At 44.6% G+C, this 288,358-nt stretch overlaps 2 protein-coding genes, 2 non-coding genes and 2 pseudogenes across 11 annotated transcripts; 4 read left to right on the forward strand and 2 right to left on the reverse strand.

Moving 5' to 3' along the window:
* The first annotated feature begins 20,425 nt into the window (after nt 1-20,425).
* PROM1 (prominin 1) lies at nt 20,426-155,417 on the forward strand. 8 transcript variants are annotated; one of them, XM_042936843.1, is made up of 27 exons: nt 20,428-20,443; nt 20,742-20,897; nt 21,831-21,941; nt 23,870-23,942; nt 50,749-51,192; nt 89,034-89,089; nt 100,055-100,260; nt 109,585-109,705; nt 111,711-111,774; nt 113,196-113,285; nt 118,402-118,619; nt 120,711-120,785; nt 123,817-123,880; nt 126,751-126,910; nt 129,421-129,573; nt 135,025-135,148; nt 136,938-137,041; nt 138,643-138,727; nt 141,277-141,423; nt 142,105-142,176; nt 143,256-143,348; nt 145,252-145,305; nt 147,609-147,689; nt 148,022-148,090; nt 151,394-151,486; nt 153,945-154,060; nt 154,983-155,417. In XM_042936843.1, the coding sequence occupies exons 5-27, from the start codon at nt 50,967-50,969 to the stop codon at nt 155,035-155,037; spliced, it is 2,526 nt and encodes an 841-aa protein (XP_042792777.1). In that variant the 5' UTR covers nt 20,428-20,443; nt 20,742-20,897; nt 21,831-21,941; nt 23,870-23,942; nt 50,749-50,966; the 3' UTR covers nt 155,038-155,417. The 8 variants fall into 8 exon arrangements, with proteins under 8 accessions (XP_042792781.1, XP_042792777.1, XP_042792779.1 ...); XM_042936848.1 differs by lacking the exon at nt 20,428-20,443 and adding an exon at nt 154,522-154,555 and having other exon boundaries at nt 20,450-20,897; XM_042936845.1 differs by lacking the exon at nt 20,742-20,897 and having other exon boundaries at nt 20,429-20,443.
* On the reverse strand, nt 116,904-117,093 carry LOC122218859. Its single transcript, XR_006202167.1, has one exon. It is a non-coding gene; the product is annotated as a U2 spliceosomal RNA (small nuclear RNA).
* On the forward strand, nt 127,074-127,177 carry LOC122218778. The gene has a single exon (XR_006202109.1). It is a non-coding gene; the product is annotated as a U6 spliceosomal RNA (small nuclear RNA).
* An 83,748-nt stretch (nt 155,418-239,165) lies between the features above and the next one.
* Nucleotides 239,166-240,668, reverse strand: LOC122218536 (annotated as a pseudogene).
* On the forward strand, nt 239,537-248,302 carry FGFBP1 (fibroblast growth factor binding protein 1). The gene is made up of 3 exons (XM_042934058.1): nt 239,537-239,619; nt 245,449-245,560; nt 247,256-248,302. Exon 3 carries the CDS (start codon nt 247,276-247,278, stop codon nt 248,038-248,040), a length of 765 nt encoding a protein of 254 aa, XP_042789992.1. The 5' UTR covers nt 239,537-239,619; nt 245,449-245,560; nt 247,256-247,275; the 3' UTR covers nt 248,041-248,302.
* A 17,087-nt stretch (nt 248,303-265,389) lies between these two features.
* LOC122217239 lies at nt 265,390-265,950 on the forward strand (annotated as a pseudogene).
* The last annotated feature ends 22,408 nt before the right edge of the window (nt 265,951-288,358 follow it).

Raw genomic sequence — 288,358 nt, forward strand, 5'->3', positions numbered from 1 at the left:
CACCCATGCCCCAGAGTCCGCTGAAATTATGCACCCTAGCCAATCCCAAGCCTGCTTGTCCTGTAGCACATGTCTTCCCTGCAAACTATGAGAAGGGTTCTTGTCCACACTTCCACTTGCTCACTCTACCTCCCTACGGACCCAGACACTTCCCTCTGTGGCCCCGCATAGCGTGCTGCAGGGCTCTGTGACGATAACACGCTTCTTCCTTCATGACAGTCCCTTCTATGCCCGTATGTCTCACCATACTTGATCGAAACAAATCCCAGCTACTCTTTAAACGCTCCTGGAGACCCAGTCTAGAACCCCTCACTCCTCAACAGCCTTCAGACGATTTTGTAAGCACTCAATTCCCTGTACAAGGTCTCTTTTTGCTTAGAAACCACTAGACGGTTTTTGTTTCCTACAGCTAATCCTGACAGTAAAGCCACTTACCCAGACTGCACAACTGGCCAGGAACAAAGCCCCACGCCATCCGCCTCGAACACCCAAGCCTTCATGCCAGAAGACTTGCTTGTTTACACTGGCATTTCTGTCACTATCTACCATCTCGCAGGTTTTCCCCCCTGAAAGCACTTCCCTGCCCCAGAGTGTCGCCCTGGCCAGTACATGACGTCCGTTGGCCAGCCTCCAGGTGAAGCTGTTGCCTGAGCAAGTGTTTGGCCATCCCTTGAGGTCTGGATCGTTTCCCTGCAGTGACCCGGGCTCTAGGTTAGGTTTCAGCTCTCGGAGTGGAGGAATCCGAGACTTCTGTGAAGCTGAACTGAGGAGGGTTCCTTCCATTTATGGAAAAGCCCAAGGAATGGCAGAGAATCCCAGAAAACTTTTGGCTGCCTCTCGCAGTCTGCTGGAGACAACTTCGGCACCCGTGGAGGCTTGGGGCCCATCAGCTATTTCTACCTGTGTGTTTCCTGTGGGTTCTTTCCTAGTCCTGGCTCCTTGAGGCAGCTTCCCACATTAAGGTGGATCCTATGGCTTGTTCTGGTCATGTTCAGGTAGCAAAAAAGATTCCAGTGCAACTTAAGCCAGAAATTTCTTTTCCTTTTTTTTTTCATCTCACATCTCATTCAAAGCAGTGCCTCTCCCCCCAGCTCAGGCAGAAGAGCAGCGGAAATGGAGCAGGGGGGTGTCCTTCAGCTCATCTGTTTCCTTTCTTCTCCCCACTATGCCTTGTTATTCGGCTTCTCTGGAATTAGGGGGAGAAGGGTAGTCAAGGGGACAGAAGATGTGAAGACAAGCCAGTCCTGCTGGACTCCTGTCGGATATTCCTCTGGCCACTGACACCTGCTGGGGTGGCTCCCCAAAGGTTGGTCCTTATGTTAATTTCCTAGGGCTGCCATAACTAATTACCACAATCTGGCTTAATCAACAGAACAATCTGGCTTAAATCAACAGAGCTTTATTCTTTCACAGTTCTGCAGGCTAGAGATCCAAAATCAAGGTTTGGGCAAAGCCACGCTCCCCCTAAAATCTCTAGGGGAGGATCCTTCCTTGCCTCTTCCAGCTTCTGGTGGCTCCAGCCTCCCTTGGCTTGTGGCCATATCACTCCAGTCCCTGCCTCTGTCTTCAAATGCCCTGTTCCTCTCTGAGTGTCCAAATTTCCCTCTTCCTATAAGGACACAGTGGATCAAGGGTCTGCCCTACTCCAGTATGACCACATCTTAACTAATTACATTAGCCATAACCTCATTCCCAAATTAGGTCATGTTCACAGGTACTGGAGGGTTGTGGACTTCATCATATCTATTGGAGGGACACAGGTCAACTCGTACATAACAGCCCTCTTTGTCCTCTGTCTTTTGGGGAGTGCTTTTGTGGGTTCAAAGATACCCACCTGCTCACTCCCATCCCTGCACCCCCAGGACCCCCTGGCATGGGAGATACATTCCCTGAAGTTCACCATGGAGGTCCCCTGCCTCAGCAAGCAGCCCCCAGGGCAGTGTCTTCTCCAGGGTGACTCTGGTCTGGGTCCTTCCTTGGCAATTGCTTGGCCACAAGAAGACTCCCATGATTCTGGCCCCACTAGCCTCTCGGAATGCAGGACGCTCTCTTTGCTGCCCTCACTGCTCCTTGTGCATCCAGGGAAGGGGTGCCACTTGTCACCACACTGCGCTCTGGTCTTGTGGTGGCCCCTGGCCTGCTCTCCAGCAGCTCAGGAGACATTCAGTGCTGAGTCCAGCGATGCCAGACTGGCCCACTTGCACCCTTCACCTCTCCCAGGGTTTCTCCTCCAGTCCCCTGCCCCTTTTTGGGATGAGGAGCTCGCCTGTTTCTTTTTCCTTTGGGAGAGAAGGAGAAACACACATTCTCCACATCTGTGAATTTGCTTTAAGGGACAGACTGTGAGGGGCGCCTGAGTGTCTCAGTCAATTAAGCATCTGACTCTTGGTTTCAGCTCACATCATGATCTCACACTTTGTGAGTTTAAGCCTCGTGTGGGGCTCTGTGCTGACAGTGCAGAGCCTGCTTGGTATTCTCTCCCTCTGTCCTTTCTCTCTCTCTCTGTCTCTCTCTCTCTGTCTCTCTCTCTCAATAAATAAATAAACATTTTAAACATTAGAAAAAAAAAGGATAACCTTTGATCAGTCTCTGAATTGCTCACCCAGGAGGAGCATGGTGAGCCGGGGTCACAGGTTTTTGCAGATATGGGCATTCCTAGGGGGAATGTGACTACCACCCCCTTACAGGACATGTGAGAACCCATTACCTTCAATTGGAGACGTTCAGGAAACCTCTCCAGACAGTAGAAGTCTTGTCTAGCGTGCTGGAAGATGGATATAGTGCCTCGTTCACACTACTCAATAACAGGCAGTCTTAAATGTCCAAATTCCAGCATCTTCCATGCCACTACTACCGTTTCATTTCTCATTGCTGCGCAGACACTTGCAGCCACAAAGGCTCCCCAAAAGCTGTATTCCTGTGCATGCTCTATAAAAGACAAGCTACCAAATTTTTACTTTCTCCGAGTTTCCATAATATTGCCTACCAGGCTGCTGGGCTTGGATAGGTGGGGGTCTGTGCGTGTGGGATTGACATGAGCCGACCACCATCCCTCTCATTGCATTGCATCCTCCAAGAAGACTCCTCCAACTACTTTATTTTGAAGAGATCACCCCCCCCGCCCCGGATCATCTCTGCCCCTTTACCCGTCCCAAGTACGCTTCAGAGTGGTTCTATCAGAAATTACATTAAATTGTAGTTTGTTTGTTTACCTCTCCCCCACCAGAATACAAACTTTGTGAAGCCGCACTTCCTGCTGTATCCAAGGTTTAGACAGGGTTAGAGTGTGTCACGTGGTAGGTATACTGGGTTGAATGGTACACCCCCTCCCCCCACCCTCCAAAAAGATATGCCCACCAGAAACTATGTGTGTGGCCTTATTTGGAGAAAAGGTTTTTGCAGATATAAGTAAGTTAAGGAACTTGGAATGAGATGATCCCAGATTAAGGTGGGCCCTAGGGGGCCCCTGGGTGGCTCCATTGGTTGAGCATTTGACTTCGGCTCAGGTCATGATCTCACAGTTGGTGAGTTCGAGCCTTGCATCAGGCTCCGCACTGACGGTGCAGAGGCTGCTTGGGATTTTCTCTCTCTTTCCCTCTGCCTCTCCCCTCTCTCACTCTCTCTCAAAATAAATAAACATTTAAAAAAGTAGTGGGCCCTAAAACCATGGCACATGTCTTACAAGAGAAAGGGAGGAGACACAGACGAGATGGCCACATCAAGACAGACGTGGTTCAGACACATGCAACTATAAGCCAAGAACATTGGGAAGCAGCAGAACCTGGAAGAGACAGGGAAGGAGTCTCCCAGGGATCCCCCTCAGAGGGAACACGGCTCTGTGAGCACCTTGATTTTGGACTTCCTGCCTCCAGAACTGCACAAGAATAAGTTTGCGATAATTTGTGATGGTAGCTCTGGGAAAAGAACACAGTAGACATTCAGCGTCTACTGAACGAATGCATGTATGCACCATCCACTGCAGGGGTACCCAGCCCCTTTCTATGAGATCCTGGAGAGCCCACTGCCTCCAACAGTCATGCCTAAAGGAGGACTAGGCGTCAGGAACATCAACTTTAAGTCCCAGCTCTGCTGCTAAATGTAAGTTCCCAGTTGTGGCCTCGGTCTCCCCAGTGGGAAGAGATGGGTCTCAGAGATGCCAGGGTTTTCTCGGATCCAACAGAGCGTTGCAGAGACCAGGAAGCCTCTATGCAAGCAGCTCTCTCCAGGCAACCCTGCATGCCCCGGGTCTGAGGCCTCAGCTGGCGGAAGGCCCGCGGGAGTCCCTCCAGAGCAGGGCACAGGCTGTGTGCCCAGCCGTGGCAGCTGCTGTGTGTCTGCATCTGCCCACCCTTGGGGCTTTGTGGTTACCTTAGTGATCGTCTCTCTCCCAGGGCTCCACGCTGCAGATGGGACCAGCTGGCGGTAGGGCCAATTGCCCTCCTGGCTAGGAGACAAATCTTGTGCTTCACAAAGGACTTTCACCTCTAGGTCAGGGTGGGGGACGAGTGGCCCGGGGAAGTCATCTAGTTGCTAAAGGCTTGTTTTCCATTCAGTGGATGTAGGATGCCCCCTGGTATTGCCATGTCTCCCAGGAAGACTGGCCAGCTTCCCCAACATAGAAAAGGGAGAGTATTTTTGGAAACTTGTAAATATCTACAGAAATTTATCCACAAACTGCCTCTATACTCTCCTGAGAACACCAGTGGATGGCCAAGCCTTGGTTAATTTCAGCAGGCTTAGATGGGTTTTGAAACATTCATATCCTCTGGGAATGCAAGCTGGTGCAACCACTCTGGAGAACGGTATGGAGGTTCCTCAAAAAGTTAAAAATAGAACTACCCTACGACCCAGCAATTGCACTACTAGGTATTTATCCAAGGGATATAGGTATGCTGTTTTGAAGGGACACATGCACCCCCATGTTTATAGCAGCACTTTCAACAATAGCCAAAGTATGGAAGGAGCCCAAATGTCCACTGATGGATGAATGGGTAAAGAAGATGTGGTATATATGTACAATGGAGTGTTACTCAGCAATCAAAAAGGATGAAATCTTGCCATTTGCAACTACATGGATGGAACTGGAGGGTATTATGCTAAGTGAAATTATTCAGTCAGAGAAAGACAAATATCATATGACTTCGCTCATATGAGGACTTTAAGATACAAACAGATGAACATAAGGGAAGGGAAACAAAAAGAATATAAAGACAGGGAGAGGGACAAAGCATAAGAGACTCATAAATATGGAAAACAAATAGAGGGTTATTGGAGGGGGTGTGGGCAGGATGGGCTAAAGGGGTAAGGGGCATTAAGGAATCTATTCCTGAAATCATTTTTGCACTATATGCTAACTAATTTGGATGTAAATTTAAAAAAAAATTAAATTAATAAAAAAATAAAAATAAGTTAAAAAAAAAGAAAAATTCACATCCTCAGATATTTGAGGTGAATTTCAGATGACCTCCATCTCCTGACCTTTCCAATGACTGATTCTTCTTGGGCAGCTGCTGCCCAGTGGAGTAATTCCTGCCCCTGGGCCTCTAGGTGCAGCCAAAAGGACACGGGGCTAGGTCACCGGACATGACGCCTCAGAACGATCTGTGCGACTTTGGGTCCATCTGGGCCTCAGCTGAGTCATCTGGGAAACAGAGATCACAGCACCGGCTGTGCTTACCTCAGGAGGCATCTAGAAGATCCAGGCAGCTAGATGCTTTGGAAGGGCTTCCCAGAAGGGCTTGGGGACCTGGAGAAATGGATGGGAAAGCTGGGGACCGCGTGGTGTGCAGTAACTAACCTTGCCCGGAGAAGGGTGTAGCCTTTGCCTCTAGCTCCTGGGAGGTAACCACTAAGCCCTTGGGATGTTCTGCTCGATAAGAAGGTCTTTATTTACTGGGGGTTCTCGAGCCGTGCCAGATAGTCCACATTAACACTGTGAACTCTGCCGGGGCCTCGGGCCACACAGTATCAGCTCAGCCTCTGGAGGGACTGGATACTAAAGTCAGTCTTGTGGGCAGGGCAGTCAGCTGTGTCGACATGGTGAGCACTCATAGAAACTCTGGCTACCAAGACTTGGGTGAGTGCCCTTGGCGTCAATACTCAGAGCATAGGATTGTCACACGCGGTTGGTGGGAGAAGTAAAGGCTGCCCATAACTCCCATGGGAGATGACAAGGGGACGCTTGCTCCTGGAGCCCTCCTGGCCCCTCCACTGGCCTCCTCTTCTTAGTGATGATTTTAATCTATGAGCTTTCACGGTAGAAAAGCGTCAACGTGAGTATGTCCGCGTTGCTGAACCTGAGGGTGGCCTTGGGGACTCTCCTGAACTTACATGTTGGAAAAGGGGCAACAGGAAGGAGTGGTCAGTAGCAGGGCATCCAAGAGCAGCTCCCAGGGAAACGTGGGCTGGGACACTACCCCTGGTTCCCGCTGGACACTCACCTCTGCTCTGTCTGGATCCTCGCCTCTGTCCCGGCCTCTTGATTCTGCCACTGCCACAGAGAAGCATCTCTGGGAGTCCTGCATCCTAAGAGTAATGCAAAAAAATTGAAATCCCGTGAGGAAGCATCTGATGAGCTTAGCTTGGATCACGTGTGTCCTTGGATCCCTGGTGTCCTGGGGGCTGGGAGAAGGTTTTCGTGGTGGAGGGGCCATGCCTCCCACCTGCACCAGTTCAGTGGGGGAGTCCCTCCATCCCCTAGACAAGAGGGGTGGTCTGAACAGCAAAAAAAGAGCTATCCACTCCAAATGACTTGGATGGGGTAGAGCATCTCGAAGATTCTCTCTGAAATTAGAGGAGGAAACTGCTCGGAAGCAGGCGGGCTTCACCGGGCGTGCAACCTGTGCAGTCACACAGCGCTTCACACCTGTTCCAATGCTCCGCTGTCACCATCTTGAAATTCTTAGTCATTTTTAAGCAGGGACCCACATTTTGATTTCACGTCAGGCCCTACAAATTATGTCGCCTGTCCTGCCCGGAAGGCACCAAGCATCATGCAAATGTAAGGGCTGGTTATAACCTTTGTTTTACTAGCAAATGGTCCAATCCATCAAAGTTATTTTCACAGCTGCCTTTTATTTATTTATTATTTATTTATTTATTTATTTATTTTTACTGTTTATTTTGACTTCGACTTAGTGAAACCACCATCTGTCCCACTTGTAATAGCCCCTGAGCAACACCCTCGCCGGAATACCAGACCTACCCCCCTGCTCTGCTGCTGCCAGCCCCACTTGACTGATTTCTTGGTGCTTCCACTCCATTTCTCCTTCCCCCCAGACCTGTTCCTGCCCTTGAACATCTTACAATGCCCAGTTTGCCCTTCCTCAGGCTGCTTTCCTCTTCGTCTCTTCCATTGACTGAATCTCTCTACTTCCTCTCTGCCCTTCAACCCCAGATGTGTTCCAGGGTGAGTTCCCTCTTGGGGCTGCCCTCCTTTGTAGATTCACCAGCTTCCTCTCATGCCTTCAAGCAAAACTCCCTGAGGAGGCTTCTGAGATGGCTGCTCTACCGGCTGCTGGGCATCACCACGTGGATGCCATCAGCTCGGACCATCCACCTCCCCTTCTTGTCCTCCTGACTCTGCCCATGTCACCATCAGCCTTCCAGCTTAATTCGTCTCAAGTTCTTTCCTGCCTCCACATTGTTATCACATCTAACACATGTCCATCAGTGACATCGTTCCTATATTATTTCAGATAGGATGGGGGCGGGGGTTGTATCGGAATCTCTGAATAGGAGGCTGGGCTGGAAAATTATGCAAAGTTACTGAACGCTCCCTGGAGATTGCGCTCAGTGCCCCCAACTAGGGCGTGGCTCTCCAGTTCCAACCCCCAATCTTCCAGTTTGGATGCATTATCCATCTGTGTACGTTGTGATATTTGTTCAGCTGCTACAAGGGTCAAAATAACAAAATCGGAGTTTATGTCTCTCTCAAAAGAAAACAGTCTGCTTGGATGCAAACCAAATCTTGTAGAGCTGTTCCAGGATTGTCAAGGACCTAGACTCCTTCTGTCTTGTTGCTTCACACCCTTAATATATAGCTTCCACCCCATGGTCCAACATGCCTTCTGAGCTCTAGCAAACATTTCTCCATTCTAGCCAGCAGGAGAAGGAGGGAGGAAGAAAGGCATGCTCCTGTCCTTAAGGATACTTTCTAAATGTTAGACATGACAGTCTGTCTCCTTTCCATTGGCTAGAGGTCTGAGATAGCTTTTATTTCACACAATTATGAACCCCGCTAAAAATGGGGATGTTCTGTTTCTAAGGAGGTTAGTGTTCGTGGACAAGAAGCATCTCTGCAGCCATAACACAAACAAAAGTCTTATGTGGAACTTCCAAGAAGGCTCAGTACAAGGAAGAGAGTGTACCCTTTTGCTTCTTCTATTGTGCCTTGTTCTGGCCTCTGGACAGTCCGTCTCTAGAGTCCATTTACATAAGGAAGAGGTAAACATCTGTCTTGTTTAGACCACTGTCAATTAATGGTTTGGTCACATGTAGGAAGGCTAATCCTAAGGCCTAAATGATACAGATGTGAGATGAGTCACAGACATTGCAGGCGAGCTCCCGTTGTGATTTCCCTGTCTTTCTATGAACCAAGGGAGGGGTGGGTTTACACAGCCACCGAAAGTGCCGGAGGATGCTTGCAAGAGAATTAAAAAGAGGGGTGGGATTTTGGCAAAACAAGTCAGATTCAAGACTTAAGCTACTGAGTAGAGTCCCGGGGACCTGAAAATAATTTGGAAGCTAAAATTTGAGGTTCATTATGACCCAGTTATTATGCACTTTAAGGTAAGAAAGGCCCAGAATGTAAATGTAAACAAAAGCACTCCTTGAAAACCATAGAGATTATCCTCAGTGGGATCGTAAGTACAGCCTGGTGAGAGTTAAAGACCTTGAGATCATGAGGGGTGTGTGTACGTTCAAGTGTGTGCATTTTTGAGGCACAGTGATTAGGTATTTGACCAAATGATTTTATTATTATTATTATTTATTTTCGGGAGAGCACAAGTCGGGGAGGGGCAGAGAGAAGGGGACAGAGGATCTGAGGCAGGCTCTGTGCTGACAGGCTGACAACAGCAAGCCAACACGGGGCTCGAATTCACAAGATCAGGACCTGAGCTGAAGTCAGACACTGAACTGACTGAGCCACTCAGGTACCCCTGTATTTGGCCAAATTCTTAATTGGCAAATGGTAAAAATCAGTCTTTGGTAAAGCAAAAGCTGAATATTACACTCATAGTAGAATAAAATCAGGCAATAAAAAATAAATCTGATATTGTATCCAAAATACATTAATTTTAGGAGCACCAGGGTGGCTCAGTCAGTTAAGCGTCCGACTTCAGCCCAGGTCACGATCTCCCAGTTCATGGGTTTGAGCCCCACATCGGGCTCTGTGCTGACAGCTCGGAGCCTGGAGCCTGCTTCGGATTCTGTGTCTCCCTCTCTCTCTGCCCCTCCCCCGCTCATGCTCTGTCTCTCTCTCAAAAATAAATAAACATTAAAAAATTTTTTTGAAAACTAAAAAAAAAGCAATGTTACATTTTTGTTAGTAAAACAACTTAGTAGTCAACAAAGACGTGGGGCTCGAACTCGGGGACAGTGAGATCATGCTTAGGCCTAAGACAGACACTTAACCAACTGAGCCACCAAGATGCCCCACAACTTAGTAGTCAATTTTAAAGCTTGAAATGGTAGTGTAGGAACTCTGTATCATCACCCCCAGCTGCTGTGCAGCTGCTAAGTCACTATCCCGCTCATTTGTTATACAAAATAAATGCTCACTTTCCACTCTTGAGAAAGGAAGATATGTTAGGCCAACTCCGTCGGGAGAAGTATGGCTGACGTTGCCAGCAAATTAATTACCAGGCTTTTCCCAAACTCTGAGAGTAGCGATTAAAATAAAGATTTATCATCTTTTCACCTACTTGAGTTGAGAGCTTGGTTTCTGATGCTCAGGCAACTTCACAGAAGCAATTTCACAAACCAAAGCTTTAGGCACTCAAAGAAGATACTTCCTCACAAATTTGATAACTTAGATGAAACAGACCAATTCCTTGAAAGAAACAGATATCAAAACTCACATAGGAAAATGGTAACCTTCATATCTTTATATTAAAGAAATCGAACTGATAATTAAAGCTCTTACAGAAAAAGAAAACACTGGAATTTCACTGGTGAGTTCTATCAAACATTTAAGAAAAAAACATTACCAATTCTCTACAAATTTTTGTTCAGAAAACTTCCATTCTCATTTTTAGAGAGCAGAATTACCCGAATACCAAAAGCAGATAAAAACATTACAGTAAATGAAAACTGTGGACCAATTATCTCTCATGAATATGAATGCAAAAGTTCTTAACAAAATATTGACAAATAAAACCCAGAAATATATAAAAAGGATAACACATTACAACCAAGTGTGATTCAGGAATCAGGAATACAAGCCTGATTCAACAGTCATAAATCAATGTAGTTTTTTAAAAATTTTTAAATGTTTTTTATTTATTCTTGACAGAGAGAGAGAGAGAGAGAGAGAGAGAGAGAGCATGAGTGGGGGAGGGGCAGAGTGAGAGAGGGACACAGAACTGGAAGCAGGCTCCAGACTCTGAGCTGTCAGCACAGAGCCCAACGCAGGGCTTGAACTCACAAGCCATGAGATCATGACCTGAGCTGAAGTCGGACGCTTTATGGACTGAGCCACCCAGGTGCCCCTCAATCAATGTAATTTTAACAGACTTAAGAAAAAAAACCATACAATCATGTAATAATGAAAACTCTTAAAAATCTAGGAATAGAAGGGAACCTCTTTAATACAATAAGGGAATATGAAAAGACCCTATAGCTAACATCATATTTGATGATGAGAAACTGAACTGTTTCCCCCTCAGACTGGAGACAAGACAAAGAAGTCCTCACTCACCTTTGCTGTTTAACATTGTACCAGAAGTTCCACCTAAGTGCAACATGACAAGAATAAGAAATCAAAGGCTTACGGATTAGGACCAAAGAAAGAAGATGCTTCATTAATATTTGCAGAGGTGCCCTTAAGGTTATTGCCCTTCTTGCAATTTCATTTGGGGGTGTACTTACTGCTTTGCATCATCCTTTGAAAAAAATGTGTTCTCAAAGTTTGGATCTAGGAATGTGGTAATGGAGCAATATTATTTGCTTTCGAGGGAATAAAATCACACCTGATTGTCCAGCACCCCTCCGTTTTCATTGCATGCACACAAATTTAGCCTTTTCTTGGTGTAGAAGGATAAAATGCATCTTTAAATAAGCTCAGAGACGCCAGATATGACGAAGAGGTAGATACTTGGCTCTTTAGCCTCCCAAAGGGCAAGGCCAAATGTAATCATATATGTGAACAAACACTGAGAACAAAGTCAAACTTCGTGACCCTTTAGTATTTCCCCAGGTATTCCCAAATTGCTCAATCTACGAGAAAATCTCCCCTTAAATAGCCAAGGTAAGGTGATGCCCCAAATAATCCATTTAGCAGGATACAGGGCTTCAATAGGTTCCCACCCAGAGGTCCCAGAGGGAGACAAGCGTGTTTCAAAACCTGCCCTACATGTCCCTTGTCACTTCCTCTTCCAACAACCTCTCCGAATCTAGCTCGTTCCCTAGAGATATCCCTACTATTTTATAATCGCTGCCTTCCCGAGCATGACTACTTCCTCCCTAATCCCCAGACCACCGCTGAGACCAGGCTCAGATAGTTAATAAATTATTCCTGTAGGCAATATTCTCAAAAAGCAATCAAAACAAAAAAGAAATCACTTAAACAAGATACAAAATATTATGGCTCCAGAGATCCAGAGGCCAAGTCCTACCTTGAGGGATCCCTCAAGGGATCTTACCTCTTACCAGCTTGGTCTCCGAAATGGGATGACAGCCTTTGCCGTTTCTCCCTGCTAGATCCAGGGATCTTTCATCTTCAACGCCAAAGGAAGGATCAAACGTGGATTTCCAAAAAAAGACAACACTGCCTTCCATGGACACATCTACCCATGTCACTTTGCAACCAGTGGGTTGCAACAACTTGCTCAGAATTCCTTCAGTTCAGAAGAGACTCTGACCTTTTCTGTTGGATGATGGGAGACTTATTACAGGGTCCTTGCAAAATCAATGTGCAGTCTTTGCCAAAAGATGACGTCTGCCCTAGGGCGATAGGAAGACTTCAGCTTTTAGGCGAAAATAGTGGTTTGTTCCCACTTCTGTGCATTGAAGTTTCAAAAGTACTAGGTCTAATCTCAGAGCATCTTATTACACATATAGATTATGATAGGTATGGCTGGTGGCCTTCTCAGCATCTTTTCTCCCCTCCTTCCTTCCTTCTAACTATCTATTTAAGCCCTATATTGGTATATGTAATCAAACCCATTCTTAACTGGTGTGTGTGTGTGTGTGTGTGTGTGTGTGTGTGTGTGTGTGTTTAACAAAATTAACTTGATTAAACAAGTTTCCCATTTCTGGAGAGTGTGATAAAGTGGATCTTTCTGCCTCTCCCAGAACACCCGACCCACCTGGAGTCAAACTGTCTAGATGCCACCTCCTAACTAGAACAGACTCAACATCATCAGTGACATTCCCTGAGCCACACAGCAGGGCCAATACATTTTTGCTGAGGAAAAAACGAATTAAATGTTTCTTGCTGTCAGGGTCCATATTACCTAGTGGGGGAGGTAATAATCAGTATTTACAAGCTACAGAGTCAAATAAGAGCTATAATCACAGGGACCACATTTTCAGGATCAAACCCTGCAGAAAGAATTCTGATAAATCAGCAGTCTCTTCTGATTTTTAAACATGTTTATATGGAAATCTTACAATGGTATCTGAATCTAAACACATCCAACTGCTTTCCACAACCCTCACGCCTCCCACCTGATGGGAGCCATATCGTCTTCGGCCTAGATGTGACTGTCTCTCCCCCGTGATTCTCCCTGTGTCCATTCTTAGGGGGTGCAGGAGGTTATGTGCAGGCATTGGGCAAAAGTAACCCTCTCCTCTGGAGTCCCAATCCAGTGTCATGGGATGGGAGCCTTGGGTAGCCGGTGGTCAGGTTCTCTGCTACCTGAAGGAAGCTGGCCAGCAGTTAAGAATAAAATGAAAGAGACCAACAACACAATATGAGCCACCAGATTCAGCTGTTCCTAGGTTCGCCCCTATTCTGTCTAGATACCGGAGTCAACAACTTTCCCTTTGTGCTTAAACTCCTTTGGAACCAGGTTTCCGTCACTCGCAAATAAAAGGGCTCCGGAAAACCTAAGTTTCTAAGCTTCGGTTTCCTGCTTCTGCAAAAGCAGCTGCCTCCTAGGCGTGTGGTGAGGATCAAATGAACTAGGATCGCATCAGAGCTTTGCAAGTAGGAAGCAAAAGTATCCATTGTCACGTACCCTCCAAAAGCACTTAGCAGCCAGGATGGTTTGGGTTGCAAGAAGTCAAGCGTGCAATTTAAATTAGTTTAAGCCGTGGCTACTTCAAGTGTGGTTCCTGGACCAGCATCAGTATCACTAGACGTTAGAAATGCAAATTCATGGGCCTCACTCCAGCCCCATTGAGTCAGAATTTCTGTGTTATAACAAACTCCTTGAGTGATCCTTACACACACTGAAGTTTGGAAATCAATGGCTTCGGCAACAAAGGATTTGTTATCTAATATAACAAGTAGTACAAAGGTGGCTGCGAGCAGGTTGTTTAGTTTTGAGAGGTCAAGGGTGTGGGTACTTCCTATACCACTGCTAGGTTCACCGGCAACTATCTCACTGCCACAAGATGTGGCCTCGGCCTCCAATAGCTTATCTTTATAGAATCACGTCCAAGAACAGGAAGGGCGATTTCTCCTCACCTCCTTTTCATCAGGGAGGAAACTCTTTCCCCCAAATCTCCAAAGGACCCCTCCTTTCACGCCAGAAGCTAGGATCCCCTCCCATGCCGCTGCCTAAATGATCATGGTCACGGGAAATGAAATGACCACAACTGGCTTAGACTTGGTCACCTTCATCACCTGTGGCCACAGAGGGGCCGGCTCCCCTGGGCACATGGAACAGTGAATACCAGACCCAGTCAGAGCTTTGTCACCAAGGGAAGTGTGTGGACAGCCGTGGAATACAACCAGGAAGGTGTGCCACACGTATAATAGGAGTAGAGTCTGGAGTCGGGAGCAACTGTGGTCACTCTGATGCCTCAGTCAAGGTAAAGTCAAAGTTCTGGAAGTTTCTCCATGTCTTGGGGGGCCTCACCCATGGGTCATGAATGATGGAGATTTGTCAAGGTGTATCAGGTGAGTTTTTCATTAGCTCAGAAAGGCCCAGGAAAGAGGTCAGGTGGACAGAGACCACCTGAGGCATCGCACACCCCTCATGTCTATCTGGTGTGGACATTCCAAGCCTTTCCCTGTGTCAAGACCACACCCGTTACACCAACAGTGTTCCATACACATTTAGCCACCTCATCATCTCGTGGGTGCTTGACATTCCCAACGGATACGTTCCGAGTCTTCTGTAATTTCTAAATTCAGGAACACGACGATAGCATGTAAATGCCCCCACAAAATGCACCAAGTACACTTCATATCGGGTATGACCACAGGTGTAGAGAGGGGTGAACTGAGATGCGGGTGCCGGGCAGGCAGGCTGGCTCACTCACTTGTGGGTGATTCTTTCTGCACACAGAGTGGAAAAAAGATCACGGACACAGAAGGTTTTAAAATAAAACTTTAGTTATCTCATAAAAAGTCTGTGTGCCGGAAGAAGTGAGGGCTTTATCCAGCAGTGAGAGCCAAGCGACTATCCCTCAGTTTTATAGGTTCTGTTTTTCCCATGAGCAAGGCTCAAATTCTGCGTACCCTATGCCCTCCCCACACATGCACCTTTTCAGAAAGCTTTTCGTTGTGTTGAATTCGGGGACACACAGGGAAGGGCCTGGTACTTCCAAGGGAATAAACGAATGGCTCATGTTTGACAAGCGCTGTGAGCCTCTATTTTGAAAACAGGAGGAATAATGGTACACAAGGTAAGATATACATCTGAAAAGAGATTTGAATACACACTTTGAAAACCAGGGGAAAATGCATAGTGAACAGAAGAAAGCAAGGAGGATCAGGTCCCTGTCTGAGAAGGACGGAGTCGTGGTATTTGTTCACTGTGACGTCAAACTATTTTGATGGGTCTCTCTCATCATCACAGTTCAGTTCTTAGTTCAGAAAAAACAGGGAACTGGGGTGCCTGGGGGGCTCAGTTGGTTGAACGTCCAATTCTTGATTTTGGCCCAGGCAGGTCGTGATCCTAGGGTCGTGGGATGGAGCTCTGCGTTGGGCTCTGTGCTGAATGTGGCACCGGCTTCAGATTCTCTCTCTCTCCGCCCCTCCCCTTCTCTCTCAAAAAAAAGAAAAAAATACAGCAAGCTAACACATGAACTGCTGAATGCTCTGACACAAGGATGGAGTCTGTCTAGTCCAGGGTGAGGAAGAGGCAGGAGAGGGCGTGTTGAGCTCGCGAATCAAGTCCCCCACGGCCATCCACAGTTAAGAGACTCATGCCAGAAACTCAGCCCTGGCGTCAGTTTATCCACAGATTCTGCTGTCAGCTGTGGTGTCTCCTGTGCTCCCTTCTCTTCATCTGACGTGGCTTTGGAACTAAACATCCTTGCCTCCTCCTCCTCACGAGCCTCTCGTTTCTTCTCCCAACTGCCGAGCGTGGCTCCATAAGCCATCCTGTGACCAGCAGATCTACGCAGACTTGGACCTTCATGAAGACTGTGGGCTCCGGCCTCACCACCACCCCTGTGTGCTCTTGGGCAGCCCGTACAACCTCCGTGAACCCCGGCTGGTCTCTCTGGAAGGTGAGGGTCACGAGAGTGTTCCCCTCACGAGTGCAGGGGACGGTGACATGCTGGTCACTTAGGGAATGCCTGGCCCCAAAAGGTGACAGTGGAAAATGCAGAAGAGGACCAAGGTGGTCCTCTGGCACTTCTTGCCCTGACCTCCTAGGATCCCAGGGTGATGTGACAGCTGCCAGCTGGGTTCCACTGAGGTGGAGAGTGGGGCCCGCGGCCCTCCGGCAGTGCCAGCCAGGTTCCTGGGACTCTACTCGGAAGAGGTAGTGATGTCAGGAGGCTGGTGTCAGAAGAGTTCACCTGTGGGCGCTCTGGGAATCAGAAACCAGAAGGCCTACATGAGTCCAGGCCAAGCCCCAAACTGGAGGGCGCTTGAAACGCCATCAGGGGGAGGAACATCGTTCCTCCAGATTCAGCTCCCTTTTGGCAGCTATAGGCGGACCGGGCAGCACCCCCAGATGGGGCTCAGTGGCCACGCCCAGGTTCCATGGGCTGCCAGGACCAAGGCGACCGTGCAGGCCTCTCATCCAGGCTTCCCCGCGAGGCAGGGCAGCTCCCACCGGTGCACGCTGTCCTCTCTGGGGCATGTGAACCAGGACTGCGAGCTCTGGAGGGATTTGAGCAGCCGTGTGAACCCTGGTCCCCATGCTCCTCCAAGTTGAATTATTTATGCTGCTGCATTGGTCGACTTGCAGTTTTAATTAGCATCCTGGGAAAAGGCTGCAGCCTCGCCATCCTCCTGTGGAATCTCAGGGAAAGCTCCACGGCCCATCGGCTTGCTTTGGCAACAGGATCCAATACCTACCACGGCGAGCCGGTGCTGTTGCTGGACAAGAAGCCAAGCCTGAGACATCTTCTTTGCTTTACCGGGCCTGAGGCTCCTTTCCCTCTTGCTTCCGAAGGCTTCCCCTTCTCCAGGGAGTCGGGAGACTTTGATGAGATGGCGCGAGTAAAGGCAGGCCAGGTGCCTGGCCCCAAGCAGGCAGCAGCCGGGGTTTCCGGGCAAGGCATCACCCGAGGGCCTTGTACGGTCTCCGAGCGGTACCCGGCCGGCTCCAGCGGCAGAAACCCAGTGACTGGAAAGCCTGCTTCCGTAGCTCTGCTTTTTGGAAGCACTGCATGAGTGTCTCCGGTCACAGCCAGATGACGAGGGCGACAAGCCAGGCGGGAAGCCCACAGCAGCCCTGTGAAGCCAGGAAGGCGGAATTAGATGCTTGGAACCGCACAGAGGTGAGGGGACCTGACTGTGTGATTCTAAACCCCAGATTAGGGGCCTCTGATCCACGGGAGGCGACCCTGGGGCCAGATAGAGGAACGCCCAAGGCCTTCAGCCTAACTAGCTGTGTGACCTCCGGCACACTTAACCGCTCAGGGCCTCAGTTTCCTCCTCCGTGAAATGGAGCAGTGATGATGACTTAGCAAACATAGGCACTCAAAAAAAAATACATATTTGCTTTCTTTTGGCAAGTTCTTTTGGCTCTCCCTTCCACAGATATGATACTCCCTATGTCCCTACATTGGGAAAAACATAACAGCTGAAGTGTAGGCATTGACTGAGCATTTATTCTGTGGCTCACCCCACTTTCACTCCACCTGTAGTGTTCACTCGTTCCTCCTCTCAATAAACCCGTGAAGGAGGTACTGTCTCATCTGCATTTTACAAGTGAGGACATGAGACCAAGAGGTTAAGCCCAAGGGTCACAACCGGGCAAGCGGCCCAGATGTTCGTCAACATTTGCAAGGGGGTAACATAGAAGGCTTTTCTCTGAGATACTAGCATCCCGATTGTGAAAGACGGGAGGAGGAGAGGCTCTTGACAACGTCCAGGGTTTGCACCATGAAAAGCATCACTTCTGCACACACACAAAAGTCTCAACAAAGCTTGGGATCTATCAAAAGGAAAACCACAGTTCAACCGCCCTCAGCCTGATGCCCTGTAGGTTGTGGTACAATTCCATGCATATGAAATATCAGAACAGGTAGATCCGCAGAGACAGGTGCGGACTGCTGGTCGCCAGGGGCTGGGAGGGGGTAATGGGGGAAATGAGCTTTGTTCTGAAGAGGTTCTGGAACCAAAGACAGGTGTACCTGCACAGCGCTGCGAATGTGCTAAGTGCCGTGAATTGTACACTTTAAAATGGTTAATATTATGTTATGTGAATTTAACCTCAAGTTAAAAAAAAAAAAGGGAGAGAGTGGGATCATACCTGTAGTCCGTTCCTGTCCAATAGCTGAATCTGCTGGAATGACCCTCCCTCTTCTCCTCGTCAAGGCAGGAGCTTCAGCTGAAAATTCCTCCTCCCGAAGCTTTTTGGGGCCTCTTGGGGAGAGGCCAGCGCCCCTGTTATGGGCCCTGCTGCCCCTGGAGGGGCAGGAGGCATTTGACAGGCCTCTTGGAGTCTGGAGAGTCTTTCCTAGATGACAATCTTGTCCTCCCCACTTTGTTAAAACTGCCCCACGATGCCCACGATGTAGCCCCCATTGGTCCTGGTGCAGCACCCCCCCACCCCAGGGCCTGGCGGTGACGGGGGTGGGGGGTGGGGTGGGACTAACTGAGTGCTGGGGCCTGCTCTGGACTTAATCATTGTTCTTTACCTCTGATGTAGTTATTCAAGGTAAATCCTTTTTGCCCATAAGCACCCTCTTCCTTTGAATCCGACTCCCTGGGTCCCCCTGAAGCACAAAACTGGAAAGTTGATTTCACAGGATTAACAAGACAGAAATGCAGTGGTAGAATTTAGTAGCCCCCAAGCAATCTTATAACCTGGAGTTTTCTCCCTGCTCAGCTGCCTCTCGGAAGACAGTTCTGCAAAAGGATGGCGGTCGCACTGGACTTGCTTGGTGGTCTTGGGGGCCTCAGTGGCCAGACCAATGTGATCCCTGCTTTTGGCAACGGCTGGGAAACCCAGTTAGTGAGGGGGCCCTTAAGGAGAAAGGGCTCAGAGGAGCCAATTCCAGACAGTCTAGAAGGGCTGGCTGTGTTTACATTCTTCCTTCTTCCCTCGTACAAATAACAAGCGCTCGGTAATGATCTCCTGATGAATTCTATAGAGAGACAACACAAGCTTGAATCTCTGCTCTGGACACTAACTAGCTGGGTGCCTTTGGGCTGTTTCTCTGCTTCCTGGAACCTTAGTTTCCTTCAAAGCGGCCTGTGCCTCCCTCCTCGGGGTGTTCCCCCATCCCAGCCTGTCCATACCTGGAGGAGTTCAGTTAAATCAGAGCCTCGAGATGAAGACAACAGCATGGGACAGGGGACAGCAGCCCACAGCCACACATTTCACTTTCAAAAGTTTCCTGCAGCCACCGTATTTACTTTCCCAAGATAAGGCTCCTGGGTTTAGAATAAGGAAATACGCTGCTGGGCCTTTCTTCCCCACTGGCTGCCAGGAATCAGATTGCCTCAGAGAAACAGGAAATGAACAGTCCTGCCCGGGGCACCCCAGGAGACCTCTGGTACCATTGTTACCCGACCACAGAAGGGCAGCGAGTAATCATAATTACAGACAGAACTATCTCTGCTTACAGCACGAGGGTGCAGCTTGTTCCGGGTGTGGGAAAACCCCAGCGCACCTGAATCCCCCCACTGCCCTGACCAAAGCAGCTCTTACTGGGTGGTTTCCTACCATATTCCAGACAATTCCAAGTACACTCTTTGATGGACACGGGTCATGAGTTCAGCATAAAATGTCACAGTGGCCCAGAAACCTGGTTCTGTGAATCCTTCCAGACCTTATTTTCTCTTCCTCGACCTTCAGGCCTCTTTGCTTGCCAAGCCATTGAGTGTGGTGGTCAAAACCCCAAGCCCGGAGGCAAGGGCGGTCTGCCTTCCAACAACCCCCCTCACCACCACCCCCCCCCCCATTCCCCAGCAATGGCATTTGCTCACGTCTCTTCACCCAGGGAATCAAGAAAATGAATCTCTACGTCTGGGGTATAATACGATCTTGAATCCAGTCTCTCAAGGTCACATATATGCAATATCATTATACGCACCTGTGTTACAAGGCTTGCCATTTTTTTAGTCTTTTTTTCCCTGGCGGCCTCTCCGGGCCCCATTCCTTTTGCGTCCCGTTTGAATTTGGACAACAGCTCTGGACCATTTGCTTTAGTACGTATCCTGTAAACGGGGTAAGACCTCCTCAGCCCGAGGCATGATGGGTGCAAGGAGCCATGTTCCCCACCCTCCCGAGACTCCTTCAGGACGTCCCCAGCGAGCCCACCACGACCATCACCAAAGACCCAGCTTCTGCTCAGGGAGGGCTGAGCCCCTGCCAGGCTCCCCGGCCTCCTCTGTGCTGGGCTGGTGGGTCGAGATGACCAGGCGGGGATTCCTGCCCCAAGCAGCTCAGGGGACCAAGTGCAGGTACAGTGGGTGGGGCTGTGAGGAGTCCCTCCCACAGGAATATCAGAGACCTTTGAATGACACTGAAGGGACAGTGCTCTGATGGGGATAAGCGGTACTTCAAGCCTCTGGGGGCGGGGGGCAGGTCTCCCAGATGAGAGTGGACAATTCTGATGTCAGTGGGGCGGGGGTTGGGGGGTGGGGGAGAGAAGGATGCTGGGACAGGAAGTGGCTTGGAAGGCGGGTCTTAAACTGGTGAGGAACTGCCACCTTCTTGTCTGTGGGCCCCTCTGTGGGGACGTGGGCTCCGGGGGTCGGAAGGAGGGGTGCCAAGGGCTGAAGCATGGCAGCGGCTGCCCGGGAAGAGGCTGGGCCAGGCAGGGGTCAATGTGGATGGCCTCGAGGGTTCTGAAAGCAGTCATGTTGGTGATAGTTGTCAGTTACTCTGTTTACGCCCCTTCGGTGCTCCAAAGACTCCCTATAAAGTCTTGCTAAACAACCCAGCCCCATCGCAGCTGGGCTGGGGCAAACTGAGGGAAAGTTCTGTGTTCAGGGTTGGGTCAGAGGGCGTAAAGAGGCAGGACCTTGGACATCAGGGGTGTGATGACACCAGCGGACCCCGGAGGGAAAGGGGAGTCTCAGAGGCAAGACTGACACGGCCCTCCCATGGTGAGAACCTCTCCCCTGCTACCTACCTTGCAGAATCAAGGTGAGAATTTGCTGAGGACACTGGTGGGGGAGGCGCCCTTCTCTGTGGGCTTCCTTTCCCGAGACTGGCATCCAGGCCTGTGTGCGGTGGCCACATGTGGGTCAGGGGTTCTTGTCAGGGCAGAGGGAGCCAGCAGGGGCCAGGAGAGCCTGTCCTGGAAAGCCCAAGCAGGGCCTTAAATTCAGGGAGAACCAAGCTCAGAGGGTCAGAACAGGATGAGGGTGAGTTAGAAAGCTTCATCTGTGCCTTCACACCTCTCTGGTCCCGTTTTCTAGCACTGCATTGAAATCACCCAGGCTCCTTACTGTTCCGTTGGCACATGAAGCAACTCCATATCCGGGCCTTTGCACATGTCCTACTTCTCCCAAAAACCTTTTTGCCTGCAAGGACTCACTCGGGTCTCAGCTCGCGTATCACCTCAGAGAGACGCCCCTGACCACCCCTTGGAAAACAGCAACTCTTGTCTCTCCCTACACCTTCTTACTTCACAGCACTCCTTCCCTGAAATTATGCTCTACAAGATGTGTATTTGTTCATCTGATTACCATCTGTTTGCCCTGGTAGAATGTACTCTTGCCATGGAGGCAAGAACTGTATTTTTGCTCACCGGTGACTCCCAAGGGCCTCAGGGCCTGGCACATAGTCAACACTCGATAAATACTTGCTGAGTGAATGATCAAAGGTGATAAATGTCTACTGAGGGGCGCCTGAGGGGGTACAGTCGGTTGGGCATCCGGCCCTTTGATTTTGGCTCAGATCATGATCTCACGGTTCGTGAGATAGAGTCTCCCCCAGTCACGGCGTGGAGACTGCTTGGGATTCTCTCTCTCTCTGCCCCGCCCCCACTTGCGTGTGTGTGTGCTCTCTCTCTCTCTCTCTCTCTCAAAATAAATAAATAAACATTTTTTTAAAGAAATGTTTTCTAAAAACCAGTTTTCACAGGTCTGGAGTAATTAGGACACAAACAGGTCTCTGTCCTCCTCATGAGACAGTGAGATCCTTAAAGCTGCGGAACAGGGTGTTGGCATCTCTCATACTTTCCCTGTAAGTGCTCAGTTCATGTTTGCCTAATGGAAAAAAGTTGGGATTGTCCTCTGACAATTGGCTGGAGAAAAGAAAGTAGATTTAAATATGTACTGTGTGCTATGCGCTGTGCTAATAAATGCCATCACGTAGTTGATTTTCCAAAGTCCTTATTTCCAAAGCACAACCGTTTTACTGAATCTATTTTGCTATCTCTGTTTTATAAGTGAGGGTCAGGGAAGTTGTGTGAGCTGCCCTGAGTCACACAGCTAGTAAGATATAGAACCAGGGTTTAAAGTCAGACTTATTTATTAAAAGACAAAATGGCTTTGGGGCACCTGGGTGGCTCAGTCAGTTAAACGTCCAACTTCAGCTCAGTTCATGACCTTGTGGTTGGTGGGTTTGAGCCCCATGTTGGGCTCTGTGCTGACAACTCAGAGCCAGGAGCCTGCTTCGGATTCTCTGGCTCTCCCCTGCTAATGCCCTCTCTCTCTCTCTCTCTCTCTCTCTCAAACACAAATAAAGATGTAAAATTTTTGGGAAAAAAAAAGACTAGATGGTTTATATTCAGTTAAATTATTTTAGTCCTTATAAATTCATAGAATTCTAGAAGATGATGTAACTAGACACAAAGAAGCATGGGTTTGTACACCTGATTCTAAAAAAAATTTTTTTTTAACGTTTATTTATTTTTGAGACAGAGAGAGATAGAGCATGAACGGGGGAGGGTCAGAGAGAGAGGGAGACACAGAATCTGAAACAGGCTCCAGGCTCTGAGCAGTCAGCACAGAGCCCGACGCGGGGCTCGAACTCACATACCGTGAGATCGTGACCTAAGCCGAAGTCAGACGCTTAACCGACTGAGCCACCCAGGCGCCCCTGTACACCTGATTCTAACATGCCAAAAAGTAAATAAAAACAGTGTGTCCTTTTTCCACAAGGATGAAAATAACTTGAAATTGTCTTCTTTTTGTGTGAGGAGACTCTGAACTACACAGACACTTGCCCTAGATGAATCAAAGCAGTTGGCTTACAGTGAGGTCCCATAAATTGGTGATGCCTAATTCACAGTTTTCCAGAGGCCAGAACAGCCACTGTAGCTCACTCAGGGCTTAAAAAGGCAAGAGGGGTATTTATAGCAACAGTAACAGCGGATTGTGAGAATTTGGCAATTAAATTTATTCTAGGAAATCTTATAATTACTGAGTTCAGTAGCTATCACATGGGTTCATCAGCTGAAGCCACTGTTTAAAACTGATATTTTTAAAATCCCCATTGAAGCTAAGAATAGAAAAATAAGAGAGTGGCCCTAAGTGGTATCATGGGGGCAAAGTTAGCTCACTGAATTTAGTTCAGTCCCTGAAGAAATAAATCTTTACAAGAGATTAAATGAAAAAAAAAAAGCTATCCATAAAAAAAGGTATGTTTCCAACTAACGCGCTCTGACGTTTATTGAAATTTATAAGAACATGACGATTGTCCTTTAAACCATTTCCATGAACTTCTTAAACTAAATACTTCCAGTGTGAAAGCTAATGCATTTTTTAACTTTCATGCTTTTTTCCAGAAGAGCGGATTTCCGAAATGTATCACCCACAAACTTGAACAGTAAAAAAATTTTAAGAACCCCAAAAAATCATAAAAGAAGGATGGAATGGAGATACTTTGATACATTGCAGTGATTTTTTTTCCTTCAGAGAACCCTTTCTTCTTTTAATGATTAAAAAAAAAAAAAGAAAAAAGATTTTCTTTAATAGAAAATCTGGAAAAATTTTAAGAAGACTAGAAAAGAAAAAAGACTTTTGTCACACTGTTCCCTGAGACAATCATGGCTCATATGTTGGTATATTTCCTTTTGCTCTGCTCTGTTGTTTTTTTTTTTTTAAGCTAGGTTTTCATTGTTTCTGCGTTTGCTGTTGCTTATCTGACTCTTGTTTCTTCCTCAACAGTACTGGTGACCTGGGAAATGGAGGTCCCGGGGGCGGCAGGAGACTGAGTTTGCCATTCACACTATGACTGTAGGTGAGTTCTTTCTCATCTCCAGGCCAGATGTTTATACAGGTGGGTTTTGAGAAGCTAAAATTGCAACAAAGCCTCTCTCGACAGAAACTAGACAGAAACTCGTATGAAAGTTCGGTACCCATGTCCAAACCCCTTAGCCAGCTGGGAGCCTCAGAGGCAACACTCCTGAAATAGGTGATTTTAAAGGCCGCCCCTGGCAGCTTACAGCTCATGCCCCCGTATATTTATTTACACCCCCCATGAGTTCTGAGTAGGAAGCAAAGGAGGGGAGAGCCTTCCCGGGACACTGCCTGGGCCTCCCCACCACAGATGGCCATCTCTGTGAACCTTGCCGTTGGGGTGGGGCAGGGGACTTTCCCCTCGTGATCCCATGTCCACACTGCTGGGGTCACAGCCTATTTGTGTCAGGGGCAGAAGAAAAGAAGCCATCAGTCAAGGCTTAAGGAAGTGCTTTGTGTTTTCTGCGCCTGCAAAACACGCCCTGGCATGCATCTGATGCCGCCCAGGTGTGATGGCCTCAGCCAGGCTCTGACCCCACAGGTCCAGGACAATGAGTAGTTCTGAGCGGCCAGCCTCCACCCCCCCCCCCCCCCCCGTCAGCCTCCATGTGTGGTAACTGTGGCACATCCCATTTCCTCTAGGGACACAGCCAAGCCGGCGTTGGGCAGCACAGAACGGACAGGGCAGTCGGGGATGGAGCCTAGTGCTGGCAGGCAGAAAGAGGATCCAGGGGCAACTGGGGGCCCAGGGGTAAATGGTGCCCTGGGAAGGACTTCTAACTGGGGGTCTGGAAGGAGAGGGAATGGGGTAGAAAGAAAGAAGGAAGCTGCCACTAGCTAAGTCCTTGTTGCTCCCAGTACTACATATACAGCAATTCTGTTATTCGAGCTTCTCAGTGACCCCGCGAGATCAGTCGTGCTCAGCCATTTACTCACAAATATCATGGGCTGGTAGCTCTGTGTCAGACCCTGGGGAGAAGGCAGCAAGAAGACACTAAGCCCCCCACCCTGTGGAGCTTGCCCTGTAACGGGGGGGGGGGGGCACAAGATAGAATTGCGCGCACAAGTACAGGAGATGACAGGTGAAAGTGTCCCAAAGAAAACCTGAGCTACCTCAAGGGACAGCAAGGGGTGTCGTCAGCGAAGGTCTCAGAACCATGTGGGTGTCTGGGGCTGAGACCCTAGGCAGAGAGCACAGTCCATGCACAGCCCAGAGGGGAAGTGCTCCCTGCATGCCTGGGGCAGGAGGGAAGACTGGGGGAGGTGGTCGAGGATTATAGACGATAGGTCTAGGTCCCACTGGGCACTTCGGATGTGGTTCTGAGCACAGGTTGGGATGGGGACCCCCGGGGATGCTTGACCAGAGGAGTGATGGGATCTGGCTTCCACTGTGAAAGCTTCACTCTGGCCCTACTGTGGGGAATTAGCCCATAAGAGGGCAAGAGAGAGAGCAGAAGGGGCAAGTTATGACCCGCATTTCCAGATGAAGATTCAGAGGCTCAGGAACATCTCAAAAATCTGATGGCACCATGACCGTCTAGAATCTTTGAGTGACTTCCCTTTGCCTTTATAATAGAGCTCATGTATGCAGATGAGATCCCACATGGTCTGCCTCAGCCTCCCTCCCCAGCTCCCTCACGGCCATCATCTTTGGACTTGTCTCTTTGATTCCTCAAGAGGCCCGAGTTCAGGTATTTCCCTGGACTTTTTTAAAATCTTTCCTGGTACCTGCAGTGCCCTCCTCCCACTTGCTCACCTGTCTAAGTCCTGCTCATCCTCTGAACCCTTAACCACAGCTGATCCTGTCTCCACAGACCAAGCCACGTGGGCTGGGTACCTCGGCAGGGTCCCCTCCACTTTGGCTGCAGTCCTCACCTTTGAGAGCCCCACTCTTTGTTGGTCTCCCCTCAGGGCTCCAGAACACCCAAGTGCAGGCTAGCTTCTCTCTTGTTCACCCATCAGCACTTAAGCCAGGCACACGACCTGGCACCTAGTGTGGACACTTGCTAATTAATACTCTGAGAGTTGAATAGAAAACTTTCCCAAGATCACACAGCTAAAAAGCAGGAAGATCAGGGTTCAAATTTCTCTCCAACTTCCTGTGGCTTCAGAACTTGAACTCAAGTCTTGACTTTTTTAGCACCAGCTCCTGATGGCTCATGAAAGAGCCATTTCATTTTTCTGGCCCTCGATTTTCCAACGTTACAAAGAGAGCATCAGACATTGAGTGTCTTTCCGACTTCATGCCCTTCTGGTGTTCCCCAGATTCATCTGACCACAAGAAGCTCCCGGGCTCTGGGCACTTCTTACGAACACGGATTCCTGGTCTCACACCAGCCGACAGAATCACGACTCCAAGATCGCCTTGGAATCCTGGTTCTGTGTGTTCGTCAGTTTAATCAAGAGCCCTAAGTGATTCTTATCACCACGTAAGTCTTGGAAACACATTTCACTGAGACTCTTTCTCAGAGAAGTCCCCAAAAAAGAAAGGTCAAAGAGGACATAAAAACACGATCACAGTGACTATTTCAACTCCAATAACAGTTCCTTCTCAAATATCTCCTCTCTTTTATAAAAAGAAGCTGCAACTGAAGCCTGATATTTATTTATGTGAATTATTTTGGGGGCCTAACAGAAGGTTCCTGAATTTCCACTGAGAGTGTAATTTCCTGGACAACCTTAAATAGCACTTCTTTGATGAGCTTTGGCCAAGTCTGAATGACTCAAAAGGAACACAAGCAAAGGGGAAGCTCTCAACGGCCCAGCTCATCTGAAAATACACAGTGGGTAGGTGGTAGAGATAGAACCAGACCCAGCGCTCTGCACCCCTGGCCAGTATTTTCCCTTCTGAACCACAAGACTGTGCTAGGGCAACGTGGGCTCTTCACAGAAAACTGTGATGTTCACACTTCAGGGCAACAGGTGCCCCATAGACATCAGTGATGACAAACCACAAGGACAGCGCACGGCACAGAGGATGCACAAGATAGATAGGGGCTCACTGATTGACCAACCCCACCCTCTTATCAATCCTGACCTGGAAACAGGGTACTTTCCAGACTATTTCATTCTCTGCCTCGTTGGAGTATATCTATGGAATACTTAAGACGGCTTCCCACTAGTCAAACAGATATAGGCCTGATGACGAAAAAAATAATCAGTGCATGATCAAGGGAGGCAGCCTGAATTTTACTTTGCCATTTCCTTACCTCTCAGAACCTCGGTCTCCTCATCTGGAAGATGGGCATGATGCCAAAATCATTGTGTTATTAGTGAAGACTAGGGGAGATGCTGCATAGGGCCTGCACAGCATCGGTCAGCGTTGGCTACATGAAAGGACAAATGAGTGGGGGTGGGGGAAGTGGCTTGTTCTGCTCTGGATTTGGAATTTGTTCCCCTTCCACCCAGACTCTTGCTCTCTGTAACAAGTGTGTGGCACCTGTAGCTGGGCCTTTCCTGAATGAAATCTGGGGCTGGGGGGAGAGTGTAAATCCAAACACACTAGACAGAAAATGAATGGCAATTAAAGAAGCCCCCACAGGACCCATCATCTTCCACTGAGTGTGGTATATTTGCATTTTCTTAGTTAAGAGGAAGTTTGGCTAGCATCACAGTAACCTAAGCCTTCTTAGGGTCTTTATTTATTTGTCAGTCATGATCACGGTGGCAGAGGGAAGCCAGTGCGGGGCTAGACTGATGCTCCGCTCTTGTTCCTGGGCCGTGCATGGCTTCTATTTTCAAGGTCAACTCATGGTCCAAGATGGCTGCTGGATTCCAGCCATCAGTGCAAATTCTGGCCAGCAGGTAGAAGGAAGAAATGAAAGAGGCATCTTCTCCCTCTGTGATGGTTAACCTTATGTGTCAACCTGACTGGCTGCAGGTGCCCAGATTAAACTGTTTCTGGGTGTGTCTGTGAGAATGTTTCCAGATGAGATTAGTCTTTGAATCAGTGGACTCAGTAAAGGAAGCTGCCTTCCCCATGTGGTGGGCCATTGGCCAATCTGTTGAGGGCTTGAATAGAACAAAAAGGTTTTTTTTTTTCCTGCTTGAGCTGGGACATTTCATTTCATCTTCTCCTGCCCTGGGAGAATCTCCTGGACTGGGATTTGTGTCATTGGTCCTCCTTGTTCTCAGGCCTTCGGACTCAGCCCGAGTTCACCACTGGTTTTCCTGGGGCTAGAGCTTGCACGTGGTGGACTGTGGGACTTCATGGCCTCCAAACCACATGAGCCAGCTCCTGCTAATACCTCTTAGACATCCTATTCATTCTGTTTCTCTGGAAAATCCTGAGTAACACAGCCTCTGAGGACCCTTTCCCAAGATTTCACACACCACTACTGCATAATTCCGTTCGATCAGAATTAGTCATATGGGCATGCCAGCTCCAAGGAGGGCTGCGAAACATATCTTTCCTCAAGGAGGCCATGTATGCTGCTTAGTTCGAGATCTCCGGGTGGAAGAAGGAGGGGAAGTGGAAATTGATGGAGGCAGAGCAGTCTGGGCTGCATCCTCATTATTTGCATACTGCTTGAATACTCATCAAGGCCAGGGCTTTTCTTAGGCCCACCTTTTTTAAATGTTGAATTGAGGCTGAGAGAATAGAATGCTTTTTCTTAAGTGGGAATTGTATTCAGTAACCTAATATGTGTAACTGACATCTGGGCATTTGCTGTCCTTGAAACAGGCCTTGGGAGTCTGGGGGACGTCCAGGCAAAGTCTAGGGCTCCATGTATCATAGGCAGAAAGCCACACTCTCAGACCGGAAGTCCTTAGAGACAAGGCTTTTGGTAACGAAGGCATAAATAGACTTTTATCGAGTGCTAACTTTGTAAGACGCACATCCCTGTCATGCTGTTTTGCGGAGCAGAACCGAGGCTCTGAGAGGGCAAATCCCTTGTGCCAGGTCACAGAGCCAGCGGGCCCCAGACGAATACACCTTTCCATCCCCAAGCTGTCCCCTCATTCCATGATGAAGGGGCCCAGTGTGGTCTTTCCCTATATTCTGCTGTCCCCTATAGGATTCCTCAGCCGAGGAACCCAGACTCTCTGTAGTCACCTTCTAGTAATTCTCTAGCTCTCGCCTCCTGACTCCTGCTGCTTCTGTGCCAGCACCAGGGCCACGTGAGCTGGGAGTCCATGGAAAGCAGAGCTGGGGGGGAGATCCGAGCGACGCTTTGCAGGACGAGGAGGGCAGGGCACTACAAGGAAGGTCTGCGGGCAGACCCTTGCTGGGCAATGTTCCAGCATCCCTCAGGAGACAATCACCACACAGGGCATTTTGGAGGCAGATGTATAAGTGGGTATTGTGCCTAGAACGCCAGGGCGTGTTCAGGCAGGCCTAAAGAGGCAGGAAGTTCCAAGTTTATTTGGGTTACAATGGGGAAACTCCAGGCCCAGCTCTCAGTGATGGATGGGCCAGAGTTTGAGGACCAGGGGCCAGGTGTTTTCTGGGAGTCCTGTGGCCTTATTTACTCTATCCTGAGCAACTAGGGTGCCCGGAGCCAGGAGGACCACAGGGGAGAACCATGTCCCGGGTTCTCCTTATTAACAGGAATGGTTCTGCAGCAATGGGGGCCTCCACAGCTTCCACTTGACTCTGAAGTCAGAGGCCCAGGGATTCCTTAAACTACATCTGGGAAACAAGAGTAGCTGAGCCCAAGCTCAGCACTGACCTTGAGAAGAGGGAGGGCGTGCTTGATGTGTTTCAAGTCTTCCTTTCTTTCTCTGGCCTGAAAAGATGGAGGCACATGTGTCCCAGGCAAAGCGGTGGTTCTGAGTCTGAGAGCCCCGAGATTTAATCACTCACCCCTCCGGTGATCAGCACTGTGACCTTGGAGAAGATACCAGCTAACACACGGCAGATTCGCAGTAAATATTTGCCGAGTAATACTATATGTCAGTCCTGTGCAAGTTCTTTGTCACCAAAACCTCACAATCTGACGCCATATAAGGTGCTAGTCTTAGCTACGACTTACAGACCAGGAAACTGTAGCACCGAGGGGGTTCCACAGGGTGTCCAGCAAGACGTGGGCGGTAAATACCCAGCAGTTGGCCTCCAGAATGTCAGCACTGGACCCTTCTGATGGAAAAAGCCGAATGAGCAGTCTCTGGGAGTCTCAGTGTGCTCTTGTGCGGGTGGCTGCTGCGGTTGGGGGCATTTGCAGTGCTGGGACAGGATGAGTGCGGGCTGGCCAGTGAGGTGGTGGGAATGTCCCTGGGAGGCAGTGGCTGGAGGGTCAAGGCCTCCCCAGGAGGTAACTCAGACTTGGGATGGGGAGCCACGGGAGACAAGGTGGGCGGAGCGGTAGTCCCAGACAAGGATTGGACTGCCAGCTCTGTGGTCTTCTTCTTTGTTCCGTCCTGCCCAGTATCCTGTGGCCTCAGGCTTGCATCTCCAGAGAGGGGATTGAGAGGTAGAAACAAAAGGAACATTTCCCCCAATTGTCTTCAGGAGAAAGATACGCAGTGCTAGCCTGGGGCCCCTTTCACAGAGGGTTCAGAGGGTTACATCAAGAAGAGAGGTGCCCCCAAGTCTCTGGATACCTTAAAGCTTGTAAGCAACCCTCACGGGCCCCAGGAAGTGACAGGGTGAGGCTGGCAATTCTTAGCCCACCTAGTCTCCCTGGAGGGCAGGAAGGGAGGGATGCCAACCACCACGTGCTGGGCCCCAACCATGGCCAGACCTTGCAGGGGAGCCGGGGACACACGATGGGGTGTCATGAGCACCTGATGAGATCACAGTGAGAAAGTCTGAACCTGAGCAATTTGGGGGAAATTAACTCAGGTTCATGGCTGTAGCCCTTTCGCCGAGGGTCTCCCCAGGGAGACAGAGGTGCTCCCCAGGTGTCTGAATGCCTTGGGTGCTCATGCTGAACAGAAGGAGAAAGAGGGACAGGCAGAGCTTGCAAAGCTGGGGTGGAGGGTGGAGAAAGCAGAGGAGTGGCAGAGCACCCCAAGAACACCACAGAGGTGCAGACACCCAGAGGAGGCCCACAGGAAGTATCTATGGGCGTCACTGCGTCCTTTCATAAAACCCTTGTAGTAACTGTGAAATAAGCATCGTTATTCCCATTTTGTCCGCAGTCAAACGAATTCTGAGAGATCGAAGACATGCCAAAACCACACCAAAGGCCGTACACATAGCCTGTTCGGTCAAAGCCCACAGTTTTCCTCCCATGCCTACTTCCCGTTTTCACCTAGAACTGATCCTGCAGGGAACAGGCTCGTCATATCAAAGGGTTTCTGGAGCCCGTGTCACAGAGCAGTGGCTCCCAGAGCGCACGTTTACTCAAAACGTCTTTGAAACACCACGATCAAAGTCACCTCTAGTGTAGGGTGCTCTGAGGGGTGTCCAGAAACCTGGACCAAAATACAAGCTGGTTCAAACAGACATGTATATAGGAAGCTCAGAATAAGCTCTTATATGCCTCTTAATGGTATCCACAGTCACACTGAGGGTCACCATGGGATTCCTGGCTTAAGTTTAAAACTCAGGATTGGGGGATGCCTGGGTGTCCTTGTTGGTTAAGTGTCTGACTTAGTTTTGGCTCAGGTCATGATCTCTTGTTCGTGAATTTGAGCCCCACATCGGGTTCTGCACTGACAGCAAAGGGCCTGCTTGGGATTCTCTCTCTCCCTCTCCCCCAGCCCACGCTCTCTCTCTCTCTCTCTCTCTCTCTCTCTCTCTCTTTCTCTCTCTCAAAATCAATCAATAAATAAGTAAACATTTTTGTAATTTTTTTAACATTTATTTATTTTTGAGAGACAGAGAGAGGCAGAGCATGAGCAGGGGAGGGAGAGAGAGAGAGAGAGAGAGCGAGAGAGAGAGAGATACAGAATCTGAAGCAGGCGCCAGGCTCTGAGCTGTCAGCACAGATCCCGACGTGGGGCTCAAACTCACAAACTGTGAGACCATGACCTGAGCTGAAGTCGGACGCTCAACCGACTGAGCCACCCAGGTGCCCCATAAGTAAACATTTTTTTAAAGATTCCTTTAAAAAAATAAAATAAAATAAAACTCAGGATGGACCGAGGAAGTTGCCAAGCAGCAAGACAGCGTGTCTATTAACTAATTTAACAGTCGTTTCCTAAATTAAAATATTAAGCTCCCTACAAATCACAAACTGGCTCAGACACAGTGCTGGACTTGGGGAGAACAATGAATCACGAAGTGTTTGACTGTGGGAAGAACCTCAGAGACTCTGCACCTGGATGAGGAAACAGAGGGCCCCCAGCACTAGGTACTTCTCTAAGTCCAACGGACCATCAGGTCCAGAACTCCCAGCTCTTGACCCCAGTTAGCATATAGCTTTGGTCCGTAAGCCCAGGGCAAAAGAAATTTCTACCCAAATTAAAATCTGGACATGGCTTCAGAAATACTGCCCCCTCACCTCCGTGGTCAATTACTTCATTCAGTATGACTTTCTCCGTAGTTCTTAACACTGTCTGAAATGGTCCACTTGGTTGATTTGTGTACAGATTTTTCTGTGTATCTCAGAAACTAGACAGTAACCTTTGACCCTTTTCTGTCGTGGTTCCTGCCATGTCTTTGGGGCAATGTCTGGCACATATAGAAGGCACTCAATAAATATTTGTAGGAGAAAGGGTGGAAGGGGAAAGGAAAGAGAAGGAAGAAGGAAAGGAATTTAGCATCTGTTAGGTGCCAAGCACTCTCTATATTGAATTTTCTTTGTGTATGTATTAGTTTACAATATTTTTATTTTTAAAAATACCTTTATTTTTAAAATACCTGGAGGAATGTCTAAGCACTGGCAGGGCCATTTCCAATGAGGTCACTTAGGTTGGAGAGGTGAAATGATTAGTCTAAAGGGACTCAGCCAGCATGTAGCAAAGCACATCTGAAGCCAGGTTAGGGTGCTTATACTAAACACTTTCAATAGAGGCATATTTATTGAGCTCCTACTCTCTGCCAGGCACAGTTTTAGGCTCATGGGATATTTGAGTGAACAAAGCTTACAGAGCTTACAGGTCATGGAAACCTATAACTTCGGGGATGTGTAACAGAGGAAGGGACAGCAGGCCTTGATGCGGCATCTGAAGGACATTGGCCTTCCAAGCCCACCTTCCTGGGTTGGGCTCCGCACTGGCTGTCTCAGGCTTCACCTTGAGAAGCAGAAAGCTGGAGCCCTGGAGGATGATGGCAGAGGTGTCCTGGAGCCTCTTCCCTGCATCTAATTTCCTGCTTGGGGAGGGGAGGAACTGGGGCAGGGCATGGAGTTTCTAACTGTGACCTAAGTGTAAATGAAAGTTTATTGTGTAGACCCAAGATGTTGAGGCCTGCAGACATTTGCTACACATAATAATTGCACTTTTTTTTTTAATCAGCACTTGGAAGGAGAAAGGCAGCACAAGATGTTAGATCTAATGGATTCTTCCAAAGGCCAGAGCCTTCAACTTATAGGAAAAGGCTGGATTCCTTAATAGGACACCGAGGCTCTCACGAACCAGTCCCTGAGCACCCCCCAACCCAGGCAGTCTCCTGACAGGCTCATCTGGCTGCACGCCGCACAGTTTTCTCCTCCCCAGTCCTCCTTCCGGGCTTACCTTCCTGAAACTAACATAACACCATTACCCCTCTACTTTACAACCTCACATGGATCCCCCCCGTTGCCTTCACGTGGTCCAAATCCCTTGGTATGGCAATCTGACGACCCCTTCCATTCTCCTGCTCTAGACTTCTCTCTCCTTATTCATTTTCTCCAACACTATGTTCCAGGCACATTACAATCCAGCCTCACGATATCATTGGCTGAGTCTGAACACACCTGGGTAGGTTATTCTTCTGCTCAGAATGTCTTCCTTGTTCTCCACCTGATGAACATCTCATTCCAAAGGATTAGCTTAAGCACCAGAGCCCATGGTCAGAAACTTTTCCTGACCCACTCAGGGCTGAACTCAGTATTCATTGCTATCTTTATGCCCATATTTACCTCATCCTCTCCCTCTGTCAGGCCACCTAGAATTCAGAGTGCCCTGTATTTGTTTCCCCCACAAGATGGTGACATTTTTGAGGGCTGGACTTTATGTTAATCATCTCTGCATGTGTACAGCCTAGTATAATGGGGTGCAGAGCAGAACCCTAAAGAATTTTTTTAGTGAATGAAGGGAAATGTATGGGTGAACTCTGGTCTTGACCAGTATTGCATAGAGCCATGTGAAGACTGGCACAAAATATAAGGAGGTGCCCCCAGAGCTCATTAATTAGGATAAATAATATTTTAATGCAATATTTTCTAGAACTCCAATATCTATGCCCCAACTCCATGATGAAAAAAATCAGTATGTTAAGAAAAGATGGGATCTGATCCTGCACCTTAGGAGACATTCACCTCCCCTGAGTCCTGGCCTAAACAATTTGCTCAGAGGGAATGACTGCCAACATATGTGCTCAGTGGCTGAGTTAGCAACTGCCACCGTGAGACTGGAGAGAAGGACGTGGGTTAGAAAGTAAGGTGAAGGCGAAGCAGATAGTGGAGGTGATGTATTCATCCATCAGACATCAGCAGGAAGCAATCCTGGCCAATCTTAGCCAGAGAAGGAATGTACTGGCAATGTATTGGGTGATTCCTGGCCTTGTCAGGAGGCTGGAGAGCAGAATCAGAACCAAGGACAGTGGGGACGGCCTGGTTAGGATGTGGCTGTTGGCACCTGCTACCCACCCGCACCACCATCACTGCTACCCTCTGTTGGTCTGATTGGCCCTATTTGCCATCTCACACATCCAAGAGTCAAAGTCACAGGCAAGAGTAGCCAACTGACCAGGCCTGGATAAGACAATGCCTTGGGTGCATGACAGGTCAATGGGAGGAAAATCTTTTGGCTTTTGTGGTGGGAGATGTTGGACTGTAGCCCACGACTACCCCCACGGAGGGATGTCTGTTTCAGCTAGAAAAGAAATTGAGTGTTGGACAACTCTACAAATGGCAAATACTAAATATAGCTAAGGTTGAATTTCTCCCGAGAGATTGCATAGAGCCATTAATTAAGATAGAAAACTCTGGCAAAGGGAAAAATACTAAATTGGTTTTACTTTCAGATTTGTGTTCTGGTTCTACTTCACACATAGGTGAGGGCCAGTAGGACACATTTGGATTCTTTTCCACGGTGGTGAAAAGCTGTGGGGATGCGTGGCCCTCTTACACCTTCTAGTACGGTTTTAGTGAGCAGCTGCCTTCTTGCAGTGGGGATTAGGAGTGGGGCATCAGAGCCATCCTATAATCTGTAGCTCCCGTGTCTTTTTGATATCACTTTATCCAGTTAATCCAACCAGCCACAGACCCATGGGATGGAAAAAAGCAAGGTAGAGTAAAGAAGGATCATTGTTCTGCCCTAGATACAATCGGGGGTGGAGTGGTCAGGAGGAAAGGACCAGCTCTCCTCGGAACTCTCCGATGTGCAGATCTCCTTTAATGCTCTCAAACCCCAGTGGTACTACCTGTGTTAAGTCCACTTTTCAGGTGCGGTAAACCAAGGCTCACAGGAGTTAGGTGATCCGTCCGAGGCAACACATGGACTTAGTGTGCCAGAGCCAGACTCAAACCCAGCCTGGTCTATTCCACGGTCCACTATTCCAGAATCCATGTCACTCCCTGGTTCATAACCAAGGGTGAGCAATTTGCATCCATCACTGCCCCTTATTTATTAAACTTCCCAGGCATTTGCCATATTCCCTCCATAAGAACTAATGTGTCAAAAGTAGCCAAGATGAGACAGATCTCTCTCCTAGCCTGCTGGCTGCACTTTCACCCCACATTCAACTCAGCCCCGGCAGCCATCGCATTCTCACTGAAGTTCATGGACGGGCCCCAGGGCCCCTTCCCATTGCCCGATATTCCAGCCATTGACTTTTTTTTTTTTTTTTTTTACCTTATTATAGTGGAAAATTTCAAACTGGCATGAAACAGAACCCCTGATACCTATTACTGAGCTTCAGAAATTTTACTGACTTAAATTCTACTTCAGTGCACGCTTCCAAAGTTCATTAGTGTTCCCTGAATCACTAGGTCTCCTTACCGGGGGACTTTTCCTGAGGATTCAAGCTTAATTTTACTTTTCTGGTTGCCTCCAGCTCCCACTTCTTCAAATGAGATGCCTCGAAAAGCAGTAAACCCTCTTTTTGGTCTTATGCATCTTAGCACTTTTACACAGCGTTAAGTGGCTTCTGAAATGTTTTGCAGAATGACCCCCATGCAGATATTTCTTTCCGCACGTCTGTAATTCTGTCTTTTGTCCCAGTTAAGCTCTCAAATCCCCTAACCCCAGCTCAGTTTTTTCCAAGGCCCTGCTTCCCCAGGCTTATCATCATTGTTTTGTTGTATTCCAACAGATTCCAGGATTTTGTTGTTGTTCCTCTTACACCTTCTTTTTACATTATCTTTCTATCACCACTGTTATTTGCCGTGTGATGGAGTTTAATTACGTAACTACAGTATTTGGGCAGCCGGGTCCAAGCAAATTGCTTCTCATTGGGATGGGGTTGAAGTCACCTCTGTGTCCCTACATTCCAACCTGTCCCTTGGCTGGCACAGGTTAGATGTTTATTTAAAGCTCACTGAGAAAATGTCTTTATTTTGGCCCTAGGTCTGAAAGCTGCCATCTGTATTTTTGTGGTAAGAGCTTCCAACTGGGAGAGGGAAGGTGGGAATTTGAAATGAATCATCCCACCTGTAAGTATTTGTTCATGTCTGTTTTCTCTCCTATACTATACACTTGATGAGGGCAGGGACTGTCTGCTCTCATGTCCCCGCTACCTAGCACCATGCTGGCGCATCGTGTTCAATAGACTTTTGTTTAATTTGCTCGGACAATACCTGCTTCCTATGATTATCATAAATATTAAATGAGATATTGAGAGTAATCGTTACTTTGATAAACGGTAACTGTTACTCTTATTATGAAACCAATAAAACGCAGTCTTGGTTGGTGTGTCTTGATTCCTGGGAAGATAGGGGTAATAATACCCCCTTAGGAGAAGTTCATTAGATAAGGGAATGAATGGAAAGTCCTTTGCTCAGTGCTTGATAGATAGTACTTAGTTAATAAGTGACAACGAGTACACAAACTGGATATGCATTTTCTACCTTTCAGCACCGTCTTGCAGTTACTATATTTATTTGTCTTCTCATGATGGGGTAATAGTTTCACCTGTTCCTCATGTTTTTCCCTAAGATTTATTGAAGCCCTGTAATGTGCCAGGCCCTTTCTCATTAAGTCATGGCTAATATCATTTACAGTCCGATTCCCTTTTTTTGGATGCTTCTCTGCTCCAAGTTATAAGTAAAATGTTGAGTTTCTCCAAGCTAGGTTATACTCAGAACAAGCACCCAGTACCCAGCCCCCAGCGTGGGACATTTCTGAATGTCTCCAGGAGGAATACAAGTAGGCCAACTGCTTTCCTGAAATATCTCACATTGCAACTCCTCCAGGGCAGGTGCAGAGGTGATGTGAAGTCAACACGGGAGCTGGTTCTGCAGGGCCAGGTAGATAATATGAGTGGTTAAGTGACCTGGGTGCCGAATATGCTTCCGTTTATGTCCCACATCCTTAGCATTTGCCAAATCTGCTACCAGGAGTCCCTCTTTAATGTACCTGATAAAATTCTGTCCAAACTCAATACTTTTTCCTATGCCTTAAAAAAAACTCGAACTCTAAGTGCTGAATACTTGTGGGTGTCACAGCTGGGAGAAGGGTGTTACTTTTACCTGGTGGGCAGAAGTCAGACATCCCGTCAAACGTCCTGCACACCCAGGACCAACCGTGACAAAGAATTAGCCAGTTCAAAATGTTGAGAGAAACGAAGTTAAAAAAAACCCTCATCTAGAACAATTTTCTCACTTTGTAATTTTTCCTCCTTCCATAATGAAAATTATTCTGGAATTCTCTCCCAGATTTTGCCCATTGGAAGGGATTATCCCATCTCCACGCACGGTTCCTGCACATACTCCAGTCCTTTGTCCACATTCCCTGATCTTCCGTGGGTGAGGTGTGCACTTGAGTTCTGAGAATGGACGAAAGAACCTCATTTGTAAACATTTGGAACTGCTTCCCAGCCACTTTCCTTGATCTTTAAGAACCTTAAACCTATTGGGGCACCTGGGTGGCTCAGTCAGTTAAGTGTCCAACTCTTGATTTCGCTCAGGTCATGATCTCACAGTTCATGGGATCAAGCCCCACTTCAGGCTCTACGCTGACAGCATGGAGCCTTCTTGGGATCCTCTCTCTCTCTCTCTCTCTCTCTCTCTCTGTCTCCCCCTCCCTTCCTTAAACCTATTAATTAAAAAACAAATTATTCTGTGTTCTCAGCCGTCAGAGTTTATTGAAATCTTTTTGAAATCTTTCCCTTTGTCCCCAGCAATTTCTTGGAGTGTTGGGTCAAAGGCTGCTCTAAATGAGTTGGCTGTAGGGAGGCTTTGGGAGAGAAGCTGGCAGGAACTTTAGTGTGGCACTTACAGCATCTCTGTCCCACTGAAGAGGCTGTTACAATATTAGAACCTATGAAAAGATTTAGAGTTTCACCTTTCCAGCATATATTCAAATTTTAATTTACAGAATTAATTATCGTTAAAATTTGCCAGTTGCTACAGACCATAAGCTCCATTGGGGCTTCTAAATTGTAACTTTCGAGGAATTAAAAACACGATTGTCATGTAAATGTATAGTGGATGCATATCAAAGATTTTACTCAACTCAGTAATTACTGAGGGGACTAGTAAGATGTTATGACTGGTTCCGAGGACACGTTGAAGAGCAGACATTTACACAGGCAATCAGCAACACTGAAATGAATATTTTCCAGTAGTTGCAAAACATGTCACTAGATGCTTACAGATTTGTAATATGACCCAGTCCATAGAAATACAAATAAAGGTATATACCTCTATAGAAGCCGCAAGTTCCCTGAACGTCCCTTAGATCATGCCCCTTGCCACACCCACAAAATGCCAATCATCTGCGTTGCCCATTTCCACGTGTTGGACAACTTCTTCTGCAGGGCAGAGATTGGAATATGTCCTCAACATATTTGTTTCTGGTGTGAAGCCTTGCCAATCCTTGGGGTGAAATAGGTGAGTATCTGTGGGGTGAACATTTAGCTTGTGTATCCCACAGCCTCACTCTCCTAAGCTATGAAATTGGAAATGAAAAGGGGGGTAGGGGCGAGAGAGAGAGTTTGACAAAGAAATAGAAAGAGCGGATAGAAGGGCGCCTGGGTGGCTCAGTCAGGTCATGATCTCGCAGCTGGTGGGATCGAGTCCTGTTCCAGGCTCCGTGCTGAGCATAGGGCCTGCTTAAGATTCTCTCTTTCTTTCTCCCTCTGTCCCTCTCTCCTGTTCAAGCATTCTCTCTCGCTCTCTCTCTCTCTCTCTCTCTCTCTCTCAAAAAAGAGCAGATATAATAACTACCATTTATTGCCTACTCTGTGCCAAGGATGTTACATATGTCAGCTCACTTAATCTTTGCAAACCCCTCTATTTTGTACGTAAGGACACTGAAGTTCACAGAGGTTAAGTAACTTATTCAAGGGTATGCAGTGAACATGCTTATTGATTTGGTGGCTTCCATGTTTCATGTTCTCTATAAGGGAGTGAGCTCTGGGAGGGCAAGGGCTTACCCCTTTGTTTTATTCTCTGCCATATCTTGCTCAGTCTGGCCCCCAGAAGGGGCTCAGTCAATATCCATTGAATGCACGGATAAGCGATGTATGAGCGAATGAATGAATGGATGAATGAGTGAATGAATGAAAGAGCAGAGCAAGGACTCATTCCCGTATGTGTTCAAACACCACATCCCATAAGTTCTCCACTACACTACATCACAAAAAATAGCTATCCTTCTTCACTCCATGGAGTAAGTAGCTGGATGGAACTATAATTTTTTTTAAGTTTATTTATTTATATGTAGAGAGAGAGAGAGAATGCATGCACAGGCAGACATTTATATAGGCAATCGGGAATGCGGAGAGAGAGAGGGAGATAGAGAGAGCGAGGGAGGGAGGGAGAGGTTCCCAAGCAGGACGCAAACTCATGAACCATGAGATCATGACCTGAGCTGAAATCAAGAGTTGGATGCTTAATCGACTGAGCCATGCAGGCGCCCCAGAGCTATAATATTTTATATTGTATTTCATAGTTTTTACTTTATTTTGTTTTCCAGTTTTACTGAGAAAATTCTTTTTCCTTGTGATGAGAACTTTTAAGATGTAGTCACTTGGCAACTTTCAAATATACAAAACAGTATTGTTAAGTATAGTCGCCATGCTATACATTACAACCCCAGAACTAATTTATCTCATAAACGAAAGGTGGTGCCTTTTGACCATCTTCCCCCTTTCCCCCACTCCCCAACCTCTCTGCCCCTGGCCACCACAAATCTGATCTCCATTTCTATGAATTGGTTTTATTAGATTCCATATATAAGTGAGATCATACAGTATTTGTTTTTTCTCTTCTCTGACTTATTTCACTTGGCTTCATGCCTTCAAGGCATTAAGGTGGGTGGGACTATAACATTTTAGTTACTCTGGCAAAAATGAGTGTTTTAATGAGCAGACAGTTTATTGTGCTTAAAATAAATACCTGATTACAGCTCAAGTGGCAGATAAAGTATGAAGCCAAGGAGAATGATGTTTTAAAAGCCTCACAATGAATTTAAAAAAAAGTGGGGTGCCTGGGTGGCTCAGTCACTTGAGTGTCCGACTTCGGCTCAGGTCATGATCTCGCGGTCTGTGAGTTCGAGCCCCAACTCGGGCTCTGTGCTGACAGCTCAGAGCCTGGAGCCTACTTCGGATTCTGTGTCTCCCTCTCTCTCTGCCCCTCCCCCACTCACGCTCTGTCTCTCTCCTTCTGTCAAAAATAAATAAACATTTAAAAATAAATGAATAAAAGTCTCACAATGAGGGAAATATACAAGGGGTAAATAAGAGGAGAGATAGCATTCGATAAAAGTTTTATTATTTTTTTTCCCCCAAGAATGTTCTGGATCAAAGGAAGTGGAATCTCTAGCTCCTGACCTATATGGTAGGTGCTGCATAAAAATTACTGAATGAGTGACTAACAAATGCCTTAAGGAAAGCTTTCATATGATGGGCGGAGAAGTGCCAATTCTTAGAAGGAAGTAATAGTAGCAATTATTCCCAGAGGGGTAAAACACTTCTTAGCGTAGAGGTCAGTTTTACTGTTGTATGAATTACATGTCCCTGGGTGAGCCTTTTAGGGGATATGATAAAAACTGACAACTATAGAACCAGAAGTTGTGGAACTTTCTTGCCTACCCCCTTCCTCAATCTCAGTCCAAGCATTGAGACGAAGGCACCTCGCCCTCCTTGAGAAAATGAGATCAAGTATCCTAACGCTTTGTAATTCTCTGCCCTGTGCCGCTCGTTTTTTCCCATATGGTGATGAAAAGCAAATTATGAAGCCCTGTCTGGGTTAGTGTGCGTTAAAAATGATGTCGGCACAGATGAAAGCCAGCCCTAGAGATGAAGCATTTATTTGAAACTGTTACTGGAAGACAGATTCAGCACATAAAATATAAAACCACCCCATGCTGGCCCCCAGTGAGTGGGATGGGGTTTTCCAAATTCCCAGTTCAGAATCCAAGCGCTGAGACACTGGTCTTGGCCCTGGTCTGGCCCTCGCTCTGTCTTTCCTCCTCTTTGTCCAAACTGGGGTGAAGTTTTCTTCCTTTGAATTCGTACACAATGGGCTTGATGAATGAGTTACAAATCTTACCTGAAGGTTCTTGAGGTTCAAGAAGAATGTTTTTTTGGCTTTGGGTTATTAAACATCAGCAATGCTATTTTTGGTTTCTAAGCCCAGAGGCAAGGGGAGAAAAAGCAAGATGAACGAACAGGAAAGTATGAGGTAAAACGTTTACGGGAGAACTCTGGCTTGCATGAAGCCATTCCTTTGAAAGCGAGTGGCATTTCTGTTTGGAACAATCAGTTTCTCTCTTTCTCTCTCCCCACAACTCCCACCTCCTGCCCCCGCTCAACTTCTCCCTCTCTCCTTAGCCGTCTCTTACACAAATTTCAGTCTTAAGACAGGGCAGCAGATGTTGAAATGACACAAACTTGTTTTCCTAAAGGGTCATACGCTGTCATGTTTGTTGGTCATACAAACACATTACTGGGGAGGGACATAGTTATTTATAGTAGGAAATGTCATATTAATTAGAATAATATACTCACTAACCTATTTTATTTCAGTCTTGGTGATTCAGAGAAGGCTATCCAAAGTCTTTTATAAGGAACGGCTTGTCAAAGATTGAGGATTGTTGAATGGCCAAGCGTTGTATACTCTCACAGTAATTAATGTCAACACTTCATTTCTAATGCCACAGAACCCTGATCATTTCCATGGAAACTTAAGTTTCTTATCCCATCCTGTTGTCATTTTTGCTTTATTACGGTTCACTATTTAAACCAATGTCATCCGTTAGACCTTCCTGTGCTGATGAAAATGTCCCCGATCTCCGATCTCCGGGGTCCCACATGCCAGCCTCTAGCCTTATATAGTCACTGAGCAAAGCTATTGGATAGATGAGGGATGTGAAGCCCAGGGCGGTTACATGACTTCCCAGGGACCACATTGGCAGTGAGTGACAGAACCTGAATGAATCTCCGGGCTCTCTCCAGCTGCCACGATGCCTCATGTTTTGATTTCATTTGGGCAGGAAAAATGAGGGGCGATTTCAGAAAGGAAGGCCTAATTTTTGCACCTAACGACTGGGTAGAAAAATGCGAATAATATTACCTCTTCCAGCCAGAGAAATTCAGTTGTGCTAGAATTTCTAATTCGAGATTAGAAGACTAGCATTAGGACTCCAAGCTGAATTGAACAGAACAAATCATTAAGTCCTGCATTACTATCTGCCTAAGGCTGCTCAGAACAGACCTTAATATTGTGTTCTTTGTTTATTACATATTCATTTAATTATTGAACCCCTACAATGGTCCACATAGAGTAGGTGCTGGGGGGTGGGGGGAGAGTGTAGGAAAATGGATACAAAGAGTTGAAGCATTCAGTGCCTACAGGAAGACAGATGGCCAACCATTTCAATGAGGTGCTAGAATGCCATGCCACATTGTCAATCAGGGGAGCACCGGTCAGAGGGTTTTATGTTATCTTCTGATATCCTGGGGTTAGGGCAATGATGGGCTCTGGAAGCCAGATCTGGGTTTAAATTCAGCGTTTCGTTTAGTACCTCTGTGACCTCGGGCAAATTACTGAACCTGTGTTTAGCCTTATCTTTAAGATGGAGATAAGAGGCTGTCTTTGTCACTGAGATTATACAAAATAATGCACTTGAAGCACCTGGCCTAGTGCCTTGTTCAGAGGGAACATTCATTAGGTGTTAGCGCTCACTTCTATTACTGTCATCATTGTTATTTTTACTATTATTGGTAGGAATAAACATGAGCCCTGTGAGGCATAATTGTCTTTATTTTGCAGACAAGGAAACTGAGGCTTGGGGAGAATAAGCAGCCAAAGTCACAGTGATAAAAAGGGACAGGGTCAAGGTTTTAGGCAAGTCAGAGCTGGCTGCTGGCAGGAAGGGAGGACTCCCCTCTGGGCCCAGCCCTGCGAGGGCTGCCTTTGAGCAGAGGTGTTGGGAGGCCTCTGGAGGTGTTGAGGCAGAGGCCTCTGACCAGTAGGAGCGAAACCTCAGGCCTGATCAGAAGACTTAAACTACCACCTAAACGGGGCTATGCCTGTAGTGTCATTTTCAGAAATGTCCTGAACTAACACTTGTCGTCCTAGAAATATGCACGTTCAAGATCAGTTTAAACTTTAAATCAAACAATGCTCCTTCCAGCAGCGGTTTTATGCTAGATCTTGGGGTAAGGGCGAGCTACATTGGGAATGTTCCTGTGCATTCTTCCCTCCATCCGCATCGCAAACATTAAACGCCTACCGGGAACTATCCGGCAGCATCCCGATGGTGCTAGTCTTCCCTAAATCTTACCTTTCCTACAAGGGTATCTCAATTCGAGACAGGAAGTGGTGAGTGAGGCGTGAGGTGCCGGTTGGTGAGAGCAGTTAGGGGCGGGAGGGAGTGCCGAGGGCCGGTTTCCACCCGCTGCAGCTCGGGGACGAGGGGATGTCAGGGGACTCTCCGCCCCGCATCTGAAAAGAGCAATTACATCCTGCTTCGTGCTACAGCAGATGCCTAGATGCGTACACGAGAGCAAGGACAGCTTTAGGCGGGTTTTCCAGGCTTTGTGATCCGTACAGACGAACGCACCAAACGATTTGGGTTGGGTTTTGTTTGGGTAAATCAGAAAAGAGGTCTGTTGGGGGTCGGCAATCGAAGATCTAAAGCTGGGGGCGGGGTCAACCGAGGTCCACCGAGCTGGGGCCAGAGAGAGGAGGAGTTTTCCGCGGGGTGGCTGCATTCCACCCGGAGGCTCGGCCCAGGTGAAGGGGGCGTGGGTACTGTGCGAGGGGCGTGCGCGGCCGAGCAGGACTCCCGCCTCAGGAAATGCACGCAGTCCTGGGCCGGTGGGTGCCTCGGGGCGTCGCGGCGAAGCCGCCCTGCCGACCCAGTCCGGGGCGCGTCCAGAACCCCAGGCTTAGTTAGCTACCTTTAAAATCCCGAGCCGGTCCCGGACCGGGAACCGGGCCGCCAGCTCAGCTCTCCCGCTGGGGGGGTGAGTACGCTCAAGATAGCACTGCCATTCCCGAGGCTCCATCCGCGAGTGCCCGCCCGGGAGCAGGGGGAGGCCGCAACAGGTCCCCGCGGACCCCGCGGGCCTCGCTCGCGCGCCTCCAGGGCCGGCGCCTTTCCCGGCGCGCCGCGTCCCGGGGACTGACCGGCGCGCGGGGCGGCCGGGCGGCCACTCCGGAAGCCGTCCCGGTGGTCCCCCGAGCGGCTCATAAATCATTCATGAGCCGGAGTCGGGCGAGCCCCGCCGCAGGGGGGAGGGCGGGCGGCGCTGGGGCCGAAACGGGAGCAGGACCCGGCGCACGGTGAGTAGCGGCGTCCTCATCCCGGAGCCCGGGAGGCGTCTGCGGAGACGGTAGGGGCCCGAGCGCACCCCCGGCCAGAAGGCTGGGGGCAGGAAATCGGGACCGGAGAGGCTCGCTGTGCGCCCTCCTCTTCCCGCTGGCCCGGCAGCAGGTAGTAGGAGCCCCCCCGCCCCCCCCCCCCCCCACCCGAGAGCGGCCGGGAAGCCAGGGGGCTGCAAAGTGGGCGAGGTGGTCCGGGCGCCGGGGCCAGCGGGAGTTCCGAGCAGAGGGCGGACGCGCGCAAACTTTGCCGGGTGGCTGTGTGGTGGGTCTTCTTTCCATCCCCTGGAGGGGAGCCGGCGGCTGCGGCGCGCCAGGTTCCAGGGCACACGCCAGCGGGACCGGGACCCCCGAGGCCGGGGGCTCGCTCTCAGAGAGTGCGGAGGACCGAGGGGAGGCTCGTCAGGGAGTTGGGGAACTGTTCTGCGGCGAGTGGAGTGCTGGGGGCGGCCAGGAGGTCGCGGGGCACGGAGCCTTCCCTGCTGGGGATGGAAAGGGGTCACCTCCCTCTGGCTTTTCCAAATGGAGTACGCGGTGCAAAGGGCCGCAGCAAGAGGGGGACCCTGAGGGAGCAATGAGAGGCCGTCTCCCCGCGCCCATGGGAGAGCGCACGCACCCCTGGCTTGACGCAGCCCCCTGCCCCCTTGGGTGCACAGCTCGGGCACCTACGGCGTTTGCCGCGTGGAGCACTGGGTGCTGCGTGCTCCGGGCGCACCTCGCCAGTACGGCGCCGGCTGGGACAACAAAGGGAAGCGTGGACAGAGGAAGGAGCTTCGAGGTGCGGGAGAGGCGGGGCCCGAGGTCAGTTTCCCCGAAAGCCCGCGCCGAGAGGGAGGGGATCCGATGGGGTGGCACACCGCCCCGGTCCCCTTCCTCCCAGGCGACCCCGATGCAGCCTCCCCGGGGCGGCGGCGGGGAACCCGCGCGGACGCGCTCCGGCAGCCAAGTTACTCCGGCAACCCCCTCCCCCAAGCGGCGGCGGATTCCTTGAGTCTCCTCGCTTCCCGCGCCAGCCCTGCAGCCCATTCTTTTGTGTCCCGCAGCCCGGGAGAGCCTCCTGCGGCGGAGGAAGAGAGGGCAGGAGGGGGCCCGGCCTGGCGGTGGGTTGGAGAGCAAGACCGGGGGGAGCCGGCGCCCCAGGCTTCCTGCGGCAACAGGTTGAGCCTTAGCCCCAGGCGGCTCTCTGACCCTTCTCCCTCCCGGGCTCCCGGATCCCGACAGGCTTTCCAGGCCGCCTGTGGGCTGCGGCTGACCTTTGTGAAGACACGCAGGTGAATGATTGGGGTCCTTGAACGCCCCACTGGAGACTCAAGCATCTGCTTTTACATGTCAGGTTGAACCTTGCGAAATGGAGCCGTTTTTGTGGCTCAAAGACTTTCTCACTCTTTTGAAAGTATCCTCGGAGCTGTCCTGTCAAATCAGGGTGAGCCCAGGGCCGCTGTGGGGTTTGTGGAATTGATCCTGGCAATGGCAGTAGGGACCCTTTATTGACTAGCAGCTGTGTGCCGGGGAGCTGTACCCATTCGGGGTCTCACCCTCCAACACCATTCAAAACCCCACTTTACAGATGAGCAAAGGAAAGCACTGAGAAGGTAAGCAACTTCTCATGGCAAGGTTAGTGAGGGGGACTAGAGACTCCTGCCCTGTCTCAAGTGAGGCCTGTTGTCACTTCAGCAATGACCTTTAGTTTAGTTTTGTTTTATTGATATGCCCCATAATTTTTTTTAAATGAACTTCTTTATGATTTCTGCCGTGGACTATTTCTGTGCATTCCCAGCACCGTGAAGCAAGCAAGTGTATCAAAGGACAAGTGTATCAAAATAATAAGGCTTTAAACCAAATATTATTTTATTGGTACCATTTCAAATATGAAGGTTTTGCAGGGGACCAAGAGCTATCTCAGATATTTTAAGGGGCAAGATGCTTTGTTGCAAGTGACGGAAGCCCACTCTCGGTAATTTTAGCAGAAATGGGACTGAGGACTGGGTAGCTTAGAGAAGTGACAAGGAGGCTGGCTAGCCGGGCTCAGGAGCTCATCCGGGACATACAAGAGGACCCCTGATTGCTGTGTGGCCACGGATGCCACCACAAGGCCCTGGATATGGCTGCTGACACTGTGCCGTCGTGGCTAGAATGAATTAGAAACTGCCCCTGCGTGAGTGTGCGCTCCAGGCACAAGCCCAGGAGTAAGCATCTGCTTGGTGAGTCTGAGGCACCCCCCCAGGGCACAACTTGGGCACCTCAACTGACCTCACCATGAAACCCAGGGGTGTTGCCCATAGGACTCACAAAGGTGGACTCTGAAGTTGAGCAGCTCATCCCTCCCCCAAATCCCAGATGACCAGTTCCTACTACAAAGCTCCTTTTGAAGGACACTCCATCAAAAGAAGAAGAAATGAAGGTGGATGGTCACCATATTTGTTTTTCAAACAGTCTTTGTGGAAGTGCCATCCTCCGGGCTCCAAGCTCACAATCACGTGAAATATTTGCTCAAACTTTGCATTCTTGGGCCCCCTTTCCAGTTTGAACTCAGTGTATTTGCAATGGACACCAGGAATCTGCACCCCATAAATCGGAAAAATGGTGAATTCGACTTCTTGATTGGTCCAGTGCCCGTGTGAGGAGGTAGCCCCCGAGGGAACAGTTTCCAAGGCTTGCAAAGTTGAGGGTCCCAGCAGAAGGCACTGCCCCAGGATGGTTGACCAGTTGCTGTGCGATGGGTAAATCCAGCAAGGAGACAATCTGCTGCATATATTGTGGGAATAGCGACAAACACCCCGACACCTCCCTTCCAGACACTTTGGGACCACCGATAAACACTTGGTACAATTTTGAAATAGGTAAAAATGACCACGTCATGTCAGTTCTCCCTCTACCCCTCACCACTGGATTTCAGCAATCCTTACTGAGTGCCTACTGTGTGCCCGACTCCGAGGTACAGAGATGAGTAAATCAGGGGCCCCACACAGCAGCTGGGATGGATCAGCTCAATGCAATAGAAGAAGGGCATTTGGGGAAGGCGTCATTGCCAACTGGCACGAGTTAGGTGAGGAAGCGCGCGGGAACAGTGCTGGTTCTCAAACTTCAGTTGTGCTGAGAATCAGTCACCGGGAAGAGTGTTAGAAGTGCAGATTAATGCACTTGGTGTGTGGCCACAGATGCCACCACAAGGCCCTGGATATGGCTGCTGACACTGTGCCCAATAATTAGCATTTTATATAAATACCCCATTTTGTGGGGATGCTGCTCTGGGGCCGGGAGAGCTGGCCTCCGTGTGTTCGGGCAGTTCCAGGAGCTGCCCTGAGATGCCCTGGCTGCCCCCTGAGCTTAACAGGTGAGGACCCCGCCGAGATGCCTTTCGCCTTGACTTTTATTAATTATCTGGGGTTTCCTAAGTCGTGACAGTTTAGTATTTTCCTCACATTCAGCCCACACTTAGGGGGGATGGCACCACACTTTGGAGCAAAGAGTGAAGAAATCTGGACGGTAGCCGCGGTCCTGGCTGGCTTGATTGGTGCTTCCAGCCTCACAGCAATGAGTGGGGCCACCTCTCATGTGTGATTTGCCTTCCCCCGCTTTTTCAGGAGGAAGGTTGAGACTGTTTCTTCCAAGCTCTCCCTCGGGCCTCCTGCCGTCTCTCTCCTTCCCTGGCTGAGGCCCGGTGGTGGCCTCACCAGGAAGTCAGCTTTTCTTACCCACTGAGCCTCTAATCCTTCCAGCTGCTGTGCTCCCTGCCCCTCCCTTAGCAGCAAACAAGATAAGATGGGCGTGTGGTGAGTGTGTGTGCTGTGGGTATGTAAGTTTCGGGCATGTATGGAGCGTGTTAGTGTGTGTGGTAGGCGTATGTGTGGTGTGTGAATGTGTAGTGTATCAGTGTGTGATGTATCCATGTGTTAGTGTGTGTTATGTGGATGTTTTGTGTAATGTGTGTGTGTGTGTGTGTGTGTGTGTGTGTGTGTGTGTGTCAGTGTGTGTGCATGCCTGCCCGCTGGTGTAAAGGACGGCGGCCAGCCTGAATAACACACACCGTCTCCTCTCCCCTCTCTCTCCCGCGCGGGGTGGCCCCGGAGACCCGTCCAGAGTGACCTGCAGAGGCCAGCTTGCTTAGTGTCTTTCTCATCTGTCCTCTCTGGAGACGACGGGAAGGTGGCGCAGAGCAGGCCCGTGTTTGAGCGTACACGCGGGTGGCTTCCAGTCAGGACCAGTGAAAGGCTAGAGCCTGCAGCACCGAGGACGGGGCGCCTGCAGCAGCCAGGCCTGGAAAGGCCAGTGCAAAGTCACCAGGGTCCTGGTGTACCCGTGGGTGCGATGGAGCGCGGACACGGAAACCCATACGGGGTTAACCCGGTTGGTGCCGGGAGCCAGAGGGGCTGAGCAGCCTGTGATTAGATAGAGAGTGTTCGGGGTCATTCTGTTGGGAGCTCTGTGCAGAAGTAATTGGAGTGGGACGGGGCTTAGAAGATGAGGCAACATCCAGGGGATTAAATTCGAATTAACATCTTTCAGGAACACTCAGTTCCTGAAATCCCACCTTTGTTTGGAGCTTTCTTTGACTTGGGGGAATGCAGGCAGTGGGGCCTCCGGCCCCTTGTGCAACGCGTCACTGTCTGGACCCCCCTTCCACCCTCTCACGGTGTTTCAGGAGCACCCTGCCCTTACTCTGAAAGTTACTGAGTGTGTATCTAATGTACAAAATGGTACGCGATCAGGGCGTTCCTGACCCCAGTTCAGAGACTACGAGCACAGCATCCCAGGTCTTCGGGTAGGTTCTGTTCTGGTGCTCCCAGTTCCTCGCAGTGGCACCAGCCACACCATCATTTTGATTTATATCCTGCAGCACTTACTGCATCTGACTCTGTGCCCTGTCCCGCGTTCACGGTTGGGGACAGAAACACAAAGGGACAGGGTCCACTTTGGAGACCTTCTAGGTCTCGTGCCCTCACTAGACACTGGCTTGGTAGCTGCTTCTAGAATTCCTGTTCATTTCTCCCGCCGACCCTTGGGGCGGGTGCCCTGTCTCTCATCACTGGGACCCCCAGTTTCCAGGTAGTGACTTGGCGGCAGAAGTTTCCATCACGATTACCCAGTGGACGTGTTAGAAAGATAGATTCCAGTGTCATCCAGCCTTAGAGAGTTTGGTTCCTGCCCTTGAGGCCTTCTAGTTTGGGTTGAGGGTGAGGTGGAGAGGGGGATGCCTGAAATAAGGTCAGTGAGCAAATGAGTAGAATAAAAGGCAGAGAAAATGAATCTTCAGAGGTACGGACAGCAACAGCAGCCTGGAGAAAAACAGTCTATGGCAGGAGGCCTCTGGACCCCTGAGACACAGGGCTCTTTAGGAAGGGTGTCCTGGTGTCCTGCTCAGAGCTTGGGCTTTCAAGGCAAAGTCCTGGTTTTGAACCTTGGCCCCACCATTAAAACAGCCATCACCTTGGGCAAGTCCCCGGGAAGTCCTCTCTGTGGTTGTTTCTTTATCTGTAAATGGGGTCCAGCCAGCACAGCATGTAGAACGTTGTCCAGAACATAGTAAGTGGCCGGTAAGTGTCAGTTTCTAAGCCTTCTCTACACCGTAGGGTGTTTCTTGAACCCATAAAAGGTCTGTGTTCTGTGTCTGGCCCCTGGGGAGGGACCTTCTGGCTTTCTTGCCCCAGCAGTGCTAAGCAGGCTCTGTGTTTGCCTCCCACACAGCGGATTAGGCAGAGTGCTGGCTCTAAAGCTTTGCAGGGAAGGTCCTGGGGCGGGCAGGCTGCGTGCCAAGTCACTGCTGCCCTTCTCTCCCACCAGGGATGGTGCCTTGAGCCACGGAGCCAGACCCACACCCACAGAAGGTCCTTGGACGCGGTTCACTGCATGCCAGCCCAGCCAGGAAAGGGAGGACTCCTCACACCCCGGGCTCTCCTCACAGGAAAAGGAACGCAGGCTCCTGTCTCACCCAAGGCTTCCAGAACCTCTGAGACAGGAGGCCACTAGCTCCACCTCATGCGTGGGGGACCTTGCTAGTGATGGCCCTCCTCCTCGGCTTCCTGCTGCTGCTGCTGCTGGAGCTCTGCGGGAATACCCTCTCCCTGGGATCACGGTCATCTACAAAGGGTACGGAGGTCTTGGAATTGGAATTGCCTGCCACGAACTATGAGACCAAAGACTCCTACAAAGCTGGGCCCATTGGCGGTCTCTTTCAAATCGTGCACATCTTCCTCCGCGTGGTGCAGCCCAATGATTTCCCCGAAGGTGAGTGCCCGTTGCATAGAACAGAGAGGACTTGTCCCCAAACACGCTGCCGTGTGCTCACACGATATTGTTTGTTAATAACGATATAGTAAGTATGTAATATACTCAGCATTTTAAAGCATGAGGTTCAAAGTGATTGGACTGCACAGGAGCAGAAAGTATTGAGACAGAAGTTAAGAAAACTTGCACCAGCTTAAATAGACTGTCAGGAATGTGATTATAAGAAATGAAATCAAACTATGTTGCTAAGTTGGTTTTCCAATTCTTGATCTTTCTTCCCTACCTCTTTTTTTTTTTTTTTTTTCCTTCCTGGTTAGAGCAATGACTTACTCTCCAGTGCAAACTGCACGTAAAAATGAGGGTAAAAATGCAAATTCTTTGACATCAAATAAGTTAATAATTACCTCTGGTGGCTAGACCTGCACTTACAAACTGGCCTCTCCTCCACCCACCACAAAGTGCAATTTCACATTGTTTAGGACAAAGACAGGCCTGACCCAGTGTGTTTACCTGAGTAACTGTTTGCTTCAGTTCCAAGACCTTACGTGTGAGGAAAGGAAGGATGGCTCCTTGTTGGAGCCTTGATGGCATGGCGCCTCACACTTCGTGAGGACCGCTGTGTTTGTCCTACTGCCTGTACTCAGAAATCTGCGGGTATGTGTTTTCAGGAATGAGATTATGAAGATTTAAATGGTCTATGGGAAGTATGTGCTATTAGGGTTTGGCAGTCTAAATATTTATTGACTTAATATTAGATCTCTTCTAGGCTTGTTTTTTAAACTAAGAAGATTTGAACACTATTTTTACCACAATATACAAATTAAAAATTTGTGGTAATCATTATCATCTTCCTTAACTGGTTAGCTGTTGTTCATAAGAGAATTGTGTGTGTGTGTGTGTGTGTGTGTGTGTGTGAAAGAGAGAGACAGAGACAGAAAGATGGAGAGAGGGTGAGAGGGAAAGAGAATGTATTTAGTGGACTTTAACATTTGTTTGTATTATGGGCATTGGTAGATTTTCATTAAGACACATTTATATTGGAATTGTTTTGGATTGGGGCACCTGGGTGGCTCAGTTGGTTAAGCATCCAACTTCAGGTCAGGTCATGATCTCTCAGTTCACAAGTTCCAGCCCCGCGTCGGGCTCTGTGCTGACAGCTCGGAGCCTGGAGCCTGCTTCGGATTCTGTCTCCCTCTCTCTCTGCCCCTCCCCCGCTCATGCTCGCTCTCTCTCTCAAAGATAAATACAAACACTAAAATTTTTTAAAATAAAAAAAAGAAAATTTTTTCATTTATTTATCTTAGATTAAGCAACGGAAACAGTTCGAAGTGTAGTTCTTAATTTTTTGTTAGTTTAAGTTTTAATTCAATGAAACAAATCACTCTGGGCCCTATCGTCATTGAAGAGAATCCTAAACAAATACTACTTACTATTTATGTCCCTGCTTAAGAGACTAAATCTGGAAATCCAAAAGACACAAGTAGAAAATAAACAGTTTATTTATTAATATTGGATACAAGTTCACTATTCTTAGTAGATACCTTTTCATTTATTTGTAGCGTTGGTGTAAGTATTACTGAATAAACAAATACCTACTAACGTTTTTAGTCTTAGCTTCTTTGCTTTTTATGCAAAAGGAATAGAATTCAGTTATTTCATATGAATTTATAGTGACATCTTCAAAAAGATTGTGAAGCATCCATGTGTTATTAAGGCATATCATGTAATTAGTTAATCCTATAATCTCTTTCCATATGTTGCTTTATTTTGCTTCCTCTAGATTTCATAAGGCAGCTTCTTCGCACTTAGTTTACAAGGGAAAGCCATATTTTTTAAAGTCTTCATTCAAACAATCAGGTCAAATGGCATTTTGCTTCCAATGCATTCTAAGATTTTGAACTCCAGCATCATTATTAGTCTAGAAGGAGGCGTCTGAAGAATTTAAATCCTGCTGTAATCTGAGGGTGTTAGCCTTGCTTGTCCCTTGACCTTCATCAATACTTATTACTTTGGAAGAAGAAATTCCCAAAAGTCTCAACAGGAGATCAGAGCAGACCAGCAGTGCCCCTTTCAAAAAACAAAACAAAACAAAACAAAACTCATTAGGTTCCTTAAAGAATATTATATTGAATTTCACAGGTGACATCATCGAGTGTTGGTTTTTTCCCACCACCCCATTATTTAAATTTTTTCATCTAGTTACTAGATTTCATAATGGTCTCAAAGTGTCCATTAGGTGCTTTGTCACATAAAGGACAAATACGAGACACATTTTTTCCTGCCGGGGCCAGCGCATTGCATGAGCACCAGATCTTAGGCAGGTGTCTTCATAATTGAAGATATAAAACAACAACAGTGGGAGAAAGAGAGAGAGATAGAGAGAGAAAAGGAATCCTATTTAGTAGCTTAACTAATGTGAGGCATTAACCGAAACAGATGACTTCAGGACAGGTCTTCTATAAAATAACATCCTCGCAGAAAAAATTATCCCCTAGGTATACTCTTTCATTTGGAAGAGTAGAGTGATTTATTTTTTATTTATTTAAAAAATTTTTTTTTAATATTTATTTTTGAGAGAGAGAGCACCAGCAGAGGAGGGGCAGAGAGAGAGGGAGACACAGAATTTGAAGCAGGCTCCAGACTCTGAGCTGTCAGCATAGAGCCTGACGTGGGGTTCGAACTCACAAACCGTGAGATCGTGACCTGAGTCGAAGTCAGACGCTTAACCAACTGAGCCACCCAGGCCTCCAAGAATGGAGTGATTTAGATTCAGAGTCGGGGTCCAGTGCAGGAGTGGGAGAGAAAGGAGGACCTTCCAGCCTGGGCTCCCTTTTTTCATGCCATTGGACTGGGAAGTTTTCCACTTTACCTCCTGTGTCCGAGCAAAACAGCATACTACATTTTGCGTTTGCAACTCTCTAAAGCAAAGCCTGGGTTGTAGCCTTATAAATACAAGATGGAAGGTCTTGTTTAGCTGGGACTTGAGACAAAGGCCTACTTAACTTCCTGGGCAGACCAGAAATACAGGTAACTGCCATATGCCACAACAGAATATGCCCAAGAACCTGGTGTGGGTACTTCATAAATACCTGCCCTGGTCTGAAGCTTCAAGAAGGATACTGAGTCTTGGGTTTGAACTCACTAAGAAGAGAGCGATGGCTTACATTTGGGAGGAGCCACTTGTCCATTCATTCAACTTAGAAAGGGTGTCAATGGCAGGATGACCAGGGGGAGTTGAGGGAAGGGTGTTCTAGCCATGGGGAATAGCATGCCCAGGGAGTGGCGGAGATAGTGGTTCAAGGGGGACCCATGAGGTGCGTATTCATGGAATAAGTCTTCGAAGGTCAGAGAGCCAGAGCTAGAGGACCCTGACTGGCAGGCTGGGGAGTTTTGTAGAGAGAAGGAACCTAAATCAGCATGAGCAAAGGTTTCACTCATTTGGCAAGCATTTATTGAGAGCCCCTGCTTTCTGTTATATACCTGTTAGGGGTTGTGAGCCAGGGTGGAAGGGGAATTGAGTTTTGGGAAAAGAATCTGATAGTGGCTGGTAGGAGACGTATTAGGGAGGTAGAGGTCCAGAAGGAGGTAATAATGGACTAACTTAGTACAAGGCAAAGGTAATGGGGAAAACAGAGGCAGGATCCATTTCATGGATTTCATTTCAAAGGACTTTGGTTCAAACATACTCTTGCCTATTACCTACCGAATGACCTTGGCCAAGTTAATGTTCAGAACCTCTGTTGTCATAGATGTATTATGACTGTAATCATACCTTACTTTATAGCTTTGTCTGTGAGGCCGTATGTAAAGCCTATGTTTAAAACTGTGGCTGAAAGGCATAGATACAAATCCTCAATCAGTGTAGCTGCTATTAATATTATTTGAGAGGAAGAATTGACCAAATTTAATGCCAAGATTGGTGTCGAAAAGGGACGTGGGAAAAGGATGTCTCCAGGAGGGATCATTAAAATGTCCTTGCTGCTGCTCTATCAGGAATATTCTCCATGGAGTTGCCTTGTAAGAATTAGTTCCATTACTTTTGAAGCTTAGTGGGCTGTGTCTCCTGGTAAAGCCCCACAGTAGCAGAATGGGGTCTAGAAGGCAGGGCTTGGGTGCAGTGCTTGTCTACTTGAGTGGTCTTTACTCCTCCACAAAAACACTCACATCTGTTTTTGTTTCTTTGTTCTTCCCTGCTGTCCCCAGTATCTGCTGTAAGGCGTACTTTGCTAAGTGTTAGCTCATTTGACTCTCCCAACAACTTTGGGAGGTAGATGATGGTGGAACTGGTGGTCCTATTTCTATTCTATTCTATTCTATTCTATTCTATTCTATTCTATTCTATTCTATTATTTCGATTTCGATTTCGATTTCGATTTCTCCTTCTATTTCTATTATACCCACCATTAGAGATTAGAAAGCTTAAGTCAGAAGGAGATGATATATTCAAGGTACACAACCATCCTCTGGCAGATTGAGAAACCCCTGTCTCCAGGAGTAGTTATTTCTCCTATATTCCACAGCCTACCTTGTGGGTAATTTATTTCCCTTTTACTTTACCAAAGTGCTTTAAAAGTGTCTGCGGGTCACTATAAAAAATGGTAATTTTTACACACTAAAAGCGTGTGCTGCAGAAGATCATCTGGTGTGGATGCTGACTAGTGCCTTTTCAGTTTCATGTGTCTGTGATGAATTTGGCAAAAATCATGACCCAGATCAGAGCTATTCTATTGGAGCAAGTGGGAAAAAAAAGCATTCTCTGCTTTTATTTTTATAGAAAGTCTCTAAAATTATTCTCTTCTCTGTTTTGGTGTATTTTCAAATGGGACTTTAGGCCGGTTGACCTGTTTCTAACAGCGTTCTGGGCTAATCTGATTTGAGCCTGGGATTTGGTGCGTGCCCGATTGGAGCTGGGTGAGCAGGAGGCACGGGAGGAGGGAAGAGTGCATCTGAGATCTGGCAGGTTGTTCTAGTGAATGGGAGTTCCCTCCATTCCAGGTAACAGAAACCTGTTAGTTGAAGGAGTCAAAAAAGAGTTTATCACCAGGACTCCAGGTTTCTTCGTGGCACCCAGCCACCAAAGACTAGGTCTCACCTGGGGCCTCCTTGCCTCCCACCTTGACTCTTCTTTGCACACAGCCACTTCATACTTCGCCTTCCCATCCCCCTCCCTCTGGGTTCTTCCACTCTTGCCCTACTCGTGGCAGAGAACCAGGATGCCAGCATCATAGATTTCAGGCCAACTTCCTGGAGAATGGTTGGGAGTTCTTCTCTTTAAGTCCCCAGCCCCAATTCCAGTCCTGCCTGGGCCAGTGACCAACCGTGGACCCACTGAATAACAGTGGCCAGCCAGCATCACAGCTCATGGTCCTGTGCTGTGAGCCGTCAATTTACCCGTGGCATCACAGGTAGGGTGGTGCTTCCCGGGAAAGAGGATGGCTGGGTGGACGGCCCAATAGTTGTGTCTTGGCCAATGTCCATTGGGAATCAGGATGTTGTATTATATCCAACACCTGTGTGTTCTTACTTAATTCAGACAAAGCTGGCATTGTCTTCTTTAGATCACATGACTTGTATTGGCAACGGGCCTGGCCATAAAAAAAGGTCATTGAGGGAAAGAACTAATATCTAGTGATCCTTCCTTCCTGGCGTCATTCAATACATTGGGCAGTCTACAACTGTCACCGCTTTCCATCCTAACGTTTATAAGAGCAAACAGCTATGATGTGCCCACTTTCTGGGATTTGAACAACTCAGTAACTCTGTGAGCTAGGTACTCTTCTCATTTTACAGAAAAGGGAGCTGAGGTCCAGAGAATAACTCACTTGTCCGGCATCACACAACTAGTCAGTGGCAGAGTAAGATTGGAATCCAGGTAGGCTGGCTTTATTGTCCAGGCTCATAGTCACTGCCTGTATTTGCTGAACAGCAACTCAGGAGACTCAGGGACTGTTCCAAGGTTACACACATTGATAGCTAAGTGGTTAACCCAGGATTTGACCCAGGGCTCATGACTTGTCCTCCTCCCCCTGCCTGCCACCTCACCGTGCTGCACCATGTCGCCTCTGCGGAGGAGATCTGCTGTACAGATTGCATTTACATGTCCCCAGTGACCTGTGGGGCAGGGTTTGGGTGGGAGGCGACACGTCCATAGACTATCATGGGCACGACTCTAATCCATTCTACACGTCTTCTGCTTCAGAGAACAGCTTTTGCGCTAACCTAAAAATCTAGTCTGGTTGACTATATTCCTGTAACCTTGTCTACAAAGTGCTGCTGGAACATGCTCCTGACTTTCTGTGTGTAAACAGAAGAGGCAGGCTCTGCTCTTCGGGGAAATGTGTGCCAGTCCCACAAAAGACACAAGAAGAAAATCTTCCTACACTTCTGGTCTCTAGCGATGATGTCCTTTTAGGAAGCCTTCAAGTACATGCAGGAAATGAGAGCTTAAGTATGAATGTAAATAAAGATAGGCCACCCCAGCAGCTGCTGGATGAAGCTGGTGCGGTATTAAATACCACTTGTCCACAGGCATTGAGCGGGAGAGAAGTCCTAAAATTTGCACTTGGAGAAGCAGCCGTAAAGTGCGGCCTGTGCTGGGAAGTCAGTGCTGGGTCAGAACCGCAGAGCAGGACGGACGTTAGCAGCAGAGACGAGAGGCCCAGCAGGCCTGCCATGTATCCTCTGCTTGATGGGGATCTAGATTCGGAAAGGAGCCCTACACTTGAGCCGTGGTGAAGAAGTCCCATCCTGGAGCCACTGCCTGGGTTTTAATCCTGGCTCCATTGTTTACTAGCTCTGTAACCTTGGGCCAGTTACTGAAACTCTGTTCCTTAGTCTTCCCTCTGTAAAAGGGAGAGAATAATCAAGGTACTTTTGGGGGCAACATAATTCCTAAATAAATCATGTTTGTGAAGCAATTAGGACAGTGTCTCATACACAGTAAGTGCTAGGTGTGTGTCGAATAAGATAGGAGTGTATAAAATTCATATTCATTAAAAGCTTTTAAGTTAATGTCAGATTTGGGGTGGTCACATGGACAAAAGAACAAGTATTTATTTGACCCCCAACTGTATTGGTTTCCTAAAGCTGCCATAACAGATTATCACAAACTTGGTGGCTTAAAACAACAGAAATTTATTCTCTCATACTTCTGAGGGCCAGAAGTCCAAAGTCAAGGTATCAGCAGGATCACGCTGTCTCTGAAGGCTCCAGGGGAGAATCCTTGCTTCTTTCGGCTTCTGGTGGCTCTAGGTGTTCTAATCTCTGCCTGTCTTCACATGGCCCCCTTCTGTGTCACTGGCTCCCTCTTCCCTTCTCTTATAAGGACACCTGTCATTGGCTTTAGGGATCACCCTATATCTAGGATGATATCATCTCAAGATCCTGAACTTAATTAGGTCGGCAAAGACCCTTTTTCCAAATAAGGTCGCTTTCACAGATTCCTGGGGTCGAGAGTTGGACATGTCTTTTTCGAAGGCTACCTTTCAACGCACACACACCCATGACAGACTTCTTTAGTCCTCCGCAAAGTCTCAGCAATATCAAGTAATGTGGCCAAGGTCATATTTCTGAAAAATGGAACCAGATTCAAACCTGACTGTTTGATTTCAAGTGCTCACGTTCTAATCCTGCAGATAGGTAGTGAGCTCCTACTGGAGGCCACGCCTGGTGCTGTTTGGCAGAGATGGTGTAGACTGGGTTTCTCTGTTCTCAAAAGACTAACATTGAGTGAGGAGACCACCATCTGTTGTTATGCAGGCATGCTTGTCCTCGATCAGTGTCAAGTGTCAATAGTGGGCTCTTGGCTGTCCAGAGGAAGACTTAGTCACGATGGGGCCAACGGAAGGCTTCATGGAAGAAGTGGCATTTGAACTGAGCCGTAAGGGTGTGGAAGGGTTCAAGAAGCAAAGGATAACGTCCCAGGTGTATAAGCAGAGGCCTGAGTGATGCAGGTTGAGACGGGGCTCACAGGATGTGGCCTGGATATGAGGCTAGAGCCCTGTTTGCCTGAGAGATGGCCAGGCCATCAGCCTGGGGAGATGCCAACACATCTACCTGGGGATCTGCTGACAGTGAAGGGTGAGCATCGCTCAGTAAACCTGTCCCCCCGACCTAAGCTACAGGAAGGAGGCCACGGGGAGGATGCATTGTCCACTGAGCCTGTTCTTGGAAATTCTCAGCTACACTTGGACACTAGTGGCCTAGCTTAGTGCTACCCAAGGCATGGCACTTGGAACAAGAGCCTCCATATCGCCTGGGAGCTTATTAGAAACGCCAATTCCTAGGTCCCACCCCCTATCTAGCAAATCAAAATCTTTCTTTTAATTTAAAAATTACTGAAAACATTTTTTGTGTTGAAGCATAATATGCATACAGAAAAGTGCCCCTAAATCTACATCTTGATGACTTTTCACAGACTGCATACATCGGTGTAATTAGCACCCAGATCAAGGAAAAGAACAAGGTCCCAGAAGAACCCTGTCTTGTTTCCTGCTCATTGTCCCCCAACTCATCCCAAGTGTAACCCCTCTTCTGCCTGTCAGTAGCATAGATTAGTTATGCCTGATGCAACACAGTATGGCCACTTTGGTTTTTGGTTTCTTCAGCTCAACATTTTATTTGTAAGATTCACCCAGATTGTTACATGTAGTTGTAAATATTATTCTTGCTTTTGTATACTATTCTATCACATGAACAAACAGTTTTCCAAGGTGATCTAATCTTCTTTTCTTAATTAATTAATTAATTATTTTTGAGAGAGAGCAAGTTGGGGAGGGGCAGAGAGAGAGAGAGAGACAGAGACAGAGGATACAAAGCGGGCTCCGCACTGTGAACGCAGAGCCCGATGCAGGGCTCGAACTCACAAATGGTGAAATCATGATCGGAGCTGAAATCAAGAGTCAGCCACTTAACTGACTAAGCCACCCAGGCGCCCCTCCTTCTGTCTCTTTTGAATTTATAGGATACTCCTCTATGTCTTTTTCTTCCTTGCAGTTTGTTTGCTGAAGAACCTAGTTACTTTTCCTTTAGTATTTCTTACAGGTTGAACTTGACTGGTTCCATTTTCATTGGTGTTCTTAACATGTTTCTCTGTCCTCTTCATTTCCTGTAAACCAGTATTCATAAAGATCAGATACAAGTTCATTTGGGGCACAAAAGCCATTTATAGATGATATTGTGTGGATACGGATACTATCTGTCTGATTGTCTTTCTTTTTATGATGTTAACAGCATTGATGATCACCATCTGGTTTCATTCATTCATTCATTCATTCATTCATTCATAATGGGTCCAGCCCTTTCAGTAGTATTTGCAAACATGCTCTCAAGTATCAAAAGTTTTGATACTATTAACTATCAAAACTCGTAAGAAACAAAATGGAATACCTTGCATATTCTGTAACTGCACCTTTTCACTTAATATATTTCATGGACATCTTTCCATACCTGTTCCTGTTTGGGTGTTGCCCAAACTAGAAAGGTTTTTTAAACAAGGAACTGGAAACATTTATTCCCCAACCTTTTGATGTAGAGCCAAGACTGAAAAAAATTTTTTTTACCATGAGTTAATTGTTTGAAGTTTCCTGATTAGTGTTTCTGATATAAATAGCAGCCAAAATGTATCCTCCATAATTTTTGGTTTCTTTGTTTTGATTTCTTTGAATTCAGAGAAAACGCTTAGAGTTCATAGTTGTGTATTTTTAGTTTGTTTTTTCTTCCCAGACTTTTAAAGTTTACTCACACATAATGTCATCCAATTGAATGGTGTTTATTAAGTCTTTATAGAACATTTAGTTTTCTATGCTCAACTCTTTTTATGTGCATATTTTCTCAGTTTGTATAATATTTAATTACACGTTGAACTTATTACACGTATAAAGAGGTAGAAAGAAGCTTGGGAGCAAACTGGGTGTTACGGGTTGAATTGTTCCCCCTGCCCCAAAGTGATATGTTGAAGTCCTAACCCCTGGTACCTCAGAATGTGACCGCATTTGGAGATAAGGTTCCTGCAGATGCCAGTAGTTAAGATGAGCCTCTAAAGTTATATGACTAGTGTCCTGAGGAGGGGAAACTTGGACACAGATATAGACAGAGGGAGGGTGTCATGTGAGGACCAGAGGGATGCTGCCACAAGCCAAGAGACCACCAGAATCTAGGAGAGATGGAGAACAGACCCTTCCCTAGAGCCTTCAGAAGGAGCATACTCTTGTCCGCTCTTTGATCTTAGACTTCCAGCCCCCAGAACTGTGAAACAAAACATTCCCGTGGTTTAAGCCACTCCATTTGTGGTATTTTGTTGCAACAGGCCTAGCCAACGTATCCACCCGGGAAGTCGATGAGTGAACTGTTTGGTGGGGGGGGGCAGTGTATCCAGCAGAGGTGGTCACTTCACGGTGAAGGACAGCGAACAGCCATGTTTTTGAGGAAAGGAACTGATGGTGAGGTAATCTGGTCAGCTGGAAAGGAGAAGTTAGCTCCACAAATCTCTACTGTGCACTTATACATACACCTGAGTCACTTTAATTCATGAAGATTCAACAATATGTTCTGCAAAGGAACGAAAGGTCGAAATGTTTGTGTCTCTCCACCAATCTACAACCACATCACGTAGTTTTCACCTGAAGGCCTTACTGCCTCCATCAGCGCTTAAAAGAAAAACTGGCATGGATGGTTGAGGCCAGAGATTTAAGGGATTTTCAGAGATAATTCCTCTCTATCTGCTTTTTGTTCACTGGTGTCCCTGCCTGATGCGAGGCCCCAAGCCCCTTCAAGATCGGACACCTCATTCTCTCCCCTCCCACCCTCCACATGCCTCCAAGCAAAGTCCTGTTGTTTCTTTAAAAACCTTCCCCACATGATTTGTATTCTGGAAATCTGGAACCTCTGACCTCATTATTTTGTCTGTACTATCTCTGTATCACTTTCTCACTGTGCTACGTGTTTAACACTGCCTTGTGATCGTTTGCAGTCCTAGATGATAAACTTATTGATGTCGGCAGTGCCTGGCACATCAGAGATCCTTCATCATATCTTGCTTTTGTTCTGGGATTTCTGAATTTAAAAAAAGATTATACTTTTTCTTCCCTACCAAGTTTATTTACTTGACAAAGGTGAGTATTTGCTATGTGTAGTTTCTTGAAATACTGGTGTCATGATGATACCGCTGAGCTATTATTATACAGTAAAACCCTCAGGGCCATGTGTCTTTCTAGAGTGTGTTGCTCTCCTTTGAAATTTTCTTCTATAACTTCCCTTACTGTCAGGTTTGCAACTTTCTTCTTCTTCTTCTTCTTTTTTTTTTTTTTTAACATTTATTCATTTTTGAGAGTGAGAGAGACAGAGCATGAGTGGGGGAGGGGCAGAGAGAGAGAGAGACACAGAATCCGAAGCAGGCTCCAGGCTCTGAGCTGTCAGCACAGGGCCCGATGCGGGGCTCGAACTCACAGACTGAGAGATCATGACCAGAGCCGAAGTTGGACGCTCAACCGACTGAGCCACCCAGGTGCCCCATGCAACTTTTTCTTTTGTTTTTGCGTTATCAGCTGTTAATGCAGCTCTGCTTTCCAGAATCCTAATGCTTCACTTTATACACTTGAGTTGCAGTGGGTGACTCCATTTTTCCTGTAGAATTCAAGGTGCATGGGCTTTATGATAGGTATATATATTTCGGAGACTTAATACTTTATTTCCAAGGTTACTGCTTTTTTGCTTGTTTGGGAAAACTCAAGTTTATAATGTTTTAGCCAACAGGATTTTCAAACTTAACAGGAATTAAATATCTGTGAAGGCCTTGAGGTTGAGGAACATCATATGTGATTCAGACTAAAGGTGACAAGGAGTCCTGGAGATACTTGAACTGAGAAGGAATAAATATTGAATTAAATCTAAATCACTATATGGGGCCAATTATATTCATTACTGTCAGGCCCAGTATTTGTTAAAATAATTTGAAGCTAAATTTATTTTTAAATGTAAAGGCAATATGTACACATAAAAAGCAAATAATATTCAAAGGTAAGGATTGTTAACAAGTTTTGTATGCAGCTGTTCATTCATTCATTCATTCATTCAGTCAGTCAGTGTGTATTTTATGAGTGCTTATCAAGTACCAGGCTGTGTTCTGCACTCTGGAAAAAAAAAACATCCAAAAAAATGTTTTACACACACACACATACAGACACACACACAGTTTCTTAAAGGAATTATTCAACATTTTCTTAGCCCCTTGCTTTTTCAACTTAACATAGCTGATAGATTATTCTAGACATCCATTTCATTTCTCTTTAACTTCACAAAATGCAGGAAAGTACAGAAAAAAAAAATAATGAAACATTGGTAGTTTTCTTATGCTCCCAGATTGAATAAGTAGTCAGATTGTTTTGAATAAAAGAAAGAAAACATAATTGACACAATCGGAATCCCCTTTACATACCGTCGCTGATCCCATTCCCCTCCTGCCTTCCCTCCTTTGCTTCTCCATGGAAACTCGTTTCCTCTCAATGCATGGTTTTATGTTACTCACTCCACATACCCAGAGAGTTTTGTTTTGTGTGTGTCTTGTTTTGTGTCTGCTTATTTTTTTGGGGGGGCGGGGGTGTTTTTTGTTTGTTTTTGTTTTAATTTTTTTTAAATCTTTATTTATTTTTGAGAGAGAAAGAGAGAGAGAGAGAGACAGAGTGTGAGTAAGGGAGGAATACAGAGAGAGGGAGACACAGAATCGGAAGCAGGCTGCAGGCTCCGAGCTGTCAGCACAGAGCCCGACGCAGGGCTCGAACTCACAAACCACGAGTTCATGATCTGAGTTGAAGTCGGACACTTAACCGACTAAGCCACCCAGACGCCTCTGTTTTTGTTTTTGTTTTTACCTACTGTTAAGTTTTGGGTTTCTCTTCACGTTGAAACCCATGGATTCTAATGCATTCATTTGAGCTGTGCATTTGTGCAGACGTCCCATTGAATGAGTAAGCCACGTTGTGTTTATTCTGTCCTCCGGTGATAGTTTTTAGTCTCTTCCTCATCCTTGTAACTGCTGCAGTGCTCTACTGATTAGACGGTGCATTTCACTGTTCTTGGTGGATGCTTGGGTTATCGGGTCTTTTTGCTACTCCAAACACTGCTACAAAGACCACTTTTGAATGTTTCGCTTTATGTTCCTGAGCAAGTAAATCCAACAGGAGGAACCTCTAGATGAGGAGTTACTGTGGCAAATGGTATGTGTATTTAAAGTTTTGACTGATATTACCAAATTGTTCTCTAATTTGCATACCCATTTGCACTCCCAGTATTAGGACCAGAAAGTGCTTGGTTACCCACACATTTTCCAACTGTGGTTATTAAACCTTTTATCATAACAAGTGTGACACGTTATAGGAAAAAAACATGATTCAATTTGTGTCTCTCTAATCACTGGTGAGTCATAGCCTTTTATACATTTTTATTCCATTTTTCAAAGAACTTCCTGTTTTTGCTTTTGTTTCTTTTTCTTTTTTTTTTTTTACATTTATTTATTTTTGATAGAGAGAGACAGAGAGCAAGCAGGGGAGAGGCAGAGAGAGAGGGAGACACAGAATCCGAAGCAGGCTCCAGGCTCCAAGCTGCAAGCACAGAGCCCGACGCGGGACTCAAACTCACAAACCGAGAGATCATGGCCTGAGCCGAAGTCGGATGCTCAACCGACTGAGCCAGCCAGGCGCCCCTGCCTTTGCTTATTTTTCAGTTCAATTACTGGTGTTTTCCACTTTGATTTGTCCCAGTATCTCACTGAATTTTAAAAATACTTAATTTTTTGAATAGGTAACATATTTACATGGCTCAAAACGTCAAAATACAAAAAGATACACAATGTGAGGCTTCTGTCCCCTTCTTGAATGTCAGCCACCCAGTTAGCTTCTTTACAGGCAATCGCTGGTCTCAGTCTTATGTGTCTATTTGTGTGACTGTGTCTTTTCAGATTTATTTTCTACCTATACAAGCCAAAAAGGACATTTGTGTCTTTTCTTCACAAATGATAACATATCATTAGGCACCTCGCTTTTTTTAGGTTTATTCATTTATTTATTTTGAGAGAGAGAGAGAGAGCAGGGGAGGGACAAAGAGAGAGGAAGAACAGGGATCCCAAGTAGGCTCCCCATTCTTGGTGCAGAGCCTGCCACGGGGCTCAGTCCCACAAACCATCAGAACACCACCTGAGTCAAGAGTTGGACACTGGGGCGCCTGGGTGGCTCAGTCGATTAGGTGTCCGACTTCAGCTCAGGTCACGATCTCGATGTCCGTGAGTTCGAGCCCCGCGTCGGGCTCTGTCCTGACAGCTTGGAGCCTGGAGCCTGCTTCCGATTCTGTGTTTCCCTCTCTCTCTGCCCCTCCCCCATTCATGCTCTGTCTCTCTCTGTCTCAAAAATAAATAAACGTTAAAAAAAAAAAAAAAAAGAGTTGGACACTTAACTGACTGAGCCACCCAGGAGCCCCAACGCTTTCTTCTTAAACATACATCTTGGTCATTATTTTATATTAGTATATGAAGATCTAATTCTTCATCCTTTTTTTTATTGCTGTAAAAATAGACCAATGCTTATTAGCTCATTTCCACCATTTGGCTACCACAAACACTGTTATGTGTCACTTTAATTACCTCATAAATGTGCAAGTATCTATGGAGGATATACTTCTAGAAATGGAAATGCCAAGTCAACATGATATTATGAATTTTCGCTTATAATAGATGTTGCCTAATTGCACCCCACAAAGGTTGGTCCAGTTGAAACCTACACTGGTAATGCAAAAAAAAAAAAAAAATCTTACTGATGTTGTCTAGTGTCTTATAAGGTGGACATCACCTCTGTATTACATATGTGCAAATAGAGGCTCCAAGAGAGGAACTCACTTAGCCAGGATCACACAGCTTGGGAGTGGGCAGAGCAGAGGTGTGGACTCAGATCTGTCGGGCTTCAGGATCTTACTCTTCTTTAAATTTTTTTTTAACGTTTATTTATTTTTGAGACAGAGAGAGACAGAGCATGAATGGGGGAGGGGCAGAGAGAGAGGGAGACACAGAATCGGAAACAGGCTCCAGGCTCTGAGCCGTCAGCCCAGAGCCCGACGCGGGGCTCGAACTCACAGACCGTGAGATCGTGACCTGAGCTGAAGTCGGACGCTTAACCGACTGAGCCACCCAGGCGCCCCTCTTACTCTTCTTATCTTGCTCTTAGGCGAAGCTATTGCATGATACTTTTTAGTGGGATCAAACATTGCACCTCATGGAAAATGTTCTGTACGCTCTACTTGCAAGAAGTCTAGAAAGGATAAGAAGTAGGATGACTTTAACTTTTGATATGAAGGTCCGGTCCAGTTATCACTCCTGGATGTGAGAACATTTCCAGGTGCCTTTTTAGACACTGCACAGCTTGTTTTCCACATCAGTCTTCCCTGCCGCAACGGGAATAAACTTCAAAACTAAGGACTGGCCTTAGCCGGCTCCCTGCATGTTTTTTAAATGAAAAATGCGGGGGTCACCTGGGTGGTTTGGTTAGCTAAGTGTCCGACCCTTGGTTCCAGCTCAACTCACGGTCCAGGAGTTCAAGCCCGGTGTCAGGCTCTGCATTGGTGGCATGGAGCCTGCTTGGGATTCTCTCTCTCCCTCTCTCTCTGCCCCTCCCCCCTCAAAATAAATACATAAACATTAAAATAAACAATTATGTTTATTTTGTTCAATCTATTTTTAGTAATTCTTCCCTTCTGCATTTGGAAGTCTACCTAATTTTCTAATTTAACTTAAAAAAATTTTTTTAATGTTTATTCATTTTTGAGAGACAGAGAGAGACAGAGCACAAGCTGGGGAGGGGCAGAGAGAGAGGGAGACACAGAATCCGAAGCAGGCTCCAGGCTCTGAGCTGTCCGCACAGAGCCCGACGTGGGGCTGGAACCTACAAACCATGAGATCATGACCTGACCTAAAGTCAGATGCTTAATGGACTGAGCCACTCAGGTACTCTTCTTCTTTACCTTTTTGACTTAAACATTTCGTTATTTCATTTTTATTCTCATTTCCTAACAGATACATTCAAATCTATTAAAGATAGTTTCAGCTATATCCTGTGATTTGAAATATAGATGTTCATTTTTAATTTCTAATAATTATCTTCTGAGTTCCTCTTTTATCCCATTGGACTCATGTCAGTTGAGTACATTTTACCTTTTTGAAAAGGAATAAAGGACACAGGCTAAGTGTGAGTTGTTCTGGTCCGTTTATTTTTAAATGCTCCAATGGTACCTTCTGCCGCTGCCTGGGCTCTGTTCTGAGCTGTGAGCTGTGCCCCCTGATGGCTGGTGGTGAGTGCTCCTCTCACACATCTCTGCTCTTTGCTTTCTGGAACTTTCTGGCATTTCTTTGGTTACCAGCTACCGTCAGGATGTTGTTAAGGCAGCTGTTGATGGTGTCTCAGCGTTTCCTTTTGGTGAGAGCGCGTGGGGGAGAAACCTGCTTTCTAGGCTTGAGTTTTTCCCTAACAACTGGTCTAGGTGATTGCAGGTGGCTTCTGGGCATTCTAGAACAGTGGCTCTGCCTCTGGCCACTGGTACAAGAGCCTCTCGTGTGCCCTTTGCCTCACATCATCCTTTTCCACGAATGCCAAAAGCACGTGGGGGACGGAACCACTGGTCAGAACGTCTCTGTCCACAGGGAGCTAAGGAGTTTAGGCTTCTGTCCCTGGCCTGGTTCCTCTTTCTTCTTATTCATGCTGTTTTGTAGGCCAAATAAGAAACCCTAAAGGCCAAATTTTTCTTGAGTGGGATTAAGAAAAATAAGAACTACCTCATTTAAAACTAGAGGAAGGTTGGAGAAGACCCCCAGGGCAGCAGCTTAGGTGAAAGAAGTCTCTAGAGCTTTGCAGGGAGAGTAGTGGTTAGCTTCCAGATTGCAGCTTGAGAGACAAGGTTTCTGTCTGTGTATTCATTCTGTGGGGAGGAAGCTTTGTAGTCCACACTGGGAGCCGAAAGGTGGTGACAGAACTGTTTATGTTTGTCTGGCATTTCTTTAGCAGTTTTACATCAGGCAGGAACCAGTGAGTTCTTGAATTTTAATTTTAAAATATTTTAATTTGATGGGGTCACTGATTCAATGGCACAGGTTTATTAATTGAGAGGAAGGCTCCCTTCAAACCTGATTTGGAATTAAATAGCCTCGTATATCCTGGGGAAGAGGGGGTTGTATGTTGTAATATCCTCTTGGAAATTGGCTGACCCAGAAACTCAGCCTAATGAGATTTGGACAGCAGGCTGCTCGGAAAGGAATTATTGTGACATGCTGTGTTTAATGCCGCCACGTCTACTGGGCTCCAAAATGACTGGATGCCCTGGGTGCCTATGTTGCAAGGAATGACATTTCTCTAAAGAGTCAGTCCAGGTATAACTCATGCAGTAGGAGTAAAGCTGAGTAGAAATGAGTATCTACTGTGAAAGTCAAGTCAATAGCTGACTTCAGAAATGAGTGCCTCTTAAGTATCCCATTACAATAACAGGACAGACCGGTCTTCTTGAAGACCGGTCTGTTCGCTGGTAAAGCCAGATGTTCTACTGTGAACATATGTGTCGAATCTGTCCACTTCTCTGTGTCAGCACGGTGCTCCCCTAGCTGAGGCTGCGCATCACTGGGACCATTGCAGTGGCCTCCCGACCACTCTTCTGCATGGCTTGTTATTCACATCACTCAGGGCTTTGCTCAGTTTCATCCCCTTGAAGAGATTGTCCCTGGCCAGCTCCCCACTCCCTTATCTTGCTTCATTTTTCTTTGTAACACGGATCTTGGTATTATAGTAAATCCTGGTTTATCTTGCTTATTAGCCTCTAAGCATCTTCACGGAGGGGATGTTATTTTGTTCACCTCTTCAACACTGTATCCCCAGAGCCTGGGACAGCACGTAGGATGTAAATCTTGGTTGCATGCGTCAGTGGATTTGCTCTCGCGTAGCCCACCCGTTCGCTGTGTCGCAGTCACACTGGCCTAGACGGTTCCTACAGACAAGTTACTTTGTGACACCAGTGCCCTTGCACCTGCTGTACCTCCCACCTGCGTGCTCTACATCCTGTTTCTGGGAGGCCAGTTCCTTTGTATCTTCGCGATCTCTGCCCGTGGTTCCTCCTCAGTGGTGGTCCCCCGACACAACACGGCAAGCCTCCTCCTCAATTATTCTTCTCTGACTCTACACCCCCAGTTTCACTCTGAGAGCTCCTCACCTTCACTCTGTGAGCACCCAGTGCCCTGCGTCGTAGACGCCCCCTTCCCCCCGCCTGCCACCTTGATTCTCTTCCTACACAATTCCAAACCTGGATGCACCATTTTCTCAGGCTGCTGTTAGAGCCGCTCGCTGTGCCTGCTGGGGTCACTTTAAATGTATGTTCGAGAGCACGTTCCCATTTCCCACTTACCTACTTTCTCTCCTCTTCTCCAGTTTCTACCCTACACCCTCCTCCACCAGCCAGTGACCTCAGAGTCCATGGAGAAAACGGATGGAATCACATAGAAACTAATTCCACCCTCCCTACTTTTATTTCCAGTTTTTCACTCAGGGTTATCCAGGCATTTAGAATTCTTTGCCCCAAGAAGAATGATTATTAGTGGAAAGATCTGATCATTTTCAGTTTTAGAAAGAATTACCAGAAGGTCCTGTGATGGTTTATGCCACCACCCGTAACGTGTTGGGCATTTTTAAGAATGAATTAATTGCAATGGGTATAGCATGTTAGTACTTTAATATTCATTTCTGACTACTAGTGAGATGGATGGTGTTCCTATGTGTTTGTTTCCTTTTGGGGGAGTTTTTCTGTGAAATGCAGAGTTCGTCCTTTTTGTATTGATTCCATGACATCAGAAACCCTTTGCCCAATCTGTCTACTGGTAATTCCATTAAACCATTTGGATTTAGAGAATTTGTCATGTGGGGAACATCATCTGATCAGAAATCATCATCCAACCTATTACTTCCATTGTATGGATAAGAACACTGAGGACCGGACATAGGAAGCTTGCTTGTTTAAGCCGGTACAGCCAATGAGAGCTGGTAGGATCAGCAAGCAGGAAAGGGGACAGGGGATGTTGTTGCCTGGGACGGTTCTCAGCACGCCGGGAGGGGGAGGAAGTGCTGTCTTTGTTGTTCAAAACAGATTCCTGGTTCTTGGAGCACAGCCGGAGCTTTCATTGAATGACTGTGCTTCAATTGACTTAAGTAAGCGAATTGCATAATTATTTGCCATGTCATTCATTGCTAATGCAACAGACAAACCTGTATTTATTTCCATCTTGCAGGTAGAATACGTTCATACAGAGTACACAGAAACAGAAATAAAACAAGTATTCATTCTCCCATCCAAAGATAACCTCTGTTTACATTTTGGTCTAATGTTTTCAGACTTTTTTTTTCCTAGGCAAAGATTTTTTTGTTGTTATTGTTTTTATATAGCTAAAGTCACATTTTACCCCATATAGGATGGAAGCATGAAGTTATGACCTAGAAGAAAAACAGAAAGGGGTGCCTGGGTGGCTCAGTCAGTTAAGCATCCGACTCTTGGTTTCGGCTCAGGTCATGGTCTCGTGGTTAGTGAGTTCGAGCCCCACATCTGTCTCTGTGCTGATGGCATGGAGCCTGCTTGGGATTCTCTCTCTCTCCCTCTCTCTTTCTCTTTCTCTCTCTCTCTCTGCCCTTCCCCTGCTCATGCTTTCTCTCTCTCTCTCTCTCAAAATAAATAAATAAACTTAAAAAAAAGATGAGAAATAGATATTTAGATCATCTGGTTTCAAACCATTTACCCGTTGGTCTCTTGCGTATGCGGATTACCAACCTGACTGTGCTTGAGGGTTTAATAATTCTTTTATTAAGATAAATGAGACTTAAAAAATAGGTTGCACATTTAAAAACTAGACTGAATTAAGCACTTAGAGCTGAGGGAAATCATATTTTGTCTGATGTTTTATGCACCATTGGAAGGACTGGGGTTTTTTAAGTTCAACAATAATGGGGGTTTGGAATTGTGTTTTAGTTTGTAGCAAGTCTTTGATTTTCCATCCCCACCCCCTTTGGGACTTAATCAAAAAGGAACTTCTTTAAATTTTTTTTTTTTTTTTTAGTTTTCATTTTAGAGCGAGAGCGCTAGCAGGGGAAGGGGCAAAAGGAAAGAGAGAGAACATCTTAAGCAGGCTCCACACTCAGCATGGAGACCCACACGGGGCTCATTTCCACGACCCTGGAATCATGACCTGAGCCAAAATCAAGAGTCAGATGCTCAACTTCTTATGGATACTACCATGACTGTATCTGTAGATTCTTTTTTCAAGGAAAATATTCTTCCTAGAAGGAAGTCAGCTTCTTGGGTCTCATTTAGGTGTCTCGTTTAGGGCATATAAGTTTTACTGAGCTCTTGCCACAGGTGCATAGCACCAGGTTAGGGGTCATAGGATCTATGTGGCAGAGAGAACTTTCCTGCTTTAAGGAAAGAATGGTTTGTAATTGAGGAGACAAATATATTTACAGAGAATAAATAGTCCAGGGAACACATAAGCTGGTGGATCATTAAAGGTCACAAGTGAGTGATGAGTTGTAGGTATTTAGTGATGAGGAAAGTCGGCTGAGAACCTCAAATTTTGACCTTAAAGGAGGGTTTTTATAAGTGGAGAAATAGCATCAAGAAGACTCAAGGGGTTGTGAGGAAGGCTCGTTTCGGTTTGGGCACCAAGGAAGAAATCTGGCTGGATTAAGGGCATCTTGTTTGGAGGGAGATATAATGATACCAACTGCCTATTGATTGCTTGATATGTGCTGGGCATCCTGTTCAGGGCTTTTTGTGTATTAGTTTTCAACAATGAGAAAATTGAGGGTCAAGAATATTAAGTGGATCGTGCAGCATTAAGTATCAGATCTTGAATTTGAACTTAGGATCACTCGATTTGGGTGACATTCAGTTTATCATTTAAACCAGGGTATTTGAAGAGTAAAAAGGGAACACTGGTAATGATTAGTCAGGGCCATAAGTGTGAACCGGGACTGTCTGGGCAAACCAAGAACTATGTTTGACCACCTTGTCTCCAAAGACTGTGCTTACTTTGATTTTAATTGGAAGGATAGGGTGACATAATGGATAGCTCTAAAGGTAATTAATGGAGGCCACATAAAGGAGGTTATAGACTGATTCATCTGGCGGCACTGTGTGGAATGGAATGGAGAGAAGAGAGATAGAGCCCAAAGGAGTAATTAGTCACTAAAAGCTTCACTGAAAGTGGGTTAGGTGTGTGATGAAGGGCTGGGATACCGGAGAGCGAGAGGAGTAAGGTTTCCTGTACATTGTTTATAATGAAAAATTTCAAACCTACCCCAGACTGGAAAGAATGATACAATGAATCACCCGACCAATTGCCCAGATGAAAAATTATCTGATTTTGTCATGTTTGCTTTATCTAATCCTTTTTTCTTCCCATTTTTTCTTTGCTGGAACATTTAAAGCAAACGTGGACATAATATCATTTCACTTCGCATCTCAATGTGCATTTCTAAAAAAATATAGGCGTTTCTTACTATCCACAGCATGATTACCAACCGACAAAAATTAATAAGAATTTTTAATTTTTATTATTAATTCTCATTAAGTTGAATATCCACATTCTTCCAACTAGCTTGTTACTGATTCCTTTCTTCCCTTGAGTCAGAATCCCGACAAGAAATAAAACATTGCTACTCTCTGAAACCATCAAAACCTCTGAGCCTAGTAAATAGGAAAATAGGTTAACTGGCTCACCGACTATTGGAAACAGTTTAGTAAAGGGAAAGTGATTATAGAGAATGATGGGATGAGATCTAGGGATGTTTCTCCTTCCAGATTTTTATTTTGAATAATTTCAAACCTTTGGAAGTGTTATAAGAATCCTACAAACAAGCACCTGTAGAGCCCTTGCCTAGATTCATCAGTTGCTAATATTTTGCCACACCGCTCAATACTCCAGAAGAAAAAGCCATTCTCCTAGGGGCACCTGCGTGGCTCAGTTGGTTAAGCGTCTGACTCTGGACTTCGACTCAGTTCATGATCTCATGAGCCTTGCCTCAGGCTCTGCTCTGACAGTGTGGAGCCTGCTTGGGATTTTCTCTCTCCCTCTCTCTCTGCCCCTTCCTTGCTTGAGTGCTCTCTCTCTCTAAATAAATGAATAAACATTTAAAAAGATAAAAAAGAGGAAGTTATGTAACAAGGATTTGAAACAACTAAGTATGTGTTGTGCTTGTCTTGGGGTTTGGAGAGTTGTCTTTGGGGGCCACCAGGTTCCCGCTAATCCCAGGACTCTGGCCTCATGCCTGCCGTGAGGAGGAACTGGAAGTGTTCATGTACAGGGCTCACTAAGCCAGGGTCAGAGGTTGGGTCCTCACTGTGTCCTTTCTCCCTGAAGTTCCTTCCTTCCACTTAATACATGTCTGCTTCTCTTTTAAGCCACAGTTCAAATATCGTCTGCTCGGGTAAACCTTCGTTTAGTCCCCACAGGCCCCTCCCCCCCACCTAGCCTACTGACTTTGAACCTCCTAGGACCACATCTTAGCACCCCCATTTCATCTGATTCACTTCCATATCTTCCCAACAGACTGTGAGCCCATTAACAGGGTGGATTGCATCTTTTCATCTCTGTATCCTTAGCACCCAGAACAGGGTCTGGGACATGTTCATTCCTGTTAAGTCTCTTTGTGAGTATAGTGCGACCATGTCAATATGAGAAAACTGAGGGCCCGAGGCAGGTAAGGAACTTGCCCAGTGTGGAGCCTGTTTGGGATTCTCTTTTCCCTCCTCTCTCTGCCCTTCCCCCACTTGTACCATCTCTGTCACTCTCAAAATAGGTAAAAAAGAAAAACTTATATTAAAAAAAAGAAAAAAGACAAGAAAAGCCCAGAGGTCTATCTTTTCATAAACTACCCCTAGACCTACTGCTTCCTCCCCTACCACGGCCACCATCACCGCCATCACCACCACTATTTGGGGGCATTTATTTTGTGTCAGGTACCATTTCCAAGTGCTTTACACATACCACTTACCTTGCTTAGGATAGTCGAGCAAGGTAAGTATGACTCCCCATTTCACAGATGAGAACATGGGAGCATAGAGAACTGAAGCCAGTGGCCTGAGTCAGTGTACGTGCCCATGGGCAGCAAGGCCAGCCCTGGACTCTGAAGCTGCCCAGAGTTGTGTAGTGGAAAGTGATCCTGAGTTTGAATTCCTGCCCCACTGAGTGATGTAATGCAACCCACTCAGCCTTCCTAAGGCCCGGCTTCCCCATTTGGGAATAGGAATGATGTCCCATCCCCTCCTACATTTGCTGGAAGGTGAGACGGCCACCTTGAGTCGTTCATGATCTTTTTGATAAGGTCACAAGTAGTTGCCGTCTGTCCATTTTACAGGTGCAGAAGTTGAGACCCAGAGAGTTTTTGTAATTTGGTCCACGTTCAAGCCAGCCTCAGAGCTTCTAAGTGCTGGAGGCAGACCTTGAAGCCAGCTCCGGCTGATGCCAAGTCTCTGCACTTCCTGCTCTGCCACATGGCCCAGAGCACTTAGCTCAGTGGGTAATTCATGGTGACAGCTAATATTCTCCTCTCATCCCCCTCTCTTTCTTCTAAGGCATGCTGAGAAACTTAGAAGATAGAGTAGGGGAATACAATCCATAGGTTAGAGACTTGGATAGAGCAGGACAGGTTATCATAATTCCTATAGAATTGCCACTAGGGCTGATTTATGGTAAAAAAAAAATCAAGACTAATTTAGGGAGAGTAGAACCCTCTTGTTCAACAATATGACTGATAGTTAGTTGGTTAAAGTTGGTGAATATTGGGAATCCTAAACATTTTACACACTTTCATGAAACATTTTATTTTACCCTGAGGTATAAATGTAAATTCCCCCCAACAACCTATGTTTAACTTCCTGTCAGAAAGTTCTCTACCATCTGAATGATCTCTGGGTCCGAATCTCTCTTGACAGTGGGTCATTTTTCTTTCTTGTGTGTGTGTGTCTTGTAATTTTTCACTGAATGCCGGACATCCTGTGTAGACTGGTAGAAAGTGGGGTGATTGTCTTTACCCATGGATGTGGACATGATTTCCATCCCATCAGGCTGTTGTGTGGGGGACTGAGTCCTTCTGGTTAGGAGTTGAGCTGGCCTGGGTCAGTTTGTTACTGCCATCACCTCCAATGGGCCACAGGCTTTAAATTCCTCACCTTGTGTGTGGTGTGGGGCCTGGTGTGCTGGAGGGTGTCACTCAGTGTTCTTGCTTCACCCTCAGCTTTCAACGGTCACTGCTTACCTGTGGCACAGAGAGCCCTGCTTTTTCTCCCATGGTGGAGGTGCCTGTCACTTGGTGCCAGGTTCATGGCGGGTCTCTGTTGAACTGGTCCAGCTTCAGGCATAGGCAGGCCGTGTGCCACTGAGCCTGGGGAGTGGGGCTTTCTCTTTGTGCCTGTACCTTCTCCCATGACAGCCAAACTCCTACTTGGAATCTGTACTGGTCTGGGGAGGAGCATGTTTTTGCCCTGGTCCCAAAAGTAGTGTGCCTCAGAGTGGTTTCGTCCCCAGGCACAGAGGGGCTTTGCTTCTGCCCTGTCCCCCAGCAGCAATAAGCCTTTACCTGTATCCTATGGGTGGGAGGGTTTCCAGCCTCTTCCCCACAAGCAGATGAGTTTTACTTTTACCCCCATCCTAGGAACAATGGAGTTTTGCCTTGGCCGTAGGACTGAGAGAGTTCCCTGCCTCTCACTCAGTGGCTCTAAATCTTTTGCTTTGTTGGAGAGAAAGGCCTAGGGAAGTATGCGGGCTCCGTGCCTGTCCTCAGCTGCAGCCCTCCACTTCCTGTATACCTATGCCACCAGGGAGACTTTCTCCCATCACTTGCCCTGCCCCAGTCGCTCTCATGAGCGCTCACTGGGGGCTCGCAAGCAAATGCAAATTCCTCATTATTTCCGAGCCTTCTGGGCCCACAGTGGACATGCCAGCCACACTCAGCCTTAAGAGCTTGTCAGCATTTTCAGTGATTTCTTTTCACCAGACCGCCAGAAGGGAAACAGGTTGTGTATCCCTTGTCTCTCCTCAGAGGGGCTTGGTGCTCTGTGTGGAATTGACTGCTTTGCAGGCTCAGCTGTCTGGGGGGCCCATGAAAAGCCATAACAGGGGTTCCTGGGTGACTCAGTCTGTTAAACGTCCGACTTCGGCTCAGGTCATGATCTCATGGTTCATGGATTCGAGCCCCATGTCAGGCTCTGTGCTGACAGCTCAGAGCCTGGAGCCTGCTTTGGATTCTGTGTCTCCCTCTCTCTCTGCCCCTCCCCTGCGCTCTCTCTCTCTCTCTCTCTCAAAAATAAGTAAACATTAAAAAAATTATTTTTAAAGCCATAACATCATCTTTCCTCTAGCTAGTTCTTCTTTGCTGGTGGGAGGGACACTGCTTTGCAGATTCCTACATCCTTAATATCAGGTGAGTGTGAGTCTCCCGACTGGAATTTCCCTGTCAACACAACTTTTATGATTTCCCATCTGGATTTTATTCAAGTAACAAGAATTTACGATGTAGACTCAGTGCTGATTTTTTTCCCCTAAATTTTTGCTGGTTTTCACGCTGAGCTTTTTCAGTTGTGTCCCCTACGTTGAATGCAACAGATCTTTTCTTTCTAAGATCCCTCTTCTTTACTGAGCTTTTAAAAACATTCAACTTAGAATTTATATAAACAGCAACGTTTGCTCTTTATAGTCATTCTTTATCTGTTTACATAATATTCAGTTAAGTGATGCAATTGCATCAAGGACAACTAGCAGAAAGCGCTCTGGGGACAAAGACAAGAGCGTCTTGGAGAACCTACAGCTTCACTGCACAAGCAGAGGGGGTGGACACACAACCACAAAAAAAGTTGGTTCTGGTACATTATTAACAAAACACTAGAAGAGTGTATGCTGCCTGAACCAAACACTTATCGGGACAAAATTGGGCTTCTCTAGATCTTGAATATCTCATTATTACTTTTCCAAAGACTATTGGGAAGCATGGACAATTTTGCGGATTTCAGCCTCATTTCTTTTCCAGTTTTTTGGTGACAAACCGTATGTGTTTGAAATGCTGTAAAAGTGGCCCCAGGCTACACAAGATAACGGTAAAATCTGACTTACATTTATAGGAAGTAGCATGTCTAACTTGATAGTGTTAAGAATTATGGGTTTTTTTTAAGTTTATGTATTTATTTTTGAGAGAGGGAGGGAGCAGCAGAGAAAGAGGAGAGACAGAATCCCAAGCAGTTTCCACGCTGTCAGCGCAGAGCCCGACGTGGGTGGGGCTCCATCCCATGAACCATGACATCATGACCTGAGCTGAAATCAAGAGTTGGGCACTCCACCGACTGAACCACCCAGGCACCCTAACAATTGTGTTTTTTAATGTCATTTTTGAGGGAGAAGGGGGTGGAAGAGCCTGTAAGTAAGAGTACCTTGTTTAAAAAATTGCTAAATATTCTTTCAGAAATTCCCGGGAGCTCAAAAAACCTTGGAGAAAACAGAAGTCCCCCTCTGCTCTGCCCCTAGTCCCTCTCTGTCTCCAGTCGGGAAGACCCCATTGCCAACAGCTGAGCCTTCTGTCACAAGGCAGGACAAAGTGGGGTTTAGCGGACCCACGTTCTCACGGGCGTGTATGTGAGATTATGAGGGCCCCGGTGCAGAACAAAAGATTTCATGCACGTTGTGTTCCTTTCCAAGATTCTCGAGGCAAACTTTCCCCAACAAACAGCAGAGACAAAGGCGGCGAATGGAATTACGCTTTCCAGGAATGTCTCAGGGAAGGAAACGAACCAAAAAACTTCAGGAATCGACAGAGATTTTGACCGTGTTCCCTGCGCCCCTCCCTGGATTCACGGGTGGTGGCAACACAGCCCCTAGTCCATCCCAGGAACAGAGACCCCTCCCCACACCCCTCCCAGCACTGAGGCCGGGGACCCACATGCAGCTTTATCGAGGGCCCTGGGCCCCAGGAGACCCCAGAAGTTTCCCTCCGCCTGTGCGACCGGAGCTCCCACCTCCTCTAAAGGAATTCAAGGTGATTTAAGGGCAGGCCGGGCCACATGCTAAGGGTTAAGACGAAACCCCAGTGCACAATCAGTGTGAGCACATAGCAAGGAGAAAGCTGCAGGGGCCAGAATGGTCCCAGATGTTTTCCTAAGAATAGCTTCCCGGGCAGCACTTTTCCCAAGCTCTTTTCTTGGAGCCTGAGTCAGTGCCATCAAATTCTACTGCAAGCCAACGTGCCTCATTGCTTCTGCAAGAAGCCACTCCAGTCAATTAAAGGAGAACCACACAGAGTCTTGTGTTGACAGCTGTAATGAAGGAAATAGCAAAGCAAGGGTGTTCACACTGTATTTTAAACAAAGGAAAAGGGGACTCACCTTCCGGAAAACTTTATGTACTCGGAGGCAGGGGGAGTACATTTGATAAGTTCCAATTGACCCCGCGGCTTGGCTCCCAAATTTCTGAAGCATCAATCCCTGTATTAAAAAGCAAACCAGAGTCTCGTCTTGTTGCCGGAGGACTGGAACCATATAATGAAGTGCTCCGTGCGATTGAAAAGTACAGGACGGTTGCTGCACGAAGTGATTCTTCAAATGCATATCCCTGGAGCACTAAATTCAGACAGGCTCTTGGCAGCCATTCCAGAAGGAAGTGTGCTTCATTCGGGGAATCTGATGAACGCCCGGACCAGAGGCACTTGCATTGTTTAGGTCCCCAGATCACTTCTTTAGGCTCAGCCTTGCTCACATCAGCCACAGGAAGACGTGAGCCAAGCTCTGGGCAGAGGGTGTTCATCTCAGTGTCAGAGGACAGCAAACACATAAAAGCGACCAGAGCTTCAGGAAGATGGGCCTTGCTAGGTACACTCTTCAAGGAAGCAATTAACCATGCAAGTGCCAGACAGATTTCGTTCTGCTCCTTTTGAGGGACATCTTTTCAAATGGCATTTATTTGCCTGCCTCGTAGTTTAGCGCACACCAACTTAAGTCAGTGTGGGGGCTGGTTAAGGAAAATCATTCAGGATCAGTTGTCCTCTGAGACTACATGTGATCGCCTGCCCTTGCACTCACTGGGCCCCCGATTGCGGTCCTTTGGCACAGCTTGTCAGTAGTTGCCGTTAGTGACAGTGAGTCCCCTGCTCTGTAAGAGGGCTGCTCAGATATGCTGGGTTCCGATACAGCTCTGGGGCGGGACCCTTCTATGGCTAACACAGCTGGCTGGGGCAGGGCTGGGGTCTTCTGGGCCCTCTTGGCCGGGCTCTGGCACCCAGCGATTGAATGAAACCCTAATCGAGGTGTTGCCATAAAAGTATTTTATCGATGTGATTGACACCTACAATAAGTTGATTTTAAGTGAAGGAGATTACCCTCCATAATGTGGGGGGGGCCTCCTCCAATCAGCTGAAAGGTCTTAAGAGCAAAAACTAAGATTTCCCCAAGAGGAAGAAATTCTGCTTTGAGACTGTAACATGAACCCCTGCCTGAGTTCCCAACCTGCTCTAAAGATTTCAAACTGTCTGACCCCCATAATCTCTTTAAAAAGCCCTCGGGGCGCCTGGGTGGCTCAGCCAGTTAAGCGTCCGACTTAGGCTCAGGTCACGATCTCACAGTTCGTGAGTTCGAGCCCCGCGTCGGGCTCTGTGCTGACAGCTCAGAGCCTGAAGCCTGCTTCCGATTCTGTGTCTCCCTCTCTCTCTGCCCCCTGCCCTGCTCACACTCTGTCTCTCTCAAAAAGTGAATAAACGTTCACCAAAAGATTAAATAAATAAATAAATATCCTCCTCTCTCTCTATCTCTATCTCCTTGCTCATTGATGCTGTTTCTTTGGCGAACCCCGACTGACATAGGCAATCATTTTCAATGTCTGGGGACTGGGGGGCAGGGAATGTGTAGCTGGGGTAAAGCCTACCCCTCCACTCCCCATTTCAGTCACTGAAGAATCGAATCAGCCAGGTTCCCCCCTGACTCCCATATCTTGAGGCAGAGTCTGTGATCACCAACTGCTTTCTCTGGAGGACCCACACTATGTGTAGGTGGTGTAATTTTGTGAGACAATGACTCCTCCTCATGTACCCTAAGGGTACAGTTTGGAGATGGAGTGGTTGGCATGAGTCTACCTTGAAATAAGAGAGGAGCTTTCTTTTACCGTAACTCACCTCCATTCTGGCCAGTGGACTCATACTCAAAAATGGACCTTGGCTTCACATCCAATGATGGGCAACAAATGGGTATTCATGTGCCTTAAGTTAAGACATCTAAGGCATGATTATCCTGCTTTGTCTCTTTCGATTAACCTATCGGATATCAGAACTGATCATACTTACTGTGCTGGCTTAATGTAGTTTTAAACATATTTCATGCAATGAGTTGGCTCCTTAAACATTTTTCTTGATAAAAGGTGAACTGAACCAAATAATCCAAATAACCAGAAGATTTCCGATTTGTTCACATTGAAATATTTCCCTGACATGAGAAGAAATAAATGTTCATTCATTGGAACTCTGAATGGAAGTTCTAAAACACAAAAACAAAACCCAGCAAGTTGAGCCCAGTGAGGGAGGACAAGATTCAACCACAGTGAGTTTCCTGTCTGTAGTCTAAAGACCCCTTCATGTGGGAGCTCTGGAGAAAGTGCAAGGGCCGCGTAGGAACCACATAAATGTTCACAGTTTCACCAACTAACTTGTCATCTTGATGACAATCTGCCTTCTGCTTCAGAAAGAGCAGCCTGGCCCTGGGAGCTGGTGGTCTCAACCCATCTAAGCAGCCATGTTGTGCCCATGACTCTTGGAGATGGTCCCAAGATCTTAAGCCAACTTAGTCGTAACTCCTTTTCGATGCAAACTTCCCAGGATCACACTGTAACCTGAGAGCATTTTCCTTAAATATTTTGGCCGTAGACACACGCCTGAATCAGCGTGTTTTGAACATGTGTTTTGTAGATTAGGAAAATTCAGTTGGTAGTGAAGCTGTTGAAGGGCGTATGGAGATTTAAGGCAGGGCTGTGGATGTTTTCCAGAGCTTTTATAGACCCACAGATGAGAAGCAGTTAGAAAGATGCTGTATCTGAGCTACCTTGTACCACGTTTTATAGTGATATTTCTGGGTTTGAATGCCTTGCCACGCATTCTCTTTTATAAACACAGAAAGCTCAACCTTTTAATGAAGATGTCTTTTGAAATCTATGTCTCCATTAGTGCCAACATAATGGCTTCACCAAACCTCAGTCTGCTGTGTTATGTGTATGTGTACCTGCTCCTGAGAAAAACGAGTTAACCTTTGTTTCGTCAAAGCTGGCAAGACAGGGAACAGGTAGAGGATGCCTGCAGCACAAAAATGTTGGGAGTCTTCATTGGCTAAGGCTTTTTTCAGTTAGGGAACGTGACACCATTTGTTATAACAAACAAGCCCAAATTTTGATGAAAAATGCTGTCTAATGGTCTGATATAGAAGCGATGGAGTGGAGAGGTCCTAGGACTCTGGCTCCCTCCATCTAATGGGCCTTCTATCACCATGGGCTTCAGGATTCTCCACTAGGTCCTTCGTATTTGGCTGGGAGACAGGTAAAGAGGGTGTGCATGCAAACCTCTTGTGGGAGGTTTTGGAGGCTGGGTCTGGAAGCGTTGTGCCCGCACACCTGCCCATGTTCCATTGGCCAGGACTCAAGTCATATGTCCCATCTAAGTGCTTGGGGGCTGGGGAATGTAGTCAAGCAGTGGGCCAAGGAAAATGAGGTGACACATGGGTTCTTCTGGGCATTCATATTCTGTACCACAAGCTGAAGGACAGGAAAAGGCAGAGCATGAAAAGGTACAGAATGGAAGTAGGAGACGCTAATGTTTCCATGTTAGTGGATCATATACAAACACCATACTGAACATTTCTCATAGGGCAGAATGCCTCTGTCTCTTCCACACCCTGCGTAATACCAGCACATCTGCGAAGTTAATACTTTTGAACTGTCCAGGGTTGTGTTTTATCTGCACTTGTCAGGCATTCCACTTGGTGCCTACCTGCCCCTTGTCCCCTCAGGAATTTAGTCTAGAGTTGGCGGGGGGGGCAAGTTGTCAAATTGATGTTTAAGAGCTCACAGAGGGGCGCCTGAGTGGTCAGTCAGTTAAGCGTCCCACTCTAGATTTCAGCTCAGGTCCTGATCTCGCAGTTAATGGGATCTAGCCCCACGTCGGGCTCTGCACTGTCAGCACAGAGACTGCTTGGGGTTCTCTCTTTTTCTCTCCCCCTCTTATCCTCTCTCTCTCTCTCTCTCTCTCTTTCTCTCGGGCTCTGCACTGTCAGCACAGAGACTGCTTGGGGTTCTCTCTTTTTCTCTCCCCCTCTTATCCTCTCTCTCTCTCTCTCTCTCTCTCTTTCTCTCTCTTTCTCAAAAATAAATAAATAAACTTAAAAAAAATTTAAGAGCCTGCAGAAAGTCTTTCGTGCCTGGAAAGAAATGACTAAAGTTTTAATTAACACTTAATCATGAAAGTTTTACATTCACAAACTTAACTTTTGTAGGTTTCTAAGTTGAACTTGAATATCATTTTATGCTACTTTTAGTAAAAACTTGAACAATCTCTTTCAATTTGACAGTGTTGATTTCATGCACAAAATACTAGATTAAGTCACTCTTAATAGAGAGCCCCACACACGACTGGAGTCTCAGACAATGCCACTGGAGGTCAAAGAGGGACACTGTGGTGTCTCCACAGGGAATATTTCACACTGTTTATGCCCTTAGTCAATCATATTTCCAAGAAAACACTTCAAGTGCCTGAAAGAGAGCTTACTTTGTGTGTGTGTGTGTGTGTGTGTGTGTGTGTGTGTGCGCGCGCGCGCTTGCGGGCGTGGGTTTAATTTTCATTAATAAGAGTTCTGAGTACAAATACATCTAACTTGACATTTAGAAAAAAATGAGTCAGGGGCATCTGGGTGGCTCAGTCAGTTGACTGTCCAACTTTGGCTCAGGTCATGATCTCACAGCTCATGAGTTTGAGTCCCGCACGGAGCTCTGTGGTGACAGTTCAGAGCCTGGAGCCTGCTTTGGATTCTGTGTCTCTGTCTCCCTCTACCCCTCCCCCACTTGTGCTCTGTCTCTCTCAAAAATAAATAAACATTCTTTTTAAAAATTTAAAAAAGAAAAGGAAAAAAAAAAGAGTCATTTTCTAAGATTTGTCCGCAAAGAAAAACCTGTTCTGTATGTTTTAATCTCTCAATTTTGATGTTTAACACCATAGTGCTTCTAAGTTTATCACTTAATTTTTGGTTTCATTTAAAAAATTCTAGTTAAAGAGACTAGAAAACATCAGGTAGAGAGGAGCAAAAGACTAATTAAAATGACCTGCACATAAAACTTTACTAAACTTTTTTAAAAGGCTTTAAAATAAAACAAGCCAAGATTAGAATACTTTGGCAGAAAAATTACCAGCTATGAACAAAATAACATTCCAAAAAATATTTTCTCAAGAACTGCATTACAAATAATATTGTTTTACATAGATTAAGAATGGCTTGCCACATACTAAATGTTTATTTATACCAGATATAAAAATCTCTTTAAAAAAACTTTTAAATATAATTTAGCACCTTTGAGAGATTCTGTTCCCAGTAAATGGCAGGAACACACTTTAGAAGCTATCAGGTAGCGTATCTTTTTAATTAGAGACCTAGCCAGGTAAGTCTCATTAAATAGATAGCAACGAGATCTTTGTGAGAGCACGTAAGTTTGTCACAAATCCGACGAATCAACTGGCAACAGCAGGTTTGGGGGTTTTTTGTTTGTTTGTTTGTTTTATGTTGTCTATCCAAGGGTGCCTGGGTGGCTCAGTTGGTTAAGCATCTGACTTTGGTTCAGGTCATGATCTTGCGGTCCGTGAGTTCGAGCCCCGTGTCCAGCTCTGTGCTGACAGCTCAGAGCCTGGAGTCTGCTTTGGATTCTGTCTCCCTCTCTTTGCACCTTCCCCACTAGCACTCTGTCTCTCTTTCTCTCTCAAAAATAGACATTAAAAAAAATTGTCTATCCATTTTACAAGAGAACGTTCCAAGAGTAGAATTTTATTTTGCCTAGCTTGGACCAGAACCTACATGTGTATTAAAAGAAGCCCAGTTAGGAAACAGAAATATCTTACTTAGTCAAAGATGTGTTTCGACTAAGATAAGGAAGATGGGTTTTTTAATATATGGATCCTGCACAAGGCACTTTTCTTATTTTATCTTACTTGTATGGCTTCAGACATCAAAAAAAATTCATAGAGAAATTATTCATACACACACACAGCAAAAAACCACACAACCAACCAACCAAACCCAAGCAACTTACTTTCTAAGTTGATGGTGTGACACAAGAGGTCAGAATTAGCCCTGGTTGCTACCTTTCTTAATTTCCATCATCACACGAAATTTAAAAGTCCCAGGTAAGAGGGCATTGTACCATCTAAGAGTTGAATGAAGAGAGGCTCATAGCCACCATCATTCTGGAAAGACCCACAGAGCCCCTTTATGGGGCCAGATGCTGAGAAACAATCTACCATGACAAGAGCTTCTTCGTTCACTGGAGTCCATATTTCCCTCCCACTGCTGTATCTTAAGAGACAACTGTTATGTTGTGAAAAGAGCATGGGATTTCTATAGTGGAAAATGAATTGCCACATGGGAAAGGTGGCCAGATAACTCCCTGAGTTCAGGGCAGGGAGGATCTTTCCTTGGCCTCTGGGAGTTGTCTGGCCCATGCTAAGTGCCTATCAGGCTCTGTCGGAACAGACCCTCCCTCGGTTTAGGAAGGACAAGGTGGCCATTGTTGTCCACACTGAGGTCTCACAGAGGTCAGGATAACACTAGTGATCCAAATGCTACTGGCTACCTCGCTCACCAGGCAATACGAGGAACTAGTCACAGACCTCAGGGATCCTGTCTGATCTACAAAAAGGAGGCAACACTTTCTTTTGGATAATGTTATGTTTCTGCAGCATCAGTACCACAAATGGTGCTGGATCCCTGGAACTTTCTGGGAATGTAGGAGATCCAGAGGTAGAGATTGGTTCCATTGGAAGCTGGCCAGGAGGACAGAGACAAAGACAAAGGATTGTAGTGCAGCCAGACCCCCAGGCAGGGGCGGCAGCGGGGGGGGGGGGGGGGGGTAGGGGAGCAGAAGTGGGACCCTGGGTCTTCCACACGCTTTCTGAGATGGACCATAATCGATTAAAAGTTCTCAACAGCGACGAACGTGTTAGAACTGAGATGGAGTTTCCTAGTGTGTGTCGGCGGGGGGGGGGGGGGGGGGGGGGGGGGGGGCGGTGCGGCGCTCATGAGTTCCTGCATGAGGCGTGAACAGCAGAGTTAATGCCAAGACCTCACAAATGAAGATGCTGGGCTGCATCCTACAGGCCTTGTGCTGATGTTCATTTACCTGGATTGAGAGCCACTTAGAGATCCACAGGGAAGGCAGAGGAAAAATGGATATGGTGGATGCTCATTTTGTGTTCTTGTGACAGGGTACACTGTCACAGGGAGGGAGGGAGGATGAGGAAAAGGACTGAGGCCTCCAAGGTCGATGACCTACAGCCTCTAACCCCGTGCTGTCCAGTACAGAGGCCATGGCCACGTGTGGCCCCTGAGCACCTGAATTATAGCTAGTCTGAACTAAGATGTACTGAGCGCATCTATACCAGACCTGAATACTTAGTGACTGTAAAACAGCTCATTAATATTTTTATATTGATGGCATACAGAAATGACAGTGTATTGCATATATCTGGATTAAGGGCAGCATATTATTAAAATTAATGTCAAATAGAGTAATCACCCATTTCTTTTGACTTTTTAAATGTGGCTACTAGGAAATTTGAAATTACTTGTATGGCTTGTAATATATTTCTATTAGGCAGCGCTGCTCTAAACCAGGGGGAGGGAGAACATTCCTGCCCCCAAATCTCAGATGGGTGCTTGGTCCTCACGGCAAAGATCAGTTTGGCAGAGAGATGGGGCCAGCTGGCAGACAAAGGGCAGGGGTCAGTTGTCAGTAAGGAGTGTCATTTGGTGTAGCGGGGACCCTTCTTCAGCACCCGGGACCACCGGGATCCCGGGTACTTGGGAGGGGCTGGGGATCTTCCAGCAAATGCTGGGAGCATCTGTTTGGCACTGGAAGACTGGCACTGTCTCATTGGGGCCGCGGCCAACGTGTGATCCATGTGTCCCATATACACTGGCCTCCACATAGTCTGTTAGAGACGCACCTGCTTCATGTGTTCAAGTGTGATGAGAACGATGCGGTAAAATCCCACGTCTGTCAACCCCATGGAAGCAGATTTTGCAAAATTCTAATTTTTGCTTAAATGCTCTAATTTTATCATTGGCAACAAGTCCTGTGAGTCGCCCTCTCGAAGCTGTGGGCTCCACTCCCTCCATTTTAAGGAAAGTGTCTCCAAAATCCTCAAGTCTGAATAACCATGGTTTGTCTCTCTGTCTTTTCTTCTGCGTGAAAATCGCGCTCCGTGAGAAATGTGGTGAGTTTAGCTCCCAACTCAAGACCAGCACCCAGTGCTCTTTCTGGAGTCAGCTGGAAACGGGTGTGCAGCAAAAGCACCTTACTCACACTACCATTTCCTCGCACAGAATAATAGAAAGATGGCTGCTCACAGATTGAAGTTTAATACAATTACGAGTTTTTAATGCTCCATCAAGATTATTCTCTTTTTAAAACAATGTTTAGTTTTGAGAGAGAGAGTGCAAGTGAGTGAGCTGGGGAGGGGCAGAGAGAGTCGGGGACAGAGAATGTGAAGCAGGCTCTACACTGACAGCAGAGAGCCCAAGGCGGGGCTCGAACCCACAAACTGTGACATCATGACCTGAGCTGAAGTCGGACGCTATGATTGTAATAATCCTCGAGATCATTCTCGTGACTTGAGCTTCTATTTTCCATGAGTTGATGGCAGCGAAGAATAGAATGGATGCTATGTGGTTCCTGCTAAATTACAACAGTCTTTGCCACCGTTGTTTTTGCACCCTGAGTACAAATATCAACACCGTGGAAAGGCGGATCACATCTTCTGCTTCCTCCTCGTGGGCACCCTGAACATATCGTGACGATTCCAAGGGGTCCGCGGACCACATTCAGAGATGTGCCCACTGAGGCCAGTGGGGGATGCCCACCGCTTACCTGGTCAGTGTGACCTGAGAGGAAGGAGGGGGCGGCTCCCCGGAAGAGACTCAAAGTTTTCATTTGGGTTTTATAAAGATGAGCCAAGTGAATGCATACTCCGTGGCCACAAGAACACCTTCCATGCCATACTTTCCTTGCGTACTGCTCTGCAGCAGACATTTCCTAAAACCCTTTCACAGAACAGTGAAGGGCCCGCTGTGTGCCAGGCCCTGTACCGTTTTCCTTCGTCTGCATGATCTCACTTAACCTGAAGTGGTCCTTTGAGGGTGGAGACTAATTATCAACCCATTGGCAGATGAGGATGCTTGTGGCAGGTAATTCTTCTTCACCCAGGAGGAGACACCGTGGAAAGTAGCGGAGCTTGGACTCCATCCCAACTCTTAACCAGATCAAGATCCCAAAATGCCACACAGGAACGTCACCTGTGTCATTAAATATACTGAAATAAATGGATGATTCCCAATTTAAAAAAAATCATCGGTGGACATTTTCATCCAACGAAATCTAGAACAGAAGCCTAATCTGTACAACAAACCAAAGCAAAGTGACTAGCTCAAGGCTGGAGGAGATCTGCGGGGTTGAGCAGACTCAGGTTTCTCCCGTCCTTGGGTCTCCCTTGGAGGAATGAATAACTAGGACTCCCAGTACCCTAGGGATAGGGTAAGCATCCCAAACCTACCAGTTTGATCCCTGCTCCTACAGCACACCTTTTAAAGATCTGTTTTATTTAGTTTGCAGGTCGTTGCATTTAGTCTGTGCAGGTCAGAAGTTGTTTTCCAAAAAGTCCTGCGGGGAGGTGGCCGGCATGTAAATCTATACTTCTTGCTTTAAATAAGCATTCACAACAAGTTTTCCTTTGTGCCCCTTGTAGTACACTTTAGAAGTGATGTATACAGGATACAGCCACAGCATTCCAGAAGCTCATTCCCAGGGTGAATTACAATGTGCAGCGTGGGAAGGACCCTGGGGCAGAAAAATGACGACCCACCTGGGCCTTGGTCTGGCCTCCTCACACATCCCAGATTTTAGACAAGTTATTCTCTCTGTCTGGGCATCAGTCATGGCATATCATTGCTAGATTGGTGAGTCAGGATAAGAGGTGAATCCTAACCTATATGAGAATTTGGAAATGCCCAAAATGAACATGGCGGGAAAAATACCATTTTGCGTATTATTTCAGGTTTTCATGCACTGCTTGGATTAATTGTAAGGTTCTTTTTATTTGTAAAATATTATGTAAATGTAGAATTACTAAAGAATAAGTTGCATTTGTGTTTGTGGTTTCAAAAAATTAAGAGTGCGCAATTTCGGTATAACATTTTATCAGTAATTATTAAGGACCTATATGCTGGTAAATATCAAGGTGTCTTGTGAGAAACCGAAAACTCAAAAATGGCAACTGTCTAATTCCACCACTGCTAAATAGTAAGTCAAAAATATTTGCCCTCCATTCTTTGCTTCTGTTTAGGGCCTCATAGCTTAATTATTTACCTACCTTAAGAAATAGAAATAAAATGATAAGAATACTACATAGAGGTACAATAATTTGTAAGCATATATAAAATTTATTTTCTAAACATACATGTTGTGTTTTTACTGTAAAAGTAACCTTGCTATTCTTTTGTGACTTTTCCCCCAGATATTTTAAGAAAAATTCTACAGAAGAAGTTTGACCTCTCAACTGATTATGAGAAGGTAATTTTTATTGATACATTTGTTAGTAAAAATAAGTATGAACAAAATTTTGGTTGACTTGAAAGTAAATCTTTAAGCAATCAGTTCACCTGTGAACTTTATAATTTTCTTTGACTAAGAATTTTTATGGAATATTGAAACATCTTATAAATCCCCTTTGATTTCTAAAGCAGAAATTCCAAAAGTAGCGTTTGAAAAAACATTCACCTTTTAAGCTGTATGTATTTCTGTATTTAAAAACTGAAATTTCCTTAAGGGAAGTAATGGGGTAGGTTTTTCTTAGCTAAGGGGGAGAGAACTCCCAGACTAAGTAGAATTGTTTGAACATTTCTAGAAACAGGGATGTGTACTTTGTTTCAAAATGCAGTTTGGTAGGGGTGCCTGGGTGGCTCAGTCGGTTGAGCTTCTGACTTTAGCTCAGGTCATGATTTCGTGCTCATGAGTTCGAGCCCCGCATCGGGCTCTGTGCTGACAGCTCAGAGCCTGGAGCCTGCTTCAGCTTCTGTGTCTCCCTGTCTCTCTCTGCCCCTCTCCCACTCGTTCTGTCTCTCTCAAAAATAAATAAAAACATTTAAAATTTTTTTAAAAAATAAAAAAATAAAATACAGTTTGGTAAAAAGCAGCTTCACACTGGAACAGGTGTATTGAGAGCTCTGTGTGTGCACTTGCCTGGGCTAAGGATAAGGAAAATCGCCCTTGATCTCAGGAGGCAAAGAGCCAGATGGCAGAGACCATACCTGATTGTTTAAAGTAGAAGGAGAAGAAGGAAATAAGTAGATTTATAAGTAACAGGAAGAGGAACGTAGGTGAAAAAACGTAATTCTGACCAGAAGTTCTTGCATAAAAGGTGATTGGGGGGCTTGTTGTAAAAAAAGAAGAAGAAGAAGCAGGGCTGGAGCAGGTGGGGAGGTGGCTTTGCTGGCATCCGAGGCTTCGGGGACCACGGGAGCCACCAGGACAAGGTGTGAAAGAGTGGAGAGGAAGGAAAGGCGGCCTGGGACCCTGAACGCTCGCTAATATGAGCAGATGGTATTTTCAGAAAGTATTAAAGGACCTTGCGTGCCTCTGCTGAATACCAAGGTGTTGCGCATTCATTCTGTTTGCATCTGTGATGGATTACCCAAACACAAGAGCGTCCTTTGCTTTTGGTTTGCGATGAGTGCAGGTTGCCAGTGAAATAAACAGATGCTTGTTGTACTGAATGTTAGGATAATTAAAAAAAAAAAATAGTTGAATCTGTCAGGCTCTTAGTCCTGAAGGATTAAGTACTTTGTCCTCTCCTGAAAGTGGTTATCAAGAGAACAATATAAGCAGACACACGGGGGACATCCTTGAATGGCCAGCACAGCAAACGTGAATGACAGTGTCCCAGTGTGGTGGGGGCAATGTATGGGGAGGGCAGTGATCTCTCGCCCAGTGAATGGTCACCTCAGATGCTGTGGTGACAGTGCCTCATATTCTCAGTTTGCAATAAAGTGATACCCAAGAGAAAACAAATACAGATACCAAAGAGGAAAGCCTTATCTAAAGACCATTTACACAAATTAGTTTCTCTCTAGCGCTCACAGCCTTCCCTAGTACCGTGGAAAAACATTTTTGTTATGAAATGCCCGTGGCTTCCTATGTCTCCCAAACGTGGTTGCCGATGTCTGCCTGCATCCCTGGGCAGAACAAAATGACCGTTGCTTGTATATTGATATCGAAAAATGGCGTGCCATTAGCAGCCTGGCCCGAATGCCAGCTAGTTCTGCCAAAGAATGGGTGGGGGTTACGCTTCCCCTGGTCCAGGCCTCGAAGGATGGGGTCCTGAGACCTTGAGGTGACTCTGGGCACCTCAGCAACTACCCGTGGCGAGATTCTTAGTTGGGCCAGTCCTTTATGGCTGGCTTGGTATTAGATTTGGAGCTCCTGTGAAATTGGGGATCTCCCTGGTGCCTGATTTCCTCTCCACCTCAGGTGCCTTTGCAAATGGACCAACACCATTGGCATGGGGGACAAGTGCACTGAGTCCTCATGCATGACCTGAATTCCCCCTTCACGTGGGATCGGGTCACGTTTTCCACTGTTGTCCAAGAAAGAGGGATTTGGTTAGGCAGAGACACTGGAGAAGCCAGACACCTCAGGAGGGGGGCTCTCTGATTGCTCGTAATCTGACGTATGCCGGCTGTGTTGGGTTGGAGTCCTCTGAAGCAGACCCTGAGTCAAGGCCTCGCGGTCACGTCATTGGTTTGGGAGGTGCAGGGGACACTGGCCGGGAAGTGGAGAGGTAACACGAGGGAGAGAGGGCAGCCTGGAAAGGGTGTGGCATTAAGCCACCGGCCACAGGGGACGGCTGAAGCTTCATCCTGTAGAATTGCCGGGGCAATGGTGTAAAACCCCAGTGTCCAAATTAGTCCCTGGGAAGTGTGAGGGAGCTGAGGTTTCCAGACACCAAGACTGAAGGGGCACAGGTTAGGGGCGGTGTGGGGGCAGGGGATTGTGTTAAGCCCTAAGCACTTCTGACCTGCCGTGGTACCGGAAAAGGCTGTCAAGCACAGAGTGAAAGATGCCAGTAGCTAGAAGCTTGAGGAGGTACATGGAGATCACTGAGGCCTGAGAGATGTGGGAGCCCCAGCAGCGTCTTCTACACTGACCAGTGCCCACTGGCTTTCTAATTACTGCACTCACAGGTAAGGTCTGTCCAGGCGAGGGGCCCTGGGGAGTCTTTTCAGCTTTTGTCCTGAGTCGAGCATTTCCTCTTCTGGTGAGTTCTCAGATGGCAGAGGAGCCTGGGCCGCGGGGTCAGTGACTTTCCAGCTGGGTGTTCTTTTAGTGAACTCTCTTCAGAAGGAGGTTCAGAAGCATTCAGCTGACCTTTTGCTCCAACCGCTGGGCCCGACTTTGGGAGGGAAATAGGACTCCTTTTCACAGAACTGCCTCCTCTTTATACTTCAGCTGAAAGTTAAAGGTAATATTTTAAGATCCTTGGCCCCTTCTCCTCCTCGACATTTTTTTATGTACTTCTCTCTTTCATGTATTCATTTTACAGAGTGCTGGCTAGGAGCAGTGTGTCGCAGGGGACAAACTTGTGAAAGTGTGGCCATTACTCCGCCAACTCTCAGCTGGTGGCAGGGAGGTTGTGGGATAAGAAATACGCATGGATGTTATGGGCTGAATTGTGCCCCAAATTCATCCGTTGAAGTCGTAATCCCAGCACCTCGGAGAGGGATCGGATGAGACATAGTGTCACTACAAGGGTAATTAACTTAAAATGGGGTGATTAGTGAGTCCTAAGCCAGTCTGACCGGTATCCTTATAAGAAGAGGAGATTAGGACACAGACACACACAAAGAAAAGACCGTGTGGGGACACAGGGAGGAGACGGCCATCTGCAAGCCAAGGAGGCCTCAGAAGAAACCAAACCTTCCCACGCCTTGATCTCAGACTCCCAGGCCCTAGACCTGTGAGGAAACACCTTTCTGTTGTTCAAACACTCTGGTCCGCGGCACTTTGTGAAGGCAGGTCCAGCAGACTGATGCAGTCCACAGCTGGACTGGTGGAGGTGGAGGGGGACACACATCACGCGAGAAGTTCTGATAGAGGGCCGTGAACGAGAACGTCCCGAGGAGGGAGAGTGGTTTTGCACCTGGGATGCATTTAAACTGAGACTTCATTAGGGCACCTGGGTGACTCAGCTCATTGAGCGTCTGACTCTTGATTCCGGCTCAGGTCATGATCCCAGGGTTGTGGGATCGAGCCCCACATCAGCTTCCACGCTGAGCGCGGAGCCTGCTTGAGATTCTCTCTTTATATCCCTCTGCCCCTCTCCCCCGCCTGTGCTGTCTCTAAAAACAATTTTTTAAATATTAAACAAATAAACGAACTGAGACCTCAAGGCATGTAGCGCAAACGAGAGCTACAGCCTTTCTTTATGAGCATGAGGCTCGAAGCACAAAGCTTCTCCACTGCTTCTGAAGCTTACACCGGGTCATCGTCCTCTCTGTAATGACAACAGCCACCGTTTCTTGTCCACCTTGGGCCAACACTGGCTTATGAGCTGACATCGTTTCTTTTTTTTTTTTTTTAATTTTTTTTTAACGTTTATTTATTTTTGAGACAGAGAGAGAGAGAGAGCACGAACAGGGGAGGGTCAGAGAAAGAGGGAGACACAGAATCTGAAACAGGCTCCAGGCTCTGAGCTGTCAGCACAGAGCCCGACGCAGGGCTCGAACCCACGGACCGCGAGATCATGACCTGAGCCGAAGTCGGACGCTCAACCGACCGAGCCACCCAGGCGCCCGAACTTGACATCGTTTCCAACCCCCACAATGACACCTGTCCGAGGCAGAAGTATTTCTGCGCTGCACGCTCAAGAAAATCCTGCCCTCGGAGAGGCTGGGGAACTTGCCCAAGGTCACCCAGTGACTAAGTGGTGAAGGTGGGATCCTTCCCGGGACCGGTCTGACTCCAAACCAACACATGCGCGGCCAACAAAAATTCAGCTCAACCCGAGCCACTGTACTGGAGTCCTAAAGTGACTAATTTGTTGGAAGCAGCTCGCGTTGAGTATTCTGAGCTGTGTGAAAAGACCGTCACAGCCTCAGTGCCGTGCCTTTTATTTATTAAACCATAAAATGTTACAGTGGGTAATTAACCCTGGGAAGGGAAATGAGGGAAAGGGAGGACCGGGCAGACGAAGCCGCGGAAATCCGAGGAACGGCTCTAATCACCGCCGGTTTCTAGCGTCCCTACAGCACGCACAGTGAGGCAGGTACCCTCAGTCATGATTTACGAGTATTAACCCGTTTAGACTTTACAGGAGTGGTCTGTCTTCACTCGAGGTGTTAAGGTAGAGATGACACGGGCAACTCATCTGTCCACTCAGCGTGTGCCAAGCGCCGTGCTCCAGATACAACCTGAGCCGCGCCAAGCCCCTGGGTGTCATTCCCTCGGGGATCAGAGAGCGGGCGAACCCCTTCCCGGGTTCTCTGAGCGCCGGCTGACGGAAACCCAGGGAAAACAGCATGACCTCCCCCTCCACCAAGCTCACGTGGAGTTTCTGCAGAGAGAGCCCCTCAGCCTAGCTTGTCGGGTGGTGACCCCCCCCAAGGAAAAGAAGGACACAATTCCTGTCTTCAAAGGATGCGTAGTGTGGAGCGTAGGTGGATGGCTTCCCATCGCTTCCCACCAGCAACCCCTGAGTGCCACCTGCACCTCTAGAAACCTTTCCAGGGGACAGTTGTCCCAGCAACGCCCGTCACCTCCGTCTTTTGATTCTGCACATCCCGGTCCGTTGGAATGGACGGCTTCTTTGCAATGACCTGGATTTGTTTCCTTGTGGCCACAGTCCATCCCCACTCCTGCCTCTTGGTTGGCTGCCTCTTGGTTGGCTGGTTTGTATCTTCATCCTTCATTTCATTCCTCGGATGAAATTCCTCACCTTCCATTCATTACCTTTCCCTTTCTTTTAATTTTTTTTTTTACATTTATTTATTTTTTTGAGAGAAATAGAGCACAAGTTGGGGAGGGGCAGAGAGAGGAGAAGACACAGAATCCGAAGCAGGCTCCAGGCTCTGAGCTGTCAGCACAGAGCCTGACACGGGGCTCGAACTCATGAACCGTGGGATCATGACCTGAGCTAAAGTCGGACACTTAACCGACTGAGCCACCCACCCACGCGCCCCTATTTTTTTTTTAACTTTTTAATGTTTATTTATTTTTGAGAGAGACAGAGACAGAGTGTGAGCAGGGGAAGGGCAGAGAGAGGCAGAGAGAGAGGGAGACACAGAATCCGAAGCAGGCTCCAGGGTCTGAGCTGTCAGCACAGAGCCCGATGCGGAGCTTGAACTCATGAGTTGTGAGATCATGGCCTGAGCCAAAGTGGGATGCTTACCTGACTGAGCCACCCAGGCGCCTCTACCTTTCCCTTTCTTGAAGCTTCCTCTGGGGGCAGGTGCTGGGCCTGGGCCTCATCCCTGCTGCTTCTCTTGACCTCACCAGTGCTGACAGTCACTGGATATCGATTTGGCACTTAGGAGACGTCAGGTCATTATTCCAGATGGGATTGTGGTGTTTGGAACCCACCCTGCATGTCCGCGAAAGGTAAGTGAATGAGTTCCCTGTTTCCTGCCCTCCAGGAGAGCGAGGCATGCTTCCTGGAAGAGCACACTCCCCTTTCCCGGCAAGAGAAGCACCTTCCAGAGATCTCAGAAGCATTTAGAGAGCAAGCAGTGCACGGCAGTCTGTGCCCAGGATCATGTCTGGGGCTTGCTGGAGCTGAGGGATGGGAACAATGCTACCGTGTGTTGATCGTTACATCTTCTTGTTAAACGTCATCTTCCTGATGGTGATGACGATTGATTGAGCATGACCCTGGGACACCCGGGTCTGAGCACTTCACATGTATTAACTCACCTCGCGTACATTAAAGCGTTTAGAACAGGATAAGGCACTGAGCATGTTGCTTCTCACCGTTTTCTCTTGTTGTCTCTGAAAAACTGCATAAAATAGAGCCTCTGCTGATCCAGATTCCATCAGTAAGGTAACCAAGGCTCAGAGTAGCATTGGCAACAAGGCCTAAGCCCGTCCCCCAGGGATTCTGATGTAATGGGTCAGGGCTGGCTGGTTATTGATATTTTTCAAAAGGTCCCCGGGAGACGATGATGGGTAATTAAGTGGAGTGGGGGGTCACTGACGCAAAGCGGCATAGCCGGATTCAAACTGCGGCACCGCACGGTAGTAACCTCATACTGTGTGACAGCCGGCACGAACAGGAAAAAGATGAAGATTCACCCAGCTCCACCGGGGGGGGGGGGGGGGGCAGTTGTTGGTACCCCATCAAATACATCAGACCAGACTGACTCCTGGGTGGGAATATTAAGTCCCAAAGAATCAGCTGATTGTTGTAGCTTACAGGTGCTTCTGCTCTGGCCCCAGCCCAGCACCATCTGCCCTTGGAGCCGAGAGCAGGTGTCCCAAACCCACCTGATCAGGCCATGACACCAGGGTTGGTTTAAAGACAGGCTCCTGGTTTTACCCAAATCTCCTGATACCCGCTCTAGGGGAGGAGCCTGAAGTCAGTGTTTTTCACACATTTATGGTGGTAAGTTGGGGAGACTGTGGGGCCCATGCCCAGGAAGGGAGTCCGGGGTCATTCGAGATGCCCCATGTGACCCTGGGGGCATGTGTACCTGAACTGCCCACCCCAACACTTTGGATGCCTCATTTAACAGGTACTAATATCACAAACATTGTTCTCCCACCTCTGAAAATCTGCCATCTAAAGCGATAGTTTCCAAACTTTTGGATTTCCCAGAGCACACAGTTGCAAGAAAGTAACCCAGGGAACGACACAGAGCCTAACGTTTATTTTGCCACCCAAGGACATTTAACACCCATCATAACAACAACACCGTATTAACTTTGTCCCCTCTCACGCACATACCACCCCCCTCTCCCCACCAAAAGGATAAACTGAACAAATTTCACCTCAAGGGAAACTCGCTGCACCTTACTTTTTCTGTCTTCCTGCAGGGTGGTCCATCCCCATCACTGGACCACCGTTGAGGGAACTCCCTCGGTTCACCAGTTTACCTGCTTCCGACTGGGCACCTGTTGCATGCCGGGTCCCCGGGTGGGTGCTTGCCAGAGAACGGTGGGCGTGACCTCATGGTTCCTGCTCTCCAGGAGCAAACAACGCCGCTCAGGCAGGGCTCCTGTGGGAGCAGATGCTGACAACCTGCAAGTGTGGGCTCCAAGGCAGCATGAAGGAGGGATGAAAGCAAACCCAGACCTGGTTATCAAGACAGATTTCCAGGAGGAAGCAACATCCAGGCAGACTTGAGTCCCATGAGCAGAGGAGTGAAGGGAATAACGTTCTGGGCAAGGAGGCATTGCCAGGGAGCTCGAGGCAGGAAGGGGGAGCATGAGGCTTCTTCTTAGGACTAGAATGGCCAAGAAGAACAAGGCATGGGGCCAGGATTAAGTAACAGGACCACATTAAGAGGTTGGAATTAAACATGATGGGAATCCAGGAAATGCAGGTAAGCAAGAGAATGACCTCATCCGATTCTCAGTTTAGAAAGGACACTTTGGAAACTGTTGCCTTCGGCTGGGGTTCAGCGGCTGATCCTCTATTGTGTAAAGACCACACGGTTCGTGTGTCAAGCCTGTGTCACTTTCCCTCTAATATCCCCCATTCTGTCCACACCTGATTAGCATCCTGATAAGAACCTTTCAGGAAATCCAAATATACGTTCCAAATGTAAATTCCATTTGTTTCTCTAATAAACACTCAAGTTTTATGTTCCTGGCTTATGTGGACCAACCTCTCACTTGATTTGCGCTGTATGGAATGTTAATGTTCTCAGTTGTGGTTAATCGCTCATGTAACTTTTTCTGTTTTCTTGATGCATGCTGCCTCTGCCTTACTCTCCTCAACTCCTCCACTGCCTTGACTTCCACAGCCAGAAAATGTAGTCTTGACCCTGAAGGTAAAGTCCTTGTTTGCTGTTTCTCGTGACTCTGTCTAAAGCCAAGGGGAATGAGATGCTTCTGCCAGAACTTCCTGTCCTTCCGCTGTCGTCTCCGTTGTGATGGTGTTTTAAATGGCTCCTTTCATTTTTGTTTATGGAATCGTCATCAATCTTCTCTTCCAGTTTTAGTAGTTCACCAAAGAATAGCGACCCACCTCAGCAACTTTCCATCTTGATCTTCTCCTCGTAATCCACAAAGCGTTCTGGAGATCCTGGCGTATCAGAAACTCAGTTAGGTCTTTGCCAGACCTTGGCCAGACTTCACCCAGAAGTGAACTCTTGAGATGACATATACCTTGATCCTGATACTGTTTGACATAATATTGAGTCAGTAACGTTGGAAAGGTTGTGTATCAAGTGTGAAAATTGTACTTGGAGGTAAACATAGTGCATTTAGAACATTTTGAAAACACCTTCTCTCCTGCATTTGAGTTCAGTGTCTTCTGGACTCAGAAAGGATTTTAAATCCCTTTTAAAATAGTAAATAATTGGGACACCTGGGTGGCTCAGTCAGTTAAGCATCCAACTTCGGCTCAGGTCATGATCTCACCGCTCGTGGGTCCGAGCCCCGCGTCGGGCTCTGTGCTGACAGCTCGGAGCCTGGAGCCCACTTCAGATTCTGTGTCTCCCCATCTCTCCCTGCCCCTCCCCCACTGATGCTCTGTCTCTCTCTCTCTCTCAAAAAAAAAATGTTAAAAAAATATTTTCAAAATAGTAAATAATTTAGATCATTTTCTGGGAAATGATAGAGAAATAAGAGTTTGGAGTATCTCAATTGGCCAATGATGTGGGTCCTCAAGGGCAGGTTACAAGCACCAGTAGGTAATGACTCTCTGTGGCCATGGAATAGGGCTTGGTTTAAGCGGGAGCATGTATTTGATGAATGAAGCAAAATTCAACCACTTTTTTTTTTTTTAGCATTTTATCCTTAATCTCAAAGTACATAATATTCAGGTGTCGTGTGCACCTCGGTCCTCTTAGGCATTTGTCCACAGACTTAATTACTATTGATTGAATATTTGCTGTGTGCTGGGCACTTGGCTGGCTGTTTTCACATTCAATCGTTTAATTATCTGACCCTCACAATATGCTTATGACCTTAATGCTAATTCCGGTTTAGGGAACCAGAAGCCCTCCCCCGCCGCCACCCCGTGTAATTTAAAGCAGGTCTTCTGACTCTCAGTTCAGTGTTAAGACCTCACATTCGTTTCGAGGAACAACACTTGTGTCTTCTTTTACTTCGCTCAGCTTGGCTTCAGAATCTGTTGTTAGCGAGCCGGTCCATTAGTTGTAAACAGCCAGCCTGTAATTGTCATTCTTTAAAAAATGTCTTGCTTTATGGAAACCTGAGTTGCAGTAAGCTCTAGTTTTGTCATCCAGTGGCATTAATTTTTTTTATCCCAGAATAAAGCCAGCAGTGATTATAAAAATATATTTAGGTCACATGATTGTATCCAGAAGCCGTGCTAGTTCCTAGGAACGTAGGGAACTGTCTGAGACACGGGCCGACAAGCCCAGCCTCACCCACACAGCATGAAAAGACCATTTATTAAGTGTCTGCTCTGGGCCACATACTTCCCCTGACACGTTATCACTGATCAGACACTATCTGTAATGTTCACAATGACCTTACAAGATGTGTATTATTACTCCCAGCATACGGATAGGGAAACAAAGTGAGTGGCCAGTGATTAACATATCTGACTCAGAAAGTCTGAGCTTTTTTCCTAAATTTAGATATATTCCAGATTCTTTTGTAACTGTGGGTTTGTCATTAATTGATCCGATCTGAACTGCTTTGAATTCTTGATAACTTCTACTGGCCCTGTCTTTCTGGTGAAAAGCATCCTGTCCTGTAGATTATTCATAATGCAAGTATTTCTGCCAAAATTTGTTACACCATTTAAACACAAACAAAATATCTTTGGGGTTTAAAGTAAGTCATTTGCAACTTGACCCTGCATTTGGACATTTTACTGTGAGTTGAAAGAAGATAGTAATGACTTGTTTACACATTCTGATAACTCCAATCTCTGTTACTTCTTTTTTTAATAAAATAATTTAATGTTTATTTCTGAGAGAAGAGAGAGAGACAGAACATGAGCAGGGGAGGGGTAGAGAGAGAGAGAGGGAGACACAGAATCTGAAGCGGGTTCCAGTCTCTGAGCTGTCTGCACAGAGCCCGACATGGGGCTCGAACTCACAAATGGTGAGATCATGACCTGAGCCGAAGTTAGATGCTTAACTGCTTAACCGACTGAGCCACCCAGGCACCACTCTGTTACTTCTGTTTCAAGAAGGAGCATCAAGATGGAAGCACACACACACACACACATTAAGATTCAACTCATGGTGGCAAGTAGGTTAAAAAAAACGAAACAGGTACACTGTGGAATGTTCTACTCGTTATTTTGTGTTAGAGGACATGCTGTTTCTTTTGTTTGACTTGCAGATTATCTACTATGAAATCGGGGTCATCATCTGTGCTGTCCTGGGACTGCTCTTTGTCATTCTGATGCCCCTGGTAGGGTTCTGCTTCGGTCTGTGTCGTTGCTGTAACAAGTGCGGTGGAGAGATGCACCAGCGTCAGAAGAAGAATGGGCCCTTCCTGAGGAAGTGCTTTGCGGTCTCCCTCTTGGTGATTTCTATATTTATAAGGCGAGTAGAATCTTGGGGGACAGCTGATTGTGTTTTGAACTGTTCAGCCCATGCCTTTAATACAAAACAACAACCACCACAATACAGCCATAAAACAGAAGAAGACAAAAATGCTTGTCCGGGGGGTTCAAAACAATGTTACCATAACCAGAAGTTAGGGTTGTCATCAGGGTGCCAAGCCAACCCTTCAGTGCTTGTTTGTGTCGAAGACGAGCTGATAAATCTTGGCCTGTAGAAAGCATTTACCCCGCAGAACAATAGCTCCTTCCTTTTTTAAAAAAAAATTAATGTTTATTAATTTTTGAGACAGAGAGAGCACGAGCAGGGGAGGGGCAGACAGAGAGGGAGACACGGAATCTGAAGCAGGCTCCAGGCTCTGAGCTGTCAGCATGGAGGCCACCGTGGTGCTCGAACTCATGAACTGTGAGATCATGAGCTGAGCCGAAGTCGGATGCCCAGCCGACTGAGTCACCCAGGCGCCCCAGCAGCTCCTTCCTTAAATAGCTGTTTGGAGACAGGCGGCCTGCAGAAGGCAGAGAATTTGCTTGTTGATTTGTGCATCCAAAGGGATCCTGAAGGATGGGTACAGTCCCTGAATCGGGGAATGTGAGAACACTGTAGAACAGAATTAACTTTCTAATAATAAACCCACTTTTCCTGAATTTGCAGTTAAGCTGCTACCCTCTGCGGAGGCCTGGAACACACTTCATAATTTAGGATGTGTTTCTTCTACGGTCCCTTCTGCTCCATCAGCTTTCCAACTGCCTGACAGATCAGGAGTACACTGCTCTTAAGACAGTAGCATTTTGCTGAGTCCAAATCAGAATCCTCGGCTGAGGAATGTGCTTCACGCTAGGGGTCCCCTGGTTGCGATATTTGGTCATGGTTCCACATTTCCTCATTCATTCAGCCAACGAATGTCATGACATTCAGCGACAGAAGTAAAGTGCTTATGACGTGAATAGTGCTAGGCCCCAAGGAGGCACAGAGACCGTGAGGACTGGCAGTCAGCCTCCTCCTCGCTGTCTCCTCCAAGCACCGTGTTTGCTCGGTAGCTGTAAGATTTTTCTGGTTTCACTAAATAACTGATGTTCGGGAATTTAAGCAGAAAACAGGATTAAACAGAACAATTTAAGCTGGCCTACCAGCTGAAGTTTTAGATGGAAATCCAAGAAGAAAAGTTCTTCAATTGTGGCTATTAGTGGGATCCTGGTAAGACCTACGCTTTGGGGTGATCATTCATTGGAAGGCGGTATACCTAGGGATGCCTGGGTGGTTCAGTTGGTTAAGCGTTGGACTTCAGCTCAGGTCATGGTCTCGTGGTTCGTGGGTTCGAGTCCTGCGTCAGGCTCCATGCTGACAGTGCAGGGCCTGCTTGGGATTCTCTCTCGCTCTCTCTTTCTCTCTCCCTGCCCCTCCCCCACTCACGCTTTCTCTTTCAAAATAAATAAATAAACTTAAAAAAAAAAAAAAAGGAAGGCAGTATTGGAAGGGACTGGACTGATCCCGAAGTGCTGATATGAACCAGTCCCCAAGAGAGATGAATTCACAGAAGCAACTGGCAGACCACGTATATATCCACATGGTCCCTATGACAAAAACAAAAAGGAGAGAGACACAAACACTTGGTTATATTTACACAGAGCATCTGTAGTAGGCTTGCCAAGACCCTGACGCAGTGGTTGCCCCTGGGAAGGAACTTTGGTGGTTGTGGAGGGTAGGAAGGAAATCACTTCTCACGGCATATAGATTTTTTTTTTGTCTCTTTTGAATTACCTACCATGCCTCAGGTATTACCTACCGACTTCATCGCACCAAAAATTAAACTTGAACAACCAAACAAAATCTTCAGAAAAAGCTTAAAAGGCAGTGCATTCCACTGACTCCAGGGCAATCATTTTTTTTTTTTTTTTGGAACAAAGACACACTTTTGCTGCAAATAGTTAAATAATAGACCTTAACGGTCTATGTGCAAACAGGACCCAAGTGAATGCATTGCTAATTTCATGCACCCTTGTTTGACCACCAGGGAGTTATTTTTGTTTTCTCTGTCTCACTGTCTGTCTCTCTACCTCTCTCTGTAAATAATTTGTTTCTGCACATTGAATTCTGAAGAGCAGCTTGAGATCAGGTCAACGGTGATTTCAGATGTCCCTGTCTCCCTGCTTTGTGTTTGAAGTCTTTTCAGGAATGCACGGACCTTACAGCTATGGAAGTGGTTACCTCCTCCCAGCTACCAGGAAAGTGTTAGTTACAGTCCAAAGAGACGTCAGACCCAGCAGAGATCATTGTGCATTTCTTTTAAGCCTAAAACTTCCATCTATCGTTCATCCAGAGACTTGGACAGCCATGCTTCTCCCTCTGTAGAGGCATACCCTGAGCATCCAAAATGAGGCCCACATGACAAAGTGTCATGTAAAAATACTCGCCTTTAGGGCTTCTTGTTCACATGATTACTTAATAGTTAATAGTTTTCACTTGATATAAATACATGTGATATAATTTCAGGAAAAGTCTTTGTTGCATGTAGTTAACCTATTTACCCAGATAAATGTTTACATATGCAATAATGGACTTCCCAGGTTTTTTTGAATGAAGCACATATTCTATATTGGGTTTCTATTTTTATTTTTATTTTTTAAATTTAAATCCAAGTCAGTTAACATATAGCATATTAGTGGTTACAGGAGTAGAATTTAGTGATTCATCACTTCCATATAACACCCAGTGCTCATGTTGACAAGCGCCCTCCTCAGTGCCCATCACCCATGTAGCTCATCCCCCGCCCACCTGCCCTCCAGCAGCCGTCAGTCTGTTCTCTGTATTTAAGAGTCTCTTATGGTGTGCCTCCCTCTCTGTTTTTGTCTTATTTTTCCTTCCCTGGGTTTCTACTTTAAATTGGGCTTTTATTTACATTACGTATAATTATGTGTCACATATGTCATACTTCCCCCGGAACTGTTTGAATTATTTATATTATGTTTAAAATACCAAAATATAATTAACAATAAAGCTACAAAGTTGGAAATAAACTTGACTTTCATTCATATGTGAAATGAAGGTGACAGTTTTTTTTTCTTCAGAACTCAGATCCATCAAACAAATTTAGATAAGTGTTTTTTTTCTCCCCAGGGATATTTTAGTTTAAAAAATTATTTTAAAAAATACATGCTGTGATTCTACAGCCTTGTATACATTCAGTTTAGATATTTTTCCCCACTCAAGTAAAACTTACTAAGTTAAAACCCATAACTTCAAATTTCAATATAATTAAAACAAAATTGAGGGGCGCCTGGGTGGCTCGGTCGGTTAAGCGTCCGACTTTGGCTCAGGTCATGATCTCGCGGTCCGTGAGTTCGAGCCCTGCGTCGGGCTCTGTGCTGACAGCTCAGAGCCTGGAGCCTGTTTCGGATTCTGTGTGTCTCTCTCTCTGACCCTCCCCCGTTCATGCTCTTTCTCTCTCTGTCTCAAAAATAAATAAACGTTAAAAAAAAAATTAAAAAAAAAAAAACAAAATTGATCACCTATTTGAGGCCAAGTGACAAATTTAAACAAATTTTACATAATACATTGAATTTATATATGAATTATAGACAGCTCCAAAAGGGAGTACCATTTGAGATTACTTAGTTTACTTTAAAGTCACACTAGAAGTTTAAACTTCTTGGCTGGAAGTGTAAAACTTAGAATCGCTATCATGATGTCTTTTGAAACCTCTATTTGTTCGCAAGTATTTTCAACATCATGAGTCAAATACTAGCTGTATATTCTTTGCAAAGTAATCAGAACTAGCCAAAGAGGTTAAAGACCAAGGGAAAGTGAAGATTTCTGTTACAGTTCGATAGAAAGGAGAGTAAGAGTATGTCCACGAAATCATATGAGATAAAAATAATAGGGGAAAGAATGTCAATAAAGCTAGGAGGCAGAAAGAAGAAAAAAGAGATATTTGCTTCCGGCTTTCACGGACCTCAGCAGAGATTGGGTCCTATTGATAAATAATCTTTGGATACGATTTTTTTAATTTTTTAAATTTTTTTTATTTTTTGGATATGATTTTTTTGTAAGCCGAGAGCAGTCTACTTGCCTTTTATCAGGCTCAATTTCATTTCGTGGCATTCCACTACATCACAATTAATACGGACGTTGGTTTTTAAATGCATCTTCAGTCCTCTTATTTTTCATCCATCCTTTTTTTTTTTATTTAAAACAAATTAAATCTTTTTTTTAATTGAGAAAGGCATAGGTGTTAAGGAGAAAGGTCCCCTAGTACATATGGAATATATGTGGTCATGTTCTCTCTCTGAGCTTTTCCAGAGGCAGCTGTGGAATGTTAGAATTCATAGACGTTGACATATGTTTATGTAAGTCTTTTTGACCATCAGCAGAATTGAATTTCCATCTCTCACTATAGACTGTTGAAGCAGATGTGTGTTACTCCAGAAAAAGCCAAGTTTCCTCTCCCTTCTTTCTTTTACACTTTGTCATCGCTGCATTTTTTAGAATTCCAAAAGGTTATGGACAGTAACAAAAGAGGAACAAATAGCCATATTTATTTTTCCAGTATATTTCTAAGTTTCTGACTACAGCAAACCAGCTTTTCCAGTTGCCATGGTGAAAATTGAATTCCAGTCTCTTTCAGGAAGATGGCTGTTTTCAAAATTCATTTTTTTAATTAGGATTGTGATGGTCAATTCCTGGCATGGAGGCCACAAGGTTCTAGAAAAGAAACTGAGCATGCCTGAAAATCATGAGATTTTCAAGATGTGAATGAAAGAGTTATTTAAAATTAAAATTAAAAAACTATCTTTAAAAAAAACAAGAGATCAGTTATAGACTGAGAGCATTTATTTGGCAATTATTGGCTAATTTCATCAAGTCAGTGGAAATTGGTAAAAAAAAATTGCTACAAATTTTAAAGGGTTAGCCTCAGTTTTTAAAACTTTTAAGTTCACTTTTAAGTGTATATGCGAGAAGATTGGTCTGTCCATTAAAAATATAGAAGATGTAATATTAATATACCATAAAAATTAAAATTCCTACATTTGGCTAAAAAGTTCAAGAGATCTTGTTGTACCGCATAAAAGCATATGTTCTTAATATTTTTTATGTCAAATGCCAGATTCCCCTTTTTGTGTGAGACAGTTCCCTCAGTGTTCTCCTATTCTAATAGTTGGCTGACACATTCATGTGATTTTTTTTCTGCTTAAAAAATATATTGAGGGAGCACCTGGATGGCTCAGTCAGCGCGTGATCGACTCTAGATTTCAGCTCAGGTCATGATCCCAGGATCGTGGGTTCAAACCCCGCACCGAGCTCCGAACTGAGCACGGAGCCTGCTTATGAGTCTCTCTCTGCCCCTCCCCCACTCGCACACACGTGCTCTCTCTCAAAACAGAACACTAGACAAAAAAAAGAAAACAAAACATATTGCGTAATAGGACTTTCTAAATCAAGGGCAACAAAAAGCATAACTTCTTTATTCTCTATTTGTGTTTAAATAAGAGTTTTAAATTAGAGATTCTAAATGGAGACTGTCAGTTGGTCTGCTTAGTATTTAGGTTTTTTTTCCCTTTACTTAGTAGGTAAAATTTTATCTTTTTAATAAAGTCTTTGTATTTATTTTGAGAGACACAGAGACAGTGCAAGTTGGGGAGGGGCAGAGAGAGGGAGGGAGAGAGCAGCCAAGGCAGGCTCTGAGCTGTGAGTGCAGAACCCCCACTCAGGTCTCGAACTCACGAACCGTGAGATCATGACTGGAACCCAAACCAAGAGTGGGACGCTTAACCGACTGAGCCACCCAGGCATCCTTTAGTTGGTAATATTTTAAAGGGGGAAATTTTACGTAAGAATACAGATTTCCGGATTTTTGGAATGAGTGGAAAGTCTGGCAGTGCAGAGCATCTGCCCCCACCCCCACCTGCCACCTCCCAGCTCCTAGCGGTTCATATCGTAGGTTTTGCCCTTTGTGGTTTCTGTGTAGGCATTTGAATTTGCCATCCTTCATATAAGATTTACAATGTGTTATGGGTCTGAAAATCAGCTCTGAAAGCTGCTGAATTTTATTCCGGAATTCTGTGTAGGACAGTTTGGTTTTTTCAAAAAAAGATCAATGCTTTCATTTTAATTGGATTCGTAACTGATTGGCAGAAATGTGGGTCTTTTTAAATATGTTGCATTGAAATTCAGTATTGTTTTGCAGAGTTGTATTGCATTTCATTTTACTGATTGATGATCTTTTGAGTAAAGGCATTTATCCAGTAAAGGAACACAGTTTATGACCAAGACTCTCCAAACATAAGGCTAATCTTCTAAATGGACAAGTGAAATAAAGCCCAGTCTTTAAACCCACTTTCACTGAGCACCCCCCCCTCCCCGCCCCGTGGACTAGAGACCCATCGTTCACCTAAAGTTGACAAAGAAGCAGTTCCCACCTCTTTCTAGGGAAATTAAATACACGTAGAAATAAAGACAAAATAGAGTATGAAGTGAGCAATGGCCCACGAGAATTTCAGGGAGAGCGCTCTGGGAGTTGGGGGCCAGGAGGTTCTTCTTCCGTCTAGGGGGTTCGGTGAAAGCCAAGTGGACTTGGACCTGTGTGTTTCTCAAGTTCATTCTACCTTCTTACATGACAAAATCGGTCTGGAGCATGATGGGTGACCATGTGGACACGAGGGGGAGAGAGAGAGAGAGCAAGGGGCCCCAGCGTGAAATGCTGGGGTGGGCAGGTATACTCAGGTGTTAGCACTGACTCGTCATGGGATGGAATGTTTGAAACTGGACCTGGTAAATAAAGATCCAGGTGCGTTGCTACAACCCAACTCTTTCCTTTATTTTTCTGTTCACACTACTCCAAAGTCCTTGTTTTGGGTCATTTGGCCTCATTTGGCATGGGTGCATCACTTGATAACTATTACTTTTATGCTATATTGTCTGCCTCACGAGTACAAAGGTGGACTTAAGACTGGCAAAGATTGTAAGGTGATCGTTCCAAGTGGCACAGATTATTGTTAATATGCTTTTTTTTTAATTACCATCCGCATGAACCCAAACCTTAGAAAAAAGTCCTGGAGGGGCGCCTGGGTGGCGCAGTCGGTTAAGCGTCCGACTTCAGCCAGGTCACGATCTCGCGGTCCGTGAGTTCGAGCCCCGCGTCAGGCTCTGGGCTGATGGCTCGGAGCCTGGAGCCTGTTTCCGATTCTGTGTCTCCCTCTCTCTCTGCCCCTCCCCCGTTCATGCTCTGTCTCTCTCTGTCCCAAAAATAAATAAAAAACGTTGAAAAAAAAAAAAATTAAAAAAAAAAAAAAAAAGTCCTGGAGGGGTGCCTGGGTGGCTCAGTCGGTTAAGCGTCCGACTTCGGCTCAGGTCATGATCTCACGGTCCAAGCCCCGCGTCAGGCTCTGTGCTGACAGCTCAGAGCCTGGAGCCTGCTTCAGATTCTGTGTCTCCCTCTCTCTCTGACCCTCCCCCGTTCATGCTCTGTCTCTCTCTGTCTCAAAAATAAATAAACATTAAAAAAAAAAAAAGTCCTGGAGAACTTGTGGACATCCATTACCCTTCTCCTTTGCAACAAGAGAAGTACTTATCCAGTTTAATTTTCAGTTTTGCAGTACTGGCTGAAACTCAGAGAAGGAAAGTGACTTTCCCAAGCTCCCACAGTGTAAGTTACTGGCAGTAGAAGGACTAGAACCCGAGTCTCATGTTCCTACTCCAGTACACGTTCCATGGCAACTTGTTAACCATAAGAAATACTTTTCAACACTGTGTATTCTTACAGACTTTTTTTTGGCTTCATTTGGCAAACGTAATGTACCTGTGTAATACTGCTCAGGGCAAATACGTTTTATGTGAGACCAGCAATGAACGAATGCTGTTTGCAATGAATCGTGACTGTATATAGGGTGAATGATTATCCCCATTTCCCAAGATGGAGAAGTTGCCTGAGAACATGGGACTCTGGGTGCAAAAAAACAGACACTTGGCCACAGTGTTTGTCTGTTACTTACAAAACTTTGTTCTGGAAACATCCACATCTTCCACCGGATAGTTACAAACAAAAGATTTGTTGTACATTTCTGTAGGTTGATTACTGTTCTGTTAGGAGTTTGTGTAATTCCTTGCTGCCATCTAGTGGTGAAATACAGAAGAGCCTTAGTAATTCCCAATTTTCAATGTAACATTTTAACGTTGGAAGGCTCCGACACAAAAACCAGCTGGTCAAATTAACTTAAGTCAGGAGATTGTTAGTAACTAGTTAGCATTAAGAACGCTTAAAGCGGGGCGCCTGGGTGGCTCAGTCGGTTGAGCGCCGACTTCAGCTCAGGTCACGATCTCACGGTCCGTGAGTTCAAGCCCTGCATCGGGCCCCTGTGCTGACAGCCCGGAGCCTGTTTCAATTCTGTGTCTCCCTCTCTCTGACCTTCCCCCATTCATGCTCTGTCTCTCTCTGTCTCAAAAATAAATAAACGTTAAAAAAAAAACACTTAAAGTGATCAAACGCAGACATCTTGGATGAATTGAAAACTCTGCTTTTAATTTTCACGTACAGTAGCTTTCCATGAGCAATGCCTTTCATAGTGTTTTTTAAACTCTTTTATTTAAGTCTATTTTACATAGACTGGAGCATCCATATCATAAGTACGTAGGCGTCAACTTCCATGTCGTGAACCTGCAGATGATGTCATTAGCCACCCCTCCCCAAACAGAACCACTGAGTTTTAGCACCATTTTCTCGAGGTGGTACATTATATAAAATAGAACGATACAGTATGTATGCTTTGTTTACAGCTTCTCATGTGGCATTTTAATACTAAAGTAACTCATGTTTCTTTTTAACCTGTAAAATAAAACTAATAGAGACAATTAGAGAGATCCCTGCCTTTGGAGGGAGCAGAGGTATGCATGGGAGGTGCGTTTATGCGTGCACTGTGCAGGAGGATGTACCGCCATATTCACATGTGTGCAGGAATGGGACTCTGACACGCTCTGTCTTATAACCTTTGTTCCTTCTGTTTCCTCCACAATTTCTTGGGAACATTGTTCCATTTATAAGATTTCCTATTCAACAGAACAGCATATCTTAAACAGGTATGTGCCTCCTCCAAGAGGACCGAGTCCTGTTTTGTGGCCCACATGTTGGATTATGGGATCTTGGCAGGAAGGCTGTGGCAGGGGAAGAGGGCCTGGTGGGGAGGAGGGTCCTGCCGTCATGGGGCCTCTGCTCAGAAGCCCTGCTCCCCTCCCATCTACAGAGCTGCTCTGTGCCTGGCCAGGTGACCATGGGTCACACACTGAATGCTCTTCTGTTCTCTTCTTCATTTCCTGCAGCATTGGTATCATCTATGGTTTTGTGGCAAACCACCACCTGAGGGCCCAGATCGAAAAGACTCGGAAACTGGCAGACAGCAACTTCAGAGACTTGAGAACTCTCCTGAACGGAGCTCCAGCGGTAAAAACCACACTTGTACATCCGTGATGCTTTGTGTTTGGGCCTCTCAGAGTCCCTGTATGTATCTGGGACCCCCTTTGGATGTCTAGAGACCCAGTAAATCAGCATAGACAGGTGCTATCCTCATCTTATAGATGAGGAAATAAAGGCCCAACAAGTGATTTTCAAAAGAGTATAAAAGCGTAATTGCAGAACTGGTGTCGTTATTTTGTTATTTTATTTATTTTACTTTATTTTAAGGTACAACAGGAGCTCCTGGGTGGCTCAGCCGGTTAAGCATCTGATTCTCGGTTTTGGCTCAGATCGTGATCTCATGGTTTTGTGGGTTCGAGCCCCATGTTGGGCTCTGTGCAGACAGTGCAGAAGCTGCTTGGGATTCTCTCTCTCTCCCTCTCTCTCTGCCCCTCTCCCACTCACACTGTCTCTGTCTCTCCCAAAATAAATAAATACACTTTAAAAAAAATTAATTATTTTAAGGTATAACATAAGATTATAATACTTATTATAAAACTGCTTAACTATCTTAAGGGTCTCGTGATTTTTTTATTTTTTATTTTTTTTTAAAAGTTTATTTTTGAGACAGAGAGAGACAGAGCATGAATGGGGGAGGATCAGAGAGAGGGAGACACAGAATCTGAAACAGGCTCCAGGCTCTGAGCCGTCAGCACAGAGCCCGACACGGGGCTCGAACTCACGGACCGCGAGATCATGACCTGAGCCGAAGTTGGCTGTTTAACCGACTGAGCCACCCAGGCGCCCCAGTGATTTTTTTAAAAAGAAAAATCTGGGTGCTATTATCCTTTCCCTTTGGGAATACCTGCCATTTGTGTGCAGTCACTCTTGTCATGAAAATTTTCTGCTTTATAAATACCCATTTGCTAGTATCTGTACAGTTGTGTAGAATTCCTCGGGAAGGGGACACTGAGACACATGCATGCACACACACACACACGCATGCACATGCACACACATGCACACACACACGCATGAACACACACATACATGCACACTCAGAAGTTGTTTTGGGGAGAAGGGGAACAGGATGGCTGGAGGGCACATTTTTTTCTGTATCCCAGAAGCATGTTAATGTCTTGCCTGTATAAAATACTGTTTTTAAAGATATCTGAGCAGAAAGCAGCTTAAATAATTGATGCTGGGATGATGGGTACCAGAATGTGCAGAAGGATGCCCTCCTGTTGAATTCACTAATCAGAGCCCACTAGGATCCATGGGCTTTTTCACACAGAAATGCACTCTTCTAAGTTTAGTCTACCAAAACAATACTAACACATTAAATATTGTATCAGTTTTTAAAAATGTGGTTAGAACTAGGGGTGCCTGCGTGGACCAGTCGGTTAAGCGGCCGACTTCGGCTCGGGTCATGATCTCATGCTTCATGAGTTCGAGCCCCACGTCGGGCTCTGTGCTGACAGCTCAGAACCTGGAGCCTGCTTCGGATTCTGTGTCTCCCTCTCTCTCTGCCCCTCCCTGCCCTGCACTCTGTCTCTCTCAAAAATAAATAAACATAAAAAAAAAAGAGAGAGGTGGATCTGTTTCCAACCCCTTGAATCTGGTCTGTGCCTGTGACTTGCCATGGCAAGAAGAACGCAGTGCACGTGACCCTGGCCTCAAGCTCCCAGAGACCTTGCAGTGTTCGCTCTCATTCCCTTGCTGCCAGGACCATCATGTGAAAACACCCAGACTGGCCACTTGGAAGATGAGAGGCCATGTCAGGAGAGGGGCCCATTTGTCCCCAGGGGAGCCGGCCCCGCCCAGACTCTCAGAATCAGGAGAAAGTATAAATCATGCTTCCTGAGCCAAGAAGTTTTGGAGTGTTATTAGGAAGTCTGGGTATCAGAACATATAAGCGTCTTTAAGAACCTGCTTTATTTTTTTTCATGTTTGGATTCAGGGTAGTTTTTGTATGTTAAATCTCTTTTTACTGTGGCTTTGAACTTTAGAAGAGGTCTCATGCAATTTTACTTTATTTTATTTTATTTTTTAGGAAATCAGCTATATCCTGAGCCAGTACACCACCACTAAGGAAAAGGCATTCTCAGATCTGGATAGTGAGTAAGACTTAAAATTGCCTCGAATTCATTCGTTTGTTTGTTTGTTTGTTTGTTTTGGCTAGAAGATGCGAGGACCATCTCCCATAAAACATGGGCTAAGGGATAAAGTATGCGATGTCTACAATTTCTTCATGAAAGTTGGAGCAAAACAGAACAATTCCCAACAGTGACAATTTGCAGCTTGTTACCTGATGAGTAAAGCCCAGCTTTTATTGTAAAAATGCTTTTGCTTTCTTTAGTCAGAAGTGTTTGTTCTTCATTCCCCTTGTGACAGAGGAGATGGGTCTCTGTCAGGTCCCTTGTTACAGACAGCAGTGGGCTCCCAGAGAAACCAGTGGGCTTCAGAAATCGAGGGGCGGGCAGTGCTGGTCCCTGCGGGTCCGCGAGGAGTTCACACACAGCCTGGCTCAGTGGTTCTCAACCAGGAGCTGGTTTGCCCTCCAGGCGACATGTGGCAACATCTGGAGACATTCTGGTTGTCCCTACAGTGAGGGTGGGGACAGAGCTACTGGCACCTGTTGGTAGCGGCCAGGGATGCATCCAGACACCCTACGACACATAGGACAGCCCCCACAACCAATTATCCAGCTCAAGACATTGATAGTGCCGATGTTGGGAACCCCGGGCCTTGCTGGAAAGATTAGAGATAACGGTTGCAGCTCAACTTCATCAACATTGTGTTTCCAGGACAGATCCCGCCCCCGCCCGCGCTAACCGCTAACCGAATGCTGAGCATTCCTGTGAATACTTCTATAAACTAAAAATGGCATAAAGCAAAGAAACGATTACCGTTAATTTATACGGGAAATGTTTTGAGCGTTCCCAGACCCCCAAAATCACCTCTCTTAGGCTTTCCTGATATCATGGGACACATCTTGCTAACGGATGCATACGACTGATGGAGATACAGCCCAGATGCTCACAGACACGGCTCGGAGCTCTGGTGCTTGCGCCTGAGATGCTGGGTGTGGTTCCCGCGGAAGGCGCTGGGGGGCGCCACTCTTGCTGTCTCTGGGCTCGTCTCGCTGCAAAACCAGCGATGAGCGATGTTTTCATCAAAGCAAAAATCCTTTACCTTAGTGAAAACTGGTACTAACGTAGGTCTTTCGTAAAGGCTAAACATGCATAGTCTGAACTTCCGGAGAGCCGGGGACACCTGCGCGTTTAAATGCCGAGTCCGCAGGTATGGGAACTGCGGGTGTGGGAACTTTGAATAGCGTGAAGAAAATCTCGGCAAGAATCAGCACGTAGGTGGGGTGGAGGACGAAAAAAAGGGGCCTTCGGGGCAGGCGAGACCACAGATGGATGACTTTCTAGGAAAGGAAGTCCCACAGGGGGAGGCGAATGCAGGTAAGGGGTGGGGGGGCAGAAATTCGTGGATCCTACCCTCATAGCCCCTTCTGCTTCTTGGGATTTAGATGTTAAATCATTGCTGGGAGGCGGAATTCACGAACAGCTGAGACCTAAAGTGATCCCCGCGCTTGATGACATCAAAGCCATGGCAGAAGGTAAGCACCGTGACGGAAATGGGTGAGAGAATATTCCCCCTGGAGGTCTCTGGCTTCCCAGGATCCCGCTCCCCTTTTCTCATTTTTCCTGGATGCAGACATGCCCACAGGCCAAGTCCAGACACACGCCGTGGCAATGGTGTGGCTTGTTGGTTTGTTTGCTTAAAAAGCTTGAGCCTGAGAAGTTGTACTCATTATCTCAAAGTCCTTTGAAATAACAACAGCAGAATCCGATAGGAGCCTGCCACGTCTTTTCGTAAATATAGTTCTAGAAAGGCAGCCCCGCTCCTCTGGTGAGGTGGCATCTAAGGTGGCTTTCACACTGTGGCTGACAGCAGAGTTGAACATTGGCAGGACCCCGTGGACCACAAAGCCTAACTATTGATTCTCTGCGCCTTTACAGAAAAAGCTTGTGGGCTCTTGCTATAGAAGATGAGCAGCCTAGAGAATTTTAGGTCTGGGGTGGGGGTGGGGTCTATTGGTTACTCTTTCCTTTTCCCTGGAAAAAACCACCTTTGGGAAAGAAGAATCTGCACACGTTTTAAGACACCATAGACAGTGATATAAGTGAGCAGATATGCGGATTTGAAGAAACTACATATTCAATTGCAGTGAGTCAAAGCTCTCCTAGACGCTTCCAAATGTTGAGGAGATGTCTGTGCTTAGTATTTCATAGAGAGGACAATGTCACCTACTTGCCACATTCGTCATTCAGCCACCATGAATGTGGCTGTCATGAGCCAGTATTCCTGAGAATACAGCCCACAAAGGAAGAAACAGTGTAGAAGTGAGAAAATTATGCCCGCTCGTTTTGGCGTTCCTCCCTGACACCCCCCACTTAAGAGTTCAAAGACTCAGGTGATGTATGGAAACAGGGTGATGTGCAGAACAGGCCAGGAGTTGGTAAGATTACTTTTAACCAACTGATCAGTCTTTCCTTGCTCTCTCCTTGGCCCTGCAAAAGGTCTACCTGCAACTGAAGGTGTGACCTCTGCTGTTGATGCCTTAGATGCTACCCCCCCCCCCCGCCCAACACCTGTTCTCCGCATCACCACCCATGTCCTACCAATGCAAGGAAACTGAGGCCCAGAGAAGGGATGTGACTGCAGGACAAGCATCCATGCCTCCTGCCTTCCTTTCTTAGAGTTTTACATGTAGCCCCTTCCTTCCTCCCTCCCTCCTTCCCTCCCTTCCTGCCTTCCTTCCAAACCTGGCCCCTGCCTATCATTCCAATCATTTTTTGTCTCGACCCTCCAGCCCCCAAACCTTCCATTCCAAGCCATGAACCTCAGTATTATTCTTCTGTGGGTCTCCAAAGGCATCATTCCCTCCCAGACCCTTTTACTGCGTGTGCTTTCTCTGTGTGAAGTGCCACAGGACCTTCCCAACATCTTCTTACTACATACCAAACCACAGCTAAGTGTTCTGTTCTCTGCACGCTTCACCTCATGTCTCCTTTTCCCGTCCCAGAGCATGACAACCTCCTAATTTCTGCTCCTTACCTTGTGACCCTAAACGTACAGCTCATTTGTGGTATTTACAGCACCGCCCCCTACCCGCCCACCCCCCACCTTTGATAGGCAACGAGCTCCTTAAGGGCAAGACGTGTTGATATTGCTCATGTCTCTATGCCCCTAACTTGTGTCTGGGGACAGCCCAGCAGAGTGTCTGGCCTGGAGTAGGTTCTCATTTCTGGAACGTATAAAGAAAGGCCTGAAGCCCTTACCTTCATTTTCCAAGTTTGGAATCCTGTAACTTCACTGGTTATAGAGTAGAAAATGGATTATATTCTTCCGTAGTCCTGCCTCAGTTGCGAGGCAACTCCTTTCGACTTCATGAGCTTCCTGATCTTTTACTTTTAATGTCTGTAATCATTTGATTTTTTTTTAGTTGCCCTCGATGTGCTTTATGGATATATCTATCTATTCAAATCAGGGTACGGTTGTTTTCATTTGCTTTGGGAACTTTGCAGACAGTTCTTACACTTAGAGATCTTTGGGAGGTGCCATTGATGTGCTATCAATGCCAAAGATCGTTGGAGTGGCGTAAACAACAGGAAGCCTATCACACAGGACAAGATATTGCAGGTATGGCAGTTCCAAAGTTGGTGGATTCGGGGGTTCAGCACTGTCAAGGAGCCTTCATGCTCTTGCCCTGTCCTGTGGTTAGTAGGAGATATTACATCACCACCAGGATCAGACTACGGAAGGAGGTAAGGGTCTGTTGGCTCCTCATTCCCTCACTGGGAGGACCATCACTCCTGGAAAATGCCAACCTTCCACTGCCCACATCTCTGGCATTGCTCTTGCTGATGATCCGCCATGTCCCCTCATCATAGCCTTGTGTGTCTTCACCAATGGATTGAAGATGATGTGGGCTGGCTCTGTGACATTGACAGTCAGATGTCTCCAGTCATCTGTCTTGTCTTATTTTAATATCTCTTGAGTAACTATGTGCCATTTTCCCTGACACATATAGAACATCTGTCTCTATCTGGCTTTGAAGTAAGTGGATTATTTGCTCATGTAACTGATATCTGGCTTCAGGTAAGGCTTGATCTAGTGGTGAGATTCTCTCCACCAAGCTTTTCTCTATAACGCCTATATCACTCTAATGCAAACTCCCCCTGTAGTTGCAAGAGGGCTGACACTAGCCTCATCACTACTCCTCCTCAACCAGATTTCCCTCCAGTTGGGCCATCTGGGTTTCTACGGCCATCTGTGGACCAGTGCTACACAGGGGAAGTGGTTTGGCTAGAGGTAGTCAGGCCCCACTCCTTAAGCCAGAGGTGGGACCCATGTGATTGAAACACAAGTCTGCTGCAGCACGGGAGACAGGTGACATGGTTTCCGAGATGCCAACCACCAAAGTCCACAGCAAGTTTTTGTAGAAATGATTGGCTATAAAGTAGTATTTAGAAAGCTTTTGAGTGTTAAGGGCCTGCCACATAGCAGGTACTTTTCCTAAACCCTCTTAGTGCTCCCAAGAGCTCTGTGCAATGGGTATAGTCACCTCCATTGTACCAACTCAAGACAGTAAGGCTCAGAGATGATGTAACTTGTCCAAGACCAGGTACCTGGGAAATGGTGGACTGGGATTCAGATGCGGGTCTGCCTATAAAGCCTGTGTTGCCTGGTCTGCACTAGATGGTATTTGGGTACATTTGAGAGTGTTAAGATGTAGGGTGTTTCTGTGCCGTCCATGGGAAGACATCACAGAGTAACTTTGGGAGAGGAGTTAGGAATCTGGAGTTTGAGTGTGCTGTGGCCACGGGATGATGCCAGGCATTTGGAAAATTGGTCTTCCAAGATCTCCTCCAGCTCCAAAATTATGTGATGGTAAATTCTGTGCAAAAATATACGAATGATGTAATGTGCTTGGCATGTACCTTTACTTGTGGCCCATCATTTGCCCAATCTTCAATGTTTGAATTAGAATTCTCTCTGGATTAAAGGCAATTAAAGCGGATTGTATTTTTCTCTTCAGTGCTTCCTGCAATAGGGTTAAAGTTTTATTTGTCTTTAAGACAGCCTGAGTAAATCACAGTTCAGCTTCTGGTGTTGTCAGAGCTTTTAAAAGTATGCTTAATAAACTGCTTTGACAATATATTTTTGTTCTTGAGGGGTCACTCTCCTGGAGGTAATGCAGGACCAGGTCAATGTGTGGAGTAGACAGAGGAAACCCTTCTTCAATCTCCCTGCTCTAAAACTCCATTTAATCTATTACCCTCGGACAGAGGACATATCTGATACGAAACTGCTAAGAACAGATACTACACTGGATCTTAGCCAAAAGGCTGAGAAGCGATGCCTTGACAATTTTTTTGCTTAAAATTCTTTGCAGCTTTCCGTGTTTAGTGGCTTTGCAGAGAGCAGAAACATGCATATTGATTTGTGTAAATCTTATTTGAGCTTCAGATCAGGACCTACAAAGGAAATGTGCTATGAGCTGGTAAAATGCTAATTAACCAAAATTGAGAATCTGAAATATCTTTCCAGTGACTTCAGATGCATAATATACGTGATCTTGCTAGGTCTGGAATGACTCCCGGATCCAGTAGATATTTTATAGACATAAAATGCTTCGAAGCCTTTGGGGAAAAATGTGTATTTATTACCTCTGAGTCTTTCTCGGGTCTGACAGAATAGTGCCCATAACCCAGAATGTCTATAGACCTCATTTCAATGGACACACGTATTCTGGACCATCAATTTATTTTATTATCCATCATTTTAGGTTATTGTTTATTTCTTGCCTTAAAAATTTACCTTGCCTCTAAATGGAAAGGACTAGGAGGGGTAAACCACATTAAAATGTGAGGTATGTGTTGTGTGATGTGAAGTGTGTTTTGCCATACTCTTTTGCATGGCCATGAATACAGAGCTCCGCAGCTCAGAAAAACCAGGATAGCAAACAGTTATCAAGGATTTCCTAATGCAAGCACGTGTCCTAGGCTGTGAGGCTGCCCACATAGTACCGATGGACTCACTGCCATGGAGGAGGTCCTTCTGATCGATCCGACCCCCACCTTTCATGATGACTGTGGTGGTGGTTTCACCATTTTCAGATGAGGAGATTGCTAAAGAACATTCAGGATTCAGTTTCCGGTGACCAGAAAATAGCAAAGCTGGGATCTGCACCTACACCCGCCTGAATCCAAAACCACGTTCTTGAACTGTTGCTCTGTGTTTGGTTCCAGCTATTTGAATACTCCTAGCAAAGCTAGGTCCGGGCGTGATCAGTGTTTATGTGCGTCGAAACTGCTCGGGGCTGAAGATGCCAGCTTGTTGGGGCTACAGCCCCTTTTCCTGCCGTTACTGCTCCTGTGCAGGCCACTTAATGCTACACCTACATGCCCTGTTGTGTCCCTGAGTTGGTTCTTGCTCTCTCTTTTTGTCTGAAAAGCGTGCAGGTGGGAAAGCTGAGCTGGTTGGAGTTGCTTGCTGAGGAAGCCAAGCATGTCCCTATATTCCCCTCTTAGGCTCCTCTGGTTGCCTTCCAGTGTCATCTAGAAGTTCGCCTCAAGTTCCTTTAGGGTATTTGGTAGATGAGAAGGAATTTTGCCATTGGCAGCCTGGTGGGTGCCTCTGTTCTAAAGCAAGGTGTGTTCCTACAGCAATCAAAGAGACCAAAGAAGCCCTATTGAATGTGAACAATACCTTAAAGGAGCTGAAAAAGTCAAGCGCGCAACTGAACACCAGCCTCAGTGACGTTAAAAGGGACCTGGAACAATCACTCAATGACCCCATGTGCTCTGCACCTCCAGTGGCTACCACTTGCAACAACATCAGAACGTCTCTAAGCCAGCTGGATGACAATACCAACATGGATCAGGTGAGGGGACTCTGCTACGGAGCAGTGTCTTTGGGACAACCGTGCAGGACTCAGTGTGGGTACACCTGTCCAGTGGACAGTGGCCTGGGTGTCTGTCAGCCTGTCCTGGTTATCTGATCGCCACATGGGCATGGCTGCAGCAGGAGAGAAAGGATAATGGGAAACCCCTTTCAAGTGTTCTCTGCAATAGATTTGATGGAAGCTACCAGAATGAATTCAGCTTTAAAAGGAAAAAAGAGGGGCACCTGGGTGGCTCAGTCGGTTAGGCATCCGACTTCGACTCAGGTCATGATCTCGCAGCTTGTGGGTTCGTGCCCCACATCAGGCTCTGTGCTTGCAGCTCAGAGCCTAGAGCCTGCTTTGGATTCTGTGTCTCCCTCTCTCTCTGCCCCTCTCCTGCTCCTGCTCTGTCTCTCTCTCTCTCTCTCTCTCTCTCTTTCTCTCTCAAAAATAAATAAGCATAGAAAGAAAGAAAGAAAGAAAGAAAGAAAGAAAGAAAGAAAGAAAGAAAAGAAAGAAAGAAAAAGAAAGAAGTGTGTGTTTTTGTAGACTTCTAAAAATTAAAATATATTTTCAAAGGGCATGCCTACTACATTAACCATTTATATCTAAATAGAAGTAATTCTCCTATTCCAAAGAGAAAATTAGGGGGAAAAAGAGAATTTGGAGCATCTTGAAAATATAAAGTCCCAAGATACAGATAAAATAATCACATCTACTCATGATTTTTAATTTATCGAGATAGCGGTATATACATGCCACATTTTTTCTAAAATAATATTTTAATATATAAAATCTACTCTTCTCACCTTCCTATTTCATGGGCCAATACTACGCAGACTCTTCATCTTCAGCCTCTGTGTCTACATATCTACCACCATCACTGTGGTCACCATTGAATAGCTTTTCAGAGACTGGGATTTTCACTTGCATTGAAATTGTTTGAACTCAAGTCTTTTGGGGAGGGAGGTAACTTTTTATTCTGTTGTCTTTTTAAACATGCAAAAAATTTGCAAGGATGGTAAGAGGAACTTCTTCACCCTTTACTCTGACTTGCCAATTGCCACCATTTTGCTTCATTTGCTTCCTTATATTTTCTTTGTTTCTCCATTTGTGTATCTCCCGTCTACTCATTATCATGTATACATATAAAGTATGATGCATGTTGTGTTTTTCTCAATCATCTGGCGATAAGTTTTGGACAATATGTCCTTTTACCCCTAACTATTTCCGTGCATTTCCTAAACGTACACAACCTTTTGGACAGTTATCAAAATTAGGACATGTAATGCTGACCCAAGACTCCTGACTAGTCCATAGTTTATATTCAAATTTTGTGGATGTTTTTAAAAAACTGACAGCTGTTTTTTTTTCTCCAGTCTAGACACCGGTCCAGAGTCACACCTGGTCTTTACTTGTCATGTCTGTTTAGGCCCTTCAATCTTGGACAGTCCCCAGCCTATCTTCTTCTTTTTTAACTTTCACATTTTTGAAGACCACAGGCCATTTGTTTTATGGAAGGACCCATGACTTAAGTTTATCTGGTGTTCCCCCGTGATTAGATTTGAGTTATGCATGTTTCCCGGGGGTATCACAAGAGTGATATTGTGTCCTTCTTGGTACATCGTGTCAGAAGGTCCATGATGTTTGTCTCAGTGTTGGCAAGAAACAGAACACTTTAAACCCAGGTATGATGCTATAATGGAAACTTCATTCCAGACCACTCAACAGTATAACTATTGCCTGTATTATTTATGACTTTGTTCAACAGTATTCGGTACCTGAAATTGTGAGGTCATCCACATTCGCTCTGTGTTAAATTTCTTTCCTGCATTTTGAGCTAACTGCAACAGAAACCCACCAAACATCTAAAACTTGATGCTTGTACAGGCCACCCTGAGCTAAATGTATCCCCCCCCCCAATAAATATTCTATTGTTCAAAAGCAAGTTAAATATAGAGATTTTGGGACTTAAGAGACTTAAATCTCTTAAGAGACTAAAGAGACTTTGGATATAAGATGACTCCCTTTTTATGACAAATAATGTTGGGAGTAACCACTTTGCCTTATGTTTTGTTTTACAAATTTCAGCTCCCATCTTTGGATAAGCCAATTGATAAGATTAATGATATTCTTCAAACAAATTTGTCCAGCCTGGTTCAACAGGTACGTATTTTGGGGGAAAAAAACATACAGTAGTTTAGACTGTAGTTTATTTTACATCACTTTAAAGAGTAGACAAGTACATAAGAAAACACGTAACCGCAAAAAAGCAGTGAAAATTTGGAAAGGGGTTTGCCAAGGACATAACTGTTATCTTCCAGATAATTTTGCTCATTTCACTTCGAGAAATTGGGATTAAGCATCTGTTGTGTGCACAGCACCATGCTGGAGGTAGAAAGCAAAACCTGATCTCGCCTTCCTGGGATTCAGAATTTGCTAGGGGTGGTGCTGAACCCCATACTGACTCTGAGGCAAGGTCCCTCCTACTGTGCCGGGAGTCACTCCCCTTGCTTTTGTCTCCTCCCCCTTCTGCACAGTTGCACATGCTGTGAGCTATGCCCACCATTCTCTCCTTTCTCCCTCTCCTTCACCGAACTACTTATGCTGCTAAATACTAACTACTTAAAGCATTCAGTATCTCCTTCTTTCTTTTATTATGTTTTTAATGTTTATTTATTTTTGAGAAAGAGAGAGAGTGCGAGTGGGGGAGGGGTAGAGAAAGAGGGAGACACAGAATCCAAAGCAGGCTCCAGGCTCTGAACTGTCCGCACAGAGCCCAACCCGGGGCTCCAATTCCTGAACCATGAGATCGTGACCTGAGTCCAAGTCGGACGGACACTTAACCAACTGAGCCACCCAGGCACCCCTCGGTATCACTTTCTTAATGAGACCTTTCCTGCGCATCTTGACCAAGTCAAACCCTTTTTAATACGTTCCTACAGTACAGCAGATATTCTCTGTTAACATCCTCCTGACTGTGATTATTGCTTTAATGTTTCTATTGTCCCACTGGAGTATAAACCCTGAAAATGGCAGGGACCACTTTGGTCTAGGGCATCATCATTTCCCTGGTAGCCTACCAATTATTGCTATTTATTCAACCTATATATTGAGCGCACAATAGATTGTAGATTATGATTCAACAAGAGTGCTGGGGCCTGCAGGAAAGGGAGAGAACAGTTTTATTCTTGCCTCTATGTCTTTTAGCAGGGGATATAAAAAGATCATCAGGCATCTGTTAAATACTCATCTACTGACAAAGTTAAGTGTCCCCTTAAACAAGTCATTAAAAACTCTTGGTCATTTGTCCTGGTGTCCCCTCATTTGTTAAATGAGGGAATTGAACCAGGAGATCTGTAAGGCCCTCTCTGGCCATAAAACCTCTTACAGTGGGGGGCCTCCACAAGTCCAACTGCAGATAAATGTAGAAGGTCAGGTGGACAGTAATCCAAACAGGCTGCGAACTTAGTCACCGTTGAGGAAACAGAAGTGGTAGATGTTCTTCTTACGGCATTCGTGCTTCTAGATTAAACTGGAAACTTGCTGGCACCATAAATCGTATAAAGTCTGTAACTTACGCTGGACTGCTGTAAGAGAATATCATAGGCTGGTTGGCTTCTAAACAAGAGAAATTTATTTCTCACAGTTCTGGCAGCTAGATGTCCAAGATCAGGGGGCCGGCATGATCGAGTTCTGGTGAGAGACCCTCCCAGGTTGCAGACGGCTGTTTTCTCATTGCATCTTCATGTGGTGAAGACAGCTGTCTGAGGTCCCTTTTATAAAGGCACTAATCCCATCCACGGGGCTTCATCCACATGAATGAATCACCTCCCCAAAGCCCCACCTCCTAATACCATTACTTACGTGGGAGGGGGTTAGGATTTCAACATACGATGCTGACTGTCGGAGGAGGTGGACACAGACATTCAGTCCATGACAAGTTGTAATCGATACCGTATTCCCTAGCAGTTGGCTAAATACACCAGCAGACAGTAAAGAAACACAAATTAAACCTCTTCCAGAGGAAAAGCTGTATATTTAGTTGAGCTGCTTGGAGGGAAGTAATGACCTCTTCCCGTCACAGATTTAGCCCCAAAATGACAGAGCTTGGCATTGCTGTTTTTGTTTTCACTGGAGCCTCACTATAATTTATATTCTCTATAAGCTGTGTTTTGGGGCATTATTGTTTTCTGTAAGACGAGATCTCTAGTTTTGGTTCGTAATTGCATTGGAAAGTACGATTCCAGTTCTGGAAATTCACGTTATATCTGCACATGGTACACTGTACAGATCAGGTGTTTCTTAACCTCAGCACTATTAACACTTGGGGCTGGATAATTCTCTGTTATGGGGCTGTCCTGTGCGTGGTAGGGGACCTTGCTCACACAGTGCCACAGTTGTGATAACCAGAATGTCTCCAGACATTGCCATATGTCCCCTGGAGGACAAAATTTCCCCCCATTGAGAAACGCTAATATAGATAAGTTAAAAGCTTAAAAGTAAAAAACTTTTGGGGCACCTGGCTGGCTCAGTCAGTTGGGCGTCCAACTTCAGCTCAGGTCATGATCTCACATGTGAGTTCGAGCCCCACATCGGTCTCTATGCTGACAGCTTAGAGCCTGGAGCCTGCTTCAGATTCTGTGTCTCCCTCTCTCTCCCCCTCCCCTGCCCATGCTCTGTCTCTGTCTTTCTCTCTCTCTCAAAAATAAATAAACGTTAAAAATTTTTTTTTTAATTTTTTTAATGTTTTTATTTATTTTTGAGATAGAGAGAGACAGAGCATGAGCAGGGGAGGGGCAGAGAGAGAGAGGGAGACACAGAATCTGAAACAGGCTCCAGGCTCTGAGCTGTCAACACAGAGCCCCACACGGGGCTTGAACTCACGGACTGTGAGATCATGACCTGAGCTGAAGTCGGACGCTCTACCGACTGAGCCACCCAGGCACCCCCCAAAAAATTTTTTTAAGTAACAAACTTTTCATGGGAACTTCAGTGGATACAGTTTAAAGAAAATCTTCTTTAAAGGGGAACTTTTTTGTAGTCTTTTAATGACCATATAGTGATCATTTCCTCCTTAAGATGACTGTTTCATTTTTAGTTTGCTTCTCTACTCCAAACTAAGCTAGAAAATGGGTACTCGTTAACTGCCCTCCCATTCACTATGTCCATCAATCTACTTTGAATTATTTTTTAGGGCTATAAATCCTTTAATGATATTCCTGAGATGGTGAAAAATCAAACCACAGACATCATATCAGGTGAGTCAGAGTTTGAAGTCCTTTTTTTTTTTCTCTCTGTTAAGAAACGGATGATCAGGACAAAAAAATGTATTGTTAAGAACTGTATTATTTTTCTCTCTTAAAAAAGTCCTCTCACTGATCTTGAAAAGTAAATGAGAATCAGAGCTTCTTAATTGTGCCACTTTCACACCACAATTTTGATCTTAAGAAATAATAACCCTATTGAACGCTGATTAACATGGTCCTGCTGGCCAGAGGCTGCAAGGTTGAGGACCACACTGTAATGATGAGCCCTCATCGTGAACTGTCAGCGCTAAAGACAGCTATTGTTTGGAAAGTCACATTTTGACTGGTTTCGCTAGGGAAAAACTGTAGAGTATTATATGTTCTAAAAGAACATAAAATCAAATTTTTTTTCCAGAATTACTATGTTTAAGGATTGATTTTGTCTTTTTAGGAAGATGTACATCTGCCTTCTGATGCTGCTATAAATGTGTTTTAGGCTTATAAGGTTGTTTACGATTTTGGAAAGACAACTGATATTGAGAGAATTCTGCTAGTCTTAAATGATTGAAGTATGTTGTATTCAGGTCATGGTATTTGGGGTGAAGGTACAGAGAAACAGTGCATTATAAGTAGTTTTGGGGGCAGTAATGGCAAGAAACGTGGGTTCTTTGCTTAAAGAAGAAATCTCTGAAGCTATGGAAGATCTTCTTCTTTTAAATCATCTTCTCTGTGCTTCCTTTTATCTGTTGACCAAGTGATTTTAAGATGTTGTGCTAGAAGTACTTGATTTCCCCCCCCAATAGTGTTCTTTCAACCCATTAAGACTTTGGGTAAAAAGTATTTTATCCTATTACATAATGCTTTAGATGTTTTGTGGGTTCCTTTTTGTTTAATCTAAGATTCTACTTGAAAATACTGATACTAAAGACAAAGTTCACGCTTTCCTGTGCTAGCGTCTGAAGGCTAACACATGCTGTACATCTAATAGCCACCTGCTTACTAATTTCTGTGTTTACTTTTTCTGTTCCCCCTTTCTGGACCTCTTCTGCCAATACATGCAGCCCTCCCTTGTAAGTCTGGCAAAGCGAGGTGTGCAGTATGTGTGAGCGAGGCCCATCACACATGGTGTCATTGCCTAAACACAAGCCAGAGTTTTCCCGGGTCTGGGAGAATATCACTCCATCAGCCTGAATATTAATTGCTTAGATTCGTACCCTTCCAAAACGAATAAAAACCCTTAGCTCCCACGTTTTGATCATCCGGTCCCACCCTGCACACCTATTTTGAGTGCCTACTGTGTGCCAGGCTCTGCTGGGCTCTGGGAATGGGAGACGAATAAAGCGTGAGCCCTGCCTACCGCTCAGCAGGGCATGTATACAGATGCCAGTTATCACACTCTGGTAACATGATGGGATACGTGCAAGAGATCCAAGGTGGGAGAGGGTAGCAGAAGGCTTCCTGGAGGAAGCAACATCAAAACTGAGGTCTGAGGGAAGCATTCAGTGAGAGAGGACGCCAGCCACATACAGAGTCACCCAAGCTGGCAAAGCCAGGGAGCCATGTTGTGTGGGAGGGCAGGACAGCCTGAGAAGCAGAAGGAACCCCATTCTGAGTTTCGGGAAGTGTTCAGAGGAGGAATCTGCAGACCACATCTCTACAAACTCCCAGAAATCCCAGAGTTAAGTACGAGACCCACCGAGTCACCTTGTTGAGGATCTTGAGGCCTTTGGGTGCACAATCCATTTGGAGAATTGAGCCACTGTGGATAACGGCCTCCTCCTAGTAGCTCTGTCTCAACGTATCTGTGTGAACAGCACACTTTGAAAAAGATTCCCACCCTTTTATGTAACTCCATCATGGGTCATGCTACCCGGTACCCGAAGTTCACCAGGAGCCCTGGGATCACACTGTGAGAACAGCTAACCTTGTCTTTGCTGCTGCAAAGAGGTTTATCTCCCTTCCAGGACCGGTGGATATTTAACTGATTAGCATGTTCTTAGTACATCCATGTTGAAAATCACACGTTGAGATAACACCAGCTTCAGACCTAGGTGAGCATTAAATGAAGTGACACCCGTGTCCTGAGTGTCTTTGATCCCAGGACCTGTCACAAGGGACAAACACTTTCCAAAAATTGGAACTTACCTTCTCTCTGAAAGGTTAGGGTAGATATTAATAGAAACTCTTTGACCACTGGGAATAAATTGCTCTCTGCATATGAGATACACAGATGTACTTTAACAAGTCTCAATTTGTATGAGTCAAATAAAATTTTAAGAAAAATATCCCCTGGGGTCACTTGTTCAAAAAATTGGTCCTGGCGAATTACTGCATTCCTGAATGCTATTTCTTATTAAATTATTTTTTCCAAAATCACTGAACAGAAGTTTTGGAGTTAGACGAACCCAAGGTTAAATTTCATTTCTAGTGCTTTCTGGAAAAAAAAAGACCTATGGGCAAGTAATTTAACCTCTATGGGCCTCAGGGTCACTGTTGGTAAAATGGGAATAAGAATATCTATTTCAGTGTAATAAATTAGTTAACATTTATATCAAAGTGCGTGGCCCATGGTAGGCACACCATAAGTTTTAATCATCAGATTCATTTTATTTTTTAGTGAAGTAAGTAACAGAAGAAAACTCTGGCTTGAATTCAGCACCATATCATTAAAGTCAGCGCTCATAGCTTGCTGTTTTGTTGAGTAATTGCTTTCTGATGGTCTTGGCTACATTCGTGCTTGTTGTAGAACCTTTTCATGTTTTAACCACATACATAACATGGGGAAAACTAAAAGTGGTTGAAGCTTTTCATTTTGGCTCCAAAACAAAGTGCCTGTTTCCCCTGGGCTTGAAAATGCATAACCTGGGTATCTTTGTTTTCAGATGTCAAAAGTACCTTGAATTCCATTGGTACAGATATTGAAAGTATAGGCGAACAGATTCCTATTCAGGATCAGCTGTCGAATTTCATGGGTTACATTAATGACACTGAAACTTACATCCACCGCAATTTACCCACGTTGGAAGAGTATGATTCGTACAGGTGAGTGCCCCCCTTGAGCTAGCAAACTAGAGAGTGAGCCTTGCTCTAGAACAGGGTAGAAATCTGACATGAGAAGCAGGATCATCTTGTGGGAGAAAATTGTACAAAGAAGCCGTAACCGGATATGTGTTAATCCTAGTTTATGTTTATTTAAAAAGTTGGAGTGCTCACTCTGGCAGCACATATACTAAAATTGGAACTATACAGGGAAGATTAACATCCCTGCACAAGGATGGCATGCAAAATCATGGAGTATTATGTATGTTTTTTTAATTGGAGACTGTAAGTTCTTGAGCCAAGTGGTCAATACTTTGCAATTTTTATGTCATTAATGGCTTCTATAATCTTAGTTATCATTATCTAACACATGGAAAAGAATTTTAAAGCCTTAAAGTAATTAAGGAGGGCATTTGGATAATATTCTTCTTTTCATTGGCTTATAAAATACACACACACAGAGGTTGGTTCTTACAGAAAAACATCCTTGAAATAAGGAGCTTGCTGGAGACCTCAGGTAAGCAGCTCTAGATCCCAGCTGTTGATTGCCCCACTAGACAATGTTAGTGATGGGGTCTGGGCCCTGGAGATGACAGTGGACATCTCAGGGAACAATAGGCTTGCAGACTTGAGTTATTCGACGACCATGCGAGATATAAGATGTGCTGTCCTCTCTGAAACACTCAGCCCCACGCCCTACCACTTTGGGAATCGTTCTTACTGTCCAAACTCGTGGAGATTCCAGAGAGTTCCTGTCCTGCTTGGTTATTTATTATGCAAGAACTCAAGGTAAATAATAAAATAATAGTAATAAATAAAATAATAACTGCTAGCATTTCAGGAACAGTTACAATGTGCCCTCCAAGTGCTATACGTGTGGCTTCTCATTTAATACCAAAAAAAAAAAAAAAAAAAAAAAAAGAAGAAAGAAAAGAAAAGAGAAGAAAAAGACTCCAGGGTTGTGTTCTATTTGTAATCTTGTTTCATAGACAAGAAAATTGAGGCTCGGGGGAGTAGAATGACCTACAAAAGGCCAACAACAGTGTGGCAGAGGTGGGTTTTCAATCCCCATCTGACTATACTCTGTCTATATTGCCCTGTAATTAGTAAGCCATTTTCCTACGGTGTGGCTGGGACCCTCCAGCAGGTATCAGGGCAAACATAAGAAGACCCTTTCTCTGGGGCGCCCGGGTGGCTCAGTCAGTTAAGGGTCCCAACTCTTGGTTTCAGCTCGGCTGATCTCATGGTTTCATGATCTCATGATCTCATGGTTTCATGAGTTCAAGCCCCACGTCAACTCTGTGCTGGCAGCACGGAGCCTACTTGGGATTCTCTCTCTCTCCCTCTCTCTCTGCCCCTCCCCCACTCACGCTGTCTCTGATTCTCTCAAAAATAAATAAATGAACTTAAAAAAAAAAAAAAAAAGACCGTTTCTCAATGAATTCACAATCTCTTAAGAGGTTAGAGTTTCACAAATGGAAAGAATGATACAACTACTATCTACACGTCTACTCCCATTGCCCTGAGACTAGAAGGTTACTTTTAAAGGAAATCTAACTAAGCAGATGAAGCATGCATTCACTGTAAAAGATTTCTGAGGCCAGGTTCCATGGCTTGTTTAATTTGGCATCCCCAGTATCTGGAATAAAATGCCACAGAAAGGGTGCAGGTGGCCATTACAATTAATGAGATTGCTCTTAATTTAATGAAAAGCTTCAGAGGCAGCTTTTGTCGCAGAAGTAAACGCTTTATTTTTTAGTGTTTTAATGGTTGGGCAGCATTTCTACCCTTGAACGCTCCTCGGCTGCTGGAAAAGGTTGTTGTACCTTCCGGGAATGCCAGTAAGACCTAATTGAGGCTCCATTATCCTAAAATGTCTCGCAGGACCATTACGAAATTGAGATTTGCGTTCTGCAGGCACTTGATTTAGGATGCTCATAAATTCTAAGATATGCAGCACGTTCCCCATGTAGAGTTTCTGGTTCAGCAAAGAACGCAAGGTCCCCTCCCAAATATTCCCGAAACCACAGAGCATTTTAGAGGAAGACCCGGGAAAAGAGCTGGGTATTTCTGTATCTGTTGTCAGATCATGACCTGTCCGCCTGTTGTCATCAACGTCGCAATAAGCGCTCGCAGCAGCAGGAAACTTGACAGAACTTCCAAGTCTTAAACGGGTATTGTTATCAGTGGCTTTGGAGAATGGAGCAAGGGCCCTGCTTAGGACCCCCGCAGAAATGAAGCAAGGGAAGGAAGCCATAGTCTCTCCTGACCAGTGAGCGAGCTAGATCTCTTCAAAACCAAGATAAAAATTAAGGTTTCCTGCTGGCTGGGGTGGAGGACTAGGGGTGGGAAGCGATCTTTTCACTACAACGTCACCCTCTGAGGAATCAGCGGGCCAATCAGATATTTGATTGCCAAGTATCGCTCAATCGCTCCAGCCCCAGTCCGATAGCTTTTGCGTTATTGTGAGGCCACCTCTTTTATGTATGATAACACTGTGCTTGCTTCACCAGGTGGCTGGGTGGCCTGGTTGTCTGCTGTTTGCTGACACTCGTCGTGATTTTTTATTACCTGGGCTTGCTGTGTGGCACGTGTGGCTATGACCGGAATGCCACCCCGACCAGACGAGGCTGCGTCTCAAACACCGGAGGCATCTTCCTCATGGTGTGAGTGTTTGCTCTTCCTTGCCACGTGGGGGGTGGAAATGAGGGGAGAAGAGCAGACTGATGACACGAATCTGGTGGCCTCTGGGCTGCACATTATGGATTATTATCCATCCATCCATCCATCCATCCATTTTATTCACCAGAAACTTGCTGAGGATTGGCCTGGTATCAGACACTGTTCTCTGTGGTCACCAGTTTCTTCAGCTTGTTTGCTTTGAAACTCTGGAAACTTGACTTAGAAAAGAGATTGTCAAGGCACCTGGGTGGCGTAGTCAGTTAAGCGTCCAACTCTTGTTTCCCGGCCAAGTCATGAACTCACAGTTCATGAGTTCAAGCCCCGCGTGCAGAGCCTGCTTGGGATTTTTCTTTCTCTCTGTCCATCCCCCACTCGCACTGTCTCTTTCTTTCTCAAAATAAATAAATAAACTTCAAGGGTCGCCAGTTGGTGGCTCTGTTGGTTGAGGATAGCACAACAAGCCAAGAAAGGCACATAAATCAAGGCACAAGAGTTTTACAAATAACTTTAAAACTAACAACACGGGAGTCTGCCAGATTTAGACTTCAGCTCAGGTCATGATCTCATGGTTCATGAGTTTGAGCCCTACGTTAGGCTCTGTGCTGACAGCTCAGAGCCTGGAGCCTGCTTTGGATTCTGTGTCTCCCTCTCTCTCTGTTTCCCCCCCTCCCCCCGCTCACACTCTGTCTTTCTCTCTCTCTCTCAAAAATAAAGAGTAAAAAAAATTTTTTTAAAGAATTGACCCTTTAACAAAAAATAAATAAATAAACTTTAAAAAAAAAAACAACAACAAATAAACGTAAAAAATCTTTACTAGGGTGTGACGAGCGCAGAGGGCACCAACTGGGTGTGACTGCACTTGGAGCCAGAAACATAAACCCGGAGGCAGAGGTTAAAGCTTTGAATGCTCCCCAGAGAGGAAGCCGTGTGGGTTCCAAACCGATATTTCCTTTTCCAATAAGTACATCAAGAATCGGCAGCAGGGAGTGTGATGGGTTTGGAGAGCAAGGTAAAGATTTGGAACAAGTCCTTGGAGCCATGGAGAATCAACACCTCAGCCATGGCTGTCATTGCTTATGTCACTAGTACCAGGCTGGGAGAAGCCGCAAGCCACTGTCGTGCACTAACGTGCCTTTTCAAACATTGGGTCACCACAGTAATGAATCAGACTTATGAGCTCTGATTGTAAAGCTTTGCCCTGAAACCTTTCAGCTCCAGGATAGCACAACAAGCCAAGAAAGGCACATAAATCAAGGCACAAGAGTTTTACAAATAACTTTAAAACTAACAACACAGGAGTCTGCCAGATTTAGACAAAGTTGAACAGAACTCTGTGCACGGAAAAGCCTATTTGCTCACATGGCTACGCTTAAGAAATTAATTCATGCAGCAAGGAAGAGTATATTGCCCCTCCTTTTGGTTTAAATGTATGCAGCTACAGATAGAAAATGAGTTAAATGTTCAGGATTTACTAATCCTGGGACTTGGCTGTTTTGTCAGTGTTTTGATTGTGGTTCTATAGATCACATCTTTTTAACTGCTTGATGGGAGGGCTTAAATTGTTCTGAAAATGTGCACTTTTCATAACATTCTATTTGAACATTTTTAAGGGACAAAACCAAAATATGTGCTGTCCAGTTTCAAAGAAAATGGAAACAGGGGAGTCATGAGCAATTTGATGGAGGCTAAAATTACTTCAGTTTGGATATAATTTTCACCTCTGCAGAGGAAGGAATCTCCGAAGAGACAAAGTCACATGCAAGCATGTGGCTTGGGAACAAGGGGATTTATCACCTGATAGGAAACAAACTGGTGGCTGTGGGGTCTGTACTGTTGCCACCCATGGCTCAACATGGAAATCTTGCTTGGCAGGAGCTTCCATCTCTTGAGACATCTGGTAAACAACTCGAGAGTTGTAAAGGGGAAAGCATGATACAACTCATTAGAAGACTGTAATTTCTTAAAAATCATTTATTTACTTGTAGAAACAAGAAAGTATATTTTGTTCAGCTGCAACCACAACACCACCTGCTCTTAAAAACAGTAACACCATCCGTTGACGTTAACGTTGAAGAGTGTGGTCTGTTCAGAAACCAAGCAAGAATCCTTATCTCCCAGGGGATCCTACCAGAAGGTCTAGGGGGAGGAAAGACAGAGAGCCCTGGCTCTGCTCTGATCCTGTGTCTTCTGAGGGTCCAGGGAGCATTTTGGGGGCCAAAGAGGATACAGCGAGGAATGTACATCTGTCTCAGGGGGACATAGAAGGTTTCCCTGGAGGTAAGGACACCTACACAAGGCAGCAAGAAAACAGTCTTGTACTGAAGCCCACTCTGAAACTTCTAGTTTTAGTTCTTGAAAACTATGCTCCAATTACCCAGAGCTTTGAAGAAAGACTAATACCCAGTATAGCCATGGGGTCACAAAATGGGTGCCCTTACATGACCAGTGGCCGTTCAGTGGTTACAAATATTTCAGAAAGCATTTTGTCATGCTGTAGCAGGGGCCATAAAGAGACAGTAATCTCCTTGGCCAAGTCATTCCATTTTAGGGGATCAGTTTTAAGGAAGTAGGACCCAACTATGGACAAAGTATCACAAGCAGAGAAATGTTTTTGCAGCTTTAGTTATAATAGTGAGACATTGGAAATGACACAAACATCAGCCACCAAGGAGTGGGACATTCCTGTGGCCAGTGAAATGTAACTAGGTTGGCTACCCTGGATTGTTGACCAAAGTCCCTAAGATGTTCAACAAGGGCTCACAAGACTATCGCCTATGTTCCTCACAGCTGTGTAGATCGGGCGAGAGTCAGCACACGTTTCTGTAAAGGTACGGATAATAGATACGTTCACTTCGGCCGGCCACATATGGTCTTTGTCGCACGTTATTTTTCTTGTTCTTATTTTACTTCTTCTCCTTTTCCTTCTTTGCAACACTTTCAACACACATTGGCCATTCTTATCTGAGTGACCTTACAAAAACAGGCCTCTGGCAGTGCTGCGTTCCTTGTCTAGATATAGGCATATTCAAGAAATAAAGGCTGGATATAAGCTCTTTAAGATTAGCAGTGTTGTTTTGAAATGCTCTATCAAAGGTTTCCAATTTTTTTTATAACTCTAATATACACACATGCTCATGCACACGGTTCAAACCATGGTGACTAACATATGCTTCCCACGTGTTCCCCTTCTTCACACTCAAAAGCCTTTTAGGTCAGAGAAGTTCAGGCTGACAGAGGCCCCTCCAGTGGGCACATCTTGTTATTTATTTCAGCCAAACCAGGCAAATATTCGAAATTGTTCCTTAATGGTGTCCACTGGGCAGAATCATGCCCTTAGGAAGGGATGCCACTGTTACTAAGTACATCAGCCTAGTACACACTTCGGAGGGTCCTTCCTGTTTGCACCAGTGACGGTGCAATCATCAGTGATGATCTGGCTACTCCACCTAGACTGATTCAAGAGTTTGCTCTGTCTGTGTCTACACCAGAGTAACTGAGCACTCTAGAGAGAAGTCATGCAGTGGGCACATTGGTATCCCTACAAAATTATGATTCCCCACCTCACATGGATCCTTCACAGCCCTAAAAGTTTCTTCCTTCCTTCCTTCCCTTTCTTCCTTCCTTCCTTCCTTCCTTCCTTCCTTCCTTCCTTCCTTCCTCCCTCCCTCCTTCCCTCCTTCCTCTGCTCAGCAATGGCTTTTTCCACACTGATACATCCATTCTCCTTATTCCTCCTTCACTTAGCAGCTGACTCTACATCCTTCTTCACAAAGGAAATAAAAGCCATCATACAACTTCCCATCACCAAAACTCCAGTGCACCTGCATTCACACGTGTGCAGGGTCAAGTGCAGAGCAATCCCTCTCTTCTGGGCCCATCCCACCTTCCTTTCCCAATCTCAATCCCTGCGCACAGCCCAAGGGTGTCATGGATGAGCCCTTCCCTCTCCTGTGTCCTCAATCTCTTCTCCGCTCCCAGACTTGCTTCTCAACGCTTAACCGTGTTCTCTTCTCTCCTCTCTTTCACCATGAAAACCGAAAACCTCTCCCAACACCACTCCTTCCCTTCACAGACATCAAAAGTAATGATGCTTGCTGCCTGTTTCCTCACCTCCGCGTCCTGGGCAAGGCCACGCCCCTTCCCTCAGGTCAGCAGCAGCCTCTTTGCCTCCAGCCATTGGACTGGCTTCAGATCCCCTGGAATGTGCCCTGTTTGGGATGGCTTCCCGCCCCCTCTTCCTGCAGACACGCCTTTATTTCCCCATCAGCAGCGCTACTGGTTTCCTTCCTACTTTATGAGTCTTCCTAGCGGTCTCATCCTCTGGCTGCCCTTCTGCCACCTGCTCCTCAAATGGCGAAGTCCCCAGGCCCGGCCCCAGGCTGCTTCTCTCTCCAGTCTCAGCTCCGGGGACCAGTGGTCACTTCTAAGCAGCCGATTGCCTCATGAAGGCCCACAGCCCAGCTACGTGTGCTCCAGACGCAGCTGGCTGCCCGCAGCGTCCCCACCGCCACGTCTCCCGGCAGCAGGACCAGATCCCGCCTTCTCTTCCCTTCCTCAGCACCCAGTGTCTCCTTTCCCTGCTGACAAGCTCTGGCTTCACCCTCGGCCCCTCCTTGCCTCCTCCTCCCGTGCAGCATCCTCAGCACATCCCGTGTCTTTTCCGTCTGCTGACTTCTCACCACTGCCTCCGGCCACGTCGGGCCACCACCCCAGGATGACAGCCTCATCAGCCGTAGCCCCGTCCATGTGGGCATCTTTCCATCCCATCCTCGGGCTCTGCCTAGAGTGTTCTTCCTCAGAGAGAAACTGGGCTGTGTTCCTCCTGTGCGTCAAGGCCCTCAGCAGCCTCCCCTTACTGGACCAGCCAGACCCCCTCTCGTGCACCCCGGCCTGCCTCTCGAGCTGTAGCCGTGCCACTCACGGCCCTCCTTCCCTGAACCAGGCTGGCCCCCTTCGGACTCCCAGTGGTACCTCTCCTGCCTCAGAACCTCCCCACTCACTGTGTGCCCTGTGGAAGGCTAGGTTCACTCAAGCGACCCCGGAGGCTGTGTCTGCACCAAAGTACTGGGCTGCAGGGAGACCAGAGACGTAAGTCGAAGGACTCCCTCACTATATGCCTGGGACCGAAGAGTCAACAGTGCTTACTGCTGTCTCCACTCCTGAGCCAATCGGCTCACTTAACCTGTACAAAGCGAACACTCTAGGTCCATTTCCTACGTTGCATACATAGAATTAGTAAGTACTGGTAGGTAATATGGGAAGTGTAGTTTTGGTTTTTTTTTTTTAAGTAATCTCTACACCCAACGTGGAGCTCGAACTCACGATCCTGAGATCAAGAGTCACATGCTCTACCGACTGAGCGCCAGACATCCCCAAATATTGAATAATCTACCGTAGAACTCTTAATTTTATGTCTGTTTTTCCTTTTTTTCCAGTGGGGCTGGAGTCAGCTTCCTGATTTGTTGGATATTGATGACCATCGTGGTTCTCACTTTTGTCGTTGGTGCAAACGTGGAAAAACTGCTCTGTGAGCCTTACCAAAACAGGAAGTTATTCCAGGTACGTATGCTTTCAAGGTCTGTTATGGAAAGGCTTGACTAGAAACTGATTTCCCCATATCTTGTGGGTGCAAAAAAAGATGAGCAGTTTGGTTTTCATTCAGTAAGTTAAGATCCCTTCACTTTGTCAGAGCAAAAAATATATATATATGGTGGTATTTTCTTTCTTTTTTAAATGTTTTTTAATGTTTATTTATTTTTGAGAGAGAGACAGAGCGTGAGTGGGGGAGGAGCAGAGAGAGGGAGACACAGAATCTGAAACAGGCTCCAGGCTCTGAGCTGTCAGCACAGAGCCCGACGCGGGGCTCGAACTCAGGAATGGCCAGATCATGACCTGAGCCGAAGTTGAGCCACCCAGGCACCCCCATGGTGGTATTATTTGTCAACTGTCAGGTGAAATCAGCACCAGGAGTTAAGGCCTCTTCATCAATGTGGTTTGTAATAAGCTGGAGGAGAAAATTCCCAAGCTGGGGTACCCCAGGAGGTTTCTGACATTTTAAAGAGTTTCTCAAATGACAGTTGCCCACACAGATGGTTTTGAGGCCCTAAATTTGTAGTGAAAGACACCAAAAAATTCCACACCTTGTGGCCTAGTGTTGCCCCTGGTAGACGTCTGACGAGGCTGTTGGGAAATGAATTCAGGCTTCACTTTCTCCCTCTGAAACCAAGTCTTATGGACTCTAGGGACCTGTTCTCTGTTCAGCTTCACTAATTAATGAGGAAATTTTGGCCCTTGTTTGGGTCTTGTCACTCTGGCTTTTCAGTGCTTTTCTTCAGATGCTGTTTTTTAAGATATATTTCTCTTTGGGGCGCCTGGGTGGCTCAGTCGGTTTAGCATCCGACTTCAGCTCATGGGTCATGAGTTCAAGCCCTGCATCAGGCTCTGTGCTGACAGCTCAGAGCCTGGAGCCTGCTTTGGATTCTGTGTCTTCCTCTCTCCCTCTCTGCCCCTCCCCTGCTCCCGCTGTCTCTCAAAAAGAAACATTTAAAAATAATTTTTGAGATATATTTCTGTTTTCTTGTTTTATTGCATATATATTTTTTTGCCTCAAATCTGTTATGAAATCTGGTGAGTGGATACTAAGGTAACAAGTTGTCATGGTGTTCTATTTATTCAGCTGGTTGAAGAAAATTAAGTTGAGAGTGTCAATTTGTCAAATTTTGTCCATTTGGCCTCTTAATGAAAAATTATAGTGATACATCAAGCCAGACTTTATTATCTTCCATGCCATATTAAATTGCTGAAAAGAACTTCTTTAAAAATAAGGGATATTTTGACACCCTTTACGTTCCTCAAGCACGTACGTGATCATGCACTAATGAGCCCATCTTATTATATATAACATATTACATTACATATGTTAGCCATCTTAAATATATGATATGAAATGAGAGAGTATGAAAGTTTTAATTCATTTTATCTATAGAGAAGTAGTAGTGAAAAGGTGGGCCAGCTGCTTTATGGCTTTCTATTAGCTATTTTGAATCAAGTTGTCTATTCTTTGACAATTTCTTATGAGTTTGTCTTACTAAGAGAAGTGCTCTCCAAAAAAAAAAAAAAAAAAAAAAAAAAGCAATTTGAGTCATTCTTATTGATGTTACCCAGTGGTCAGTCAGTTTTTTTCCAATCATAGTCTTATTTTCTGGTTTTAAGTTGGAAATCAATGAGGAAAACCATGATCTGAAAAATCCCTGAAATATGTTTAACAGAATATTTTATTATATGCATGTATATTAGTGTAAAAGTATCTTTTTTAAAAAAATAAGAGTCTTTTTTTAACTTGTTCTAGGTTTTGGACACGCCGTATTTACTAAATGAGAATTGGAAACACTATCTCTCTGGCATGGTATTTAACAAACCAGATATTAATCTCACTTTTGAACAAGTTTACAGGTATACATAATTGCATTATGCATTTTTTGCTACCGAAATGTTGCTGTTCCAGAATGAGAATTTTACTTTCAAAGTGTCTTTGATAAGACTCGATAAGACTTTCCAGCTTCAGAATTAAGCTGTTCTCTAGTCTTGGCAAAGAGAGTAGAAATAAGACCAGAAAGAGAATCCTTCCCCCGAAAACCTGCTAGACTTCGGTGTGGTGATGTCTCAAAGTCCCTTTGTCCAGTAGGCACTAGACCTCACTGCTTAAGGTGACCCTAAGATGCATTGATGAGACCCTCTGAAAACTCCTGTACAGAAATCACCCTGCCCCAAGTGAATACCATGTATAACAAGAACAGCAATGGGTCCAAATCTCAGACACGCTGATCGTGAAGCAGCTGAAGGGCCAGGCTCTGCGGTCAGGCTGCCTGGGCTCCAGTCTTGACTCTGCCACCAGGGAGCAGGCCTTGGTGATCTTGGGCAGTTTCACATCCTCTCTGTTCAATAAGGTTCAAAGGCTCCCCAGCTCCTCTAGCAGAGATAGCAAATGAGTAGCTCACGTGCCCACCCATTGCACCTGACCCTCGTGGTAGACATCGGTAGTCAGCTGTGGTCTTGTCCATAGCCCGGAGAGTCTCAGAATCCTTCTCTGCAACATGCAGGCGGACATTATCAAGCGATCGGGGATTCTACGCACCATTGAACCATCCCTGGGCTGAAAGGACAAAGCCAAGCTTCTTGGCCTGGCCTGCCAGCTCTTTGTGACTCTGGCTCCTACAGAGTCTTACCTCTGCTGGTTCGTGTATTAAGCTTTCTGTTCCAACACCACCAGCCTACTCGGGGTTCCCTGGAGAGGAGTATCACATCTCCCAGGGATGTGGGAAAGTTGCGTCTCCCAGGCATCCCTCGGCTAGAGGGCTCTGGCTGCTGAACATGAAAGAGGCACTCCCAGGAAGTGGCTGTGTCAGCAACAGGGATATGCATCGGATAAGGCCGCCCTTCTTAGTTCAGTCGAGGAGGCATTTTGCACATGTTAGAGGAGCACAGAGAGGTGAGGTCAAGCTAGGTGTCCTCACCATCTGGGTATTTGTGGCCCCCTTCCCTGTCTCCATCCTGCCATTAGAATATACATCCAACCATATGTTAAGAGAGTGACGCTCAACCGTGAAAATATGGAGGCAGATGGTCTGGCAGGGGTTTGATTGAAACTTATCCTAAACCCCATGAATATGCTTTGTAACACACCTCTTTCTAGCAGGTGTTGCTCTTTGCTGTTTGTTTTTTATGAGAACTGATGTCTTCCCAATCTGTGAACTTGTTATCACTCATGGCTTTTTCCAAAGGCACGAAGGAGACAGACAGAAGGCTGATTTACCAGTTTTATTGTATCTGTTCCAAAGATGGGACATTTAGCGAAGTAGGGAACGAAGTCAGGAATGGGAGGCTCCGGGGGGGTCCACTGGTGACCTCCTCCCACGTCGGCGCTTAGAAGCTCCTTCTCTGCTCACAGATTGAAATCAAAGATAAACCGTGAACCTTTCTCTCCATCCTTAGCAGTGGACAGAGGCAGCCACAGCTGCCTTTCTGGATCATGATTTCTCTGTTTATTCCCACAGTGATTGCAAAGAAAATAAAGGCATTTATGCCACACTTAAGCTAGAGAATAGCTATAATATCAGTGAACATCTCAATATTCAAGAGGTAAGGACTTGGAACCAATCATGAAATTGACATATTTCTTTAGTAAATCCAGTTATCTTTCATTTTCTTCAGAAATACTTTTTTAAAGTTTTTTTTAATGTTTGTGTTTGAAAGCAGGAGAGAGACAAAGAGCATGAGTGGGGGAGGGGCAGAGAGAAGGGGAGACACAGAATCCGAAGCAAGCTCCAGGCTCTGAGCTGTCAGCACAGAGCCTGACGCACGGGGCTCACACCCACGGACCCCGAGATCATGACCTGAGCTGAAGTCGAATGCTCAACTTACTGAGCCACCTGGAGGCCCCTTTCATTTTTTTTTTTATGGAGATAAAATTCATATAAGATAAAATTCACCATTTTCTTTTTTTTTTTTAATGTTTATTTATTTTGAGAGAGAGAGATACAGTGCGAATGGGAGGTGGGGGCAGAGGGAGAGGAGAGAGAGAATTCCAAGCAGGCTCCACACTGTCAGTGCAGAGCCTGACGTGGGGCTCGAGCCCACGAACCATGAGATCATGACCTGAGCCAAACCCAAGAGTCCGACACTTAACCAACTGAGCCACCCAGATTCCCCAAAATTCACTATTTGAAAGTGACATTTAGTACACTCACAAGGTCGTGCAAACCTCACATCTGTCAAATTCCAAAACATTTTCGTCACCCCCAACCAGTTGTCTTTATGGACGTATGAGTTTCTCTAGTAGACCGCACAATGCTCAAGAGGGGTCTTGCTGTGGACACTACATAAGAAGATTTTATATTGCTGTGTGTCGCTGCTCCTAGAGGGACACACCCAGGGGACATTGGCGTTCCAACACTGGCCAACCTCTTCTGCCGGGTCCCTGAAGAGGGAACGAGGCACCGAGAACTCTGGTCCACACAGTCGTGGCCCCTCGTGACTCATGGCTGTGGCCCCCGGACTCCATGTGGACTCTGCTGAGGTCTGCTGGCCCTCAGCAAGACAGCATGGCCACAGTGATGGAAGCAGACAGAGTGGAATGATTTCCTCTTCTCCTTTGCCCAAGCCCACACTCTAGTCTTGAGCTTTAAGACTCTGAGGAGAGGCCACTCCACAGCACACTTGACAGAAGAAAGAGCGAGAGAGTTTCGGCTGCCCAGGCCTAGGGTGCCTTCAGCCTGCACTGTCCGCCTCCCCACATCTGGAGGCCTTCTGGCCTTCTTGTAGGAAAGAACTTAAGGAGACTTCTTTCTTCTGGGCTTCCAAATGGAAGCAGATACCAAGAGATACCGAGGAAAGAGGTGATTCCCCAAACCCCACAGCTTGCCACTGAGGCATCACAGAAGGCTTCCAGAAGCACCATGAAACCATGATGGCCTGGCAGTTTTCAGATATGAAGAGGTTTATTAAAAGCTGAATACAGGGGCACCTGGGTGGCTCAGTGGTTGAGCATCTGGCTCTTGATATCGGCTCAGGTCATGATCCCAGGGTCATGGGATGGAGCCCGGAGTCAGGCTCTGTGCTAAGCATGATGTCTGCTTAAGATAGTCTCTGTTTCTCGGGGCACCTGGGTGGCTCAGTCAGCTGAGCATCTGACTTCGGCTCAGGTCATGATCTCACAGCTCGTGAATTCGAGCCCTGCGTCGGGCTCTGTGCTGACAGCTCAGAGCCTGGATCCTGCTTCGGATTCTGTCTCCCTCTCTCTGCCCCTACCCTGCTCGCACTCTGTCTTTCTCTCTCTCTCTCTCTCAAAAATAAACATTAAAAAAAATTTTTTTAAGATATTCTCTCTCTCTCCCTCTCCCTCTCTTTGCCCCTCTCCCCCACTTGTGCTCTCTCTATATATAATAAAAAGAAAAAAAAGCTGGATACAAAATTTTGTATTGCATTGTATTTTCTATTGTATTGATTATCCTTCTTAAATATTCCTTGCATGTATACATAAATAAAATATCTAGCCCTAACTAGATACCCTCTACTCATCTGACATCATGCCATGTTTCATTTTCTCTGTGGACCAGAGACAGAGCACTAGGGACGCTCAGGCACTACACGCTGCATGAAACTACTGACTGCCGCTTAGGACAACCCCAAGTCATCAACCGTGTCCCCATGATCTCAAGTGTCCCCCACCACCCAAGTCCAGTGTGTGCTGCCTCCTTCCCCCGGGATGCAGCCTGCCTGGCCCCTTTCAGCATCTGTATTTGCCAAGGCTCATTCAGAAGCCACCTCCTCTCTGGTGTCCTCTCCAGTCCCCTACCTTTGAGGACTGTCTCCTGCACCTGGTGTCCTGATGCAGTTCATGTGGCTTTATTATGACACTGCCTCTCCCTTTGAGGACTTTGAGGGTGCAGATGGAATATTATTTTGCTTTGCCTCCGACCTCCTCACATAGTGTGTGGCGTGGGGCATAAGGAAGGAGCCGGGGAAGCGGGGAAGGGGTGGAAGGGAAGAGAAGGTTACCGGGAAGAAATGTCAGTCGGGGGCATGTCTGTGTATTTTGTCCCTTGTCACTTTACTGCTCTTTTAAAGCTCTAAGTGTGTGACTATCTTGAAGAATGGACTTATTTATAACTTTTCTTTTTATCATGCAGCATGCTGGAAACATAAGCAATGACTTTCAAAATATGAAAGTAAATATTGACAATATCGTTCTGCTGGATGAAGCAGGAAGAAAAAACCTTATGGATTTCAGCTTTTCAGGAATAGACGCCATAAATTATAACATCTACTTGGCTGAGGTGAGACCATGAGTTCATGCTTGATCTTTTGGGGAAAATCACAGCAGATACCCGTGGGTTGGTTTTGTTTTGTTTTTCTGTTTTTCTTTTGTTTGTTTGTTTTTAACTTGGGCGGTTTTTTTTTTAAGCTGAGGTGAAATTTATATAACACAAATGAACTCTTTTAAGGTGAATAATTCATTAGTATGTAGTATAATCACAATGCTACACAGCTATCATTTCTATCCAGCTCCAAAACATCTCCATCACTCCAAAAGAAAGCCCCATTCCCATTACACAATTGTGCCCCATTCCACACACCCCCACCCCCCAGCCCTGGTAACCACCCATCTATTTACCTATTCTGAATATTTCATTTGAATGGAATCTGAATGGAATCCTAAGGCATGTGACCTTTTGTGTCTGATGGCCTTAAAAGGCCCCCTTTCACGTAGCCTAAAGTTTTTGAGATCCATCCCCATTATAGCACGGATCAGCACTTGATTTCTTCTTATGGCTGGATGTGGTTGGATAAAAATAATCTGGTTTTATATGTATCAATAAGAATGTAGCCGGAGTCGCCTGAGTAAGAGTTTCCAGCCTTTATGGCCATGGACGATGGTTCACTATGTTGTCTATCAGATACCGTTAAGGCTTAAAAATCCCACGTTGATGACACAGTTCTTTTCCCCTCTTTTGCAGCTGAGTAAAGCCCCCACCAAAGCGAACCTTTTATCCTTTGCAGATGATCTAGAAGTAAAAGCCAACCATCTGGTGAGTTCGAACAGTCCCGTTTTAAATGCTGTATTCACTACAGGTGTCAAATGTCAGTACTATTCTTCGCTCCCGTACACCACAAGTAAGCTTTGGTTAAAGATGTGTCTCGTGTGCACGTCAAGACTTCCCACCAGCAGCCATTGCCGTGGGGCCCGGAAGTCTGTGAGCACATGGACGTTTCCAAAGGGTGGCGTCAGGGTGCCCGCGCCTGCTCCCGACCTCTGCTGGTGGCGCGGGTGCCCTCACTGTTTAGCACCAGCTCTGTTTTCACCCCATCAACCCCTCTGCCACCAAACACGTGTGCAAGTGCACGCATGTGTGCCATTTTTCTTGCAGTGTAGGGAATGGAAACTGAGGACACGGGAGGGGGATTTCCATTTGGTGCTTTGCATCGCCAGTGACAGGTGGATAACGGAAGGCAAAGACGCCACCCAAGCCCCGTAAGCTTCCCTTCCTCACTTCCCCTGCTGGCCAGTGACTAAATGGCTATCATGAACGGAGCAGCAGAGCATGGCCATGAGGAACCTGGGCTCAGGAGGAAGACTGGGATTTAAATCCTGGCCCAGCCACTTCCTATTTATGGGAACTTGGACAAGATGTTTCCTCCTCCGTGCCTTAGTTTCCTCATCTGTAAAACGGAAGCAATAAAGTTGCTCATTAATGTATTAATGAGCCCATTAATATGTCACGCGATAATATATTAAACACTTTTTAAGTGTGGGTCAAATGAAAAATTGCTCAGTTGAGCCTTGCTGTTCTCATCTGCGAGACGGGGCTATCGCTGCTGTGAAGTGGCTTTCTAGTGGCTGTATTATGCGGAGGTGAGAAAGAGAGCACAGCCTCAGGCACTCAGGACAGGCTGATGGGTTTGGTGGCCACTGAGAGTTCACAGTCCTGTGACCTTGAAATAGGGTGTCCTGGCACTGCCCCACGTCTGGTGGGCCCCACGCCCACAGCATACAAGGAGGGCTGCATGCCGGTCACAGCTACCTTGCCCCGAGCCCCTGTGGTTAGAGAGAGCGCTCCAAAGTCTGGAAAGGTGGTGTTGACCTTTGTTTCTTTTCTTCTCTTTGCAGCCCCACGGAAGTCTGAAACAGTCCCTGAAAAACAATGCACAGACAATTAGGACGATTCACCGTAGCGAAGTCATCCCTTTGGAACAGTCAATGGTAACGCTCGACAACCTCTGGCATTTCCCTGTGACCCGAGCAAATCCCATGTCATTAGTTGGCTTTCATGTAGCCTCACGAAGCATCTGCACCTCACGCGGGGGTCAAATCCAGTTGGCCTCAGGCTAAGAAATTAAAAATTAATGATAGTTGGTGCGGCTGGGTGGCTCGGTCGGTTGAACGTCCGACTCAGTTTCAGCTCAGGTCAGGATCTCATGGTTCGTGGGTTCAAGCCCGGCATCAGGCTCTGCGCTGGCAGCACGGAGCCTGCTTGGGATTCTCTCTCTTCTCTGTCTGCCCTTCTTCCCACTTCCTCTCTCTCTCTCTCTCTCTCAAAATAAATAAATAACTTTTAAAAATCAATAAATCAATAGATGAAAGTAGCTGGGCTTTAAACAAGACAGATTTTCAATGTTACCACCCACTCCTTTTGTGCTTTATCTCCTTGCCTTTTCCACTTGGGTGTGACCAGGTAGGTTAACCCCGTGCTTCCCCCACACACTATGCTCTGGTTCCCTGCGGCTCGATAGGCCCCCAAAGCCAGGCACCTGGCTGGGGTGATGATGTCTGTGTTCTGGACTCCCTCGCACTTACTTTCAAATTCTTTTTCTCCACACCCTGCCAAGAAATATGGGAAGGCAAGGGTAAGTCCTTTTCCCCCTGCCTCATTTAGCTCCGTTCACTGATCCGATGGGCCGCGTTCCCTGTCTCCTCTCTCGTAGCCTCTATTGTGACTTCCCCTTTCTTTTGCTTTGGGCTGCCTTCTGGCTTCTTTCCCAAATGCTGGAAAGGCAGTTTGTAGCAGAGAACACAGGCTCTGCACTCAGGCGGAACTGATTTCAGACCCTGCTTCTACCTCCCCAAAGTCTTAGAATTTTCCATTTTCTCATCTGAAAATGGGGGGAACGGTTCCTGCCCTCCTGTTAACCTGCTTCCTGGAGACAAAAGCCTTGATGTCCCAGAGAGACTCTGTAAACAGGAGGGATTATTGTGACGCTGCTGTGGGAGACCTGTTACAGAGTCGGCTTGCTCAGGTTTGGAGAAGCACACGAGTCCACTTGACTTCAGCTTTGGAACCTCCTAGAACTAGTTTTTACCACTTCAATCTCTCTCTCTCTTCCTTCCCGACTTTCTAACTCATTGGAGCATTCAGAAGGAAAACTGAATTTTCTTAATATGTGTGCTGCACTCATCATAATTCTCTGCTCTGTTTGTTTATGCCTAGCACAAGTTTGTTAACATTTTAAGCTGGTTTTTCCATGCTCCTTAACGGCTTTCCTTCAAGTAGACACAAGCCTCCTGGGCCTTTGCAGAGCTGAGGCAATCTGTCTACAAATAGGCAAATTGCTGTGTACAGGTGACCGATGATGTAAACCTAGGGTTAGCAAACTATGGCCCCAAAACTATAATCCAGCCCGTTGCTTGCTTTTGTAAATAAAATTTTATTGGAACGCAGCCATGCCCTCTTATTTACGGATGACTGCAGCCGTTTTCCGCTAAAAGAGCAAAGTTGAGTCTTTGGACACGGTGTGGCCCACAAAGCCTAAAATATTTACTATCTGGCCTTTGTTTTACCAATTCCTGACCTAAACCATTCAGATGGAACTACTCTGGGAAGTCAGGGTAGACTTTTGTAATTACCGCCTGCCACTTTGAGCCAACTCTACTCCGAGTGGTCTCTTGGACACCTCGTGTGGGATGTGCTGCCCTTCAAAGTTCTAGAATACAGATCCTGCTATTCTTCCACTTTTCTTACACCAGAGGTTTGTGTGGCTCACATGGTTACTTGCATCTATATTGCACAGTAAAGTCGTATTTGATGGCTGGCTGCGGGGGGAGGGGGAGAGGGAGACACAATGTTCGTGTAATAAGTTGGAAAATATTATGTGTGCTTGTTCACCAGAGCTCTGTATACCAAAGCATCAAGGAACTTCAACAAAAAAGCAGCGGATTGGGGGTAAGGACTTACTTTCCTTTTCTGCCACGGGGTCTTATTATAAAAACACACACAGCCTTTCAGAAGTAATGGTTTTACAAGTATTTAAGTTAAAAAAAAAAAATCCTTTGGGGGCACCTGGCTAGGTCAGCCAGTAGAACTCATGACTCTTGATCTCTGGGTCATGAGTTCAAGCCCCACAGTTGTGAGTGGACTTCATTTCCAAAAAAAGTGGGCGGGGGGCACCCAGGTAACTCAGTCGGTTAAGCATCTGACTTCGGCTCAGGTCATGATCTCACAGTTCGTGGGTTCAAGCACCGCATTGGGTTCTGTGCTGATGGCTCAGAGCCTGGAACTTGATTGCTTCAGATTCTGTCTCTCTCTCTCTCTCTCTCTCTCAAAAATAAATAAAGATTAAAAAATTTTTTTTTTAAAAAGCTTGGTTATCCACCCACTTTAAATGCAAACTGGGTTTTCCTACCATTTGCTTCCTGCAAGTACCTCTCACCTTGGCACACTTAGATACACAGGTGAAAGCCGTGAGTTGATGTGTAGAATGTAAGCTCAGAAGGTACACTGGTCACTCTCACTGAGCTAATGCTGCCTACAAAATCCAGTGCCTTTGACCACAGACTCATTCTCACCGTTGGGTTGACTGCGGGCTTGTCCGCCCACCTTCCCACCCAGAGACCCAGGCTGAGGGAGCAGCTCCTGTCTGGGCCACCTCATGTCCTCGAGGTAGAAACACTAGCTGCCCTTTAAGCAACTTCTTAGAACCGGCCACTCCATCTACGTTCCATTAGCCAAAGCAAGTGAGGCTGCCAGGCCCATCATCTTGGGCTGAGAAGCCAGAGCTCAAGAGGTATCAGCAGTCAGGAGCAGTTAATACAGTCGACCACAGGGGGTCCTTCAGACTGCAGACACCCCCACAACAGAAACCGAGCTCCACGGCTACGATGTGTTTGTCTCGTACCCTCAGTGCCAACGGGCAACTCAGGAAACCTCTCTTTATTGAGCAGATTGGGCTGCTCATGAGAGGTTGGGGATGTCAGCCCACAATCGAAAATCCCACGTTCCTCGTTCCTCCTTGTGCTTTTCTCTGAGGTCTTTTTGCAGACCTTGGTCACAGGGCTTCTTGCCACGTGTGACTGTGTGACACGTGTCCCCGTGAACCGTGAGCTCCTTCGCTAGTAGTTAGCACACTCCCCGGGCAGCACTGGGCCTGCTTCTTTGTTGGCACGGGAGACCCTGAGTTCCCCTGAAGGCTCTTCTGTGAGGTTTGCTCGGCTTGGGGACCGTCACTGTTCCTCTCATCACAGTTGCCATTTCACACATGTGTGTCCTGGGCCAAGGGAGCCTGGGACAGACCGGTAACTGTGTGCGGGTCCCTTGCCATCCCGCGCATCTGGACGTTCATGGTGACAGCGTGAGCTGCGCGTTGCCCTTCACGAGGGGTCAGTGTGGGGGCGAGTTGGGGTGGAAATGCATCTTTGACCCACTGGCCAAGCTGTGTGCCCTGAGGTCTCCGGGCAGAACAGAAAGGGCACCTTTTCTAATTTGCACCAAGCTGCCATGTCGGAGTTCTCACCTGTGTCAAGAAACTAGGTGCACATCCCGGCTCTTATGCCCCCAACCTGGTGACGTCAAGCAGGGTCAGCCACCTCCTCTGTGAAGGGGGCCTGATAATGCCTTCCTACGGCCTGTGAGTACAAGAGCCCGCCCCCCGCGCTATCCATGGGGGATACATTCAGCGGATGCCACGGGCAGTACTGAACCCCTGCGTGCACAGCTACGATAAAGCTGAATTTATAAATTAGGCACAGTAAGGGGTTAACAGCAATAATCAATAATAAAATAGAACAATTATAAGAATGTACTGTACTAGAAGTTATGTGAATGTGGTCCCACTCTCAAAATCTCTGACTCACCCTTCTTGCGAGGATGTGACGTGGTAAAAATGCCTGACCGGGGGGGGATGAGGTAGGCATGTGAGGGAGCGTTAGGCTGTTATCAGCATTTCTAACTATCTATCAGAACGAGGATCTTTGCTTCTGGACCCTGAGTAACGGAAACCGTGGATAAGGGGGACCTCCTGTACTCAGGGAGGCGATTTGGATCAAGGGCCCAGCCCAGTGTCCGGCACAAAGTGAGTGTTCAGTATGACATCTCTTGTCCCCCTGCCCTCAGAGGGCTGGGCCGGCTCAGTCGTCTTCTTGACTAGCAGGTCGTCGTGGGATGGGGCTGAGCTGACCGCACGGGCACCGACAGGCAAACTAGTGAAATCCCTTCGTCACGTGACACTTGTCGATTGCTGTGTTTTCCAGATGAAAGTGACCAATACCCTTTCCTCTTTGGATTCCGCTCAGGACTTCCTCACAACCCGTATTTCCTCGGTTATTGTTGAAGTAAGTTTTCTTTTTAAAAAATATGTATGGCCATGGGGGAGGGGAAGGAAAAAAAAAAAAGCTAGAGAGGGAGGGAGCCAAACCATAAGAGACTCTTAAAAACTGAGAACAAACGGAGGGTTGATGGGGAGAGGGAGGGAGCGGAGGGTGGGTGAGGGGCATTGAGGAGGGCACCTGTTGGGAGGAGCACTAGGTGTTGTATGGAAACCAATTTGGCAAGAAATTTCATATTAAAAAAAAAATATGTATGCCAGTAAGTGGGCGTGTGCCCATAACTACGTGACCTCATAGCATCCTTTTAACGGTTTTCCTACCCTCCGATTTCTTTCCAGGAAAGTCAGAAGTATGGGAACACGATAGTAGGATACTTTGAACGCTATCTGCAGTGGGTCAAAATCTCAGTAAGTAGTTTCTCTTTTATGAACACAAGAGGGCCATGTGTTAGGATGGCCATGTTGTAGGATACAATCAGGAGGAGATAAAATTAAAATCCTAGTAATTGGGTAGGAGAGATAAGTCAAGGGCCTCGAAAAGGACCATGATGGGAGGTGGCGTAAGACACAGCACGTGTTGTCCACGCTGGACCCCTTCTCGGGCCTGACACCGAGCAGGAGAAAGTGCCCCTCACATCGTCCCTCAGCTCCCTTGCTCACCATTGTAGGAGTTCTGGCCACACTTGACTGTGTCTCCCCAGTGCACTGTGAGCTTCTTTTGCAATGGTGGCTAGGGCAGCGCTCAGCCTGCCATGCTGTTGGTGGATCAGTCGACTAGGGATGTCTTGAGCTACAGAAATTTGTTTTCTCATAATTCTGGAGGCTGGAAGTCTGACATCAAGGTGTCAGCAGTGTTGGTTTCTTTAGAGCCTTTAGAGTCTCTCTGCTTTAGAGTCCTCTCTGCTTGGGTCGTAGACAACCACCTTCCCCATGTGTCTTCACAAGGTCTGCCCTCTGTGCATGTCTGTGCCCAAATTTCCGCTTCGTTTATAAAGATGCCAGTCACATTGGATTAGGACTCAACCTTAATGACCTCATTTTAACTGAATTGCCTCTTCAAAGACCCTACCTCCAGATACAGTCACATTCTGAGATACCAGGAGGTAGGGCTTTAACACACGAATTTGGGGGAACACAATTCGGTCCACAACAGTGGGGTCTCCCTGAATACATTAGAAGAGGAAAGTCGAGGAGCAGAGTGAAGTTTCCGGTGGTTTCAAGGCAGCACGTTGCTCCCAGCAGCCAGCTTGTGGAGAAGCATAATGTCTTGGAAAATGCCTTTTGTCATCTTGGGCTCTGGGCCAGCTCCCCAATCTGAGGATTATTCCACTGGGGCAGGGTTTGGTGGGGGGGAGATGCTTGCCGCTGAGTTACTTGATCAACTTGGGCTGAGTCACTTGGGCTACTTGCTGTTAGCCAAGACGGGCTTTGAGAAGTCTGGGGACTCAGGAAGTCTTCGACTACCTCCAAGGGGTCATGAGCCCGGACTACCAACCATCTCCTCCCTCTTTGCTGCCCACCCCGGATTCCAGCCACACCCCACTGCTTGATTCTCTGAGACGTTCACACTTCTCCATGTGATTTCCTCTGTGTCATACCCCCCTCCCCAGTCCCTACCTCTAGTCCCCACCATCTGGGCCTCGTGTATCTGGTTCTCCTTCAAGGCCCAGCTTCCTGATGTCTGTGCTGATGCCTCCCACCAACCAGATGGGAAGACCACAGGGTCCTCTCAGTGCTGGCATGAGACGTGTGCACACGTGGGTGAATAGCGGCGGAAGAGATACATTATCATCATTGCCGCCACGGCCACTGGACCCTGTGCATATCCTCCACCAGATCAAGGAACCACATTTTAGTCACATCCATACCCAGAATATGAAACAAATACCGTGAAACCAAAGGGAATCTGGACAGAAATGGTTAAGTCACACGAGAGCCATGCCATGGAAATATTGGGTGACTGTTGGTACCAAATGGATCAGAGCTATGCTGTGGGGCTAGGAGAGATTTTCACAGGGTTATAAATAAAGGAGAAAAGCAAGATGCAGAAAGCGTACAGAGTATGACTCCAACCCCAGTTTTTGTAAAAACCCGGCAGTGAAAAAGCCTATGAAGAAAGAGGTAGGTTGGTTGAGCTTGGTGAAAATGAAGTTGTTAACATGGATTGCCTTGGAAGGTATAGGTGGTGGAAGAAAAAGGGAAGGTTTACCAACCAATAAAGGAAATGAGCTAACATCGAGCTCATTGTATGTACTCAAAAGTTCTTTTTTTTTTTTAAAGATTTTCTTTTAAGTTTATTTGTTCTGAGAGAGACAGAGACTGCAAGAGTGGGGAAGGGGCAGAGACAGAGGGGGAGAGAATCTCAAGCAGACTTCGTACTGTCAGCCCAGAGCCCAACGCCGGGCTCGAACCCACGAAACCATGCGATCACGACCTGAGCTGAAATCAAGAGTCAGACGCTTAACTGACTGAGCCACCCAGGCACCCCAAAAGTTTTTTAAAACGCATGACTATAGCTATCGTAAGTCAATGGGATTGGAGCATCTGTTTGAGATTTAGTAAACGTGTTTATTTTAAACTCATTAATGAGTACATAGTTTTCTGTCTTCTAAAAAAAAATGTATTTTTTTTAATTTTAGAGAGTGTGTGTGAGTGGGGGGAGAGGGGCAGAAGGAAAGAGAGAGTGAATTCCAAGCAGGCTCCACGCTCAGCACGGAGCCCAAAGTGGGGCTTGACCCACAACCCTGAGATCAGGACCTGAGCTGAAATCAAGAGTCGGACACTCAACCGACTAACCCACCCAGGCGCCCCTATTTTCTTCTTATTTTTTTTTAACTTTATTTATTTATTTCCTTATTTATTTTAGTTTCTGTCTTCTAAAATGGGGTCTGCAGGTAGCACTGGTTTTTGTAAACACGGTTTTATTGGCACACAGCCACCCCCTTTGGTTTATACATCATCTGCGGCTGCTTTCACCATTTTTTTTTCAGAGTCCAGCACTTGTGACAGAAATGTCTTGGTCTGTCCTGCGAGGTAGAAAATATTTACTCTCTGGCCCTTTCTGGGAAGAGTTTGCCAAGCCCCGGTCCAAAATATATAATTATTAAACTGAGAACAAACTGAGGGTTGATGGGGGGTGGGAGGGAGGGCAGGTTGGGAGGGAGGGCAGGGTGGGTGATGGGTATTGAGGAGGGCACCTTTTGGGATGAGCACTGGGTGTTGTATGGAAACCAATTTGACAGTAAATTTCATATATTAAAAAATAAAAAAAAAAGAAAAAAAATAAAATAAAAAAAAATAAAATAAAAAAAAAACAAAAACAAAATATATAATTATTGATTTATTAGCTTTCCATTTTCTTCCACATCCTTTGTCAGATCTCAAAGGGATCAGGTAAGAAATTCAGCCCGAGACCCTGGACCTGACACTTGTACTTCATTCTCTCGGGAGCCTGGTAAGGGTGGGTGTTATGGTTCCACAAAACAAGTGTAGAAACCAGAGACCGAGAGGCAGAGAGAATCAGCATCTTGCTTTCAAGTACCTGCTTTTAAACATTGTCAAACTCATCCATAGAAATCAGCATTCTGCTCCATGTCAACGAGGGTGTAGAGATCCTTTGGGTGAAAATAGGTCAAAGATAAATGGCACGTCTGATTCTTGTGGATTTTTGCGCGTGTGCCTCAAAGTTCACTCGTGTTTCTTACCCCCTAGATTACTGACAAAATTGCAGCCTGCAAACCCGTGGCCACCGCTTTAGACTCTGCTGTTGACGTCTTTCTGTGCAGCTACATTATCGACCCCATGGTAAGAATGGTGAAATTTCATCTTTCAAGATCAGGAAACACAGTAAACTCATCAGTCTTCATTTTTTGTTTGCAGATTGTAGTACACCCTATGATATAAAATAGTTCTGTGCTTGGGTCTGTTAACAGGTGTAGAATCCAAGACCTGAAATCTAAAATTGAGATGAATGTGTTAGGATACTTCAGGGGCGGCTGGGTGGCTCAGTCGATTAAGCACCCGACTCTTGATTTTGGCTCAGGTCATGATCTCACGGTTCGTGGGATCGAGCCCCGTGTCGGGCTCTGTGCTTACAGCACGGAGCCTGCTTGAGATTCTCTCTCTCCCTCTCTTTCTGCCTCTCCCCCCACTCTCAAAATAAATAAACAAAAAAAAAACAACAACAAAAAGACCTGTCCCCTGCAACACCGTCAACCCCCTGAGCAGAGGGCCTGTGCGTTGCTGTGTCCCTGTCCTCTGGCATATTGCCTGGCACAGGCAGTTGAATGAATGAAGGATGTTCAAACAGCTGTCTGTCCAAGTGCATCTGTACTGCTCCGTCTGTCATCTCCCTGTCCCACATCCACATGCCCATCTATCTGCTGGACGGACTTTGACACCTGAATGGAGATGCTCCTGTCCTCTTCTAGCCATGCAGTCCCCAAGGTTTGGCTTCCTGGCCACTTCCCTCCTCCCCAGACCCTAATCCCTTTGTGCTGCTTCTTGGACCCCTGCTGATGGCTTTGTAGGTGTGTCCTGGGCTAACCTGGTTGATTCTTTTTTTTTTTTTTTAATGTTTGTTTGTTTTTGAGAGACAGAGAGACTGACAGACGGACAGAGCATGAGGTGGGGAGGGGCAGAGAGAGAGGGAGACACAGAATCTGAAGCAGGATCCAGGCTCTGAGCTGTCAGCACAGAGTCCGACGCAGGGCTCGAACTCATGAACCACGAGATTGTGACCTGAGCTGAAGTCAGACGTGGAACCGACTGAGCCCATACAGGTGCCCCTAACCTGGTGGATTCTGAATTGATCTCCTTGCCTTCGGTCTTCACCACCTGCCCCCAGCCAGTCAAATCACCCAACTATCGATGCTTTTCCCCCAGTAATTGAGGACCAGTGGAAGGGAGGCCTAGAGACTGGAGCTTTGTAGCGAGGTGGTTTAAATAGTAAGAAAGAGCTCTGGGCATTGATTTTGCCAGGAAAGTGGACCCCAGGCTGCCCAACATGTTTCTTTTATACCTTGATTGTTCCGAAAGAATTATGGCAGCTTCCAGTAAAAGGATTGGTTGTCATAAAGCTCTAAAGCCTCTCAAAGCGAGGTTTGAATGCACAGAAATCTACCAATAAAAGAACACGTGGGGAAAGGAGAACAAATTTACTGGAAATTCTGGGTCAAGAGGTGCCACTGCCATCCGACAGTGCGCTCTGTCCGGAGGAAGGCAGAACGTCAGTGGCTGAGCTGTGAGGGTTGGAGGGCAGCGGAGGAGGGCCGCTGTCACATCCAAGCTGCCTTTTCCCTCCCGGTAGGCTGGGGAGGCTGTCCTGGTGTTACCTACAACATCACCCTAAGGCAGCGGCCATAGACCCGAACCTCTACAGGCCAAGCGTAAGACACTGGCTGGTGAATGGTGTCGTCGGGGTCTCCAGCTGCGTCTCTTCTGATTGGTGGATAAGGCTAAACAGCGTTGGGCGTCACCCCTGCAAAAGCTAGCGGTGTGGCCAGGCCCCAACCAAACGCGGACCTTCTTGATGGAAGAACCACCACTCAGCGGCCGCTGGTGTTGCCTTGCGGGGATGGGGGCTCAGTTTATGAGACTGAACTTGAAGACTTTTCAAGAAAGACGTGACTCCAGATTTCTGTGTGAAGCCTGACTTAGGAATGTTGGCAACTATCTTCTGAAAATACCTTCACATGCTTTTTTAACAAAATAGGGTTGAATGCAGCCTATGATCTGCTCTTAAGCTTGGTTAAGTTAAATATGGAATGTTTGTTGAGAGCCTAGCAGGTGCCGAGCGCCGATCCTGCCTTCTCCACACAATAGTGTTATGGGATAAAGATGCTTCGGTCCCGCGGTTCTGATGCAGAACAAAGCCAGAAAGGTGAATTAGCCGCGTCAGACAACTCAGAAAAGGGATTAAGCTCAGGCCTGCTGGCCCGCCATGCTCCTATCGTAGGCAGCAAAGGGACGCCATCTGGTGGGGTCTTAGATGCAAACCCTTGCTTCCCCACTTGCTCCCACTGGTCCTCATTTGTAAAATAAATATAATAGGATCGAGTCAAGGTTTTCAGAGAGATTTAATGAATTGCATCAACGTGTAGCCTTTCACACAGTAGATGACTCCCGTTGCATTTACAAATGGTTTCAATGAACAAAATTAAACCTCATTAAACAATGGCGGTAAAAAGAAAAAAAGCGACCGCTGCTTTCCATTTTCCCGTCTTGAGGCATCTGATCCTCCTGATTTTCTTTTTTTCCCTAGAATTTATTTTGGTTCGGCATAGGAAAAGCCACCGTATTTCTACTTCCGGCTCTCATTTTTGCTGTAAAGCTGGCCAAGTACTATCGTCGAATGGATTCAGAGGATGTGTATGAGGAGTAAGTAGACACGTTTCTACAGAGGCTGGGGGAGGGGGGTCATTTTCTAAGAGGCACTGACTTAAGAACGAGCTCTGATGAGATTAAACTTGGTCTTTTTTTAAAGTAGGGGGTCACTCTGGTCAGGTGTCTTCTTTGTACCTTTCTTATGCTTGTTTTAACTGTTCTCCCTCTTGCTTCATCTTCTCAGTGTCCTTAACCAGCCTTCTTATTTCTTGTTTGCAGTTCCTCTGTCTTGGGGATTTGGCACTTTACTTTATAGCTGTGTTTACTAGTTTTCACTTTGACTCTGTAGTATATACCTTTATGCTTCGTGTTTTACTCCACTCACCTCCTTCCTGATGTGTGTCTCTCCTGAATGTACTTGGGTAGTGTCTGTATTAGGGTAAAAAAAAATGTGGGGGATCCAGCTGTCGAGCTGTGATCGTAATTAAAAACAATAATTGTATCTCCCTTTTTAGTATTTTATAGTGCTGAAACTGTATCCGTCAAAAAGTAAGCCTTTTCTTTTTTTTAAAACCATATTCCTAAGATGGGACTGGGGAGGTCTTTATTATTATGTGATGGACTTTTAAAACAGAATTAATAGCATCTTAAAATTACATGACAACGTTAGATATGCCCAGATAAAAATCCATGCTGATGCCTCTACAACAGGGCCGGCACACACAAGGCACTGAAGGAATACTTGTTAAATTAATGATATTTTTATAGGTTAGGTTTATTAATATATAAAATGGCTGATTCAGTGCTTGGTTTTTAAAGGGAGCAGAATGTGAATATAGCTTTTTTACTCTCTTTGTAGATTTAACAAATGCTCCCGTGCTTTTCATGACCCCTTGCATCGCCTTTGTAGCTCACAATGTGAATACTTCATCTTAGAGATAACATGGTGTTTTTGGTGTATTTATTTTTGTTACAGTATGGAAAATGGTAATATTGGTTTTCATAGACATCATTCCACTCAGACTGTATGAACAAAGTTTTTAAACAGATCCAACGGCACGAGTTCTTGATCTACAGCGTCTCTGAATACTGGAAAAGAAACCTTCCCTTCCAGAGTTTACAGAGTTTAGTGATTTTTGTATGCAACACTCGCCGATGCGCCAAAGAGTAAAAAGTGTGCATTCACAGCTGTTTTGGTTTTTGTTTTGTTTTCTCTCCAGAAGTTTTGCTTTAATCATCTGAGCCTTCTATGAAAGTTCCAATATGTATTACATTCATTCATTTCCAGTTTAGTTTTCAGAACAAGGCATGAATTGTGTCACATTTCATTGCTTGGGAACCTAGACTTGTAGCTAGACAAAATCCAGCAAATAGCAGTTGTGTGTGTGAACAATAAAAGTGATTTCAGAAATCTGACTCTAATCTTCTTATTGAAACACATACCTATATTATAGACATCGATTATGTCACTGTGTCATTTGCTCAAGGCTGCTGTAACAAGTTACACAAGGTGGGTGGCTTAAAGCAGCAGAAGTACTTTCTCCCACAGTTCTGGAGGCCGGAAGTCTAAAATGCATTCATCAGCACAGCTGGTTCCTCCAAGGGGGATTGCACAAGAGTCTGTTCCATGCCTTTTTCCTAGATTCTGATTGAGATGATCCACGGCATTCCTTGGACACTCACTCCAGTCTCTGTTTCTGTCTTCCCATGGAGTCTTCCTTGGGTGCCTGTGTCCCGATTTCCTCTGCTTCTAAGGAGTCATTGGATCAGGGCCCATACTAATCAAGAGTGATCTCATCTTAATTTCATCACATCTGCAAACAACCTATTGGCAAACATTCGCAGGTTCTAGGTGATATGAATTTGGGAGGGAACACCATTCAGACCAGCACAGTCATCCAGCAGTGATAGCAAATAGCCAAAAAGATAGGGAAGGAAACTCAAAGGAGAGCAACACTATACACCCTCTACACACAGAAACTAAGTTAAATTACCAAAATCACAAAAGATAGAAAAATTATAAATTTTGTTAGACATACACAAAATAGTGACTCATCTCCCTCTTAATTTTATGTTCATCTCTTTATTTAAGAACATGTTAATACTCCACTGCTTGTGAGCATAAAGTGTCTCTTCATCTAACACCATGATGCCTGGCCCCTGCCACACAATGGATTCACGTGGCTGATGCTGAGGACCCACCCTTAGAGATTCGGATATAGTGGCCTGAACGTGTGGATGCTTAAATTTCCTCAGATGATTCTAATAGACGGCCAAGGCTGAGAAACACTTCCCTGGAGTAACAGACCACTTTCTGGGCTACACCCCATGCAGTTCTCGTGCAGCCTGGCTTCAGAGCTACAAATACAGTTCCACGTGCATTTCATCCGATTAATAGGTAACTACTTATCATCTGCTATGTCCCAAGCAAGTTCAAGACGCTGATGGAAGAGAGGTGAGCTAACAGATTGGCCCAACCTCCCAGAAGCTCAGTGTCAGTGTTGGAACCAAGACAACACACTGGAGGTGTGTGAGAGACACAGAAGCCTGGGTGGTGGTGGGGATCAAGGGAGGTTTGCTGCCATTGAGTTTCTAAGATTGTATGAATTGGAGAAAGAAGATGGCAGTGTAGGAGGACACTAGGCTCACTGCGTCCTGCGGATCACTTAGATTCCACCCACACCTGCCTAAATAACCCAGAAAACTGCCAGAAGACTAGCAGAACGGACTCTCTGGAGCCAAGTGTAGACAAGAGGCCCACGGAAGAGGGTAGGAAGGGTGGAGAGGCGGTGCGTACTACACAGACTGGCGGGAGGGAGCCGGGGCGGTGGAGGGACAGCCCACCGGCAAGGTGGAATCCCTGAGCCTGGCTTGCAAAAGCGGAGGGGCCGGACCCCATGAGTTATGACAGCCAGCGGGACTTAACATCTGGAATGTTATAAGTCAACAGCTCTGCTCAGAGAGCGGGAGGGTGAGAGGACACCGGAAGGGAAGGTTGTTGACCCTTGGAAGACAGAGATGGCCAGCGCCATCTCCCTCTCCCATCCCCCAGCCGAAATCCCAAAGGGAACCAGTTCCCATCACCGAACTTGCTTGCACCACGCAAACACCCAATGCTGTGCTTCTGTGGATCCAACCTTCTGATGGGTCAGCCTCCCTCCCGGTGCTGCAGGGCCCCTCCTGTAGGGGACCACAGATGGCAAAGTGAACTGAGCCTGCCCCCCCCCCCCCCCGCCCCTGTGCACCTTGCAGATCCACCCTGGCTAATACGACATTGGCCAGATCCCATCGAAGCAGCACCACAAGCCTGGCAGTGTGCAAGCAGCCCAGACAGGGGCCACACCACTCCACAGCGAGTCCCGCCCCTGGGAGAGGGGAAGATAAGGTACATACCAGTTTGACTGTGGCCCCAGCAGTGGGCTGGGGACAGACATCAGGTCTGACTACGGCCCCACCCACCAACACAATTTACTCCAGACAGCACAGGGGAAGTGCCCTGCAGTTCTACCCCAGAGACTACCCAAAATGACGAAACAGAACTCTCCTCAAAAGAAACTCCAAAGTAGTGACAGCTAACAAATTGATCAAAAACGATTTAAGCAATATAACAGAACAAGAATTTAGAATAATAGTCATAAAACTAATCTCTGGGCTTGAAAAAAGTATAGAGGACAGCACAGAATCTATTGCTACAGAGATCAAGGGACTAAGAAATAGTCATGAGGAGCTAAAAATGCTATAAATGAGGTGCAAAACAAAATGGAGGTGACCACAGCTCGGATTGAAGAGGCAGAGGAGAGAATAGGTGCATTAGAAGATAAAATTATGGAAAAAGAGGAAGCTGAGAAAAAGAGAAATAAAAAAATCCAGGAGTATGAAGAGAGAATTAGAGAACTAAGTGATGCAATGAAACGGAACAATATCCGTAAAATAGGAAGAGGAAGAGAGAAAGGGGCTGAAGGTGTACTTGAAGAAATCATAGCTGAGAACTTCCCGGATCTGGGGAAGGAAATAGGCATTGAAATCCAAGAGGCACAGAGAACTCCCTTCAGACGTAACTTGAATCGATCTTCTGCATGACATATCATGGTGAAACTGGCAAAATACAAGGATAAAGAGAAAATTCTGAAAGCAGCTAGGGATAAACATGCTCTAACATATAAAGGGAGACCGATAAGTCTAGTGGCAGACCTATATACTGAAACTTGGCAGGCCAGAAAGGAATGGCAGGAAATCTTCAATGTGATGAACAGAAAAAATATGCAGCTGAGAATCCTTTATCCAGCAAGTCTGTCATTCAGAATAGAAGGAGAGATAAAGGTCTTCCCAAACAAAAACTGAAGGAATTCATCACCACTAAACCAGCACTGCAACAGATCCTAAGGGGGATTTTGTGAGTGAAATGTTGCAAGGACCACAAAGTACCAGAGACATCAGTACAAGCATGAAACTACAGACATCACAATGACTCTAAAGTCCTATCTTTCTATAATAACACTGAATGTAAATGGACTAAATGCTCCAACCAAAAGACATAGGGTATCAGAATGGATAAAAAAAACAAGACCCATCTATTTGCTGTCTACAAGAGACTCATTTTAGACCTGAGGACACCTTCAGATTGAAAATGAGGGGATGGAGAACTATCTATCATGCTACTGGAAGTCAAAAGAAAGGTGGAGTAACCACACTTATATGAAACAAACTAGACTTTAAATTAAAGGCTGTAACAAGAGATGAAGAAGGGCATTATATAATAATTACAGGGTCTATCCATCAGGAAGAGCTAAGAATTATAAATGTCTATGCACCAAATACGGGAGCCCCCAAATATATAAAACAATTAATCACAAATGTAAGCAACCTTATTGATAAGAATGTGGTAATTGCAGGGGACTTTAATACTCCACTTACATCAATGGATAGATCATCTAGACACAGAATCAATAAAGAAACAAGGGCCCTGAATGATACATTGGATCAGATGGACTTGACAGATATATTTAGAACTCTGCATCCCAAAGCAACAGAATATACTTTCTTCTCGAGTGCACATGGAACATTCTCCAAGATAGATCACATACTGGGTCACAAAACAGCCCTTCATAAGTATACAAGAATTGAGATCATACCATGCACACTTTCAGACCACAATGCTATGAAGCTTGAAATCAACCACAGGAAAAAGTCTGGAAAACCTCCAAAAGCATGGAGGTTAAAGAACACCCTACTAGGGGCACCTGGGTGGCTCAGTCAGTTAAGCGTCCGACTTCAGCTCAGGTCACGATCTCACGGTCTGTGAGTTTGAGCCCTGCGTCGGGCTCTGGGCTGATGGCCCAGAGCCTGGAGCCTGCTTCTGATTCTGTGTCTCCCTCTCTCTCTGCTCCTCCCCCGTTCATGCTCTGTCTCTCTCTGTCCCAAAAATAAATAAAAAACCTTGAAAAAAAAATATATGGAAACAAATGAAAATGAAAATGAAAATACAACAATCCAAACTCTGGGATGCAGCAAAGGCAGTCCTGAAAAGAAAATACATTGCAATCTAGGCCTATCTCAATAAACAAGAAAAATCCGAAATACAAAATCTAACAGCACACCTAAAGGAAATAGAAGCAGAACAGCAAAGACAGCCTAAATCCAGCAGAAGAAGAGAAATAATAAAGAGCAGAGCAGAAATAAACAATATAGAATCTAAAAAAAAAAAAAAAAAACTATAGAGCAGATCAATGAAACCAAGAGTTGGTTTTTTGAAAAAATAAACAAAATTGATAAACCTCTAGCCAGGCTTCTCAAAAAGAAAAGGGAGATGACCCAAATAGATAAAATCATGAATGAAAATGGAATTATTACAACCAATCCCTCAGAGATACAAGCAATTTTCAGGGAATACTATGAAAAATTATATGCCAACAAACTGGACAACCTGGAAGAAATGGACAAATTCCTAAGCACCCACACACTTCCAAAACTCAAACAGGAAGAAATAGAAAACTTGAACAGATGCATAACCAGTGAAGAAATTGAATCAGTTATCAAAAATCTCCCAACAAATAAGAGTCCAGGACCAGATGGCTTCCCAGGGGAATTCTACCAGACATTTAAAGCAGAGATAATACCTATCCTTCTCAAGCTGTTCCCAAAAATAGAAAGAGAAGGAAAACTTCCAGACTCATTCTGTGAAGCTAGCGTTACTTTGATTCCTAAACCAGACAGAGACCTAGCAAAAAAAGAGAACTACAGGCCAATATCCCTGATGAATGTGGATGCAAAAATTCTCAATAAGATACTAGCAAATCGAATTCAACAGCATATAAAGAGAATTATTCACCATGATCAAGTGGGATTCATTCCTGAGCTTCAGGGCTGGTTCAACATTTGCAAATCAATCAATGTGATACATCACATTAATAAAAGAAAAGATAAGAACCATATGATCCTGTCAATCGATGCAGAAAAAGCATTTGACAAAATTCAGCATCCTTTCTTAATAAAAACCCTTGAGAAAGTCGGGATAGAAGGAACATACTTAAACATCATAAAAGCTATTTATGAAAAGCCCACAGCTAATATCATCCTCAATGGGGGAAAACTGAGAGCTCTCTCCCTGAGATCAGGAACATGACAGGGATGCCCACTCTCACCGCTGTTGTTTAACATAGTGTTGGAAGTGCTAGCATCAGCAATCAGACAACAAAAGGAAATTAAAGGCATCAGAACTGGCAAAGATGAAGTAAAGCTTTCACTTTTTGCAGATGACATGATATTATACATGGAAAACCCGATGGACTTCACCAAAAGTCTGCTAGAACTGATACATGAATTCAGCAATGTCACAGGATACAAAATCAATGTACAGAAATCAGTTGCATTCTTATACACTAATAATGAAGCAACAGAAACACAAAGAAACTGATCCCATTCACAACTGCACCAAGAAGCATAAAATACCTAGGAATAAACCTAACCAAAGATGTAAAAGATCTGTATTCTGAAAACTATAGAAAGCTTATGAAGGAAATTGAAGAAGATATAAAGAAATGGAAAAACATTCCGTGCTCATGGATTGGAAGAATAAATATTGTTAAAATGTCAATACTACCCAAAGCTATCTACACATTCAATGCAATCCCAATCACAATTGCACCAGCATTTTCTCGAAGCTAGAACAAGCAATCCTAAAATCTGTATGGAACCACAAAAGACCTCAAACAGCCAAAGTAATTTTGAAGAAGACCAAAGTGGGAGGCATCACAATCCCAGACATTAGCCTCTACTACAAAGCTGTAATCATCAAGACAGAATGGTATTGGCACAAAAACAGACACATAGACCAATGGAATAGAATAGAGACTCCAGAATTGGACCCACAAAAGCATGGCCAACTAATCTTTGACAAATCAGGCAAGAATATCCAATGGAAAAAGACAGTCTAACAACTGGTCAGCAACATGCAGAAGGTACTGGGAGAACTGGACAGCAACATGCAGAAGGATGAAATTAGACCACTTTCTTACACCATTCACAAAAATAAACTCGAAATGGATAAAGGACCTGAATGTGAGGCAGGAAACCATCCAAACCCTAGAGGAGAAAGCAGGAAAAAAACCTCTCTGACCTCAGCCGCAGCAATTTCTGAGTTGACACATCACAAAGGCAAGGAAATTAAAAGCAAAAGTGAACTATTGGGACCTCATGAAGATAAAAACCTTCTGCACTGCAAAGGAAACAATCAACAAAACTAAAAGGCAACCAATGGAATGGGAAAAGATATTTGCAAATGACATATCAAAGGGCTAGTATCCAAAATCTATAAAGAACTCACCAAACTCCACACCCGAAAAACAAATAACTCGTGAAGAAATGGGCAGGAAACATGAATAGACACTTCTCTAAAGAAGACATCCAGATGGCCAACAGGCACGTGAAAAGATGCTCAATGTCACTCCTCATCAGGGAAATACAAATCAAAACCGCACTGGGATACCACCTCAAGCCGGTCAGAGTGGCTAAAATGAACAAATCAGGAGACTATAGATGCTGGAGAGGATGTGGAGAAACGGGAACCCTCTTGCACTGTTGGGAATGCAAACTGGTGCAGCCGCTCTGGAAAACAGTGTGGAGGTTCCTCAAAAAAATTAAAAATAGATCTATGACCAAGCAATAGCACTGCTAGGAATTTACCCAAAGGATACAGGAGTGCTGATGCATAGGGGCACTTGTACCCCAATGTTCATAGCAGCACTTTCAACAATAGCCAAATTATGGAAAGAGCCTAAATGTACATCAGCTGATGAATGGATAAAGGAATTGTGGTTTATATACACAAAGGAATACTACATGGCAATGAGAAAGAATGAAATATGGCCTTTTGTAGCAACGTGGATGGAAGTGGAGAGTGTTATGCTAAGTGAAATAAGTCATACAGAGAAAGACAGACACCATATGTTTTCACTCTTATGTGGATCCTGAGAAACTTAACAGAAGACCATAGGGGAGGGGAAGGAAAAAAAAATAAAAAAGAGGTTAGAGAGGGAGGGAGCCAAAACATAAGAGACTCTTAAAAACCGAGAACAAACTGAGGGCTGATGGGGGGGTGGGAGGGAGGGGAGGGTGGGTGAGGGGTACTGAGGAGGGCACCCATCGGGATGAGCACTGGGTGTTGTATGGAAACTAATTTGACAATAAATTTCATATTTAAAAAAATGAATAAATAAATAAAATAGTATAAATCAAACACCTACTATTACACACTTATCAAATCTTTCCTTTTTTATTTTAGAGAGAGCACGAATCAGGGAGAAGGGCAGAGGGAGAGAGAGAGAGAATCTTAGTAGGCTCCATGCTCACCACGGAGCCTGACATGGGGCTCGATCCCATGATCCTGGATCATGACCTGAGCCAAAATTGAGTTGGACACTCAACTGACTAAGCCACCCAGGCGCCCCTCAAATCTGTTTCTTATAAAGGCTCTGTGCCTTTCACTTGTCCCCTCATACTATCCTTGTTATATCCCTATGAGGTCAGAACTTTTAATCCCAATTATAAATGAAGTGATCTGAAGCTTAGAGACATGAGTTGTCTAACATCACACAGCTCATGTGTCTGGACCAGAAGAGGAGCCAGGTGCCCCAGAATGTAAACCCCTGGCTCTCAGTCCATGCACATCACAGGCTAGGGTGGGTTTGGGCACAAACCATTTCCTAAGCATTCCTAGTATTTCAAACGAGAACCACATTGTAGCTGTCTGGTATTTTCTAATGACAAAATGCAATATAAATCAGTGCTACCCAAAGTATGGCCTGAACACCAGAAGCATCTGGATGGCCTGAGGAGCTGTGGGAATGCTAATTCTCAGACTCCACCCCAGATACACTGAATCCCAGTCTTTGAGGGTAAAGCCCCAGAATGTGAATTCTAGTAAGTTTTCCAGATGAGTCTGAAGCACAGTAACGCTGGCCAAGCAATATTTCAAGTCATCCTAAAGGAAACAGTCTTGATCCATTTAGAAAATAGCTATTGCCCAAGATGTACAGCTCAGTGGCACTGCAAGCTGCAGATTGTTGGCAGAGCATCAGCAGCCACGCACCTGCTGGGGAAATGGGAGAGGTGGAGCCGGTCCAGAGTGGTCATGGAGTGGGGGAAGGGTTACAGGGCTAACCACAGCCCCAAAGTCCAGTTCCGTCTGAAATGCCCATCTCCATTCCTTCCTGGGTAGGGGCTCCTGTACCCCCGTGTGCCTTTCCTGAGCTACTGCTACCACCCCCTGCGTCTGATCAGACACTCCCACTCCTTCTCTGTCCTCTTCTCCATGAGCATTTATGTCATTTCTCTCCCCCTCAACAAGATTTCAAACACTGTGCACAAAGACCATGTCTTTAGGTTCCTTTGATTCCCATGATCCTTTAGAGGCAGAACGGGCTGGTATCAGACTCAGAAGCCTGGGTTCCCATGTGGCTCTCCCTTGAGAAGGAGTACAAGCTTCCTTAGCTACATTCCCCTTCTGTAAAATGGGGAGGGGATTGCACCCACTTTATTGGCTGTATGATCAGCATCCAGCCCAGCACTGAGTAGGGCTCAGTAAAAGGGAGCCAATGTGACCTGCCCATGGAAGCCTTCCAGTAAATAGATCAAGTTTCTTTCAGAGCTAGTGATCTTGTTGTCCCTGTGGTTCAAGCAAAGGCTGGTCAACCTATTGTGAGACGTCATGAACAGGAGTCTTCACTCAGTTCAAAAAGGAAAGGAAAAGGAAGATGGCAGATTAAGAAGCATCAGGACCCACATCCCTACTTAAACAGGAATTACACTGGCAGAATCTTTCTGATGAACTATTTTGGAACTCCAAATCTGTTGAAGGCATGGCAAATTCCAAGGGAGTCTTGGATGGTAAATTGTGGTTAACTTCAGTGAATTTCATTTCTTAGCTCTGCAATTCCAACCCACCCCTCATCCAAGTCTGATCACAGGTACCTGTGTATGTGTTCCTGGAGTGGCTGGTACACAGACTTTGAGTGCCAGGAGGGGCCATAAGGACCCTGTCCCTCAGACATCAGAGAGCTGTGTTCTGAGCACTGACCGCTGCTTCTAATCACAGAGGTGCAGTCGTGGAAGGGGGCAGCCATTGTCACACTCCCTCCAAGGACCAGCTGCATATGTTCGCACTGTCTTCTCTAAGGGGGGGTCTACAATGCTGATAACATGATCTACCCAACAATATTTTCCAATCAAGTCTTTTAAAGTCCATTCTACTTCTTGTATAAAGAAGATGTGGTTTATATATACAATGGAATACTACTTGGCAATGAGAAAGAACGAAATCTGGCTATTTGTAGCAATTTGGATGGAACTGGAGAGTGTTATGCTAAGTGAAATAAGTCAGGCAGAGAAAGATACCATATGTTTTCACTCATATGTGGATCCTGAGAAACATAACAGAAGACAAGGGGGGAGGGGAAGGGGGAAAAAAGTTACAGAGAGGGAAGGAGGCAAACCATGAGACTCTTAAATACTGAACAAACTTAGGGTTGATGGGGGGTGGGGGAGAGGGGAATGAGGGTGATGGGCATTGAAGAGGGCACCTGTTGGGATGAGCACTGGGTGTTATATGGAAACCAATTTGGCAATAAATTACATATAAAATAAAATTAATTAATTAAAAGTTACTACTAAATAAATAAATAAATAAAATCCATTCTACTTCTTGATAATGCCACCAGCTGAGAATGAAAAGGAATATATAATGTCCACTGAATGTCATGTCCGTTAGCCCACTGTCAAGGCCCCTCTGGCAGTATATGACTGTAAATATCCCAGATATCCAAAATATGACAGAGCCTGGTCTCAAGTGCTACTATAGTGTGGCCAGAATCTTCCACCCCCTCAGAATAGCAATTTCAGTTATTGTGTCACAGGCCACAAGAAGCCACAAGTTGCCACAAGATGGCAGCAGAGGGCACATGCAATCTATTTGCCTGGAAAGGTCATGGCCCTTGGAGCTCTAAGGGCTCTTGTTTACTCTTAGGAAGGCAGATCAGCTGCAAACAGGTACTGTCGTCCTGATAGGTAGGCCATTTCCCTCTGCTTGGCGTACAGATGGAGGATCATCCTTTGGGCGCATCCAGTTAGTGGCAGGATTACTGCACGCGGTCCGACATGGATTGAGGTACCAATACTGTCCTTAGGTACTTACAGGCTAGAACAGCCACATTGTTACAGTCAGGCTCATCTCAGTTTGTGCCTTCCCATGGGCGTCCACATCGGGTACAAGAAGAGTTTCATCAAGCAACGGCTTTCCAGAACTCACAATTCCAGAGACGGGTGTTTTTAATATACGTGCCATTCTTAACCACGAACTAGGTTGTTAGGTCCAAGAACAGATAATAAAGTCATGCCTGGTACTTAAGAGTACTGTCCACAGAAAGGGAAGTGGCTTTGAATTTAGCCCATCCACTGATGGGCTCCTACCACAGTGGGAGAGTTGTCACTGGCACTGTAGGGCTGCTGTCACCCAGTAGACACATCACCTTAGGGTTGGGATGAGCCTTCAGTGACCCAGGCCCAGGAATCCTCAAGACCTTCCTGGGAACCTTCTCCAGGTAGCAAAAGGCTCCCGTGTGAGTCATCAAGGGAGATACAAGGGGTTCCTAGAGATGAGACACTACCTTCTTGTGTGAAGAGCATCTGTCTTTAGGACCTGACTTGCTGTTCTGGAATGTTCCATTTCCATTTTTTATGAGAAATCTGTTTACCTTCCCAGAATCTGAGGGGGCCAGTGCAGGATGGGGACACCTGGACACGATGATAACTGGCAGTCCTCCCTAAAGCCACTCGCTCTCCACAAATGCCCAATAGTAGGCCAGCAGCAGTGTGTCAGGTACAGCACAGCAGGGAGCCATATGGGCAGGAAGTCAGACCCCAAGAAGTGACTCTGGGCAGAAGTGCCTCCACTGCCAGAGGTGCCACTCAACACACTTCCTAGAGTCAGAATCCTGGATTCCAGCATGGTCCTTGGGGTTTACAGGCCCCAGGGTAGGTGACCTGTGGTGCTGCCTTTAACACACCTGCTACCCAGGTCCCAGGAAAACTTGGCAGATTTTCTGGTCCATTTGTACACAGGACTCAACCTCAACAAAATACCAGGATGAAGCACATATTGACTCCTCTCCCCAAACAGTCAAACTAAGTCCAGGCTTCCCACTTGGCTTGTGGGGGCTGTAGGGGTGTAACTTTTCCTTTCCTGTATCAGGACCAGATCTTCAAGCCTCAGTCCACAAGTCCTCCTAAGACTGATTAGAGGCTGGTCCCTCAGGACTCTTCTCCTAAGTGGTTTCCACCTGCTCTTCCTGGGAGCCCATCAGCTTGAGGTCATCAGTGCAGTCACCCCTGAGGGAGGAAGACCTGTCCCATTACTGGCCCTGCCTTGGTGGCACCGAGTGTGAGCATCCAGGGTCCCTGTGGCAGGACAGGAAACATGTTTGCTGGTCCAGGTGAGCTTGCACACAAATGAGTTTTGACACTTTGGGCCAAAGAGATTGAGCAAAAGGCATTAGCCATATTCTAGACAGAATCTGCCAAAATGCGTAATCTGTTTAGCTGCAGTCACAAAGTCTGACAAGGTTGGGCTTCTAGAGGCATCAACTGAATCTCATTGATGATAATCCACTGTGGAAACCCCCATTTGGATTCACGTGAGGAAGAAATGAGTTTTCAATGTGCGAAGCCCTGAAGGTTGGGATGTTATTGTTACAGGAACTGTCGGTACCCAGCTACCACACTCTGCTGGGTCACATATTCTAGCACCCTGTGAGTGGCTCATAATCTGACTAGGTATCTTAAAGGACTATCACCAAATATTTGTCAGATTAATTCAGTTGATGGATTTAAGCTGATGGTGTTGACCTCCTCATCTCTAATATATACTCTTCCTTTCACATTTGGTACATCAAAGTTTATATGTTCATGGGACAGTTTAAGCACAGACCAGTTGCTTAGCTTTTAACAATCATCCCACCATTTGCTGGAAGGATTTAGGACATGCCTTGAGGGATGCATATATTATGGTCGGGGTCTAACTGCCTTGAATAAAATAGCTAAGAAAAATGCAAGAATGAAAAATCTGTGTTTTGTGTCCACTTGCAAATACATCCAGGTCTGTGAGCTCCTGGAAAACTGCAGTTTATAATCAGCACAGAGGAACCCTCGGAAGGACTTCTTTCTGCCTGTAAGAGCTCAAGTCGGACGCCATCTGGGAGGCAGCTGGGAGGTTTTCTGACTGGTCCTTTAATAATATATATATTATATTATATATGCATATAATATAATATATATATTATATTGTTTAATGGTCTCCTGAAGTCATGCGTGCCATGCTCTAGAAGTTAGAGCTGGGAAAAACTTCAGACCTATTAAAGATAATGACCATGTTTGTGTGGTCCATCTCCACACCCAATACCTCTCCATCTCCAATACCACCCTACCACACCTCCAGGTATCCCTGTTCCCTTTCTGCTTCTCTCCCTCTCCTTCCCCTCTTCCCCTGGAGACACTCCAGGCCAGGCTGAAAGCCAGAGTCTGACCAGGACTTCTCCTCCTGGATTCTTCCAGAATTCTGCACCCAGGTGCCATCAGGCTTGGTCTGGAGTTATGGTATCACTTTTCATCTTATTATATCAGAGCAGAAAGAAGGCTGCACCTGGACCAGGAGATCTAGTGCAACTGAGAGAAATGAGTTTGGGACTTTAGGGAAGTCGTTTAGGTCAGTTAGCTCCTTGTTAATTCTGTTTGAAATAACAGCCATTCCTGATGGTGTTGTGATAAGGTCTCACATAGCAAGGTGCAGTGAAGGCTTTAGAAATGACATGGTGCCATGTGGGAGTGTAGTATGATCATCAATCAAGAGAAAAGATATGGAAATATTCAAGGGAGAGGAAAAGCTCTTTATATCCCAATCTGTTTTTCCAGTATATGAGCACCACATAGCTATGATATAGAGTCACCAATGCTCGTGAAAACAGTGAAATTGGGTCCCCCAATCACACCAAGAAGGCCATCAGCCTAAATAGGCCTGACTTGAACCATAAATAATCTGTTACAGAAGGTGGTTAGAACAAGTTTAAATCTCAGACAAAATAAATCTTTGAATTCATTCAGATGCTTGTTTATTTTTTTTAATTTTTTTAAATGTTTATTTATTTTTGAGATAGAGAGAGAGACAGAGCATGAGTGGGGGAGGGGCAGAGAGAGAGAAGACACAGAATCCCAACACAGGGCTTGAACTCACAAACCGTGAGATCATGACCTAAGCCAAGGTTGGATGCTTAACCAACTGGGCCACCCAGGTACCCCCAGATGATTGTTTTAAAGAGAAATTAAGAAAAAGTGACTGATGCTTTTCTGCTTTTAGGTCATTTGATGTTCACTGAAGAGGGCATCATGTTACTAAACCCAGCCTACCCCCCCCCCCCACTTCTTCCCCCAACCCTGGGGCTGAAGCCCTATTTTCTGTCCCTTCCTGCTGGCACACTCAGATGACACTGTCACTCTCAGAGCTCAGTTCTCCTATTTGAAAACTGTGTTTGGTTTTGAAGACAAACCTGGATGGACGGGTGACAAACTACTGGTCCCTTCACCATCTCCCTGTCCAGAGTGCAGTTCCCAAGACTTTCCCATGTGAGCTGGCAGCCTGTGTGGTCTCAGAGTTTTCTAACCACTGGACCCAAGGCCCCAGAGGAAGGGCTGTCAGGTGGGAGGAGTGGAGAGGATGTGGGGTTTGAAGGGAGGTATGACAGGGTACAAGAGGATCTTACTGATAATCTTGTAAACAGATGTAAACTCATGCTCAAATGACAACAGGTAGCATTGTGGTTAATCCAATGCAAACAGATTACCAAATTCCCATTTCCTTTGTGGCATCTTTTGACAGTAGCCTAGGGTAAGGGCAAAGAATTTGTTAGAGTTTCCATGACCTCATTTGGAACCCTCGCTTCACCAGTCACCAGCTGTCTGTGATCTTTCATTTCCTCCTCTGTTCATGTGGGTAAGACTAGCACCTCTCTGCTAAGCAGGGACTGAGTGAGCTCACAACACAAACTATGTGTAGTAATAGCCTTTGTGAGAGCTGCTGTCACCCTCACCGAATTGTTGTTCCAGCACTTTTAGTAAAGTGTGGGCACTGTGGGGAGGTCTGCCCAGGCTGTGGGTGTCATAGATGGTTCTCACGCTTAGAAAGATTGGGAGCCATTGGTCTGGATGTAGCCTCAGGTGAATCTAGAATGCCCTCCTGCCCACTTGTTTCCTTACCTTATCCATAACTTTCTTCCAGTGCAGACATGAAACCTACAGAGTCCCTCCCTGCTGGGAACAGCTCTCCACATCTTTGAGAACAATTGTTCATCCTGCAAATCCAACCACATGTTTTTAGGTGACTGGACCTTTCACCCCAAAATCCTGCTTTTGCCAGGGTGGAGGGGTCCAATGGCAGGAACGTGACTCAAGCCCAATTTATCAAAGTCTCAGCCTGAGATTTCCACACTGCAGCTCAGCTCAGTGCTGCTGACACCCATGTTTCCAACCACATGGAGAAAAGCAGAAGAGAGAAATCAAAGGACGGATGCAGAGAAAACTGAGATGTGGTGTGACCAGAGTTTCAGGCCCAAACTCTGTCTGGGTGGTCTCCCAATGCATGCATCCCTGACTTAAGAAACTTCCACCAAATTCTCAATTTTCTTTGTTGTAATATGCTAAAAATAATTAGTTCCTATTACTGAAAGCAGAAGGTTCTTGAAAAACAGAGTCCAATTCTATCCAAGGAATATATGCTAAGTTTTTTCTAAGGTGTCAAGCCAGAGATCTTGGCTGGAGATTCATTCCCAGGATGATGATAGTGGCAAGAATGTAAATGAACCCAATATAATGACAAGTCCACTGTAATAATAGTGATGTCTGTAAAAATTTAGGGAAACCCAGGTAAAGAACCATGGATTGTGTGTGTGTGTGTGTGTGTGTGTGTGTGTGTGTGTGTACGTGGGTACGAGAAATCAGAATGACTATTAGCCAAGTAGACAACGGTAGGATGGAGTTTTAGGACAAAAGTAACAGTTTGGCAGAGGTTGAGTCTCTGGAAATAGCCTGATATTTGGGCAGAAGAATGGATACTCAGGTGTAAATGGAGCCTAAGGATATGCCTAAAAGGAACAGAGGATACCGCACCAAATTTGACTGGGATTAGAAAAAGTTCCTGTGTCACCCTCAGAAATCAGGACTTTATTTTGTGGAAAATGAAACTCATCTGTTGCTGAATGTTTGGATGTGACAGGTGTCATCACTAGAGCTATCATCTGATAGTGAGCCACAGAATAAACCAGCCCACCTTGAGGTCAGAAACCAACTCCTATTCACCTTTGATTCTCTAAACTGATATTAGCAACTGGCATAGAGTGGTTACTGAGTCAGCACAGAATAAACAACATTCCTTTTCCTCCAGCTGTTGAGTGTCCCTTAACCAGTTATAGGCTCTTAGGAAATTTTCTCTGCCTCTGGCTAGGTTAGGTGTTCCCACCCAGATCACCCCAGGCTTCCTTCCTACATAGCAATTACCTCTCTATTGTCATGGTTGAGATCCTTGTCGTTCTGCTTACTGTCTGCATCTCCTTGAGGACAAGGACCATGTCACCTTGACTGCATTCCAGGCAATGACAGAGAGAGCCTTGGACCCTAGGTGTCTCATGAGTGCTCTTTGGATGAATGGAATAATTAGTGAATGATAGAATGAATGGATGATTCCGTGGCAGAATGAATGAGGTCTGGTTAGAGGCCAACCCTGTTCTTGCTGGAGCCAACCAGTGTCTTATTCCCCTGCCCATCCCTGACTTCCCCTAAACAGCCCACAGCATGTGAGAAAGCTTTGCTTTCTGGGTGTGTGATCCACTTGTCCTGGGTGTGCTTTTCAGCTTAACATCTGCACCTCTCCCTGTGACAGAAGCTGAGTTTTATATGCCCACATGCATGGTGGCTCACCGAAGTAACACAGAGAAAGGGCCACTTGTCCTCTCCCTCTGGCAGCTTTCCATGGTGGCAACTAGCTCTCTTTGTAACACATGAAAATTCAAAAGGGCCACTAGCCTTTTTCTGAATGTCTCAGAAATATTATTCAAAAAACGTAGACTTCTTTAAAGCATGCTTAACCTATTTTACAATGTTCTTCTTAAAAACAAAGATACGAAAAACCTGGAGGTGATCAATGAACTTGCTTCCTGGAGAGTTTGTTATAAAACACTAAAAAAAAATTGTAATGACATATGAGGCTGAAACAGCCCTATTACTTGAAGGGGGAAAAAGCCTGATACTCTAAGACTTTTGACTTACTACAAACAGCAATTTCATATGGTTTAAAATGGTATCAAAAATGTGCATTTCTTTTTAGATGGATTTAGAATAGAAACAAAGCATTGTACGTGACTTCTAACAACATGGGTTCAATATTATGGGGTGTGAATCTGGACGTCTTATTAAGGTAAACCCTTTATAGGCTTTCAGTTCTCATTAATACCAAGTACTCTCAACCTTTCACTGTCTCTTATTTTTATAAAGGAAAACTTTAGCATTATGTATTATTTGATTTGCTGAACAGGAATTCCGAAATCTCATGACTAATGAGGATTTTAAATTTGGAATGCAAATACCATTCAGTTGAGCTAAGATAAACACATTTTGCCAGACTGGTTAGATCTTAGCTAAGATTTTTCAGACGATTTCCTCATTTTCTGACAATAAATTTTTAGTGCACATGACTTGACCCCACAAATTAATATTGCTTTGACGCACTGACTCAGCATTTTCTTAGTGCATTCATGTGGTCACTTTTGAAGGACGGACTGTTTTGTTTGTTTGTTTTTGCTATGTTTTTGTGGTTTTTTTTTGTTTGTTTGTTTTTTAAAGCAAATTTAGCCTGGTATTATTGCAGCCAAAGCTCAACTCACAAACCAAATTGCACCCACTGAGGAATCTCTCGTATCTGCACCCTAAGGTGCCGTCCTCCTAAGTCAAAGAATGATATTGCAGTAACAAACATATGAGAGTTAAAACTAGCTTTTAAACTTGAAGTCAACTACCAGACCAGACTACACGAGACATGCATTCAACAATCAGCCTTAACCTTTGTGTGTTACCAATTGTATTCAGACTTTATGAAACCCCCCACAGAAACCTGACAACTATCATTTAAATCATTGATGAAAAGAATGACATAACACTAATCTGATCATGAGAAAAATACCAGGTGAACTCCAAAAGGGACACCTTCTCAGAACACCTGCCCAGTCCTCCTGAAAACTCTCAAGGTCATCAGAAACAAGGAACAGCTGAGAAACCGTCCAGTCAAAGAAGTCTATGAAGTCAGGACTGCTAACTGTGATGTGGAAATTGGCTGGCATCCTGGACAGAAAAGACCATGAGAGGTTGAAAACTTATGGTCACAATAAAACCATGAGTGTTTATAACAGCTATTTATTTATTTTTCCAAAACATGGGAGCAACTGAGATGTCCTTAAGTAGGTAAACATATAAGTGAACTGTGGTGAATCCAGATGTTAGAATATTATTCAGCGTTAAAAAGAAATCAGTTCTCAAGCCATGAAAAGACACAGAAGAACCTTAAAATAATAAAGTTAGTGAAAGAAGCCAATCTAAAGAAACTAAATTCTGTATGATTCTGACCATATGACTTTCTGGAAAAGGCAAACAAGATCAGTGATTAGCAGATGTTATGGAAGAAGGAGGGATGAATAGGTGGCACACAAAGAATTTTTAGGACAATGAAACTATTCTCTCTGAGACCATATTGGTGGATACATTATCATTATATCTGTCGAAACCCATGGCACGGAGAACACCAAGAGTGGACTACACTGTAAACTATGGACTGGAAACATTGACCATGATGTGTCAATGTGAGTTCAAACACTGTAACAAATGTACACGTCAGTGCTGGATGTTGACAATTAGGGTGTCTTTATATGTGTGAAGATGGGAGGTATATGGAAATTCTACATACTTTCTAGCCATTTTGCTGTGAACCTAAAGCTGCCTTAAAAAATACTCTATTAACAACTTTAAAAAGAATATTAAGGGGGTGCCTGGGTGGCTCAGTCAGTTGAGCATCTGACTTCAGCTCATATCATGATCTCACAGTTCATGAGTTCGAGCCCCACATTGGGCTCACTGCTATCAGTGCAGAGCCCACTTTGGATCCTCCATCCCCCTCTCTCTCTGCCCCTCCCCTGCCTGTGCTCTCTCTCTCTCAAAAATAAATAAACATAAGAAAATAATAAAGTGAATTCTAAAGAGTTTGAATAATGTATGGACTTTAATAATAATGTATCAATATCAGCCCCCAAATTTTTATATATGTACCATAATAATATAAGAGAATAATGATAGGGCAACCTGAGTGAGACGTGGGGCAGGGGTCCTTTTTTTTCTATTTTTTTCTATAAATCTAAAACTTTAATTTTTTTACTTTAATAGAATAAGGGGACAACACGGAGAGTTTTTAAACATATAAGTACATTATTTTATTTTTAAAATACTGGGAGTGTCTATCATATACGAGACTTAAAATGTGTGTCAATCCACGGTCAAGGCACTTTCTGTACGTATTGCATTGGAACACAAAACAGTTCTATGAAGTAGGCATAATTCTCCCTTATATGCAGCTGAGATATTTACTTCCCAGGTTGAAGTAACTTGTCTAGAAAGATCCTTACCTTTGGTGTAGTTTAGTTCCTACATGTGTAAAATGGAGGTAATAATAGGGTTGTTGTACAAATAAAGCGAGATGACCTTTCAGAATGGTGCTTGAAATGTAGAGGCTCTGTGACCATGCTTATATACCGCCGTCATCACCATCTTCATCATCATCATCATCATCATCATCACCACCATCACCACCATTAGGTAGCTATCTTGAGGGGAAAACTCTCCATCAATATCTTTAACTTATCTTTCTGCAAAGGTAAAATGTGGACAATGTCTCACAAATTTGAGGAAAGAACGAGAGAACTTTATTAGGAGAATATTTCTAACTAAATCCCCAACAGAGACAATCTTGATGACGTGGGGGCAGTGTTCAGATTTCTGGTCTCTCACACTCTTTTGTCTGGTTTCTTCTCTGTACCATTGTTTCTACTTCCCATCTCCACTGGGGGATTGGTTGGCCAAAGATAAAGCCTTTCTCAGATCAATGAAAGACACATGACCCTGAGCTACACATGCTATTTGCTTTCCTTTTTCTCAAGGGTTATTTAATCTGAACCTAAATGTGAAATCTTTAGTGTAAGTCCCATTCCTGATACAGGTTCACTTTTTTCTGTAAAGCTTGTGGATTCTCTAAGGTATGAGTTTGCTCACTCTTCTGGGTAAAAATATCAAAAATAGTCAAAAGCCCCATCTATGGCAGGAATGGCAAATAGGTTTTGTCCTTCATGTTAATACTGATAGATGATTAGTGGCTCTCTGGAGAACTGGGTTGAAATGACTTCTGAGGCTGTCTCTGGGCTCAGCAGGAGTGCCCTGCACAGCCTATTGGCAGTCTTCCAAGGACACTGGAAGGGAAAGTGAGGGATCCTGGGTTGAATTTTTGTCATCCTTAGCTTGTGGAACAAAACCCTCAGCTTTGCATTCAAGACCTCTCTTTGACTTTGAGATCTGATCATCCACCTTCTCCTGTCACAAACCTTCTCCTTCTGTCACAAACCTTCTCCTTAGGCAACTAGTTTACTTACCGATCCTCAAACAGATTAGGAACAGTTCTGTCCCATGAATCTGATATGGCTTCCCTAATTAGCGAAGTCCTGCCTAGCCTGAAGGAAGTCATTCTCCAGAGGGTAGCCAACTAACCCACAGCTGCGAATTCCAATATAATTCATTATCTGCCTTTGTCCCCATTAAATGAGAACCTGCTGAAATGTAGATTGGTTGTTTTTGTCCACTTTTTCACCTTCTGTGGATAACAGAAGCCCCTTTTCTGGTTGCAAACTGTCCATCCTCCACTCCCTGTGCTTCTGGTGGGCTGTCCATCACATGTCTCTGCTCCCTGCAACAGACTCAGTGAAATGTACCAGGGATGGTCTATCAGAGTTCTTCCGGGCATTCATATGGTGCTAGGGATGAAAGGTCATGTTCTGTTCTATGACAAATGGAAGGGACCTGCCTGAGGATGAAGCTAGACAGCAGAGAGTGCACAGAAGAGAAAGCAAGAATGTGAGAGAGACAGAGTCTGAGATTCAGAAAAAGAAATGGAGACACAGAGAAGAGACTTTTAAACCTTTGAATCTATGTGTATCTGAACCAACCTTACTCCTACAACTGCCCAGTCAAATGTTTTTGTCTTTGAGGCCAGTTGAAGTTGAGGGTTTCAACTCATTACTTCAACAATTCTGATGAAAGCACCTACTATACCTACTATATGCCAGGAACTTCTGTGGATAATAAGGACAAGGAGGTACATAGGACAGCATGGCAGGGTCTTCTCCACATAATGTAGAATTGAGACAGATTCAGGTCTCAGAATCATAATACAATGTCCAAAATACTCTGCTGGGAGGTTAACCAACAACAGACCCACAATCATTTCAGGCTTTGCCATTCAGAGGTTGGCAAAAACACTTGGCCACCCAAACCTCATGTTCATCTCTGTACCATGAGACTCCAAGGTGATCCCACATTTCTCCTGTGGAAAAAAGGGGATAAGTCTTTACATAGTCAGTCAGCTGAAGGCAGGTTTCCCCTTGGTCCTGGAAGCACGGGGAGGTGGAGGGATTCTGCTGTGGACAGCCTTGCTTGGGCCTCAAACCTCTTCAGTCTCTCCAGTGCACTGTGGTACAAGTGCACCATTTTCCCAGGATTTCCATGTGAAATAATAGCACAGCCTCAGCACAATGCTGGCACATTGTATACACTAACTGGGAGTGATGGTCTATTTCTCTCCATGAATATCCACAAAAGGGTGGGGGGCATAGACAAGGATGAAGAGACCAATGACACCAACAGGGAGGTGATGACATTTGAGCTGGATCTTGAAGGATGAGCAGGTGTGTGCTTGGTAAAGCAGGACTGGAAGGGCATTCCAAGTAAGGGGAACAGTGGGATCAAGGCCGGAAGGGAGCAAGCAAGTGCACCAAGTATTCAGGAAATGTTGGTTGGGGAGTTGAGTGTGGCCAGATGTGTGTGTGTGTGTGTGTGTGTGTGTGTGTGTGTGTGTGTGTGTGTTAGAATTTGGAAAGACAGGCTGAGCCAACAGGGGAAGTTACACAGCCTGGTCTCACGTTGTGCCACCTGTTTGTAATACAAGATCAAGGCAGAATTTGAGATCACAGGAAGGCAGAAGATCCATGAGAAGCCATTGGGTGAAGTTCCATGTTCTCTGCCAAAGCTTAGAGACCCTTCCCAGAAAAGATCCTGGAGTCCATGTGTTTCCTTCTAAATTTGCTTTGTATTCTGACCTACAGTCTTCCTCCAGGCAGTATCTGGTTGCCTTCTGTGACCAAGATGAATTTCTCGTTTTTTAGGTGGTCACCTTGAACTATATCTTTCTTTGGAACAAAGTTGCTTTATTTTGCCCTTGTCCAAATAACCCTGCAGATCTGCCTTTATGGAGATCAGGGGTTTAAACGGTGGTGACCAAGATAATAGAGATGGCCCCTAATGAACAATTTTACAAAAGGCCTGGAGTTTGGGGACATAGCCACCTCCAGTGGAATTCATGAAGAGACTCTTTGAAAAACTGAGTGCACAAGTCAACATCCATGTCTCTGTGACCTTGTAATTCTCAAACAAGTGAATCTTGAATAAAATAAAACCACAGTTATGACTTTTGATCTGTATATCATTGGAACATATTACTACGTTAGGAAGATATGAGTTAAATGTCAACCCAATTTCATATCAACGTCTGGATTTCAGGCATTTGGAAATTCAGAAAGTCTCACAATGCTGATCCCCACCCTCAAGTGTACTCAGCCAATGGAACTGAGAGTTGACATTTAGAGAGGCAGACGATCTCTAGTTCACCACAGTCCACACAATTCTCCACTGTGCTGTGTCAAAGAGAAAGATCAGATGTCATTTGCCATCAATTCAGTGACAGCTGTAGGTAAAATGGGCATCACAGGGCTTGGCAGCTATGATAATTCTGTTGTTGTTTATAACTCTTCCCAGGAATATTGCTGCTGGAATCCTCATCCCATCAAGGAGGGCCTTTGCAAGGCTGAACTGTCTTCCTATTGTGGCCACTAGGGGAAAGAGAGGGCTTGAGGGAAGCAGGTCTAATGTCTGCGTGTACTACCCCCCCCCCCCGCCACCTCCCCCCCCCCCACACAAGATTACACCATCCACTTTCCCTGTAGGAACTAGCTCCCTCCCGAAGGGTGTGGCTAGGAGGAGTGTGATAAAGATTGATAGATATGTGTGCTGTAAAATCCATCTGCCTGGGCTTCTATAAGAAGGGCTGTCCCTGCCTGGCATGGCAGAGGAGACAGCTGTAAGCGTACAACTCACTCTCCCATCTGGGATTGCAGTGGACCTGCATACTGAGAACAAGGTAAGAGCCTGGCTCTTTTAAGAGTTTCACTACCTGCCCCCATCCTCCTTCTAGCTCCTCAGAGGACCTCAGGATCCTAAGTCTGGAGGCCATCAGGGACACTTAGGGGTTGAGTCCCAATACCCTGATGAATTAGGGGATATTCATCTGGTGTACTTAGTTCCCCACCAACCTTCATTTGCGAGCCCACGTACCTGAGACTGTCTCCCTTTCTCAATCCTCAAAAGACAGAAGACTGTCTCCCTTATGCAAACAAAATTCTGAATTTATTTTTATGGTAGAGCACTGTAAATGGATTTTAATGTATTTTTAAAGTGAATCCACAATAATATGGATCATCTTATCATCTAAACCAAAGCAAATCCTGAGTAGTTCATAGTTTTCTTATTTGTTGCCAATATTTTCTGAAAAATACAATAAGTTTAAGGCAACCATCAATCAAGTGATGGCATTCAGAACCAGAAAGATATGGTCTGGCTGCCTGTCCCATCTTTGTCACTTGTCCTTTGGGGGATCTTGTGTGATATGAGCCTTAACTGTCATATCTGTTACTTGGGGGTGATTTTTTATTACCTATGAGGCATAGCTCTTGAGTGGATTAAACAAGGTGAGAATCAAATGCTAGTCAAGGGCATAGCATGTAAATAGGTATCAAATACAAAGACAAATGCTATTTTTCTTCTTTCAAGTGTAGTTTTTTTACTGGCTACCTGATAAAATCCATGAGGTTTAATGTACTCTTTAAGGTGATGTATTTTTTTTTCCTGTGTCACCCATTCCCCTACCCACCTCCTGTCTAGCAACCATCATTTTGTTCCTGGTATTTGAGTCTTTTTTTTGTTTGTCTCTTTTTTTCTTTGTTTGTTCATTTGTTTTGTTTCTTAAATTTCACATATGAGTGAAATTGTATAGTATTTGCCTTTCCATCGGATGTATTTCACTTAGCATTATACCCTCCAAATCCATCCATGTTACTGCAATGGCAAGATCCCATTCCTTTTTTATGAGTGTGTAACATTTTGTTGTATATACACACTCTATCTTCTTGATCCATTTATCTACGGATGGACACTTGGATTGCTTCCATATCTTAGCTATTGCAAATAATGCTGCAGTAGAAGCACCTGGGTGGCTCAGCCACTTAAACATCCTACTTCGGCTCAGGTCATGATCTCACGGTTCATGGGTTGAAGCCCCATGTCAGGCTCTGAGCTAATAGCTCAGTCTGGAGCCTGCTTCAGATTCTGTCTCCCTCACTCTCTGCCCCTCCCCCACCTGTGCACACACTCTCTCCCGCTCTGTCTCTCTCTCTCAAAAATAAATAAATACACTCTAGCTCCAACTGTCTCTGACTGACCTATTTCACTTACCATAATACACTCTAGTTCTATCCATGTTTTGGCAAATGGCAAGATTTCATACTTTTTGATTGCCAAGTAATACTCCATTGTGTGTGTGTGTGTATATATATATATATATATATATATATATATATATCCCTTGGATAAATACCTGGTAGTGCAATTGCTGGGTCATATGGTAGTTCTGTATTTAATTTTTTGAGAAACCTCCATACAGTTTTCCATAGTGGCTGCACCAGTTTGCATTCCCATCAGTAGTGCAAAAGGGTTCCTCTTTTTCTGCATCCTCACCAATATCTGTTGTTGCCTGAGTTGTTAATTTTAGCCATTCTGACAAGTGTAAGGTGGTATCTCATTGTGGTTTTAATTTGCATTTCCCTGATGATGAATGATGCTGAGCATTTTTTCATGTGTCTGTTAGCCATCTGGATGTCTTCTTTTGAAAAGTGACTATTCATGTCTTTTGCCCATTTCTTCACTGGATTATTTGTTTTTTGGGGTGTTGATTTTGATAAATTAAATATCTTCTCTCATTCTGTCAGTTGCCTTTCAGTTTTTCGAATTGTTTCCTTCGCTGTGCAGAAGTTTTTTATCTTAATGAGGTCCCAATAGTTCATTTTTGCTTTTGTTTCCCTTGCCTCCGGAGATGTGTTGAGGAAGAAGTTGCTGCGGGCAAGATCAAAGAGGCCTTTGCCTGCTTTCTCCTCGTTGATGACTTCCTGTCTTACATTTAGCTCTTTCATCCATTTTGAGTTTATGTTGTGTATGGTGCAAGAAAGTGGTCCAGGTTCATTCTTCTGCATGTCGCTGTCCAGTTTTCCAAACGCCATTTGCTGAAGAGATTGTCTTTTTTTTTCCATTGGATATTCTTTCCTGCTTTGTCAAAGATTAGTTGGTCATACATTTGTGGGTCTATTTCCGGGTTCTCTATTCTGTTCCATTGATCTATGTGTCTGTTTTTGTGCCAGTACCATACTGTCTTGATGATTACAGCTTTGTAGTACAGCTTGAAGTCCAGGATTGTTATGCCTCCTGCTTTGGTTTTCATTTTCAAGATTGCTTTGGCTTTTTGGGGTCTTTTCTGGTTCTATACAAATGTCAGGATTATTTGTTCTAGCTCTGTAAAGAATGCTGGTGTTATTTTGATAGGGACTGCATTGAATATGTAGATTGCTTTGGGGAACTAGAGTGTATAATGCTAAGTGAAATAAGTAAGTCAGAGAAAGACAAATGTCATATGACTTCACTCATATGTGGAATTTAAGATACAAAACAGATGAACATAAGGGAAGGGAAGCAAAAATAATGTAAAAACAGAAGGGAGACAAACCATAAAAGATTCTTAAATACAGAGAACAAAACTGAGGGCTGCTGGAGGGGTGTTAGCTGAGGGGATGGGCTAAATGGGCAAGGAGAATTAAGGAGGACACTTGTTGAGATGAGCACTGGGTGTTGTGTAAGTGATGAGTCACTAAACTCTATTCCTGAAATCGTTATTTTTTTAACATTTATTTATTTTTGAGAGACAGAGACCGAACACAAGCAGGGGAGGAGCAGAGAGAGAGGGAGACACAGGATCTGAAGCAAGCTCCAGGCTCTGAGCTATCAGCACAGAGCCTGACACGGGGCTCAGACCCACAAATGTGAGATCACGACCTGAGCCAAAGTCAAACTTTTAAATGACTGAGCTACCCAGGCACCCCTTCCTGAAATCATTATTACACTATATGTTAGCTGACTTGGATTTAAATTTTTAAAAATTAGATAATAAAGTAATTTATTTCTCATAAAATAAATAAATAAAATAAAATCCAGCTGCTCTCCACAGGGATGAGATAGCACCACTAAGGTTATTTATTCAATCATGTTTCCATAGAACAATGCCAGGAAGCCAATTGATTCATTATAAATACCGGAAAAATGTCCAAGGTTTTTGGTAACTGAGCTTTCATTATTTTTATTATTTTGCTTTTATGATTGCTATCATTTAATAGGAACTTTGAGATAATCATATTTATTCCAGAGAAACATGTTTTGTATAAACCATTGAGAGAATGTTTGACCATATTTAAAGAAAATAATGTAACCATTTAAAAATGTCTAAATTGAGAGAAATCAATACTAGAAATTTTCTTTAAGCTTGAACATTTGTGTACTAATTAAATTTCAAAGTCTAAAATAGTGAGCCAATTTTTCTCTTAAGTATTTTGTAAGAGCCTCTGTTGCCTATATTTTACAATATCGCCAACAGTTTGGGGGTTAAATCATATTAATTTGACCTTTGTTTTGTTTTAAATATATACACAATATTATCTGTAAGTAATAAAGGTCTAAGGATAAAATACGAAAAGAAAAAAAAGACAACAAAGTGTTGGCAAGGATGTAGAGAAATTGGAACCCTTGCACATTATTGGTGGGAATGCAAAATGGCGCAGCCACTATGGAAAACAATTTTTTTTAATTCCTCAAGAAATTAAAAATATGACTACCATATGATCCAGCTATTCCATTCATTTCTGGATATTTCCCAAGAGAATTGAAATCGGGTCTTGAAGAGATATTAGGACTCTCATGTTCACTGTGGCACTATTCACTAGAGTCAAGGCATGGAAACCATCCAAATGTCCAACAGGTGAATAGATAAGGGAAAAATAGTGTATACATACTCTGGAATATAATTCAGCCTTGAAAAAGGACATTTTGCAATAGACATTAGTATCAATGAACCTTGAGGACATTATGTTAAGTGGAATGAGCCAGTCACAGAAAGACAAATACTGCATGAATCCACCTATATGAAGGAATGACACTACATCCTAGATATGAATTTCTCTGTTTGCAGGACTAGAAATGATCATGAGTGTCTGCATCAGTGAATTTGTTGCTACCTTCCAGGAAGCTGCGTGGATCTTATAACTGATCATGTTTAACCTGCTAAATACCTTTGTGCTAAATTGATTTGTGACTTACGTTTAGCAAATTTATAGGTCTTCCTTAAATCTATTCATGCCAAAAATAATAACAATAAATAAAAAAGTAAACATTTTTAAAAAATCCTTTAAAAACAAATAATCCTGCAATAAACATAGGGGTGTATATATCTTTTCAAATTAGTGTTTTCATTTTGGGGGGTAAATACCCAGTAGTGCATTTACTGGATCATATGGTAATTCTATTTTTAATTTTTGAGGAACCTCTGTACTGTTTTCCATAGTAGCTACACCAATTTGCATTCCCACCAACAACACACAAGGGTTTCTTTTTCTCCACTTTCTTGCCAGAACTTTTCTTGTCTTTTTTATTCTAGCCATTCTGACAGGTATAAGATGTAAGATCTGATTTTGATTTGCATTTCCCTGATGATGAGTGATGTCGAGCATCTTTTCATTGTTTGTTAGCCATTTGTCTTCTTTGGAAAAATGATTATTCAGGTCCTCTGTCTGTTTTTTAAATTGGATTATTTGGGGTTTTTTATGGTATTTGAGTTATGTAAGTTCTTAAGGTCACCCTTTCTAGTCAATGGTTTATTTTTAAAAGCACTGGTCAAGAGCTTTCTACCCGCCCAGAACTGTACCAAAACAGGGCTCCAGAAATTGAGATGGCATCATCCTTCCCTTCAATTTCCTAGTCTAAACATTCTGGCAGAAATTCACCCCATCCACCCTGGTTCACTTAGCCCATTCAGATTAGATAAATTCTTCTCCTTTATGCCTTTCTTTGGGTTCTTACTACACCTCAAATGCCCAGCCTCACAAACCCATTTATCTCAGAGTGTCTGAACTCCACCCATGTTGAATTTTGAGTCAATCATCACCTTTCTTGTCACTTGCCATGTCTATTATCATTACATGGTCTAATGACATCATATAAACCTATACTATAAATCTAGTACACAGAGTTATAAGAGAGTCTCAAGCATTGCATCCAATACCTCAATATCCAGTTGACAAAACCAAGACCTGGAGGGGGAAGATGATTTGTGCAAGATCATGTTAAAGACAGAGTTGGGACAGACTTCTGGTTAATGTCATTCAAACTGACCAAAGAGTTCTATCTAAGAGGTTAAGATATGAGACTTTCTTATTCAACCTGGTTAATTCAACATCTGGTTTAGTGCATGGCATACAGTAGGTGCTTCTTAAGTGAATAAGTAAATGAAGAAGTGAGTGAGCAGATGCAGGAATAGTGAGTGAGGGATGAGATTTAATTTGGCTTAGACATGGTGAATGAAGGAAAGAAGAGTGGGAGGTTTTGACGTTCAGGACTCAAGCAGAAATGTGAATAGAAGGACTGCTGGTCTGGTAATTCTGGGAGCCAGAATTCCTGATCTCACTCCTAATCAGGCAGAAATGTGTCAGGGTGGAGAGAGGGTCATCTTGCAGCCCTGTGTTGCTCAACTACAGCCAGGCACTGACTCACCTGCTTTTGCCAAACAGGTTCCCGCCAAGCTGAAGCCATGAGGTTCCACAGCCTCACCCTGCTTTCCTTCCTCCTCCTGGTTGCCCAGGCACACTTAGTGGAAGGCCAACAGGAATTATGGAAAAGGCAAAGCAGCACTGAAGCCAGGGATGAATGGATCCCTCTGGGTAAGCCTCAAATTGTGCAGAGAAGATGGCCAGAAAGGCACGTGGTCAGGGGCGTAATTGTTACTCGAGACCAGGCCACATGTTATTTGACTGTGGCTGATCAGAAGGAAGGCATGGCCCTGATGGTGGAGTGCACCCGACTGGACCACAAGTTTTCTTGTGTCTTTGCTGGCAACCCAACCTCCTGCATATCATGTTTTAGAAATGACATAATCTACTGGAGGCAAATAGTCCAGAACTTACGCTGGCAAAACAACATCTGTGAGGACTCCAAGATGGTCCTGAGGACCAGGGTGTGCAGCTGGAGGTTTCCAGAATCCAATCTGAAGCTGGTGTACTCCTCTCTGATCCACGATCCCAGCTATTCTAATGTGGAGCGCAACCCCTGGTGTCGTATCTTTGTCAGAGGAGACACCGATGCAAGCTCCAAAGATGTCAAACACTACCATCCCATGCAACGGACCCAAACCATACCTCCTTTCCCTACCAAGGTGATCCATGTCCCACAGACCACTCCCACAGTGCCCATTGTTAATGAAGAAACCACCACCCCTGAGGATTTGGTTGAGGAAGAGACCACCACTACACAGCAGACCACAGTAAGAGAGACCACCCCAGAACAAACCACCCCCACAGAACTGTTGGTTATGGAAGGGGCCATCACAACACAGCCAACCACGATCAGAGAGACCACCCCAGAACAGACCACTCCAAAACGGACCACCACCACAGAGCGGTTGATGGTGGAAGAGGCCACCACTACACAGCCAACCACGACCACAGAGACCACGCCAGAACAGACCACCCCCACAGAACGTTTGGTTGTGGAAGAGACCACCACTACACAGCCAACCACGACCACCCCGGAACAGACCACCCCCACCGAACCGTTGGTTGAAGAGACCACTACTACAAAGCAAACCACAGTCAGAGAGACCACCCCAAAACAAACCACCCCCACAGAATCATTCTACACCAAAGAGGTTACCACCACCGTTCCAGTGGAGATACAAACCACTACCACCAAACCTAATTTTAAGGATGACTCTACCATCAAAATTAAGCCAAAGACAAGCCAGCAGACAGACCTGAATACTTTCCAGCAGACGGACCTGGATACGTTCCAGCAGACGGACCTGGATACGTTCCAGCAGACGGACCTGGATACGTTCCAGCAGATGGATCTGGATACGTTCCAGCAGTCCGACCTGGATATGTTCCAGCAGTCCGACCTGGATGCGTTCCAGCAGTCTGACCTGGATATGTTCCAGCAGACATACCTGGATACAGACCTGCAGCCATAGTAGGGTACAGTTCAGAAGACAGCACAGCAGGTACATCCAGTTACTGCCCAGCAGATGGCCCTTGATTATTGTGAGCAGTAAGAGTATCTTTGGCAAAATTTTAGTCATTGAATTACTGGACAAATAATCATCATGAGGCAAAAGCAAACGGAGTCAGTTAAGAAATGTCATGTCCTTTGTCCCTCTGTATGCTGCAAAGCTCTCCAAGTTGTCCATGAATATGAAGTGTTGTGCTATGGGAGTACGGTGGAATATTTAGATTTTGTAATTTTTGTGTTCTTGTTTTAAAGTTTCCTTCATATTCACTTGTGAGGTGATTTTCAAAGGCTGTTACCACAGAGTATAGTTCCATTGCCCACAAAGCTATGTGTATATGCCCAGGGAGGATCCGCCTTTGAGGTGAATGAGCCAGAGTGATGATTTCGGTGTGACGCTATTTCTGTCAAATTAACAAAGATAATAAAGTTCTTGGCATTTTTCAGAAATATGTCCAATAGTTGTTTGGCTTCTCTATGTCTGGTTCCAAATGAATTCATAAACAGTTCTCAATATATCACTGAAAAATATCTAAGAAAGAGTATTCTGTTGCCCACCCATCCTAAGTTGTCCCCAAAGGTGACCCATTTCAGAATTCCTCTCTGCATACTTTCATCTACTGTTCTGAGGCATTTGATTATTTATGAACTATAATAACTAGGATCCTTGATTTCAAGTGGACACATGGGGCATGTGGTGATTAAGACAGTTGTCAGGGTCTCACAAATGGTAGGAAAGGCAGGATTGGAACCCAGGAGGTCTGTAAGCCAAGTCCACAGGCTGGAGGAATGCCCTTCACTGACCTAAGTCAGAGTCCATTATGCCCACCATATGTGGGGCCCGTGAGCTTGAGAACGTTCATCTGGCCTGGGTGAGAGGAGGGGGGGAAAATACAATGACCTGTGTGAAAACACCAACAGAAGGGGCCATAGTGGCATTGACAACAGAGGTGGAAACAGCAGAAAGGCATCTACTGAACTTTCAGAAAAGTGGTAGGGAAGCTGGAATTTGGAAAGAGTATCCATAGGTAGGAAATGAGACAGAGTGAAGGCAGATGACAGCATATGTGAAAGGAAAGAAAAGAGAAAATCTTAGAAGATGGGATGCAGGGATGACAATGCTTTTGGTCATTTACATGTTAGTGAGAAAGATCGGAAAGTGTTTTAATGCAAGAGTTACGGACAGAGGAAGATGTGATCATCAATGCCTTGTCACAATTCTACAAAGAACAAAGAGTCAGGGGCAGCGGATGGCAAAAGCACTATTTTTTAGAGTCTTTCCTGGTGGCAGGGAAGAATAGCAGGTGGGGTGGAAGAATGACTTTTTACACTCACCAATACCCACTGCCTACACTGAGGATTGTCAGTGGCCAATCCAGAGTGTGACAGCCTCAGAGTGACATTTGATGTTATCAACATCAACACTGACATTTATCTCTCCCTTGCCATGTACAAGGCACTGTGCTAAGCTATTCCATGGAGCCGGCATGCATTCATTCACTCACTCATTCATTCAACACATAATTTTTTGAGCACTGACTTAGCCAGATCATGTTATAGGTCCTGGAGATACAGTAGCTCAAAGGAGATGGACGCTTTGCCCCGCTGAACTACCAATGGGAAGCTGATGATAAAGTCACAAACATGCAAGTGATAGAAAGGGGAAAGGGGCAAAAGTGATGGACTAAAACCAGTCTTAAATGAGACAACAGGGGAGGCCACTCTGTGGAGGTGACTTGAGCCTACCTGAGTAAAACGAAATGCCAAGCCAGGTGACTCTCGGGCGTAAAGGTGTCCCACAGGGAGAAGGCATTCAGTGTAAATGCCCGGAAAATACTTAGTTTATTTATTATCTACTGTGAGCTCCTACTATGCACCAGACACTATTCTAGGGGTAGAAAAGGGTAGAAAACCAAGAAGAAGAAAAAAGTCACTCTCTTTATAGGGCTCATACTCCAATGACTGGCTCATGTTTGGCACGTTCAGAAACATCTACAATTGTATAGCATGTCTGCATCTCTCAACGCTGCCCAGTGTTGGAGAGGTCTCTCCTCCCTCCGAAAACCACATTTCAGCACTGGCTTTGCCCAGAAACCCACAACCACGGCAGTGCCAACACATCTCCCTGGCCATCCATCAATCCACCTTCTTCCCCAGCCTCCCTATACAATTGTTTTGGGCCACACGAGCAATAGAGGCCTGTCGTCTAGCTCTTGGTGGCTGCGAACAAACCTTGGCACACCTTGGCTTGGACAGTATGTCTCCACTCCTGGCCTCTGTCACCACATGGAGTCATGTCCTGTGTGTCTTGTATCCAGACTTCCCTCTTCTTAGAGGGACAACAATCATTGGACTGGAGTCAATCCTCATCTACTACAACCTCATCTTAATTTGATTACATCCGTAAAGTTTCTATTTCCAAATAAGGTCACATTCACAGGTTCCACATAGACGTGAAGTTTTGGGAGAAAGTATTCGACCCAGCACAGTCACCCAAGAGCAATAGCAAATAGCCAAAAAGAGAGAGAAGTGAGCCTGAAAGAGAGCAGCTCTAAACACTCAGAAAGTAAATTAAGTGAACAAAGTTGGAAAGGGCAGACAATAAGATTTTATCAGGCACATGCAAAATAGTGACTCACTCTCCTCCTAATTTTATTTTTGTCTTCATCTAAGAACAGGTTAGGAGTCCATTGCTTGTGTATGTAAATTGTCTTTCCAATCTGCCCAGTCCTGCTACACAGTGGGTTCACCTGAAGATTCTTTTTATTTTTTTTTTAATTTTTTTTTTAACGTTTATTTATTTTTGAGACAGAGAGAGACAGAGCATGAACAGGGGAGGGGCAGAGAGAGAGGGAGACACAGAATCTGAAACAGGCTCCAGGCTCTGAGCTGTCAGCACAGAGCCCGACATGGGGCTCAAACTCACGGACCATGAGATCCTGACCTGAGCCGAAGTTGGACGCTTAACCGACCAGGCCACCCAGGCGCCCCTGAAGATTCTTTTTAAAAATACTGATGTTTCGGTCCCGTGCCCAGAGCTTCTGATATAATTGGTGGGAGATGTGGCCCGAGCAGTGGATTTTTAAATTTCCCCAGGTAATTCTACATGTGCAACCAAGGTTGAACACTGTTCTAGATTAATTAAATCAGAATCTCTGGAGTGTACCCCAGCAGCCATATTTGTATTTAATTCCCAGGTACTTTCCATGTGATACCCTGGTTGAGAACTGCTAACACAGCTTCTGTATGTATTTTATACAATTAATATATATTTATTTATCATATAAGCACTGTGCAAGACACTGGATAAAGCAAAGGTGATCTAACACACAAGGCATAACCTCCTAGAAGCTCAGTGTCAGGGTTGGAATTAAGACAACCCATTGGAGGTGTGTGAGAGACAGAGAAGCCTGGGTGGTGGGGGGGGTCACGGGAGGTTTGCTGCCATTGAGTTTCTAAAATTTTATGAATCAAGCGTCTACTTTGACACACTTATCAAATCTGTTTCTTATAAAGGCTCTGTGCCTTTCACTTGTCACTTCACATAATCCTCACTACATCCCTATGAGGTCAGCGGTTTTATTCCCAATTATAAATGAAGTGACTTGAAGCTTAGAGAGGTGAGTTGTCTAACATCACACAGCTCATGTGTCTGGACCAGAAGAGGAGCCAGGTCCCCCACTTTTTGTGTTTACTTTTTGTGTTTATGGATATGGCTTCTCTAGACACCTTATAAGTGTAACCTTACCCTGTCTGTCATTTTATGACTGGCTGGTTTCACTTAGCATAATGTCCTCAAAGTTCACACATGTTGTAGCATGTGATAGAATTTCCTTCCTTTTTCGGGTGGAATAATACGCCATTGTATGTGTATGCCACAATTTGTCTCTCCGTTCATCCACATATGGACATTTGAGTTACTCTCACCTCTTGACTATTGTGAACAGTGCTGCTATGAATAAGGGTCTGCAAATATGTATTTAAGATCCTGCTTTCCATCCTTTTGTAAATATACCCAGAAATAGGAATGTTGGATCGCATCATTGCTCTATTTTTAATTTTTTGAGGAACAGGCATATGTCGTCAATAGAGATTGTGCCAGTTTATAGTCCTATCAGCAGTGCAAGAGGGTTCCAGTTTCTGCTCAACCTTGCTAACACTAGTTATATTCTGGTTTCTGGTGTGAGTTGATATCACATTGTGGTTTTCATTTTTATTCGTCTAGTGATAAGTGTTGAGCAAGTGATACCTCTTGCCTGCTATCAAGAGTGGAAGTTCAAGCACTTCTGCCCATTGCATCGTGGTATTGGAGTCGCCAAGGAAAACCATGCAGTCACACCCTGGATGGAAAGACGCTTTACTCACGTAGAAAAGAGAAAGAGCAAGATCAGTTTTAGCAGTGGGCATCATGGGCATCAGTTCCCTATGTCCAATAGGTCCTTCCTGGCAGCTGATTCAGGGCTATTAGCATATAGCACATCCCTCCTATGCTGTTGCAGAAGGACTCTATCCCCTCTCCGCAGAGAACAGATACAGTAATGAGACTGGCCCCATTGCCACATAATGTACATGTTTAAGCAGAACAAAGGAGCACAAGTTGAAACAAGGAAAGATAATCCCACACAAGGTGATAAATCCAGCACAAGCTGTATACACTCCTTATCTCTTGGTGAAAAAGTGTTTCAGGCCCAAGCTCATTCTTATGAGGCCTTGTAGGGTCAAAACTATGCACAGACCACCTTTTTTAAAAATAGTGATGTTAAGCACCTTTTTATGTTTGTTGACCAATCATATATTACCTTGGAAAGCTGTTTATTCAACTCCTTCACCCAATTTTTATTTTTGTTGTTGTTGAGCTGTAGGTATTCTTTATATATTCTGGGTATTAACACCTTGTCAGATATGGGATTTGCAAATATTTTTTCCCATTCCACAAGTTGCCTTTTCACTCTGTGGATTTTGTCCGTTGATGTACATATGACAGTCCCTTATGTCTATTTTGCTTTTGTTGTTCATGCTTTTGCTTTCTTATCCAAGAAATCATTGCTGAATCCAATGTCATGAAACTTTTCTCCTGTTTTTTTTTTTTTTTTGTCCCCTGGAAGCTTTTTAGTTTGAGACCTTATGTTAAGTATTTAATTCATTTTGAATTAATAATTGTGTATTATGTAAAATAAAGGTCCAACCTCACTCTTTTACATGTAACTTTTCAGTTTCCCCACAACATTTATTGAAAAGGTAGTCCTTTTCTCACCAAATGGTCTTGACACCCTTGTTGATGATAATTGGACAATATATGTGTTGCTGGTTTTTTTTTACTGAGTTCTCTATTCTATTTCATTGGTCTATATATCTGTCTTTATGTCAGTACCACACTGTTTTGACTACTGTAACCTTGTAATATGTTTTGAATTCCAGAAATGTGACCCCTCCAACTTTGTTCTTTTTTTTTTCAAAATTGTCTTGGCTATTCTAGGTCCCTTGAGATTCAATATGAATTTTAGGATGATTTTTTCTACCTCTACAAACATGCCACTGGGATTTTGATAGGGATTGTGTTGAATCTATAAATCTTGGGGGTAGTTTGACATCCTAATAATATCATGTCTTCCAACCCATAAAAATGGTATGTCTTTCTATTTGTGACTTCCTCAATTTTTTTCAGCAGTGTTTTGTAGTTTTCTGTGCCCAGCTCTTTTATTTCCTTGATTATGTTTATTCCTTGTATCTTATTCTTTTGGATGCTATTGTAAATGAAATTGTGTTCTTAATTTCCTTCTTGGGTTGTTCATTGTCTGTGTATGGAAACAAAGATGATTTTTGTATATTAATTTTGTAACTTGCAACTTGGTTAAATTTATCTGTAGTGTGTGTGTGTGTGTGTGTAATCTTTGGAATTTTTTACATATGCAATCATGTCATCTCCGAACAGAGCTAATTTTACTTATTTATTTCCAATTTAGATGACTTTTTTTTTCCTTTTTTTCTGTTTCTTGTATCATTGTTCTGGCTAGGACTTCTGATACTACTGAGAAGTGCTTTCAGTGGGCATCCTTATTTTGTTCTTGGTCATAGACGGAAAGCTTTCTGTCTTTCCCTATTGAATTTGATGTACACTGTGGGCTTTAATGTGGTGAGATTAATAATGGCCTTTATTATGCTGAGATAGTTTCCTTCTAATCCAAGCTTGTTGGGGATTTTTAAGGGTGTTGATTTTTGTCAAATGCTTTTTCTGCATCAGTTGAAATGATCTTGTGGTTTTTGTTCTTCATTTTGTTAATGTGGTGTATTACATTGATTGATTACCTTATTTTGAACCATCCTTGTATCCCAGGAATAAATCCCACTTGGCCATGATGTATAATCTTTTTAATGTGCTGTTGCATTCTATTTGCTAGTATTTTGTTGAGGAATTTTGTATTGATAATTACCGGAAATGTTGGTCTGTAGTTTTAATTTCCTGTAGTGTCTTTATCTGGCTCTGTGTCAGGGTAATGCTGGCCTCATAGAATGAGTTTGGAAGTTTTCCTCCTCTTCAACTTTTTAGAAGAGCTTGAGGAGGGTTGCTGTTAATTCTTCAACTTTTTTTTTAATTTACATTTTAGTTGGTTAACATACCATGCAATATTGTTTTCGGGAATAGAATTCAGTGATTCATCACTTACATACAGTACCCAGTGCTCATCACAAGTGCCCTCCTAATTACCCCTCACCCATTTAGCCCATCTCCCACTCACCTCCTTCCATCATCCCTCGGTTTGCTTTCCATCATTAAGCGTCTCTTGTAGTTTGTTTCCCTCTCTTCTCTTTTTCTCTCCCTTCCCATATGTTCATCTCTTTTGTTTCTTAAATTCCACATAGGAGTGAAATCATATATTTGTGCTTCTCTCACTGAATCATTTCACTTAGCATAATACGTTCTAGCTCCATCCATGTCATTGCAAATGGCAAATTTCATTCTTTCTAATGGCTAAGAAATATTCCATTGTGTATATATATATATATATATATATATATATATATATATATATATACACCACATCTTTATCCATTCATCAGTTGATGAACATATGGGCTTTCTCCATAATTTGGCTATTGTTGACAGTGCTGTTATAAACATTGGGGTGCATGTGCCCCTTCAAATCGGCATTTTTGTATCTTTTGATTAATACCTAGCAGTGCAATTGCTGAATTGTAGGCTACTTCTATTTTTAGTTTCTTGAGGAACCACCATACTGTTCTCCAGAGTGGCTGCATCAGTTTTCATTTAACCAGTAGTGCAAGAGGATACCCCTTTCTCCACATCCTTGCCAACACCTGTAAAATTTTTAAAAATGGTACAGTGAGTCCTTCCTTATCAGTAAAGCATAATCTAACTATATACTGTCTACAAGAAACTCAGATTACATCTAAGGACACATGTGAATTGAAATTGAAACCATAGAAAAAGATACTTCACGCAAATGGCAACCAAAAAAAGAGCAGAGATGGCCACACTAATATACACTGTAAATCAAAAACTGTTACAAGAGACAAAGAAGGTCACTATGTAATGATAAGGGGGTTAATTCACCAAGAAGAAAAAACAATATTTAGGCCAAACATCAGAGCTCCTAAATATACGAAACAAACTCATTTGAATTGAGGTTATGTCAAAATTGAAGTCTAGTCAAAAGACTAGAATTGAAGGGAGAAAGAGACAACAGCACATAAATCCCACTTGGTCATGGTATATATTTTTCTTATACATTGTTGGATTTGATTTACTAATGTTTTGTTGAGTTTTACATTCATATTCATGAGACATATTGCTCTTGAACCTTCTTTCTTGTAATGTTTTTGTCTGGTTTCAGCATTCAGGTGATGCTGGCCTCATAAAATATGTTCAGAAGTATTCCCTCTGCTTCTGTCACCTGAAAAAGGTTATGGAGAATTGTATAATTTCTTCCTTAAATGTTTTGTAGAATTCACTGGTGAACCCATCTTGGCCTGACACTTTATATTGTGGAAGGTTATTAATTATTGATTCAATTTCTTTAATAGATATAGGCCCAATCAATTGTTCTTATGTGAGTTTTGGCAAATGTGTCTTTCAAGAATTGGTCCATTTCATATAGGTTATCAAATTTGTGGGCATAAAGTTGTTCACAGTATTCCTTTATTATGCATTTAATGTCCATAGGATCTGGAGTGATATCCCCTCTTTTATTTCCGGTATTAGTCATTTGTGTTCTCTTTCTTTTTTTCTTAATTAGTCTGACTAGAGTCTTATCAATTTTAGGGACCTTTTCAAACAGCCCCTTTTGGTTTCATTCATTTCCTGTATTGATTTCGTGGTTTTAACCTCATTGATGTTTTCTCTGATAATAATACTTTCTTTTTTCCTTCTTAATGCAAATTTAATTTGCTCTTCTATTTCCAGTTTCCTAAGGTGGAAACTTAAATATTTTGTATTACATATTGTTTTCTTTTCTGATACATGCATTCACTGCCATAAGTTTTCCTTTAAGCACTACTTCCTCTGTATCCCGAGGTGTTGGTAAGTTGTATTTTCATTTTCATGTAGTTCAAAACATTTACACATTTCTCTTGAGATTTCTTTGTTGACTCATTTATTATTTAGAACGGTGTTGTTTAATTTCCAGGTATTTGGGGATTTTTCAGTTATCCTTCTGTTATTGATTTCTAGTTCAATTCCATTGGGGCCTGAAAGCAGATATTATATAATTACTTTTTTTTAATTAAAAAGAATGAAGAAATGGGACACCTGGGTGGCTCAGTTAGTTGAGCATCCAACTCTTGATTTTCACTTAGGTCATGATCCCAAGGTTGTGGGATTGAGCTCTGCATTCGGATCCTTGCTGAATGTGGAGCCTGCTTAAGATTATCCCTCTATCTCCCTCTGTCCCTCTCCCTGGCTTGCACACTCGAAAGAAAGAAAGAACGAAAGAACGGAAGAACGAAAGAAAGAAAGAAAGAAAGAAAGAAGAAAGAAAGAAGAAAGAAAGAAAGAAAGAAAGAAAGAAAGAAAGAAAGGAGGGAAGAAAGAAAGAAAGAAAGAAAGAAAGAAAGAAAGAAAGAAGTGAGGGAAGAATGAAGGAAAGAAAGAAAGAAAGAAAGAAAGAAGAAAAAAGAAAGTGTCTATATGCAGCTAGAAAAAGAATCCAAAATGTATTTTAATGTGAAAAAATGTGAGGAACTAAGCAGCAAATTTAATCTGCTCTCTTTAATATAAATTTTTAGCATGTAGATGTATGTAGCAGTATTTTCTTTCAGTTTTAATATGTACAGTTCATTGTATGTAAATTATACTTTTTAAATACGTTTTTATTTTTTGATTCCAGTATAACTAACATATAGTGCTATATTAGTTTCAGGTGTACAATATAGTGATTCAACACTTACATACATCACCCTGTGCTCATCATCGTAAGCGCACTCTTAATCCCTTTCACCTATTTCACCCATCCGCCCACCCGCCTTCCTTCTGGTGACCATCTGTTTGTTCTCTATAGCTAAGACTCGGGGGCTTTTTTGTTTGTCTCTTTTTTTCTTTGTTTTATTTCTTAAATTCTAAATATGAGTGAAATCAAATGGTATTTGTCTTTGACTAACTTATTTCAGTTAGCATTATACCCTCTAAATCCATCCATGTCATTGCAAATGGCAAGATTTCATTCTTTTTGTGGCTAGTAATATTCCATTATACATATATACATATATACATGTGAGATATATATATATATATATATATATATATATATATATATATATATATGTGTGTGTGTGTGTGTGTCACCTCTTCTTTATCCATTAATGTATTGATGGATACCTGGGTTGCTTCCATATTTTGGCTATTATAAATAATGCTGCAATAGGCATCAGGGTATATATATACTTTAAAATTTGTGTTTTTGTTCTTTGAGTAAATACCCAGTAGTACAATTAGTGGATCATATGGTAATTCTATTTTTACTTTTTTGAGGAAACTCCATACTGTTTTCCACAGTGGCAGCACTAATTTGCATTCCTACCAACAGTGCACAAAGGTTCCATTTTCTCCCCATCCTCACTGACACTTGTCATTTTCTGTCTTCTCAGTAGTAGCCATTCTGACAGGTATGAGGTGATACCTCATTGTGGTTTTGATTTGCATTTCCCTGATTAGTGATGATAGCATCTTTTCATGTGTCTGTTGGCCATCTGTATGTCTTCTTTGGAGAAATGTCTTTTCACATCTTCTGCCCATTTTTAATTGGATTATTTGGGGTTTTTTTCAGTGTTGAGTTGTATAAGTTTTTTATATATTTTGTTGTTTTTGTTGTTTGTAATTTGAGAGAGAGAGAGGTGGTGGGTAGAGGAGCAGAGAGAGAGAGAGAGAGAGAGACAACCTTAAGTAGGCTTCACGCCCGGTGCAGAGCCTGATGTGGGACTCGAGTCCATGGTTGTGAGATTGCAACCTGTACCAAAATCAAGAGTTAGACACTTAACCAACTGAGCCAGCCAGATGCCTCCTTTTTCTATATATTTTGGATACTAATCCTTTATTGGATATATCACTTGCAAATATCTTCTCATATTCAATACATTATCTTTTTGTTTTGTTGACTGTTTCCTTTGCTGTGCAGAAGCTTTTTATTTTTATATAGTGCCAATAGTTTATTTTTGCTTTGTTTCCCTTGCTTCAGGAGACATATCTAGAAAAACATTGCTATGGCTGATGTCAGAGAAATTGCCTACATTCTCTCTAGGATGTTTCGGTTTCAGGTCTCATATTTAGGTCTTAAATCCATTTTTATAGTTTATTTTTGTGTGTGGTGTAAGAAAGTGGTCCAGTTTCATTCTTTTGCATGTAACTGAACATCGATGCAAAAATCCTTAACAAGATATTAGCAAACCAAATTGAACAATACATTTAAAAGATCACCATGATCAACTAGAAATTATTCCTGGGATGCAAGTGTGGTTCAATATTCACAAAGCAATCAGTGTGATACATCTTATCAACAAGAGAAAGGATAACAACCATTCGATCATTTCAATAGATGGAAAAAAGTATTTGACAAAGTACAACATCCATTCATAATAAAACCCCTCAACAAAGTAGGTTGATAGGGAACATACCTCAATATAATAAAGGCCATGTATGAAAACCCCACAGTTTACATCATACTCAGTGGTGAAAAAATGAGAGCTTTTCCCCCAAGATCAGGAACAAAACAAAGATGTCCACTGTCACCAGTTTTATTCAACATAGTACTAAAAGTCCTAACCACTGCAATCAAACAAAAAGAAATAAAAGGCATCCAAATTGGTAAGGAAGAGGTAAAACTTACACTATTTGCAGATGACATGATACTATATATAGAAAACCCTATAGACTCCACCAACAAAGTACAAATAATAAATGAATTCAGTAAGGTCACAGGATATAAAATCAATATACAGAAATCTGTGCATTTTTATACACTAATAATGAAATAATAGAGAAATTAAGAAAACAATCCCATCTACAATTGCACCAAAAATAATAAAATACCTAGGAATAAACTTAATGAAGGATGCAAAAGACCTATACTCTAAAAATATGGATGAAAGAAAATGAAGATAACACAAACAAATGGAAAGATATTCCATGTCCATGGATTGGGAGAACAAATATTATTAAAATGTCTATACTACCCAAAGCAATATACAGATTTAATGCAATCCCTATTAAACACCAATGTCATTTTTCACAAAACTAGAACAAATAATCCTAAAATTTGTATGGAACTACAAAAGACCCTGAATAGCCAAAGCAATCTTGAAAATGAACAAAATGGGAGATATCACAATCTCAGATTTCAAGATACATTATAAAGTTGTAGTAATCAAAACAATATGATGCTAGCACAATAATAGATACATAGATCAGTGGAACAGAATAGACAACCCACAAATAAACCCACAATTATATGCCCGATTAATCTACGACAAAGAAAGCAAGAATATGCAATGGGAAAAAGTCTCTTCAACAAACGGTGTTGAGAAAACTGATGACTACATTTTTAAATTTGTTAAAACCTTGGTGAGTGTTCTAGGTCAGTTTGAGAAGAACGTGTATTGAGCTGTTGTTGGATAAAATAGTCTATAAATGTCAATTAGATCCAGTTCATTGTTAGTGGTATTGAGTTCAGCTCTGTCCTTACTGATTTTCTTCCTCAATCTTTCCATTTTTGATAGAGGTATGTTGAAGTCTCCAACTATGATGGTGGATTCCTTCCTCTCTTTGCAAATCTATTATTCTGTCTCACATAGCTTGATGCTCTGTTGTTAGGCATATGTACATTAAGGATAGTTATGCTTTCTTAGACCATTGCTCTCCCTCATTATGTAATGCCTTTTTTTTTTTATCCCTTACAACTTTTCTTGTTTAGAGCCTCCTCTCTCTGAAATTAATGGAATTATTCTAGCTTTTTTTTCTTTTTGATTAGTGTTAGCATGGTACATTGTTCTCCATCAATCTAATTTTATTTATAAATGTCTTTATATTTAAGGCGGGTTTCTTATAGACAACATATAGATGGGTCTTCTTTTTTAATCCTGCATGAGCTTTAAACTGTCCCATATTCTTAAGGAGCTTGTTCCTGCTTCTTCTCAGAAGCCCATGGTCTCTTCCTCTCTTTGGTGGCTTCCTGTAGGACTGCATTCTAACTTGGCTAAGGTGCTCACTGTTTTCACTGGCTACCAAATTAAGCCTGATCCCATCCAGGCTTTGAGTCAGGCAAGACAGGAAACAGTGCCTTTGGCAGCCCCCAGACATTCCAGGACATTGGGCACAGGTCTCTCCCTAGAGCGGAGCCCCAGTATGAGAGGCTTCCTCTTAGTTGTACCACACTATGCCTAGCAGCAGAAGGGGGCATAGATGGGAATGCGAAGTGCCATACAATTTTCTACTGCTTTCACAAGAATACATTCTTGGTTTTATTTTTATCTGGAAACTGTAGTTTCTCAACTGGTCTCTTGAGTTTTCATGACACTATTCTGGCTATACGTTGTTGTTAATTCTGTTGGAAACAGAGGACATAGAGCATCCTAGTTTGCCAACGTATTGATATCACTCAAGAATGTGTATTTTAACAAGCTTTCCAGATGAGTCTGAAGCACAGTAAGGTTGGTCAATCAATATTTCAAATCAGCCTGAAGGGAAAGGTCTTGATCCATTTAGAAAATAGCTATTGCCCAAGATATATGACTAAGCTCCACTGCATACTATAGATTTTTGACAGAGCATCAGTAGCTATGTAACTGCTGGGGAAATGGGAGAGGTAGAGTTGGTTCTGAGTGTGTATTCATGGTGGGGTTGGGGGGGAGGTGGTTTACTGGGCTAACCATAGCCCCAAAGCCCACTGTCAATCTGAAATAACTGTCTCCATTCCTGTCCTCCCAGGGTAGGGGTTCCTGCACCCCCTTGTGCCTTTCCTGGGCTACTGCTACCATTCCCTAGGTCAGATTGGACACTCCCACTCCTTTTCTGTAATCTTCTCAATGAGTGATTATTTCATTTCTCTCTCCCTCAATAAGATTTCAAACACTTGTGCACAAAGACCATGTCTTTAGGTTCCTTTGATTCCCATGGTCCTTTAGAGGCACAATGGGCTGGTATCAGACTCAGAAGCCTGGGTTCCCATGTGGCTCTCCCTTGAGAAGCAGTACAGGCTCCCTTAGCCACATGCCCCCTCTGTAAAGGGGAAGAGATTGCACCTACTTTATTGGGCAGACGATCAGCATCAGGCCTGGCACTGAGTAGGGCTCAGTAAAAGGGAACCAATGTCACCTGCCCATAAGCAGGCTTCCAATAAATAACAGATCAGGTTTCTTTCTGAGGCAGCAAACTCCTTTTCACTAAGGGTTCAAACAAAGCCTGGCAGACCTGTCCACTTCTGCACGAAATACCCTGAAGAAATGTTTCCATTCAATTCAGAAAGGGAAGGAAATTCTTTTCACCAAATTTTACTGACACAACTAGATATCCATAAGAAAAAAATATGAAAATTGACCATTGCCTCAAACCATATGCAAAAAAAAAAAAATCTACTGAAAATGGATTATAGACCTAATTGTAAAAGGGATTCCCTCCCCAACCACTGGGTGTGTTGCCTTCCTTCCATGGTCACAACTTGTTTGTCCTGATACAGTAGCCACTACTATTTCCTTGTCAACCAATTATCCACCCAAAACTAGATTTTCCATCCAGATGGATCAGGGTCATGAGACAGAGGCAAACTAAGAGAACTTTCAATGTTCAATGACATCCCTATTGCTTCCCTGTGAGCCAGTGTAAGACTACACTGGGGTTGCAAATTCAGCCAACTCATCGTAATTCTAATTGCCTGTAATATTCCATATTAAATAATCAACCAGGGGCCATAGAAACAACAGACTAGAGTCAGTCTCTGTGTTGTCACTTATGATGCCACCTGCTACAGGCTTCACAAGCAGTATTATCATTTGAAAACACAGAGAGTAGTGGTTGGGGTCGTGGGGGTGGAATCATTGATATGAAAAGCTGTCTCTCCCACCCCCCACTGCTTCTGTCTTAAACTTATCCAAACACCTTCTCCAGAGAGAATGCTTCCTCTGAGCATCACCTGCATTACACTCATACTGTCTGGCCATACGGGGAGTCTACAATACTGGTAACATGGTCTATCCAGCAGTCCTTTCCGGTCAAGTCTTTTAAAGTTCATTACGCCTCTTGATGATTCCACCATCCTGAAAATCAGAAGGGATATGAAATGTCCCCTGAATGTTAATTTCTTAAGCCCACTGTCAGGGTCCCTTTGCTGTGATAGCATATGTGGCATTGTGGCAGCATATGACTGCAAATGTCCCAGATATCCAAACTATGGCAGAGCTTGGTCTCAAATGCAACTGTGGTATTGCTAGAATCTGCCACATGCACAGGAATGGCAATTCTAGTTGTGGGGTTAAGTGTCAAAGGCCACTAGATGCCAGAGCAACCATATGACAGCAGCAGCAGACCAATGTGTTCTATTTGTCAGACATGGACAGGACCCACCTTGAGACCTGAGAGTCCTTGTTCACCCTGAGACAGATCAGTTACAGGTACCACAACCTTGGTAGACCATTTCAGTTTCCTTGGCATATAAAGGAGGCCTATCTTTAGAGCCCGTTGTATGCCGGCAGGGTTAGTATACCCGGTCCAATAATAGATGGAGGTACTGATGCTACCACGTGGGCTAGGCAGAGCTGATCAACCACATCACTTCAGTCAGCCTCATCCAGGCTTGTACCTTCCCACGGGCATCCACACAGGATCCAAAAAGATACACCAGTCGATTGTTACCCTCTAGCAAGATTGCTAGCTAGAGCCAAAGAAGAAGGGATAAAAGGCTTTCTAGGTAGTTAAGAGTATTCCCTAAGGGAAGGGGTTGTCTTTAAATTTAACTGATTGGCTGATGGGCTCCTAGCACTGTAGGTACTAAAGAGTTGTCACTGGCACTAGAGGGTCATTGCCACCCCAGGGACACATCACCTTGTAGTTGGGATGAGCCTTCAGTGAACCAGGCCCAGGCATCCTCAAGACCTTCCTGGGAGCCATCTCCAGGGACCTTCCTGGGACTCCACACTCCTGTGTGAGTCATCAAGGGAGATACAAAGGGTCCTTAAAGATGAGGTTCTACTTTCTTATGTGAAGAACACCTGTCTGTGGGACCTGACTTGCTGCTCTGGAATGTTCCATTTCCATTTTTAATGAGAAACCTGTTTGCCTTCCCAGAATCTGGGGAGGTCAATGCAGGATGGGGACCCCTGGACACAATGATAACTGGCAGTCCTCCCTAAAGCCACTCACTCTCCGCAAGTGCCCAATAGTAGGCCAGAAGCAGTGTATCATGTGGGCAGGAAGTTGGTGCCCTAAGGGGGGATTCTGGGTGGACATGTCGCCTCCACTGTCAAATGTGCCAATCAACACACTTCCCAGTGTCAGAATCCTGGATTCCACCAAGGTCCTTGGTGTTTACAGGGTCTGAGGTAGGTGGCCTGTGGGGCTGCCTGTAACACACCTGCTACCCAAGTCCCTGGGCAAACTTAGCAGATTTTCTGGTCAATTTATACACAGGGCTCAACCTCAACAAAATACCTGGATGAGACACATATTGGCTCCTATTCCCAAACAGTCCGAGTAAGTCCCAGGCTTCTCACTTAGCTTGTGAGGACTGTAAGGGAAGTCACTTTTCCTTTCCTATCTCAGAACTGTGTCTTCAAACCTCAGTCCACAGTCCTCCCAAGACTGACTAGAAGCTGGTTCCTTAGGACTCTTCTCCTAGGCTGCTGCCACCTGTTCTTCCTGGGAGCCCATCAGCTTGAGGTCATCAGTGCAGTCACCCCTGAGGGAGGAAGACCTGTCCCATTACTGGCCCTGCCTTGGTGGCACTGAGTGTGAGCATCCAGGTATCCCTGTGGCAGGACATAAAACGTGTTTGCTGGTCCAGGTGAGCTTGCACACAAATGATCTTTGACACTTTGTGCCAGAGATTGAACAAAAGGCATTAGCCATATTCAAGGCAGAATCCTGCCAAAATGCATAATCAGTTTAGCTGCAGTCACAAAGTCTGACAAGGCTGAGGTTCTAGGGGCAACAACTGAATTTAGTTCATGATAATCCACTGTGGAAACCCCCTTATAGGATTCATGTGAGGAGGAATTGACTTTTCGGTGTGTGAAGCCCCCAAGACATGGGGCTGCATTTGGAACAGCTACTGCATCCCCTAATTTACACATTGTGCTGTTCACAGGCTCTTAAGTCTTTGTCAGAGACACATAATCTGGACCCCATCTGGGATCATCGATAAATATTTGTTAAATTAATTGAATTAATGAATTTAAACTGATGGTATTGACCTCCTCATCTCTAATACATATCCTTCTTACATTTGGTGAGTCAAAGTTTATATGAACATGGGACAATTTGGGCACAGGCTGGTTCCTGACCTTTTTCAAAAACCATCCTACCGTGTGTAGGAAGGATTTAAGACAAGCCCGAGAGGTGCATATACTATGAGTGGAGTCTAACCGCTTTCAGTTGAACATCTTTTTCTTCAATAAATATCACTTTTATTGACAAGTTAGGGCCACAATGGACAGCTTCACTGAGCAGAAGAAATAAGACAGTCCCAAGAGTCACCAAAACAATCTGGGCCCCCATGGCTGAAGCCCTATTGTCTGTCCCTGCCCGCTGGCACACTCAGATGACACTGTCACTCTCAGAGCTCAGCTCTCCTATTTGAAAACTGTGTAAGTTCTGGAGACAAACCTGGATGAGCTGGTGACAAACTACTGGTCCCATCACCCCCTCCCCATCCAGAATGGAGTTTCCAAGCCTTTCCCATGTGAAGCTGGCAGCCTGTGTGATCTCAGAGTTTTCTAATCACTGGACCAAAGGCCCCAGAGCAGGGGCTGTCAGGAGGAAGGAGTGGAGAGGGTGTGGGACTTGGGGGAGGTGTGGCAGGGGTACAGGAGGATCTTACTGATAATCTTGTAAATAGATGCACAACTCTTTCTCAAATGACAATAGATAGCATTGTAGTTAATCCAATGCAAATAGATTACCATTTCCTTTGTGGCACCTTTTGACAGCAGCCTATGGTAAGTGCAAGGATTTATTTAGAGTCTCCATGAACTGATTTGGAGCCTTGGCTTCACCAGTCACTAGCTGTCTGTGATCTTTCATTTCCTCCTTTCAGCATGTGGCTAGGACTATCACCCCTCTGCTAAGCAGGTACTGAGTGAGCTCACAACACAAACTATGTGTAATAATAGCCCTTGTGAGAGCTGCTGTCACCCTCACCAAATTGTTGTTCCAGCACTTTTTAAAAAATGTTTATTTACTTTTTAGAGAGAGAGACACAAACAGAGTGTGAGTGGAGGAAGGGCAGAGAGAGAAGAAGACACAGAATCCAAAACAGGCTCCAGGCTCTGAGCTGTCAGCACAGAGCCCGCCGCGGAGCCCAAACTCAAGGACCGCGAGATCATGACCTGAGCTGAGTCGTATACTGACTGAGTCATAACTCAGTCATAACTCAGTCATAACTGACTGAGCTACCCAGGCATCCCTGTTGATCCAGCACTTTTAGTAAATGTGTGAGTGCTGTAAGGAGGTCTGCCCAGGCTGTGGGTGTCATAGATGGTTCTCACGCTTGGAAAGATTGGGAGCCATTGGTCTGGATGTAACCTCAGGTGAATCTAGAATGCCCTCCTGCCCACTTTCTTCTCTACCTTATCCATAACTTTCTTCCAGTGTAGACATGAAACCTACAGAATCCCTCCCTGCTGGGAACAGCTCTCCACATCTTTGAGAAAAATTGTTCCTCCTATAAATCCAACTACGTGCTTTAGGTGACTGGGCCCTCCACCCCAGAATCCTGCTTTTTGCCGGGGGGGGGGGGAGGAACCCAATGGCAGGAATGTGACTCAAGCCCAAAGTATCAAAGTCTTGGCTTGAGATTTCCATACTACAGCTCAGCTCAGAGCTACTGACACCCATGTTTCCAACCACGTGGAGAAAAGCAGGGAAAGAAATCAAAGCACACATGCAGAGAAAACTGCGATGTGATATAAAGCAGGTGGTTCCCCTGCTTTTAAGTCCCCTGTTCTGTATGTCTGCGAGGTCCTGACCAATACTTGCCTCCATGATTCATAAGAAACTTTCAATAAATTCTCAACTTTCTGTGTTTTACTATATTTAATAATTTTTTATTGCAAGAAGGCTCTCGGGTAATACAAATCCAATTCAGTCCAGAAAATATTTGCTAAATACTATCTAAGATTCATGCTTGAGATCTGGATTAGATATGTCACTTCCCAGGATGAAGAAAGACATTGGCAAGAATGTAAATGAACCACAATAAAATGACAAATGAACTATAATAACAATGAAGTCTATAAAAAATTAGGTGATCCCACATAAAGATTCTGTCGTGGATATAAGACATAATATAAACCATGGATTCTGTTGTGGGTATAAGAAATCAGAATAACTATTTGCAGGCTGGAAATTTTGGACGAAGATAATAGTCTGGCAGAGAGAAAGTCTTCTGAAATAGCCTAATATTTGGGAAGAAAAATAGACACTTAGATGTAAATGCAGCCTAAAGACATGTCATATAGGGGGTGATGATGCTGGACCTAATTTGGCTGGAATTTAAAAAAGCAAGTTCTTATATGTTGCCCCCAGAAATTAGGACTTTATTCTGTGGAAAAGTGAAAAACATCTGATGCTGAATGTTTCGAAGTGACAGGTGCCACCACTATAGTCATCAGATAATGAGGTACAGACTAGACCAGTCCACCTTGAAGGTGGGAGCCAAATCCTATTCACCTTTGATTTTCTAAACTGATATTAACAGCTGACTTAGAGCAGTTACTGAGTCAGCATTGAATAAGTGACATCTCTTCCTCCAGCTGTTGAGTGTCCCTTAACCAGTTACAGTCTCTTAGGAAATTCTCTCTGCCTCTGGCTAGGTTAGGTGTTCCCACCCAATCACCCCAGGCTTCCTTCCTACATAGCAATTACCTCTCTATTGTCATGGTTGAGATCCTTGTCTTTCCCCTTACTGTCTGCATCTCCTTGAGGACAAAGACCATGTAACCTTGAGACCTTAGGTGTTTATGAGTGCTCTTTGGATGAATTGAAGAATGAGTGAATGACAGAATAAATGAATGATTGAGTGGCAGAAAGAATTAGGTCTCTTAGAAGCCAACCGTGTTCTTCCTGGAGTCAACCAGTGTCTTATTCCCCTGCCCGTCCCTGACTTCCCACAGCCACAGCATGTGAGAGTGCTTTGCTCTCTGGGTGTGAGTGTGATCCACTGGTCCTGGGTGTGCTTTTCATCTTAACATCCTCACCTCTTACTGTGACAGAAGGGCAATACATACGTCCACATACATGGTGGCTCAAGATAACACTAAGAAAGAGCAACTTGTCTTCTCCCCTTGCAGGCTTTCCAGGGTGGTAACTAGCTCTCTTTGTAACAAAAATAGGATAGAGCCTAAAAATTTGAAAGAGAGAATCCCTAAGACCTTACCTTCTATCCCCAAATACTGAGGCAGAATGGTGTGTGTGTGTGTGTGTGTGTGTGTGTGTGTGTGTGTAGAGAATCACAGATATTCATGTGTCTTAGAAAATCTTATCCAATAGGAGCAGCTTTCTTTAAAAGGATATTGTAACTTTTTTTCCCCCTTCCCCTCCCCCATGGTCTTCTGTTAAGTTTCTCAGGATCCACCTATGAGTGAAAACACATGGCATCTCTCTTTCTCTGCCTGGCTTATTTCACTTAACATAATACCCTCCAGTTCCATCCCCATTGCTGCAAATGGCCAGATTTCATTCTTTCTCATTGCCAAGCAGTATTCCATTGTATATATAAACCACATCTTCTAGGGCGCCTGGGTGTCTCAGTCGGTTATGCATCCGACTTCGGCTCAGGTCATGATCTTGCGGTTCGTGAGTTCGAGCCTCGCGTTGGGCTCTGTGCTGACAGCTCAGAACCTGCAGCCTATTTCAGATTCTGTGTCTCCCTCTCTCTCTCTGACCCTCCCCCATTCATGCTCTGTCTCTCTCTGTCTCAAAAGTAAATAAACGTTAAAAAAATATGTATATAAACCACATCTTCTTTATCCATTTGTCAGTTGATGGACGGCTCTTTCCATAATTTGGCTATTGTTGAAAGTGCTGCTATAAACATTGGGGTGCATGTGCCCCTCTGCATCAACACTCCTGTATCCTTTGGGTAGATTCCAGCAGCACTATTGCTGGGTAATAGGGTAGTTCTATTTTTAATTTTTTGAGGAACCTCCATTCTTAAGGGCTGAGAAAAAAAACAATGGTAGATGGGGGGTGGGGGGAGAAGAGAAAGTGGGTGATGGGAAGAGGGCATTTGTTGGGATGAGCACTGGGTGTTGTATGGAAACCAATTTGACAATAAATTATATTTAACAATAAAAAATAAAAATAAAAGGATGTTGTAAGATTGATATCCCTAAGAACAAGGATATAAAAAACCCAGAGATAATCAATGAACCTGCCTTGTATGGAGAATTTGTTACAAAGAGCTAAAAATAACTATTTTTAATACATATAAGGTTTTGAAACAGTCTTATTGAGGAAAAAAAACTGTTGTTATTAGTTTGGTTCATTTAAGATTCTTGATATTCTACCATTTTTGACCCACTAAAAATAGCAATTTCAGATGGTTTAACTTAATACACAAACTATGAGTTACTATTTAGGTAGATTCAGAATAAGAATAAAATATTGCACATGGTTTCTAACAAAATGGGTTCAATATATGGGGTGTGAGATGGGATATTCCTATTAAGATTAATAAACTTCATAACTTGCAATTTGCATTCATAGCAAATGCTGTACCATCAACCCTTCATCATTTTTCATTTTTCTAAAGTAGAATTTTAACACTATGCATCATCTGATTTGCTGAGCAGGAATTCTGAAACCTCATGACTAATGAGCGCTTTAAATTTGGAATGCCAATACTGTTCAGTAGGTCTAAGATTAATGCTTTTTGCCAGACTAATAAGATTTTGGCTGAAGTTTATTTAGACAATTTCCTCATTTCCTGACAATGAAAGCACTTTTAATGCACATGATTTGACCCCAAAATTAATATCATTTTGATGTAGCAACTAAGCATTTTCTATTCCTGTTCATGAAGTCTTTTTTGAAGAAAGGACTGGTTTTGACCAAATTTGGCCTGGTATTATGGTACAGTTAAGGATCTCCTCAGAATAATGTCACATCCACTGTTGAATTTTGGTGACTGCACCCACAGGTCCCAACCCCCTAGGTCAAGGAACCATATTACAGTAACAAATACATGAGAGTAAAATCAGCTTTTTAACTTGAAGTCACCTTCCAGTGACCAGAGTGCCCAAGACATGCATTTAACTACCAACCTTAACCTGTGAGTGGTTACCAATTATGTTCAGACTTTAAGGAAACCCCCATGGAAACCTGACATCCATCATTTAAATCCTTGATGAAGAGAAGAATGACTAATGCCAATTTGATTATGAGAAAAACACAAGGCAAGCTCCAAAAGGGACAGTCTTAAAACACCTGCCCCATCTTCCTGAAAACTCAAGGTTGTGAAAAACAAGGAACAACTGAGAAACTGTCACAGCTAACCTTGAATTAGATCCTGGACAGAAAAGACCATTAGGAGTTGAAGACTTAGGTACATACCAAAACCTGCATACAGTTGTTTATAGTAGCTTTATTCATAATTGTCGAAACATGGGAGCAACTGAGATGTCTTCCTGAAAGTGAATGGATAACTGCACTGTGATACATCCAGATGACACAATACTATTCCGTGGTAAAAAGAAATGAGCTATCAAGCCATAAAAAAAACTTGGAGGAACCTTAAAATTACAAAGCTGAGTGAAAGAAGCCAATCTGAAAATTTGAATTCTACATGATTCCAACGATATGACATTCAGGAAGACAAAGCTAAAGAGGCAGTAAAATGATTGAGGATACCCAGAGGTTGGGGAGAAGAAGGAGGAATCAGTGGACCCCAGAGGATTTTTAAGGCCATGAAATTATTCTGTATGATGCTTTAGTAGTGGATTCATGTCATTATATATTTGTCAAAACCCATGACTGCACAGCACTAAGAGTGAACTATAATGGAAACTGTCACCTTAGGATGGTAATGAGGCATCAATGTAAATTCATCAATTGGACCAAATGTGCCACTCTGGTAGGGGTGTTTACATGTGAGTGATATGCATGTATGGGGAAGCCATGTATGGGAACTCTGTACTTGCTGATGAGCTTTGATGTTAACCTAAGATTGCTCCAAAAAATAAAATCTATTAATTTTATTAAACTGTAAAAGAACATTAGGTGAAATTTAAGGAAGTCTGAATAAAGTCTGTACTTCATAATAAAATATCAATATTGGTTTAATAGTTTTTATAAATGTAGCTTAATTAGGTAAGAGGTTAATGATAGGACAACCTACGTGAGAGGTGGGGCAATAGAAGTCTCTTTGTAATATTTCTGTAAATCTGAAATTATACTAAGATTGAAAAACTATTATGATAGAATGAGAGGAATAAAAAAGAAAGAAAGGACAGGGGAATTTTTTGCAGTATGGGTACATTAGTTCATTTCTAATAAAAATGCCAGAAGTAGCCCTCATTTAACTCTTCTCTAATTGTGTAAGGCACTGTGCTAAACACGGTTGTCATATCTCATTTAAGAATCATACAACCCTGTGAGGTAGGTACAAATTCTCCTCATTTGCAGATGAGATAATCTGACATTGCAGGTTTAAGTAACTTATCTAGAAGGTTTCTTATCTTGATTGTGCTTTTGTTTCTATAATTATAGAAATGGAGTCATAATAGAGTTGTCATGATTTGAAGTGAGGTCACTTTAGACTGATGCTTGGAATGTAGAAGCACTATGTTATGATGCTACTATCAGGATCATCATCATTATCATCTAGATATCTTGAGTGATATTAATATGCTTAATATCACTTTCCTCAATTATCAAATGGGGATAATGTCTCACAATTTGATGAAAGGATAAAATGATTTTAGTTATGTGAATATTTCTAAACATCATATCCCCAACAGACACAGTCTTGATGACATCAAGGCAATGTTCAGATTTCTGGTTCCATGAACTCTTTTTTTTTTTTTTAAGATTGTATTTTTAAGTAATCTCTACACCCAAAATGGGCTTGACCCACACCTCCGAGATTAAGAGTTGCATGCTCTACCAAATGAGCCAGCCAGGTATGCTTCCTTGAATTCATTTCCATGGTCTTCTCTCTATAGCATTGTTTCTACCTCCCATCTCCACTGGGGGATTGGTTGGCCAAAGATAAATCTTTTCTTAGATCAATGAAAGACACATGACCCTTGGGTACACTTGCTATTTGTTTTTCTTTTTCTCAAGGGTTATTTAATCTGAATCTAAATGTGAAGGAAAGGCAAATTTTCAGTGTAAGTCCCGCTCCTGATACAGGTTCACTTTTTTGTGTAAAGCTTGTGGATTCTCTAAGGTATGAGTTTGCTCACTCTTCTGGGTAAAAATATCAGAAATAGTCAAAAGTCCCATCTATGGCAGGAATGGCAAATAGATTTTGTCCTTCATGTCAATACCAATAGATGATTAGTAGCTTTATGGAGAACTGGGTTGAAATGACTTCTGGGGCTGTCTCTGAGCTCAGCAGGAGTGCCCTGCACAGCCTATTGGCAGTCTTCCAAGGACACTGGAAGGGAAAGTGAGGGATCCTGGGTTGAATAGTTGTCATCCCCAGCTTGTGGAACAAAACCTTCAGCTTTGCATTCAAGACCTCTCTTTGACTTTGAGATCTGATCATCCACCTTCTCCTGTCACAAACCTTCTCCTTAGGCAACTAGTTTACTTACCGATCCTCAAACAGATTAGGAACAGTTCTGTCCCATGAATCTGATATGGCTTCCCTAATTAGCGAAGTCCTACTTAGCCTGAAGGAAGTCATTCTCCAGAGGGTAGCCAACTAACCCACAGCTGCGAATTCCAATATAATTCATTATCTGCCTTTGTCCCCATTAAATGAGAACCTGCTGAAATGTAGATTGGTTGTTTTTGTCCACTTTTTCACCTTCTGTGGATAACAGATCCCCTTTTCTGGTTGCAAACTGTCCATCCTCCACTCCCTGTGCTTCTGGTGGGCTGTCCATCACATGTCTCTGCTCCCTGCAACAGACTCAGTGAAATGTACCAGGGATGGTCTGTCAGAGTTCTTCTGGGCATTCATATGGTGCTAGGGATGAAAGGTCATGTTCTCTTCTATGACAAATGGAAGAGACCTGCCTGAGGATGAAGCTAGACAGCAGAGAGTGCACAGAAGACAGAGATAATGAGAGAGACAGAGACAGAGAGATGTATCTCACCCCTTGGATCTATATGTATCTGAACCATCTTACTCCTACTACAGCCCAGTCAAATAGGTCAATAAGTGTTTTCCTCTTCTATTCTTTTCAGTGGATGAAATTGAGTTGTTGAATTCATCACTTCAACAATCCTCATGAAAACACCCAGTATAAGCCAGGAACTGCTGTGGATAATAAGGACATGGAGGTACATAGGACAGCAGGGCATTGTCTTCTCCTCACAATGTAGAATTGAGAAATATTCAAGTCTCAGAGCCATAAGGCAACATCCAAAATACTCTGTTGGAGGCACATGAAAAGATGTTCAACGTCGCTCCTTATCAGGGAAATACAAATCAAAACCACACTCAGATATCACCTCATACCAGTCAGAGTGGCCAAAATGAACAAATCAGGAGACTATAGATGCTGGAGAGGATGTGGAGAAACGGGAACCCTCTTGCACCATTGGTGGGAATGCAAATTGGTGCAGCCACTCTGGAAAACAGTGTGGAGGTTCCTCAGAAAATGAAAAATAGACCTACCCTATGACCCAGCAATAGCACTGCTAGGAATTTATCCAAGGGATACAGGAGTACTGATGCATAGGGGCACTTGTACCCCAATGTTTATAGCAGCACTCTCAACAATAGCCAAATTATGGAAAGAGCCTAAATGTCCATCAACTGATGAGTGGATAAAGAAATTGTGGTTTATATACACAATGGAATACTACGTGGCAATGAGAAAAAATGAAATATGGCCTTTTGTAGCAACGTGGATGGAACTGGAGAGTGTGATGCTAAGTGAAATAAGCCATACAGAGAAAGACAGATACCATATGGTTTCACTCTTATGTGGATCCTGAGAAACGTAACAGAAATCCATGGGGGAGGGGAAGGAAAAAAAAAAAAGAGGTTAGAGTGGGAGAGAGCCAAAGCATAAGAGACTGTTAAAAACTGAGAACAAACTGAGGGTTGATGGGGGGTGGGAGGGAGGGTAGGGTGGGTGATGGGTATTGAGGAGGGCACCTTTTGGGATGAGCACTGGGTGTTGTATGGAAACCAATTTGACAATAAATTTCATATATTAAAAAAAAAAACAAAAAACAAAATACTCTGTTGGGAGGTTAACCAACAACAGACCCACTGTCAGTTCAGGTTCTGCCATACAGAGTTCAGGGCATTTGCCAAGGGACTTGGCCCACCTAAGACTCAGCTTCATGTCTCTACCATGAGAATCCAGGGTGCACTTTCCTCCTGGGGTTTGTGTGGGGGAAAAAGTCAAAAGAGACTTTACATAGTTGTCTAGGAATCAGTGATCACCTTGATCCTGGAAGCATGGGGATGTAGAGAACCTACTATGGACAGCCTTGCTGGGACACAAATCTCTCCAGTCTCCACAGTGCACTGTAGTACAAGTGCATCATTTTCTCAGTATATGGATGTGAAATACTAACACAGCCTTAGCACAATGCTGGCACACTGTATACACTAACTAAGAATGGTGGTCTATTTCTCTCCATGAACATCCATGAAAGGGTTAGGGACATAGACAAGGATGTAGGGATCAATAACACCAATGAGGAGAAGATGGCATATGAGCTGGATTTTGAAGGATGAGCAAGTGTGTGCCTGGCAAAGCAGGACTGGAAGGGCATTCCAAGTAAGCGGAACAGCAAGATCAAAGGGTGGAAAAAAGCAAGCAAGTGAACCAAGTATTCAGGAGATGTTGGGTGAGAGGTTGAGTGTGGCCAGATTGGAGGGTGTATGCATGTGTGTGGCTGCAAATGAGTTTTGAGAGCAGACTGAGCCAATAGGGAAACAGCTACATAGCCTGGTCTCATATTTCACCACCTGTTTACAAAGATCAAGGCAGAATTTGGGATGGCAGGAAGGCTGAAGGTCAATGGGAAGCTCTTGAGGGGAAGTTCCATGTTCTCTGCCAAAGCTTAGAGACACTTCTCAGAAAAAAGCCTGGAGTCCATGTGTTTCCTTCTAAATTTGCTTTGTGTTCTAACCTACAGTCTTTCTCCTTTGGCAAATATCACATCTAACACCTCAATATCCAGGGGAACTGAGGCCAGAGGGAGAGTCACTTGGTCAAAATCAAATTGGTGACAGAACTGGGGCAAACTCATCAGCGCTATTTAAATTCCCCCCAAAAATTGCCTTTAAGTTTTTAATACATAAGACTTTCTTATTCACTTTGGTTAATTCAATATCTAGTCTCGTGCATGGCACACAGTAGGTGCTGCATAAGTGCTTATTGAAGGAGTGAATGGAAGAGTCGGTAAGTGAGGGTTGAGAGCTAATTTGGCTCAGAAAATGGTGAAAGAAGTTTTTGACATTCAAGACTCAAGTCAAGGAGAAATGTGAATACATGGGCTGCTGGTCTAGTGATTCCAGGAGCCAGAAGGATTCTTGATCTCCCTACGTAGGGAGGCATGTGTCAGGGTGGAGGGAGGGTCATCCTACAGCCCTGCATTGATGAATTACTTCTCAGCACTGACTCACCTGTCCTTGTCAAACAGGTTCCCACCAAACTGAAGCCATGAGGATCCATAGCTTCACCGTGCTCTCTTCCTCCTCCTGGCTCTCAGGCATTCTCAGTGGAGGGCCAACAGGAATTTGGGAAAGGGCAAAGCAGCATAGTAACCAAGGATCCCTCTTGGCAAGCCCCCAGTATGTGCAGGGGATCTGGCAACAAAAGTACATGGTCCTTATCATGACTGTCACTCCATACCAGGTTACATGCAGTTTGATTGTGATGTAGCATGAAGAAGGCACTGCCATGAAAACTGTTTTCTCCCAATTGGACTACAAGTTTTCCCGTGTCCTTGCTGGTAATCCAGCTTCCTGCATGGAGTGTTTTAAACCCAAGGTGATCTACTGGAGACAAATTGCTCATTCCTTGATCCACCAGAATAACATCTATGAGGACTCAAAGCATGTTCTGAGGTCCAGCCAGTATGTGGTGGTAGGTTTCCAGAATCCAGTCTCAAATTGGTGTTATCCAACTATATCTACAGTCCCAGCTATGATCATGTGGAGCCTAATCCCTGGTGGCCTATCATAGTCAAAAGAGCTCCCCCAACACGTTTTAAAAATGTGAAACATTACTTTCCCAAGAAGCAGATATAGACTATTCCGCCCTTACCTAAAAAGGTGATTAAAGTCCTAAAGACCACCCCCCACAGTGCCCATTTGTAACTGAAGAAACCACAGGAGTTGATTGAGGAAGACACCATCACTACACAGCAGACCATGATCAAAGAGAACCACCCCAGAACAGACCACCGCTCCAGAAGTTACTGCCACCAAATCCAATTGTAGGGATAATTCAAATATCAAGATCAAGCAGATTTTCCGTAGATAATCTTCCAGACATACCAGAGTATATATGAGAAGACAGTCCACTAGAGACGCCTGAATTACTATCATGAATCAGAGAGCTCCTTCTGCAAGATCTTCAGCCCTTTATTAAAAGAACAAATAATTGTAATGAGGTCAAAGTAAACGGAGACTATTAGGAGTTGTCATGTTATTATTCCTCTATAGGCTGTAAAGCTCTCCAAGTTCCCCATGAGATAGGAACTTTTATGCTATGGGAATATAGCAGATTTTTAAACAGGATTTGTAATTTTCTGTGTTTGAAACTTGCTGTCACACCTCCTTGTGTGTGATTTTCAGAGGCTGTTTACTTCAGTACATGTTTTCCTAACCCACAAAGTTGTGCATTTAAAGGCACTGAGGATGAGTCTTTGTGCTCAATCATCATAGTGATAATTTCAGTGTGATACAATTTCTGTCGAATTAGTAAAGAAAATACAGCATTTTTCAAAAAAAATATAATTATGGCTGGTGCACCTGGGTGGCTCAGTCGGTTAAGCGTCTGACTTCAGCTCAGATCATGATCTAACAGTTCGTGAGTTTGAGCCCCATGTCAGGCTCTGTGCTGACAGCTGGGAGCCTGGAGACTGCTTCGGATTCTGTGTCTCCCTCTCTCTCTTCCCCTCCCCTGCTTGCTCTCTCTCTCTCTTTCAAAAATAAATAAACATTAAAAATTTTTTAAATACATAATTATGGTTTTATTTGGTTGCTCTGCATATGGTTCCAAATGAATTAATAGACAGGTACCATATTTCAAGTGAAAAAAATTTCTCAGGAGTGACTTCCTATTTCTCTAAGTCACCCCAAAAGTGACACATTACAGAATCCCTATCTTTATACTTTGAAGCACTGTTGAAACACTGAGGTGTTTGAAGCTTACTGAGCTGTAGTAATTAGGATCCTTGATTTCAAGTGGGACACCTGTGGTATGGAGTCATTAAGACACTTCTCAGGGTCTCACAGATGAAAAGAGGGGAGTCAGAATTTGAGCCCAAGAGGTCTGTAAGCCAAGTCAACAAGTTGGAGGAATGCCTGCCATTGACTCAAGTCAAGGTCCATTGCCACCCTCAATTTGTGGAACCCCTGACCCTAGGAAGCTTTTTTCTGATCTAGGGGGGTAGGGTCCTGGGTGAGTACAGTGTCCTGAGTTTAAGGTTCCTGAGGCAGGGTGGAAAGGCAGCATGGGAAACTGGAGAAAGGAGGTAGAAACTGCTGGAAGACCTCAGGTTGAACCTCACAGAAGAGGTGGTATTAGAGCTAGAATTTGGAAAGAATACCTTTAGGTAAAAAATGAGGAAGAATGGAGACACTTTAGGCAGATGTGTGAAAACAGAGATGAGAAAACCCTAGAACATGGGAGAGGCCATCGATAGAATATGGTGGGATGCAGGGATAACATTGCTGTTAGTAATTTACATCTCACTATAAAGTATCTCAAAGTGTTTTAATTCAACAGTTGGGGAGAGAGGATGATGTGCCCCCCAAATGCTTCATCACAATTCCACAAAGAACAAAAAGTGAGGAGCAGGAAATGGTGAAAGCACTGTTCTGTAGAGTCCCTGTGGTGGCAGGGAAGATGGTAGGTGAGGTGGAAGGCTGGCCTTTTACACCCACCAGCCTACCAGAACTAATGATGAGGGCCATCAGTGGCTAATCCAGAGTGTGACAGCCTCACAGTGACATTTGGATGTCATCAGCAGCAGCAGCAAAACTACCATTTACTTCTCACTTGCTATTTGCCAGGCATTGTGCTTAGCTTTTTCCATGGAGTCTACATACATTCATTCATTCGACACATAATTTATTGAGCACTGACTGTGCCAGACTCTGTTCTAGGTGCTAGAAGTACAATAGTGAACAGGAGATGGATGCTTTGTACCCACAAAACTACCAGTGGGGAAGGTGATAATAAACTCAGATATATACAAGTAATAGAGAGAAAAAAGTAAAGGAGAAAGCAGTAAAAACAATGGAGGGTAGCCAGTATTAGATGCAATGGCATAAAAGACCTCTCCCTAGAGGTGACTTTTGAGCCTACCATGAGTGAAGTGAGGAATCAACCCAGGTGTCTCTCTAAGGTAAAGATGTTCCAAACAGAGGGAACAATCAGTGCAAATGCCCTGAAATTAATTAATTAGTTTTCTTATTATTTAGTCTGAGCTCCTACTATGTGCCAATCACTGTTCAAAGAAGAGGAAATAGCAGCAAGCAAACAAACAAAAATCCCTCTTTTCATGGTGCTTATATTCCAGTGAATATAAGCATGCTCCATGAATATAAGCATGCTCAAGTTCTGCATGTTCAGAAACATGAAAGGCCACAGAACCATTGTAGGAGAGGGTCCAGGACCTGTCCACATCACAGAGAACTGAACCAACATCCCTGATCCTCCCCAAACTTCTCCTAGGCACACCATAGGAAAGACATATTCCTTAAACTCTACACAGACTGTCATCCCTGTGGTTCCCCTCTTACACTCATACATCTCTGTCCCATATAGTTTAGAGATAAAAAAAGATGGTTTAATGCTTCCAGGGGTCATTAAATAATAACCCTGGTCTGGTCTGGGTGATGGAAACATTGGAGAACCAACCAGACCAGATCCAAGGATTTCTTAAGATTCTTCCAGTCCATAAAGGTGATGATTCTTCTAGTTCACTCATGGTGTTTGGCCACTGGCAGAACTGGGAGGAGATTTGTTTCCAATATGGTGGAGTCATCTAGACTTGGGCTGGAGTTTTGTCTCTAATACTTCCTGCACAGCATCACTGTGCCAAGTACTTAACTCTTCTGAAGTCCAATGAACTCATCTCAACAATGGGGACAATGAAACCCATCTTTAAGGGCTGCTTTAAGACTCACATTGGTCAATAAATCTCAAGCACCTAGCACCCCACTGCTTGCTCAGGAGATGTTCAACACAAGTGACTGTCTAAAGTTCACAGCACAGAACCAGTTGTGGAGGGAGATCAACATTTCCTGATGTAAACTCTTTAAGTTAATGGGGATCTTTTCTTAGTACAAAAGGGAATGGAAACCACTATATTGATAACCTACTACATGCCACAGTGGCTTTGCCTCTTCTCTTATATAATACCCTCAACAACTCTGTCTGGTAGGTGTTATCATCCTTGTTTACTAGATGAGGAAACTGAGGCTCAGAAAACCTGAACAACTTACCAGGGTTACAAAGCCTGAAGTGGCAGAGCCTGTAAGTGAGAAACCAAGGCTAGAGGTCCCCCAGGCCTTTCTGTGTCTGAAGCTCATGATTTTCTCCACTTGGTAGGAAAAGAATGAAATTTGTGGTTTTAGATGTGGACCAAGCTGTGAAGTGAACAGGATGCCTCAATCTCTTCCATGAGTATGTCCCTTTCCATTTTTGTACAAAGAGAAGGTTCCATAAACTTAAGTTTCCCTTCCTGCTCAACCTTCTCATCACATCCCATCTTGAAAGTTTCCTCTAAAAACACAGTACAAAAAATAAATAAAAAGAAAGCTATAACACAAACTTTGCATTACCTTGTACAATTTGGCACTCCATATTTTTTCTCTGAAGACTTTCTGAATATGAAGTGAAAAAGACAGTGTGTGTGTGTGTGTGTGTCCCTTAAAGAATAATTCCCCTGGATACCAAAAGATTGGAGGTTTTCAGGTAGGTAAGAGGTACTGAAGGATGGCATGTCTGCATCTCTCAACACTGCTCAGTGTTGGAAAGGTTTCTCCTCCCTCAGAAAACCACATTTCAGCACTGGCTTTGCCCAGAAACCCACAACCACGGCAGTGCCAACACATCTCCCTGGCCATCCATCAATCCGCCTTCTTCCCCAGCCTCCCTATACAATTGTTTTGGGCCACACGAGCAATAGAGGCCTGTCGTCTAGCTCTTGGTGGCTGCGGACAAACCTTGGCACACCTTGGCTTGGAGAGTATGTCTCCAATCCTGGCCTCTGTCACCACATGGAGTCATGTCCTGTGTGTCTTGTATCCAGACTTCCCTCTTCTTAGAGGGACAACAATCATTGGACTGGAGTCCATCCCCATCTACTACAACCTCATCTTAATTTGATTACATCCGTAAAGTTTCTACTTCCAAATAAGGTCACATTCACAGGTTCCACACGGACGTGAAGTTTTGGGAGAAAGTATTCAACCCAGCACAGTCACCCAAGAGCAATAGCAAATAGCCAAAAAGAGAGAGAAGTGAGCCTGAAAGAGAGCAGCTCTAAAGACTCAGAAAGTAAATTAAGTGAACAAAGTTGGAAAGGGCAGACAATAAGATTTTATCAGGCACATGAAAAATAGTGACTCACTTTCCCTTAATTTTATATTTATCTTTATCTAAGAACACATTAGGAATCTACTGCTTATGTACTTTAGTTGTCTCTCCATTTAGTCAAGTGATGCCCATATTACACAATGAACTTACGTATGAGAACTTTTAAGAACTACTGATGCTTGGGTCCCCTCACCAGAGATTCTGAAGTAATTGGTAGACACGTGGATTTTTAAATTTCTCCAGGTGATTCTAAAGCACATCCAAGGTTGAGAAACACTGCCCTAGATTAATTAAATCAAAATCTCTGGAGTGTACCCCAGGCAGTGGTATTTTCTTTTAATTTATAGGTGATTTCCACATGAAATCTGTTAAGAAATACTAATTCAACCTGTACATGTATTTTGTCCTTTTTATATTATTTATGATCTGCTATGATGTATCAGACTACGTCTAACATCCTAGGAACTCAGAGTCAGTGGTGGGACCAAGACAACACATTTGATGAGTGTGTAGAGATACAGAAGTATGATGGGTGAGGGATAGAGGACAGAGGAGGTTTACTGCCATTGAGTTTCTAACAAAAATATACAACCATCTATTATGACACACTTATCAATCCTGTTTATTAAAAAGGCTTTGTAACTTTCACTTGTCCCTAATATAATCCTCATCACATCCTTATGAGGTTAGCAGTTTTATTCCTAATTATAAACTACACTCTAGCAATTTAGAGAGGTGTGAGTCGTGTAAAATCCAACAGATCGTGAGGTTTTACACTAAAAAGGGGAATTAGGTCTGCCCAATTCTATAGCTTGTAGCTTTTAATACATAAACATCACAGTCTAGCATGAGTTTGGGCACCGACTGCTTTATGCCCAACTTCAAATTCACTAGAACAACTCTCAAGGAAAAAAAGTACAAAGAAAAACCACTATATAGCTGCCTGGTTTTTTTTAAAGATGAAATGCACTTTAAATCAGTGCTACTCAAAGTGTGGCCTGAGGAGCAGACACATCTGCATCACTTGGGCAGCTTGAAATGCTGCTTCTCAGGTCCCAACCCAGACATACTGAACTAAAGTCTTTGAAGGTGAGACACACAAATGTGTATTTTAACAGCTTTACAGGTGAGTCTTAAGTACAATGAAGTTGGCCAAGCAATATTTTAAATCACCCTAAAGAGAAAGGTCCTGATCCTTTTAAAAATTAGTATTTGTCCCAAAGATGTGGCTCAGCCCAATCAAAAACGACAGATTGCTGACAGAGCAATCTATGCATATATAACTTTTGTTCAAGAAAAGGGAGAAGGGGGAGGAAATCCTAAGAGTGTTTCCATGGGAGAGCTTTACAGGACTAACCACCATGATCAAAGCCCACTCTCAGTTGGAAATGTCTGTCTCCATTCCCATCTTCCTGTATGCAAGTGTTTCTGCTCCATCTTGTGCCTTTCCTGAACTACTGCTATGCTTCCCCAGGCCAAAGCAGTTGTTCTATCACTTCTCTCTCTTCCCTAAAGAAGCACCTATTTCATAATCTTCTCCCCCAACAAGATCTCAAACGCTTGTACACAAGGCTTATATCTTAAATTTCTTTGATGCTTTACCGTTAGAGGCAGTATGAACAGATGCTAGATTCAGAACCACATTTTAAATGAGTCTCCCATGAGAAATTACACAAAATCCTAAGTCTTGTTTCCTCTTCTGAAAAATAGAGAGATGATTGCACCCACTTCATTGGGTAGATGTGATGGCCTACGTGATGTTGGGCACAGAATAAGGCTTAATAAATATGGGCCAATACCACTTGCCTATAGTAGGCTTTCAATAAATAACAGATCGAGGTTCTCTGTGATGCAGTGAAGTCCTTATTATTGGAATTACTGGAAGATTCATAGGTTGGCTAACCTATCATGACATATAATGAAGAAGTGCCCTCATTCAATTCAGAAAGGAAAGGGAAGGGAAGATGGCAGAGTGGGAAGCACCACATATCTATCTGTCTCTCCACCCAGTCAACAATTATATTAGCAGAATCTGTCCAGTGTACTATTTTGGCACTCTTTAGTCTATTGAGAACTTGCAAATTCTAGGGGATGGCTTGGACAGTCAGTTGTGATTGATTGAAATCAATTTCCTCTCTTAGCTGGGCAGAGGCTATGCATCTTCTACCTCAGTCTTGTGGCAGGCAGCTCTAAACATGTTCATGAGCCAGTTTGCATGCAGCTTGTGACTATCAGTTGGGAAATAAGGATTCTATCTTCCAAATATATGGGTTTATGTTTTGATCACAAATTGCTTCTCCTAATTACAGAGATACAAACACAGAGACACCAGCCATTATTTCACTTCTTCCCCATGATTGCAATTCACTGCATCTCTGGCTTGAGAAATTTCCAGGGTGCTTAGAGAACAAGTGCATTTTTGTATTTTTTTTTCATTTTTCCCTTTTTCTCCTTTTCAAAGCCAGATATTAAAAACTAGGATATTCCAAAGCAACCGCACATATAAGAGGAAATTACAAAGTCATTGGGACACCCAGTTAAAGATGCAGATTCAGAAAAGAACTGAGAAGATCTTAGATTTACACCCCAGGCTGATACATGGCATGAAGACAGGCCACAACATTCAAAAAGAACAACAATAAAAACAGCAAGCCTTGAGAAATGAGAATAATCTAGATTCCACAGTTACTACATTATTAGATTGAAATGTCCAATTTTCAACATAACAACAACAAAAAGGCATATAAAGAAACAGAAATTATGTCCCATTCAAAGGTGGTGGGGGGGGTGGGGAATAGGCAACCAAAACTGTGCCTTAGAAAGAGGAGAGGACAGATATCCTAGACAAAGACTTAAAACAGTTGTCTTAAAGGTGCCCGGGAGCTGAAGGAGGTTATGGAGAAAGTCAAAACAATATATGAACAAAATAGAAACACCCAAAAAAGTGATAGAAAACCTTTAAAAAATCCCAAAGAATTCTACAACTTAAATATAACTGAAGTGGGAATTTTTCTGGAGAGAATCAAGGCAGATTTGAGTAGGTAGAAGACAGAATCAGCAAACTTCAAGATAGGACAATTGAAACTTCAAGATAGGACAATACTCAACAATTGAAATTGTTGAGTATTAGAAACAAGAATAAACACTATTTTAAAAAAGTTAACAGAGACTAAAGGACCTATGGGATCAACAAGTGGACAAACATACCTTGTGGGAGTTCTAGGAGAAAAGGAAGAAAAGAAAAAAAGAAAAGAAGAAAAGAGAAAAAGGCAGAGAGATTATTTGAAGAAAAAATGGCCAAAATGCATTTGATGAATGACATGCATACAAACATCCAATAAGCTCAACAAACTCCAAGTAGGATGAATTAAGAGACGTACCCTTAGAAACATTATAATCAAATTGTCAAACGACAAAGACAAATCTTGAAAGTAGCAAGAGAGAAGCAATTTTTCACATACGGGATCCTCAAAAAAGATTATTTACAGATTTCCTATCAGAAATTTTGGAAGCCAAAAGGCAGTAGGTTGATATCTTTGAAGTGCTAAAAAGAAGAAAACAAACACCCTGTCAAGCAAGAATCCTATATTCAGCAAAATTATCCTTCAAAAGTGAAAGAGACATGAAGACTTACCCAAATAAACAAAAGCTGAAGGTGTCCATTACCACTAGATCAGCTCTGCAAGAAATGTAAATGGAAGTCCTGCAAGTAGAAATGAAGGACACTAGACGGTAACTCCAAGCTATATGAAAAAATAAAGATTTCAATTAAGGTAAATAATCGAGCAATTATATGAGCTAGTATAATTGAAAGAAAATTGTAAGTCTACTGTCAGTTTTTCCTACATGATTTAAAAGACTAGTAAGTTTAAACAAAAGCAATTATTTGTCTAAAACCTAAACAAACATTTGCAAATAGTATGTGTGATAAAGAAGTAGTATCTAGAATATATGAATATTCAGAGCCAGAATGCATAGAGAACTCCTAAAACTCACAACAACAAAAAAACAGTACAACACAAAAATGGACAAAGATCATGAACAGACATTTCCCCAAAGAAGATACGCAAATGGCCCATAAGCAAATGAAAAATGTCCAGTATCACTAATGAAAACCACAATGATTTACAACCTCACAACCATTAGGATGGTTACTATGTCAAGAAAAGATAGAAAATGACAAATGTTCATAAGGTTGTGGAGAAATCAGAACCCTGTGTACTCTTCATAGAAAGGTTAATAGTACAGTTCTGTCAAATACAGTATGATATTTCCTAAGAAATTAAAAATTAGAATTACCATATGATCCAGAAATTCCTCTTCTAGATACATGTTCAAAATACTTGAAAACAGGATTTTTGAGCATTATTTATAATGGCCAAAATGTGGGAGCAACTCAAATGTTCATCGACAAATAAATGGACAGCAAAATGTAGTATATACATGCAATGGAATATTATTCAGTCATAAAAAGGAAATTCTGACCTATGCTACAATATGAATAAACCACGAAGACATTTACTAAGAAAAATAAGGCAGGGGCAAAAAGGCAAATATTGTATTTTTCCACTTATATAAGGTACCTAGAGCGGTCAAAATCATAGAGACAGAAAGAGAATGGTGGTTTCCAGGGGCTACAGAGAGGTGGAAGGTATTGTTTAATGGTCATAGGTTTTCAGTTTTGCAAGAAAAGAGTTCAAGAGATAGAAGTTGTGATGGTTATATAACACTATGAATGTATTTAATACTACTGAACTGTTAAAAATGTTTAAGATGGTAAATTTTATGTTATGTGTATTTTACCAAAATTTTTTAAAAATTAGTTTTTATGTAAATGTAAAGGAAAAGAAATTACATTGGAACAACTAGATATATATGAGGAAAAAAATAAAAATTTAACATTATTTAAAAAAAATAAAAATTTAAAAATAAAAATTTACCTCACTCCACACATAAGCGTTAACTGAAAATGAATCATATGCCTAAATGTAAAAGGTGTTCCTTCCCCAGGAGTTAGGTATGTGCTTTCCCTTCATAATTACATAATCTGTTTGTCCTAATCTAGCAACTACTACATCTCCCTTTGCCAACCCATGATTCACTCACCCTCAGACTTTTCATCCAGATGGGTCAGAACCATAGGGGCTAGGGCACCATAGTAGAACTTCCATTGTTCAACGGAATCACCTATTGCTTCACAACTGAGCCAATGTAAGAGTACTCCAGGCTTTACAAATTCTGTCTACTGATTATAATTCTCATGCTGTGTGATGCTTTATATCCAGTTACCAAAACCAGGTAGTGTAGAAGCAACATCCTCTCCATGTTTTCACCAATGATGGCACCTGATGATGAAAAGAGTCATGCTTCCCACACTTTAGGGTTAGTTGGAAAAAAAAAAAAAAGAGCAGTGGTTGGGTTATTAGGGTGGATTCATGGATATGAAGAGCCAATTTTCCCATACCCCAGTATCTTCTGCTTTAATCCTTTCCAAGCAATAGCTTCAAAGGGAATGTTCCTTATAAGCATCACCTGAATTAATGCTCACACTGTCTGGCTATATGAGTAGTGTGCAGTACTGATAACATGGTTTATCTAGAAATCTCCTCCAATCATTTCTTTTAAAGTTTATTCTACTTCTCGATGATGCCACCAGCGTCAGAATGAAAAAGAACATGAAATGTCCATTGAATTAGCTCACTGTCATTAGCTCACTGTCAGAGCCTCTTTGCTATGAATGGAATGACATCATGTGACCAGAAGTGATTCCCATATCTAAAATATATGGCACAGTTTAATTTCCGGTGCTACTCTGGTGTGGCCAGAATCCACCCCATGCACCGGGATGGCAACTCCTTATAGGGTTGTTAAAAGCCGAGAGATGCCAGAGTAGCCACATGATGGCAGTAGAGGACAAATGTGTTCAATTTGCTAGACATGGGCGGGGCCAAGCAGAGACCTGAGTCCTGGTTCACCTTCAGACAGACAGATCAACTGCTGACAGGAGCCAGTCCTGATAAGCCATTTCAGTCTCCTTGGCAAGAATAGGGAGGCCCATCTTTACAGCCTGTTGGGTTATGGCAGATTAGTATGCCCAGTCCAATAATGGGTGGAGATACTGATGCTGCCACATTCCTCCAGTGAGTGCTCCAAGCTTGCACCTTCCCATGGGCATCTGCCTGGGGGCACAGAAAATGTCATCCAAGCTTGCAGCAACAGCTTTCCAGAGCACTTAATTCCACAGAGGGGTGCCTACTGAAACTGTTATTGTCACCTACTGACAAGATTGCCATGCCAACCAGAGCCTAAGAAGAGGGGATAAAATGCTTTCCTGGTAGTTGAGTGTTGCCTAAGGGCTGTGGCTTTGAATTTAGCTGCTTGGCTGATGGGCTTCTACCACAGTAGGTCTTACAGAATTGTCATTGGCTTTAAAGGGCTGCTGCTACACCGTGGACACATCATCTTATAGGGGATGAGCCTTCAGTGACCCAGGCCCAGGCATCCTGAGACCTTCCTGGGAGCCATCTCCAGGTAGCAAAAAGCTCCCGTGTGAGTGATCAAGGGAGATACAATGGTCCCTAAAGATGAGGCACTATCCCCTTGTGTGAAGAGCACTGTCTGTGGGACCTGACTTGCTATTCTGGAATGTTCCATTTCCATTTTTTATGAGAAATGTTTGCCTTCCCAGAAGGCAATGGGGAGGGAGCAATGCAGGATGGGGACACCTGGACACAATGATAACTGGCAGTCCTCCCTAAAGCCACTTGCTCTCCACAAGTGCCCAATAGTAGGCCACAGCAGTGTGTCAGGTACAACACAGCAGGGAGCCATATGGGCAGGAAGTCAGAGCCCAAGAAGTGACTCTAGGCAGAGGTGCCTCCACTGCCAGAGGTGCCACTCAACACACTTCCCAGAGTCAGAATCCTGGATTCCAGCATGGTCCTTGGGGTTTACAGGCCCCGGGGTAGGTGACCTGTGGTGCTGCCTTTAACACACCTGCTACTCAGGTCCCAGGAAAACTTGGCAGATTTTCTGGTCCATTTGTACACAGGGCTCAACCTCAACAAAATACCAGGATGAAGCACATATTGACTCCTCTCCCCAAACAGTCAAACTAAGTCCAGGCTTCCCACTTGGCTTGTGGGGGCTGTAGGGGAGTAACTTTTCCTTTCCTGTATCAGGACCAGATCTTCAAGCCTCAGTCCACAAGTCCTCCTAAGACTGATTAGAGGCTGGTCCCTCAGGACTCTTCTCCTAAGTGGTTTCCACCTGCTCTTCCTGGGAGCCCATCAGCTTGAGGTCATCAGTGCAGTCACCCCTGAGGGAGGAAGACCTGTCCCATTACTGGCCCTGCCTTGGTGGCACCGAGTGTGAGCATCCAGGGTCCCTGTGGCAGGACAGGAAACGTGTTTGCAGGTCCAGATGAGCTTGCACACAAATGATCTTTGACACTTTGGGCCAAAGAGATCGAGCAAAAGGCATTAGCCATATTCGAGACAGAATCTGCCAAAATGCATAATCAATTTAGCTGCAGTCACAAAGTCTGACAAGGCCATGGTTCTAGAGGAAACAACTGAATTTAGCTCATGATAATCCACCATGGAAACCCCCATATTGGATTCTTGTGAGGAAGAATGGACGTTTCAGTGTGTGAAGCCTCCACGGTTAGGGTGCTACTGTTACAGCAATGGGCGGTACTCAGCTACTACCCTCTGCTGCTTCACAGACTCTAGGACCTCGTGAGTGGCGCATAATCTGTCTGGGCTTTATATAGGAACGTCAGTAAATATTTGTCAAATTAACTGAATTGATAAATTTCAAATGATGACCTTTAACTACATTATCTCTGATACATATTCCTTCTCTCACGTTCAATGATCCAAACAGTATTTGAACATTGGGCACTGGGACAATTACTGACCTTTTGAACCACCATCCCAGTATGTGAGGAGCATTTAATAAATGTCTGAGAGAGGTATAGGATCATGGATAGATGTTACTGCTTTGAATAAAATGGCTAAGAAAAGTATAAGCATGAGAAGTCCCTTGCTATGTGTCTAGTTGCAAATATATTCAGGTCTCTGAGTTCCAGAACGATTGCAGTTTATAATCAGCTAAAGAAACCCTTTGAAAGATTTTTTTTTTAATTTTAATTCCAGTATAGTTAACATACAGTGTTGTATTAGTTTCAGGTGTAGAATGTAGTGATTCAACTCTATACATCACCCAGTAGTGTTCATCATGATACGTGTATTCCTTAATGCCCTTCATTTATTTTACCCATCTCCTACCCATCTCCCCTCTGGTAACCATTTGTTTATTCTCTATAGTTAAACAGTCTGGTTTTTTGGTTTGTCTCTTTTATTTCCTTTGTTTGTTTTGTTTCTTAAATTCCACATGTGAGTGAAATCCTATGGTACTTGTCTTTCTCTGACTGACTTATTTCATTTAGCATAATACTCTCTAGCTCCATCCAGGTCATTGCAAATGGCAAGAAATCATCCTTTTTATGGCTGAATAATATTCCATTGTGTATACATAACACATCTTCTTTGTCCATTAACTTATTAATGGACACTTGGGCTGCTTCAATAATTTGGCTATTGTGTATAATGCAGCAATAAACCATAGGAGTGCATATATCCCTTTGAATTACTGTTTTTGTATTCATTGGGTAAATACTCAGTAGTGCAATTACTGGATCATATAGTAGTTCTATTTTTAACTTTTTTGAGGAAACTCCATACTGTTTTCCACAGTAGCTGCACCAGTTTGCACGAGGGTTTCTTTTTCTCCACATCCTCGCCAACACTTGTTGTTTCTCGTGGTTTTGACTATAGCCATTCTGAGGTGATATCTCGTTGTGGTTTTGATTTGTATTTCCCTGATAACAAGTGATTTTGAGCATCTTTTTATGTGTCTGTTGGTCACCTGTATGTCTTCTCTGGAGGAAATGTCTGTTCATGTCTTCTGCCCATTTTTGATTGGATTATTTTCCTTTTTTGTGTGTCGAGTTGTATAAGTTCTTTACTTATTTGGGATACTAACATTTATTAGATATGTCATTTGCAAATATCTTCTCCCATTCTGTAGGTTCCTTTTAGTTTTCTTGATTGTTTCCTTTGCTGTGCAGAAGCCTTTTATTTTGAAGCCATTATTCCATTTTGAGTTTGTTTTTGTGTATGGTGTAAGAAAATGATTTAGTTTCATTCTTTTGCATATAGCCATCCAGTTTCTCCAACACCATTTGTTGAAGAGACTGTCTTTTTCTCCATTGCATATTCTTGCCTCCTTTGTTAAAGATTAATTGACCATACAATCATGGGTTTATTTCTGGGCTTTCTATTCTGTTCCATTGAGCTATTTTGTCTGTTTTTGTGCCAGTACAACACTGCTTTGATTATTATAGTTTATAGTGTAAGTTGAAGTCCAAAATTATGATACCTCCAGCTTTGTTTTTCTTTTTCAAGATTGTTTTGGCTATTTGAGGTCTATTGTGGTTCCACAACCATTTTAGAATTGTAGTTTCTAGTTCTGTGAAAACTGCTGTTGGTATTTTGATAGGAATTGCATTAAATTTGTAGATTGCTTGGGATACTATAGATATTTTAACAATATCTGTTCTTCCAATTCTTGAGCATGGAATGTCTTTCCATTTCTTTGTGTCATCTTCAATTTCTTTTATCATGATCAAGTGGGATTTATTCCCAGGATGCAAAAGTGGTTCAGTATTTGCAAATCAATCAACATGATACATCCTCATTAACAAGAGAAAGGATAAAAATTATATGATCATTTCAATAGATGTAGAAAACGTATTTGACAAAGTACAATATCCATTCATAAAAACCCTCAACAAAGTAGGTTTAGAGGGAATATACCTCAGTATAATAAAGGCCATATATGAACCACAGCTAATGTCATACTCAATGGTGAAAAACTGAAAAATTTCCCCTAAGGTCAAGAATAAGACAAGGATGTCCACTCCCACCAGTCTTATTAAACATAGTATCAGGAGTCTTAGCCACAGCAATCAGACATGAAAAAGAAATAAAAGGCATCCAAATTGGTAAGGAAGAAGTAAAATTTTCACTATTTGAAGATAACATGATATTATATATGAAGGACTTTTTCCTGCCTGTGGAGCTCAAGTCTGATCCTGGTGGCATCTGGGAGGTCTTGTGACTGGTCCTTTAATAGTATTTTTTTTTTACATTCCCCTGAAGTCATATATCTATCAATACTTTAGAAAATAGAGTTGGAAAAGACTTCACATTTATTAAAGACACTGATCATGTCTTTTTTTCCTTTCCATTTCTTTTTTCCTAATAGGTTTTTTTTTCATTTTTATTGAAATATTGTTAACATATAGTATTAGTTTTAAGTGTCCAACATAGTGATTCCACAATGATGTACATTACAAAATGCTCAACACAATAAACGTAGTTACCATTCTGCAGCTATACATAGTTATTACAATCTTATTGTCTGCATTCCCTATGCTATGGTGTTCATTCTTGTGATCTATTTATTTTATACCTGAAGTTCAAACCCCTTAATCCCCTGCACCTATTTTGCCTATTTCCCCAAGGCCCCTCCCTTTGGCAACCACCAGTTTGTTCTCTGTGTTTGTGAGTCTGTTTTGTTTATTTGTTCATTTGTTTTGTTCTTTGGATTCCACATATAAATGAAATTATATGGCATTTTGCCTTTCTCAGACTTATTTTACTTGGCATTATATCCTCGGTCAATTCATGTTGTCATAAATGGCAAGATTTCTTACTTTTTAATTGCTAAGTAATATTCTATTGTGTATCTATATACCATACCTTCTTTATCCATTCATCTACCAATGAATACTTAGGTTGCTTCCATACTATGGTTATTATAATTAATGCTGCAATAAACATAGGGGTACAAATATGTTTTCAAATTAGTGTTTTTATTTTCTTTGGGTAAATATCTAGTAGTAGTATTATTGGGTCATATGGAGTTTCTAATTTTAATTTTTTGAGGAACCTCCATGTTGTTTTCCATATGGTTGTACCAGTTTCACCAACAGTGTTTCAAAGGTTCTCTTTTCTCCACATACTTGCTAATACTTGTTACTTTTTTTGTCTTTTTAATACTAGCCATTCTCACAGGTTGTGAGGTGATATCTCATTGTGGTTTTGATTTGCGTATTTCCCTGATTATGAGTGATGTTGAGCATCTTTTCATGTGTCTGTTGGCCATCTGTATGTCTTCTTTGGAAACATTTTTATTCTCTGCCCATTTTCAATCAAATTATTTGGTTTTTGGTATTGAATTGTATGAATTTATATATTTTGAATATTAACCTCTTATCAGATATATCATTGGCAAATATCTTCTTCCATTCGGTGGGTTGTCTTTTCTTTTTGTGATAGTTTCTTTCACTGTGCAAAAGCTTTTTAGTTTATTTTTCCTTTTGTTTTCCTTGCTTGGGGAGATATATCTAGAAAAATACTGCTAAGGTCAATGTCCAAGAATTTATTGCTTATGTTTTCTTTTAGAATTTTTCTGGTTGCATGTCTTAAATTTAGGTTTTTAATCTATTTTGAATTTATTTTTGTATATGGTATAAGAATGTGATCCATTTTATTCTTTTGCAAGCCCAGTTTTCCCAACACCATTTATTTACAAAACTGCCTTTTCCTCATTGTATATTCTTCCCTCTCTTCTTATACATTAATTGACCATATATGTATGATTTATTTATGAGCTTTCCATTCTGTTCCATTGATCTATGTGTCTATGTTTGTGCCAATACCATACTGTTTTGATCACTACAGCTTTACTATAGTTTGAAATCTGAGATTGTGATACCTCCAGCTTTGTTCTTTCTCAAGATTGCTTTGGCTATTCGGGACCTTTGTGGTTCCATACAAATTTTAGGATTATTTATTTTAGTTCTGTGAAAAATACTATTGGTATTTTGATAGGCGTTGAGCATGCTCTATTTTTCCATTTATTCATATCACTTTCAATTTCAATTTCAATTTCATTCATGTCTTACAGTTTTCAGAGTACAGGTCTTTCACCTCCTTGGTTAAATTTATTCCAAGCATTTTATTATTTTTGATGCAATTGTAAATGGAATAATTTTCTTAATTTCTCCTTTTGCTAGTTTGTTATTTGTGGATAGAAATGCAGCAGATTTCTGTATATTGATTTTATGTCCTGCAACTTTACTGAATGCATTTATCAGTTGTAATAGTTTTTGGTGAGTCTATACTGTTTTCTATATATACTATCATGTCATCTGCAAATAGCTTTACTTTTTCCCTACCAATTGGGAAGCCTTTTATTTCTTTTTCTTATCTGACTGGTGCAGCTAGGACTTTTAACACTCTATTAAATAAAAGTGGTGAGAGTGAACAATCATTTTGTTCCTGATTTTAGAGGAAAAGATTTCAGCTGTTCACCACTGACTATGATGTTAGCTATGTGTTTGTGATATATGGTCTTTATTATGTTAAGTATGTGCCCCCCATAGCCATTTGTTGAGAGTTTTTATCATGAACAGATGTTGAATTTTGTCAAATGCTTTTTCTGCACATTTTAAGGTGATCATATGAATTTTATCCTTCATTTTACTAGTGTGTTGTATCATATGATTGATTTGTGAATATTGAACCATCCTTACATCCCTGTAATAAATTCCACTTGATCATATGACTGTTTCTTTTACTATTTTTTGAATTATTTTAGTTAATAATTTATTAAGGATTTTTCATCTATGCTCACCAAGAATATTAGTCTGTATTTTTCTTTTTCTGTAATGTTTTTGTCTTGTTTTGGTATCAGGGAAATGCTGGCCTTGTGGAATAAATCTGGAAGCATTCTTCCTTTTCCTATTTTTTGAAATAATCTGAGTAGGATAGGTGTTTCCTCTTTTTTAAATGTTTAGTAAAATTCACCTGCAAAGTCATCTGGTCCTGGACTTTTGTTTGTTGGGAGTTTTTTGCTTACTGATTCAATTTCATTACTAGTAATTAATTTTTTCAGCTTTTATTTTTCTTCCTGTTTCAACATTGGAATATTGAAATATTATCCATTTCTTCTAAGTTTTATATGTTTTGGCATTTATTTTTTGTAGTCTCTTATAATCTTTTGTTGTGCTGGTGTAACTTCTCTTCATTTCTGATTTTATTTACTTGAGTCTTCTCTTTGTTTCTTGATGAGTCTGGCTAAAGGATTATCAATTTTGTTTCTCTTTTTGAAGAACCAGCTCTTAGTTTCATTGATCTTTTTTATGTGGGTTTTTTGTTTGGTTGGTTGGTTGGTTGGTTTTGGGTTTTTTTTAGTCTCTAATTCATTTATTTCCGTTCTGATTTTTATTTTCATTCTTGTATTAAATTTGGGCTTTGTTCTTTTTCTGGTTCTTTCAGATGTAAAATTAGATTGTTTATTTGAGACTTTTTGTTTCATGAGGTAGGCCTGCTTGCTATAAACATCCCTCTTAGAAGTACTTTTGCTGTGTTCCAAAGATTTTGAACCATTGTGTTTCCATTTTTAGTTTTCTCAAAGTATTTTCTCATTTCCTCTCTTATTTCTTCATTGACCCATTGGTTGGTTAGTAGTATGTCATTTAGAATCCATGGGCTTGTGGGTTTTTGAGGTTTTGGGTGATTTTTGTTTGTTTGTTTGTTTGTTTGCTTGTTGTAATTTGTAGTCTTCTGTGTGTGATATAAGGGATCACATCCTTGAATACTGATGGCCCAGTGCTTAATGAAAAAGGAAAAGAGGAAGATCATTTGGTTCCTGCTCTTCCTGAAACACCTGAAGAGGCTTCTCACCTGGACAAAGCGTTTGGGTACTCCTGAGTTCTCCTGCTTATCAACGCACTAAGAGCCTTCTCTTACAACTAAATTGTTTAAAAATAAACCTAACCAAAGATGTAAAAGATCTGTATTCTGAAAACTATAGAAAGCTTATGAAGGAAATTGAAGAAGATATAAAGAAATGCAAAAACATTCCGTGCTCATGGATTGGAAGAATAAATATTGTTAAAATGTCAATACTACCCAAAGCATTCTGCACATTCAATGCAATCCCAATCAAAATTGCACCAGCATTTTCTCAAAGCTAGAACAAGCAATCCTAAAATTTGTATGGAACCACAAAAGACCCCAAATAGCCAAAGTAATTTTGAAGAAGAAGACCAAAGCAGGAGGCATCACAATCACAGACGTTAGCCTCTACTACAAAGCTGTAATCATCAAGACAGCATGGTATTGGCACAAAAACAGACACATAAACCAATGGAGTAGAATAGACATTCCAGGATTGGACCCACAAACGTATGGCCAACTCATCTTTGACAAAGCAGGAAAGAACATCCAATGGAAAAAAGACAGTCTCTTTAACAAATGGTGCTGGGAGAACTGGACAGCAACATGCAGAGGAATGAAACTAGACCACTTTCTTACACCATTCACAAAAATAAACTCAAAGTGTATAAAGTACTTGAATGTGAGACAAGAAACCATCAAAACCCTAGAGGAGAAAGCAGGAAAAAAACCCTCTGACCTCAGCCACAGCAATTTCTTACTCGACACATCTCCAAAGGCAAGGGAATTAAAAGCAAAAATGAACTATTGGGACCTCATGAAGATAAAAATCTTCTGCACTGCAAAGGAAACAGGCAACCAACGGAATGAAAAAAGATATTTTCAAATGACATATCAGACAAAGGGGTAATATCCAAAATCTATAAAGAACTCACCAAATTCCATACCCAAAAAACAAATGATCCAGTGAAGAAATGGGCAGAAAACATGAATAGACACTTCTCTAAAGAAGACATCCAGATGGCCAAAAGGCACATGAAAAGATGCTCAACGTCACTTCTCATCAGGGAAATACGAATCAAAACCACACTGAGATATCACCTTACGCCAGAATGGCTAAAATGAGCAAATCAGGAGACTATAGATGCTGGCGGGGATGTGGAGAAATGGGAACCCTCTTGCACTGTTGGTGGGAATGCAAACTGGTGCAGCCGCTTTGGAAAACAGTGTGGAGGTGCCTCAAAAAATTAAAAACAGATCTACCCTATGACCCAGCAACAGCACTGCTAAGAATTTACCCAAGGGATACAGGAGTGCTGATGCACAGGGGCACTTGCACCCCAATGTTTATAGCAGCACTCTCAACAATAGCCAAATTATGGAAAGAGCCTAAATGTCCGTCAACTGATGAATGGATAAAGAAATTGTGGTTTATATACACAATGGAATACTACGTGGCAATGAGAAAGAATGAAATATGGCCTTTTGTAGTAGTAACATGTAGTAACATGAATGAAACTGGAGGGTGTTATGCCAAGTGAAATAAGTCATACAGAGAAAGACAGATACCATATGTTTTCATTCTTGTGTGGATCCTGAGAAACTTAACAGAAGACTACGGCGGAGGGAAAGGAAAAAAAAAAAGTTAGAGAGGGAGGGAGCCAAACCATAAGAGACTCTTAAAAACTGAGAATAAACTGAGGGTTGATGGGGGGTGGGAGGGAGGGGAGGGTGGGTGATGGGCATTGGGGGGGCACCTGTTTGGAGGAGCACTGGGTGTTGTATGGAAACCAATTTGACAATAAATTTCATATTAAAAAAATAAAAAATAAAAAATAAACTCAGGATTCTGCCACCATTGCTTTCTTTTATGTAGACCCCAGACCCTCTGAGGTTGACTGGGACCCCCTATTAAGGGAGGCTGCCAGTCACAACCGAAGCTACTCAAGACCACCAGGAGCTTATTGGGTAAATACCCAGAGAGGGGGAAAAATGGTCCTCCAGACAGGAGAGGAAAAAAAAAAAAAAAAAAGACAATTTTAGTCTTCTGGAGATATGTCATTCTAAAATATTTTGTTTAAGAGAAAAAAGAGGGAGTAGAGTGAAAGGGATGATTAATTTGCAGGCAGAGCTGCCACAGGGGGAGGATGCTACCTGAAGGCACTGGCCCCTCTCCTTTCCCCTTTTTCTCCCATAAGCCAGAAACAGAAAGTGAAAACTGTGGCTGTAAGCAACTAAAAGTTTAAACAAGCAAACCAAAAAATCCCTAAGTATAAGTAGAGAGAGAAAAAAGGGTAATTAAATAAAAAATATATATGTATTGTTATGTATTGGTGTAATGGGATTTCGAACCCATTTGTTCATGACAAAGACAGAAAGATGAACTTGTTTTTAGAAGCAAAGTTGTTCCGATACAAAAATGAAGTAAGCCGTATGAGATTGTTATCATCTTATCCTTTGCCCTTGATAAGAAGTCAGCAGCTCACGTGGTGAGGGGCCCCACTGGGGTTCTAGCAAGAAAACATATGAAGAAACCATTATGGCAAGGGGACACTTTAACTCAACGCCAAGAGTTTGTGAGGACAATCTGAGAGTGTTTGGTCTGGGCAAGGCAACACTTTGCTGATATGAGAGAGCTTTCCAAAGACATGGGGCAATGAGTTCCTGCCACAGTAAAGGCCACTATTTACCTGCAGTGGCAAAAGCCTCGCAGCAGCCTGGCTCTAAAAAGACACTTTTGCCTGTCAACACCAGCACCATTGTTCCCTAGCAACGTGTCTAGCGATGAGAGACTTTTACTTTGTACTGGCCGTTGAACTTCTCTCTCTAATACCAACTAGTATAAAGGTCCACTCCAACTAAATTTGGACTTTATTCCTTTCATCGCTCCTTGCCTGAAATGACAATATGATTAATCAGTCATTGGCTTGGGGTATGTTATTTCTTTACAGCCTATTAAAAGACATTATCCTGTATGCTTATTGCCTTGTAAAATTCTTGCACCAAACTTGAGTTAAATCATTGGCAAAGACAATCCCAGTCTCTGGAAGTTAATCTGCCTCTCAAAACAAAACAAGGGCCAGAGACTTATTTTAATTTTAATTGGATAAGTGGCTCTATCTTCATATTTGTTATAAACCATTGGCCCATTGCCTAAAAATTGTCCCCTTCAGGTTCAAGAACTCAGGATTCTCTTTTCTCACGGATACCCAAAACATCAATCAAAATCATGACTCTGTGTATACTAAGGCCACAACACCAGGCCATGCCAGGGCATTCTACAGTCCCGTCAGAGTTACAGGCTTTACAAATACTAAGACACACATTTTATTTCTCAGAATACACAATGCCAGGCTCCTGGAAATAAATAAATGAATAAATAAATAAATAATAAATCTGCTATGTCCCTGACAGTTCCCAGGTAACCAATGTAATTGAGAGACACTTCTCAAATAACTGGTTTTACTATTCCAGACTAGCAACTAAACCTCTAAAAGAGCTTCTATTTTGTACCAGGCCTTAATCTATTTTAACAGATTTTCTATCTCACCCCCAGCCCCTAAGGTTTGGAGGTCGGATCCAGGGCGCATATTCTTCTGAAACCCATACGCCATACATTGTTCCAAAGTCAAGTGGTTGCTCATGTGACATAGGACTGATTTGAACCTATACTTGGACGGAACACAAAACTGGTCTAGTGCAGCTGTATACCTTCTATGGATGGTGGTTTTATTACTCCTGGTCTCGGGGTTTTCCTGGGCATAGTCTAGAGGTCCAAATACCCCAAATAAGCCAATTTTTCAATCAAACATGGAATATGCTCAGACCCATATCAATTCAAGTGGGTTCCTACTTAAAAAGACATCCCTGTCCCACATCCCAGACGACATCACCTGGCCCAGCTCATCCCTGGAAATGACACGGCCTCAGTTGACATCACCCTACCCAAGACTTCACCTTAGACTCCAATCCAACCCCTGTGCCACAGACAACTTCATTTTAATCTGAAATCTATGCCCATGGGCTGCCTATCCTAAGGTACAAATTGAACACGGTACATTTTTTGCTTTTCTTCCTTTGATATTAGGGATCTATTGTGTTTCTGAGCTCATGTGTTTAGCTCATGATCCTGTTACACTCCTTGTTCTTTGCCAAAATGAAACCCCTCCCCCCCGTATCTAAAGGGAAGTCTGGTAAAGATTACTACTGCCTGTGCCATTCAAGAAATTAATGAAAATTATGGCTGTCACCCGGAGATACCTGCCTCTTGTCAGTCAATCCCATGACCCACTGGGTAAAGGACCACCCACTCTTCAGTGCCTTCTCCTACTATCCCCGCCAGCTTAGCACCACTGCCTTTTGCCTTGGTCTCCAATCATGATCACCATACGAGTCCTTCCCCTTAGTTACACATAATCCCACTAATATTTGCATATACTTTACTGACTTATCAGTTCATACCCTCCAACAACATAACTGCTGGACTTGCCACCTTGACCCAAAAAATGCACCGAGATATTATTGTCAAACTTACACTTTGTAACAGCTCCTAATTCCACCAAGGTATTGTTGTTAGAGACCTCCCAAAACTCTAGATCTATTTTCTTGGATTATGCCATATAATAAAAAGCATATTTATGGGCTGGCCTACAAGGACCCCATATACCTCTACTTGTGTTCCTCCATACTACTTTCATAATAAAATATTTTCTTTGCTATTTGGGGCAACTTATGCCCTACTCCCTAAAAGTTTCCATGACCATCACACCAAGATTTCTTTAATATGATGTCAAAATATCAGATGATAGACTGAATTAAGTATGCTTTAATATTCTGTATTTTATGACGTTTTGATATCTTGGAGGGCATTACAAACTTGAGGATGGACTGCCCCTCCCAGGGCTAGTTATTTCCTGATGACAGCAACTGGAAGAATACTTCTCATGTGCAAGTTAAGCCCTTCTTTTATCCCAAGCAAGATGGACCCTCACATAGCAAGCTCATATTCACCCCACCCTAAATCCACCCAAAGCCAAGTACCTGACAGCTAGGAACACCTGTAGGCCCCAAAGCCCCCCTGAAATTATTCAAACTGGCCAATCCAAAACTGTTTACTTTGCCCAGCCTGACCTTTCCCCTGGAAACCATAATAAGGGCTCTGGCTCCAGCTTCCCCCTCCCTCTTGATTCTACTTCCTGACCAAACCAGATGCTTCCCTGTGTGGCCCTGCGTGGCATGGCATGCCCCCTTGTAAGCTATATTTTTTTCTTTCAATTCCATTGGCCTCTCCTACAGCCATTTAGTCACCCCCATAAATTAAAATCTCAAAGGTACACTTTGAGACAGTAGTCCTACACAACTCTTACCTTCCATGAGTTATAAGAAACTTCTAATGAATCCCAATTTTGTTTCTGCTTTTTTCAGTTTTCTTTCTATTATTACAATCAGAACAATATGATAAATGCAAAATTCAATTAGAACTAATAAATATGTACTAAATGTTTTCTAAGCTTCATATTTGAGCTCTGAGCTAGAGATGTCACTTCCCAGGATGACGGTGGCACGTACATGAATGAACCACAACAAGGTGACAAATCAACTATAATAATGGTGAAGTCTGTGAAAAATTTTAAGAGAACCCAGATGAAAGAATATTGAAATCTGTCAAGGGCTCAGGGAGTCAAGTACTGGGAGAATTTGCCAGGTAGATAAGTGTGGGATGGAATCTTAGGCAAAGAGCAGTTGGGCAGAGGTAATGTGTCCTGAAACAGCCTGATATGTGGGGAGAAGAGTGGATAGTAAGATACAACTGAAGCCCAAGGACATGTGTGTATAGTGTAGTGGGTATTGACCTTGAAGCTGACTGGGATCGAGAAGGGAAAGGCCACATATATCAGACTCAAAAATTTGGACCCCATTCTATAAGCGGATAAAAAACTATCAGAGGCTTGAGGCTAGAAGTGACACTATGTCACCACCATAGCAATCATCAGATAGTGAGCCAGAGACTAAGCTGGCAGTCTCAAGAGTAGGAGACAAATCACACTCATCTTGCATTCCCCACCATGACTAATATTGCATTTTGCATAGGGTGGTTACTGAGTGATGATTGAATAAATACTGTTCTTTTTCCTCCAGCTCTTGAGTGTCTCTTAGCCAGTTTCAGGCTCTTAAGAAATTCTCTCTGCCTCTGGCTAGGTTAGATGTCCTCACCCAGATCACCCCAGCTTTCCCTCCAATATAGCAATTACTCTTATATTGTCATGATTGATATCCTTGTCTTCCCCCCATTGTCTGCCATCATTTTAATGAAAAAGACATGTCACTCTGAACTGCATTCCAGCCAGTGACAGAGAGAGCCTGACACCTTAGACGCTTCGTGAGTGCTCTTTGTGTGAATAGAAGAATGAAGGAATGACAGAATGAATGAATGATTGCATGGCAGAATGAATGATGTTTGGTTAGAGGTCAGCCCTGTACTTCCTAGAGCCAACCAATGTCAGCATGTGAGAGTGTTTGGTTCTCTGGGCATGGGTGCCATTGACCCCAGGTGCCTTAAAGTCCTTTTCAGAGCTGTTTTCCGATGACTTTCATCTAAATATCTTCACCTCTTCATGTGACAGAAGCAGCAATTCCTTTGCCCAAGTTCATGGTGACTCACAGCAGTAACATAGAAAAAGGGAAGCTTGTCTTCTCCCTTTGCCAGCTTTCCAGCGTGGCAACTGGCACGCTTTGTAACAAACATCAGTTAGAGAATGAAAATTTAAAAGGGAGAATTTTCTGCCCCGAGATACTGAGGTGGCAGGTGTGTATACATGTGTATACCCACATGTGATATAGGTGTGTGTGCATGTGTGTGCATGTTTCATAGGTGCACAGCCATCTGTGTACTTTGGCAATTTTATCCAAAAGGATCAGACTTTTTTAAAAGATGTTTGCGATGTTTTGGAGTGGTATTCTGTTTTTTTTTAAAGGTATGAAGAACACGAAAATGATCAATGAACTTTCCTTCTATGGAATATTTGTTATAAGACACTAAAAAAATTTTAAGGAACATATAAAACATTGAAACAGCTCTTTCACTTAAGGTAAAAGCCCTTAACTATTATTATTAGGTCTATCTATTAAAAATTTCTGTTCCTCTGCCAATTTTACCTACCACGAACAGCAATTTCTTTTGGCTTAATTTAATACAAAACCATGAGTTACTTTTTAGATGGATTCAGAAAAAGAACCAAGTTTTGCACATGGGTCTCAAAATTCTGTGACAGGATTTTGGTCATTTCCATTAAAAAGTACTGACTAAAAACTAATAATTTAAAACTGCCACACACACACGCTCACAAATGCTCCACAAAACATTCTCCTTTCTTTTTGAAGGTTTTACAATACATTGTCATCATTAACCAGTCTCTTACTATCAAACTTAAATGGCCAATTGACACAAACATTTCTGAGACCATTCTTGCACCACTGATTAAGACTAGGGTGTCAGGTATGGGGGATAATATTAATTTAGTCTTCTGAGCTTTCTGGGAAGACTTGGTGACCTTGCCAGCTCCAGGTGCCTTCTTTTCCACTGTTTCGATGACACCCACAGCAACCATCTGTCTCATGTCACAAACAGCAAAACAGCCCACAGGAGGATAGTCAGAGAAGCTCTCAACACACATAGGCTTGCAAAGAACCATATCAATGATGGCAACATCACCAGATTTCAAGAACTTGGGACCATCTTCTAGCTTTTTTCCAGAACAACGATGAATCTTTTCCTTCAGTTCAGCAAACTTGCAGGTAATGTGAGCTTTGTGACCATCCAGCAGAGGTACCTATCCAGCACTGACTTGGCCTGGACGATTCCAGATAATCACCTGTGCCACGAAGCCAGCTGCTTCCATTGGTGGGTCATTTTTGCTGTCACCAGTCACATTGCCACAACGAACATTTTTGCAGATATATTCTTGACATCGAAGCCCACGCTGTCCCCAGGAAGAGCCTCACTCAAAGCTTCATGGTGCATTTCAACAGATTTTACTTCACTTGTAACATTGACAGGAGCAAAGGTGACCACCATGACTGGTTTAAGAACACCGGTCTCCACTCGGCCCACAGGGACAGTACCAACACCACCAATTTTGCAGATGTCCTGAAGGGGCAGATGCAAGGGCTCATCAGCTGGACGAGTTGGTCCAGAGCTTCAAGTAGAGTGGTTCCATTGGCATTGCCCTTTGTACGGTGACTTTCCATCCCTTGAACCAAGGCATGTTAGCACTCACTCCAGCATGTGGTCACCTTTCCAACCAGAAATTGGCACAAATGCTACTGTGTCAAGGTTGTAGCCAATTTTCTTAACGTAGGTGCTGACTTCCAGGGGCTCAGTGGAATCCTTTTATTAACACCAACAATATGTTTTTTCACACCCAGTGTGTAAGCCAGAAGGGCATGCTCACAGGTCTGCCCATTCTTAGAGAGACCTGCTTCAAATTCACCAACACCAGCAGTGACGATCAAGACAGCACAGTCAGCCTGAGATGTGCCTGTAATCATGTTTTTGATAGTCTCCATGTCCCTGCACACCTATTATGGTCACATAATACTTGCTGGTCTTGAATTTCTACAGGGAGATATCAATGGTGTTACCATGATCACATTCAGCTTTCAGTCTATCCAAGACCCAGGCATACTTGAAGGAGACCTTGCCTATCTCAGCAGCCTCCTCAAATTTTTTGAAGTTCTTTTGTGGATCCCACCACATTTGTAGGTCAGATGACCAGTAGTGGTAGACTTCTCAAAACTACACGTTCAAGGGCGATGATGTTGAAATGAGTCTTTTCCTTTCCCATTTTGGTTTAGGTTTAGTGGTGGCTTTCATGACACCTGTGTTCTGGTGGCAAACCCACTGCAAGAAAGCTGGGATTAATAAACTTTAATGGATTGTCAATTTGCATTCATACCAAATGCTATCCCTTATCAATTCTGCAGGTTCTTATTTTTCTAAAGTAAACCTTTAGCACTATGCACCACCTGATTTGCTAAATAGGAATTCAGAAATCCCATGACTAATGAGCAGTTTAAGCTTGGAATGCCAATACTGTTCAGCAGGTCTAAGATGAATGTTTTTTGCCACCTAATTAGCTTTCAGCTGATGTTGTTTAGCCAACTTCCTCCTTTTCTGCCATTGATTAAGTTTTCAAAGCACATGATGTGACAGATTAATATCACTTTGATGCAGCAACTCAGCATTTTGTCTAAACATGAGGTCACTTTTGACAAAGGGACTGATTTTCTACCAAGTATGGCCTGGTATCACTGTGGAGTTAAGATTCAGCTCAGAACAAAATCGCACCCAGTAATAGAATGATGACTGCACTTACAGGTGCCAGCCCCCTATGTCAAAGAACCATATTGCAGTACCAAACAAATGAGAGTAAAAAGTAAAATCAGATTTTGAACTTAAAACCACCTGCCAGTGACCAGAATGCATGAGGCATGCATTCAACTACCAGCCTTAATCTGTGGGTATCACCAATTATGTTCAGACTTTATGGACTCCCCCCCATGGAAACCTGACATCCATCATTTAAATCTTTGATGAAGAGAAGAATGACATAACCCCAATCATGAGAAAAACCCCAGGCAAGCTCCAAAAGAGACACAGTCTCAAAACACCTGTCCAGTCCTCCTGAAAACTCTCAAGGTCATCAGAAAAGAAGGAACAGCTAAGAGTCATCACAGGCGAGAGGAACTTGAAGAGTCATGATGTTAACTGTCATGTGGAATCTTGGCTGGGATCGTCCATTAGGGGATGAAAACTTATGTTCACATCCAAATCCCCACATGAATGTTTATAACAGCTTTATTCATAACTGCAAAAACATGTCAGAAGAAACCGATATGTCCTTTGGTAGGAGAATGGATAAACTGTGGTCCACCCAGACAATAGAAATATTATTTAGTGCTAAAAAGAAATGAACTATCAAGCCATGAAAAGACATGGCAGGAATTTGAAATCATGTTAGTGAGTGAAAGAAGCCAATCTGAAAAGAATAAATTTGGTGTGATTCCAACTGTATATTTGTGAAAGGCAAAACTATGAAAACAGTAAAAAAGATTGAAGACTACCAGGGGATGGGGGCAGAAGAGATAAATAGGCAGCACACAGGATTTTTAGGGCAGTGAAAGTACTCTGTGTGATGCCATAATTGTGGAAACATGTCGTTATACATTTGTCAAAAGACATAGATTTACACCAAGAGTGAGCTATTTTGGAAACTGTAGACTTTGAGTAGTTATAATGTGCCAAGAAAGGCTCATCAACTATAATAATTGTACCTCTCCAGTGGACGATGTTGTCAAGTGTCATTAGCTGTGTCAGAGAGTGACAGGGTATATATGGTAATTCTCTGGGAATTTTTCTGGAGGGCTGGACAAAGGATGAAGTTCAACCAGTAATAATATATCTATATTGGCTCAATGGTTTTATAAATGTAGCACTATAATGTAAAAGATGAATGATAGAAAAACTTGGGTGAGAAGTGGAGCAAGAGAACCAACTTTACAATTATTTATAAGGCTAGGGGTGCCTGTGGCTCAGGCAGTTAAGTGTCCAACTCTCGATTTCGGCTCAGGTCATGATCTTGCGGTTCATGGGTTCAAGCCCTGCATCGAGCTCTGAGCTGACAGCACTAGGCCTGCCTGGGATTCTCTCTCTCCCCTTCTCTCTGCCCCTCGCTTGCTCAGGCATGTGTTCTCTCTCTCTCTCATAAATAAATAAACTTAAAAACATACCAATTATTTTGTAAGGCTAATAATATTCTTATATTTGAAAATACGTGAATTTAGAATGAGAAGAGAAAAAAATGAGAGTTTACAATTTACCAAAGTTTGAGAGCATTAATTTCTTTTTAATAAGAACATTGGAAGCAGCCTCCATTTAATTCTTCTCCAGTGGTGTGCCAGGCATGTGCTCTGCCCACCTGAGGCTCAGCTCCATGTCTATACCTTGAAGATCCACATGTACTTCCTCCTAGGGTTCATGTGGGAAAAAGTCAATGAGCCTCACATATTTCTCCAGGAGTCAGTAATCCCCTTGGTCCTGGGAGCATGGGGAGCTGGAGGGAACCCGTTGTGGATAGCCTTCCTGGGGCCCCAAGCCTCTCCAGTCTCCCCAGGGCACTGTAGTACAAGTGTAACATTTTCTGAGTATATCAACATGTGAAATAATAGCTCAGCCTCAGCACAGTGCTGGCACACTGTATACACTAACTGGCAATGATGGTCTATTTCTCTCCACGAACATCCATGAAAGGGTGGAGGGCATAACTAAGGATGAAGGGACCAATGACTCCAACAGGGAGGAGATGACATTTGAGCCAAATCTTGAAGATAAGCATGTGTGTGCCTGGTAAAGTAGGACTGCGGGCATTCCATGTAAGGGGAACAGCAGAATCAACAACTGGAAGGAAGAAGCAAATGCACCAAATATTCAAGAAATGTTGGTGGGGGGGGGGGGTGTTGAGTGTGTCCAGAATGGAGAGAGAGAGAGAGATAGTGTGTGTGTGTGTGTGTGTGTAAATGAGTTTGGAATGACAGGCTGAGCCAAAAGGGGAAGAGCTACACAGCTTAGGGTAATATTTTCCATCTGGTTGGAAAAGAACAATCAAGGCAGAAGTTGGAATGAGATCACAGGAAGGCTGAAGGTCCATGCAAAGCTAGTGGGGGGATGTTCCATGCTCCCTAGCAAAGGCCAGAAACAATTCTCAGAAAAATATTCTGGGGTCCATGTTTCCTTATAATATACTTCATGTTCTGACCTACAGTCTCCTTCCAGAAAGAACATGGCTGCCACCCGAGGATCAAGACAAATTTCTTGTTTTGTAGCTCCCTGGGAAACAAAGCAGTTTCATTTTTCCTATTTCCAAATAATCCCCCTAAATACCACATTGTGAGCGTGTGTATATGGAGGTCATGGTTTAATAAGGTGTATGGGGATGGATCTTGGGGTGATCTTGTTTTATAAGAAGCTTGGAGTTTGGGGGAAATAGCCACCTCTGATGGAATTCATGAAGAAACTCTTTGAACCTCTGAGTGAACCAGTCAATATCCCTATCTCTGTGACCTTGGAATTCCCAAACAGGTGGATTTTGAATGGAAGCCAATCATAGTTATGACCTTTGGTATCTTTATTGTGGGCCAGGACAGTGTTTTTAGAAAATTTCTATTAGATGCCAACCCAATTTCATATGTACACGTCTGGGTGTTATGTACCTCTTAGAAGTACATGAAGTCTCCTCTTTTATTTTTACAAAACTATATGTGAAAAGAATTCATGAGGTCTGAAAATACTGACTCTCATGCCAACATGTTCTTAGTCAACTGTTGCTGTGTGTTAACACTTAGATATCAGGAACCATCCAGTTTGTCACACTCCCTACTGTTTCTATTATCCCTGTCCCAAAGGCAAGGGTCAATTGGCATTTACTATCGCTCTGGTGTTATTGTTTCTTTATACCTGACTTATAAAAATAAATAAATAATTTTTTGTGCCCGAATAACATGAAAAGTGGGGTGACAACAGGTAGCAATGTCCACACCTTCTTTATGACATGAGTCTCCTTCAATATACTTATTATAAAAACCAAGCATGTCTGTTTTTAACGAATACAACTTGAAACCCCAATATGAGCCAAACTTACTCTGCTTCACTTTCTGTGAATAGCTCAACCCCATAGAATACTTAGCGTGTAGCCCCATATAAACTACTGTTATTGTCAGCAATCTGTAGATGAACAAGTGGAGATTCAGCGAGGTTATTGTTTGGGGTAGTAAGGTCACAGAGCTAAAAGAATGCCATCTCCGGATTCCACATAGGTCATTCTGGCACGAGACCCTGCCAATAGAAGGCCAACCAGAGAGGAGTCCTTTCGTGGCACCTGAAAGTGAATATTTTCAGCAGAAACCCCCCAGACCAGGAACACACTCTCTATCAGCCCCTCAGAGCCCATGGATTCCTCTGCCCACACAGTAACTTCAGGTGCCTCAGTGAAAATGGGCTCAAACTGAGATGGCTTCCCCAGCCTCAGTTAATCATTCACCAAGTATTTCTCAAGAGAGACAGGTAGGAAAGTTCACACAATGCATGCTGGTAGTCCCAGGGTTCGACTCTGGGTTCCTCATCCTCCCAGCTCTGTGACTTTGGACAAGCCCTGAATTATCACTATACTCCAATTTTCCAGCTGTAAAATGGTAAGAATCCTAGTTGCCATATCTTGGGGGTGGGGGTGATGGGAATTCAGGGAGAGCTTTAGGTAAAATGGGCAGCACAGGGCTTGGAAGCTATGATAGTTTTTGTTATTGTTTATCACTCTCCCACAGATACTGCTACTGGGGTCCTTATCCCATCAAGGAGGGGTCTCTGCAAGGCTGAGCTGTCCTCCTATCCTGGCCCTGGGGGAAAGGGGAGCACTTAGAAGAAGCAAGTGTAATGTTCTGCATGTACCCCACTCGCATAGGATTACATCAACCACTTTCCTTGCAGGAACTGGCTCCCTCCCAAGGGGCGTGGCTGGGAGGCGTGCGATAAAGATTGACAGGTGTGCGTGTTATAAAATCCCTTTCTTCCAGGGCTCCCTAAAAGAAGGGCCTTCCGTGGCTGGCACTGCAGACGAGACAGCTGAGGGCCAGCAAGCTCACTCTCACATCTGGGATTGCATTGGATCTGCATACTGAGAGCAAGGTAAGAGCCTGGCTCTTTTAAGAGTTTCATTCTCCACCTTTTTTTCTCATACCCCTGAGGACATCAGGAGCCTGGGCTATGGATCCCATCAGGGACACATGGAGGCAGAGTCCCAATGCTCTAATAAACAAGGGGGTATTCACGTGGTATACCTGGGCCCCTGTCCGCCCTTCATTCAGGAGCCCACACACCTGTGACTGTCTCCCTCTCTCAGTCTTAAGGAGAGGCCACATGCCCAGGGTGGAAATAAGATCTCAACCATTTTCTGGGCCTGCTCCTTATACAAGAAAAATCTGTGTTTTCTTTTAAAACGGAGCAGGGACAATATGAATCATCTTATCATGAACGACACCAAATGAAACCCTGAGTAATCCATAACTTTTCTTATTTGTTGTCAATATTTTCCAAAGGACAGAGTAAAGTTGAAAGGCAAGAGGTGAGCAAAGTTGGTCGTATACAAAAGACCAAAGAGATCAGGTCTGGCTTCTTTCCCAGCCTTTTCACTTGCCCAATATGGGATATTGAGCAATTTATTTGCCAGGATGAGCCTGAACTGTTACATCTGTTACCTGGGGGTGATTTATTTTTACTTACCAGAGACAGCTGTTGAGTGGATTAAACAAGGTGAGAATCAAATAGTGGTTGAGGGCATAGCACATAGTAGGTGTCAAGTAGAAGCACTATTTCTCTTCTCCCCTCAACATTTTTTGTAATGCTAACCTGATAAAATCCATGCAGTTTAGTGTAGCATTCAAGGTCATCCTAGTTATTCAGTTATTTATTTTTAAAAGCATTGGTCAAGAGTTTTCTACATGGTCAGCACTGTGCCACAACAAGGCTCAAGAAATCGATTAGGTATCACCCTTCCCTTCAACTTCCTAGTCTAAATGCTGTGGTAGAAATTCACCCCATCCATCTGGTTTACTTTGTACAGTCAAATTGGATTACCTCTGCTCCTTCATGCCTTTCCTTAGGCTCTTACTGCCCCCTCTCACAAACCCATCTATCTCAGAGTGGCCAAACGCCACACATCTTGAACTTTCGGCCAATCATCACCTTTCATGCCACTTTCCATGTTCTTTCTCGTTGTGTGATCACCTGAGTCCATGTAGAACTGGGTTAGAAATCCAGCACATGGAGCGAGAGGCGACTTTGGCAATTATTTCATCTAACACCTCGATATCCAGGGGAACTGAGATCAGAGAGGAGAGTGACTTGGCCAAGATCAAGTTGGGGGCCGAATTGGGCCAGACTACTTGTTAATGCTATTTAAATTCCTCAAAAAGTTTCTTCTAATCTCTAAGATGCGACCTCCTCATTCACACTGATAAATCCAACATCTAGTCTAGTGCATGGTATATAGTAGATGTTCCATAAATGCTTGTTTAATGAGTGAATGAAGGAGTGAGTGAGTGAGCAAATGCAGGAGTAAAGGACTAGTGAGCGAGGGATAAGAGTTCATTTGGCTCAGGACGTGGTGAATGAAGGAAGGAAGACTAGGTTTTTGACATTCAGGACTCTGGTCAAGCAGAAATGTGAATAGATGGGCTGCTGGTCTAGTAATTTCAGGAGCCAGAGGATTCTTGACCTCACTCTTAAGCAAGGAGACACATGTCGGCATGAAGGGAGAGTCGTCTGCAGCCCTGCATTGCTGAACTATTGCCAAGCACTGATTCACCTGTTCTTGTCAAACAGGTTCCCACCACACTGAAGCCATGAGGATCCATAGCCTCACCCTGTTCTTCTTCCTTCTTCTGGCTGCTCAGGTGTCACTGGTGAAGAGCAAAAAGGAAGCAAAGAATAGACATGTCAGCAAAGGCACCACAGAGAAATTGCATACTCTGGGAGAGCCCCAGATTGAGCCACCCAAGCGCCTGACCAAAGGCAAATTTGTCACCCAAGACCATGCCAAATGCAGATGGGAGGTAACTGAGCAAGAAAAGGGCATAGTGCTGAAGGTCGAGTGCACCCGACAGGACAACAAGTTTTCCTGTGTCTTTACGGGCAATCCAACTTCCTGCCTAGAGTCAAACAAGAAGAATGTCTATTGGAAACAAATTGGCCGGAACCTGCGCTCTCAGAAGGTCCTCTGTGGGGATGCCAAAACCATCCTGAAAACCAGAGTGTGCAGAAAGAAGTTTCCAGAATCCAATCTCAAGCTGGTGAATTCCACCCTGATTTGGAACAAGAAACCCAGCCAGGAGTTAATGGAACCCTCATCCAGGGAGCAGAGCAAAGCCAGTGAAGCCTCCCTCATGGAGCCTAACAAAGCCAAAGGGTTATCCCTTACGGAGCAGATAAAGGTCAAAGAACACATCCCCTCTGGCCCAGCAGAGACCCAGACCACAGCCACCAAGGATCCCAAGTGTGCAGAGGACCCAGACTTGATAAAGCAGAAGATGGCCCTGGACTACTGTGGGGAATCCTGGAGCTCCATCTGCAAATTCTTCATCACCATGATCCAGGACAATACATGCTAATGAGATCAAAAGAGAACAGAGTCCTTTAGGAGGTGCTATGTAAACCTCTTTAGCATGTGGTAAAGCTCTCCGAGTAAGATGAACATTTGTGCTGTGAGAGTGCAGTAGAATATTTAAACAGATTTTATAATTTTTGTTTTTGTGTTTTGGAATTTGCTTTATATTCATTTCCTTAAATTTTACTTTCAGGGGTTGTTTCCCTCAGCATATGTTTCCATGGCCCACAAAGCTATGTGTAGACGAGCAGCAAGGACCATTTTCTGAGTTGAATGAGCCAGAGTGATGATTTCAGTGCAATGCACTTTCTGGTGAATTAGCAAAGTTAATAAAGCTCCGGATGTTTTTCAGAAATATGTTCAGACAATTTTTTTGTTTCTTTATGTCAACTTTCAATGAACTCATAAACAGTCCCCGTATATCCGTGGAAAAAAAAAAATCTAAGTAATGATGTTTTGTTTCCCACCCATCCTAAGTCATCCCCAAAGATGACCCATTCCAGAATCCTTATCTTTGTCTTCTCATCCATTGGTCCATGGGGTTTGTGGCTAACTGCACTGTAATAATTAGGATCCCTGATTTCAAGTGGGACAAATAAGGCATGGAATAATTAAAAACACAAATCAGGGTCTCACAGATGGTAAGAAGGGAGGCAAGATTTGAACCCAGAACTTCTGTACAGCCAAGTACACAGCTAGAGGAATGCCCTCCACTTAGGTCAGGGCTGGACATTACTTCTTGCTATATTTGGGACCCCAGATTTTGAGAAGCTCATTTCTGGCCTGGGGAAAAGGGGCTTGGTTAAGTACAGTGTCCTGTGATGAAAATTCCAAAGGAAAGAGGAAAAGGCAATGTGGAAAACCAGAGAGAGGAGGTGAAAGTTACTGGAAAAACTCTGGTTGAACTTCACGGAGGAGGTATTATGGAGCTGGAATTTGGAAAGAGTGTCCTTGGGTAGGAAATAGGGCAGAATGGAAGCACTTTGGACAGATGACAGCATGTGTGAAAGCAAAGAAACGTAAAAATCCTAGAAGCTGGGACAAGACCTGTGGCTGGAATATGGTGGGATGTAGGGATGACACTACTGTTAGTCATTCACGTGTTAGTAAGAAGGATCTGGAACTGTTTTTATTCAGGAGCTGGGGAGAAAGGAGGATTGTAGCTCCAATGTCTTGTCACAATTTCACTAAGAGCAAAAGGAGTAAAAGATGGTTAAAAAAAACCCTGCACTTTAGAATCTCTGAAAGTTATAAGGAGGAATGGCATGTGGGATGGAAGAGTGGACATTTACACTCACCAAATTACCAGGACCTACAATGAGGATTGTCAGTGGCCAATCCAGTGTGACAGCCTCAGAGATACATTTGAATGTCATTATTCACATTATCACCACTAACATCTCTCTCCCACTTGCTATGTTCCAGACACTGGGCTCTTTCCATGGTGTCTGCATACATTCACTCATTCACTCCTTCATTCAACATGTAACTTATTAAGCACTGACTCTGCCAGAGTCTGTTCTAGGCACTGGAGATACATCAGTCCACAGCGTGATATTCTGCATCGTCCCCCATGCAGCTACCAGTAGAGAAAGTGATGACAAAATCAAAAACATACAAGAGACAGGGAAAGTAAAGGAGAACAGGGTAACAGTGATGAAGGGTACCCAGTCTTAGGCAAGACGGTAAGGGAAGACTTCTCTGTGGAGGTAACTTTTGAGACTAGACGTGTATGAAGTGAAGAAGCAAGGCTGGTAACTCTCTGGGGTAAAGAGGTTCCAAGCGGAGGGAACAGTCAGTGCAAATGCCCTGAAATTAATTAGTTTATTTATTGCCTACTGTGAGCTCCTACTATATGCCAGACACTGTGCTAGGGCTAGAAAATGGCAGCAAACAAAAAGGAAAAAAATCTTTCTTTTTCATGGTTCTTATATTCCAATGACTAGCTCGTGCTTGGCACGTTCAGAAACATCAAAGGTTGCAGAACCATTGCAGGACAGAACCCAGGACCTGATTTATGAAACTTACCCCCATTTGCAAGAGAACTGAACCACCATCCCAGTCTGTCCCAAGCTTCTCTTAGCCACTCCATAGGAGGGACACAGGTTGTGAACTTTCTGGATCTTCTCCCCTACTCATACACTTTGGTTCTACATAGTCCTGTTGAACACTTCCAGGGGTCATTAAAAAATAACACTATGTTATGAGTGACATAAACATTGAAGAACTGACCAAACTAGATTCAAAGACTTTTAAGGTCATTTACAGCCCAGGAGGTGGTGGTTTTTCTTGTTCACTAATGGACTTTGGCCACTGGAAAAACTGGGAGGTGGTTTGTTTCCAACATGGTGGAGTCATCTAGACTTGGGCTGGAGGTTTGCCTCTAATGCTTCCTGCACAGCATCACTGTGCCAAGTATGTAACTCTTCTGAACTCCAATGAACTCATCTCAACAATGGAGACAATGAAACCCACCTTTAAGGGCTGCTGTAAGACTCACATTGGTCAATAAATCTCAAGCACCTAGTACCCCACTGCTTGCTCAGGAGATGGTCAACACAAGTGATTGTCTAAAGTTCACAGCACTAGTTGTGGAGGGAGTTGAAAAGGTCCTTGTCCTTTAAAAGTTAGAGTTTATTTTTTTTTAGTACAAAAAGGGAATAGGAACCAGTATATTGATAACCTAATATGTGCCAGTGGCTTTGCCTCTTCTTTTATGTAATACCCCCAACACCCCCGTCTAGTAAGTGTGATCCATCCTTATTTCCTAGATTAGGAACTTGAAGCCCAGAAAAGCTGAGCAACTTTCCAGGGTCACAAAGCATGAAATGGCAGAGGCTGTAAGTGAGAAAGCCAGGTCCAGAGGTCCCCCCGCCCTTTCTGTGTCTGAAGCTCATGATTTTCTTCGCTTGACGGGAGAAGAATGAAATTTGTGGTTTTAGACTTGGACCAAGATGTGAAGTGAACAGGATGCCTGTCACTTCCATGCACATATCCCCTTCCATGCTCTACAAAAAGTAAGTTCCAGAAGCTAAAGCTTTTGTTCATGCTCAGCCTTCCTTCATAGTCATATCCCAAGGCAATGTTTTAAAAACACAGTAAAAAAAAAAAAAACAAATTTAAAACACAAGAAAGATTTTTCATTAGCTTCCATCCAACTTGCCACTCAATATTTTCTCTCTGGAGACTTTCTGAATGTGAAGCAGAGAGGCCAGCTTGTGTGTGTGTGTGTGTGTGTGTGTGTGTGTGTGTGTGTGTGCGCACACTTAAGATACGATTCCCTCTTAATAGCAAGAGACAGGACACTTTCAGATAGGTAAGAGGTGTTTCAGGATGGCATGTCTGCATTCCCTAAGCAGCTCAGCAATGGGATTGTCTTATATTCCTTATAAAACTACCTCTCAGCAGAAAGAGAGCCTCTTCCCTGCCTCCAGCACTGGCTCTGTGTAGTAATTCACAACCATACCAGTACTGACTTGAATCTCTGGAGTCCGGCCCATCTCACCTGGCCTCCTACCCATTCACCTCTTTCCCCAGGCTCCCTCTGGAATTGTTCTTGGCAGAACAAGGAAAGGAGGCAAAAGTGTTTGGAGCCGACAAACGCGAGGATAGCCGTCATCTGTGGTGTTGGTTCTCATAATGCCACATACACGGTACTCCCCGTGAAATGTCTCTCATGAAGTGAGACTTCATGAACAATGTGCAAGAAAACACCCATCAGGAACCCTGCTAAATGAGGGATCGGGATGAAAAATGGAAGAGATTCCAGAAAAAGGGTGTTTCAGAATCTCATGAACTTGATGTGGGTTATCCAAGGGGAATTTTCATCAAGGCAGTTGGATATGTGGGAAATCACACAGCGAAAGCGGTCTCATCTATCACTACAGCCCAGCACTTAGGTCACCAGCCAGCATATAATCGATCCTCAGTAAATACTGGTTGAGTGAATAAAACAGGAGAGAAATCGGGGCAAGGGCAAAGATTATGGGCTTCAGAGTAAATGAAACTGGGTTTGAGTTTCTAGTTGTGTGACCTGAGACAGGTTATTTTTTCTTAGTCTCAGATTCCCTGTTTATAAAAGGGGTCTGAGTATCCATCCAATAGGAATTAGACATGATTTAACTAAAGTCTAAAGTGAGATCCTTACAACATTAGATTTTCACTAAGATTTGGTTATAAGTGAATGAATGAATGAATGAATGAGCCAATTAGTTGAGAGAGAAGACAAGGAGGAAATGTTCTAGGAAGGCTACATGAGACTCAAGACTCACTATGCCGGCCAAATGGAGCCTGGCTGCTCCTTATCACCTCCCAAAGACCACCCTCTACCTAACGGCCCTGGAGGCATCCCACACACATGGACGGAAGCACTTTCCAAGAAATAGGAGGAAGAAGAAGGCAAAGCTGTTCTTTGGGGCAACCTTTGAGACTTTCTCAACCTGCCTTTCAGGGACCCACCACGGTGCTACCACTTCGTCTCACACACGTCTACAGCTTGAGTGCTGCAAGCCTCAGTGCACCACTGGCTGCCTGGGTCCTGTCCCTGGGGGGCGCTGTTCCACATGCCATGTGCACACCAGTGATTCCCACATTTGCATCTCCAGTCAGACCTCTCTCTTGACCTCCGGACTCATTCAGCTTCACTGGTTGAATACCCAAAAGGTGCCTTCAACATCATATACCCAAACACTCTGCCGATCTTCCCCCCACCTCCCCCACTAATTCTTACCCTTCCATGTCCTTCCCAACTTAGTTTATGGTAACTCCATCCCTCCCACGAGTCAAGTCAGAACTGTTGCTGGTCATACTTGACTCTTCTCACTGAGCTCATCTAATTCATCTGCCATCTCCACCTGCAGAGGATAGTCTGAAACATAACATTTTGCCACCTAATCGCTGCCAGTCTGGACCAAGCCCCAACTTGTCCTCTGGATAATTGCAGTAGGGTTCTAACCCATCTCCCTGCCGCTGGCCTTGCCTCCATGGGTCTGTTCTAGCACAGCAGCAGTGATATCCCTTCCAAAGTACTTGTAGGAGCACCCCCTTCTCTGCTAAAACTACCCAGCTCATCATCTCACTCAGAGTAAATGCCAAAAATTTTCGCAAAGCCTTACAGAAGGCTATAAGCCAGACCCTCACTACTTTCGGACCTAGTATCCTGATATAATCCCTGGGGTGCTCTGCTCCAGCCATCCTGGCCTTGCTGTTCTTGGAGTTCACTCTGTACTCTCTTGCCTCAGGCCCTTTGCACTTGCTATTCTCTCTACCTAGAGAACTCCCTTCCTTCAGATGTCAACTCAAATGTCACCCTGGTCCTCAATTTTGCTTTATTTTCCCCATACCACTTCTCTCCACCCGACACGTAACTATATTTACCTGTTTCACTTGCTTATCGGTTTCTTGCTGCCTCCCCTCAGAATATAAGCTCCCTGAGAGCAGACTTTGTTTTGGTCACTGCTGTTCCTCCAGCATTTTGCAAAAAGTGTAGCTCTAGATAGCTGTTTAACTCTAGGGCAAAACCTTGGTTTGCGAGCATAATTCATTCCGGACACGTGCTTGTAATCCAAAGCACTTGTAGAGCAAAGAGAATTTCCCCATAAGAGATCATGGAAACTCAGATGATTCATTCCACAACCCAAAAATATTCATATAAAAATGATTACAATACTGTAGTATAATACAAAAGAATAAGAAAATACAAAATATAAAGAAAAATAAACACATTAACATGTACTTGCCTTTGAAAACCTTTGTGGCTGGTATGAGGGAGACAAGAGAGAAGAGGGTTACTGCGTAAAACGACTTTCACTTTCACTAACGGAATCACTGCTATCTATTGGCTCAATGGAATCTTTTTCTTTTTGTGCAACTTTAACAAGGAGTCTATCCAATGACAGTTTCTTCTGCCTCCTGTTGCGGATTTCATGGAAATGTGACATCACATTGTCGTCAAATAGATCCATCGCTCGCACTGCTACAGCCTTATTCACGTGGTGCTTTTCTACAAAATTTTGCACGGTTTCCTACATTTTACACATCTCCCTAATCTCATTTGAAGTGAGGGATTCCTCTGCCTTTTTCTCCTCCTCCTCTGCAGACGAGGTGCCGACATAGACTTCTTATAAAATCTTGCAATTTCGGCCACTCGCCCACCTCGTTCATACCTCTCGATGATTTCCTTCTTAACTTCCACTGTAAATCATCTCCTTCTTCTTACCACCTTTCTTTTCAAACTTTTTCTGCATGGGGGCCGTTGTGTACTCTCTCATAGATGGTGACCTCACTCCAGTATTAACAAACTCTTGTCATATACTGTTATTTAGTGTAACTGGCAATTAGAGGAAATAGCAGAGGAAAGGGTCTATATCTGCAGGCATCACCTGACCTAAAACGAAGCAAAGCATTCCTAAGCTTCCTCTTGTATGGAAAAGCAAAGGACTGTCCAGAGGTGCTTTGAAGGGACAAAAAATACACTACTGCCAGTTGTGGAAACCTTCCAACGTTCTGAAAAATCACTGATTTCTGCCAAACACTGTGGTCTGAGACTCAGTATCCGAGCACAGAAGATAATCACCCACAATCCCACAGAGAGGGAAGAACCATTGGCTCGGTTGTGATCATGTGATATTTGGCATCAGGTACTACTCGTATTGTAAGGCATCGCTCGTTTCTCAAGTTAAAATTTATTAGAAATGTTTGCTCATCTTGCAGAACACTCGCAGAGCAAGTTACTTACCATCCAAGGTTTTACCGTATGTTTGAAAAAACAATGTAACCACAAGAGAATCAAGAGACAAGATCTCTGTCTGTCGGACAGCCCTCGGCCTCAGTTCCCGTTCAGGTGAAAGGTGATTGAGGTTAAAGTGCTTCCATTAATAAGTCTAAGTGTCCTTAACTGGAGAATAATACTTAAGAAACTCTTATGAATTAAATGAGTCAATAAAGGGGCGCCTGGGTGGCTCAGTCGGTTAAGCGTCTGACTTGGGCTCAGGTCATGATCTCACAGCCCGCATCGGGATCTGTGCTGACAGCTCAGAGCCTGGAACCTGCTTCGGGTTCTGTGTCTCCCTCTCTCTCTGCCCCTCCCCCACTTGCAATCTGTATCTCTCTCTCTCAAAAATTGCTGGAAGCCGAGCTACCCAGCCTGAGGGGCAGGGCCCGGGCTGTGGACGGATTGGTGACTGCAGAGGGGCCTGCCGACAGTGAAGCTTCTGTACTCCTGCCTTTAGGTAATTTGGCCTTAAAACTACCTGGGGTATTGTCTGTCGGGGAATTGCCCTCGGCAGGCCCCCTGGGAAAAGAACCATTAGGAAGAAAATAAGGTTCCGCAAGAAATTGCGTGGCCTTACGTTTAGCCCTTGCCATCCCCGTTTAGCCCTCGCCATCCCCTATGGAGACTCCTCTACTTACAGAAAGGATAGCCTCATCCCTTTGCCAGCAAAGAGGGCCTGTAAAGGAGAGACATATGGATTTGAAAGCCCTACTCTGACAACTAAGGAGTGTATCTCTGGGCACAGGTGACTTCAACCCCAAGGCCCACCTGGCCCCCCGGAGGCATTCCAGATGATGACTGAACCTAGTGGGTTAAGCTACAGAATGGTTCATTGGTTCCTAGATGCATTGTCTCTCTCGGAATGTATGAGGCACGGGTTTCTAAGGTTTTTTCCGGCCCCTTTCTGGCACCTCGGACCGAGGCAAACACATGGTTCTTCTGGCCTCATGGGGTTAGGAGGTCATGTCCCTGTAACTGTTCCACTTGAGGTGTTGAGAAATGGAGGGCCTTTCACGAGAACAGCAAAGCGAATGCTTTGTACATTATAGATAAACGCAGATGCATGATGGGATAATGTAAGAAATTCATCTATAATCAAAGGGTATGCGGGAAACTTAGGGGAAAATCGCCATGTTATTTCTTAAAGGTTGTTTACACATAGGAACATTCTCAAAATTAGGTAATGTAGAAAAACATAGATGGCGTATGTTCCAAGGAAATCGCTAGCAAATATAATTTCACGTTTGCTACAATAAATCGGCCAGTTCAACACACTGCTGTTGCCTGTGTCCATTTTTATTTTCATTTTAGTTTTTTATTTTAGTTTTTTATTTTCCACTGTTTTATTTTATTTTCACCGACGCCGTTCTTCCTTCGGGAACCCCTGGACCTGCTGGAGCTGGACTCGGGCAAAAAATAAATAAACAATAAAAAAGAAAAAAGGATAAGTGAAAGAACACATCGGTGTAGCGTGGACCCCAGATAATCTGATTGCTGAGAACAGGAAAGAAGCTTAGCCGGCAGAGGGGCCAGGACAGAGTGGGGGTCTGCAAGGAGAAATCAGAAAGGACCAGAGCAGGCTGCCTTCTCTGGTAGGCAAGAAGCAAAGGGCCCTGTTTTCCGGAAGGGGTGCCAGTTCTGCCCCGTGGCTCAGAGCTCTTGCCGGGCTTACCATCTCCTCCAGGTGAGTTGAGGGGGGGTGGGGTGAGAGGCTCAGAGGAGCTGTGCATTTGCAGGCAGACCGGCTTGGAGGCAAGAGCCTGGGATATGGCAAGTTCCTGAGATATGGATTTGGATCCTGACTTTGCTGCTTACTAGCTGTGCGACCCTGGCGTGTTCCTCAACGTTTCAGAGACCCCGCTTCCTTCATCCGGCAAGTGCGGCTGAGTGCCTTCTGTGTGCTGGCCACCAGGGGCAACGGGATAAGTCACCAGAAGAGCCAGTGTTTACGGAGCGTGTACCGCAAGCCAGGCCCTGCTCTACCCACGTGTATTATCTCCTTTAATCCTCAGAATCCCTCACAAGGAGGCACTACCCTTCTTCCTCTGAAGGAGCCGAGGAAGTTAGGAAACTCGCTCGAGGTCATAGTAAGTATCAGACGTGGAAGTCAAGTCGAAGCGTTCTGGCTGCAGGGGCCCTTCATTTGGCCACTAGAGCACTTTCGAAAGCTGGAAGCTCCAGTGTAAACATGCCCTGGGGCTGGAAGCACGGTGTAGGGCCAACTGGTGGGGTGGGAAGTGCAATCCGCTTAGGCAGCAAGTGTAGCCAAAGGAGGGGGAGGAGTGGTCGCAAGGTCAGAGAAGCTTTCCCTAAAGACATGATGGTGGAGATCAGACCTTTAGGGAAAGGGGGTTCCCTGCGCAAACCAAATGTGCACAGAGAGTGGCCCCTGCGGAGCTTGGAGAGACTCTCTCAACCGTCATCATAAAAGGACCAAAACATTGCTCAGCAGTCCTGGCCACACGGGGGTCTCTGATTCAATCCCTTGTCTCCTGCAGCCTCGCAGGCACAAAGAGGCAGCACGCCTTTAGGTGTGGGGGTCCTAGGTGCCCTGGGGACAGACTCTCCCCTATTAGAGAACGACTGGACAACAGGGAAATTGTGACACATCCTCAGGGTGCACAGTGCATTCCACACTGCGAGGGCCTGGGGTGGAGACAGAAGTGTCCAGGTGAGAATGCAGCAGGTGGTCCGCAGGGGTTTCCACGCGACGTGGAAGAGGTGACTTGGCTGTTACTCTGTCACTCCCAGTGTTGAGAATTATCCTGTTTATTTCAGCTTTAAATGCAAACCAATGACTTCTTCTGGCACTCCGCCAAAGAAAGTCCATAAGGGCATTTTTTTTTTAAATAATAATTTTTCAATGTTTTATTTATTTTTGAGAGAGAGAGTGAGAGTGGGGAAGGGGCAGAGAGAGGTGCAGAGGATCCAAAGCAGGCTCCGTGCGGGGCTTGAACTCAGGAACTGTGAGATCACCACCTGAGCCGAAGTCCGATGCTCAACTGACTGAGCCACCCAGGCGCCCCAAGGCAATTTTGACTAAAATGTATTTCTACAAAGCAGGTACTGACCCTAGAACCTGACCGCCATGTGCAATATGACTCGGCAATGGCAGTGGTGTGCTGTATGCAGTCAGAACTGCCTTCCAAAGACAAGTGACAGCCCCCATAATGACCAGCAGGGGAGGGGGTGTGTCTGCTGGACCACAGAGGGTTTCCGGAGCATCGAGGGTGCTCAAGCCTCAACACCTTCTGCACGCCCTTCTGGCAGCACAAATGCTCTGGAATTGTCTTTCCCAGAACTGGGCAGGGGGGTGTCTCTGAGCCAAGTACTGGGAGCCCCAGGGCAGGCTGGGGTTCAGCAAAAGCAGGAGTCCGAGAACCCAGATGGGTTCCAGGAGGAGCCTAAGAACCCAGAAGAAACACACCACTGTGGTCCGGGAAGCTTGAGCCTGGAACCTCGGACTCTGGGAACCAGGCAGGGCCAGACACAGAAGCAGGTGGGAGGACCAGACAGGGTGCTTTCTGATACTAGGGGCTGTGACTCCCAACCCTGCCTGCAGGTCAGGATCACCCGGGGAGCTTGAGAAAACCGCACTGCCCAGGCTGTTCCCAGACCAGTGTCATCGAAGCACAGGGATTTTTCAAGCTGCGCAGATGATTGCGATGCCTGGTTAAGGTCGAGATCTGCTCCGCCCAGCACTGTTCACCGTGCTTTCCCTGCATGATTTCATTTCATCTTAGTGACCGCCCTGTGGTCAAGACCGTCCTACAGATAGGGAGCCGGGGATGCAGGGAAGTTCGCCATTTACCAGGGTCAGAGTGGGAATGAGGCAGAGCCTAGAATCTCCCCCAGGCTGCCTGCCTCCAGACGCACAGGCAAAAATACCGGCATGAAAGCAACTGCCACATAACGGAAAGAGCGAGGACCTCGGTTTGAAACCCACTCCAGCCCCCTAGTGCCTGGGCGGGGTGGGGAGAGGTGCTTGGGGAAGTCAGTTCATTTCTCTGCTTCTTTCAGTTTCTTATCTGCTGAATAGGGGGATGTTGTCACTTTTACAGAGCACTGGTGATTTAATGAGATGGTGTTTGTGAAGCTTCTTATAATCTTTCCGGCGCATCATTTATTTCTTGGTTCTTTATCATTATTAGACTACAAAAATGGGTCAGCAGGTGGGATGGCAGATATCAAGAAGAGAGCATCACTCGAAACAGGAGGCATCATGTGCTGAAGGGCAAGCAAAGGCAAAACCGAAGCCAATCCCAGGCGGGGGGACCAGTAGTCTGATAGACAGAGGCATGTAAGAGGGGACAAGGCCAGCATAGCCAGGATCATGTGATGGGGCCATGCCAGGCAGTGTCTGTCCCTGTCATCCACAGCTTCTCACCCCTGAGTCCCCGATCACAGGTGTCAGCCAAGTGTGGAAGCCACTGTGGTCGCCCCCATCTCCCTTAGCACCCACTGTTCTCTTCCCTCCCTCTGTCCCCAAACTGCTCATTTTCTCCTAAGCCCTGCCTGGCAAAGGTTGACAGATAATTGGCATTTGCTAGAAAGAAGCTAAGGTGTGACCCCCTTCCTCTCCTTATCACAATGAGTGCACGCACACCTTCCATCCAGGGCAGTGTCCATTTGAAAGGGGCCATTAAAAAAAAGAAGGGGCTGGGGTGGAGGGGGGCAGAGAAAGAATGTGCTAGTCATTTTTGGTAATTCCAAAGTAGTACATCATAACAAGAACAATAACAAATGAACCAGAAAGTGCACACAAGTAAGGAAGAAAGAACACAGCCCCATCCATCAAGAGACAATACTGATTGGGGTACCTGGGTGGCTCAGTCAGTTAAACATGCACTTCTGGATTCCAGTTCAGGTCATGATCTCACAGTTTATGAGGTCGAGCCCCACATCAAGAGCTGGGCTCTGTGTTGACAGCGTAGAGCCTGTGTGGGATTCTCTGTCTCTGACCTTCCCGGTCACCCCACATTTCTTTCTCTCTCTCTCTCTCTCTCCTCTGCCTCTCTCTCTCTCAAAATAAATAAATAAACTTTAAAAAGAGAGAGAGAGAGAGACAACACTGATCATACTTGGGTATGGATCCCTCACATCCTCCCTTAGACACATGTAAAAATATTTTCATTGGATTACAATATCTCCTGCTTTTATAACTTGTTTGTTTTTTTTTTTTACTTAAATTGTCATGAACCAAAAAAAGGCATGAACATCTCTGATGATAGACTTGTTTCTGCAACATCTTTTTTAAGCTTAAACAGTTTGCGGTATGTGATATATTAAAATTACCGTAGAACCTTTCCACTGTTGAAAAATTAGATTGTTGCCAATTGTTTATTATAAACAATGCCGTTAAAAACTATCCTTAGAGGCGCCTGGGTGGCTCAGTCTGTTGAGCATCAAACTCTTGATTTTGGTTCAGGTGATGATCCCAGGGTCATGGGATTGAGCCCCACAACTGGCTCTGTGCGGAGTCTGGAGCCTGCTTGAGATTCTCTCTCTCTCTCTTTCTCTCTCTGGCTCTCTCTCTCTTCCCCTCTGCCCCCCTCCCCTAGTCTCACTCACTCACTCTGTCTCTAAAACAAACAAACAAAAAACTATCTTTAAAGATATTTATTTGTCTTTACATTGAGGAACTTGTTTTCTTTAGGATAAATCCCTGGAAAGTAGACTGCAATGCCCAAGATTTGGCTTTTGAAAGACACTTTTTACTATTGAAAAATTCAACATTCACAAGGAAGGAGATGGGCGTAATGAATGTCTAAGTATCCTTTACCCCGTTTAAACAACTATCAACCCAAATCTCATTTGGTCTACACGATGTCCCAATTATTCTCCCCCCTGGATTGTTTAGAAGTCAGTGACAGACATACATCATTTCATTCATAAACATTTCAACACATATCTCTAAAAGATAGGGCAAGAGCACACTCATTTTTAAAGCTCTTGGAACATATTGCCAAACTGCCTACCAAAAAATTTTGCAACTGTTTCCATTCCTACCAACAGTATAAGAACATGGCCATTTCTCCTCACTTCTGCCAACTCTGGGTGTGCCGGTTCAGCGTCCAGTTAAGGGGTGGGGTGGCAGGAAGGAATCAAACACACAAAACTAAAGCAAATAATTCAATAGAGGTGATTTAGAATGGGGAATTAGTTACAAAGATATTGGAAAAGCTAAAAGGACAGACAAGGCATAGTGAGTCCAGGAGCCAGGGCAGCCATCTGGAGCTGGGACCCTGGAGGAAGGAATCCTTCGGGGGAACTAGCATCAGTGACTACTGGGAATGACAGCAGAAATAGAGAGAAAGAGAGAGAGAGAGAGAGAGAGAGAGAGAGAGAGAGCAGTGTCCTGGCTTCTTCCCTCTCTCTGCTCCACTGGCTAATCCTAACAGGAGCCAGTGGGCAAGGGAGTCTAGAAGATGAGTTTGCTCCAGCCCCCCATGCCTTCGCTTCTCTTATGTTGGAGAGAATGTAAATTGTATAAGCCATTTTGAGGGGAATTTGTCAGGATTTCTCAAAATTTTAAACCTTAAGCCCTTTAGTCTAATAATTTCCCTTTCAGAGATTTAAGCTATGTCTACTTACACGTGACAAAGATGCGCATGTGTGGATGCTTGTACAGCATTGTTGATAATAGCAAAACACTGGAAACAATGGACATATCCATAGGCACAGTTTAAAAACATGAATGAGCTACCTGGAATGACTTCTAAGAGATGCCACTAAAGAAATAAAGGTTTAATGAAACAGCATGCTTATCAGGCCTCCATATGTTTATAAACTAATACGTGTGTAAAGCATGTCTCAAATTGTATCCAGTGGTTTCTCAAGTCACTAACAGCAGCTATGGCCTTTGGGGAGAGGAAGCAGGTGGTTGGAATAGGAGAGAGATCTCTTTACACTTTGTACTTTAAAATTCGTTCACTGTGCTTTGGAATAATCTAAGCCACATGAAATTGCCAACATTCCGTCATTTTTGACCCACAAAACAGCAATTTCATGTGGTTTATGGTACTATTCCTTTATGAATAAAAGAAGTAACTAATTTTAAATGGTCAGGAAGAGCTATCATATTGGAATGCGACTTTGGAGTTGACATTTTCAGTAAGAAGGTGACCAGTGATATATCACCCCCTCCAGTATCAGGGCGATTCGTTGTCCTTTCAGAGTTAAGACGAAATTCAGGCAACATCCCATGAGCTCGATTCTTTCAGAAGAGTCTCCAAGAATGGCTTCTTGATTCTCAAGACTCTATGGACTGTTAAATGCACTTAAGACGAAGGAGAGTTGAGAGCCAGGCCAGGTCTGCTCTCCCGTCAGCTCCACATGCTGCCGAAGGCACAAAACAAACCCAAACTCCGAAGCCAATCATCCCTCCGCCACTGATTGAGGTGGGCGCTATCTGTTCCCAGGGCTTATGTGCAATCTTTTTTTTCACTTGAAGAGATAAGAAAGAAACTTAAGCAATCTCGGCAGCATCTGATGAAAAACAGCCCGAGGCTCTTCACATTCCAGAGCCTGCCGGGGACTTGGATGGCCTCTCACAGATGGCTGAAATTGTTCTGATTCACCAGGAGCATGTCATATGGGTGGGTGTTGTAGCTGGGACACCACAGCCCTGAGGCTATAACTATAACATCAGGAAAAGCAGGAGACAACCGAGAGCCTTAGCACATTAGCTCATAACATCTCCCTCAGGAAGGTGCAGGACCTTGTGCCATTTTACAGGGAGAAAAATGAGGTTTGAGCAAGTCCAATAACCTAGAACCTAAGTCCGTCTTACTCCAAAGCTCCTTCTCCCAACGGTCACCCTGGATGTGACAAATGTCAAAGATGCTAGCTGGTGACAGATGATGCCGGCTGGGAGAGGCAGACGCCGGGCAGGTGTTGTTTGCTTGGCATGGACTGCTCAGAGACCAGGAAGGGTGGTGGGCAGCACATCTGGTCAGGTCACTCCCTTGCTTCAAACTCCTCAGTGGCTCCCCATTGCCTTCAGAATAGAATGCAAATGTAGGGCAGCATACAGGAGGTGCTCGGCCCCACCTGCCCTGCCAGTATCCCCTCTTCCCACGACCTTCAGCTCTTGCTAGATAACCGTCCAACAAAATCCAACCACTTTCCCTTTCCAGAGTGCCCTGTGCCCTCTCAAGCCAACTGCCTCTGTCCACTGCCCATGCTTGTGTCTGCCTGGAGGACCCTCCCCCTCCACTGCACCTGTGGCCAACTGTAAGAGTCCTTTTCTAATGCTCCTCCCCGCCCTCTGTTCCCTTCCCGTCTCCAGCTGAGACAGGATTCCTTTTCTTGACTTCTGGTGCCCTTGTGCTTCCCTCAAGTCTGGCATCCCTCCTTTTCCTCTCTCTTTTTTAACTTTTCCCTTCTTCCTCCCATCTTTTATTCCTTCTTTATTTCAACAATTTTGCATTGAGCACCCACCCTATGCCAGTCATTAAATCACATCTGGGCGACGAAAGTTGACGAAGTAAAGATCCTTTTCTTCATAGAACTGATTCTCAAGGGCAAGAGGCAGACATCGGCTAAAAGCTCACAGTTAGCGGACATTGCTACGTGCCCGGCATGGCATTATGCATTCAGCGTGTGTTACTTCATTTAACCAACACTGCAATCTTACAAGGGAGGGACTTTTGATTTTCAGAAGGAAAAATCGAGGCAGGATGGGGGTTTGAACCCAAGCTATCTGTCATTAAATCCGATGCTCTTAAATGTCAAGGTAAAAGACGAGTTTAATAAGAAAGCGACAAATACAATGAAAATACACAGAACCTTAAACCCAGCTTGGACACGTGGATGTCTTCTCAGATGAGGTGATGCCTCAGGACTTAGACACGGGGTTAGCATGGGCAAGGGCATGGTGGTAAGTGAAAGCGTGGCTCCCCGGAGAGCCTCAAGCAGCGGGATGTTGCTGGGGGGCAATGCCTACGGATGGAACGGAGAAGATGAAGCAGTGGCCAGCCTACAGAAAGCCTCATCTGCCACCAATCGAGCAAGTGCTTGCCAGATACAGGTGTAAGATGCAGGGCAACAAAAGGGAGTTTAATGAAGGGACTATTGCAAGATGTTGCCAGAGTTGAGGGAAATCACCAAGGAGTAGTGGGATACCTGGGCCAGCAACTCCGAGCCAGGCAGCCAGCACTCACCCAGAAGGAGCAAAAAGAGAGGATTTTACTAGAGCCCAAGGTGGAAATGGTGACTTTGACCCTAGAGACTCCACCCCCCCGCCCCCACACACACACACACTGGATGTGGAGCCTTTGGTAAGAGAACCTCTGGCCAGTCCAGAGGGAAGCAGGAAAATATCCAGCTTCTTTCTCCTCTTGCCTCCTGACATCTTTCTGGTGCTTCCCCATGGCCAAACCCAAGCAGAGGCCAGAGGGTGAATGAGCCCAGCTGAACCAGTCTATGAGGTCAGTCTCCTAGGTCAGAGAAGGGTAGAGAAAGGTGGCAAGTCGATCTGGAAGGACAAATGGAGACCACCCAGCACTTCCAGGTTAAGGCGTTTTATCCCATTAGTGATGAGTGCCATTGAAGGGTTTTGCATAGGGAGGCAATCTGGTCAGATATGGGTTTTCACAAAGACCTCTATGGCAGTAGTTCAGTGGACAGAGCTGCAAGCAGTGTGGCATGAGCTAGGGAGACCTGCTGGATCAGAGAAAAGAAGGGCCAAGGTGAGAGATGGTGAAGAATAAGAGACAGAGATAGAAGGAGATGGAATGTATCCAGGTGAAAGATGACAAGGAACTGGAAAAGGGCATAAATAGAATGAAAGAAAGAGATTTTAAAAACAGAAAGATATGGGGTGCCTGGGTGGCGCAGTCGGTTGGGCGTCCGACTTCAGCTCAGGTCACGATCTCGCGGTCCATGGGTTCGAGCCCCGCGTCAGGCTCTGGGCTGATGGCTCAGAGCCTGGAGCCTGCTTCCGATTCTGTGTCTCCCTCTCTCTCTGCCCCTCCCCCCTTCATGCTCTGTCTCTCTCTGTCTCAAAAATAAATAAACGTTAAAAAAAAACTTTTTAAACCAGAAAGATAGAAATTGGTGGTTCTTAGTGAAGACAAAAGCCAGGATCCTCTTGGATGACCAAGATTCATTCAGGACAAGTTGAATCTAAGTTGTTTATGAAAAATCAAAATGTAGATATCTAGCAGATATTCTGATTTGAATCCAAATACTGATTAGTCTCTATCTACAGCTTTAGATAGCAAAGCCATCAGTAGGTAAATTCTAGTTTAAAACCATGAGAGTGAATAAGATGTCCCAGGAAAAGGGATGTCCAGAGAAGAGAGCCAAGTTGTCTGGGAGTATTAGCACCGAGAAGCAGGTGGAGGAGAACCACTACAAAGGAGACAGACAAGGAGAAAGACCAGAGAAGACAAGGAGAGCCAGGAGAATGAAGCTGCTGAGAGCAGAGGCTAGAGGACCAACACCATTAAATACTGTAGAAAGAAAAAGATAAGCGCAGCTGCTGGTCAGAACATAGTAGGTCATGAGTGTCTTCAGAAAGAGCAGTAATGGGCCTTGCAGACGCTGCCACCCCAGAACCACCCACGCCGCCCAGGCATGGTCAACCCCACTGTGTTCTTCAACATCGCCGTGGACGTGGAGCCCTTGGGCCGCATCTCCTTCGAGCTGTTTGCAGACAAAATTCTAAAAACAGCAGAAAAATTTTGTGCTCTGAGCACTGGGGAGAAAGGATTTGGTTACAAAGGTCTCTGCTTTCACAGGATCATCCCGGGATCTATGTGCCAGGGTGGGGATTTCACACGCCACAATCACACTGGTGGCAAGTCCATCTACGGGGAGAAATTTGATGATGGAAATTTTGTCCTGAAGCACACAGGTCCTGGCATCCTGTCCATGATGAATGCTGGACCCAACGCCACCGTTCCCGGTTTTTCTTCTGCACCACCAAGATGGAGTGGTTGGATGGCAAGCACGTGGTGTTTGGCAAGGTGAAGGAGGGCACGAACATCGCCAAAGCCATGGAACGTTTTGGGTCCAGGAGCCGCAAGACCAGCAAGAAGATCGCCATTGCTGACTGTGGACAAATCTAATAAATTTGACTTGACTTTTATCTTAACCACCAGAACGTTCCTTCTGTAGCTCAGGAGAGCGCCCTTCTGCCCCCATCTGTTCGAAATCTCCTATAATCTTTGTGCTCCCTCTGCAGTTCCATGGTCCCTTGTTTTCCTCACTCCCCTCCAAGTTCAGTTGGATTGCAGAGAGAAGTATATGATCATGAAATAAAAGCTAAACAACGATAACAACAACAAAAGAGCAGTAATGACTGAAGTTGGTGAATGGAGTGCCATGGGTTGAGGAATGAAGTGAAGAGGTGGGCACTGAGAATGTAGATTCTTCTGCTTACAAGTCTGAATGAGGAGGGAGAAAAGTAGAATGATACCTAGAAGGACCACCAGCTCAGTGTGGAGCTTTATGATATGAAATAGGCTTTAAAAAAGAACTGGTAGAGAAGGAGAAGCAGAGAAGAGGGAGAAGCTGGTCACACTTCAAAAGAGAGATCGCTGATGGAGCCCAGACCTGGAGGGACCAGGGCCAACCACGCTTTACACTCCTTGCCTGATTATTTGTCCAGACCCCCAACAAGAAAAGATGCTTCTCTCTGCAACTTGCAGGAGGCTAAGCTTCAAAACGTGAACTCATCCAACAGAATTCAAGGCACCTTGAGCAACATAACGGTCTTCAGTGAGGAAATTTTCCAGATATACTTAAAAGACACATACCCGTAAACAAAACCCCCAACCCTATCAGGCTGAATGAAGGCCTCTAGTGAGAGTTGTTGGACTAGAGCCAGACAGGCTGGAAACCAGCAATCTTTATGTTTAGATGAATTGAACATTTGAACAGCACTGGTGTTTATTAGCTCGTTTGATTTGGCTTGTAAGAGTCTACTGTGATGTGTGTTATTTCACTTTTTATCTTGAGGGGGGTGGAGGTGGGAGGAGTCTGTTTCTTTCTCAAGGCATTTCTTTTGGTCTCCAGTTGAATTTCTCTCCCAGAACAACTAAAGGTTTGGCCACTTGCAAAAAGAGCTGAGGAAGAGATTCTTGCTTCACTTGGGCGAGGTCTCAAAGACCATGTCCTCCAAAGCTCAATCCTCCTATCTGGCAATAGGACTATTTGGGGCCCACAGTTGGCTGCATCAACCAAGAAGTCACATAGAAGATGTGTGTATATACACACACACACACACACACACACACACACACAGTGGAATACTACTCGGCAATATAAAAGAATGAAATCTTGCCATTTGCAACAACACGGATGGAATAAGAGGGTATATTGCTAAGTAAAATAAGTCAGTCAGAGAAACATAAATATTATATGATTTCCCTCGTATGTGGAATTTGAGAAACTCAACAGATGAACAAAGGGGAAGGGAAAGAAAAATAAGATAAAAACAGAGAGGGAGGCAAACTTTAAGAGACTCTTAAATATGGAGAACAAACTGAGGGTTTCTGGAGGGGATTGGGGGGGGATGGGTTAAATGGATGATGAGTATTAAGGAGGGCACTTGTTGGGATGAGCACTGGGTATAGTGTGTAAATGATGAATCACTGGGTTCTACTCCTAAAGCCAAGACTACACTGTATGTTAACTAACTTGAATTAAAAAAAAAAAAAAAGATAAAAAGATTTTTTAAAAGTCAACTGCATGCTGATTGGCTCAGAACACACTGAAAGACAAAACAAGAAATGTCATTTGGGGAAGAGGGTGAGGGTAAAAGGGGAAAGCAAAGAGCCGGTATTTTCCTTTAAGAAGGAACAAAACACGCTCACTCCTTGGATCCCAGCTTCGTGTTCCCCATTGGCAGGGGCAAAATCCCCATGAACCTCATCTGTAAAATGGAAATTTATTCAATTAAAAGTGTCCCCTGCAGTGTGCCAAACACTAAGCTGGGCACTTAGAGGACATCAGTGAACAATAATACCTCTCCTTCTGAATGTTCTAAGAAGTATATGAGATAGTGTCTATAAAATTACTTGGTGGCAATTTACGAGAGGTGCTGAATTAGAGGTAACTGCAGTGATGGTGGTGCTTCTCATACATGGAATATAATGAACAGGATGTGGCAGAGGAGGAGGGTTCACAGAATCACTGAATGTCTCATCAGCTGGGCTGTGAATTCCATGGAACTAGGAATCACATCTGCCTTCTTTACCTCTCTGAATCGCTAGCACAGTCCTTGACACAGAAATAGCAGGTTATTAACAAGAAGTCGTTCTCAATTGATCGTTGCCAATTAAGTTACCAAATACCACCAAAGTTTGTGTTCTTCGTCTATAAACACCTCACGACCTAGAGTCCTTCTGACAGCTAGAGATAATGCAAGGCACTGGATACGATGCCTGGTCCATAGAGGCGCTCAAGGAAGCCAACCCATCCCCAGGGGTCTCTTCCTACTTGTAGACTAGGCCCAGTTGTTGAATTTATTCACCTGATGGTCATGGGTGGGAGAGTCTTCAGAGCCCCTCGAGTGACTCCCCACATGGATAAGGGAGGAATTAGGCACAGTGATGCGAAAGGAGGTGCCCAGAGCCACTGACTCAGTAAGGATGCAGGAAGCTGAGGGTAGTCAATGCCCATGAGGTAGGTCTGGTATAGTTAGGGAGATAAGCTTCTCACCAGGGAAACAGTTAAATCCATGTGGGGGGAGAAGAGTGTGAATAGGAATACAGGAGCAGGCAGTGTGGAAAAGCAGGGACTTCAGCTGGGCTCTGAGAGGAGTGTGGGGAGGAGGTGGGGAGGGATTTATAATCAGGGAGAACATCTTAAGCAAGATCTCAGAGTTGACAGTGGTTGTGATCATTCCAGGGTTTCAGAGGAGAGCAAAACCGGGAAAGAGACAAGGCTAATTGACCTACGCATGCCCGCCAGGGCTCCCCACCCTAGCTTACTTCACCTTTCCCATAAATTTATAGGACAGACTATTGTTATTGTTGTCAACTGGGACTCCTTGGCAAACACCAAAGTTGGTATTTGAATCAGGTCTGTCTAATGACAAAGTTTTTGTGTCTTTCATTCTACCCATGTGTCTTCCTGGAAGGGCCAGGTGTGGCCCCCTTGGTGATGAGGTCTCCCACTGGAAGCAGGGAGGTCTGGTTCTACCCCTGAAGAGCAGAGTGACCTGGGTAAGAGCCTCCCTCCCACTCCCCTCCTGCCATACGAGGTGTAATGGTTCCTGTTTTGTAAATGGGAACAGTAATTCCTACCATATGCCTGTCTCACATCAGCCTGGGGGTTTCTTCTGTGAGGTTCTCACCCCAGAGGACGGCTTGGGGACCTGCCAGGGTAGTCTTACTCCTGGAAAAGAAGAGTGTGGCAAATGAGGCATAGATTTTTAAAGCTTCCACCCAGTGATACACTCATTTCCACTCTTTGGCCAGTGCAAATCCAGCAACCACACCCAAGTTTAAGAGGCAGGAACATGCCCTCTTACTGTGTATCTGGGTGAGAGAAAACTGGAAAGAGTAATGACTACCACAGGAAATTCATACCTGTATCACTCAGAATGTTTTGCAAGAACTTTTGACACACCTGAGTTCTTTCCATTTTTCAAACTCCCCAGGTGACTTAAACCCTCGGGATGGAGAATGTAGATGGGATTCTAGGCAATGGGGGGCCCTTTCAGATTTCCAAGAAGGAAAGGATAGAACTGCTAAAGTTTGATCAGTCAATGAAAACTACCATCCAGGTGGTGTTGGAGATCAGTGGCGATGGAATGCAGGCTACATTTACAATGGGACAGCCTGGAAAGATGGGAGCTGTGGAAAAGACACTGGAATAATCCAGGTCCATCCTGGACTTGGGATGTGGTGATGGGAAGATAAGGCAAATCCACGGAGACATTTTCATGCAGTAAACACTAATTGAGCACCTACTATCTATCAAGAACTGTGCTGGGCACCAGAGGCAGGGGATGGGTAAGGAGTGAGACTCAATGCTCAGAAGAGTAAACCTGAAACATGCCATTGATGAAGGGTCTACCTTTTACTGAGGGTGTCATGGAGAGTCCGAAAAGAGTGCTCTGTCACATGTCACAGAGAAGAACGTACTCTGCAATCTCCATCCAACCACGCTCTTCTTCCCCTAACTTGTGCTGTGGCCACAGGGGCCTCACTTCTTTGTTCCAGGGCTCCAACCCCTCCCTTCCCCCATGCTTCTAGAACTCTTCCTTCTTTTTTCCAAAATGAGTTCATTGTCTCTCTGAGCCTCTCAGAGGTTGCAGGCTGGCACACACTGGGCAGGTAGTCAACCCCCCCCTTAGAACTCACCCTCTTTAGAAGACAAAATACAGTGAAAATCACCATCAGCTTTCTCTGTCTTCCCAGTTGCCTTCCCTCACCCTCTTGTTGGGGGACAACTGTGGCTTCAGGCAATCTGTTACCTAATTCCCTCTCAGAGGGCTCTGAGAAGACAAAGCAGGTCATTCATTTGTGCCTGGCCTCACCTCGCTCTCTCAGACACCCTCCCCTCTTCCTGTTGGCTCTGCTGGTCATTTAGAACTCTCCCAGCTGGGCCAGGCCGGCCTCCCTGAGGGTCCACGGGCTTCTCCGGAGAACCCGGGGACTTGTGACTTTCTCTGCTTCTGCACACTGGTGCTGGATTCCAAGGGGCTTGGGGAAGGGGACAGAGACGCCTACTGGGAACCTTACTGACCTTTCTCCTTCACAGATGCTCTCTAAAAACTCAGCCCACGATGCCACAATGATGAATATTGATAAATGCTCTTTCTATGCGGCGCCTGGGTGGCTCAATGGGTTGAGTGTCCGACTTCAGCTCAGGTCATGATCTCATGTTCCATGAGTTCGAGCCCCACATCGGGCTCTGTGCTGACAGCTCGGAGCCTGGAGCCTGCTTTGGATTCTGTGTCTCCCTCTCTTTCTGCCCCTTCCTCACTCATGGCTGTCTCTCTCTCAAAAATAAATAAACATTAAAAAAAAATTATAAATGCTTTCTAGCAATGGTAAGTATTAGCAATGACTAAGTATTGTCCACATTTTAAAATATATACATAAACAAAACAATGCTGACACGCTATACTAATGAATAGTGTGCCTTCACCCAATGATGTGGGGATGCATTTCTTACCACTTCCCATCAGAAAGAGGTGAATGTGAGCAAGGTGCTGTCTCTCCCAGCCCCAGATGGGGTGAGGGCTCAGTTTAGAGCAGGGCAGTGGTGGTGGAGAGGCTGTATGGGACAGACAGCACTGGTGACCGTTCCTCCCCTGGGGAAACAAATAGAATTAACTAAATCTGAAGCAAGTCCACCGACCTCCGATGTATCCTTTTCCTGGAAAACAAACAAAATGAAATGACTATGAAAAAGGAGAAAATGCTCTGCCTACGGAAGTTCTCACAGCCAGGCTTCTTGCTGGGGAGGTCGTCCGGGCTGAGTGCTGTGTTTCTGCTACAGAATAGAGAGGCAACACTCACCCCTGCTGCGCTGCAGTGCAAACCACGTAGGACAGCTGGGACTCCCGTCCCAGAGGGCGTGACAGGACTTTGGACATCTCGTACCTTCCATCAGCTGCTCATGGCTGCAGAGCTTGGCTGTGCTCCGCAGCCCAACCTCTCTGAGGGCATCATAGAGCCAAGGTCACCGCCCCACTATATTAATCATGTTTTTTATTTTCTACACTCACTGACGCTTTGACATCTTCAAGCCTTGCTGACCCAAGAGGGACTCCTCCTCCCCTGGCTAGCCAGTTTCTAGAAACATCAAAGGACCCACCACCAAGGGCTCCTTTTACGTGCAAAGCCCACACCCCAAACATCTCCTCCCTCAGGTTCTCACAGGACTGTTTCACTACTGGCTAATATTCCCTTGCATTCATCATCCCAGGCCAGGCATCATGCAACTCAGGACAGCCCCTACGCCCCAGAGCCTGCTGAAGTTATTCAGACTGGCCGATTTCTGAGCCTGCTTAACCTGCCTTGCACATCGCTTCTGCAGAAACCACAATACAGACTCTTGCCATGAGTTCCTTGCACTCTCTCTGCCTCCTGATCCGCCCTGGCGCCTCCCTGAGTGGCCTCGAATGGTATGATGTGCCCCCTTCTCTTGGGGAACTGGGAATAACAAACTATTTTTTCAATGGCAATCATCTTCTGGCCTGCGGGCCTCACCGAACCGAAATAAAGATGAAACCTACATTTTAAAACACCTGCCTTGGGGGGGCCCCTGGGTGGCTCAGTCCAACTACAGCTCAGGTCGTGATCTCCCAGTTCATGGGTTTAAGCCCCGCATCGGTTCACTGGCTGCTGTCAGTGCAGATCCTGCTTTGGATCCTCTGTCCCTCTTTCCCTCTGCCCCTCCCCTGTTCAGAGTCTCTCTCTCTCGTTCTCTCTCTCTCTCTTTCTCTCTCTCTCTCAAAAATGAAAAATAAACATTTTGAAAAATAAAATAAAATACCTGCCTTGGGCCAAGGGCTGGAAGTGGTGTGGACAGTGTTTGAATGTTGCTTAGTTTCTCTTGGCTGAGGACAAAGGGTCTTTGACTATTTCCAGTCCTTGAGTGTGCTGAAACTTCTGTCTCTCTGAGATTAACACACTGAAGGCAGGGCCTGGGGCACAAGGTGAGTCACTGGCAATTTGACAGTCCTAAAACAGAGACAACTAACACTAGTTAGGGCTTCTCATGCGCCTGTGTTTTGCAGTGCGGCTTGTCTGTATATTCTTTCCATAAAACCCCACAATCTCACACGCCGGGCTCTGTGCTGACAGCTGCCCAGAGCCTGCTTTGGACTCTGTGTCTCCCTCTTTCTCTGCCCCTCCCTTGCTCATGCTCTGCCTCTCTCGCTCTCTAAAAAAATAAATCACACACACACAAAAATTAAAACAAAAAAATCCCACAGCCTCCTTCAATTAAGGTGTCCATAGCGCAAGTTAAGGAGCATAAAGGTCTGGGTCAGAAAACCCACTCTTTCCCACCTGCCCCACCACCTTTGCTCTGACACCAATACCACACTCATAACATTTCTGACACTGGATGTGGGGGGTTCTCCCCATCAAGCAATCCTGCCACACCCGTGGGTGCCCTACAACTTTACTCCCACTACTCAGAGACAGCATCTGATCCCACAGGTAAGGGCTCAGTCCCATGGGACTGCTCCCACCCCCTCCCCTCCCCCCCTTCATGCCAGTCACAAGTACTAAGTCCCAGGGTACCCACAGCTTCTGTCCCATTCGGCTACAAATCAGAAGGTTCCCACAACCCCCTCGTTGGGCTCCATTTATTTGCTAGAGCAGCTCCTAGAACTCGGAGAAACACTGAGTTTCCTAGCTTCTTAAAGATATGATAAAGGACACGGGTGAAACACCACTTGAAGAGACCTCACATAGGGTGAAGTCTGGGAGGGTCTCAAGCGCAGGAGTTTCTCTCCCCAGGGAGGTGGGGTGTGTCACCTCCTGGAAGCTCTCAGAACCCCATATTTTGGGGATTTTTATGGAGGCTTCATTGTGGAGGCATATTCGCCATCAACTCCATTTCTACCCCCTCTGCCCTCGCTAGAAAATGGGAGGTGGGGCTGAAAATTCCAAGCTTCTAATCATGGTTTCGTCTTTCAGGTGACCAGCCCCATCTAGGAGCCCACCAAGAGTCACTTCATTAGAACACAAAACGCTCCTGTCACCCAGGAAATTCCAAGGGGGTTGGGAACTCTGGGTCAGGAACTGAGTCATAGACAAAGGAACAGAAGATGCTCCTAGTATCTGGGGAAGCTACAAGGGTCTTGGGAGCTCTGTGCCAGGAACTGGGGCAGAGACCAACATACGTATTTTCTATCATCTCACCAGGTCCAACCTACAAAACTGGAATCCTTGTGAATAAATGTGTTTGAAAATAAATTCTATACATTTCCGCTCTCTTAAGTTCATTCAAAGGGGGGTAGGGCAGGCCGTAGAGCAGGCAACCCAAATAAGAATATTTAAGCTTTTAGTGAAGGCTGAAGCATGTATTCACTTGTCAGTACATACAAGCTTTAGTGTCCAGTTAATACCTATTTCAATGGTTGAAGAGACATAGCTTTCTGGAAAGGTAAGGGATACTCATTTCTATTCGTATAATTGAGAGTCGGGTGTCTTTACTCTCTCCTGTTCTCATGTGCAGGAGGGGTGGGCAAGGCTTAAAGACAAGCTAAGCCGCCAAGACTGATGGCTGGAAACTTACGCAGCAGGGCTCCGAAACTAGCTCCATCGGGCTCCCGAAGGTGATTTCTTAACCTCATTCCTGTCCGGACTGAACAACCAACATTGTCAGGTCAGTGATCTCTGGTGACCAGCGTGTTACCAAGTTTTACCGAGAGCAAGGCTGACCGGTATATGCTGCTGGAATGGAGTGAAATGCCACGGAACTTGCCCGGTAACAGAGAGTCGAGCTCCAGCCGGCAGATCCCGTGATACGCTTCTGATGCAGTGTGATGCCACATCGTTGCTCATTTAGGGAGAGTTTACTCCACAGACATGGACGCCAGGAACCTCGGAGGATTCCCACACAACCACTGAGACCTCCCCACTTTCTGGTGGCCTGAGATGTGCCTGTGCGACTAGAAGGCGAGGTTCTATTCCCAGCGGCTGCTGACGAGCTGTGTGGTCCTGGGCACGTCATTTAAGCTCTGTGCACCTTAATTTCAGTCGACTCACTTAGAAATGACTCACTGAGGTCCTACTAAGTAGCAGGCCCGAGCTAGGTTACATAGTGTTAAGAGTTCAGGTTTTGGAGACAGACAGACTGGATTCACATTCCAGCCCATCACCTTTCTAATTGCGTGGACTTGGGACACTCCCTTCTCTTATCTAATTAATATGAGCCGGCAACCCAGGGCTGCACGCTTTCTCCATCACCCCAGGAGAATGGGTTAAGCATATATCACGCATCATGTGTTCAACCCTGGGGAAGGTAACAACGTAGCAAACCAGACACAGGAGAGTGCTTACCACACCCAGACACTGTTACAAACTGTCGGCATATATTCATCCAGTCGAGCCTTCCGACCGCCCTCCACTCTCAGTATCCCTGCCCTGCAGCTAGGATTTGGGGCACAGAGAGATTAACCAACTGGCCTAAGGTCACACAGCAACTAAGTGACAGAGGTGGATTCAAACCCAGTGGCCTGGCTCCAGAGTCCCTGCCCATCGCCCTGCGTAGGTTCTGGCTTGCTGTGACCTCTCAGAACTTCCACAACAGATCCCCGTCTGGTTTTCGCTACCCTTGTCCCCTTGTATGGTCTTTCCATGCAATAGTCAGCCCACGTCCTTGTTCCCTGCGGGACACCCTCCACGCATCCCCACCACCTTCAGGGGCAAGACCAAACTCCTCCAGAGCCCAAAGTCCTGCCAGTCCTGACCCTGAGCAACCTGCTCACTGAGACATACCTCCCCACCCCCTGCCCACTGCCACCACACCAGCGCCTTGGGAGCTTGCACGTCCCTGCTTTTGCTTACCTCCCCTCCCTGCTCTCCTCTCCCCTGCTCCCCACCTCCCAAACCGGGCCAAGCACAGTGGATTTCCTGACATGACACTTACTAGGAGTTTTTTTCATTGGTTAAATGTCCAACTCTTGATTTCGACTCAGGTCATGATCTCACAGCTGTGAGATCAAGCCCCACACTGGGCTCTGCATGGGGCTCCACACTGGGCTTGGAGCCTGCTTAAGATTCTCTCTCTCTCTCTCTCTCTCTCTCTCTCTCCCTCTCCCTCCGCCCCTCCCCCTCCTTCTCTGTCTATAAATAATAAATAAATAAATAAATAAATAAATAAATAAATAAATATGTTAAAAAAATAACTCCACTGGGGCGCCTGGAGTCGGTTAAGCGTCCGACTTCAACTCAGGTCACGGTCTCGCGGTCCGTGAGTTCGAGCCCCGCATCGGGCTCTGGGCTGACGGCTCAGAGCCTGGAGCCTGCTTCCAATTCTGTGTCTCCCTCTCTCTCTGCCCCTCCCCCGTTCATGCTCTGTCTCTCTCTGTCTCAAAAATAAATAAACATTAAAAAAAAAAATAACTCCACTGACTTTCTGAGAAGTATATAATATATATATCAAATATACATATAAATATATATTTCAAAAGTAATACATTCACATGGTAGATGAGTCTGCTCGGGCTACCATACAAAGTACCACAGACCGAGGGGCTTAAATAACAGAGTTGTGTCATCTCACGGTTCTGGAGGCTGGAAGTCCAAGATCAACGTGTCAGCAGGTTGGTTTCTCCTGACACCTCTCCTCGGCTTGTTGATGGCCACCTTCTCCCCACATCCACCAAGCATATCGGGGTCTCAGTCTCCTCTTCTCATAAAGAGAATAGTCATGTTGGGTCACAGCCACCTATATTATCTCATTTACATTTAATCACCTCTTTAAAGACCCTGTCTAAACATAGTCACATTTTCAGGTACTGAGGGGTTAGACCTTCAACATAGGAAATTTAGGGAGGACACAATTCAGCCCATCACACAAGGTCAGACAGACTCCAGCAGAACAGAAGATGCAAAATAAAAACAGAATGCGGGTTGTTGGTTTTTTTTTTCCTCTTTCCTATGGCTTTCCCAAAAGGAACCGCTACGGACAGTTTCTTGAGCTTCCCACCCACCCGATCTATAAAGCACAGACCAGCATATCCACCTCCTCCCCCATTAAACCCATTTAGAGAAAGCGATGATGAGTTACATGGTTTTGCATCTTGTTTTCTCCACTTACTATATCTTGGCTATTTTTCTGTAGCAACATATACAAACCTGCCTCTTTCTGGGCTGCACTCATTCCAGCACATTCCTTTCTTGAACCCAGCCCTGGGGATTGTTTCCTGTGCTTTCTCGATGACAGACAAAGCTACCGTGAACACCGCCGCACCTGTCTCCGGGCAAGACTTTGGGAGGAAATCATAGACTAAAATCCCACGGGGTAGAGACCTCGGCCAGGGGATATTTGCAGTTTCACTTCATGGCTTGTGCCAACTCTCCACCTTTGAATAGCATCCCAATTTATGTTCCCATCAGGAGTGGATGGGGGAACCCACTCGACAGGTGTTAACTCAGCTTGAAAGCATAGTTCCAGGCTCTTTGTCGGTCCTCTGCTAACCCCTGACCCCTTCAGGCCAGTGGAGCGGTAGCCCCCTGACACCCCCCAGAGCCCCTCCATCTTTGTTATGCTGCCACCAAAGGCAGGTGCTGGCAAGTTCCCAGCTCCCTAAGGGCAGAGTAAAGCCAGTTTCACCCCTGCAAGCACCCAGTGCCTGGATCCCAGTAGGTGCTCATTAGTTGTTTGAATAGCTGACTCCTTATAGCCCTGTGAACCTAGGCTGGGGAGGGTGGTTTTTCCCTGTGTTTCCCTAGGCCTGAGCATAGCACCTGACGTGGGTCAGGAATTCAAGGAGAGGATTCTGGAATGGAACACGTTCCCAGGAAACCAAGTCAATCATGATGAGCTAACTCTGCTTGTTTCCACAGCTGACCTCTCTGTCCCATGAGAGAGTCAGAGAGGAAGAGGGAGGGAGAAAGGGAAGGAGGGGGGCAGGGATGGAGAAGAGATAAGGAAGGGGGTAGGGGAAAGCAGAGAGGCAGGTGAGAAAGGTGGGGATAGAGACTGGGGGAAGGTGAAAAGGGAAGTTGGAGGAAAGAAGGGAAAAGAGAAAGAGGTGAGGGAGAAGGAGAAGGAGGGAAATGGAGAGAGGGAAGGGAGAGAGCTAGAGTTGCAGAGAAATAGGTGAGGGGTGACAGGTGGCCCAGTGGTAGAGGCACTTCTATCTGCCCTGGGATCCAGCAATCTCACTACTGGGTATTTACCCCCAAAACGCAAAAGCACTAATACAAAGGGATACATGCACCCCATGTTTACTGCAGCATTATTCACAATAGCCAAGATACGGAAGCAGCCCAAGTTGCCATCAGTTGATGAACAGATAAAGAAGATGTGGTATAGAGAGATACACAATGGAACGTTACTCAGCCATAAAAAAACAGAATGAAATCTTGCCATTTGCAACAACATGGATGGGGCTGGAGAGTACAAGGCTAAGTGAAATCAGTCAGGGAAAGACAAATACCATATGATTTCACTCAGATGTGGAATTTAAGAAACAAACAAGCAAAGGGGGAAAAAAGACACAGAAAGAAAGCCAAACGCAAAAACAGACTCTTAATTATGGAGAACAAACTGATGGTTGTCAGAAGGGAGGTGGGTAGGGGGAGGGAAGAAATAGGTGATGGGGATTAAGGAGGACTCGTGAGGAGCACCGGATGATGTATAGAATTGTTGAATCACTAATTGTGCACCCGAAACTAATACAACACTGTATGTTAACTAACCGGAATTAAAATTAAAACTTAAACAAACAAACAACAAAGCAAAACAAAGCCAAACATTCTAAAGATGGCTGTTTCTCATCACAAGAAAAAAATGTCACTGTGTATGATGATAGATGTTAACTAGACTTGTGACCATTATTCGTGGTATATCATCATAATAGATACACCGATACATGTATCGAATATGTATCAGATATACATTGTAATATATACATATATCGAATGGCTATGTTGTGCATCTGAAACTAATATAGTATTACATGTCAATTATATTTCAATTGTAAAAAGAAGATGCTTTATTAACGGAAACTTACAGTCTTTAAAAAACAAAAAATGCAGGCTAGCAATTCAGTCCCTTCGGAGGCAAAGAGCTGTGGGTTGGAAGCCTGATTCTGCCCCTTGAGGACTCTAGAGGTCTGGGTAATTCTTAGCCTCTCTGGGGCTCAGTTTCCTCATCTATAAAGTGGGAATTTAAAACACTCCCTGCGTTTTAGGATTGTTGTGAGAATCCACTGGGTGAGCACGTAAGATACTCATCACAGCGGCCAATGAAATGCCTCTTTTATAGGGCGGGTTCCCTCTGGAGGCGGCCACCTGTCGGTCCGGAAACCTTTATCATTCTTTCTAAATTCGCTCTCCTTTCCCACCAAGCTGACTCAGTCACCCACTTGGCAGCGGGGTGGGGGGGGGGGGCTCGGTTCGCACCTGGGGAAGAAGGGAAGCAGGGCAGGGGCCGCGCCCCCGGCAGAGCGGGCGCCCCAGGCCGGCCGCGCCCGTCCCCCGCCCCACCGCCTGATGTCGCCCCACGCGCGCCGGCCAATCAGCGCGCCCGCCGCTCTCTCCTGCTACCTGGCTGGCACCTGAGCCTGCAGGGCGGGGCGGGCGGGGTGCGAGCGCCCTTCCGGCCGCACCTCCTCTACCTGCGCTCGCTCGCCGGGCAGGCCGCCGGAGCCTCGACGTGCCCACCTTGTTCTTGCCCGCCCCGTGCCTTCTGACGGCCTCTTTTCCTTAATTCCTGCGGGAGGGGTGGAAGGGAGGGGAGGGGAAGGAGAGACAAGGAGTCACTGGCAGGTAGGGCAGTTCTTACCAGGTTGGCCTTGAGCTAGCTTTTATTTTATTTATTTATTTTTTTAAGACCCAAACTGGCTTTTTCCGCTTTGCTGGCAAAAGATTGTCACGGGGAGGTGACTTCGCAGAAGAGGAAATGCAAACCTGGGGGAAATCTGCAGGTGCAATGAGTGTGCAGTGAAAAGAGGGTGTCCTGGGTGAGAGCCCCGAGGCGTGATTGGCAGGCCACCCCCACCCACTTCTGCCGTGAATTTCCTTAGAGCCAGGAGCTTCCCCTGAGTTTTGAGGCCCTTCTTGAAGATAGTTCTAGGAGAAGACATAATGTCTCTGTTACATATCAGTAATTGATTAAAATCTCTTAAGTACTTACAAAGTAGGCGTCCTACTAAAATGCTTCTTATGTTTTCTTATTTAACCTAGGAGGTTTGTATCATTGCCCCCAGTTTGCACTGAATCAAACAGGAAAATGAGGTCCAGGGAGAGTGACAGAACCAGAAGCGAAGTTATTGGTACAATCACTCTGCTTTTCCCCCTCTGACTCCATAATGGATAGGTTGGCATCCAGTTGAGAATCAGAATAGAGATACTAAATTTTCTTACCAGACACAAAAACGGGGCAAGAGAAAATACCCATTTTGATGATGACCGTCCAGCCCATTCTGTCTTCATTAGCAGCTCATCAGAAAATGCCATGATTTACTTATTCATTCCTCGAATGAATATATGTTGAGTCCTTCTATGAGCCAGGCACCATATTAAGGCAGTGCAGTGATCAGACCTAAATTCGTGCCCTCATGGACCTGATATTCTAGTGGGGCAGGGGTTTGGGGGAGCCAGGCAGTAAGCAATAAATGTAAGAAAATCATGATTTTATTATATAGTAAAGTAAGTGCTGGGAGAAAAAGAACATGATACAGAGGGTTGGGATCGTAGGGTAGGACTCATTGAGAGGGCAGCAAGGGTATGAGCTTGCTACTGTCTTAGGGAAGAATTTTCTAGGCAGAAGGAGCATCCAGTGCAATAGTCCTGATGCTGGAGTGTGCCAGGAGTTAACTAGGAAGCTAGTAGGGCTGGATAGAAGGGAAGGAGTGAATGAAGACGAGAGAATGACAGATATGAGATCTGGGGAGAGACAGGAGGGACAGCTCACATCCTGTAGCATCTTGTCATTACAAGGACTGACTTTCACTCTGGGTTCCACGGGAGGCCATCAGAGTGACATGATCTGACTTTCATTTTAACAGGATCCCTTGACCTCTATGTGGAGAATAGCAGGCAAGCAGTCACGGGTAGAAACAGAATACCCAGCACTCGAGCTGAGAGATGTGGGAGCCGTGAAGGTAGAGACAAGAACTCGAATTTTGGATCTCTTTTGGTGATAGAGTCATTAGGATTTGGCGATCGCCCGGACACGAACAAGAGGAGTCCACGGTGATTTGAAGGTTTAACCAAACAAACAAGAGAGCCACCATCACCTGAGGCAGGAAATGCTATGGAAGGAATGTCAGGTTAGGAGTTCACTTTTCTCAGTGATCATGCCAACAAGTGATAAGGCACAACCACATTGGGTGTGGGGGCTTTCCCCGTGCCCCAGTGTGATGTTCCATTACGTGACTTGGGCTTTCACAACACCATATGCCCCCAGGTTCCTTCCCGCCAGCCTCGCCTGGTAAATTTCTACTTCTCTTGAAAATCTTAAAGAAACAGCACCTTTCTATGAATTCTCTGCTGAAACCAAGTGCCTGGTGTCCGGCCTCCCTTCTCTGAACCATCTCAGCCCTATAGTCCACGCCACCCAGTACGACCCTGGATTATATGCTGTCATTTGTAGTTTGCTACTTCCCTGAGGTTTGCTAGCTATGGTTCTTAAAAGGTCAAGGCTCACGCTTTATCTTTTTACCACCGAACGCATGACGATGGCTCATAAGGGGACTTGATCAGAGTGTATGGATTGAGCTATTTTACACATTGTGGTGAATGACCATCGCCATATTGGATAGGAGTCACATGGGTTCGTGGAGTCAACATGTCTCTAGTTCAAACGTCTTGTTATCAGATGAGAAACCTGGGTCCCAGAGAAACCTGGGTCCCAAGAATAAGTGGTCCAAGGTCTTTTAAGGAATGAGAGAGCCAGAACTAGGGCCTATTTGCTCTGATTTTTAGACTGGTGCTCTTTCCCTCATACTCAGAAACCTGGCCTATCTCCTAAAATAGACTCTAGTTCGAGATTCCAGTTGCCTAAGAGTGGGTAAAAGAAGGTGTTTTTTTCTTTTTTTTTTTTTTAATGTTTTATCTGTTTTTGAGACAGAGAGAGACAGAGCATGAGCAGGGGAGGGGGAGAGAGAGAGAGGGAGACACAGAATCTGAAACAGGACCAGGCTCTGAGCTGTCAGCACAGAGCCCAATGCAGGGCTCAAACTCACGGACCGTGAGATCACGACCTGAGCTGAAGTCGGACGCTCAACCGACTGAGCCACGCAGGCGCCCCAAAAGAAGGTGTTTTGAAATAGACACTCTCACACTCTGTTGGCTGGGACTATAATTGCCACAACCTTTTTGGTAGTATCTAATCAAACTTATAAATAAACAAACCCTTTAACTCAGGAAATCCCTTTCTAGATATTTGCCCTAAAACAGACTCAGATGTGTGGGAAATGCCATTTATGCAAGATTAGTAATTACTTCAGGATTGTAGTAGCAAAATCTGGAAAGAACCTAAAAGAACATAAATAGGGAGATAGCACAATAAATCCTTGTCACCCATGCAAGGTGTGCAATTGTAAAAGGAATGTGGGAGATTTTACATGCTGATATGAAGTCAGGTCCAGGCAAAATATGGAATGGTGTTTGTATAGGATGGTCTCATTTGTATAAGATATAGGCATGTCTACATAAATATGTTGTGGAAACAGAATATTTTTCTGGAAGGATACATAACAAATTGATAACAAGGAGATGAACTGACAAGACAATCAATCTGTTTCTAACAAGGAGAACTAGGGAAGGAGGCTTATCTTTTACACATTTGATTTTTTTCAACTTTTCTACTGCCTTTTTTAAATTAATATAATCAGTTAAAATTCACATTTTTAAATTCATATAATTTAAATGCTAAATATTGCAAAAATATTTTGTCAGCCCCTGCTTTTTTTTTTTTTTTTTTTTTTTTTTTTTTCTGCCAAATGACCTGGATGAAGAAGTCTGCTGTCTCCCACGGAAGTAAATCTGTCAGTGACCATTTCCCTGAGGAAGCTCACCGATTTTGACTGTCACCTGCATGTTCGTTCTTGCTGGCGACTATTGGCAAATGGGGAAATGACTCCACCGACTAGGTGCCCTTGAGAGGCCAGACCTCAGAAGGAGATCAAGAAAACAAGCTTCTACCTGTAATCTCCTGCCTGTTTCCTCCAAAACTGGGCCCCAGGCTTGGGCAAGGGTGACTCACCCACTTCTGTAGGAGGAAAGAGGACGTCGTATGGCAGCTACCAGCCCTGACCTAAGGAATCAGAATCTTTGGGGTAGGGTTCTGGCAGCTACATTTTTTTTATCCCCTCCCTCGCACACCCAGGTAGCTCTGTGCCCACATGGCTTTGCTAACTGCTCTCCTCTCCGTGATGGAACCCCTTGAAACTTGGCTTTACTAGTAGAAGGACAGTTTCCTAATGGGGCTTTTGTTCTGATGACCCACGAAGTATCACCTGTGAACTTGTGGTAGGCATGACACGGATCCCCACCAAAACACCCGTGTTCTAGTTCCTGGAATCTGTGCATGTGTTATCTTCCCTGGCAGAAGGAGTTTTGCAGGTAAGTGTTCACCCTGAATATCCAGGTGGGCCTAATCTAATCATGGGAGCCCTTAAAAGAGAACTTTCAGAGGGAGAGGTGACTGCAGAAGAATGGCCAAAGGGATACAATGTGACTTTGAAGGTGGACGAGGGGGGCCATGGCCAAAGAACGTGAGCAGCCTCTAGGAGATGAAAAAGACCAAGAAACTGATTCTCCCCGAGAACTTCTGGAAAGGAACACAGCCCAGCCGACACCTTAATTTTAGCCAGTGAGACCCGAGTAGGACTTCTAACCTCTAGAACTGCAAGGTAATGCATTTGTGTGGTTTTAAGCCACACAAATTATTTGTAATAATTTGTTACAGCAGCTATAGGAAAGCTAAGTATTCTGGGAAAAAGTATTTAATGTGAATCTAGTCAAGTATCTGTATATCATCAGGAGTGCAGGAAATACAGGGGCTTAAGGAACAACTTAAAAGACACCGGGAGGAAACACTAGACAAACTAGGAATATAGCAGTTTCTGGGGGTGCCTGGGTGGTTCAGTCGGTTAAGCGTCCGACTTCAGCCCAGGTCATGATCTCACAGTTCATGAGTTCGAGCCCTGCATCGGGATCTGTGCTGACAGCTCAGAGCCTGGAGCTTGCTTCGGATTCTGTCTCTCTCTCTCTCTCTCTGCCCCTCCCCTGCTCATGCGCTGTCTCTCTCTCTAAAAAATAAACATTAAAAAAAGTTTTTAAGCTGTAGAGTCTGAGACTAACTGCAAGAGGTTGGCCTCAGATCCAAACTGAATTGTAGAACAGCTATTTGGTATCCAGAAAGTGGAATTGGTTGGTGTGGAGGGGGAAAAAACACACGCATTTACTGTCAGAAGTATTATGAGTAAAAACAGATCATAAAATACCCTGTGATTGAGCTTGCAAACACTTTCCAGTCTCAAAAGACAACCAACAGAAGTTCGCCCTCATGTGTAAAGGATCCAAATATACATCTACTTTACGGCCACAGGGTGATCTTGAATCCACCCAGTTCACTGTCATAATTTGGTCAGAAGGGATTGGATTTGGTGCAAGTCCCAAGTGTAATATATACTATATTGATGATGACTTTATGATAATATTGGAAACCTAAGAGCAAGCCAGGGCTGACTTGAACACTGCAGTGACTCACATGAACGTGCAAGGTAGATTAATAAATCCAACAAAGATCCAAGGACCTACTCAACCAGCGATATTCGAAAACTAATCTGGGCAGGAACCATCCAGCACATTCCACAAGTGACTGAAAACAAACCGCTGTTATTTATTACCCACCCCTAGGACCAAACAAAGAGCCCCGCATTTGGTTGGTTTATCTGGATTTTGGAGAACACGTATTTCACATCTGGAAATATTGCTAGTTTCACAAGACTTCCCTAGAGAAGGCCATGTTTGAGCCGGGAGCTGACCAAAAGTAGGCCACGTCTCAATTATATAAAAGGATAACTCTCTCAGTGCTTTTAAGCCCTGTGATCCCTGCTCAGATATAATTTTAGAAGTATCTGCTATTGTACATGCAGACTGAAGCCTACGGCAAAAACCTGTGTGTGTCTCCCAGGGACAAGCATTGAATTTTGGACCAGAAAATTCCACATGCCACTGCCCAGTACTCAGCATTTGGGAGACAATTACTAGCTTGCTCTTGGGCATTTGAGACTGCCTGTATGACTGAAAGACGTGAAATAACCACGATCCCTGAGATACCCATAATGCCTTGGGTGACATCAGAGAAGCACTCTAATAAGGAAGGCAGGGTCCAGAGGAGTTCCAGAAGAAAATGGAAACAGTTCCTACAGGAGCATGCTACCAGGGGAACTGAGGAGGCACCTGCCTCTACACCTAGGCAAGTAGCCGCTTTTCTCCTACGACTGACTGGGATCACCTCAGAAATTGCTGAAACCTATCGCATGAACAGCACTCAACTGACCAACCAAGCCACTTGGTTCATGGGGCAGTTCCAAGGCGAATGGAGAGTATCCTGTTTGCAAGGCTGCAAGTCTAAGACCAGTGGACGGAAAGACTCTGAAGGAGGGAAGAATAAATAAGCTCAACTGGCTGAACTTCATGCCCTTTTCGTAGTGGCGATGGCAGAATTGAACAATGATAAAGGTCCCTGTGTTTGAGTTTTCACCAACTCATGGGCAGGAGCCAATGGCCTGGCCACGTGGTCAGGTAAAAGAGCAGCAGAAAACTGGCCTGTTCAAGGGTGCCTATATAGTGGGCAGCCCTATGGAAATCACTCTGGGAATTTAAGAAGTGTATTAAAGTGAGACATGTTGATGCCCATCAGAAGAACTCTTTTCCAGGTTCAGAAGGTGATTGGAACCACCAAGGGGCCTTTCTGGAGTTCTCCCGGGAAGCTACTGCCTGAGTCCATGAAATGAGAGGGCAGGGCAGTGCTGCAGCAACGTGGAGATGAGCTGTGGCTAAACTCATTCCTCGTGCACCCTCTCGAGTCCCAAAATGCCAAGAACTGTTCTGTCTGCCAACAAGAGAGGCTGCAAGTGGTAATGGGGAAAATTCCCCGGGGGAAAAGTCCCACCCACAGGTGGTGAGTGGATGCATCGGAAAAATGCTGGTGGCCCCAGGAGGCTATATACGTGGGCCCTGAGCGGAACACTCTTACTCCAGACTGGGCCGTGTGTGCCCAAGTGTGTGCAAATGCTGACACCACTATTAAAGGATCAGAACAGAATATACTGGATCAATTGAGGTGGCTGAGTTACATGTCTTCAGACCAAAGGATGCACTTTATAGCCCATAGTGTCCAACAGCGGACAAGGGGTATCACATCAAATGGGCATATGAGCTGCACATCATTTCTCTGAGGAGAGGTTTAATAGCGAATTCAAATGGACAGTTGAACATTTGCTGTCTAAATGGGGAGTGGAGAAGGGCGCCTGGCCGGTTCAGTTGGTAGAGCACGCGACTCTCAGGATTGTGAATTTGAGCCCCACATTGAGTGTGAAGATTCCTTAAAAAGAAAATCTTAAAGAAACTTGTTAATAAAATGGGGAGGGGAGAGATAAATGTGTGAGTGGCTGGCTTCCACAACCTCATGACTGTGTGTTCACACTCAACACGAGTGGGGCTAAGGGTCCCCACTGGATGGATCCCTCTAATTTTCTGGGATATCTGGGAACAGGGGTGAGGGGGAATGCTGGCCCAGTCGTACAGTTCTCTCCCATGACTTTCTTTTTTCCTACATGATGCAGTGCTTCCAGAGCCAGGGGTCCCACGGCAGTTACTGGAAGCAGAGATGATTCCTCAGTAGGAAACTATAACAACGCTTTTAAACCTTTATGTCAGAACTCCTCAAGGCCCGATGGGTAGATTGTGTCTGCACCCCCTCTGGGAAAGTTGGAGTTGAGAGTAAATGCTATTGTGCTGCCTGTGGTTGAGATGGCCCACTAGTTCTGTCCATGTGTCACCCTACCCTACATGAATGGGAGTGGACTGAAGGGTAGGCAGTTGCTAGGCTAGTATTACTGCCAGATATCTGGACCAATGTCCCTTCCAAAGGTGAAAAAGTTTGTGTAAAAACAAAACAAAACAAAACAAAAAAAACAAGGTTGCCTGGGTGGCTTAGTTGGTTAAGCATTCAACTTTTAATCTAGGCTCAGGCCATGATCTTATGGTTGTGGGACCGAGCCCCATGTCGGGCTCTGCACTGACAGCATGGAGTCTGCTTGGGATTCTCTCTCTCCCTCCCTTTCTGCCCCTCCCCCCCCCCCACATAAATAAATAAACTTAAAAAAATGGAGAGAAGGAGAAATAATAGCTGAGAGTAAAGAAATGATAAGTGAGCTATGCAACAAGTGAAATCCAATATTATATTAATACCTCTAAAGAGACTCAGAGCAAAGGAATAGTATTATCTCTTAGCACAGTTATACTGGAGACCCAGAAGTGTGAAGCTAGTGTTTGCCAAGACCACTCCTGCTTCTGGAATCTGACAAGGTCAAATGGCAGTCTGCAAATCTGAGTGAGATCACCCTGGAAGACATTCTGGCCATATGATGTGATATGAGAATGAACTGGACCATCCCTTAATGACTAAATGTGTTACGGAACCAGGCTGGCACGCTGGCGGAAAAACCAAGCGGCACTCAGACATCTTGGTGGATTGGAGATTTATTTTACAACGGCAAACTCAGAGGAGGCTGTTTTTCCAAAGGTCTGAGCCCGGAATGCAAGTGAGGAGGGTAATTTATAGCCGACAGCCTCCATATCTGTGGGGGTTTTCGCTTGCACGGCAAACAAAGGAAGAAGAAACCGGAGGAGGGGTCTCGAAGCTAGAGACCAAAGTTTGTTTTAGTCCAATCAGCCATCTTCGGTGCCCTTTATCCACTTCTCCAACAAAAGGAGCTCTGGTAACACAACTGTATCTTTGGGCTTCTATTTTTCAGATTTTTCATGGTACCAAGTTGTACCGTGACCCTACTGCCATATGGCGTAATACTGATGTTGTCGGTAAGGCTAGTACTTCATGTAGTCTTGTGATAACACTGATATTGGTTATCAAATGTATTGGGGGATTGAGTCAAAAGCTCTTCAGGACAGAACACCTACAGAAATTGACTGGCCTGCGGAGGAACTGGATCTAGCTAACCATCAGCTGATTTCTATGCTAAGTAGTTCTGCCCCAGCTCCTGAGAAGCACAAAAGGCGGTAGATCATAGGGGAAAAGAGCAATGCAATTAGCAATCAAATCTTAAAATAACCAAACGGCAGCCCCATGTGCCACAGTGTGCTATGCAGAAATACATATCACCCTTGTTTTTGTGCGTGGAAAACTTTTAAGCAGAGTGGAGAAAATGCATGTAATTGTCAAGAATATGAAAGTGTATGTAATGGCTTTATGAGACAAATTAGTTATTTCTTTAAACCTATCTCTAGCTTACATTGGCTTCTCCAAATCTGTTAGGTGTATTCATGTTGGTACTATTGCTGTATCTGTTTTTAAAATACTAAATTAGATGTGAATGCTCTGACAGGTATGATCATTTTGCTGTGAGGGATCTGTCGCCAAAGACTAGGGGGTAAGCTGGTGAAATAATAATAATAAAAATAAATTTGGTCATCGTCCCCATTTCCTGACACAGAGCTCCTAAAACCTTTGGAATTCCCTGAGTGACAGGGATGATTGGGGCAACTTTTGTTATTCATAAGGAGCCCTTGTGAACCTTACCTGAGTTTACGCTAATGAGGTAACTCTTGATAGCCTCAGGGTAAGGGCTAGCTGTCAGAGGAAACAGCCCCAGGATTTGAGGGTTACAACCTTCAGCCCAATGCCCTAAACTCTA

Source organism: Panthera leo, chromosome B1 (assembly GCF_018350215.1).
Source record: "Panthera leo isolate Ple1 chromosome B1, P.leo_Ple1_pat1.1, whole genome shotgun sequence".
Classification (NCBI taxonomy): Eukaryota; Metazoa; Chordata; class Mammalia; order Carnivora; family Felidae; genus Panthera; species Panthera leo.

Excerpts from the sequence above, each read along its gene's own strand:
- PROM1 (XM_042936847.1), top strand. The coding sequence starts at position 50,967 with ATGGCCCTCCTCCTCGGCTTCCTGCTGCTGCTGCTGCTGGAGCTCTGC. Across the intron at positions 89,090-100,054 it reads TCTCAACTGATTATGAGAAG|ATTATCTACTATGAAATCGG; the intron begins GTAATTTTTATT and ends TTTGACTTGCAG. Across the intron at positions 138,728-141,276 it reads AACATCTCAATATTCAAGAG|CATGCTGGAAACATAAGCAA; the intron begins GTAAGGACTTGG and ends TTTATCATGCAG.
- FGFBP1 (XM_042934058.1), top strand. The coding sequence starts at position 247,276 with ATGAGGATCCATAGCCTCACCCTGTTCTTCTTCCTTCTTCTGGCTGCT.